The sequence below is a fragment of the Eumetopias jubatus genome, unplaced genomic scaffold (assembly GCF_037043125.1).
Source record: "Eumetopias jubatus isolate StellerSeaLion01/CBP00866 unplaced genomic scaffold, mEumJub1_p1.0 scaffold_10, whole genome shotgun sequence".
Lineage (NCBI taxonomy): Eukaryota > Metazoa > Chordata > Mammalia > Carnivora > Otariidae > Eumetopias > Eumetopias jubatus.
Genome location: NW_028274816.1, coordinates 126,187,322 through 126,447,371, shown reverse-complemented (window position 1 = coordinate 126,447,371; position 260,050 = coordinate 126,187,322). Strand labels below are relative to the sequence as shown.

The following is a 260,050-nucleotide window of genomic DNA, read 5'->3' as shown; positions in this document are numbered from 1 at the left end:
CTTTGGGACCGGCAGCAAGCTTCACCTGGCATTTACATCACAGGGCCCGGAGCCAGAGAAAGGTGTGGTCGGGTTTCTATTTTGGGGGAGCAGGTTGGTGCAGGATAAGAGGAGGGGTGGCAGGAGCCTCTCTGAGCCTGGCAGTTGGGAGAAGGAACCTTTGCAGGAGCACTAGGTGAGAGATGAAGAGGTCTGGACCAAGGCCCTGGCAAGGGGCCGATGGGGTTTCTGGAAACCTAAGGGTTGTTAACACAGACCATTTATTTATTTATCCAGTCCATCATTCACTTGACTGGCAAGTTGTTTGCTTGGAGGCAACTAAATGGTAGAGAATGACTGGATCCCCCTTGAATGAATATGCCTCTTTTACCAATGAGGTGCCATGCTAGGCATTTGGGAGGATGGATGACATGGTCTATTTGACATGCCCAAAGGATGCAAGGGTATGGTGATGGAAGGAAGTGGGCAGGGACCTGCTCTAGGAATTTAAGTTTTATCTCAGTGGCCCTGAGGAGCCCCTCAAAAATTTTAAGCAGAGGCATGATGTGGTCTGTTCAAATTTTAAAACCAACACCCACCTGCACTGTGGGAAATGTGCTGACCTGGCAGGACTGGGGGCAGGGAGACCCCATAGCAGGCTCTTGAGACAGTCCAGGTGGGCTGATGAAGGCATGGACCAAGCAGTGGCTTAGGAAGGAGGGCACCGATGATTGTTGAAGAGAAAGTAACAGCACTTTCTTCACACTCCTGATTATCCAACTCTGAGATAGAGCTGTCTCGAAGACAGCGCTGAGGACTGCGGCATTTAAGGGGTGGGCAGAAGGAAGTGGACAGGAGAGAGTTTTTTGTTTAAGATTTTATCTATTAATTTGACAGAGAGAGAGAGAGATAGAGAGAGCAGGAACACAAGCAGGGGGAGTGGGAGAGGGAGAAGCAGGCTTCCCGCTGAGCAGGGAGCCTGACGCAGGGCTCGATCCCAGGACCCCGGGATCATGACTTGGGCCGAAGGCAGACACCCAATGACTGAGCCACCCAGGCGCCCCAGGAAAGAGTTTTGAAAAGAAGATTTCGGGGGGTGGGAGGCTAACTAGAAGAGAGGGGGAGACGCCTAGGGAGGAGCGAGTTTGAAAGGAGGAGGGATGGTCAAATGCAGTGCAGAGGTCAGGTCCAATAAAGATGGGAGTGTCCACTGGCTGGGCCATTTACCGACCGCCATTACCCTGGTGATGGACAGGGTTAGGCAAAAAGGAGAGAGGTGACGGACGAGTTTCATGAAGAGATGGGATCCCGAAGAAGGACCCCGTCCCCGGGAGCCTGCAGGAAAGGCCATGAGGGCAGAAGCAGATAAAAATACTCAAAGGAAAAGGAGCTGGCTCATGCTGTATGGGCTCCAAGCCACCAGGGATGTGGAGGGCAAGGCCATTTGCTGAGAAAGAAGGGCCTGATGACAGGGGAGAGGAGAGGTGACAAGGAACAGAGAGGTCAATGGCCTGAGGGCTCTGCTGAGGCTGGAGACCATGGGTCTGAGTTGTTATCAGCCTGCGTGGTGGTGCATTTTTTTCTCCAGCTATAGGTATGGAGTCACAGATGGGACATTGGACCCGAGGCTGGGGATGGCAGAGTTGCCATGAGGGCAGACCCAGTGGCACAGAATGATGCTGGTGAGGGGGGCAGAGGTGGCACACTCAGGGATCAGGCTGGACTAGGAGGGAGTGAGGCTGGGAAGATTGTGATGACCTTGGAGGAGAGAGAGGGGTCACGGGTTGAGGCTCAAAGACGTTGAAGGACAGATGCTGTGTGAGAGAGGCATGAGAGAGACACCAGGGGCTGAGATTTCAGCAGAGGGGCCGTGTGGGGTGGTGGCGAGGGAGAGTATAGCTGTGGAAACGAACTTCCAAAGAGAACCATGAGAAGCCAGGAAGAAGGAGCCTGAGGGAGCCCCGTGTTAAGGGTTAATTGTTCTCATTTAACACATGAGGCAACAGGGACACTTGAGCAGTGCCTTGCCCATGGTCACACAACTGGTAAGAGGCATGTCAGCCGGATGTTGAATCTAGTGTTGTCTCCATGACCCCACCCTGCATCTACCTCTGGGGACAAGGATGGTGTGTCCCTCCCAGGAAAGCCAAACCTTTGGGGCATTTGTTCAGGGAGGGAAGAATCCACTTCCTTCCCTCTTTCTCTCCACTCTCCCCCCTCCAACCCGCTGCCCTTCCCCACCCCTACTGACTCCACCAGTGGGAGACTAATGGACCAGCAGTGTCCTTCCCAGTGTGACTCAGACAGGGGCCTGCTGTGACAGGAGCTCAACCCAAGGGGCTGGGATCCCAGGTATCCAGACCCAGCCCTGCTCAGCACCACAGCCTCCCTTGAGCCTCCCGAGGTGGCCAGGGCACCTGGCTTCATCCATTCTACTCCTGGGTCAGGCTGAGAAAAGGCCATGTTCCTCAATGCCAGCAAGGTGTCCTGTCCACAAGGGGAGCTGGACCCCAGGCCTTCAGCTGACAACAGTGCTTAAACCAGCATCAGATAGACCTGGGTGTGCTTCCCAGGCCATGAGACCGTGTCCAAATCCCTCAACCGCCTTCTGTAGCCTCAGTTCTCTCATCTATAAAATAGGTATAATAAGACCGTCGACCTCATAAATCTGTCCGGAGGATTAACTGGGTTAATATGTGTGAAAACACCTAGCACAGAGCCTGCCACATAGAAAATGGCAATGGTTACTGTTATCACTAACACTAAATGAAACACCGTACTGTCAGAGGAAAGGGCAGATCCCCGGTGGACAAGCAATTCTGACTTTAGCCAATTTGGGGGAGACTGGAGTGTCAGTCCTCATGACACTATTGGGGGGAGGGGCAGCCCTGTCTGTGGTTTTGGTGGAGACCTCTGAGCAGCCCCTTCTCCGTCTTTCCTCCTACCCCATGCAGGAGTGTGAAAGAGGTCCAGAGTGGCTCAACACTTCCTTTCTCAGGCATTCTGGATGACCTGGTTATTTAATTGACCTGCTGCAGGCTCCCTTTCATGCATTTACGCGTTCATCCAGCGGGAGCACTGAGCCCCAACCAGCACTGACACCTGGCACCCAGACATGTGGCTGAGAATATTGACATACTTCTGAATGGGTTGGCAAACAGTTGCTGTCTCCAGGTCCTAAGCATCCTCAACCGCTCCCACTCCCACCCACCACACGGCAGCTGCCCCGACTCCTTCCCCAGGACCACACCCCTCCCATGCCTCCCCACTCTCCAGCAACTGAAGTTAACCCTGTAATCAGGGCATTCCAGAAAGAATTGCACTGTTGTAGAGAGAGGGACGTGAAGGGGGCATGGGGAGGCACATCCCTTGGCTTTGACCTGCCTGGATTTGCTTGATCTCTGTGGAAGGACAAATAGCTGATCATCGAGCAGCTGATCACATCTTTTCAGTTCTCCACAGATCTGCTAGGGCTTGACCAGAGCCTCATGGGGGGAGGAAGCTCTTTCCCGATAAGTTCTGTTACCACCTTCCCCTGGTTGGTTTCATCCCCTGGCAGCTCTCCCCAGCACCTTCCCTACCCCATCACTTCCCTCCCCACCCCCTACCAGCTCTCAGACTTTTTTCAGTGCCTTTCTTCACTGACCTATTAACCCGAATTCATTTTCTCCCTTACCATTCCCACAACCATTGCAATCACAAATGATCTATTAATTCACAGTCATTACAACCATCACTGCAATTATCACTGTGTCTCCAACTTGAGCCATTTTGTATAAGACGAAGAGGATGCCACTAAGTGGAGTTTGAAAGGCAGCTGGTAATTTACTCATAAAAAGTAATGAAGGGTCTTCTTCCATCCCTGAGGTCCAGGGATGGGTTTTTCACTTGGAAACTAAGGGGGGGACTTCAGAAACGGGTGCCAGCTAGTGGCGAGCAACTTCTATATATAAAAGTAGGGCTCTACTCTTCAAGGCAGCTATTGACTCCATTTTACAGATCAGAAAACTAAGACTTACAGAAGAGTTGTGAGGTTTACCATTGGACGGCGTATGACACATAAAGTGTATGATCCAACAAAGCAGGTGCAGTCAGGTCTGCCTTGCTCATCCGGTCTTTCTCAGTGCATCTCCCTCAACGCTGTCTCTCAGGCTCAAAGGAACATGCACGACTGGGATGCATAGGCTGATGGCTCTGTGGATAAAGAAGAGGGATTGGGTTTAGATGACTGAAAAATTCATCTCTGCCTCTCTTGCTTCCCCTCCCCACCTCTCATACCCAAGCAACGACATGTGCACCTCTCTTCATGGTCCTGAATCAATGTCTTGCCCAGTGCACAGTGATTTTCTCTGGCAAGTGAGGAGCAGGACTCATCTCCAGCCCTGTGCCCCTCCCCCACCGCGTGCCATGCTTACAGCTGAGAATGAGTCTCTTGGTAATGATTCAAGGTAGCCCCAGAATTTCTAACGCCGAACTTCCTGGAAATTCCTGAAGCTTTTCTGTATGTTGCCTCCGCTTCCTCCCAAGAGGAAGGTGTTGCCTTGGTGTTGAAGTCCTTCATTCAGTGACCTGGCTGGCCATGCAGAGAGCTGGAGGTGGCATGGGCTAGTGGGTGGGGCCAAAACCCAGATAACAGATATCTTTCCTGTGGGACCCATTGCCTTTATTTCATTCATGAATCTTCAATTAACTTGGAGCATTCCACTGGCTAAGTTCAGTGGTTAGAAAACAGACTCTCCTCTCATGCTTTTTCTCTTCTTTCATTCTTTACTTCCTCAAATACTTACTGAACGCCTCTTAGGGCCAGTCCCTAGGTTACATAAGAGGGACACCAAGCTTGAGGCTGTGCGGTCCCTGTCTTCAAGTCTAGGGCAAGAGATTGACAAAAGAACTAATGACACAAGGTGGGAAGGGAGGAAAAGAGCATGGTGTAAGATGCTACGGGAGCCCCAAGGAGGGACTGATTAATTGCTTGTGGGCACCAAGGAAAGTTTTACTGGAGGTGACTCTTGAAGGGTGAGAAGAGCTACGGAGGTAGCAACACGGTAATGAGGAAAGGCATTCCAGCAGAGGCAGCAGTCCACAAAAAAGCGCCGAGGCATAAAAATGTGTCCCTTTCGGGGCATGTGGCTGGCTCAGTTGGTCGAGAATGCGACCTTAATCTTAATCTCAAGGTCATGAGTTCAAGCTCCATGTTGGGCATGGAGCCTACTTAAAAATTTTTTAAAAATTAAAAAAAGAAACAAAAAATTCATTTAAAAAATGTGTCCATTTTATGGGGTGTCATGTGACCAGGCTTATGGCTTAAAGACCTGACCTTGGCTGTTGAGAAGAAGTCGGCGGGGGGCAAGGCTGGAGCAGAGAGACTAGTGAGGAGGAGGCTAGTGTAGCCTCTAGATGAAATCTATCGTGGGAGTGGGCTAGGGCAGTGGAGTTGGCTGGAAAGGTACAGACAGACCTGAGGGACATTAGAAAGGTTAGGAACTCATACCTGATTGTATGTGAGGATGAGGAGAGACAGAGAAGAAGCCTCTCACCCGGGGTCATGCAGCTGGGACAGCTGTGGAGGGTGGGGACAGGCCCCCAGGAGGTCTGGCTCCAAAACCTGGGCTGCCCTTGTAGGGAGCTGCACCTGCTCCCGGTTGAGTCCTTGCCAGGTCCAGGTGCACCTGTGAGTCTCAGGATGGGCTGTTGCCTAAGCCCCCGCCCATGCCCCTCCTCAAGCCAGACCTACCTTCTCTTTAATCTCTCACTGGATGACACTCATCCACTGTCACTGGGCACCCTGAGGTCCAGAGTCATGGACACTCACAACTTTCTGCCCTGACCTACCTGCAGACCTGTTGAGGTGTGAGACCACCTGTACCCACATTTGTCCAGTCTCCAAGGACGGCAGTAGTCTCCTCTGCTGCCTATAGTTGATCTCTGTGCTCAAGTTCAGATCTCTCTCTCCACTGCCCTGGGACATTGGGGCACCAATCACTTCTTGGTCTTTTCAGCCTCTTCCTCTGACTGGATCATTTTCTCTCCTGTTTTGATGAAATCCTCTATTTGTCTCACCCAGTTGTAACCCCCCCACTCCCCACAATGCCTACAAGACAAAATCCAGATTCCGTTTTGTGATAGACAGGGCCCTTCCTGACCTGGCCTTTCTTCCCTTCTCCAGTTGCTTCTCTCACACCTGTTCTGTGCTCCAGCCTCTCATTTATAAAATGGTCTAAGAACACTCCGTAACTCATAGGAGTGTTAGGATGCTCTAATGCTCTGCTGGATGGCAAGGTTTAACATGGTTCCTGGTCCAAGGTAGGTGTATAAATAAGGTTCGGGGTTATTATTATTATTATTCTGGTGGAGGTGGAGGAGTCTTGGTGGGCTTCCCCAAGGGGGTGGCATTGGAGGCAGTCCTCAAAGGATGGAGAGGATGTCATAGGTGGTTGAGGGGGAGCGGGAAGGCGGGCAGGAGAGTTGCACTGGCAGGTGCTCAGACCTGGAGGAGTTCAGACTGGCTGGGCCCAGAGGTTGTGGAAGAGAAGAGTAGAGGATAAAATCTGGAAGGGCAAAGCTAACCTGAGTTCAGACTTTGCTCTGGGGACAGTTGGGGGCTGTGGAAGATGCTGGGCAGGATCACTGGCTAAGCCACCATCATCTCCTTAAACTCGAGCATCAGCTCCCGACTCTCCACCTCCTCTCTGATCCCACCCCACAACCGCTGCCCGGGACCTAGCACAGGGCCTGCCATCAATCTCTGTGGAGGGGAATGGTGGTGTGGGGAGTGGCCTGGAGAGGAAGAGCATAGAGCTGGGGGCTGGATCTTCAGGAGGCCGTTGTGCTGGCTTGAGTGAGGAGTGGCACGGACCCAGGGCATGTGCAAGGCTGCCGGGGAGGACTGCAATGGAATTGACCAGGACAGGAAACTTATTGGTCGGGTGGCCTGGGACAGGCATTGTGACCGAGGACTCCAGGCTGTGACCAGTGGCCAAGAGCACAAGGCCAGGAGCAGATCTGAGGCAAAGCAAATCTGATGGCATCAAACACTGTGGCAGGAGATGGCTCTAGGAGCTTGACTGGGGAGCCATGGGGTAGGGCCGAGGGTTGGTTAGGTTTCTCCGAGAAAAGGACAGGACCTGGGGGAGGGTGGCGCCTTCATGAAGAGAACAGAGAGGTAAAATGTATCCTCCCTGAACTTCAGCTTCTTTAAAAGTGGACAACATCCTGCCAACCGCACAGGATTGTGAGATCACTCAAAGAGATCATTCAGGTACCATCCTTAGCAAGCTGTCCGGCACAAAGTAAGCGTTCAATAAATCGTCACCACCACCACCACCACCATCATCAAGGGACTCAACTACATTTCCATGCTGAACTCAGGAGCCTCCAATAATTGGAAAATAAAATAACCAAATAAGTGGTCTTAGACCTTGAAAGCAGTCACACCTTTAGGGGACTCCTGGCTGTAGCTGTTCTAGAAGTCCAGGAAGCATCAGAGAGTTCCAGAGCTAAAAGAGTCTGGAGGTCACAGGCCAGCCCCGGCCAGCAGGTTGACTCCTGAACCATCCCGGGCAGGGGTGTGGCACCTCCATGGACATGCTTGGGACACACCTCCTATCGAGCCACTCCAGGACCTCCCAAGATCCTTTCTGGCCATCCCCACACTCACCCACCTGCTTTCACCAAATTAAATAAGGCCGAGAAAAACCAAGCTCACTGAGAAAGAGTAAAGCATCAAATGGGCCCCTGTGAAGCCTGGCGTGGCTCCCCACACACCCCAGCCTCTCTAGTTCAAGCCCAAGATGCCCGCCTTTCTGATGTGATTTGGGAAGTCGACTTGGCTGAACAGGGATGTTGTTCCTGGGTAGGAAATGCGAGAAGGGAGGATCAATTGTACTTTTTTTCCTGTTGTGGACGAGGGGGTCACAGAGGAAAAGAGGCAGGCACCTCGGGCCACAGAAAAAGCCAAGGGGCCGTCTTAGTGTGGCTGTAGCAGTGAGCCTTGGGCAGGGGTCCAGGGAGGCCTGGCTTAACTGCTCCTGCCAGCTCAGCATGGCCTGGCCCCGGCCCACCCTCCCGCACCCTCAGTCTCCACCTGCCGCCTGTCTCATCACCGTCCTGAGAGGAAGTGTCCTGCATTGCTTGGTTCTGCTTCCAGTGAGGGGCAGGCTTGGTTGGGGGTTCCCACAAGGGGTGTGGGAGTCCAGGCCAGTTCTGCAGGAGAAGCCTGCTTCCTGTCCCCAAGGTGGGTGCTGCAATGTGGGCTGTGGTGGGGGCTGGCTGGGTTCGGGAGGTGCAGGGAAGGGGCCCCCCACAGGTCTGCTGGGAACAGCCTTCCCGAAGTCTCTGCCTCCGTCTCTCTGCAGTCCCGAAGTAGCGTGCAACAGGGGGACCTGGATGGGGCCCGGAGGCTGGGCCGCCTGGCCCGGTTGCTCAGCATCACCTTCATCATTATGGGGATCATCATCATCATTGTGGCCATGACCGTCAATTTCACAGGTGAGGCTCAGCCACATGGAGCTGAGTGAGCCAGCTTGCTCGGGGTGAGGACCACGGAAGGGTGCAGCCCAGCTCCCTGGGGAGGGGGTGGTGGGGAATGGGGTAAGAGCCTGTGGGGGACACGGGCTGATCCTCTCTGAGAAGCGACCCCATCCCCGGCAGGTCCCAGCCAAGTGGGACTGGCTTCTGCCTTGCCTTATGCCCAGATCATTAGGAAAGGGTGTGGGAAGAGCCGGGGGCCTGGGAAGCAGAGGTGGCCAGCTCCGGTCTCCGCTGTGAGGGCCCTGGGGCCTGGGCCAGTGTCATGTCTGGCTGAGCTTTGTGAGCGTCACCGAGGATCGTGGCTGTGATGCCACTTGGTGAGCGGTGGGCCTGCCCTGCAAGCATTCCTGTTGGGACGGCCAGCACAGACCAGACATAACCAATGCATTGGTGGAAGCCTGGCAGTAACTCTTGTGAGCCCCAGAGCTGGCCCAGGGAAGTTAACCCCGCAGGGGCACCATTTTCAAGGGTGACTCTCAGCTGCTCAATGGCCGGTGCAGCTCCCAGTGTCTGGGCTCCGGGGGGCGGTTTGTCCGTTTCCCTCCCTTCACATACCCACCTTGCGAAGCGCCCCCAAGCCTCTCTGCCTCTTGCACTGGTCAGTCTAAGCTTTTCCCCTAAAGACTTTGCTGCTCCAGTGGCTGCTGACACCAGGAATGTGTCAGGAATGCAGAGTCTCAGGCCCCAGCCCAGAGCCACTGAATCAGAATCTGCATTTCAGTAAGATTCCCGGCCCCGGGCCTTAAAGGAGGCACTGAGCTATAGAACACGGGGGTTCAACCTGTGGCAGAAAGCCTGGGACTCAGCGGTGGGGTCATGGGCAACCTTGGCTACTTTGGAGAGGGAAGACGAGCTCAGGTGTGTAATCAGCTTGCCCGGCTTCAAAATCCACGGCCCCCACTGTGCAAGTGTCGGAAATGAAGCGCGTTCCGTGCTCGCTGTGGGGCAGGGGCCCGCCCGCGCGGGCATTAGCTCGGGAGCACCCTCTATGTGCCTCAGTCCCCTCTGCCCTCCCGCCGCTTCATGGCAAATGACCACTACTGAACTCAAATTGGCAAAGGGAATCGTTTAAAAAATTCAGGCCTCGATGGTTCTCTGTTTGGGGGTCGTGTGGCGCTGTGAACCCATGCCTTGCCGCAGGTGGGAGCTCCTTTCCACTGAGAGACCCCAATCAGACGACCCTGGTGCCGTTTCCTGCCCGGAAACAAAACCCCAAATCCTCCAAACAAGCTCTATTCTGCTGTGACTGTTCTTCTCTTTGCAGTGCATTAGAAATAAAACAGACCAGGGCGCTGCGCAGGCGGAGGCTGGCCCCCGGAGGCCTCCACTCTCACGCGCCCCCCCTCCCGCGGGAGGACAGGACGGTGATGTCTCTGTGCTCCCAAAGCACGAACTTGGAGGGAAGCCCCCAGGTCTCCCCACTGTCAGCCCACCTCAGATGTGAGAAGCGCGAAGAATGAAGGATGGGGTTTAATCTCGCGGACGCTGCCTGGTATTTGGCCTCCGTGCGCTGGCTGGTTTCTCATCCCCACCGTTTCCTGGGACCCACCACACAGCACATACTGCCTGTTTGAGGAGGAACCAGCCCCGCGGATGACACGGCGATGAGAGGGACCGGACGGAGGCAGGAGAGAAGCAGCACACTCCCTGCGTGTCTGAGGACCGGGAGCCAAGACGTGGGACTTTCTCTTTTGTATTTTTCTTGGGTGGGGGGGTGGGGTGTAAAAAAAGACTATTTGCATGCCTTGTGCCACAGGCTTGCTGTGATCGCAGCTCAGGGGCCCAGCTGCCGCCCAGCGTCTGCCCTGGGACCCCCTTGGGCACCAAAGATGAGCAGCTGGAGAGAGGTGACAGCCACAGGCGTGACAAGTGGAGGCACCAAGAGGTATGTTGGTGAAGACACGACCCGCAGACTTCTTCTCCTGCTTTTCAGTCTCAGGAGCCCCTCTGCTGAGAACTCTGGTCCCGGCGTGTCTCCCAGGATGACCCAGTCTACCTCTCGCTCCCTCCCCTCCCTGTGCTGTCGCCTGGGGCCTGACCCCAGCCCTGCTCAACCAGCCAGGAGCGGCCCGGACCTGAGCTCGCCTCCAGCCATGGCCTCCCTGATGGTCTAGGCGGCACACTTGGGGCACCACGCGGAGTGGCTCAGGTGGGCCTTGGGCTCCGGCTCCCAGCCTAGCGGCACCCGATACTCTGTGCCTGACTTACCCTGTGCCCCTGGCCATCCACACACCGCAAAGGCTTTCCCTGCAGGGGGTTTTGGGACCACCTCTGGGGGGAGGACTTGCATGAGCTCCCAGGCTGTAAGCAGGAGGGTGGGCCAGAGGGTTTTTCTAAAGGTTTATTGTTGATTTGGTCTAGAGAGTTCTAAGACAGAGGGAAGAGCCTGGCTGAAGGGGCCAGTCTTTGGGGGAGTGGGAGGCCCTGGGCTTAGGAATACACTCACATGCTCAGAGGCAGGGGGCGACAATATGGCCTCTGTCTCAGGACCTAATGGGACACCTGAAAGGACTGAGCAGGGTCCTTTGACCTCCTGCCTGGTTTCTGGCCCTGGGATTCTCCCCAGACTTCCACTGGCGCAGGCTCTGCCCACTGGAGCCTCTCCTATGCCCACCTACCTCGCTGGCTTCAGCTCCCAGACCCTCAGACAGGAAAGCTCCAGGCTTTCCCGCCCTGGAAAGCCCTGCCCAGCAGCCAGGGTTACTGCCCTTGCTGGGAGGGCTTGTTCCCAGCCGCAGCCAGACTAGCCCCAGGCTGGCAAAGACTGTTTCCCTGGCACCCATTCAGGGTCCCTGCCTGTCTCCCCGACGCTCCTTAGAGACTCCTGGGAGGGAGTGTGTTAGCACAGAGGCTCTGTCTACCAGGAGGCGTCCTAGGTGCAGCTCCGAGCGGTCTAGGAGGGCCTTCATGGCAGGAGAGGGGTGTAGGGCCCAGGGGCCCTGGGTGGGTCCCTCTGGGGCCTGCGTTCCTGCGTCAGTTCCCCACCTGGGGAGCAGACTCCAACCTCTCCGGACCCTAAAGGAGGGGCTGGCTTTGCTTTACAAGACCTTTGAGGCCACAATAGAGATGCCTCTGTTGAGGGAGGGAGGGAGTGAGCCCAGAGGATTTGTGTCACTTGTGAAGGCAGCTCAGGCCAGGAAGTGAGTCATGAGGTCTACGGAACAGGTGGCTCACGAGCTGGTGGTCTCCTGGCAGCCCTGGGGGCCCCGGCCTCAGCACTCCAGGGAGAAGAGGCAAAGTAACCAGCCGGTTTAGGCATGATCTTGTAGGGAAAACGATGACCAGGGTGGGGCTCTATCTGTGGACTCTGTGCGCACTGTGACCGGCATACACACCCCAACCTGCCCCGGGCCCCTGCAGTCACACCCGCATTTCACACCTGCACCGACACACACTTGGTTCACACTCAAAGCCCAGAACAGTAGAGAAAGAGGGAAGCCACTGGCGGACAGCCACAGGACAGCTGGGACACCCATCGATGTACGCGAGGACAACTTAGGAAACTTCTAGTTGTACCAAGGGAGGAGCTCAGAGGCGCTGAGGGTTGTGGAAGGAGCCTGATCCCCCTGGAGGGAGGAGCACAAGGCTGAGGACCAGGAACCCTGCAGAGATCCGACTGGGAGGGAGGTTCCCCTGACTCCCCTGCCGCCTCCACCCACAGGCAGCTTGGCACCCCAAGGCCTCACCCCCTGCTCCCAGCTCCATCATGGGTCCCGCCGCTGGCTGCCCGAACCCAGCGGTCCTCCAGCTTGGGGTGCTGCTGCAGCCTCTCCCATGTCCAGGGGAAGCAGCGAGAACTACTCCCCCCACCCCGCCCCACCCCTGCCCCACCCCGCCGCCACCCAGCACCACACTCTCCAGTTGGCTCCTCTGTATTGCTCGGCATGGAAAGAAATAAAGCTGAAAGTGCACGTGCGCCATGGGTCTGTGTCTTTGTGCTGCTGGGCTCCAGGGGTCCCCAACAACAGGGGGCAGGGGGGAATGTACTCAGCCTGTCGGTTCCAGGGTCGGGGCTGGGAGCTGGGCAGTGGGAAGCCTGGGCACGCTCGAGGTGTTCCCCTGGGCAAGTTTGTCCTCCCCGGGCCTCAGTTTCTCCAGTGAGGAAAGCCGGATCCACCTTCCCTCTGGGGTCCTTTCTGCATCTGGACAAAGACCCAGGGCACGGAAAGAAGAGAGCGGGAACCCGACACCTGCTCACAGGTGCCCACATGCTGGGCATTTCACACACACGGGTGTTAGCCCCAGGGTCAGATTGGTCAATGGAGGCTCAGAGATGTTCAGGGATTTGTCCCAGGTCACACCGCACCTGGCACATGGGAGGTCCTGAATAAATGTTGGTGAACCGACCCTATCTCTGGGGCTGACCCCGAAGCTGGCTTCTTGCCCCCATGCTTTGCTACGCAGAAAGGAAAGCCTTGTGGAAGGAAGGCAAATTGCCAGGGCGGGCGGGGGGGTGGGTCGCTTCCTGAGCCTGTTTGCACTCAGCCTGGTGGTCACTGTGGGCCTTCTACAACACTCAGCTTCCAGCTGTCTCTGCATTAAGCATCTACTACACACCAGGCCTTGTACTGGACCCTGAGGACACCAAGATGAAAGGGACAGGCTTTCTGGACCATATGACCTTTGACCTAAAGGGAAAGTTCTGGAAAGAAGAAGAGAGTTCGTTGCTGGGGTCAGGGTAAGAGAGGGTGCCCTGGGTAGATGAGGACAACAGGGAGGGGAACCTGGGACAGAGGTCAGGGGAGCCAAGAGCAGGAAGGTGGCCTCAGCCAGGAGCCTCTCCTGATCTTTCCGAAGATATTTAAAGCACCACCCGGGGATCCAAATGAAGATGAAATGCCACCATTGTAATGCTACCAATTTAATAAGACTCAGGTGAATGGACGCTTCCTATGCATGGGCTCTGCCAGTCACAATCATGTCCCCTTAGTGCCTGGCTTAGAGGCCTGAAAGCATCGTTCGTCAGACACAACCCAATTCTAGAAACTGAAGGGGAAGTGGGTACACGTGTCTTACAATCAGCGAGGGAAAAGTTAGAGCTTCCGCAATGCAGAAGGCCTCACATGACAGATGGCTGTACCCTGGGACCAGGGGTCTGGCCTCTCTGAACCTCAACTCCCCATCTGTAAACGGGGTGATAATCTGCTCTGCACACCCACAGGGCTCTTGGAGGCCTGATGGGCCTCCTTGGTGAAACGTGAGGGCTTGATGCATGTGGGGAGCACAGCCTGGCCCCAGCCTGGGGAGCGTCCCGGAGTTTGGGCGGTTCTGGGCACCCCATCTTGACCCTTCAGTTCCTGCTGTACTCCATCCCCAGGCTTGCCTGCCTCCTCCCCACTCCCTGACACAAGATAGGAGAGGACCCCATGTACCCTGGAAAGCTCTCTGGCTCAGGCCCCGAATCTTTCCCTCACTGTCTGTGTCAGTGGTCCCCGGCCTCTCTCTGGGCCTGTCTCCTCAAGTAAAGGAGTGAGCTGAGCTGGTCTAGAGGGGGCTTCTCAATCCGGCTACACAATGGGATCACCTGCAGGCTTCGAGAATCTGGTTCAAATGGCCCGGGGTGTGGCTGGAGCATCTAGATTTTTAAAAATTTCCAGTGGTCATTCCAATGGTCTTTGGAGGTTGGGAGCCACTGGAATAGACTTTAGTCTTGCTACTTAGAGTGTGGTTGCTGGACCATTAGCTTGGGCATCGGCAGGAGCGGGCAAAAACGCAGAAACTCGGGCCACACCCTGACCTTGAACAAGAACATCTACCTTTAACAAGACCCCCAGGTGGTTCATTTGCACGTTAAGGTTGGGGAAGCTCTGGTCTGGATGCCTGAAGGGGAGCTGGCTAGTCTGTCCTCAGATGTATTTTCTCTAGTGGGTCTTTTACCTCCATTCCAAAAATAGCAGTCATTTTCCTTTCTTTCTTACTACAAGGATCTATTGTAACAAACTGAGAAAATCTAGGCAAGACTGAGAAACAAAGAGAAGGACAAAGAGAGAAGACCCACATAAGTTTGGCAATTCACTACAGCAGAGGTCTGCACCCCTCTTCCCAGAGTGTTTGCCAGTGAGGCTGTGTCCCTTTGTGGAGGAGGCAGCCTGTGTGTAGGGGGCATGGGTGTGTGTGTGTGTGTGTGTGTGGGTGTGGGTGTCAGAGGGTCATCATGGTAGTCGTGGCTCCAAGGCACCATTCCCAAGGAAGCACGAAACTTCCCCAGCCTCTTGGCCCTCCCCACTGTGGACCTGCTAGAACCTGCTAGAACCTGCTAGCGACCGGAAAAAGTCAAACAGGTGTCTTCAAGTTACAGCTTGTATGAAAACTTCTACTTGCAACCAGAATGAACTCTCTGGCTCTCCTGGGTCTCTACCCACCAGACTCTGGGCCCTAGAGGAAGAGTGGGGGATGTCTCTTGCACCCTCATCCTGTGACAAGAATTCCTACTCCCAGGGCTGGGTCCGTACACAGGGTTCCTTTGTGCTGAGGGACACACGGGCCCCTCCAGGCAGAGGAGGTACGGAAATTGTAAAAAAAGTTCCCCTTCCTGGGTATATCTGCAGCCCAGCTCCTGGCCTGGAGCCTTGAGGACAGCTGGGTTTCAGCCACAGATTTCAGAGATCTGGGCACGGAGGCCTGCCCACACCGCCCCGCTGTGGAAGGGCTGTGGAGAGTCGCTCCCTGGAGCCCAGGGCAGAGCCGGTCAGCTGGAAAGCTGGGCCCTGCCGGGACTTCTGCCTCCTGCATTATTGATCCACTGCCTGGCCGTGGACATGAATAATTCATCCAGGGAAGGAAGCACTGAGGACTGCAAATTGGAGGCAGCCAGGCTCCTCCCACCTTGCGCAGCTCAGGGTTTACTCCTTTTTGCTTAATGGGCTTCCTGGGAAGCTCTGCTGAATCTCAAGTTTCTCCTCCTGCCCACGAGTGGGCCCAGGAAAGGCCCTGCAAGTTTGGGGTGGTTCTGAATCCGGCCTAACTACTACAGAGCTGCTTGCAGCCCGAGGTGACCCATCCTGCCCATGCTTCCTGCTGCTCACCCCCGAGGCTAGAGTCACTGGGCCTGAGTTTCCATGCTGAGCCCTTTCACTTCTCTGATGAGCTGGATCCTTATGCCTGATGGTCCTAACGTCATCCTGACCTGCAGTGCCTGCTCCGTAAACAGGAGCCCTTTATTGATGTTGATGCCATTTATGATAAATGGTGGCTCTTTCATTGCTGTCTGGGTCTTGGCGAAGGGCCGAGGGCAGCAGCTGGGAAGGGGTGAGTGCTGGATGATGGAGAAGTCTGCTTGGGGCAGGGTGCAGTCGGAGCCTCAGGGGTGTGGGGTTGGCCGTGGAGGGCAGGAGATGTGTATGTGTGGGGGGGTCATTACAAGAATTATTCAAGATTCCTCCAGGGATTTTCCCTCTCTGACCAAACTTTTCCAAACGACAGTCTCAGGGCCCCCAGAGATGCCTGGGAAGGGCAGGGGGACTTCAGGGTTTGCAGTCCACCAGCTCATCCCTGACACTGTGGGTCTTGGGCTCAGTTCTGGTCCCTGTTTCTATCGAACACATGTTTATGAAGGGTAACGTACAGCGTATAATCTCAGACCAACCTCGGGTGTGCAAGAAACGTCATGTTTCTCCTTTGCCCCCATGCGTCCTGGTGGTCCGTTCAGATGTCTTTCCCCTTTCCCTGGGGATTACAGCAGGCTGAGGTGTTGGGGACTGGGGTGGCAACTGTCTGGTCCCTGCAGATGGCTGCCGAGTCAACCCTCCCCTCCTCAGACTCCGATCTCACTCCTCTGCTCCTCCGCCCTCTCCTATGTCCACAGATGGTTCCATTGTCTCCTCATTGAATCCACTAAGACATGTCTTTGGTCGAGGCCCTCCAAACACCAGTGTACACAAGACAGGGTTCTTTTTTCTCATTTAACAAGAAGTCCAGAGGTAGGCAGCCCAGGGAGGTGCAGTGCCCCATGGGGTCATCATCCAGGTGCCTGCCGTCTTCTTGCTTGACTATCCCAGCCTGGAGCTTTTCCCCTTACGCATTCCAGCATCCCACCTTCTGCATGGCCACAGGATGGCTGTCAGGGCTCCAGCCATTCCTGCTAGCGAGAAGGAGGAAAGGGGGAGGGCCAAAAGGGCCACTGAAGGCTGGATGGGCTCCATTTTAGGAGCTTTCCTGCAAGTCCCATCTAGTGACTTCTGCTTTACATTCTTTGACCTCAGCTGTGTCACGTGGCCACCCGTAGCTGCAAGGGAGGCTGGAAACACAGTCTTTTTTTTTTTAGATTTTATTTATTTATTTGAGAGAGAGAATGAGAGAGAGAGAGTACATGAGAGGGGGGAAAGGTCAGAGGGAGAAGCAGACTCTCTGCTGAGCAGGGAGCCCGATGCGGGACTCGATCCTGGGACTCCAGGATCATGACCTGAGCCGAAGGCAGTTGCTTAACCAACTGAGCCACCCAGGCGCCCCTGGAAACACAGTCTTCTAACTGGCTATGCTGCTGCCCCCAGGAAAATCAAGGTTCTGTGAGGAAGGAAGGGAGATTGGACACTGGGCAGCGACCAGGGTTTCCCACCACCTTTGCTCTGTGGGCTCCAGTTGGCTCTGCCCCAGGTGCTGCTTGCCCACACCCACTGGCAGTGTTCGTCTTCTCTGGGGCCCTGTTCTCCTTCCACCTGCTCAACCAGAGGAAGATGCTCAGAGCCCCTCTGTTCTTGCATCTTATAAACCCACTCGATAGCTGCACTGTGTGCCCCTCACCACCACCACGGGAGCTCAGTCTGTGGGAAATGGGCAAATAGGACCCCTCCCCGCCTTTCTCACTTCCCTTCTGACCAGAGATTCTTGGGGTAGGAGCCCTGCTCTGACTCATCTGACATTTATTCTTCCAAATCTATTTCTTAAGCCCCTAGTCCCTTCAAAAGACCAGGCTTTTGAAACTCACAAGCCAAGAACTGGCTCCTTTTGCTTCCTGCTTCTTCCTGGATTTTTCCTAGGAAATGATGATTCGAAGAAATACAAGAAGAAAGGAAAATGTGGTTAATATGTCCAAGTAATACTCTGCCACAAATACACTGAGCTGAAGGCTTTTCCTAGTTATGTGAGCGGCCTTACAGGAGCAGAGCGGGTGTGGTCTCTGCTCATAAGGAAGGCAGAGACAGAGTCCGGGCTGTGTGAAGATGGGGGTAAGCAGAGGGAACCCCAGCAGCGCTGAGGAGGGGTCAGAGGCCTCCTTGCGGAGCTGAGCTCTGGGCTGAGCTGAGTGCTGGCGTGGGAAGAAGAGAGGGTGAGGAAGGGTGTCCTAGGGAACAGCCTGAGCAAAGACCCAGAGGTCTGGAGGGGCGTGGTCTGTGCCACAGAGAACACCATGCTTTTGGACAGCCTGGGAGGGGTGACAGCAGACAGGTGGGGAGGACCCGACCGATCACTGGAGTCTGGGAGTGGCTGCCTGCGTCCAGGACTCCATCCTTGAAGACGTTTGCTGTTTCTTGCTTCTGTCTTAAGTGGAGCCTGTCCCTAACTACAACGTCTTTCTAGTGGGGCCTGACTTCTCACTGAGCTATCTGTCTTCAAGTGGCCAGGTCAGAAGCAGATGCTTCCTTCTTTTTGCTTTTGTTCATCTTCCCGAGGGCGCTAGGACAAAGAGCTAAGGTGAGCAACATGAAAACCAGCATTATTATTACTATTACTACTGTATGTGCAGCTAGTTGGCAGTTAGTAATTGCTGAAAAGTACAAGTTGCTTCTTTCTTGCTTTGAAACAGTATTTGCAACATATGGTCAGACTTGATATTTTTCCTTTCCTTATCACTCAAGGTGAATCATAAATAAAACATAGTGAGAAATCCTCTAAGTTGGGGATTGGCAAACTTTTTCTGTAAGGGGCCAGAGAGTAGTCCTAAAGGAGCCATAGATAATACATAGAAATGAATGAGTATGGCCAGGTTCCAATAAAACTTTATTTACAAAAACATGCAGTGGACTAGAATTGCCCCATGAGCCATAGTCTGCCCACCCTTGCTCTAAACCCCCTCAATATATTAGTTTCTGTGGCAGAGACTAGCTTTTTTTTTTTTTTTTTTTTTTCTTTTTTTGGCATGGGCCAAGGACTAGGTGGGAAAGTGCTGGGTTCATCATACAGCAATGTCAGGAAGGCCGGTTACCGCACCTGCTCCTGCCTGGTAGGTGATTAATCCCTAATTATAGGTAAATCAATAACAGTGGAGGGGTGGACTGATTGCTCATCCTATGATGATAAAACCCATCATAAACACCAGTTAAAGAAGAAGGAAGGAGAAGTCAGATGATCAGTATCTACACTGGAAATAAACATGGACTCTAATTCCAAAAGGTGTTACCGCAAACTCCCATGTGCCAGGCCATTGGGTGGGAATTAGAGGTGAGGGGGAGGAAAGAAATGCAACCTCTGCGCTTCAAGGAGCTCCTGGGGCCTCCGGGGAGGCGTGAGGAGCCAACCATCTGCTGGAGACTCAGTGACCACCCAGGAGGGAGACAATGAGGCAGGAAGGGTGACACGCCTTGATCCCGTGGCTGGGAAAGGGGTCTACAGAACAGGGTTCTATCATCAAATAGATGAGGAAAACACTGAATTAAATAAGGCAAAGAATAGGCGCTTGACTGGAAGACTTCTCAGAGCCTTGAAGACGCTGACCTGCAACATGAATCTCCAAGAGAGGCTAGAGATGCGGTATTTCCTAAAATTAATGCACTGACAAGCCCTTTCTTTGAGGAGCATTTTCTTGCAAACCTACTTTAGATTCACAGAGCCGAACATTTCCCTGTGTTATTAAAGACTCTTTGTGAACATCCTTTTTAGTGGCTGTATAATATGTATAAGCCATCATTTATTTCTTTGCTTCTCTTATCTCCCATTGCTGGGCATGGCTTCTGCAGGCCACCAGGACCGGCAGCCGAAGCCTCTTCCTCCCATCATATTTGCCTGGAGGGGCAAGGTGGGTGGCGGAAGTCAAGAGCTGGACAGGTGGGTGGCTGGGGGTCGATTAGCCCACAGTCTTGTCTCAGTTTCCTCCCATGTCTCCAAAGTTTCTCCACTTGTTTTCCCCGGATGGAGAATTTTCTTCTAAGCATGTCTTAATTTGCTTTGAATTCTAGGTTCCTCAAGGACATTTTTATAGGGATACCCTTGTGCACAGCAGCCTGTCAGAGGCTGACGTTTCTGGGTGAGAGGAGTGGTTTTCCTGGGGACCCCCCCCCCGCAAGAACACAGTGAGCAAGAGGAGCGTGCATGGCCCAAGGGCCAGCATCCCAGAGGCCTCTCAGTCACCACGGATGCAGTCAGCAACGCTCCTCCACAACATCTTTGTGCTCCCCAGCCCCGCTAACCTTCATTCTTTAACATTTTTTTTAACATAAAAACGATACAAGTTATACACCCCAAAGTGAAATCGGCAGGCACCCCTGGAGAGGGAGAGAGGCAGCCTCCCAGGTTTTAATCCATAGGCTTTGTATCCTCAGACTCTCACAACAAGCACTTATCTCCGTATTACTCTCACAATTTATAATTTAATTTTTTAAAAATAGGAATGTAGGAGGGAGGAAACAGTCTTCCCCATAATCCATTAGCTGAGGCAATCAATGTGAATACCTGAGCATTTTTTTTCCAGGCTTCCAGAAAGGAATTTGTTTTCGATACACAGCAAGTTGCCTGATAGTGAAAGGGCTCAGCTAAGGGCCCTGGGCTCTGGAGCTGGACGCTGCAGGATTAAGTAGCAGCCCCCTTCAATTTCCTGCAAAATGGCCTCCTCGCCCAGCCTCACCTGACTGAAAATAGCACCACGTGGGTGGGATGCGGTGGCTGTTTTCCGAGGGGCTGGAAGCCCAGAGAAGCTCTCTCTCTCCTTGGACTGACTGGGCTGATCTACAGAAAACCTCCCTCCCTTGGCCTGGGCATCGCCTCCAGGGACCTCTCCAGGCTTTACTTCTTTCGACCTTTGCTTCAGATTCAATTCTTGCTCTTGGCCCCCGACCTAGAACTGGATGCTTCTGTCTGGCTCTTGTCTCAAATCTTCTCTCAGCCCCTGCCCCAGTTTCCCTTTGCTGGAGTCCTGCCCTCCCATTGCCCCAGCTGCAGGCAGATACCTCCTCCTTCCCCTACTGAGGTCAGAGGCCCTTTTTTATTTGCCAAGCTTTCTGAGGGCCTGTGGCCATAGCAAGATGTCCACATAAGGGACAACTTGGATGCTGGAAAGTCCATGTCATGGGATTCAACCTGGATTGGCCCTTGTGGTTTCTTTATGCCCCTCAAACGACCTCATAGCTCTCCCCAAACCCATCCATCTGTGGGGGGCTTTGGGAAGCTGAGGGAAGTCCCAGGCCAGGCTCCCTCTAGGGTCTCAGGACATTCCCTGGAGACGGAGACACGCGGTTCCAGGGCAGGCCAGCTTGCCCTCCCAGAGGAACCAAGCACAATGAACTCATGTTTTGATCATGGCCCGTGGGAGCTGCTCTCGTGTTGGTTAAACAGGCAGGAGGTAAACAGGCGCTGAGGAGACCAACTTGGGCTCCCTGTGCAGCGGGTTTCATTATAATGACAACAGCCTCAAAGGTGGGGGTGGGGACAGGGAAAAACCCCTTACCACCCCACCCAGCTGGGTGTGTAAGGGCTCCCTTGTGCTCCCTCCGGGTGACTTCTTGGGAGTGTGCAGTTGTTTCTTCCTTCCTTAATTTCATTCTGATTACAAAATTAATACAACTTCATTGTGACAGACTTGGAAAATGCAAAAAGTGTCATGAACAAGACAGAAATATCCTGAAATTGCATACTCTAGTCACTCTCTCTCACATTCTGCAGGCTTATTGTCAGTACGGCACTTACCATCCTCTGAATTCATCTTACTGATTTATTTGTTTTGCTTTTTTACTGTCGATTTCTCCCCCTCCACAATCTTAAATCTTTTTTTTATTTCAATTTTAATTTTTTAAAAAGATTTCATTTATTTATTTTAGAGAGAGAAGGAGAGCACAGAGGGAGACAGAGAGGGAGAGGCAGACTCCCCGCTGAGCAGAGAGCCCTAAGTGGGGCTCAATCCCGGGACCCTGGGATCATGACCTGAGCTGAAGGCAGATGCCCAACCGACTGAGCCACCCAGGCACCTCTATTCTCCCTCTTCTTCCTCTTCTTATTCTTCAAAGCATTTGCTGCCGGGTTTTGGTTTGGTTGGCTGTGTGTGTGCAGTGTATATAAGTTGAGTTGCACAGAAGCCCAAAAGTCTGTCTTCAGTCTGTCTTGTACCCAGTTAATGCCCAGGGCCCAGGAAAAGGCTGGGCACAGAGGAGGTGCTTTATTGCATATCCGACAGATGAATGAATGCAGGGCAATGTGTAGGTTTTCACTCAGTTGTGATCACCCACAGGAGATGGTAGTAGGCCAGGGAGGGTAGAAGTTCACCGATTGTAATGGTTCACTTCAAATGAAAACCGTCAATTGCACTTGCTAATTAAAAATAAATTTCCCTACCTCTCTGGGTCTTTGCTCTTTCGAAACCAAAAAGTATCATAGAGCAGCTTTTGAGACGACTGTTGCACCTGCTATCTCCCACCAGCAATAGTTCACAAGTGTGATCCAACACAACAGCTCCTGACAATCTGTAGTTTAAAATCCAGCAAGGTCTTTCTGTTCACCAAATCCAGGTTCTTTCCCAGCTGCCTCCTCCGAGGAGGAGTTCTGGTCACTTAACAGCCGTCAGCTCTTACGAAACCAGAATACGAGAACTTCACAAGCCAAAGCATCATTTTAAATGCGAGGCCTTAGAGTTTTCAACTCTGGATTGCTGCTCATGTTTCTGGGGTTTCTGGGGAATCTGTTCCTAAAAGTTTCCTCCAGCCCACTTCTGGCCCCAGTGGCAGCTCTGATTGGCCCACCCACGTCAAAGGCAAAGTCCTGCCTGCCAGAGGATCCTCCCTGAAAAACTCATGCCCCAGCAGCTGCAGTCCTGAGAGCCCTCTGCCCCAGGCTGCCTCCGTTGCTCAGGGGAATCTCCCAGGGCAGATCAGGGGTGCAGGGAGGTGGGGCGTATGTTTGGGGGAAGCTGAGTCCTGCAGGCTCATTCTCAGGAGGATACTTGATCCTGCAGGGAAGGAAAACCACCTCCCTTGAGCCTTCTCCTGTCTCAAAGAAGGAATTCAGTGAGGCAGAAATTAAGAAAGCCCTCCATCTGGGGACATGGGCATGTGTTTGGAGAGAACAGACATGAAGAAGTCACCTCCTTTACAGATGGTTAGTAGAGCACACAGATGAGTTAAATAGCAAACTGCAGATTTTCATTTTCACTAAAAACTTCAGTCTCCTGGGGATGCCTGGGTGGCTCAGTGGGTTAAGCATCCGCCTTCGGCTCAGGTCATGATCCCGGGGTCCTGGGATCGAGTCCCACATCGGGCTCCTTGCTCTGCGGGGAACCTGCTTCTCCCTCTGCCTGCCACTCCCCCTGCTTGTGCTCTCTCTCTCTCTCTCTGACAAATAAACAAATAAATAAAATCTTTAAAAAAAAAAGCTTCGGTCTCCTTCTTAATGCCAATTACCAAATCATAAGATCCTCAATGCCACTCCCAGAAGCTCTATTTTAGATGAACAAATCACATTCAACTAACATTTACTGAACATCTACTATGTACCACTTACTTTCCTATATACTCATTTGATCCCCATGACAACCTCTTTTAAAGGGGAATTCGTTTTCCCATTTTACAGATGAGAACACAAAGGTTTATAAATGTCCAAGTTACTGTGATTACACACAGCCAGGAGCACTGCAGAATGAAAAGGACATCTTTGGCTTTGACCCTGACAGCAGAGAATCTCTCCTCAGTTTTTTTTTTTTTTAAAGATTTTATTTATTTATTTGACAGAGAGAGAGACAGAGAGAGCAGGAACACAAGCAGGGGAGAGGGTCAGAGGGAGAAGCAGGCTTCCTGCTGAGCAGGAAGCCCGATGTGGGACTCGATCCCAGGACTCTGGGATCATGACCTGAGCCGAAGGCAGACGCTTAACGACTGAGCCACCCAGGCGCCGCTCTCTCCTCAGTTTTAAGCCCACAGTGTTTATTCTTTGTTTTTAATTGTAAAATACATGTAACATCAAATTTACCATCTTACTCATTTGAAAAAATGAAACGCTTCATGAATTTTCATGTCATCCTTGTGCCGGCGACATGCCAATCTTCCCTTATTCCAATTTTAGTCTACGCGCTGCCAAAGCAAGCACCCATCTTAGTCATTTTTACGTGTACGGTTCAGTAAGTAGTGTTAAATACATTCACCTCTTGGCAGCCACCACCACCACCCATCTCCAGCACTCCTTTCATCTTCCAAAACTAAAACTCTGCACCCATTAAACATTAACTCCACGTTGCACCCTCCCCCACCCCGAGTCCCCTGGCAACCACTTATTTTCTATTTTATTTTCCATCTCTAAGAATTTGCTCTAGGTGCCTCATATAATATGTGGAATCATACAGTATTTGTCCTTTTGTCACTGGCTTCTCTCAGCCTAATGTTCTCAAGGTTCATCCATGTTGTGGAATGTATTAGAATTTCCTTCCTTTGTAGGGCTAAATAATATTCCGCTGGACATACATAATGCATTTTGTTGATCCGTTCACCCATCAATAGATACTTGGGTTTCTTCCATCTTTTGCTTCTTGTGAATAATGCTATGAACATCAGTGTATGCATAACTCCTAGAGACCCTGATTTCAATTCTTTGAGGACATATACCAAGAAATGGAGTTACTGGATCATATGCAAATTCAGACTGACAAAGCCAAGTGTTGGTGAGGATGTGGAAACTGGAATATTCATATATCGTTGGTGGGGGTGGAAATCCGGTACGATCACTTTGGAAAACTGTGACAGTATATCCTAAGGCTAAGTATTCTAAATATACTTATAAACTTATAATCCAACAACCTTACTCCTAGGTATATATAACCAGCAGAAAAGTGTACATATGTGTCCCAAAACCTATGTTCAACGATGTTCAGAGCAGCCCATTTTGTAATAGTTCCAAACTAACAATTATCCATCTACAGTAGGATGGTTAAACAGAATGTGGGTATCCATACAAAGAAATGCTCCAGAGCAATGGTTCTCAGGTATTTGTGTGCATTAGACTCACCTGGAGGGCTTGTTAAACTACTGATTGCTGACCTCCAGCTGTCTGTCCCCTGCCACCACACAGAATAGATCTCACATTTCTCCCCCTTAGCTGCTCTTACCATTGTTGAAGACAGCTGCCGCCACCCCCTGCATATTCTCTCCTCCTCCACATCAGCAAGGGCAGGGACTGAAGAAGCATAAGAGGCCTGGTTTCTGACCATTAGGACAAACTCAAAAATCTCTCTTCTGTCAGGTCAGCTCCGCACCCCTGGATTTGTTGATATGCTTATGAACGTTACCTCCCATAACTCTGACAACATAATTAGCACACAATTATGATGCCCATCTTTATCCTTGTTTTGTAGAGAAGGAATTGACCATTAACTGGATTAATTGCAAGGTCCTACTGCTAGACAAAAGTAGAGAGGAGGTTCAAACCCACATCTTCTGACTCTGGGTCTAATGTTCCCTCCTCCACAGTCGGCCATGCCCCCAGAATGCAAGGCATGCCCTCCCTCTTTCCCATCTATCCAGGTGCTACCAAGTTCCAGCTCTAAGGCGAGGCCCCCTTTCTCCAGGAAGCAAATACTGCAACCCAAAGCAAGATGGTCTTGCCTGATGTGAATATAGTATTGTTTAGCACCTAATGTGCTTCTGGGCATTAGAAGCTCAGCCCTGAAAGAGCGCCTTCAGGCAGTGTCTGCCGTTTCCGTGGCTAATTGGCTGTCTAGGGAGGTGGAAGCAGATGTAGTGAAATGCTGATCTTTCCACCCTAATCACTAGGAGCGAGCTGGGATACTGTTTCCTCCGTGCATCAGCATTTCTGAAACAGCTGCTTATGACTCTGGCAGAGCAAAGTGAGAAGTGGGGCCTCCCTGAGAGTAGCCTGTGGCCTAAAGAGATTCAGCACCAAGGGCAGCGACTCCAGCCCCACTGGAGGAGTAAAGCGCCCTAAAAGCAGAGGCTCTCAGTCCTGGCTTCAAGTTGGAATAATCTAGAGAGATGAAAACAAAATTCCAATGTCTGGGCTCCACCCCAAGTCCAATTGGGGTAGATCTGGCAAATATGTATATATGTTAAAACCCCTCTTTCCCAAGTGATTCCAGTATGCAACAAGGATTGAGAACGGTCATAGTAACGAACCAACAAATAAGAGGGGGAGTGTTCCAAAGAACAGGCAGTGACCATAAGACTTAGAGTTTTATTTATTTGTTCTTATTTTTATTTATTTTATTATTATTTTTAAAGATTTTGCTTATTTATTTGTCCGAGAGAGAGAACAAGCGGTGGGGAGGAGCAGATGGAGAGAGAGAGGGAGAAGCAGGCTCCCCGCTGAGCAGGGAGCCCGATGCAGGACTCGATCCCAGGACCATGACCTGAGCCGAAGGCAGACACTTAACCGACTGAGCCACCCATGTGCGCCTATTTTATTTATTTTTAAAAGATTTACTTATTCATTTGAGAGCAAGTGAGCAAGTGGGGGGAAGGGCAGAGAGAGAGGGAGCGAGAGAATCTCCAACAGACTCCTTGCTGAGTGCCTTGTCCAAAGCAGGGCTTGATCCCACCACCCTGAGGTCATGCCGTGAGCCCAAATCAAGAGTTGGATGCTCAACTGACTGAGCCACCCAGGCTCCCCAAGACTTAGAGTTTAAATGGAACCTTCTGGGGGAGGTCATTTAGTCCTCTGCAGCCCTTCTTCCATGAAAACTATTCTCGGTCAACTCTAAATGGGCGGGCACTACTCTCTCTAATCTGGCGTCATCCTCCTTGGGATCCCTTTTGTTTATATCCACAAGAAATAGCCTAGACATTCTTCATGGCAAATTGGAGAGCTCAACTAGGTCCAATTCAAAACACACACACACACACACACACACCCAGAAAGAAGCCAAGAGGCTGCAGATGTCTTGAGAATTGGCAGAATGTTTCCTTCTTTCAAGATTTTTAAAAAGAAAAATCAAGTGTTGCTCAGTTATCTATAATGGGGTAAAAACTGGAAACCACGTTAGAGTTAAAAAGTACAGTGTTGGTGGGGCCCCTGGGTGGCTCAGTCAGTTGAGTGTCTGACTCTTGATTTTAGCTCAGGTCATGATCTCAGGGTCATGAGATCAAGCCCTGTGTTGGGCTCCGCGCTGGGTGTGGAGTCTGTTTGGAATTCTCTCTTCCTCTCCCTCTGCCCCTCTCTCCCATTTGTGCTCTCTCTCTCTCAAAAATAAATAAATAAAATAAAAAATTTAAAAAATAAGGTGTTGGTTGTATTTGTATAATTAAACAATCAGGAGTTGGGTGTCTGCATAATGAAATTCCGTGTGGCCACTGAAAAGTATGCTGCATATGCAAATGTAATCATATAGAAGCTGTGCATGCTCTAGTCTGTGAAAAAAAATCTGACAATATGTACCACATGATCCCAAATTTAAAAAAATATATGCACATAAGTGCTCAGATATTTTCAAAAATGAAAAACATTTCAAGTGTTGGCCGTTATCATAGACTGTTGATGAAACAGGGAATTTTTATTTTCTTTGAATTTTTCTAATGATCCTTATTTCCATAATAAACGCACATTTCTTTTGTCAGGAAAAAACTAATACAAAAACCCTTAGATGCTGAACCAGTGAATTGATCCATAAGAATTTCCCATTTTCAGCAGAGGAATACAAGGAGCTTTAGGTTGAAATAAAATGTCAATGACATTCAAATAATGTCCACAATGTAGATCCTTCCCTACAATAAAGAACTTCTTAAGGCAAATGTCCATGCTTCCTTGGAGTTAAATATTAATCTGATAGAGCCCAGCCCGGCCTAGGAGATGAATTTTAGCCTATGTGAAATTTTTATGAACTAATTAGTGGGTTGGATCAAAGAGCAGGACCAGAATAGAGTCACAAAGAGGTCTTAGAAGATAAAGCATTTCTTATTAATTCACCATTGCTTTCTTAAAAGGACATGAACTTGGACGAGGAAGTCTCCTCCCCTGGATCAGAACACCTGCAAATCCAAGTCATGTCCCAGGTGGGAAGCAGGGCTGGAAGTGGAAAGCAGGCTATGGGAAGGAAACTTTACCAAATCTTCTATCACAGACAAGGGAGGAGAGAGCCAGTCTTGGGTTTTCTTTCCAAAGGCCAGCTTCAGCAGGAAAGAGGGAGGAAATTAACAAGCTGGAGCAATATTCACTTAACATAAATACAAAGCAGGGCACCTGGGTGGCTCAGTCGTTGAGGGTCTGCCTTCGGCTCAGGTCATGATCCCAGGGTCCTGGGATCGAGCCCCGCATCGGGCTCCCTGCCCGGCGGGAAGCCTGCTTCTCCCTCTCCCTCTGCCTGCCGCTCCCCCTGCTTGTGCTCTCTCTCTCTCTCTCTCTGACAAATAAATAAATAAAATCTTTATAAAAAAACCCAAAAGCATAAATACCAAGCCCTGCTTGATGGGGTCTTAGAGGAGTCCTGGCCCAGACAGCAGCATCGCTACTGGTGTGCCACCATGAATGATTAAATATGATGCGATGTAAAAAGCTCACCGTTCCATTAAGGCTTCAGCGCTCCAATTTCCTACCAGTGTGGAGTTTCTGAACTGCTCTTGGCTAAACAGAACAGTCTCCATCCATCCGCTATAAAACATGGTTTCAATACTGACATTTTTCTAAGCAGCCTATTTCCCTTTTAAACAGTTACAAGATGCAGCATACGCAGGGTGAGAAATGAAGAGTCCTTCTCGACTGTGGCCTCCAGTTTGCTCATTCTGTTTCCCAGAGGCAGCAGCTCCTACCGTCTCCAATACCTTTCCCGATATTCCACACACAAAATAACCCATAAAAGGAAGATTTTAGACAGACATTTCACCAAAAAAGATATATAGGTGACAAATAAACACATGAAAGAGCTCGACATCATTAGTTATTAAGGAAATGTAGACTAAAACCACGAGACATTACTACACACCCATGAGAATGGCTAAAACTTAACAGACTTATACCAAATGTCAGTGTGGATGTGAATGAACTGGAACTCTCATAGACTAGATTATAAAATGGTACACTTTTTATTTATTTGACAGCGAGAGAGGGAACACAAGCAGAGGGAGTGGGAGAGGGAGAAGCAGGCTTCCTGCTGAGCAGGGAGCCCGATGTGGTGCTCGATCCCAGGACCCTGGGATCATGACCTGAGCCGAAGGCAGAAACTTAACTACTGAGCCACCCAGGTGCCCCAACCTGGCAATTTCTTAAAAAGTTAAGTACACACTGGCCAATGGATCCAGTCATTCCACTCCTAGGTATTTACCTAAGAGAAAGGGAAATACATGCCCATACATAGACAGGTGTGTGAATGTTCACAGCAGGTTTATTTGTAATGGTCCCAAATGGGGAACCACCCAAATGTCCAACAACAGAGAAGTTGATGAGCACATTGTGCTGCATTCATACAATGGAATACTATTCAGCAAGAAGAAAAGAAATGATCTATTGGTACACGCAACATAGATACATCTCAAAATAATTATGCTAGATGAAAGAAGCCAGACCCACTCCAAAAGAGTACATATTGTATGACACCATTGATATAAACCTTTAGAAGATGTCACCTAATCTAGAGAGAGAGAGCAGAGCATCGGTTGCTTGAGGATGAGAGGGTGAGGAAGGGTTAGAGGGAGGGATTTACAAAGGGGCACAAGGAGACTTTGGAGGATGATAGGTATGTCTACTATCTTGATTATGGTGATCAAATGGTTCACTTTTTAAAATATTTATTTATTTATGAGAGAGAGTGAGCACGAGGGGGGGTGGGGCAGAGGGAGAAGCAGGCTCCCCGCTGAGCAAGGAGCCTGATGCGGGGCTCAATCCCAGGACGCTGGGATCATGACCTGAGCGGAAGGCAGACGCTTAACTGACTGAGCCACGCAGACACCCCAAATTTTAAATATGAGTTTATTGTCTGCTAATTATAACTCAATAAAGCTGCTTTTAAAAAACATATTATATGTATGTGACACATGCATATCATTTTCCCCACTTACCATATCTTGGAGATCATTCCATATCAGTACGTAGTAAATTGCCTTTCTTTCTTTCTTTCTTTTTTTAAGATTTTATTTATCTATTTGACAGAGAGAGACACAGCGAGAGAGGGAACACAAGCCGGGGGAGTGGGAGAGGGAGAAGCAGGCTTCCCACGGAGCAGGGAGCCCGACACGGGGCCCGATCCCAGGACCCTGGGATCACGACCTGAGCCGAAGGTAGACGCCCAACGACTGAGCCACCCAGGTGCCCCAAATTACCTTTCTTTTTAACAGCCATGTAGTATTCCATGATATAGATTTACATAATTTATTTAGCCATCTTCCCTCTGATGGACATTTAGGATACTTGCAGTCTTTGACAATCAGTGCTGCTATGAACATCCTTATTTATACATCTTTTTGCACCTATAAGATAGATTCTTAGAAGTGGAATCCTTAGTCCACATTTATATTAATTTATGATTTTGGTAGAGACAATGAAATTGCCCCATTTCTCTCACTGGCTCAAGTCCTGCCTGCTCTGAAATGACAGGGACGGTCCCCACATGGATTAAAGGGATGGCCGAGCAGCTCTCTGAATTTCACAAAGTGGGGTTTCCTTGGGGGGTCATGCTCCTATGCACTGGTTGTGAGTTCTGGTTTGTAATTACTCTTCGGTACCAAGCTTTCTTTGGCAACGGATTGTCTTGAGCTAGTTGTGGGTTAATCAGGCACCTACTCTACTTGCCTGATCACAGGGAAAGGAAAGTGAAGGCCTGGGCTGCTGTAAGACAGGGAGGTGGCAGCTCATGAAGACGCCCTAACATCTGCTGACATTCATTTCTGGGCGTTATACCCCTATGGATGCAGGGCAACTGGATCCTTCCACTTACCTCTCCCTCTCTTTCTCTTCCTCAGTAATTATCGAGCACCTACTATGTTTGCTGATAGACGTGTGGGAGCACGAAGGGAAAGAGGCACAGAGGAGGGGCAGGTCAGGAAGTTTTCCCAGAGGAAATGCCATTGGAATAGATTTTTTTCTTTTTTAAAAAAATCAAAGTGAAATTCACATAACACAGATCATTTTATTTTATTTCATTTTTTAATATTTATTTGAGAGAGAGCAAAACCGAGAGAGAACACAGAGGGAGAGGGAGAAGCAGACTCACCTCTGAGAGCAAAGCCCGATGCAGGACTCGATCCCAGGACCCCGGGATCATGACCTGAGCCGAAGGCAGACGCCCAACCATCTGAGCCACCCAGGCGCCCCAACACAGATCATTTTAAAGTGTACAGTTCAATGGCATTTAGTGCATTCACATCACTGTGCTCCCACTACCTCTATGTAGTTCTGAAACGGTACATCACCCCCAAAAGAAACCCCATACCCATTAAGCAGTTACTTCCCACAGGTAGGGTTTTCCAACAAGGAGGAGGACATGTTTCACAGGCAGGCTTGGGAAGGAGGCCATTCCAAAGGAGGAACTTTACAAAGCCCTTGGCACATCAAGCCCCTCGGGATGGTGACAGTGTGTGTGCTGTGGGGCTGAGGAAGCGATGGGGTGAAGGAGGGAAAGGCAGGACAAACAGCAGTGAGGGTCACGGGGCCCGCTCGGCCCTATAAGCAGTTGGAGCCAGTCAAGGGCAGTGAGGAGGAATCGGTGGTTAGGGGAACCTCTTTGAGTCATCTTCATCCCTGGAGGGGTACTGTCAACTTTAACATGAATTCAGTTTGAGCCAGGGTTTCTCAGCATTGGTGCTCCTGGCACTTGGGGCTGGACGGTTCTTTGCCACAGGCGGCTGTGGCTGTCCTGTGCCCTGTAGGATATTTGGCAGCATCTCTGGCCTCTACGCACGAACGGCCACAGTTGTGACAAGCAAAGATGTCTCCGGACACTACCCAATGTCCCCTGAGGGAGGGGCCTGGAAGGACTCCGACTCTGTACTGCCCAGTCCTAAGGAGTGGGCAGATCACAGCGTGCTCTGGGAGGCCCTCCCTCTGAGCTGTGTGGAGACAAGAAGACACGGGGCAGGACTACCCCTGAGAGCTGGGGTGTGGGTCCTGAGCTTCCGGACACAGCAAATTAGAGCTAAAACTTTGTGGCATTTTTTTGTTTTGTTTTAATTCCTTCCTCCATTTACTCAACAAGCACTTAATGTCTACCTTGTGCCAGGTATTGAGGTTACCGCTGGCGGGGGGGAGCTCCTGAGGGAGTTAGCATCTCGTTCTTTCACCTCACCAGCCCCACAGAGGAGACCGCAACAGTCTGTGTCTGGGAGAGTGGCGTTTCATGGGGGCGGGGGGCAAGAAGAAGGTGGGAAGAGCGAGGGAACCTTGGGAGCACACTGGCCGACTGGGAGGTGGGGGGGGGTGGTCACTGGTATCAGCTGGGCCTCGCGCTCTGCCAGTGTCCCCTTCCCTCACAGTGCCCCCAGCTCAGGGGAAGGGCTGTGGTTTGGGGTGTGCCAGGGAGGCCGAGCCCCAGGCCCAGGAGCTCTTTGGCAAAGATCCGTGTGCTCAAAGGTGACATGGAGGCAAAGCAGCTGGTGGCTTCAAGGAGGACTCCGTGGGCTCAGATAGTGAACACATATCAGTGGGGTTCAGTGTGGATCAGAGTGCCTGCCCCGAACGTTCTGGACATTGAAAGACTCTTGGAACCTTTGCACAACCCAGAGGCAAAGGGAAGGAGATTCAATTATGACCAAGATTATTTTTTTTTCTTCTCTGTTTGCCTAAGCCCCGGAGGACGGGGCTCTGAGCCAGATTTAACTGAATTTAGAAGAGTTGCCTGACAGTTTCTGCATAAAGTTCATGCACACGATATTAAGGAACAGACGCTGCTCTGGCTCCCCAGGGACTTGCGGTCGAATGGAAAAGTCCCTCTCCCCCACCCCCCACATTATTTCTTGAGAACATTCTGAGGAATTCTGTACCATTGTCATCTTTTACTTGATTCGATCTTTACAACTGCGTAAAGTTGCTAGAGTCCATCTTGCAGATAAGAAAGCTGAACCCTAGCCCATGGCCTAGAAGTGTCTGAGCCGGCGGCAGAATACAGGACGTCCCCTCTTCCTACTGCGCTGGGCAGCCCCGCAGAGGGCAACTCGCAAGGGATGAGGAAGCGCTCGGTAGGCAAAGGGCGGCTGATGGCGGGGGCTGGGCTGGACTGGGCTGGGGTGGGGGTGGGGGGTAATTCTGGCTGCGGAGCCGCCTCACTGGCCGCCACGCGCGGGTCCAGGGGCTGCAGGGCGCGCGGCACTTCCGGCCAAGGAAGGTTCGGTGCTTCAGGCCGGCGCTCAGAGCTGTGACCAGAGCGTTTGTGAAATGCCCCAAAGCAGGGAGACTGAAGAAGAGGAACGCGGGGACACTCGGGATGAGTCCGATAACATCTGCTTCCCAGGACCCAGCATTCACTGTCCGTTTAGTTAAGCGCCAGGCGGAGCGCAACAGTACTTGCGGCTGGAGCCGTCTATGGAGCAAAGACTTTTACATCTCTGGCGGCTTTGGCCAAAAGGAGGCGACAGGCAGGATTTGCGGCCGCCCTGGGGGGCGGGAAAGAGCCCGAAGGCGCATTTTCCAGAGTGGTGCAGGATCACTGAGGGCGAGTCCCACACTGCCGGCCCTTTGCAGCTGAGTGTCTTACGAAAAGGTTTTTCCCCCTTGATGATCACAGTAATTAAAGCGGGCTAAAAATTGTCAACGGTAAGTTTGATCAATTAATTTGCAGTTTAGTAACAGGTGTGAGAAGAAGGCCCCTTCTTCCCTCATAGGACAGATTCCGAAATCTTACAGATTGTGCAAATAAAGCTCATGTGGTGGTAAAAAAAAAAAGTACTCTGGTCTCTTGGGCTTGTCTCCTTATCTGTAAAAGACTACTACCTCATGAAGTGAAGAGGATTTTGTGTGATGTATGAATGTAGCAGAGCGCTGGGTGTATATTCCGAGTGTTAACTCACTATAACACACTGGCAAACGTAATAGGGAGCTGCCAGATATTCTTGAACAGAGCGATGCGAAGTTGGAAGTTGTTCAGGAAGATAAACCAGGCACCTGTGTGCAGAGCACGTTGAGAGGGGGTACATGAGAGGTAGGGCACCCAGCTGAGGACCGTCACATGTGGTTAGTAATGAACAATGGGGCCCTAGCTTGTGGGACATGAAATGGGGGACAAGACAGGACAAGGTGGGGACTGAGGACTTATTCCAGAGTGAAAAACACAATTGCCATATTCTTAGCACATTATCCATGAGTGCACATACATCCAGGAGAATTGTATGAATTATGTGCCACACTCATTTAGAGGTAACTAGTCACTTTGGGGGAAATGATTATGTTTAAACCATACTTTTTCAGCAGTGATTTAAAAGTAGTTACCAATCATATTTGCCTGCTCTCCCTCAAGCTGTAAGCAATTTCACCAGTAAAAGCATGAACTAATTGGATGCTTGAGAATATCTAAAAGAAATGTACTAATTAAGAGAAAGTGATGGTTTCCTAAGAGCTTTGTATCCCAAAGGAGGGAAACTGAATACCACAGATCAGGGTAACAAATTAGATGATAATTTGACAAGGGCAGCAGAACATCGTCAGGTGATCTCTGGGATTCCTCTAAGCAGTTGCAGATTTTCAGCACCCAATCTTCTTAGCTTTTAAGTGTTTTCAGAGACTTAGTAATAAGGAGCTCTGCAAGCTGAGGAAGCTTAGCTGGGCGGAGCGGAAGGCATCGGGCTAAAGTGCATTCCTCTTCGTTCCAATTCAGCCAGCAAATATCTTCAGGACGACTATACTTGTTTTTCTCCTGGCTTTTGCTGTAGAGAAACAAAAGAGAAAATGTCCTGATAATATCTTCAGTGAGATTCTCCAGCCATCCCCCCACCCTTTTTTAAAATTTAAATTCTAGGCATCTCTGCCATCAGATAAGGCATGTTGGGGCAGGGCTTCAGATCCTTTCCCAAAGAAAAGGGCAGGTTCCATAGGAGTGGCAACCCATCAAAGCCATTCCACCCAGAAAGTAAAATGGAGCACACCACGGCCAGTCAGCCATCTCCAGGAAGAACTGTGAGGTTTCCCTAAACTAGAAGGTAGGAACAGTTGAACAGGAAGTTTGGTCCAATTAAAGCCACTAAAAACCATTTTTTTTTAAACAACTTCAATGCATTACATTATTTCTCGTAAAGGAAGTGATTTACAAACAAATCCTCTTTACTAAGCACTCAGCCACTAGTTAGTATTCCTGGAAAATAATCAAGTTGTAGGGCTTTAAATGAGATTTTAATATATCACTTTTAAAACAGGCAAAATTGGTGGTTCTTTCCTAACTTCTCTCATAATTATGCAGTACAATTTGCGGAACTAGCACAGTATTTGGCATCAAAAAGCCCTCAAGATTCAAATCCTTGCTTAACTGTTCACTCTGATTTTGAGCAAATCACTGAATCCTTCTGGGCTTGTCCCCTTATCTGTAGAAGGGATGGCTAACCTAAGAGTGGTGTTGGATTTTCTGTAGGTCTACGTGGGGATGTGCACATACAGGGCTGGGCAAGGTTTGTAGCCAAAAGGTTAGGATCTCAAGAAAGAAGGGGGTACTTTGGAAACCAGGTGAATGGATGAGAGGGAAAAACTGGGGTGGCCAAAACAGTAAGAACAGTCTGGTCAGATAAAAACGCCAGAGATGGGGGTGGGGAGTCACTGCTAACGGGGACAGTGCTACAGTGCTGCTTTTTGGGATGGTGGAAATGTTTTGAAGTTAGTGGTGCTGGTTACACAACTAATATTAACTAAAACCCTTCAGTACACTTTAAAAGGGTGGATTTCATAGTACATGCATTTTATTTCAATTATACTGTTATTTTAAAAAAGGATGCAGAAAACATGAATAAGGACATGTTGGAGAGGTAATGGAACATGAGGGATTTTCAAATTCTCTGGTGGGGTAGAGAATCAAGTTCTGGTCCGTAGTATAAAAAGTATAAAAAGGGAGGGTAAAAACCCATTTCTTTTGCTAAATCCTACAATTTTACATTCCACCATACCTTCTGAAGTTTCATTTTGAGAAGAGATTCTCCTTCATTTCTTGGGTTATCAGTGGAATATTCATATGATGTTTTCGAACAATAGGTGATGGGCAGCTTTTCAGTACCTGTAGTGTGTCGCCCTGGGTTTTAGGACATCATGAGAAGTACTTTTAGATACCAAAGATTTCATAATTACTATTGCAAACTGCCTCGAAGGTACCGTTTCAAAATAAACAACAGGCACAACCATTTAGATTTCTAATTTATTATTAAATTACATAACAAAGCTTCTTCTATACAGTCAGAAAATGCATTTAGATGAGAACAAAAATTAAGTACAAATACAATAAATCTGGTTCCAAGAAGCGATTTTAAAAGCAAAAAAAAATAAGAAAGTGCATTTGGAATAGATTTTTAAAAATCTGTATTGGCATTTTTCATGAGGAAACATCTTTCATCATGGTAAAGTGTGACTGGAATTGATTTCCCTCCTTCTCTAAGAGCTAATAGGATGGGAACAGATGCAAATACTCTCATACTAAAGTGAGACGTTAGGTACAAAGAAAATGAGAAAGATCCCCTCAAGACATGGCTCAGCTTTGTCTCAGCTTTTTATCCAATAAACATCCTTCAGAGTCACTTAGTCCTTCCTTATTTTCTTTTCCCAGAGAAGCTTAAGGATATGCAGGTTTATAAAAGAATGACAAGCTTGGTTTATAAAGACCATGATGAAAAGCCCTGCATCTGAGTAGAGACCAGGCTAAACAACCTCTGACCCAAAAGGAGAATGGAGCGCAGTCATTTTACTTTTCTGAGTGGAATCCATTTGTGCACTAGTTACCTTTGCCACAGACTTTGGTATCATCCTAGACATGGCCATTTATCCTCCACAGCAGGTTAGAGAACTGGGTCAATTTCTAAGAAATCATATCTGGCTAATGATCAAACATGAGGTATTAGAAAACCAGAAAGGTTAGTCCAGTTCTTTAAAGTCCTTTTCATCAGGTTGAGATTATTAACAGTGAAATAGGAAATCAATGGTGGGAATGCAAGTCCAAGGTGCCTCAGTTCCATAGAAGCCAAAAGTCATGACATCAAAAGGCTCAATAAGTACATTTTCCTAGTCAGATGTATTTAGCATCCAGTAGGAAAGAATTAAAGTAAATATTATTTGGTTTCAGGTATAAAAAGTGCCCGCGTGATGTCTCCTCTCTTCACTTGTCTTAATTCTTAGAATTTTACTTCCATGCCTGATCTGCAGTAGGGAAAAAGGAATTCTCTATACAAGTGAATTTTGGTACAAAGGAGGGAGGAATAGTGAAGAAGGAAAGCCCTTTTCTAACACTAGAAAAATAAAGGGTGAGCAATGCAGGTTACAGGAAATCCTTCAGCATCCTTAAAAACACTAAGAAGAACATAGAGAGAGCCAGGACAGATCAACTGAAGAACTTGGGAGATCTGGGTTTGAACTTAGTCAATTAAACATTTTTAACTAAAGTTATCAGCACACATTAAAACAAAATCTCAGAAGTATATTTTTGGGAATTTTGTCCTTTGTGTTGCCACGGTCTCTCATACTTCTTAGTGAAAACGATAGTTCTGAATAGTTACTAAAATGATCCCAAAGGAAAGATCCATTATTATATAAGACAATGGCCGAGGGAGAATAATTTCCCCTAAGAGGCAACTTCCTTCTGACCTCCCAGCTCTAACAAGCAACTTACAGTTGGCCCCTGAGCCTAGCAGCAGGTCTGTAAGGGCAGAAGGAAAGGGGAGGAAACCAGGATGGTTAAAAAAAAAAAAAAAAAAAAGTTAAATGGCACGAAACAAAGAGTTCAAATCAGCTATCATGGGATTCAAATCCTCTTCTTGTAAATGGCATACTTCTATTTCCTTATTCCAGGGCCTGTGTCTGTGAATGAAGGAACCGTAAGAGGTGAGGAGCTCTCTCCTAGCCATCTACATTTGCCCTGGGTCACCTCACCATGGGTTACAGCCCCGGGTGGTTAGCCAGACAGACCTACCTGACACCCACATCTACACCAAGCTTTTTCAACTTCCTTGGAAGAACTAGTTTCTTTCCATAAAGAAAATAACCAACATAATTCTATTACTTCATTCGAGCATAACCCTAACTGAAAGGCTCATCACCCATCAAAAGTATGTGTTTGCTTAGTGCAGCAAGCTAAATTAGCTCAGGTCCTTGGTTTACTCTCACACAATCAGCTTTAATGAATGTACCAAATAATCAGACCAGTAAAAAACACTGGTAGTATAATTAAATAAATAACTTTATTTATGATACTTCAGATTTTATAAATGCCAACCATATAGCAACGAAAGTCCCATAAATTCTAGCTGAGGCACAACCACCAATCAAGGCCCTTTGAAAAATCAAAGATAATAATAAAGTGTCAGGGGAGAGAAGTTCTGTTCTCCCAACAGAGAATTTAACAAATGAACTCTGATCCTTTAAGGGTCACGTTGGGAAAACTTACTTTCTTTTAAGGGCATCCCCAATCAAGTAACTGATCAATCAACCCATATTTAGAAAAATAAACCCCATAGTTTAAAAAAAAAAAAAACGTATCAAATGCCTTTCATACACAGGACATAATAAAACTTCGACACCAGAAGGAAAAACCTCTGTTTCTGTACCAGACCAGGGGTTAGCATAGCCATCAGCCTGTGTATTAAGTTCATCTGAATGTCATCACCCACACACTGTAATGCAGTTAAGAACCATATGCTAATAGCCTTTTATTCCCTGTGCCACAGTAGGAAGCCAATACCGTAAGTACCAGAGTCAATTCCAATGGTGAAGAGCAACCTTCTTTCTTGGTGAGGAGTGTAGATGTTGAAGTCTTCAAGCTATTTGTGGTAGTTCAGTTAGACAAGTCATACATTTACAGAAACGGAGAAATGGTTAAACCTGAAAGGAATTCTGGTGGGTGGTTTAAAATTTTGTCACTGTCCAGATGATAGAAGACAGGTGCAGAGGGCGATTCTGTCACAAGCACCTTCAACAGTAAAACCATTCTCTGGATGTTTGGAGAAAACAGATTTGGAGTAAATAGGTTTTCATAAAACTCAGAATTCCTAATACATCAGGCAGTAGTTCTCAAACTTTTGCTCCTAGATCATGGAGCATTTATAAATGGAGTTATCTGGATGGTGACCCCGCAAATCAATGTCTTTTTACATGTGGCTTGTTGAACAGATCTCACTGAAAACTGAGCAGTCCTCTCACTCAGGGTTAATCCTGACATGATGAGGAACTGGTGGGGGCAATGACAGACACTGGCTATTAGTTACTTTTATAATGGTAGAACCGAAATTCCATTTACTTGTAGTAGGAAATATTAATCCAATGGAAGAAGTAAACAAAAAATCAAAACAATGACTGACAAAAAAAAAAGCCTGTTATTCTTGATGCTTTTCCAGTAATACAGTCAACCCTAGTGTGCATACAATTTACAAAAAGAAAAAAAAAGCTTTTTTGCAGTGTTTGTCTTCTGTTTCAGACAACCTCAACTGTGTTGAAGTTGACCTGTTGGCATCTCAAAGAATCTGTGAAAAATGTAATTTTCCTTGAATACCAAAACAGGGACGCAGAGTAGAAATTTATAGCACAGCTTATCAAGAAATGACTTGTGATTTCTCATCATGAGTGTAAAATAAAAGGACAAGAACTATTTTTATTCACAACCCAACCTGGGGGCTAAAAGGAAAGCAGTCTTTGGATACAGAGAAACCTGGTTTTCTGAGGAGTCCAGCTATAAGACCTGGCTTGTCATCAGCCTTCACCACTATTACTGAAGCACAGAAACTCTGTTTCTGATTGGTTTACTTACCTCCTGGGAGGACAAAAGTAACTGAAAACTTTTTTTTTTTTAAACTAAAAACAGAAGGAAATGTGTGTTAGAAAAGAGAGCACAGAAAAACTGTGGCTTCAGCTCAACCTGACCACGTGACAGAGTCCAGAGCTATCAGTCATGAATTAATCCTGCTGGTCAGGCTAATCATCAGGACAATCAACTTCTCCTTCCTACTTTTCCTTATCCCAGATCAGGGTGTGAAAGTGGTGGCTGTCAAGAGTCCCCGGAGACATTCCATCAATGGAAAGCATACAGCAGCAACAGGATGGTACAGACACCAATAACACCGCCCAGGATGAGGGAGTCTCGCCGCTTCCTAAGATTGATCCGCTGGATCAGGCTGTTCACAGCAGGAAAACGATCTTTGGTAAATCTTTATTAAGGTCATATTTAAAGAAGCCTCTTTAGTGAAAAGTCACAGGAGTCACAAAAATAGAGATCAGTGTAGTCCAGAAACAATAAATAAGAAGAAGAAATACAGGGGAAGAAAATCACACTGAGGGAGTCTTTAAAAGACACATGCCCCAGGTGGGCTTGTCCTACTAAACAAGGACCCAAACAAATCGAGGAATTATTACCAGGCTTCAGGTCAGGCTGGGAGCCGGTATGTGAACAGAGGAACAATGCAGGGCAGGAAGGCATAGGTACAGCCAACTACCACTGCTACCGCCACCCTATTCCCCCCCCCCAACTCCCTCCTTTGCTCCCCCTCCCCCACCTCTCCATCTCTCTTTAAACCCCTTCTCTCAGGAGAGTAGGAAGTTTTGCCAGAAGAGTTTTGAAGTAACTGATCCTCTCCTCACAGGGTGATAGCCCCCTTAGAATCAGACAACTGGTGGGAACCAACTCTAGGGTCTGAATAAATCAACTGATTTGGTGAATTATTTAAATTTTAAATTTTAAAAAAATTTAAATTTTTTAATTTACTTGGCAGTAGTAGGGAGGATATGGTAGGAAAGTGGGTTACACTATTCTAGCTGTCCTACTTGGGAAACATAAAAAAAGGAAATTTCCAATTTTAGAGGTTTAAACACAGTCACAACTATATTTTACTTAGTATTTCAAAGTATCTTCATACTCTGGTTTGTATGTTGTAGACCAGAGCAAATGCCTGCGCATCCTATATTGTTTTGCATGTCCACAATATACCTGCAGGTGCATCCTCTTTAACAGAGAGATCCTATCAAAGTCAAAAACCACCAACAAAAACCACCTACAATACTGGACAGCTGAATAATACCTCCACCCTGTGAATCCTGACTGCATTTTCCTGTAATTAAACTACTCAGCAGGGACTATATTCGTGCACTTATATATTTTACATATTATATGATTAGGACCATGTCTTCTACTAATCTTGAATTTCCCTGTCTACCCAGAATGGAGCTCCACATACTGTAAGCATTAATGTGCTTTTTGAAATAACGAAAAAAAAATTTGCAGACATAAATTTTAAAATATACAAGAACAGGAAGCATGAAATAATAGGCAAAAACTTTTACAAGGTATGGGGAGCCCGGGTGGCTCAGTTGTTAAGCGTCTGCCTTCAGCTCAGGTCATGATCCCAGGGTCCTGGGACTGAGCCCCAGGTCGGGCTCCCTGCTCAGCGGGAAGCCTGCTTCTCCCTCTCCCACTCCCGCCTGCTTGTGTTCCCTCTCTCGCTGTCTCTGTCAAATAAATAAATAAAATCTTAAAAATTTTTTTTACAAGGTACGAATCTCAAATAGAGCAAATGCTTAATCTTTTTTTGCTTAGTAGAAGGATCAACAATCCCCTTAGAGTACGCAAACTTCTGGCATTAGGAAACCCTGTCTCTAATGGGCACATTTCTGTCCAGGTTACCTTTAGGGAGCCCCTCTTTCTCCTATAGTAACCTAGTTCAGTCCATGTAATAGTGTGGGCTGACCTTGTCCTCTGCCATCAGGTGTATGTACAAACTCAGGATTGGCTAGGAAGAATATTTATAGTGACTCTAGCTGGGGAAACTACAGTCCTCTTGAGACTTTTATCACAGCTATTAGAAAAGACCCCCCTTTCCATGGGGATTTCTGAACTAATAGAAGGTGACTCGTATAGCCATCTCTGTCACCATGAGAAGAAAATCTGAGAATGAGGCCAACCACGGGAAAGATAAGAGATGGAGTAGGTAGGGGGAAAAGAGAGAGGAAAAGGCAGATTAATAATAAAATCTGACAATAAAATCTGAGCTCCTGAATCGAGCCATGCCTTAAGCCAAATTCTACCCAAGAATTTGGTAAATATAAACAAATTAATTCCCTCCTTTCCCCCCTTAAGTCAGTCTGAATTGGGTTTCTGTTACTACCTCTCTATGGAGTCCTGACCAATACCCATTTTACTTGATTTTTTTGAACACACATTCTTCTGGAAGTATTATAATTTGATGATACAATGTATACAGCAGTACTCTATAAACTGTATAGCCCTATATAAAATACAAATGATTGTGGATGTGTGGTTTTATACTTAGGGTAGTAAAACAGGAACAAAATTCACAAAAAACTGGAAAATACCAACACACTTCAGGATACTCCTTAGGCAAGTAAGTATCAAACTAAAAGAGACCTTAAATTATCTTGGATCAGAAGGTACTCAACTTTTGAAAATTATAGATCCTTCCTCCCTTAGTAATTGGGAAAGAAAACTTTTTTTCTCCAAAAGGCTTGACTTGTCAGAGAGTAAACAAAATGTTTCAGAGTAGCAGGCTTACCAGTTTCTCCACTGGGTTTCATGGAAATATTAGTAATTCTAATTCAAATCAGGAAACTCAAGAATTAAAAAGGTAGAGGTCACAATAAACTATCCTAGCATTCAGCTTGTGCATGAAGAGTCACATGAAAATATTCTCTTGGCAGTTACAACTCATCTACATGTATGGCTGTCTCCTTCCTTCTCCTTCTAAGCACCTGCCACTGACTTAATTCTCCAAACTGGAGAAAGAAAAAGCATGTCACTTACCATGTTGAGGTAAGAACAATATATACTGTGGCGTTCTAACATGGATTCAAGAGCTTTTAAAATGTAAAATGATTTTCTGAGTAATTTGAAAATTCACATTTATAATTTTTTTCTGAATCTACTAATATCAGACTTCTGGTGTACAATCTTTTACAAATGGCACTAAACAGTATCAACTTTTATAAAGTAGGAATTCAAGGCATATCCATATTATGTAATTATTAATGGCCTCAACTGCTGATGATGGCAACCTGACCAAAAAAAACCAAAAAAAACCCAAAAAAAAAACCCCAACAAACCAAGCATTAGACACCTCCCCCCTGCCAAACACTAGAGACTTCAAATTTTCAAAAGGATACTGGCCAAAGTATTCATTTTGCTCTGAATCGACTTCAACATTCCTCTCTGGGAAGTCATATTTTCTTTTGTTGCCATAGCAATGCTGAAGGGGGAAAAGAGAACATAATTAATTACATTGGTATTTAAAATTACCCTGCATGGATCCACCATACTCTTAAAAAGCGAAAACTAAGATAAGCGACATCATCTTGAAAAGCATGGGCAGAAAAGAAAAATCATTTCCCAAGTCACCTTCACACTGTTCTTTTCCCAAATGACCACTCCAGCCCCGCTGCTATCCTCTGATGTCTTTTTGGACAAGGCAGTAGGCCATTTCCTGTGATTTTTCCCAGTCAGTTAAGCGTCTGCCTTCGGCTCAGGTCATGATCCCAGGATCCTGGGACTGAGTCCTGCTTCTCCCTCTCCCTCTGTACTCTCTCACTCTCTCTGAAATAAATAAAATCTTTAAAAAAAAAATGGTTTTGAAAGGGGCCAGCTACTAAAATATCCTTAATTAGGAACTGTTGAGAGGAAAGTAGGAAATTATGATCATAAAAATAGAACCAAAAGTGTAACACATCACAAAATATTCATATATAACCAGTCCTTAATTTATGAAAAGATTATGTTCCAGAATTCTACTTGGGAACCAACTAGGCAGATTTTATTTTTTTAATTATTTATTTGTTTATTTGACAGAGAGAGAGAGAAAGACAGTGTGAGAGGGAATATAAGCAGGGGGAGTGGGAGAGGGAGCGGGAGAAGCAGGCTTCTTGCAGGGAGCCCAACATGGGGCTCAATACAGGACCCTGGGATCATGACCTGAGCCAAAGGCACCGGAGAGAGCACAAGCAGGGGGAGCGGGAAGCAGAGAGAGAGGCAGAGGGAGAAGCAGGTTCCCAGTGGGGCAGGGAGCCCGATGCGGGGTTGGATCCCTGGACCCCAGGATCATGACCTGAGCTGAAGGCAGACGCTTAACCAACTTGAGCCACCCAGGCGCCCCAACTAGGCAGATTTTAGGAGACACATTCAACATTTTGCTGGGTTTCCAAGCCAGTTGACAAAGGTTACACATTCACTAAATGACTGAGAGAGATGGGGGAAGGTCCCTTCTCTTACTAAGAGAATAGTCTCTTCCACGTGACTACTCTGATGTACTGTTTAAAAGAATCTCAGTTAATATTTTTTGCTATCACTGCCAGGATTAACTTTCAACAGCCTTACCTCCCTGGACATTAGAAACCTAGAGGGCAGGGTCGGTATCCATTTTGATATGTAACACACAGGGGAGTGCTACAGATACTGATGTTATAAAAACAGCTGGAAACAGAATGTTCTTGAATAATTCTGAAAATATATGAAACATTAAAAAAAAATAGCAACAGAGATGAAGAGATTCTGGGAAGATGATGATCAGAGCACATATTCCTGACCTCACCTCTGGTCTAATTTCCTCCACGGAGGAACACAAGAACAAGACAGATATGAAGGGGAGAGGTCCATCTGAGATCCCAAGTTCTTTTGAAATCTCCAGGGAAGAAAGCCAGGTAGGCTATACCCTCTCAAGCAAGGGAAGAACCAAGGAACTGATGGCGGGGAAGACTAGACTTTCCTTCAAGCCTGGGGAAAAGACCTAGATTTCACCGCATAGTGAGGAGCCCAGAGAGTGGAAGAGATGGACCTGCATGCATGGGAGCTGCAGTGATGGATGGAGCTGCTCCCAGTACCTGCAGCTGATAAAGGGCTGCTACGCACAACCCGAGGAACCTATAAGCTGAGAGCTGACAGTCCACCAGCTGGTGTGAACGCCAAGCCCTGAAGAAGAAAAACTCTGCTGGGCCATCCACTACCACCTGATATGCCTCTGCTTAGGGGTCTCTAATAGCCTGACCTATCTGGGAGCTGACTAAAAGTACTTTTGAACAGGCAACACCAGGTATCCTATTGGAGGAAAATGCTAGAGGGAGTACCCTAAGCAAATGGCAAATCAAATTGAAATTTCAAGATTTGAGAAGGAGGCGAAGAAGAAACAAAAATGTGTGAGGAGACAGATAAAAGGATATATATTAGAACATTGTTTGATATAGTAAAAGACAAACACACAAAAACACCCCCCCTCCCATGGAAACAACTTTAGAATGGTTTAACAGATTATGCTATAACCATACATTGAAATAATATTTGGTTATTAAAAAGAATAAGATGGCATTATTTCTATTAACCTGGAGGGATGGTTATGATATAATGAATGATTAAAGCAACCCACAGAATGTGTAAAGTATGAATCCTTTTTCATTTAAAGCAATAAAACATCTTTGTATTTGTATGACAGTGAGAGCATATTAGAAAGACATTAACAACTGTCAGTTAATACATGTTACTCAGGGGATAGGAATGGAGGGACACTACCAGGAGATGAACTTTATATACATTTTACTTTTAAACTGTTCCAATAAGAACATTGTACTTTTCTGAAACATACATATCTAATAAAGAAAACTGAAAAGAAAATTGCAGGAATTCCACTTGAGTGACTAAGAAATGTGAATAACATTATCAGCACCAAATCTGCTGTAGTTATTCACCTTAGTACCACTACGAGTCAAGCAATGATTTATAAAAGTTTTTCTCAGATCCTAGAAAAGATCAAGAATTGAGGGGATCAGGTATCTCTGAAAGTAAAACTGTGGAATACGGCTAGAGATGGAAATTCTTAGAAATTTGTACAAGGAACTGCCAGACCCCTATATTACCCTCCCTGAACCATGAAGTCAGGTGACTGCCCCCAGTTCAATAGAAGATCTAACCTAGAAGAGACCTCAGAGATACTGACACTTTGAAGCTCCCAACGAAACAGCCAGGCCCCCTTCTGATCATCCATTGTGAGGCCTACCACTTGGCAAGTGTCCCACCACCCATGGACACAGAATGAGCTTCCAAGTACTGGATTTTGGAGCCTTACCCTTAAATATGAACAAAGAGGGGTGCCTGGGTGGCTAGTTGGTTAAGCGTCTGCCTTCAGCTCAGGTCATGATCCCAGGATCCTGGGATCAAGCCCCACGTCAGGCTCTCTGCTCAGCGGGAGCCCGTTTCTCCCTCTCCCTGCTGCTCCCCCTGCTTGTACTCTCTCTCTCTCTGTCAAATAAATAAATAAAATCTTAAAAAAAAAAATATGAAGAAAGAACCAAGAATCACTACAAATTTGAGAAGAGCCTCTAACGAAAGACAGAGATCCAAACAAACCAACCAGCAAACAGAAAACTGAATCTGGGGACACAGAGGCAATAACAGAAGCTCAAGAAACTCTAAAATTAAATTATATTTAATGTCTTCAGGGAAAGAAAAGAAGGCATCACATCCATGAAACATATAAACATATAAATACATGTAAATATGCATGTGTATATGTGCGTGTAAGAGTGTACCCACCCCTTAGAAAAGAGCTGGTGTAAATTTAAAAAAAGAACGGAAATTAAAACATAATACAAGTGTCGAAAGGACAAATTGAGTAAACCCCTCAGAAAGTAGAAAAAAAGGTAAATGGAAAATGGAGAAAAGGTAAGACAGGAAAAACAGAAGGTCCAACCTATTTATTACCTTTTAAAATTAAAAACAAAAACCAGAAAACAAAACAGTGAAAAAGGAGGTGGGAAAATGATAGTTTAAGAAAATTTCCCAGAACTGAAGATGAGTTTCCACCCATTGGGCCCGTTGGGCATTCCACCCAACGCCCAGTGCAATGAACTGGAAAAGATGCATGCTAAGCTCACTATGGGGAGGTTAAAAAACATCCAAAACATGGGGAAATAAGGATAACCCTAAAAGCTTCCAGAAGAAAAAAGCTCATCATATACTAAGGACCAGATATCTTAATTGGCACTGGACTTAAAAAACAATACTGAAGGGGCACCCAGGTGGCTCAGTCCGTTAAGCGTCTGCCTTCGGCTCAGGTCATGATCCCGGGGTTCTGGGATGGAGCCCTGTGTCGGGCTCCCTGCTCAGTGGGGAGCCTGCTTCTCCCTTTCCTTCTGTCTGCAACTCCCCCTGCTTGTGCTCTTTCTCTGTCAAATAAATAAATAAAATCTTTAAAAAAAGTACTGAAAATCACACCTTCACAAATTTCAAAATTACTTCTAACCTAGAACTCTAACTTAGCTAAACAATGAATCGAGAATAGATGTGAAAAGTTCAAAATTGTACCTCCTGTTCTTTCTCAGGAAACTACTAAAGAACGTGACCCAGCATAATGGGGGAATAAACTAAGAATATGGAAGACACTAAATTCAAGAAACAGGAGATCCAATGAAGGAGGTTATTTGAAGGCAACAGGAAAGGGCCCCCAGGACCAGGGCCGGGGAGCAGGCCTGGAGAACAACCAGGTGAGAGTAAACAGAAGCAAGTCGGCAGTGTTAATTTTACACTGAATTTTAGATCCAAAAACCAGAAAGAACACAAGAAGAGTCCAAACTAACAACATCCTTTGCATCATTCATTCTTACTCATAATTATGTCTGTGATAGAATACGATACATTTAAAATGTGCTTGTTTTAACATAAATTTATAATGTACTTTAAAATGGGTATTATGGTCTTGTATAAAGTAACACAATTTCACTTAAAGAGAGGCTGAGCTTCTGAAGGCAATCTTTGAATCATATATGCCTCTGTTTTTTACACTGGGACTATCACCATCTCCCATGCACTTTGACTCAGAAGTAGATAAAGAAAATTAAAAAATAATTTCCACAAAGCACTTTGTATTCCTTAGAGAATGGATATTATCATCATACATTATGTTATTATCTTGTTGAATATGCATGACTGCCAGTACCACACACAGTATATCTAGACATACTTTCTCATCTCATTGCATCATTTAGAGTCACTGAGTGAAATCTAGGTTGTTATTTCAAGGGTCAAATACTCAGAGGCAAAACAGAAGCTCCAAATAATATATAATGCTTTTAAAATGATAAATCATTGATGTGCTTACTGGAATTTTCTTACCTGCTCTGTAAACTAAACTCAGACATTTATTTTTTCAACAACAGACAATACTAGTTATACATTTAAAGCTTAAGAATAAATATTAAAAATATTAGTTCTTTTCAATTAATTGATGCCAGAGTCTATATTCAGTTGTGCACATATTCTTAAAATCCCCAAAAGGAAAAAGTAAATTGTTACATACAGAATATGCAAAAATATTATCTGACACTTAAATTTTATATTATCTATAAGTAATCATAACTAGCTTAAGAGTCAATAAAATTTCAGGTTGGGGGAAACCCAGGGCCGGGCCAGCCCTCTCTCCTTCCCGGTCCTGGGCGTCGGGTGGAGCGGCACTTCTGCGCCCCGCACTCCGCCTGCCCCACCGCGCCACGGGAGGAGCTGCCATTGCGAAGTGATGCCACCAAGAAATGAGAAATACAAACTTTCTGTTCCACTTCCAGAAGGCAAGGTTCTGGATGATATGGAAGGAAAGCAATGGATGCTGGGCAAAATGACTGGCTCTGGAGGATTTGGACTGATATATTTAGCTTTTCCCGCAAATAAACCAGATAAAGATGCAAGACATGTAGTAAAAGTGGAATATCAAGAAAATGGCCCTTTATTTTCAGAACTTAAGAATTCCTCTGTTTTATGGATCCAGTATTACTGAATTCAAGGGAGGAAGTTACAGATTTATGGTAATGGAAAAGCTAGGAATAGATTTACAGAAGATCTCAGACCAGAATGGTACTTTTAAAAAGTCAACTGTCCTGCAGCTAGGTATCCGAATGTTCGATGTACTGGAATATACACATGAAAATGAATATGTTCATGGTGATATAAAAGCAGCAAATCTACTGTTAGGTTACAGAAATCCTGATCGGGTTTATCTTGCAGATTACGGACTTTGCTACAGATATTGTCCCAATGGGAACCACAAAGAGTATCAGGAAAATCCTAGAAAAGGCCATAATAGGACAATATAGTTTACCAGCGTGGATGCCCACAAGGGAGTAGATTTGGTAAAGGTGCACATAGGGAGATTTATTCCTGTTTTTCACCAGGCCCTTATCAGAGTTTTAGAAGATACCATCTCTCAACAATAAGGAAATCTTTTCTGAAACTACAAAGTGTTAACTTGTGGAAATCTCTCCTAGTCGCCTTTCATATATCTTACTTATTTAAACTCACTTTGATGGTATTGCAAACACATTTGCAGGTAAATTACATACATAGTCCTTTTACTGGATATTGATTGTACTGCATTCCAAGGCAGACTTAATTCAACAATTCCCTAACTAGTTAAAGTCATAACCTATGTCTTGTATTCATTTACCATTAATTAAACCTTAGCTGTTTATTACACTGCAGTCCAAAACCAACAGCCAACCCAGAAAGCCATGGAAAAGGAAGTAGGAGGTCAATACTGAAAATATATGGTGCAGAGTCCCACTAATGGTTGCTTTGTTCACAATCAATATGGTCAATGCAACTGTACTTTCTTAGTTGCTCTGTCAGCAAGACAAAAAGTAAATTCTAATGTTATGCTAGTAAAAAAAAAAAATGGTGATTATTGAAAAAGTTTGCCTTTCAAAATTATATTCCTTGTAACTTTATTTATAAAAGTATTTTCAAATATGCTAAACCATATAAATAATTTAAAAACAGCTTTGAAAGGACCCCATGTCACTAAAAGGCAATTAGACATTTGCACTTGTTAATGGCTGTTGAACTGTTACCCTAAACTGATACCTTCTGGCAAGTTGTAGTTGGTGCAAACAACCATGTATTATTGCCTTTTCTATTAAAAGGACCACTGACCATGTAAAAGAAAAAAAAAGAGTCAATAAAATTTCACCTTGATACCTACCAGATTTTGAAATAAAGGGAAATAGTAAAATAAAAAAACCTTATAATTACATTTTTTTGTTTAACTAGCAAAATAGCAGTAGCAGTGATTCAATGGTTCTCAAATGTTCTTATACTCGAAGTATTCCAAATTTTTATACTCATAATTACCAGCCCTTAAGTAGGCCAGCTTTGAGTTGAAAAGCTTAATTAAGGCAGCCTGGTCCAAAGAAGATCAGGTAGAAACAGGAGGAAATAAAAGGAAGAAAAAAAGGAAAAGGATAATAGGGAAACTTTAAGTAAAAAATCCTTGGCAAGGGGCGCCCGGGTGGCTCAGTCGTTGGGCGTCTGCCTTCGGCTCAGGTCATGATCCCAGGGTCCTGGGATCGAGCCCCGCGTCGGGCTCCCTGCTCAGCGGGAAGCCTGCTTCTCCCTCTCCCACTGCCCCTGCTTGTGTTCCCTCTCTTGCTGTGTCTCTCCGTCAAATAAATAAATAAAATCTTAAAAAAAAAATCCTTGGCAAATGTGATTTCATTTTATGTGCTGATGAAAGGGAAGGAGTCACAAGGAAAATATTTCAGTTGACAATTAGGCAATGGTGCAAAAACTTTGTTCAGATGGACAACCCAGTACATGTGATTTAAACAAAATCTCCAGATATGATAACTGTATATTATTGTAAGAGATTATACTTTATTAAATAATGATAGAAACATTATAACCTACTGAATAAAATCCATGAGTCCATATCAATATAAATACATATTTAAAATATGAATGATGAAATATTTAGTGGTAGAGAGGCATCATGTCTGCAATTTATTTTTAAGTAGTTCAGAAAAAAAAAGTGAAAAAGCAAATGTGGCAAAATGTTAAGGTGGGGAATCTAAGTAAAGGGTATATGGGAATTCTTTGTACTATTGGAATTATTCTGAAATCTGAAATATCAAAATAAAAAGTTTTTAAAAAGTCTGCATTAATAATACAGCTACTACTTACAGATTACCTACCTATCAGCCAGGCACTGTATTAGGCATTTTACCTCATACTATCTTTAATCTTCACAATAATCTTTTAGGGTAGGTATTATCATCAATCCCTGTTTTTAAACACATAACAAATGAAGGCCCGGAGTAACTTATCCAAGACCAGAGATCTGGTAAGTGGCACAAACCAAATCACACTCCAAAGCCTGTACTCTTTCTATAAGGTGGTAAATATAATAGTCATTTAGATAGAGCTCTGATTCTAGAATTATAGATTCAGATTTGAGGATTTGAGGATTTGAATCCTCAACACAATGTATCAGTCATGTGATCACAGGCAAATTACTTACCTTAATTTCTTTTTTGTTTTGAATACTGTTTATTTCACGGGTTATTGAAGAAATTAAATAAAATAAAGCATGTAAAGCACTTGAGCACAATACCACAGCCTCAGGTAAAGGTACATATGTTTGTTGATGTTTCCATGTATTTTATTATACCTTTCCTGAAAAATGCTTTAGACACTGCTGAATTCTAAACTGTAGAGATCAGATCTAGTTCATTTACTTTTTTACTGTCATAAGATAGTATCTAAAAATTCACCAAACCTAGAGAATTAAGCAGTTCAAACCAACAAATAAATGTCCCTTACCTTAAACAATAAACTACTTCAGTGTTATTACAGACAATACTAAATCTTACTGCAGAAGATTTTCTGCAGCTGCTGTGACAGAAACCAAATCTACATAAATGGTATAAATAAGACACTTACCAAATCACACATCTAAGATGGTTTTCCATTAAAAAGTGAGAATGAAAAAACTGAAGCTGAAAGTACTGAGTATGAATTAATCAGAAAAATTCACCTTGGTAAATCAGCTTAATTCTAGAAACAAATATTTTGGGCTTCAAATGTCTCTGATAAGAGAAGGATGCAGTAAAAATACATCACAATCTAGTGAAATTCCCATCTTTAAGAATGATAAATTAACTTTAACTCTAGTTACAGGGTTAACCTAATCTGTTCATTTATGTTGCAAGCAAACAAAAAACACACTAAAGTAAAACAAAATTTTTCCTACCTTATTGTCTCTTCTATCAGACGATCGGAGCTGCAAATAAAATGGAAATTAAAATTCTGAAATATTAAGGCACATTTAAAACTTGTACTTAATTTTTCTAATTTTATTATTATTTTTTTAAAGATTTTATTTATTTGACAGAGAGAGACACAGTGAGAGAGGGAACACAAGCAGGGGGAGTGGGAGAGAGAGAAGCAGGCTTCCTGCCGAGCAGGGAGCCCAATGCGGGGCTCGATCCCAGGACCCTGGGACCATGACCTGAGCCGAAGGCAGATGCTTAATGACTGAGCCACCCAGGTGCCCCAATTTTTCTACATTTTAGAGATTAACTTCTCAGCCGCTTATATAAACAGAATACACAAGACTTTTGAAAGCATCTGGAGAATATTCTAGGCTCTCAAATAAATTTAACTCATCTACCATATATAATTTTCATCTTACTTGTATTTGTTAGCTTAAATCTATTTCTTCCACAGAGATACTTGATGATTAAAGACAGAAGTTTTAATGACAGTGTAACGAAATGAAACTTCTTTAATCTAGATAGCTCAAACTTGTCACCACCATCTATTCAAAACTTAAGAATCACAACCAACTGATAAGGAAATATAGTTCTGATGCCTATAAGTAGTAATTATTTACACCTTAAAGTTCCTTCCATCTTTGGGAAACATTTTTTTGTTTTGTTTTAGAAACGAAACCAAACTTCAGCCTACAAACTTTACAATTCAAGAATGTGAATAAAGACACTAAATGCACCTTTGATCTGTAAAATGTTTGCTTTATGCATCACACGCTGGAAAGAAAGAAGTCTATTTTAGGGAAGAACTCACAGGTATCAACATTGGTAAAGGTGCTGCTGTAGAGCAGCAAGCAGGAGAGCTCCTAGATATCTGCATCCCTTTGGCACAGTGCAAGGTATACAGCAGGTTCTCAAATGAATACTTGCATATTTTTTTCTAACTACTTCTTTCCAAAAGAATTTCTAAGTTCGCTGTATCAACTAATAATTGGAGTTTCATAATAAAGTAGTGGACCAGGAAATCTAAGTTATGCAGGAATTAGGGGACAAAGATGAACTTTAAAAAATGTCATAAATACCTTATATAAGCCCTGTGATTAGAATTTCAAAAATAACTTGGGGAGCCTGGGTGGCTCAGCCAGTTAAGCATCTGATTCTTGGTTTTGGCTCAGGTCATGATCTCAGGGACATGAGATGGAGCCCCGAGTTGGGCTCTGTGCTGGACATGGAGCCTGCTTAAGATTCTCTCTCTCCCTCTTCCTCTGCTCCTTCTCACCCCTCTCCCCCTCTTAAAAAAATTTTTTTTTTCAAAAATTACAAAGATAGTGGAGGAATTAAGAGCCAGACTATGTGGCTTTTGAATGCTGTCTCTACTACTTACTAGCTATCTGACATTAGGTAAATTACTTTATGGCTAAATTTTCTCACCTGTAAAATGGGAATGACAGACAAGCAAAAAAAAAAAAAAAAAAAGCCCTATCTGTTATGAGGATTAGAGAAGTTTATATATAATAGTGACTAGAACAGAACCTGGTACACGGTAAACACCAAGTATTTTTTGCTATTATTACAGTAGTTTCTCAGTAACTATGGACTAATTCTAAGCATAAAGTTGATATAAATTTCCATATAAACTCACTGCTCTGGTGAATTCTATTGATAAGTATGCATTTATTTTGGTAACGGATGTGTATGGAAGTGCCCTGGAAGAGAACTGCGTCAGACAGGGGCTGCAAAGATAAGGTACTAACTTCTACAGACCTTACTATGGAGACAGACAATACATGCTGACAGGTGTCTTCGTAAGGTCGTCATAAACTCACAAAAGAGGGAGTGGTTAACTAGAATTGGGTTAATATCTCCTTGTTCAACACAATTGTTTGATTGACTGTCCTCATTAGAGCCTTTTAGTGTATTGAAGGGCAAAAAAAAAAGACATTTTAGGATGCAGGAATCTCAGCAAACCATTTTTTATTTTATTTTATTTATCTGAGAGAGAGAGCAAGAGAGCATGCACTCAGTAGGGGGAGTGGCAGGCAGAGGAAGAGGGGGAAGCAGACTCCCCGCTGAGCAGGGAGACCGACATGGGACTCAATCCCAGGACCCTGGGATCATGACCCAAGCTGAAGGCAGCTGCTTAACCGACTGAGCCACCCAGGCGTCCCCAAACCATTTTTTTAAAAAGATTTTATTTATTTATTTGAGAGAGAGAGAGAGAGAGATGGTATGAGAGTGAGTGCACAAGCAGGGGGAGGGGCAGAGGGAGAGGGAGAAGCAAGCTCCCTGCTAGTCTCCCCTTATCCATGAGGGATACGTTTCAAGACTCCCAGAGAATGCCTCAAACCATGGAGAGCAGTGAACCCTATGTGTACTGTTTTTTCCCTATACATACATACCTATGATAAAGTTTAATTTATAAATTCTGCACAGAGAGTAAAATAACTAAGAATAAAATAGAAAAATTGTAACAATATACTATAATAATAGTAATGTGAATGTCATCTTTCATTCACAAATATCTTACTGTACTGTACTCACCCTTCTTTTTGTGATAATATGAGGTGATAAATGCGTATGTGATGAGATGAAGTGAGGGGAATGAACAGAAGCATTAGGCTACTACTGACCTTCTGACAATATGTCAGAAGGAACGTCACCTGCCTCCGGACCACAGATGACCAGAGGTAACTGAAACCATGAAAAGTGAAACCATAGATAAGAGGGGACTACTGTATAGGCCAATATTCCTGATGAACACAGATGTAAAAATCCTCAACAAAATGTCAGCAAACCAAATTTAATACATTAAAAAAGGGTCATACACTGTGATTAAGTGGGATTTATTCCAGAGATGCAAAGATGGTTCAACATCTACAGTCAGTCAATGGGATACAACACACTAACAAAATGAGAGATAAAAGTCACGATCATCTCAACAGATGCAGAAAAAGCATCTGACAAAATTCAACATCCATTTATGATAAAAACTCTCAACAAAGCAGGTACAGAGGAAATGTATCTCAACATAAGGCCCATATAGGACAAGCCCATGACTAATATTATCTACGATGAAAAGCTAAAAGCCAAGATCACAAACAAGGATGCCTACTCTTGCCACTTTTATTCAATACAGAAGTCCTAACCAGAGCAATTAGGCAAGAAAAAGAAATAAAAAGCATCCAAATTGGAATGAAAGAAGCAACTGTCACTATGTGCAGGTGACATATTACGTACAGCCATGTATTTATATATAGAGAAAACCCTAAAGACTCAATCAAAAAACTGTTAGAATAGGGCGCCTGGGTGGCTCAGTTGGTTAAGCGACTGCCTTCGGCTCAGGTCATGATCCTGGAGTCCCAGGATCGAGTCCCGCATCGGGCTCCCTGTTCGGCAGGGAGTCTGCTTCTCCCTCTGACCCTATCCCCTCTGATGTGCTCTCTCTCTCTCATTCTCTCTCTCTCAAATAAATAAAATCTTTAAAAAAAAAACTGTTAGAATAAATGAATTCGGTAAAGTTGCAGAACACAAAACCCATGACTCAAAAATCTGTTGTTTCTATACACTAATAATGAACTATCAGAAAGAGAAATTAAGAAAATCCCATTTACAACTGCACAAAAGGAACAAAATACCTAGGAATATATTTAACCAAGGAGGTGAAAGGCTTATATATTGGAAACAAGACATTAATAAAAGACACTGAAGGAGACATAAATAAATGGGAAGATATTCCATGCTCATGGACTGGAAGAATTAATATTGTTAAAATGTCCATACCACCGAGAGCAATATGTAGATTCAATGCAATTCCTATCACAATTCCAATGGTATTTTTTTTTTTACAGAAATGAAACAAATAATCCTAAGATTTGTAAGGAATCATAAAAGACCATGAATAGCCACAACAATCTTGAGAAAGAAAAACTAAGCTGGAGGCATCGTGCTCCCTGATTTCAAACTATGTACTACAAAGTTATAGTAATTAAAATAGTATGGTACTAGCATAAAAACAGATCTAGATCAATAGAACAGAACAGAAAGCCCAGAAATACACCCACACACATAAAGTCAGTTAATTTATGACAAAGGAGCTGAGAATACACAATGGGGAAAGGACAGTTTCTTCAATAAATGGTGCTGGGGAAATTGGACAGCCACATGCAAAAGAATGAAACTGGATCACTATCATACACCCTACACAAAATTAACTCAAAATGGATTGGCGACTTGAACATAAGACCTGAAACCATAAAACTTCTAAAAGAAAATGCAGGCAGTAAGTAAGCTCCTTGACACAGATCTTGGTGATGATTTTTTTGTATCTGACACCAAAAACAACAAAAGCAAAAATTAACAACTGGAACTACATCAATCTAAAAAAAAATTTTTTTTTCCAAACTAAAAAATTTCTGCACAGCAAAGGAAACAATCAACAACATGAAAAGGCAACTTACTGAATGGGAGAAAATATCTGTGAATCATGTATCTGCTAAGAGGCATCCAACATATGTAAGGAACTCCTACAACTCAGTAGCAAAACAAAACCAAAAAACCCAATCTGAATAAAAAATGGCGTAAGACCTGAATAAATATTTTTCCAAAAAAGACATACCAATGGCCAAAAGATAGATGAAAAGATGCTCTACATCATAATCATCAGGGAAATGCAAATCAAAATCACAGTAAGATCTATCACTTCATACCTGTTATAATGGCTATTTTCAAAAAGACTAGAAATAACAAGTGTTGGAAGGATGTGGAAAAAAGGGAAACCTTGTGCACTGCTGGTGGAATGTAAACTGGTGCAGACACTATGGAAAACAGTATAGAATTTCCTTAAAAAACTAAAAATAGAACACATGATTCAGCAATTTCACTTCTAGGAACTGAAATAAAAAGCAAAAAATAGAAAGCAAAAATACTAACTCAAAAAAATATATGCATCCCCATGTTCACCGCAGCATTATTTACAAAAGCCAAGATATGGAAACAACCTAAATTCACCAACAGGTGAATGGATAAAGAAATTGTGATAGGGTGCCTGGGTGGCTCAGTTGGTTAAGCGACTGCCTTCAGCTCAAGTCATGATCCTGGAGTCCCAGGATCGAGTCCCGCATCAGGCTCCCTGCTCAGCGAGGAGCCTGCTTCTCCCTCTGGCCCTCCCCCCTCTCTCATGTGCTCTCTCTCTCTCTCATTCTCACTTTCTCAAATAAATAAATCTTTAAAAAAAAAAGAAATTGTGATATATACAATAAAATATTATTCAGTGGTAAAAAAAAATGAAATATTGCCCTTTGCAACAACATGGATGGACCATGACAGCATTATGCTAAGTGAAATAAGTCAAGACAGAGCAAGATAAATACACGATCTCTCTTATATGTGGAATGTATATATATTTTTTTCTCCCTCTCTCTGCTCCTCCCCCCACTTGTGTGCTCTTTCCCTCTCTCTCTCACTCACTCTCTCTCAAATAAATAAAATCTTAAAAAAAAAAGACAAAAATTGAATGATGACTATGAACAAGGAAAGAAGTTACCAAATCTGAGAAAGACTAAAGAAATTATAAGAGCATTCATATGTTCATTCTTTGGAGTGAAGGGTCAAAGAACTGTTGAGTCTAGAATATGGATAGTCTGTCCTCTGTAGCTATTTAAATTGCTTCCTAGAATGATAAAATTTAGAATGGAGAGACCCTCCAGTGACATGGAGGTTGCTAGATGAGAGGAAAGGGGAAGGATAGAGAGATGGAATGAACCTTAAGAGTAGAGATTTTTATTAAAGTAGAGGCAAGTCATAATCTAGAAGTAGTAAGGGAAACTAAAACTGACTGTGGAGAAAGAAGGGAAGAGAGCTATCATTTACTGAGATAGTGAGAGCCGAATTTCTGAAGTCAGACTGCTTGAATTTGAATCCCACTTCTGCTATTAACTGTGTGACCGATGATCAAGTTACTTCCCTCAGTCTCAGTTTATCTGTAAATGATGAGAATGGTATCTAGTCTTGGATATGTGTGTGTGTGTATGAATATTTATATATATATTACTCAGCCATAAAAAAGAAGGAAATCTTGCCATTTCTTTGCCAAATGTGATATCACAAAGAAAAAATGCCAAATTGGCATTTCTTGCCAAATCTTTGCAATGACATGGATGGAGGTAGATGGAGAATATTATGCTAAGTGAAATAAGTCAGTCAGAGAAAGACAAACATTGTATAATTTCATTTATATGTGTAATTTAAGAAACAAAACAGATAAGCAAAGGGGTAAAAAAAGAGGGAGAGAGGGGCCAAACCAAGAAACAGACTCTTAACTATAGAGAACAAACTGATGGTTACCAGCGGGGAGGTGGGTGGAGGGTTGGGTTAAATAGGTGATGGGGATTAAGGACTGCACTTGCTGTGATGAGCACCAGGTGTTGTATGGAACTGTTCAATCACCATATTGTACATCTGAAACTAAAGTACACAGTATGTTAACTGGAACTTAAAAACTTTAAAAAAATTATTAAAAAATCAATGTAACCCACCATATATGAACAGGCTAAAAGGCTTCTGACAAAACATAACAGCCATTCATGAGAAAAATTCTCAGAAAAATAAGAATAGAGGGATACTTCCTCAACTTGATAGGGTATTTACAAAAACTTACAGGTAGCATTATACTTAACAGTGAAAGACTGAACACTTCTCTGTAAGATCTGGCACAGGGCAAGGAACTCCATTCTCACCGGTGACTCTAATTCAACATAGTACTGGAAGTTCTAGCCATGCAATAAAGCAACAAATGGAAATAAAAGGCATACAGATTGGAAAGGAAGAAATAAAAACCAACTTTATTTGCAGATGATAAGCTTGTCTACATAGAAAATCCCAGATAACCTATATAAAAACTCCTAGAATAAGTGAGTTCAGCAAGGTTGCATTATACAATATAAACATGCAGAAATCAATTGTATTTCTATGTACTAGCAAAAAACATGTGGACACCAAACTTAAAAAGACAATGCCATTTATAACTGTTCAAAGAAGAAAAACATAGGCGTAAATCTAACAAAACCTGTATAGAACTTGTATAGGACAACTATACAACACTGATGAAGAAATCTAAGACCTAAATAAATGGAAACACACACCACATTCATGGATTGGAAAACTCAACATAGTAAAGATGTCAATTCTCCCCAAACTGATTCACAAATTTAATGCAATTCCTAGATATAGACAAGATTACTGTAAATTTTTAAGAAAGCCAAAAGAATTAAAATAGCTAAAGCAATTCTGAAAAAAGAATAAATGAATCAGTTTACCCAATTTCAGTATTTATTACATAGCTACGGTAATCAAGACTGTGGAGAAAAAAGACTGTGTGATACTGGCAGAGGGACAGACACAGAGATCAATGGAACAGAAATAGTCCCACACAAATAAGTCCAGTTAATTTTTTTCTCATTTGGATCTCATAATAACACTTGAGGTGGATATCTAAGAGCTGATTTTTGTTTTATTTTTTTTAAAGATTTTATTTATTTGAGAGAGCGAGAATGAGAGAGAGAGAGAGAGAGAGAGCACATGAGGGGGGAGGGTCAGAGGGAGAAGCAGACTCCCTGCTGAGCAGGGAGCCCAGTGTGGGACTCGATCCCGGGACTCCAGGATCATGACCTGAGCCGAAGGCAGTCGCTTAACCAACTGAGCCACCCAGGCACCCTAAGAGCTGATTTTTAAAAACTGAAGTGAAATCATGTAATATAAAATTAACCATTATAAAGTATATAATTTAGTGACATTTAGAGTACATTCACATTGTTGTGCAATCACCACCTCTATCTAGTTCTAAAACATTTTTATCGCCCTAACAGAAAACTGTACCCAGTAAACAATTCAAACTGATTTTTGACAGAAATGCAAAAGCAATTCAATGTCAGAAAAAGAGCCTTTCAACAAATCGTGTCAGGACGATTAGACATGCATAGGCAAAAAAGTGAACCTTGACCCAAGTGTCACATCTTACACAAACATTAACTCAAAATGGATCATAGATTTAAATGTAAAACATAACATCACAAAACTTTTAAGGGAACAACAACAACAAAAAAAAGTCTTTGACTTCAACACAATTAAAAGCTTTTGCTCTGGGAAAGACCCTGTTAAGAAGATGAAGAGACAAATTACAGGCTGAGAAAAAAAATATTTGCAAACCACATATCTGATGGAGGATTAGTATTTAGAAAATATAAAGAATTCTCAAAACTCCACAGTAAAAAAAAAAAAATCCCATTAGAAAATGGGCAAAAGACATGAAGAGACATTTCACTAGAGGAAAGACCACAAATAAGCACATGGAAAGATGTTCAAGATCATTAGCCATTAGGGAGATAGAAATTAAAGTCAAAATGAGAGACCTCTACACAGCTATCACAATGGCTAAAATAAGTGACATCAAATGCAGATGAGGATATGAAGAAACTAGATCATTCACACATTATTAGCAGGAATGTAAAATGTAAAATTTTAAAGTTTTTATTTAAATGTACTCTGGAAAATAGTTTTAAAACTAGGTATTTTTTAAATTTAGATTCTTGTTCTTTTTTTAAATTTTATTTTATTTAAACAGTGTAGTGATTCATCAGTTGTATATAACACCCAGTGCTCATTACATCCAGTGCCCTCCTTAATGCCCATCACCAGTTACCCCATCCCTCCACCCACCTCCCCTCCAGCAACCCTGTTTGTTCCCTATAGTTAAGAGTCTCTTATGGTTTCTCTCCCTTTCTGATTTCATCTTATTTTATTTTTCCCTCCCTTCCCCTATGATCTTCTGTTTTGTTTTTTAAATTCCACATGAGTGAAATCATACGATAATAACACAAACCCAATTCCAAGTTAAACTGAATATAAAGATACATACCTTAAGTAGTATACAATGGTGAATCAGTGTTAAAAAAAAAAAAGCAACAGAAACTACTGTGTGGACAATACATTTCTATCTAACTAAACTCAAGTGAATCTGCCTAGACAGCAATGAAAAAAATAGAAAGCTAAGCATTTCACACAAATCTTCAGAAAATCAGCCAGATATACTTCATTATTACAATTATCTGATTTCTGTAAGATTTGAAAATATAATAGCATTTCTTTTGTATCTGTTCTCGACTATAGATGTCAGAGCTAAAGTTCACTACACTAGCTAATAAATCAGCCTAACTACTAGACTTTGATCGGAAAACAAAGTCATTATGTTTTCTATTCAAAGATAATGTCCTTGAAGAAATGAGGTTGAGTGGCACCTGGGTGGCTCAGTCGTTAAGCATCAGCCTTCAGCTCAGGTCATGATCCCAGGGTCCTGGGATGGAGCCCCGCATCGGGCTCCCTGCTCGGCGGGAAGCCTGCTTCTCCCTCTCCCACTCCCCCTGCTTGTGTTCCCTCTCTCGCTGTGTCTCTGTCAAATAAATAAATAAAATCTTAAAAAAAAAAAAAAGTGAGGTTGAAATGGCCACTAAGGAACAACTATCTGGGTCATTTCATAGCAAGAAAATTCTTTGATGTTGTTTGTAGCACACAGATATAATCCTTTTTTAATGTAATGAGTATGTTCCTTAAAGTAACATTTTGGCCAATTTAAGTCATATTTTAAATGTAATAAGACCATTCTATTTACATAAATTAAATTAAAAATCTTACGAGGCAAATACTCATGCCTTCTCCATTTTTTTTTGTATAAAACTAGATTTTTTTTTTAAAGGTTTTATTTATTTGACAGAGAGAGAGCGAGAGCAGGAACACAAGCAGCGGGAGTGGGAGAGGGAGAAGCAGGCTTCCCATGGAGCAGGGAACCCGATGCGAGCTCGATCCCAGGACCCTGGGATCATGACCTGAGCCGAAGGCAGATGCTTAACGACTGAGCCACCCAGGCGCCCCAAAACTAGATTTTCAATAATAGGTCTTAAAAGGATACATTTTCATCGAGATAGGTCATTTTATATATTTGAAATTCACAATTTATCTTCATATAATGGTAATTTTATAGCATCATCTGAACTGCAGTCAAAGAAAACAGTTTGCTGGATTCCCCTGAAAAGGAAACCAAACTAACAGGCTTTACTTACATAGAAAACTAAAATTATAATCCCAAATATTCTACCCTATGGAGGAAGGAGGTTTTCCCTCCCTGTGGTATCCTTAGTTTATATAGTGGCATAGACAGAGAAGTCCAGTGATTTTTAAGTTTCTTCTCAGATTGCCCAAAGTCTCCAAGACCTTATTCATTTAAGCTAAGCCCTCCACTGGATAAACACCATTCATTAAAACCATCCTGGATAGTGTGGATACCAATTCAACAACAGAGTGGCTCCATAAAGATGGCATAATCTAGCACAAGTCGAATTTTAAAATTGCTTTCCTTTGGGGCATAACATATACAATCAAGTGGAATTATCCTTCTTAAACCAGTACTTCATAATAGCTCAGAGGCATTCCATAAAGTCATTTGGAGTCTGCAATTAAGCAACAAGTTTCTATTTCTCTCAAGACCAATTTAAACTAGTTGAAAACAATGAGCCAAGTTTCATCAACAATTACTGTACGGAGGAATCACTAAAGCCACATTAAAATAATTCTCTTTTTAATAATAATTCATTTCCCCCAACACACATACCGCAAATGGCACAAATTTCGGGAATAAAAATGGGATTTCAAGCACATATTTTAAAGCAATTTAAACCAATAAAAGAATTTGGCAAAATCACTTAGATAATACCTAATTAGAATACTCTTTTATTCTGGTAAATAAGTAAATAATAAATAAATAAGAGAATAAGTACATAATAAATAACAATTTTAAAATTAATCCCTTTGTAAACTGCAATTGGTGAGGCTGTCACCAACCAATCGTATCATTTACATCAAACACTGTGGTGATGCAGTCTTTTACTTAGACCCCTAAGATCTATGTCTTATTTATTTCTGTATATATATATTTTAAAAGATTTTATTTATTTTATTTTTTATTTTTTATTTTTTTTTAAAGGAAGGCTACAAGTTTATTTATTTATTTATTTTTAAAGATTTTATTTATCCATTCATGAGAGACAGAGGGAGAGAGAGAGAGAGAAGCAGAGGGAGAAGCAGGCTCCCAAGGAGCAGGGAGCCTGATGCGGGACTCGATCCCAGGACCCTGGGATCATGACCTGAGCCGAAGGCAGACGCTCAACCATCTGAGCCACCCAGGCGCCCAAAAGATTTTATTTATTTTAGAGAGAGTGAGAGAGAGAGAGAGACAGTACAAGCAGGGGGAGAAGCAGAAGGAGAGGGAGAGAAAGGGAGAAAGAATTTCAAGCAGACTCTGAGCTTAGTGCAGAGCCCGATGTGGGGCTCAATTTCAGGACCCTGAGATCATGACCTGAGCTGAAACCAAGAGTCGGACATTCAATCGACTGAGTCACCCCTGTACCCCTGTATATATATCTCTTAAAACATGTTAAGTGAATACAATTAAGCTGCAGTCGGCTACAAAAAACTGTTTTAGTACTAACAAATATTTATTTTACAGATAATATCTGGGAAATACAGAAAAACAAAGATGAAAGATAAATTATTTGTAATCCCTATTTCATTAATATGGTGGCTTATTTCCTTCCAGTCTGGGTAGACCAAGAATATCTTTACTTGTTTTTTTTTATGGTTTATTTGGCACAGAAATTTTGTTTTATAATTACATGAAGTTACCTAAGGACAAAAAGTAAAGCATCTGACAGACTCAATTCTAATTGAGGGAGGAAAAAAAAAAGAACAGTAAAAGCTAAATTATTAGCAGTGAGTTCTTGGAAAGTCACTTTTTCCATTTTTTAAAAATTAGTAGGCTTATTTTTTAGAAGAGTTTTAGGTTTACAGAAATATTCAGCAGAAAGTACTGAGTTCCCACATACCCATTCTCCCCAGCCTATTATTAACATCTTTTAGTGTGGTACATTTATTACAACTGATGAACCAATATTGATAATTATTAAATAAACTCCATCATTTACATTAGGGTTCACTCTCTGTGTTGTACAGTTCTACAGGTTTTATCAATGCATAATGTCATGTATCCATCATCACAGTGTCATACAGAAGAGCTTCAGTGCCCTAATGTCCCGTGTGCTCCACCTACTTACTCTTCCTCCTCTTCCCACCCCGAAGACCTGACAACAGCTGATCTTTCTACTGCCTATAGTTTTGCCTTTTGTCATATAGCTGGAATTATACAGTATGTAGCCTTTCTAGACTGGCTTCTTTAGAGTATTTAAGGCTCCTCCATGTCTTTTGGGGCTTGCTAGCTTACTTCCTGTATCACTGAATAATATTCCACTGTAGTTTATCTGTTCATTTACTGAAGGACACCTTGGTTGCTTCCAAGTTCTGGCAGTTACGAGTAAAGTGCTATTAACATTTCTGTGCATGTTTTTGTTTGGACATAAGTTTTCAATTCATTTAGATAAATACCTAGGAGCGTCACTGCTGATCATATGGTAAGACTGTATTTGGTGTTTTAAGGAAGCTGCCAAATTGGCTTCCAAAGTGGCCGTACCATTTTGTATTCCCACCAGCACTGGTGAGTTCCTACTGCTCCACATCTCTGCCAACATTTGGTGCTGTGTTTTGGATTTTAGCCATTCTAATACGTATATAGTGGTATCTAGTTGTTTTAATTTGCAATTCCTTAATGACATGATGCTGAACACTTTTTCATATGCTTATTTGCCATCTGCTTATCTTCTCAGATGAACTGTTGATCTTTTGCCTACTTTTTTTTTTTTTAATTGTTGAGTTTTAAGAGTCCTTTGTATATTTTGAGTAACAGTCCATCAGATATGTGTTCTGCAAATATTTTGAGTCTGTGGCTTGTCTTTTCATTTTCTTGACTATCTTTGGCAGGGCAAAGCAGAGGTGTTTAATTTTAATGAAATCCATTTTATCAGTTTTTTCTTTCATAGATGGTGTTTTGGTGTTGCATCTAAAAACTCACTGCCAAACCCAACATCACCTAGATTTTTCATAGTTCTGTATTTTACGTTTAGGTCTAGGATCTGTTGAGTTATTCTGGGGAAATGTGAAAGGTCAGTGTCTTTATTAATATATATATAGAAATATATATATTTTACATGTGGATATCCAGTTGTTCTAGCACCTTTTTGAAAAACTCTTTTCTCCATTGAATTGCTTTTGTTTCTCTGTCAAAGATCAGTTGATTATATTTGTGTAGGTCAATTTTTGAACTTTCTATTCTGTTCCATTGATGGATTTATTCTTTCACCAATACCACAATGTCCTGATTACATACAACATACAATATACATACAAGAGGAAATCAAGAATAAATGGATAAGTTTTTGTTTCTTTTTCCCTGTTCAAAGTATTTTAACCAAATATTTTGGTGCAAAAAGTATTTGTCAACAGATTTGTTCAACTATAGCAGAAACAGAAAGTTTAAGAATGTGGGGATGGCCGTTTCCATTGTCTGTTCTTTAGATAAATGGTTTAAGAAGATTGAAGATCCCAACATACTACCTGAGTCACAAAGAATCTATGAAATATTAAAGAAGCATTTTCCAAAAAAAAGAAGCATTTTCCAATGTTTCTGAAACCTCTAAAAAAAACCCCTCATGTATCAATATATGCTAATCTGCTTACATAAATAAAAATGGAACTACACTTTTTATTTTATGTATGTTTCTCTCCCACTTACTTACAACTGAGAAAACAGTTCTTTCATAAATACAACCACAGAAATTCAGTATACTAGCAATCATGACATTCATGAAACTATAAAGAAGAAAATGGCTAGTTGTTCTCTCTCACACCTTAGGACCTGGGTTCTAGTCAAGCCTTCAACTGCTTGGCTGTATGAACTCACTACACAAAATTTTCATAAGGCTCAAAAGGGATAATGTAAACAAAAGTATCTTGTAAACTGTATAAGCCTTCACATACATGGCTGATATAGATCAAGGCACTTTCAGGTCTTAGCCTTTCTCTTGCCCTGGAATCCCTTTACCTGATTCTCAACATAAATTGCTTATATTTTTAAAGTTCAGCTCAAAAAGTCACATCCTTTGTGAAGCTTTTCCCATCACCTATACACCTGGGCAGAACTAATTCTTCTTTATACTGTAATATTATGCTTTCCTTGTTCTTTGTTCTTTATCACTTCATTCAAGAATAAACAAGCATTTAAGATATATCAGACATTGTACTATGCAGTGGAAGAAAAATATCTTAAATTTGTAAAGCTTACAAAGTTTTTTTCATATATGTTATCTTATTTAATACTTTAAAAATACAATATTTCACAAAATACCATAATTATGTTTATTATTTCTCCAACCAGAATGAATTCCCAGGGAGCAGAGGCTGAGTCTAATTCATCTTTGACTCCCTAGAGTCTAATGTAGTACCTAGCACACAGGAGACACTCATTAAATGCTTGATAAATGAATGAGTAAATGAGTAACAGATACTTGTTAGATTAATAAAATATCGATCAGAGTTAACAGTGAATTTATAAATTTCCACAGGAGGGGGGCAGAAAGAGGATATATATGTCACATTGTGCAAACATATATCTGGAGATTCCTCCCTATAGCAGAGCATCTCCAATTCAAGTTTTATTGTATAACAAAGCCATATACCAACTGAAGATAGATTTGATTTCAGTATGCTCCAGGTGAAGAAAAATGAGTTCTGTATAAAAGCTGCAAACTAGAGGGGCGCCTGGGTGGCTTAGTCGGTTGCACGTCTGCCTTCAGCTCAGGTCATGACCCTGGGGTCCTGGGATCGAGCCCCACATTGGGCTCCCTGCTCAGGGTGGAGCCCGCTTCTCCCTCTGCCTGCTGCTCCCCCTGCTTGTGCTCTCTCTCTCTCTCTCTCTCTAATAAATAAATAAAATCTTAAAAAAAAAAGCTCCAAACTAGATTATTTTGCCTTGTAAAACTATATTAACACATGAATATAAAAATAAGAAAAGTATTATTCAGGGTATTTCAATATGGCATATTTCAATATGGCAGACAGCTGCACCACCTGAGACAAATGGGGCTTTGACATGTAATTTTAAAAATATCCCACGAATGAAATGATAGGTAACACAGTGAAATAATCAAATGCTACCAGTCCTCATGTTAAAAATTTACGTATTATACCAAAGACCCCTAAGATAGATAAGGGATTTATCTCCAGATCTTTGCATATTCCCATACTTATGGCTACTACTAATACATGTAGCTTCTTCCATAAGCTTCCCATTTTTTGACTTAGGAGCACCACTTTTTGTAGGCTCACTTCACTGGCATTACCTTTATATAAAAAATATATAAATATAAAAAATATATAGAATACTGGCATTACCTATAATGGTGTTTTCCCCATGGAGTGGTATTTCACAAAGAAACAAAAGCATATGTATGTGTATGTATAAATCATTTCAGGTAGGTACCAAGTAAATAACAACAAGCAGCAAATATGAACAAAGAAGTGAAGATGAAGTGTAAATGTAGGTTCTACATACTTGTTAGCCAAGTGACTTCCTCAACACCAGCTCGTTAGCTTGTAACATTCAAGTTTGTATCTCAACAAAACTATACATCATGAACCTTTAGGTTTCATACATAGTTGAGAAAGCTAATTGTCAAATCCTGAATACTAGGCGTCTATTATATTATCCCATTCACAGATGTTATAATCTGACCATCCATTTAATTGGAGTCATATGCTATTTATTAAATAATAAATGTATATATGATTACAAAAATGTGGGGGATAAAGCCACTACTCGTAAAAGTCACTAAATTATGGTGATCATGGGGCGCCTGGGTGGCTCATTCGTTAAGCATCTGCCTTCAGCTCAGGTCAGGATCCCAGGGTCCTGGGATCGAGTCCCCCATCGGGCTCCCTGCTCAGCAGGAAGCCTGCTTCTCCCTTTCCCACTCCCCCTGCTTGTGCTCCCTCTTTCGCTGTCTCTCTCTCTCTGTCAAATAAATAAATAAAATCTTAAAAGAAAAAAATTATGGTGATCATATGTCTCATACTTTTCAAATATGGTCATGGTTCATTAATAAAATTAGAATTTAATTTCACAAAGACTATCCTAGCATCAAAAGTATTTCAAATTATATTTAAAACATGTAAACTGACAGTGTATATAAAAGGTTTTTTTTACTCCTAAAACCCTCATTATGTTCTGCTTTATACAGACATGTCTCACAGTTTACAAAGCCTTTTTACATGCATTATCTTAGCAACTCTGATATAGATACTGTAAGAATTGGTTTAGAGAGGTAGTGCAGTATCGCAGAAGCAACACAATCAGAGGACCTCGGTTTCCATCTCAGCTTTTACTAGCTGTGGGACCTCAGAGAAATCTGGCTAAAATCATGAAACAAACAAAAAGTGAAACCATTATCATTGTTTTTAAAATGCCTATGTAGGGCGCCTGGGTGGCTCAGTTGTTAAGCGTCTGCCTTTGGCTCAGGTCATGATCCTAGGGTCTGGGATCGAGTCCCGTATCGGGCTCCCTGCTCAGCGGGAAGCCTGCTTCTCTCTCTCCGACTCCCCCTGCTTGTGTTCTCTCTCTGGCTGTCTCTCTCTGTCAAATAAATAAATAAAATCTTAAAAAAAATAAAAATAAAGAGAGATATCATTTCTCATTCAATTTTTAAAAAAATAAAATAAAAAAAACCAGAGGGGCACCTGGGTGGCTCAGTCGTTAAGCGTCTGCCTTCAGCTCAGATCATGATCCCAGAGTCCTGGGATTGAGCCCCGCATCCGGCTCCCTGCTCGGCGCAGGCAGGAAACCTGCTTCTCCCTCTCCCACTCCCCTGCTTGTCTTCCCTCTCTTGCTGTGTCTTTCTCGGTCAAAAAATAAATAAAATCTTTAAAATAAATTAATAAAATAAAATGCCTATGTAAAATATTTCCCCTACCACAACTTTGGATCACCTAACCTAAATGACCAGGCTGCTGAATTAAAAAAATTCAAAATACTGATAGTCTAAACATAGGCTAAGAAAGAAAGGTCATAAGAAAAACTGTTGGCAGAGAAAAGGTAAGCCTCTGACAATATAATAATTCTTTACTTGCTCATGGACATATTTATACCTAAGTGTACAACTACAATATAGATATGTGTGCCATCTCAGAGGATAACAATCGCATCTGCTGAAGTCAATGGAATGAAAACAAAACAAATTCTCAGTACTGTAACTGATCTGTTTGTTTAAGTGTAACTTGCTTTATACAACAGTCCTGTTTTTGAAAAGTTATATGAAACAAATTCTTCAGATTTTTTAGGTGCTTTTAATTTTGTAAAATGCCTTAACTCTTAAGCCATTCTTCCCGAAAATCATGTAACATAAAGGGACAGCTACGATCCCATTACAAAAAACCAAAAACCAAACAAACAAAAAAAACAAAAACAGACACAGAGAGGCCAGGTCACATGCTTTTCAGAGAAATGCAAAGGAGCTGATCTTTCAAGCCTCAATAGCATTATGCATGCTGAATCCCTAATACAAGAAAAATAAAATTTTAAAGCAGCAAGTCACAGGGAAGGCAGTATGATGTGGGACAAATATGGAAATAGGTTAGGAAATGTGGGTTTAGTATACTACTGAATAGTTATGAAACCCTGGCCTATGTCTTTCTGAATCTTGTTTCCTATCCATGAATACGAGAGATGCTTGCCAAAGACTGTTAGTATATACCATAGAAGAATTTGATTTTTAATAATTCATCACATTAATAATATCCCCTTTCATTCTCAAAATCAGATTTCATATGTATATAAAGCATCTAGACCAATATTGTATATATAATATGTATTCAATGAGTATTTGGGGAATAAGTAAATGAATGAAACAGGTGTCCTACATATACATATATAGGAAACAAAAATTAATACCTTCTATTTGCACCCATTCATTTATACAAGATATAAATATTAAGTGTCTATGATATAATAGGAACTAGGGACACAACACTGCCAAGAACTAGACCTAGATTAACCAGGTCCCCTACTCTTATGAAACTTACATTCAAGGAGAGTCAATAAAAAAATAAACAAAAAACCAGAACAAATTATTACAGATTCTCATAAATGCTATGAAAGAAGCCAAAAAACCACTTTTTTATGTAATAAAAAAGGAAGGTCTATTTTATTTTTTTTTGACAGAGACAGAAAGAGAGCACAAGCAAGGGGAGCGGGAGACAGAGGGAGAGGGAGAAGCAAGCTCCCCGCTAAGCAGGGCGCCAGATGAGGGGCTCGATCCCAGGATCATGACCTAAGCCGAAGGCAGACGCTTAACCGACTGAGCCACCCAGGAGCCCCAGGAAGGTCTATTTTAGATAAGATAGTTTAAAAAGTCCTTTTTGAAGAGCTGACAAGTGAGCTTAGGCTATAAAGATGTCAATGAATAAGCCATATGAAAAGCTAAGAAAAGAGTACTTTAAGCAGATAGAATGAAATACAAGTACAAAGAGGCTGAGAAGGGAAATGGCTTGATATCTCTGGGGAAGGAAATGAACAAAGGCCAGTAGAGCTGGTACCTGATAAGTAAACGGAAAGAGTAATACAGATGAAGGGATGGAGATGAAGTTGTAGATTTAGGCAGCAGGTTGATCATGAAGGGCCCCACAGGCCCATAAAAACTTTTTAATTCGTAAGTGGTGGGGCAGGGGGAGAATGGTAAAAGTCCAACTCAATAAATATCACTAGGAAAAAAGTTTGTTTAACCAACTATTTCTATGTTTATGGCTTGGAATACAGAGGAGAGTATAGTAAACCCAACTGAAGTGACTAAGTTGGCTGATAACTTCTCTGGAGCCCTGTAAATATGACATTATCTTCTGATAACAGATTTCTAAGTCACAAGGATGGATTTGTGACCAGTTGGGCCAATCAGAGTAACCCTCCCAGCCTCCACACCTCCACCCCAGGGATAAATCCAGAGCCATAGTCTTGTTATCTCCAAAAGAACTGCATTTGTAATTTAAAAATCTTGCCACAAAGAAAACTCCAGGCTGAGACAGATTCAGTAGTAAATTTCATCAAACATTTAAGGAAGGAATAACACCAAGTCTGTACAAACTCTTTCAGCAAACAGTACAAGGGACATTTCCCAACACATTTAATGGGGCCAAAGACATCTCAAGAAAAGAAAACTAAAGATATTCTTCACAAGCATAATATAAAAATCCTTAACAAAATAAATCCTGCAATATATCAAAAGGATGATAAGTATATCATGACAAAGGGGTTTATTCTAGGAATCAAGATTGCTTTAATGTCTGAAAATAATCAGTGTAATTCACCATATTACAGCAATAAAGGAAAAAAATTGATCACCTTAAGAGATGCAAAAAAGATACGAAAAAGTTCCAACCCTATCCATGACAAAAACTTTAAGAGAGAGCCTAGAAGCAGTAACAATTAGCACCCAGTTCTTAGTTTCTGAACCATTCTCCAAAAATAGGAACTAATGCTGCTTGGAGAAGTGGTTAATTCCAGGGCTGAGGCAGGGAAAATACAAAAGCCATGAAAACTGTGTGGTAACAAATTGTAAAGAAAGTGATCAAAAAAAGATGGGGCATGTCAAATGACAGAAGCTAAGGGAAGGAGCTCCCAATGGCCAAAGTTGGAACAATGTGAACAACAAAATAATGATAGTGCTGTATTATAACCCAAAGTATAAAACAAATATTCATGAGTCTACATTGATAAATAAATAATTAAATAAAATAAATGATGGAGAAGGGGCCTTAGAGAATCTCAACTATTAAATGTACAAGGACTGATGGAAATAGAAAATCACCAGTAGGCAAACAACCCAGGAATAATTGGGGAAGCAAGATTCACTAGGGGATGCTAAAATTGGTGGAAAAATCTTGCAGATTAATAGGGTATTTGCAGTTTCAAAGCATCTTTCCCTATATTTATTAATTACAACGGGAAACAATTTTATAGTGGAGAAACATGACCGACACCACTTTAAGCAATCTAGATTAACATTATAAGGCATACTGACATGATATACACCCTGATATGATGCTCTAAGAAGGGCCCAACATCACCATACGGTATTCTTGCCAAAATTGTATAAAGTCAGGACTGTAACATTTTAGAGTAGTAGTTATTTTTGTAGAATGTCCCTTAACTTGGGTTTGTCTGACATTTTCTCTTGACAAATTAAGGTAAGACAATTTTGTCACCAATCTGAGGAGATTAAGGAGACATGACACCTAATGCAACATAGGAGCCTGAACTGGACCTTGGAACATAAAAAGAACATTAGTGGAAGAATTGGTGAATAAAGTCTGTAGTTTAGTTAATATTATTGTATGATAATTTGCTGGATTTGATAATTGTATTAAGGTATTATAAGACATTAACATTAGGAAAGCTAGGTGAAAGGTATACAAAAATTCTATGTACTATTTGTTCAATTACTCTACAGGCTAAAATTATTTCAAAATAAAAAGCTAAAAAGCCCGGGGCGCCTGGGTGGCTCAGTCGGTTAAGCGACTGCCTTCAGCTCAGGTCATGATCCTGGAGTCCCGGGATCGAGTCCCACATCGGGCTCCCTGCTCAGCAGGGAGTCTGCTTCTCCCTCTGACCCTCTTCCCTCTCGTGCTCTCTGTCTCTCACTCTCTCTCAAATAAATAAATAAAATCTTTAAAAAAAAAAAAAAAGCTAAAAAGCCCAACCAACAAAAAAAGCAACTCTTGACAAAACAGGGAGAGAAAGGTTTTTCCTCAATCTGATTAAGGGCATGTACAAAACCTGTTAATATCAAAGGATAAATGTTTCTCCCCAAATACAAAACAGGGCAAGAATATTTGCACTAACTGCCTCTATCCAGCATTGTGTTGGTGGTTTTACCAGTGCAATGAGGAAAGGGATAGAAGGAACACAGATTAGAAAGGGGGAAATAAAACTACATTCTTGGGTAATGGGACTGCATACATAGAAAACCCCAAAAGATTTACCAAGAAACTACTATAATAAGTAAATTTAGTAAGGTCACAGGATGAAGTTATATACAATAATCAATTACTTTCCATACTAGACAAAATAATTAGAAAATTAAAAATTTTAAATTCCATTTATAATCACATCCCCAAAGAGGAAATATTTAAAGATAAATTTGACATAATTTGTGTTAAGGCCTGCATGGTGAAAAGCATAAAATGCTACAAGAAATAAAGGGAGACCTAAATAAATAGAAAAGCAGACCATGTTCCTGAGTTGGAAGATTTGTTATTGTTAACATGGCAATTCTCCCCTAATGGTTCTATAGATTCAATGTAATCCTATTTAAAATGCCAGCAGGCTTTCTTTTTTTTTTTTACAAGCTGATTGTAAAATTTATATGGCAATGCAAAGGACTTGGACGAGCCAAACAATTCTGAAAATACAGAACAAAGTTAGAAGACCTGCATTACCTCATTTCAAGACTTAAAATACAGCTACAGCAATCAAAACAGTGAAGGTATTGGCATAAGGATGGACCTATAAAGGTCAATGGAACAGAAAAGGGTCCAGAAATAAACCAAGTAACATATGGTTAATTAATTCTCAACAAAAGGTGCCAACATAATTCAGCAGGGGAAAGGGGTCTTCAACAAATAGTGCTGAAACAACACGATATCCATGTGACAAATAAATGAATCGACCTTACTCACACTAGACACAAAAATGAAGTAAAAATGCTAAGACTGTAAAACTTCTGTTAGAAAACGGCAAAATAGTTGCAAACTTAGGTCAAGATTTTAGACTGAAAATAAATGAGCCATGAAAGAAAAACTGATCAACTAGACTTCAACAAAATGTAAAACCTCTGCTCTTTTGGAAGTCACCATAATGAGAACGAAAAGGTAAGTCACAGCCTCAAAGAAAATATTTGCAAAACCTCTGACAAAGAACCTGTACCCAGGATACAGAAAGAACTTTTAAAACTCAATAGTAAGAAAAACAAAACCAAACAAAACTTAATAGTAAAAAGACAAATAGCCCAAATGAAAAATGGGCAAAATACATGAACAGGCATTTCACTAAATATAAACAAATGGCTGATAAGCACTTGAAAGGATGCTTATCATTAGTCATCAGAGAAGTGCAAATCTAAACCACAATGAGATGCAATTACACATCTATTAGAATAGCTAAAATAGAAGGATCGACAGTATCAAATGCTGGCAAGGATTTAAAGCAACTGGAACTCTCAATACGGGGTTGTTAGGAATGCAAAAATGATAAAACCACTTAAAGACATCTGACAGTTTCCTATAAAATGAAACATAAACTTACACTTGCCATTAGAACCCAACAATACAATTCCTAGGTAATTACTCAAGAGAAATGAAAACATATAGCCACATGATATTCTGTCTATGAATGGTCATACTAACTTTATTGGTAATAGCCCAAAACTAAAACATTAACCTAAATATCCATGATGGGTGAATATATAAACAAACTGAGGTATATCAACAATGGAAATTATTCAGTGACAGAAAAGAACTGACTACTGATACAAAAAACAAAAACAAATAGATGAATCTTAGCAACACGATGCTAATTGAAAAGTATACATTGTATGAATTCATTTATATGAAATTCTAGAAAAGGTAAAATAATCTACAACGACAGAAAGCAGATAAGCAGTTGCCTGGGACTAGGAGACAGGAATTGACCATAAAAGGGCATAAAACTTTCTTGGGGTGACAGAAATGTTCTATATCTTGACTATAATGGGCAATTAAACTAGTGTTTGTGTGTGTACATACATATACATGTTTGTTAAAACTACATCCTTTAAAAGTAAAGGATGAGAGACATCATAAAGGTAAAAGTTCTTTAAGAAAAAAAAAGAACTTTAAAATACAAAACTAATTCAGACACTTCTTTCAAAAAGGAAAATATAAAAGAACAATGAAAGAGAATGGTTAAATAAAGGAAGAGAAATTAATCTAAACAGCAAAGCTCATAGAAAGGCATCTATACCATAGCCCAGTAAAAAACAAATAACTACAAGCTTGACACTAATTCAAAGTCAGCCATTTTCTTCTGACTGATGTACCGAAAACAGACTCAGAGAAAGTGGAGTCAAAATTGAAAGCTACTTTATCCACAGGAAGAGAAATTATTGTCTTTTATAAGATAAATTGTCACAAGCCAACAACATTAACTTTTAAGGCAAAAAGTGTTAACTCAAACTGGTAAAAACAAAGTTAGGTTTGTTTTTTTTAAGTTTGGCATTCGTTTATAAAAATTGTTTTATTCTTTTTCAAGGCAAAAACACGTACTTTTGAAACAAGAAATTTAATTACCATAAAAAATGTTATGAAGAATCAAATAAAAATCTACATACGCTTCCAGCCATAAAAAGTCCAATACTACTGTACAAAATCAAAGTAGTTACCTCAGTTATTGGGTATTAAAAACCTTTATGGGGGGGCGGAGCAAGATGGCAGAGGAGTAGGAGACCTGGATTTTGTCTGGTCTCAGGAATTCAGCTGAATAGGGATCAAACCATTCTGAACACCTACGAACTCAACAGGAGATCGAAGGTAAGAAGAGTAACAACACTATGAACAAAAAAGCGACCACTTTCTGGAAGGTAGGACGTGCGGAGAAGTGAATCCGAGGCGATATTCGGGAGGATAGACGGCGGGGGAGGGGGCCTCCATCGGCCGCTTCTGGCAAGTGCTAGAGCCGTGGAGCACAAAATCGGAACTTTTAGAAGTCGGCTCCGTGGAGGGCCATGGCTGCAGTGGCTAAGCGGGAGGTGGAACGCTTGTGGGACAGTGTGGTCTCAGGACCCTGGGGGTCACAGAAAGACCGGGGGTGCCTGAGTGCGCCAGAGCTCCCAGACATCGGAGCGGGGAAGCCGGCTGCAGAGATGGAGCTGAGGCGCGGGCTCTCAGCTGGAGGTTGCCATAAACCGTGATCCGTGGCCCAGTTGGGCCACTGCTCCTCCAGCAGGGACCCAACAAGCGGCAGAGTTGGGGAGACTCCCCTTCCTCCCCAGGGAGGAGCAGCGTGGGAGCGCACCGCAGGGATCTGCTGGGTTTGGACACTCCACACGGGGTTGGGTGCCAGAGACAGAAACGCTCGGTCACAGGCCGGGTGAGCACAGAGTGCGGCCGGAGACTGGAGAGACGGGAGTGACTGCTTTTCTCTGGGGGCACACTGAGGAGCAGGGCCCCGAGTTCTCAGCTCCTCCGGGCAGAGAGTGGGAGGCCACCATTTTCACCCTGGTCCTCCAAAGCTGTACCGAGTGAGAGCGTGCAGGGAACAAAAGCTCCTGAGAGCAAACTGGAGCAGCCTGCTTAGACCGGACTCACAAGGGCGGGGCAATTCCGCCTCCGGCAAAGACATTTGGGAACCACGGCAACAGGCCCCTCCCCCAGAAGATCAGCACAAACAGCCAGCAAGCCAAGACCAAGTTTACGGATCAAGGAGAACGGGAAAACTCCAGCGCTAGGGGAATACTGCACATAGAATTCATGGCTTTTTTACCATAATTCATTAGTTTTTCAAAGTTAATTTTTTTAACTTTTTTTTTTGAATTTTTCTTTTTCCCTTTTTCAAACAACATCTTATCAATCCCTTTTTTAAAAAAAACATTTTTTATTTTTCATTTTTAGAGTCATATTTTTATCCCTTCATAGTAGTTACCCTTATTTTTGGCATATATATATATAAGTTGTTCTCTCTTTAAAATTTTGAGATACAATTTCTTCTAACAGATCAAAATATACCCTAAATCACTAGTGTATGGCTTTGTTCTAGTCTCCTGCCTGATCACATTCTCTCCCTTTTTTTTCTTTTTTCTTTTTCTTTTTAAATCTTCTTCTTTCTTTTTAAAAATAACTTATCTTATTAAGCCCTTTTATAAAATCTTTTATAATTTTCATTTTTACAGTCATCTGCCATCCCTTCATTGTATCAACCCTTATTTTGTACATATGTAAGTCTTTCTTCCTTTAAAATTTTAGCAGGCACTTTCTTCTAACAGACCAAAATATGCCTAAAAGCTAGTGTGTGGCACTGATCTATGCACTAGCCTGATCATATTTGATCATATTCTGTTTTTTTTTGTTTTGTTCTGTTTTTGTTTTTATCTTTTTCTTTTTCCTTTTTTTCCCTCTTCTTTCTTTCCCTTTCTTGTCCCCTGGTTTCAGGTCTTTTCTGATTTGTATAGAGTATATTTGCTGGAGACGTTGTTAACCTGTTAGCATTCTGTTCTCTCATTCATCTGTTCTCCTCTGGACAAAATGACAAGACGAAAAAAATCACCTCAGCAAAAAGAACAAGAGGTAGTACTGCCTGCCAGGGATCTACTCAATATTGACATTAGTACCATGTCGGACCTAGAGTTCAGAATCATGACTTTAAAGATACTAGCTGGGCTTGAAAAAAGTGTGGAAGTTATTAGAGAAACCCTTTCTGGAGAAATAAAAGAACTAAAATCTAACCAAGTCGAAATCAAAAAGGCTATTAATGAGGTGCAATCAAAAATGGGGGCACTAACTGCTAGGATAAATGAGGCAGAAGAAAGAATCAGCGATATAGAAGACGAAATGATGGAAAATAAAGAGGCTGAGAAAAAGAGAGATAAACAACTACAGGATCACGAGGGCAGAATTCGAAAGATAAGCGATACCATAAGATGAAACAACATTAGAATAATTGGGATCCCAGAAGAAGAAGAAAGAGAGAGAGGGGCAGAAGGTATATTGGAGCAAATAATAGCAGAGAACTTCCCTAATGTGGGGAAGGAAACAGGCATCAAAATCCAGGAGGCACAGAGAACCCCTCTCAAAATCAATAAAAATAGGTCAACACTCCGACATCTAAGAGTAAAACTTACGAGTCTCAGAGACAAAAAGAAAATCCTGAAAGCAGTTCGGGAGAAGAGATATGTAACCTACAATGGCAGAAACGTTAGATTGGCAACAGACCTATCCACAGAGACCTGGCAGGCCAGAAAGGACTGGCATGGTATCTTCAGAGCACTAAACGAGAAAAATATGCAGCCAAGAATACTATATCCAGCTAGGCTATCATTGAAAATAGAAGCAGAGATAAAAAGCTTCCAGGACAAACAAAAACTAAAGGAATTTGCAAACACAAAACCAGCCCTACAAGAAATATTGAAAGAGGTCCTCTAAGCAAAAAGAGAGCCTAAAAGCAGCATAGATCAGAAAGGAACACAGACAATATACAGTAACAGTGACCTTACAGGCAATACAATGGCACTAAATTCCTATCTTTCAATAGTTACCCTGAATGTAAATGGGCTAAATGCCCCAATCAAAAGACACAGGCTATCAGATTGGATTAAAAAACAAGACCCATCGATATGCTGTCTGCAAGAGACTCATTTTAGACCCAAAGACACCCCCACATTGAAAGTGAGGAGGTGGAAAACCATTTACCATGCTAATGGACACCAAAAGAAAGCTGGGGTGGCAATCCTTATATCAGACAAATTAGATTTTAAAACAAAGACTGTAATAAGATGAAGAAGGACACTATATCCTACTTAAAGGAGCTATCCAACAAGAAGATCTAACAATTGTAAATATCTATGCCCCTAACGTGGGAGCAGCCAATTATATAAGGCAATTAATAACAAAAGCAAAGAAACACATTGACAACAATACAATAATAGTGGGGGACATTAACACCCCCCTAACTGAAATGGACAGATCATCTAAGCAAAAGATCAACAAAGAAAGACTTTAAATGAAACACTGGTGGACTTCACAGACATATTCAGAACATTCCATCCCAAAGCAACGGAATACACATTCTTCTCTAGTGCCCATGGAACATTCTCCAGAATTGATCACATCCTAGGTCACATATCAGGTCTCAACCAGTACCAAAAGATTGGGATCATTCCCTGCATGTTTTCAGACCACAATGCTTTGAAACTAGAACTCAACCACAAGAGGAAAGTTGGAAAGAACTCAAATACATGGAGGCTAAAGAGCATCCTACTAAAGAATGAATGGGTCAACCAGGAAATTAAAGAAGAATTAAAAAAATTCATGGAAACTAATGAAAATGAAAACACAACTGTTCAAAATCTTTGGGATGCAGCAAAGGCAGTCCTGAGAGAAAAGTACATAGCAATACAAGCCTTTCTCAAGAAACAAGAAAGGTCTCAAATACACAACCTAACCCTACACATAAAGGAGCTGGAGAAAAAACAGCAAATAAAGCCTAAACCCAGCAGGAGAAGAGAAATAATAAAGATCAGAGCAGAAATCAATGAACTAGAAACCAAAAGAACAGTAGAACAGATCAAGGAAACTAGGAGCCGGTTCTTTGAAAGAATTAACAAGATTGATAAACCCCTGGCCAGACTTATCAAAAAGAAAAGAGAAATGACCCAAATCAACAAAATCATGAATGAAAGAGGAGAGATCACAACCAACACCAAAGACATACAAACAATTATAAGAACATATTATGAGCAACTCTATGCCAGCAAATTAGATAACCTGGAAGAAATGGGTGCATTCCTAGAGATGTATCAACTACCAAAATTGAACCAGGAAGAAATAGAAAATCTGAACAGACCTATAACCCCTACGGAAATTGAAGCAGTCATCAAAAATCTCCCAACAAACAAAGGCCCAGGGCCAGATGGCTTCCCAGCGGAATTCTATCAGACATTTAAAGAAGAATTAATACCTATTCTCCTGAAACTGTTCCAAAAAATAGAAATGGAAGGAAAACTTCCAAACTCGTTTTATGAGGCCACCATTACCTTGATCCCCAAACCAGACAAAGACCCCATCAAAAAGGAGAATTACAGACCAATATCCTTGATGAACATGGATGCAAAAATTCTCACCAAAGTACTAGCCAACAGGATCCAACAGTACATTAAAAGGATTATTCACCATGACCAAGTGGGATTTATCCCTGGCTGCAAGGCTGGTTCAACATCCGCAAATCAATCAATGTGATACAATACATTAACAAAAGAAAGAACAAGAATCATATGATCCTCTCAATAGATGAAGAAAAAGCATTTGACAAAGTACAGCATCCGTTCTTGATCAAAACTCTTCAGAGTATAGGAACAGAGGATACATACCTCAATATCATAAAAGCCATCTATGAAAAACCTACAGCGAATATCATTCTCAATGGGGAAAAGCTGAGAGCTTTTCCCCTAAGGTCAGGAACGCGGCAGGGATGTCCACTCTCACCACTGCTATTCAACATAGTATTAGAAGTCCTAGCCACAGCAATCAGACAACAAAAAGAAATCCAAGGCATCCAAATCGGCAAAGAGGAAGTCAAACTCTCACTCTTTGCAGATGATATGATACTGTATGTGGAAAACCCAAGAGACTCCACCCCAAAACTGCTAGAACTCATACAGGAAGTCAGTAAAGTAGCAGGATATAAAATCAATGCACAGAAATCAGTGGCATTCCTATACACCACCACCAAGACAGAAGAGAGACAAATCAAGGAGTCGATCCCATTTACAATTGCACCCAAAACCATAAGATACCTAGGAATAAATTGAACCAAAGAGGCAAAGGATCTGTACTCAGAAAACTATAAAATACTCATGAAAGAAATTGAGGAAGACACAAAGAAATGGAAAAACGTTCCATGCTCATGGATTGGAAGAACAAATATTGTGAAGATGTCAGTGCTACCTAGAGCAATCTACACATTCAATGCAATCCCCATCAAAATACCATCCACCTTTTTCAAAGAAATGGAACAAATAATCCTAAAATTTGTATGGAACCAGAAGAGACCCTGAATAGCCAGAGGAATATTGAAAAAGAAAAGCAAAGCTGGCGGCATCACAATTCCGGACTTCCAGCTCTATTACAAAGCTGTCATCATCAAGACAGTATGGTACTGGCACAAAAACAGACACACAGATCAATGGAACAGAATCGAGAGCCCAGAAATGGACCCTCAACTCTATGGTCAACTCATCTTTGACAAAGCAGGAAAGAATGGCCAATGGAAAAAAGACAGTCTCTTCAACAAATGGTGTTGGGAAAATTGGACAGCCACATGCAGAAGAATGAAAATGGACCATTTCCTTACACCACACACAAAAATAGACTCCAAATGGTTGAAAGACCTAAACGTGAGGCAGGAGTCCATCAAAATCCTAAAGGAGAACACAGGCAGCAACCTCTTCGACCTCAGCCGCAGCAACTTCTTCCTAGAAACATCGCCAAAGGCAAGGGAAGCCAGGGCAAAAATGAACTATTGGGATTTCCTCAAGATAAAAAGCTTTTGCACAGCAAAAGAAACAGTCCACAAAACCAAAAGACAACCGACAGAATGGGAGAAGATATTTGCAAATGACATATCAGATAAAGGGCTAGTATCCAAAATCTATAAAGAACGTATCAAACTCAACACCCAAACAACAAATAATCCAATCAAGAAATGGGCAGAAGACATGAAAAGACATTTCTCCAAAGAAGACATCCAAATGGCCAACGGACACATGAAAAAGTGCTCAACATCGCTCGGCATCAGGGAAATCCAAATCAAAACCTCAATGAGATACCACCTCACACCAGTCAGAATGGCTAGAATTAACAAGTCAGGAAACTACAGATGTTGGCGGGGATGTGGAGAAAGGGTGACCCTCCTACACTGTTGGTGGGAATGCAAGCTGGTGCAACCAGTTTGGAAAACAGTATGGGGGTTCCTCAAACAGTTGAAAATAGAGCTACCATCCGATCCAGCAATTGCACCACTGGGTATTTACCCCAAAGATACAAATGTAGGGATCTGAAGGGGTACGTGCACCCCAATGTTTATAGCAGCAATGTCCACAATAGCCAAACTGTGGAAAGAGCCAAGATGTCCATCGACAGATGAATGGATAAAGAAGATGTGGTATATATACACAACGGAATATTACGCAGCCATCAAAAGGAATGAGATCTTGCCATTTGCAACGACGTGGATGGAACTGGAGGGTGTTATGCTGAGTGAAATAAGTCAATCAGAGAAAGACATGTATCATATGACCTCACTGATATGAGGAATTCTTAATCTCAGGAAACAAACTGAGGGTTGCTGGAGTGGTGGGGGGTGGGAGGGCTGGGGTGGCTGGGTGATAGACATTGGGGAGGGTATGTGCTATGGTGAGCACTGTGAATTGTACAAGACTGATGAATCACGGATCTGTACTTCTGAAACAAATAATGCAATATATTTTAAGGAAAAAAAAGAAGAAGAAGATAGCAGGAGGGGAAGAATGAAGGGGAGTTAAGTCGGAGGGGGAGACGAACCATTAGAGACAGTGGACTCTGAAAAACAAACTGAGGGTTCTAGAGGGGAGGGGGGTGGGGGGATGGGTTAGCCTGGTGATGGGTATTAAAGAGGGCACATTCTGCGTGGAGCACTGGGTGTTACGCACAAACAACGAATCATGGAACACTACATCAAAAACTAATGATGTAATGTATGGTGATTAACATAACAATAAAAATTATTAAAAAAAAAAAACCTTTATCCATGAAAGACCAAAATAAAAACTACCCTAACAACAAATCTGGCCTATTAATTACAGGAGTATATAATCTATAATCACTATAGGTTTCTATAATCACTTTTAGGTTAATTTAACTACTACTACTTTATGCTTCTTTTGCTTGGCTGTTTAACCTATGTTTTCTCTAATGAAAATGTATCCCTTATATCTAAAAAAAATCTATTACTGGAGAATTTTTGCCTATCTTGGCATAAATGAAAAAAATTCAAAGTATCAGTGTTACTGAGGGCACTGGGAATGTTTATATATATGCTACTAATGGGATTCCAGCTAACCTGTAAAGGGAAATTTGCCAATAATATATAAAAAGCTTTACAAATGAATATATTCCAATTCTAGGAATTTATCATAAGGAAATAATTATGGATACTTGTAAAGACTTCAATATGTAGAATAATAAAAACTGAATATAATCCAAAAGGCCAACATTAGGGAAATGGTTACATCATGGTTTATCTGTATTATGAAACAGATGCAAAACCAAATAATCAAACATGCAAAAGACTCCCAATCTACTGATGAGTAAAAATGGTTACAGAATCTGTACTAATGAGTGATCTGAATTGTCTCTTTTGTGTTATCCATACTTTCTAAGTTGAGTATTTATAATGAGCACTTATATCTTTTGTATGGAAAAAGTTCTGAAAAGATCTTGCCAAATTCTTCCTTAAAGCACTTAGTTAGCCAAAGACATAGAGATGACATTGAAAAAAAACAAAGTTTTCCACATTATTTGTACACATATCATCCATGATTTTGTTATCACCTAACAAATATTCATAATTTACACACAAAAGATTGATTTTTCCAAAATGCATTTGGAAGCTATGTTCTAATATTGAGAGCAATGACTGAGCCCTGTTTTCAGTCTCAACTTCCCTAATTCATCAGAAGTTCATATTCCATTCATCCTGCCTCAGTTTCTCTCTGTATAGAATGAGCACAAACTTTTTCACAAGAATATTGAAAGGAGTGCTCGCTTCAGCAGCACATATACTAAAGAATATTGAAAGGAATATACATAAAGTGTATCATATGTAAAACTGAGGAAAATGGAAAACAGCTTTTGATTTCCAATCTTCTCATCATTTTTATAACCTAAATTGTTATGTGTCCCTGAACTGACGTATTTTTTAAAATTTTTTATTGTTATGTTAATCACCATACATTACATCATTAGTTTTTGATGTAGTGTTCCATGATTCATTGTTTGTGCATAACACCCAGTGCTCCACACAGAATGTGCCCTCTTTAATACCCATCACCAGGCTAACCCATCCCCCCACCCCCCTCCCCTCTAGAACCCTCAGTTTGTTTTTCAGAGTCCACTGTCTCTAATGGTTCGTCTCCCCTTCCGACTTACTCCCCTTCATTCTTCCCCTCCTGCTATCTTTTTTTTTCCTTAACATATATTGCATTATTAGCAACAAATTATTCTTAAAGTAATTCAACTACTGCATTTCTAACTTTTTAACATCTTTTTGAGGCAATAAATACAGAAACACTGATGCAATCTAACCTTTATTTTGTGCTACTTGAGTATCTTATCCTTTAAATTTACTCTGTAACTAAAGAATGTATTAATATAGCTTTGGATGTAATGCAATATTCTTTTTTTATGATGGTTTTTTTTTTGGGTGACTATATTTTTTTTATGTTATGTTAATCACCCTACATTACATCATTAGTTTTTGATGTAGTGTTCCATGATTCATTGTTTGCGTATAACACCCAGTGCTCCATGCAGAACGTGCCCTCTTTCATACCCATCTCCAGGTTAACCCCTTCCCACACCCTCCCCTCTAGAACCCTCAGTTTGTTTCTCAGAGTCCATAGTCTCTCATGGTTTGTCTCCTCCTCCGATTTCCCCCCCTTCTTTCTTCCTTTTATGATGGTTTTATCAAATAGAAAAAGAACTACCAAAGCTAGGAATTAAGTATAAACTAAATATACTCTAGGAAAGACTGCCCCCTTGTGCCAATCAATAACATTCAACAGATTAAGAAAGAACACTAAACTATATCCAATACCAGAAGAACCCAGGCTTCCATTTTTTAATTTTTTAAATTAAAAAAAAAATTTTTTTTTTTAGAACCCAGGCTTCTAAAAAAGTTTTGATTTTTCCGTGTTCTGATTACAACACCTTATATCTAAAGTGGTGATCTTTAAAGAAAAATAAATTGAATAGTACATTAAGTTCATACAGAGATGATTAATTTATGACATTCAGCAGCAAATATCAACATAATTTTAACACTTAATTATAATGGATACTAGATGCTCAAGGGCTTAGAGGCTGAATAGAGATCAGTAACTTTCTGACCCTTAAGTTCTACAACAAAATACAGAGAAAATACTATAGAAACCAGATTGCAGAGAAAAACATACACGAAAAAGGGATAGAATATGGTGATTTGTTTTACAATATATACATAGTTCATCCAAGTTTTTAGGCATTTTCTTCTGAACTCCTGGATAATCAGGTAATTTCTTTGGATTTGATGTATGGCCTATTACTCTTTATAAAGCTTCTTGGCATATATAAGTGGTAACAGGCCATTCAAACATAAGTCATTATCAGCGTCATTACTATAAAATCTACAGTAATAATTTATAGTGGACAAATTTATTAGAAGGATAGACTTGCTAAAGAAAAGAAACATTAAGGCAATAAAAGATATATTACAAGTAACAAGTGATGTGAATGCAGATTTTGGATATTTGATAGCATAATATCTTTCCTAATTAATAGGTGGAACAGTTACAATTCCACATTTACCAAATAGGGTCGTTACGAGAATTAAATGAGTTAGCACTGATAAAACACTTGCTATAAAAAACAAAAAATGTTTGTTATGTCAATAAAGGAATTAGTAAGTATGGGAAGCTGCATGGTATGTATGTATACAGTAATACCTACTTTCGGAGGTGGTCATGTTCTTTCAAAAACAGTTCAGTTCTTCTGTTGTTTACTCCAGACCCACTTTTATATGACCTAGAATAAAATAGAGAAAATTTAAGAACATCTTTGGCAGATACTGCAAAACAGAAGTGACTGACTCTAGTAATATCCAAAGTAGGCAAATTGAACCTCTCCATAGTTTTGAATGAAGTTAAAATGTTTGATCATTTTCATCTTCTAAAAATGACATCCATAATAAATCAATATAATTGCCTCTCTAATTTAGGGCTGTTTATTATTTTTCACCAAAATAACCCAACATTTTAAACAAAAACCTTACTTGCCTTTGTCTAATATTATTATTTTTGTCTATTATTATATCTTTATTTTCTTTCTCCAAGTGGACGTAAAAGTTTAAACTTATTACTACACAGCTCATGGGATAGGAAGCTACTGCGGTGGAATGTTTTCCTTCACATTGGTATGTGCAGTCTATCAACCAGAGCCCGTAGAGCTAAAATGAAACTTAAGATCTGCCAATTTGGGCATACTTAAGGATTTCTGTCTTGGCCTTAAGTGCACTAAAATTTACAAGAAAATGCTTTTTATCATTACTATCACCACTTTCATGTTTCTGCTCTTTACTCAAAGTAACAAGAACAAAATAAAAAATTCAAGAAACCGCACACATGTATAGTAAGACAAAAGTGGGTCATGCTGATAAAACTGAACTACTGGCTGAGAGGCAGTGCTGATTTGCAAAGCACAGAAGAGAAGAAAACCCCAGGAAAAGCAGCATGAGATAACCAAGAACACACAGGACTTGCAAGACATGATTTACTTTTTTTTAAGATTTTTTATTTTTAAGCCCGAGATCAAGAGTCACGCACTCCTGACAGAGCCAGGCAGGTGCCCTGAAGGCAGATGATCTAGATTTAAATCTATACTTGCATCATTTATTAGCCAGTTAACCTTAGACAAGTCTCTTAACATCTAGTTTTATAAAATGGTACTCATAATTTCTATCTATACCAAAAGACTGTATAAAGCCAGAAAAGATAATATATGGAAAAGTAGTGTACAACTACAAAAAACTTTAAAATATCAGTTATTACTACTATATCTCATCTCACTAATCATATTCTGCTTCATATGATATTAATTTGAATACATGTCTTACTCCCTTCTAGGACCTAGATTATAAACTCCAGGAGGGCCAAGTTGGTCTTTTCATTTCTAGCTTCTACCGTGACTGATCTAGAGTCTTAACTCATGGCTAGTAATCAGGAAACAGTTTAATGAATGGATGAACATGTTCCTTTTATGATTGTTTTTCAGAAAGCAAGTTACTACAGTGGGCTATATTCTAACAATTCCCACAAATTTTGAGGGAGCAAAATGCCCAAGGCTGTCCCCTACACTGGTTCTCAATGTATACCTGAAAACACACACATAAATAGTCTGTACAGATATTAAACAAAAGACTTACATGTTCCTGAGAACTAAAAATATTACGAATTACCTAATTATGGCAAAAATGTTTTTTTACTCCTACATGTTTCACAAAGTACATAAGACTAAACATTAAAAAAACAGAACAGGGACAAACAAAAATTAATTTTCCAAGATAATTTCTGGGGATAGGAACATAACTCTGATGGTTGGATAATCCTCCATTAGTTTTGAGCAAAAAGTATGAATGCAATGAATATGAAATTATTTCTGTTGCAAAACTGTCTTACTGTTGTAACAAAATAAAGGATCTCTAGGAAAATGTTTCTTAGAGTACACATGATACATATTAGCTAATGATATGGTAATATATATCACAGATATGATTATGAAACACAAGATAATAATTACTTATGAAATGTAAGTATCATAAATTTATCACAAGTGAGACAATGATAGGCATCAATAGATGGTCCAAAAGTGGAAAGTCTTCAGTTTTAATTAGATGCCCAGTGGATTTACCTTATCAGTTGTGTTCAGTTGTGAAAAACATTTTTTATTTTTTAAAGATTTGATTTATTTATTTGAGAGAGAGAGAGGGAGGGAGTAGGGGAAGAAGCAGAGGGAGAGGGACAAACAGACTCTGTGCTGAGTGTGGAGCCCAAAGCAGGGGCTGGATCCCACAACCTGAGATCAAGAGTTAAGACGCTCACCTGACTGAGCCGCTCAGGCGCCCCATGAAAAAAAATTTTAAATGTCCATATGAAACATTAGGATGCATTATTGAAGTTCAGTGAGGTAAAAGGATGGATGAACAAATCTTTAAAATTATGAATTGAGATTAACATAAAAACATTGAGAGTTCTTAAATAATTTGACATGTGGCTATGAAGCCTGAATAAAACCTGGAAAGCACAGATACTTCAAATTCCAGAGAAATAAAGGTTACTACATATATATATGTGTATATATATATGAAATTACTCTGAGATACATATATATGTAAGTGTTAGGGCAAGAAAGAGGGCAGGGGGATAGGTGGTAATCAGAAAAGGAAACACAGAGAGCTTCAGTTATTGGCAATATCATTATTAAGGTGGGTGGTAGATCAGAGAAAAACTCATGAATATAGCATCTAAGGACTCTGAATTAACACAGTAAAGTCAAGGTTGGCAGGAGCCAATGATAAAACTAGGGGAAGCTGGAGAGAAGACCAGGAAAGTAGATTAGATTCAGCAATGTTTAAAGAACAGTGAAATGAGATTTAGAGAATTCTCTATAAAATGAGAATCAGAAACCTTGAAATCGAAATCATGGTTGTGCTACTTAATTTACTGTTAATCACTGATATGCTCTAAATCTAAATCTAAATCTGAATAAACATAAAAGGTAACTTACTCAATATCCTTTCGTACTGATCCCATGAGATTCTCCCTTTCCCGTATCGCCACAAAATTTGCTTTGGTTTTATGGAATTCATGTGTATAATCCTGCAATAAATCAATATCCAATCTCAACATAAACTCATTATATATTTTCCTCTTATTGAACCAATTATGTATTGTCATATTATAAATTTCTGTCAAGAAAACTGCTACTTAAGAATCAAATAGTTAAGAAGTAAAAATAACATTATAATCCCTTTCATGAAGAGTGACCAATTTCTTTCAAATGAAAACAATTCAGTGTTAGGATAATAGTACCACTAAATCACTATCCTTTGTATCTTCTAGTACTTTGTCTTATGGGACAGAATTATAAAGAAAAAAATAACTTTAAGATAAATGATTCCAAATAGCCTAGGATAAAACTTGAGGGGCTCTTTCTACTTATTAGTGTACACCCAATGGGACTTATTTTCATATTTCATCTTTTTGGAATTTCCACAGAAATTTAATTCCTAAACCAGTCAAAGGAAGAAGAGAACCAAAAGAACTGTAAAGAACAAAATCATCTTCAAGTATTTTCCTTTCTTTTTCTACTACCATACTTTTAAGATTAAGGAATATTCATTACTTTTTTTTTTTTAAGATTTATTTATTTATTTGAGAGAGAGAGAGACACAGCAAGAGAGGGAACACAAGCAAGGGGAGTGGGAGAGGGAGAAGCAGGCTTCCCGCTGAGCAGGGAGCCCGACGCAGGGCTCGATCCCAGGACCCTAGGATCATGACCTGAGCCGAAGGCAGACGCTTAATGACTGAGCCACCCAGGCACCCCTCATTACTTTTTAAAATTCAGAAATGTGTATAGAGAAGATGAAAATCATAATCCCATCTCCCGGAAAGCCCCTACTTCCCCTTTAAACACAAAAATATAAATGAACATGGAGAGAATACTAAAAGAGCACCAAAAGGAACAAAAATAAAAACCACCCTGCTCTACAGCTCCTAACTCTGATCACCTTCTTGCAGTTTCTTTCAGGAACTATGTTTCTGTGTATACAAGCTTCCTATTATTTCTTTCAATTATGCTAAAGAAATCAAACTACAGTTGATCCTTGAACAACACAGATTTGAAAATGCATAGGTCCATTATATGTGGATTTTTCTCACAGTGCAGTTCTCTAAATACATTTTCCTTATCATTTTTTTTTTTTTTTTTTGGACAGAGAGAGAGAATACAAGTAAGCGGAGCAGCAGGCAGAGAGAGAGGGAGAAGCAGGCTCCCTGCTGAGCAGGAATCTTGATGTGGGACTCAATCCCAGGACTCCAGGATCATGACCTGAGCCGAAGGCAGTTGCTTAACCAACTGAGCCATCCAGGCGCCCCTCCTTATCATTTAAATAACATTTCTCTAACTTACTTTATTGTAAGAATACAGTATATAATACGTATAACATACAAAGTATGTGCTAACCAACTGTTTATGTTAGGCTTCTAGTCACCAGTAGACTATCAGTACTTAAGTTTTTAGGGAGTCAAAAGTTAACATGCCAATTTTCGACTGCACAGGAGTGCAGAGTCGGGGTGTCAGCAACCCTTAATCCTTGCATTGTTCAAGAGTCAGCTGTATTCTGCTATATACCTTCTTTTCAGTAGTTCATAAGGTACCAAGTAATCTTTTCATATTAACAAACAGAAATCTACATTCTTTTTAATAGCTGTACAGAATAGTATCTTATGACTGCCATAGTCAATTCCCTACCAGTAAACATTTTAGTTACTGTTTTTGTTTTAAAAATGCTGTTTGAAAAATAAACATTCCTGTGTATATATTTTACTGTACTCTTAACTCTTTTTAAAGTATATTTAAAGAATAGATGCCTAACAGAAGTGGATCAAAGAATCTTACATTTAAATTTTGATAGTGCTAAACTGCCTTCTAGAAAGACCACCAATTTATATTCCCAGCAACACTGGATGAGGTCCATTTTTCTATATTCTTGTAATGTGCTACAGATGTTTCAATATTTGCTATTCTGACAGGTGGAAAATCCTATCTCATTTTAATTTGTATATTTTCCTTTTGGCATATGGAAACATCTTTTTATGGTTTTGGACATTTTCTGTAAACAGCCAGTTCGTATACTTTGCCCATTTTCCTATTAGGTTATCTTTTTATTTCTATTAGTTCTCTGTACATTAAGCAAATCAGACATTTCTTAGTTTCTGTTACTAGGTATTGTTTAGAAATGTAGAATTTTTTTAAAGATTTTGTTTATTTATTTGTTTATTTGACAGAGAGAAAGAGAGAGCACAAGCAGGGGTAGAGGGAGAAGCAGGCTCCCCATTGAGCAGAGAGCCCGACGTGGGGCTCAATCCCAGGACCCTGGGATCATGACCTGAGCTGAAGGCAGATGCTTAACTGACTGAGCCACCCAGGCACCCCTGGAAATGTATAATTTCACCCATGCTTTATTCTGAACTTTTATAGTTTCTTTTTCTACATATGAATCTTTGATCCATTTGGAATTTATTCTGGATGTGAGGATTGAAATAGATATTGAAGTTTGTTTTTCCCCCCTACATAATTAGCCAATTGTTACAGGTCTATTTAATTTAGGGATACCTCTTTTTCCCAGTGATTTAAAATACCACCTTTAGGGGCACCTGGGTGGCTCAGTTGGTTAAACATCTGCCTTCAGCTCAGGTCATGATCCCAGAGTCCTAGGATTGAGCCCCATGTCGGGCTCCCTGCTCAGGAGGAAGCCTGCTTCTCCCTCTCTGCTGCTCCCCCTGCTTGTACTCTCTGCCTCAAATAAACAAAATCTTTTAAAAAATCTTAAAATAAATAAAATAAAATACCACCTTTATCAGAAACTTAATTTCCATGTGAACTCTGTTCTGTTCTATTGGTGTATTTTTTTTCTCCAAAAATCAAACTGTCTTAATTCTTCTAGCTTCTTCTTCTTTTTTAAAAAATTTATTTATTTGACAGAGAGAGAGAGAGACAGCTAGAGAGGGAACACAAGCAGGGGGAGTGGGAGAGGGAGAAGCAGGCTCCTGGCCAACCAGGGAACCCGATGCGGGGCTCACTCCCAGGACCCTGGGATCATGACCTGAGCCGAAGGCATATGCCCAAGGACTGAGCCACCCAGGTGCCCCTAATTCTTCTACCTTCTTAACAGGTTTTAATACCTGGCAGAACTAGGCATCCTTTACTACTTATCTTCATTTTCACATTTTTTTTCTTGGTTACACTCACATGTCTGTGATTCCAAATTAACTTTGATGTCATTGTGCCAATTAAAAAAAAAAAAAGAACATAAACCTCTTTTTCCATTTGGAAGGCACTCAATTTACAGGTTGATTTAGAGAGAAATCTTCCTATCCAAAGGCAGAGTAATTCTTTCCTTTACTTAAATTTTCTTTTATTTTCCTCAGTAAAGTTTTATACATGCAAGTCCTAGTCATTCTTATTAAATTTATATACAAGGATTTTAGTTTCTTCCATTATATTTTCTAAAAGGTTATTGGTTTTATGTAGGAAAACTACTTGCTTTAATATATTAATTTTGTAACCTACCATCTTACTTAATTTGTTTCTCTTTTTTTTTTAGTCGTTTTTCTTGGTTGTGTTAGATAATCTTTTCACTGCTACATAATACAAGTTTTGCCTCTTCCTTGTCACTATTTAGATCTTGTTTATTTATATCTTTAATTGTACCACCAAGAACTTCCAAAACAACAATAAACATCTGTGGTGATTGGGGATATCTTTATCTTCTTTCTTTCTTCAAAGGGAATGCTTTCAGTGCTTTATCATTAAGCATCATGCTAGCTTTAATTTGATATACACATTTTTGCCTTAGGTAAATAAAGAATCCTCCTATTCCTATTTTTACAAGAGTTTTTAAAATTAAAAATGATGGCTGAATTTTTTCAATATTCAAAACATTTGCCAGGGCACCTGGGTGGGGCTCAGTCGTTAAGCATCTGCCTTCAGCCCAGGTCAGGATCCCAGGGTCCTGGGATCGAGCCCTGCATCAGGGTCCCTGCTCAGTGGGAAGCCTGCTTCTCCCTCTCCCCCTGCTTGTGTTCCCTCTCTCGCTGTGTCTCTCTCTGTCAATAAATAAAATCTAAAAAAAAAAAGAATTTTGCCTTCCTATTTGTACTACTCTATTTTTAACACATCTGTATGTAAATCTTTAATAGTTTATTTCATTTTGTTGGTACACTTTTAATATTTTCTCAAACAACATACTAAATATAGTAAATTACCTCCCTTCCACACATTATCTTCAAAGCCTGATGAAAGTATACTCTAAACCAACATATTATGGCCTATGCATGACCACTGGCTATTTCACTGTTATTGCTAGCTAGCAAGGTCTCCCAGAATAGAAGTATATTTACCTAGTGATGAATATTATTCATTTTTACCAGGCAAAGCAAGAGCTATCAGATATTTTCAGAATTTTATTATACCAAGGGAAAAAAAAGTAAAACAAGACAAATTTCTACAGCATAATATTATTATCTCAGAAGATTCTTCTTTTTATTCTCTTATATACATGTATACACATTCTATTCAGGGATTTAAAAAAAAAAACACTACAATAACTTAAAAATCTCAAGCCCAATATATTACCTGCAATATATCTCTATGTCTCTGTAATGTATGCATCAGTGCTGCATTCAAAGACGGGACACCTGCACTGTTGGTATATTCTGCCATTTTATCATTTACTCCTGTAAGCTAAAAAGAAGAGGAAGAAAAAGAAAACCAATCAAAATATTTTAAAAAGCACTATAAAGAGATAAAAGTAAATTATTTGCCTGTATGCTCTTTCAGTTAACGGCAAAGCAAACAAAAAACCACCCCAAAACCAAAGCCAAAATGACAGACAAGGATTCAGTATTTTCTCCCAATAGTCCAGAAAGCCTAAAATAATACCCATAAGACCTGAGAATGGCTATAATCTAAATTCAAGGGGCCTGGGCAGGCACATATCTTGGATGAAAGGGTGATTTCAATAAACATGTCTGCGTTAATATAATCTAGTACCATATCTAACAACTGATTAACACAGTTAACTAGTAAAATAGCCATTTAACAGAAAGTACTTACCCTTGCCAAAAGCTGTTCAATCTCAATTGCCATTGTTTCAAACATTCTGTCTTGGCTTGATCCATTTAAAAGGGGTGTTGTGTCAGAGCTAAAGAGAAGTTCCATTAAAGAGAATCCATTACTTAAACCTAATCCTTTATAAACATACTTAAAATAATAAGGTAATTATTCTTAAAGAAGTCAAGTGGAACCCCAGAGACATTCTCTGTTTAAGACGCTGTAACTTTTATAGAAGTTTTCCTATAAAGATCACACACATTCTAAATATTAAATTCAGTATAAAATATAATTTTTTTTTGAGAGAGAGCCCATGCATACACGTGGGGGGGCGGAGCAGGCAGCAAGGGGCAAATGGAGGGAGAATCTTAAGCAGGCTCTACGCCCAGTACAGAGCCTGATGCAGGGCTTGATCTCATGACTCTGAGATCATGACCTGAGCTGAAATCAAGAGTCGGATGCTTAACTGACTGAGCCACCCAAGTACCCCTGGTATAAAATATAATTGCATATAAGATTTTCTTGAACTTTAATACATACATCTAACCTTAATAATGTAAAGAAATTCCAAATGCTTGTTTATTATTTCCCAAATGAAAGTAACTTAAGCAATGGCAGTGCCCAATTAAATGCTGAATCTAAAAGTATGTGAAACAAAACTGTAGAACTAAGTAGTACTACATATAAAAGGAGGCATAAAAGGTATTACGGATTATGTTATGGGATCTGTGAGGAACAATCTTTAGAATTTTTACTCCAAAGCAATAATGGTTCCTCAAATTAAGTTCTCTCTTCTTTCCTCGACTCTTAACCAAAAAGAAATAAAATTGAGATTTATATAATCCACAGACTGGATACCTAGTTATTAAGTAATCAGGAACTGGCTTTAAGTCTAATATAGATAGCCATGTCCAGCAGGGAAGTTTCAGTACCAACTCTCTACATTTCCACTTGTATTATGCAATTGTTTCAGGGTTTTTGTTTTTTTTTTACAAAAATGTCAACTGTCTTCTAACCTGAATAGTCAGTCAAAAATCTAACTTTTTACAAGTGAAACTTCTGTTTGACAGATTCAAATTCTAAAACCAGATGTCCAGGAAATTTGTCTTGCCTCTTCTGAAAAACCACTAACCTTCATTTGGTCCCCAAATGGTATGCATTATCATGTGAGCAGCTCAATAGAGATCTCAGTTATACTGAACACAGATAAGTAGAAAGGCAATGAAAATGGTCTTCAATCTTACTGAAGACTTTGTCCTGCTCATTGACAGTGTTCGGGTGTGGTGAATGAAAACAGATTAAATCATCAGTTTTACATCAAGAAAACACTAGCTACTATTTCCCTCCTCCACATACAATTCCACAGCAATAGTAATGGGCAATGAAATAACCAAAAAGTAGTTGATAAAAAGGATTTTTACTTTAAGATGTTTAATTAGGTCCAAATTTGTATTTCTTAAAACATTTCAATTTATTTGCCTCAAAATATATCTAAATATCGAGTTCTTTATATTTCAAAGCCAACCCAAAGTTCTGAGGTTATCTCTTAGAATGTGCCCAGGCAAAAATGCTCTAAATACTACTAATACAGATCCTCCCTACCAGATATATGAAAAAGAACAATGGGCCAACAAATGTGAGCTCCATGAAGAGGGAAACTGCCTGTTCACAGATACATGGCAAGCACCCAGAATAGTGCCTGGCACATGGTAGATACTCCTTAAATACTTGAATGAATGAGGAAACAATCTCTATATTCACCATTCTCAGAGTATACAAGTCCAGGGAAATGGTCAAAAACTCCTTCTCCACAATACTACGATTCAGTTAAATTGAATTCATTTTATAGATATGTGATGATTCATAGACCATAAAGTTCTCAAAATACAGAAAGTAAAAAAAAAGTTACTCCTAGATGAAAAATTCTGGTCATCACTAAGATTATTCATTATGACAATCTGGGCAATTTGGGCAATAACAAAACACTTTAGAATAAACATTGGCTCTTGATCCTCATGGCCTTAGGCTTCTTACTGAAGGGAGAGTTGGGCTGTAGGAATCTACAAAGTCAGTCCCAATTTGTTGTAGAATTTCTTAGGAAATGTCTTCAAGATAGTTTTCTCTTTAAAGGAGTTGTAAAAGTATTAAGTTCATGAAGCACAGAAAATATAGAAAAAACATCATGCAATTATGTCTCCTGACAATTCAGTTTTAAAATTGTATACTCACTGGCATAGTCAAGTGGAAGACTTAAATTTCAGAAAAATGCTTTCCAGTGATAAAATTAAGTTTACACATACAAAAGAACCTTCCTTATTTTCTTTACTTGCTAAATAAAGGTAAGTCCAAAACAATGTACTGCAGTCAAAGCTATGTGACATGCCAACGGCTTATTTTTAGGTCCTATAGTCAATATGTTGGCCTCGCTATCTTTAATTCTTTAATAATGTGCCCTTATTAAAAAGAATCAATACTTTGGCTATGGTGTTCAAATAAGTCTTTTGTTGGAATGTTCAAAGAAAGGTTTAGAGTACAGGCTCTGGAGACAGAAAGACCTGGGTTCAAACCCATGCTCAATTTTTATTGTTTTATTATTATTAGCTGAAAAAAAATCCCACTCACTGCCAATCTTCAAAAAAGTATGTTAAATAAAAAAAAGGATTAACAACTAATGACTCTGCAACCAGCAATTCCACTGCTAAATATATAATATTTTTATAGGTAAAAATGTTCTTAGCAGTCTTCATATAAAATGCTTAAAATAGTACCTGATAAAATCTTAAAGGGGGGGCACCTCGGTGGCTCAGTCATTAAGCGTCTGCCTTCGGCTCAGGTCATGATCCCAGTGTCCTGGGATCAAGCCCCACATCGGGCTCCCTGCTCCGTCTGTGGGAAGCCTGCTTCTCCCTCTCCCACTCACCCTGCTTGTGTTCCCTCTCTTGCTATATCTCTGTCAAATGAATAAATAAAATCTTAAAAAAAAACCAGTACCTGATACATGATGAACACTGTCAGCTATTAAAATTATTACTATTAGCAAAAATTAGAAACAATGTCCATCTACAGATTACAATATACAACCATACAATCGCAATATGATACTATATGTAGCAAATGAATATACCACAGTTAAATGTATCCAAAGCTTAATCACAAAGATAATGTTAAACAAAACCAAGCTGCAAAATGACTATAGTAAGATACCATAAACTGTTTAGGAACCAAACATATGTAGTAAAAACATAAGGAGATTGGGGCGGGGGGGGCGCCTGGGTGGCTCAGTCATTACGCGCATGCCTTTGGCTCAGGTCATGATCCCAGGGTCCTGGGATTGAGCCCCGCATCGGGCTCCCTGCTCAGCGGGAAGCCTGCTTCTCCCTCTCCCACTCCCCCTGCTTGTGCTCCCTCTCTCGTTGTGTCTCTGTCAAATAAATAAATAAAATCTTTCTTAAAAAAAAAAGATTATGGGGAAGCAGAAAATGGGATACTGATAACTGATATCAATCGAACTGATAATGATTATTTCTTAAAGAGGGAGAGAGGCATATAAGGATCCATTATTCTTTATATCTCTCTAAGTGTCTTAAATATTTCCTAATTTTTTTTTAAACAAGTGGATGGCCTAAAGTGAACCTAAGTTTCAAAGATAAGATTACATTTTCCATATGTTCAATACAGTATATTCCGGTTTCTCAAAAAAGAACCAAAATTAAAAATAGCTTGAATGATTAATAGTGAGGATACACACTGCATTAGATTCACTCTAAAACACCAGACTAGCAGTATGTATACTTTACATTTGGGTAGTTTCTCAGATCCAGTTAGCAACCAGGAGATATAAGAAATACAATGTGGGCAAATCAACCATATACCATACACTGGCTGAACTAGAAAAAGAATGAGAAACTCATTCTTAAGCCTTAGCATTTTCCTCCTTACACCATCACAACCTTTGCCTAAGGATCCCAAATGAATGCTAGTCTCAAGAATTAAGAAGAATTTTTATAAATCACTAAAATAAACAGTAACAAAAAAATAAAATACCAAAAATTCACCAAAAGGTCAAGTTAGAGTTATATATTTTAGTTTATTTTTTAATGCTTTTAAAACATTCTATGGTTTAAGGCATAAGAGACAGAATCTGGTAGTACCTATACCTGTCGCGTCTTCCATCTCGGGCACTGCTGTGACTGTAACTTGTACATAGTTTACTGAAGGAAACTAGTTTCAGGTCAAGTTCATTTTCCAGCTGTCGAGCTTGTTTCCTGAGATCTTTAACAAAATTTCAGAAGTAAATAATTAAACACAAAGAGTCCATCCATCAGCAGACATAAAAATTACAAAACTATTCTGAAGAAAACTATGAAAATAATCATATATTGATCTAGATTCCCCATAAAGAAAAGTGTTAAAAGGAGAGAGCCAAAGACTTACCCAGAAAAGCAAACTGTCTCTGATTTAAACTTCAGATGGGTCAAGAAGGGGAGAAACAGTGGGAGGTGGAAAATTTCACCTGTATTCCAAAGATAGCTAGACAACAAACATTCTAACATCTCTGAAATTATTTCTGTTAACAATGCCTAAAATTCTGTAATTTGGGGGGGAAACAGAAGAGAATACAAATCATAAAGAAACTGAGTATGGGTTTATGACCAGCATTATATCAACTTATAAACTAACTTCATTAAAAAGAAACCATCGCTGTTTTTGACAGAGATTTTCCTATCTCTTTATATTCCAAAGCTTATGAAATTCTTAGTAGAATGACTTAGTAACTGAAGCTTAAAGAAAAATAATCATTAACGAAGGATTAAAAATTGGTCTTTCAGTAAGTTTACTGAAAGAAATTTAGAGACTCTTAAATTAATAATAAACTATGTGACTAACAAGGTCAAATATAAGTATGACAAAATAAGGGCCTAAGTTTTAAAAGAATAGAAGCAAACAGAAACATCGGTATAAGAGAAGCCCGAGGCAGGAAACCTACATCTAGATGTGAGTACTCTCATTCATGGTGAAGTGGACCTCAAAATAAAAGGGCTGAAATTTAGAAAGGAATATTGTAAGGATCTCATCTTTCAGGAATAAGGATTACAAAACATTACTTCAATATATTTATCAGCAACCAGAAGTAGGAAGCAGTATAATATAGTGGAGCATATTTTGCCAGAGACGACCAAGTCTCAGAATCTTAGCTCACCCTAATGTTCTGAGATTCTGAGAACTGACTCTGAGATTTATTGAAAATCTACTTGACCTGTGAAACTCCACTTTTTTTTTTAAGGTTTATTTATTTATTCGAGAGAGAGCGCGCCCGCACAAGCGTGAGCACGAGAGGGGGAGGGGAAGAGGGAGAGGGACAGAAATCCTCAAGCTGACTCCCCGCTGAGCTCGGAGTGGGACATAGGGCTGGATCCCAGGACCTTACCTTCAGGGTTTTTCTATGCATTAGTAACCATATGCTTAAAGGACAGAGTAGGTTGTCAATAATAAGCTGCTGTAATTATTACAGCACGGCGCTTCAAAAAACTATAGCCTAATGACTAGTATTAAAGATACCAACAGCCACTTGTACATAATTTAAAAAATATTTTCTATCTAGTACACATTTCAAATAGGCATTTAAATGCATGTTTTAAACTATAATCATGGTTCTCTGTAACTAGTAACTGTCTTTCCTAATACAAAACATCAAGTAAAAGCCTTCTGAAAGTATAAGAAGCAAGTATGGATGAACTTAGAATTAAGCTCTTAGACCAAGGGGCTGATAGTGACAATACTGTCACTTGTGGTTTCCAAGAGGCTTCGGAGAGTAGTTTCTGTTGTAATAAAGCAAAGAGACAACTGAAAGAAAAAGATGAGCCTTCTCTGATCCCTGGTCGTCATCATGGTCCAGGAGTGAGGTTTACATGAGCCCACTTTACCGGAACGTATTTTCAGTAATTAAATAAACGTACCTGTCAAATCACAAGACGGTTTTTTTGTTTGTTTTTTGTTTGTTTGTTTTGCAGAAGAGGTATAGCAAATGCAATCATTGCAATTCACACTGGTTCTCTCAACTTTCTCTTTTTAACAAAACTCATCTCCACAGCAGAGGGTAAAGTTATTTCCTCTGCCTTCAAACGGGACTCGACACCCAATCCTCGAAGTCCTAGCCTGAAGCTGCCAGGGGGACCCAGTAGGAGACATTTCGTTCGTATAACTTCCCTCGATGGACCGGACTGACGAGTTCCTTCTTTCCCTTATCCTACTCAACCGTCCAACAGTGAGTGACCTCAACTCTTAAAACGCTGACTCTTCCAGCCTCCTGGGCTCGGGATATTCTCAAAACTCGTCTCCTCTCAAGAGTTCGTGCCCCAAACCCCTTCGTCCAAGTTCGCTTAGCCCCTCAACCCAGTTCTCCTCCAGTGACTCAGGACCCTCTTCCACTCCATCGCCGCTCAGCTCTCTCCGCCCAACCCCTGCTCCAGGTCTCGCTGCCTCTCGGGTCAGCCCTCTGCCCCAGACCGTTCCGTCTCTTCAGCCCCAGGCCCGGGGCTCCCATTAGACAAGCCCCACCCGTCGGCTCGGCCGCTCCGGAGGCCAGGCTCTTTCCTCTGCCGCCTCCCCCAAGACCCGTCCCCACCCAGCCCTTCTGCCTCTTGGCGAGACCCGCACGGAAGCCTCGCCCTCACCTTCCCAATAATTGCTCGTTCCTGCAGCCATCTTTGTTGTCCAACGTCAGTCGGGAAAGGAGAGTAGAGGCGAAGCGAGCCAGAGAATTACCTCCGCACCTTCTTCCGCCCCGGCGCCAGGGCCGATGGGATACGTTGAGCTTCCACAGACATCGCCACCTGGCGGTCAACTAATCATTTTCCAGCTTTTGAGCAGTGGGGCTGAAAACCTGTCAACTCCAGACGCTACCTGAGTTGTTTGTCCTTCTGGTGCTCATATCCTCCCTCGGCGCCCCAGACCCGCATCATCGCCCTCAATTCGGCTAATCCCCTCTCTCAGCAGGGGCCTGCTTGGCTGAGAAGAGAGTCATCGTCAGAAGCAAGTCCCTGTTTCCCTCACCTTTTCTCAATGTGTGTCTTCAGCCAACCTCAGGCTCTTTTCTTCCCAAGACCAACCTTTCATCCTCAAGTGTGTGCTAACTGTTTCCACGTACCTCATCCTGCCCCCTTTCAACCTGTTACAATCAGCTGTCCAAAGCCACCCAAGTAGATACATAAATTATCACAGTCGGTATGTGTCCACATTTTACCAGTTCTAGTGAAATGTGGAAAAGTTACCTCCTGTAAAGGTGTTTAAATCATACCTGTCCCTTTACCCACTCCCATTTATAACGGTCTTTAAGATTTCCTCTACATTCGTTGAGAACCACACCAGATAATGTTATCGTTTTTGCTTCGACTGTCAAGGATAATTTCTAGAATTCAAAAGCAGAAGGAAGGCCGCCTGTATTTACCCATATTTTACTCTTTCCATTTTTCTTTCTTCATTCCTGATGTTCCAAGCTTCCTTCGTTTATCATTTTCCTTCTGTTTCAAGAACTTCGTTTAGCCATTTTTTAAAGAGTAGGTCAGCTGGAGACCAATTCTACTAGTTTTCCTTCGTTTGATAACGTCTTGATTTCCCCTTCATTCCTGAAAGATATTGTTGCCAGATATAGAAACTGAGGTTCACAATTTTTTTTTCTTCAGCACTGGAAAAAATGTGCAATTCCTCTGTCCTCTAGGGTTCTGGTGAGAAATAGGCTGTTCTTTGAATTGTTTTTCCACTATAGCTAAGGTATCTCTTCTCTCACTGCTTTCAAAACTTTTTACTTTACAGAAAGTTGATTAAGATGTGTCTTAGTGTGGATTTCTTGGGTTTTATCCTGTTTTGGATTTGCTCAAGCTTCTAGAATCTTAGGTTTATGTCATTTGCCAAATTTGGGGAATTTTCAGCCATTGTTTCTTCTAATATTTTTTTCTGCCCCATACTGTTTTTCCTCTCCCTCTGGGACTCTGATGATGCAAATGCTAGATCTTTTGCTAGAGGCCTACATATCCCTGAGGCTCTACTAATTTTTTTCAGTCTGTTTTCTGTTGTTCAGATTGGGTAATTTCTATGTTCTGTCTTCAAGTTCACTGACAGGCATATTTTTCCTCTCTCCCCTCCATTCTGCTATTGAGCCCATTCACTGAGTTTTTTTATTTCAATTATTGTGTTTTTCAGATCTAAAATTTCCATTTGGTTCCTCACATCTTCTATTTCTTTGCTGAGACTCTTTTTATCATTTGTTCTAATTTTATTTGTAATTGCTCATTAAAATATTTTTATTATGTCCTTGTCAGATAATTCCAAAATCTGTGTCATCTTGATATTGACATCTGTTAATTATATTTTTTTCCTTCAAGTTGAAATTTCCTAGGTCCTTGGTATAATGAATGATTTTTAAGTTGTAGTCCTGGATATTTTAAGGTATAAGACCCTGGATATTCATATCTTCTGTTTAAGCAGAAATCCTCTGACGTTTTGCTGGTGGGGGTGCTGGGGAACTGCTTTGTTGCTACAAGGTTGAAGTAGAGAAGTTCAAGTTCTCCCCTGGCCTCTGTAGATAACCCAGGTCGTATGTTGGAGGTGCCTTGTTACTCTTCCCCGGATGGCCTCCACTGACACCATATCAGGGGGCCTTATAACCACTGTGCTGTGATGGAGGTCCTGGCTCTCTACTTGGGCCTTTTTTTTTTTTAAATATTTATTTCAGAGTGTGTGTGGGGGTTGGGGGGGTGAGGGGCAGAGAGAAAGGGAGAGTAGGAGAGGAAGCAGACTCTCTACTGAGTGCAGAGTCTGAAGTGGGCTCCATCTCCAGACTTAGAGATCATGACCTGAGTGGAAACCAAGAGTCTGACGCTCAGACAACTGAGACTCCCAAGCACCACTACTTGAGCCTCCTTTGACATCACCCACCACCCTGGCTTCTTTACATCCAGGTGAGGGTGGAGTCTATGCCCCCAGCTCAGCCATTGCTGTAAGGGGTAGAGATGGGCCTCAGTTTTCCTGGTAGCATTTGGTTGGAGTAGTGCAATTATTGTCTAAAACTATTCCATCTTGGTAGGCTGCCCCTTTCTGTGTCCTTTGGCTACAGAAGTATTTTCTCCTGGGCTTTTTGTGTGCACATTTGGCATCTCTGGATTGCAGCTCCTCCATTATGGGATATATAATGCAATGGCCACTGTAGGATATATGAGGCAGAAAGAAAACCCAAGGACTTCACCACATTTCTTTCCTTGGATCCTGAGGTCCCTAACTGGTCTGGGAGGAATAGAAGAGAAATACTTCCACTCCATTTTTGTCTGGAATCAAAAGCCTCCACTTAACTTTTAAATAGATTTTAATTCTTTGCTAAAATTCTTCATCTTTTCTTTTTGAATTTATTCATTGCCATTATTTTAAAGTTTCTGATCAATACATGAAAAGTCTGTAACTCCCATGGGACTGTTTCTATTTTTCTTCCTTGATCTTTCATCTTTTGATATTGTCAAAGTGAAATAACTTTCAGCTGGATGCTGTATATTATAAATTAAAATTTGTAGTAATCAGTTGAGGCTTCAGATGATATCTTCCTCCAGAGACAGTTTACTGCTGCTTCGTACAGGCAGTTCAGGTAATGGCACATCAGCTTACTCCAGTCCGGGGTGGGACTAAGACCACGTAGGATTCTGGGTTTGTACAAATTTGTCTGTTTCTGATAAGCCCTTGCTTCTAATATGTAGCCACTCAAGTGTTCCAACTGAAATCCTGTTGAACAGTGCCTCCTTCCTTGATAGATGCTAAATTTGTATTTTCCCCGACCCAATGATACTGCCTACAGCTTTTGCTTGAGGTCTCTGCCTCTTGACTGACCTCCCTGCTACTAGGTATCTCTCTCAGTCACTGGTTATGAATCAACAAATGCCTCAAGGTGAAACTTTACTATCATGTTCACCCCTGAATTCCCTTTGCTCTAGGATCTCGACCCCATAAGTCCTTGGTACCTTAGTACTTCTTCAATCCTTCAAACAAGTGTTTTGTTTTGTTTTTAAATCCAGCTTTTCTAATTGTTCTTGATGGGTAGGTCTTTTTGTTTCAAGCCAATTCACCCACAGCTGGAAGTAGAACTGAATTATCTTATTGTTTCTAATTTACCTGTTGGTTATTTTGTATTTTTCACGTGCACGATCAAATCTGCAAGTGATGACAAATTTCCTTTTTCCTTGTCAATATCCATATGTTATTTATATTTTCTTTTTTTTTTTTAGATTTTATTTATTTATTTGAGAGAGAGAATGAGATAGAGAGAGAGCATGAGAGGGGAGAGGGTCAGAGGGAGAAGCAGACTCCCCGCTGAGCAGGGAGCCCGATGTGTGACTCGATCCCGGAACTCCAGGATCATGACCTGAGCCGAAGGCAGTCGCTTAACCAACTGAGCCACCCAGGCGCCCTGTTATTTATATTTTCATGCTTCATGTCTGAGGTCTCTTCCATCAAGCTAGTGAAATTCAGGCACTTTAGTGGTTTTTTTGTGGGTTTGTTTTGGTGATCGGGAGGGGCTGTAAGTGCTCCAATTTTGCAATACTCATCTATCTTGCAAGACTCTTAAATTTCCCTCTTTGCTGCTTTTCTTTCTCATCACCTAATTGTCAAAGGGTGCTTCTCCTTTTTTACTTTTTTCCTTCACCAGAAGCTGTGTTTCAGTGCTGTCCCTTCAAATCATGCCTGCCCCCTGTGAATTGTGCTCACTTTGAAGCCCCTTGCCTATAGTTTGTGCTCTGATCTACTTGGACATGTTTTTAGACTCAGATTGAAGACGGACTTGGTCTTTCTGGCGGTAGTTACAGACTAACGTCTGCAATGCCCTTGCACAGGCATCCTCCTTCTTTCTTGCAGTTGATCTCCGTCTGCCTTTGCTCCACAAAGCCTTGCACTGGGGTGGTGCTGGAGCAGGCATATGAGAGTACATGCTAAGATTTGGGGATTTTTCTCATTTTATTCAGGTAGTTTGACATTTCAAAATTCTCCGACTTCAAGTTACGCTGAGACTGTGGCTTTTGTGTAGGTTTACTTTTTCCTTCTTGTTCTTTGCATTATTTTGCAATGAAATATTGGGAAACAGGTAGCTTAGGTTGCCACCAATGACTTCAGTTATCTGGAAGTTCACCTTTATTCTTGAACGGTATGTTCAATATAGAATTCTATGTTGGAAGCTATTTAATGTTTTACCCAGCACTTTCAAAGTATAATTTTTACTGTACTGTGGTTTACATGGTTGGGAGTGAGTCTAATCTTTTAGTCTAACTGCTAATTTTTTGAAGTTAATTTATTTTCTTTCTGACCGCTTTTTTTTTTCTGTCTTTGGTGCTCAGCAGTTTCACTGACATGTCTAGCTGTGGGTGTTTACTTTTTCTTACTTAGAATTGAGTTTCTTTAATCTATAGATACCATTTATCGATTTGGGAAAATTCTGCATCGTCTCAAAAAATTTCTTATGCTCCATTCTTTCCTTTCTATAACTCTGATGATCAAACATGTATTAGTCTTATGTTAAGTCCACACTTTTACCTCACCTTCCTATTTTCTACCTTTTTGTCTCTGTGCTGCATAAGAGAGTTTCTTTGGGTCTGTTTTGAGGTTCACTGCTTCTCTGTGTCCAATCTGCCATTGTGACTGTGTGCATTCTAACTTCTGTACTTTCATTTCTGGAAGTTCTATTATTTTATAGTTCCCTGTAATAGTCTTAGGCTTATCTTTTATTCTTTGAAAACAGTAAGTATATTTGTTTTACAGTGTCTGATAATGTCAACACCTGAAACTTGTATAGGACTTCTTTACTGCTTTCTTATTGGTGGTGTCTTATTTCTCTACATGCTTGGTTATCTTTGCCTGTGTTTGGTCATTGCAAAATCATGAGGTCTCCACCAAATCTAGGATGGAAATACCTTCCACTAGAGAAGAACTGAGTTTAACTCAGTTACCTAGAGGTATCACTACATGGCTTGACACCTGGATCACCTAGGCTATGCATGCGTGGCTAGATTCTAGACACAATATTTGCTGTGCCCAGTCTCTTTCAAATGTGTTCCATTCAAGTCCTGCTGAATAGAAAACTATATATACAATCCTTCCCCTGTTGCCCTCCCAACACCCACATCCTCCAAATAAAAACCCAGTGCCAACTCTATATTATCTTTGCAAATTTTCTGTAAATCTAAAACTATTCTAAAATTATTTTCTAAAAAAATCCAGTTGTCCAATTCAGCCATTATCATAAACAGCTCACTCGCCACCTATCCCATTCCTTATTTGTAGGATCAATTCTTATGGGCACCTCATATCTTTCAAACGCTAAATCAAAAGCCTGTTTGATCTTGAACTCTACTGGAATCATATAAAACCTAGTTAAGTGCCAATAATAATTATAAACATTAGAATAACTCAAATACTCAAAAACAGTAGTGGTTCGGATCTAGCAATCTAGATCTCTCCCCATGACCCCTTTGCTTTGGCTCAATCTCAATGACAATCACAGAATGTAATCCATGTTACAAGAATTTCTATTTGATCTACAATCTCTTTCTACATGTTCCATCTTAAATTTCTACTGCTACTATTTTCCCCCTACAGCTTCGATTGCATCACAGCCCCTTTATATTGCTCGTAATTGAATCCATAAATTGTCTCTCCTTATTTTGAGGTGTCCGTCTCAATATACTCCCACTTCCAATTACCATACTTTCAATCTTCTCAGCCTTCTGTCTTCAATCTTGTCCAGGCTGGCCTCTAAACTTGGACAACTTTCTGCTCCAATTCTTGCTTGCCTTGTCTACATTTGTTTATACAGTTAATAGGGAATAGAATTCCATCTGACTTCAGACAAAATGCATAAGTAACATGCTTGTTTTTAACATTTACTGATTAATGTAGGTGGAAATTGTGCTATTAAAATTAAAGTTGGGAGGCGCCTGGGTGGCTCAGTTGTTAAGCGTCTGCCTTCAGCTCAGGTCATGATCCCGGGGTCCTGGGATCGAGCCCCACATCGAGCCCCGCATCGGGCTTCCTGCTCAGCAGGAAGCCTGCTTTTCCCTTTCCCACTCCCCCTGCTTGTGTTCCCTTTCTTGCTGTCTCTCTCTGTCAAATAAATAAATAAAATCTTAAAAAAAAATTTAAAAAATAAAGTTAAAGTTGGGCTTTATATGCTGATTTCATTGCTTTTAAGTTGTGGGTAATAACTGAGGTATTTATCTGAGGTCTGCAATGAACAGCATACGATCAGTTGGCATTCTAGCTGCAGGTGAGAATAAGAGATGAAGCCCTAACACAATGGCATTTATTCATAACTGAATAGTGTTAGCACTGAGCATCATGCGTAATTGCTGAGAACAATCAGCTTCTAGAAACCTGAAAAATGAAACATAATTGATAGATCACCACTTATAATACAAACCAAAAGGTTCTTGATCAGTTATGAGAAAACTCCTGACAAAAATTCAGGAAAATATTTCAAACATTGAGGGGAAAAGAACCATTATTACTATTCAGACTTCCTGCCGCAGGTAAGTAAGGCTCTTTTCACTGAATAGGCATAAATACAATCTAATTTCATTTAAAAACAAATACGAAGCATTTGGCACAATTCTAAAAACTTCACTGCCATGCTATAGACAATCTATGGGACTACATAACGGAACATTTCATAGCTCTTTATTTTTGTTTTTTAGTATTCATGCGTAGGGATTTCTTCTAAATTAAAATGACGACCTGTAAACAGATCTTTGTTTGTTCATATATTTGATACCTTTCTTTCTTCTTTCAAAAGATCAGAAAACAGCAAATGAAGGAAAATGATGCTGGTTACCATGGGCATTCAATTCTGAGTCAAGGATTATATCAATACAATCCTATTGGGTATTATTCCTTAACTAGTAGAGAAAGTAAGACTTAGAGAACGTGAAGAAACCTGTACAATGCAAGGTCACAAAGGAAGCAAGTGGGAGAGCCGAGAATCAATCACAGATTGGGCCAACTCCAATGTCCGTGTTCCAATCTCCATGTTATAGTTCCCCTCCGGCAGAGATGTTCTTTTTAGAGGAACCAACCACTATGGAAGTACAGCTTTATTCTCATTTCTATTTCTCTGGTCTGGACTATGAGTTCCTTGTCAGCAGAGCCCATCTTTTTACGTAACTTCACTTTCCCTGTTCCTATTGGACCAGCAGTATCAACAAAAACTCAAAGGGGATGGTGAATTCATCACCACTGTGCCTAACGCTGTAGGACACATTATAGAATGTGTCTTATTTGGAAAAAGGACAAAATTTTTAACAAACAAGTTTGAAATGTGCACATAAACTTTTCAATGGCCAGTTTTGTGGTGTTTGTTGTGGAGTGATTGGACATGTAACAATCCAGCTGAGCCACAGACAGAAAGAACTCTGGCTACTATATGATGTGATTATTTCAGAAACAGCTTTCTTTTGAGTCAATTCATGAAGACAAAAACACTCTACAGGTGACACTCTGTACTCCTAGCCTGGTACTATTTTTCCCCTAGTACAGGTAGGAAAACGAAATACATAACTTTCAAATCGAGACAATAGTTTTTTCTTGTCTATTGCTTCTGAAAAAAGATTATGAGACAAAACACAAAGAAAGACAAACATCATAAAATAACTTTTATACAGGATTAGTAGATCTGTTTACATATAAAAAACAGAAAGGACCTCGTTACAATTAGATTTCACATAAATTACACAGATTGACTTTTTAAAACTACTATTCAACTTCATTTAAAGTCCTTTTTAAAAATTTCATTTTGAAGGCACAGTGCATGAAATAAACCAAAGACTGAAGCACTTGAGATGAATGAGTGTTGGGCACCTCATATAAATAGCTATAGAATTGTTCTGGAGCCTGGGAATGTCACTCTGAAAAAATGGAGAGGTGAAAAGTTGATTTTTACTCTGAGCATAAAAAAATACCATTATGTCATACCTCCAGAAAATCTGCAGCATGGCCAGCATAGAATGTAGCTAGTACATTCATGTTATGCCATTTATACAAGTCATAATCATACATATTTACATAATTTATATCCAATTGCCTTAAAATGAAAGCCTATTTTCAAATTTCATAATATGTTCTGTCTAATCAAAATCAACTAGGACAATATTCTGAAAATCAGGTGGAATATTAATTATTGCTAAAGATTGGAGAAATGGGTGTTGGGAGATGTTTCTTTATGAACTGGAAATCCATGTTTAGTTGACATTAATCAAAGGCCCTAATCACCCCAAAGAATATGCTATAGTTAAAACAAATCAGAAACTCAAAGAATTACCAAAAAGTTGCTAGATAGAAAGTCACTGAACATCAACCACAGCGGAATTTTTTGTAGTAACAATAAAGTTGCTATTTTTAAAAACAATTCTACCAGAGAACCATAGGCAGGGCACCATCACAGCATTCATAGCCAAGAAGCTTTTAATACAGCAGGGACAAAACCTGGCAACAAGTGCATTTCTGGCAACAAGAAGAGAAAACTATTTACTACTGAGAATAAATGGAAATGGAGGAGCAGGTCATGGTTACTGAGTAACCTGGTATTAGCTCAGAAACACAATAAGCTCAGGCATTAAGGACTACCTTTTATTTATTTGTCAAATCATAATTATTTTTAAGTTCAATATCATTAATTCAGCAAATCCATCCAGGTGAAAGTTACCAAAGATTAACCAATCAATTGCACTGGGCCAAATACACATTATGTTTCCTTTCTGGAGGATGACAGAGTCCCCAGGCAAATTCCCTCCAGTGAGAATTGCAAGTATTCCTCAACTGGACAGGATCCCAAACACTAAGCAAGTGTTCAGCAAAATACATCAAAACCAAAAGGTCTCTCCCTCTGAAATTAACGAGTTCTTATCAAACTGCATAACCAGTGCAAGTACATTTACACAGGCAGACACTTTGAAAATTACCTACTCAATCACTTTGCTTTTATTAAGGAGCTGGGAAGGAAGAAGGCTTACAAACTGATCACCAGGACAAAAAACATGCCTTGTGAGTAAAGAAAGGCACAACTCAGATTTGGGCAAATTCTTAATACTGTGATACTTACTTGCCTCCATGACTCCAAGGAAATGGAAAGTCTCTAGGAGAAACACCGAAGAAATGCATTCCCCATTCCATATGGCTTCAATGCCTTAAGCGGTTAATGCATTGGATTTATTTATTAATGGATCTAAGATTAGATCCACAAATAAAAGACAAAGCAGGGCTGAGAACACAATCTTAGTAGTCATGATCCTATACATTCATGTTCATAGCTAACACAGGCTGAGAAGGTCTTATTTTCCAGAGCAATGCATGATTTAGAAACTCATTAAAGATTCAAGATTTATAGCAGAATTTGGTTTTACTTTCAGGAAAAGTTACTAAAAGAACTATTTGTATGTTCATTTCTAAAAAAAATTGTATACATGCTTAAAGACATGGACTCCAGCCACTGTGATGAACAGTTAAAGACATGGTTAATTCAAAAGAGAAATGAATTTAAAAGGCACCCTCTAGTGAAGGCCAATGTTAATAAAGTAAAGACTGTCACATCAACTTTGTTTCATTTCTATCTGCAATGTCCCAAGCAGGGCCAGCCACTCAGCCCTTTGTTGGTTTTGACTTTGCACTCTTAAAAGTAAAGCTAAAAAGAGCAATGCCACCACATCACCCCCTTAAAGAAAATGTAAAGTTTTATTAGAAGACATTAAATCATGTCTATTTCATTAAGTATTAGCTGTGTATGTGGTGGGGTGAGAGTGGGTGGCAAGGGCTCAAAATTTAGAGTTGTTAATAACAGCATTAATAACAGAATGGCTTAACCTTGAACCACCCAAATTTATCACAGATACTCACTAACAAATGTCATGATCTCATTATTCCTGCTAAACCAAATCTCTTTATATAAAGCCACTTTGGGCACACTCCTCACAAAACTTGGAATGACCTACACGGGTGGTAAACCACTCCACATGAAGGCTTTGGGATGACTGATACATTAATGAATATAGAATACAATTTGAAAAGATGAGAGCAAGTTTTTTGATCCCCTGATTTAGTACAAATTCAGCAGCAACTTGGCCATTAAAAACATTCAAAGGTATTAAACCATTAGATCATTGGTAAGACTCATACTTACAAAAAGCATCAATTCCATTGAAAAGCATGGTATGACAGACATAGTAAAAGAAAATCGTTCAGGTTATTTGCAATAACCTGAGTGGCAGTGAAGATGATACTTTCTCACCATAGTGTTATAGAACACGGTAGTCCATAGTTTACTTTTTTTTTTAATGGAGGGAGCCATATTTAAATGCTTTCAATTGAACTTCTAACAAAACTGGTTGATCAAAAAGAGACTGTCAAATGAAACATTAGGACAAAGAACCCAATCACTTGCAGAGGCCTCTATGAATAAGACTGGCCAAGCTATTTCAATAACAGTAGGATATCCGTAGGCTTGAACTGGAGCATGAACTGTAGATATTTTGTGTTCAAATGTCTGTTAAAGAATGTTCAAGTAGGTCTCTTCCACACTTCCAGATATTTTCAGTAGAATTCAGATCGTGTATATTGCCGGGTCATCTGAAAGCCATAAGTGTACAACACAGAAAAAGGTTCAAATTTAGGAAATATGAATTAGGCATTCCTAGAATAAACTAGTGCTTCACAGATAAAAAGCAGCAGCACCTGTGGGATTTTTAAAAGTTGAAAGATATGCGACACAAGTTTTAGCTTTTGGTAGATCTCCCTCTCAGTTCTATTCAAATGGACATTTAGATCTTTTACAACAAAGTCAACAAGTTCTCCCTTAAAATGGGGGTATTTAGAACTTTGCTAAACCTTATAAGAGAGGTAGTGAAATCCTGCTTAGAGCATAGCCCACCAGTTCTGATCTAACCTTGGAACAAGTATAAATGCCAAACGCGGAAGCCCATTTATTCATTTCCTAATGTTATATATATTTAAAAATCAATCCAGCCTCCATTAAACCTGAATGATAAGAGAAAACTCCAGCTATTTAATAACTAGAGGAAAGTACTTCTCAGTAGGTTGAGAAAACCTTGAGTTTTTAAAGCTTTATGTCAGATTCTGACTGCTGTCCCTGCCTAAATGTTTCTGGATTCTTTTGGCCATTTAAAATAAAGAGAAAAAGCTAAAGCCACTAGAAAACACCTGATGTGCAAAATATAACATCCACTAGTTGGCTTTATGCAGTTATAACACAAGCTCCAAACAGCTCATCTTAAATTAAAAAGAAAAACAAAGTGGCTGTCCCATTTCTGCTGCATAAATAGAAAGCAGATCTTTTTTTTTTTTTTAAGGTAAGAGTACTTAAAGGAGGGGAAGTTCAAAACTGCCAGCCAAATTCAGAGAATACAAATTTAGCAAGTTAACTTCCCAAAGCTCTTTGAAGAAGCAAGAGAGTCTCTCTTCTTAATGCAGTGTCTCCCAAAAGGAACTGTAATTTTGCTTGGTACTTATGCTGGGAGATGTGCGAAGTCTGTGTTTCAATGTTTGCTAGAATATAACGTTTCCTCTTCAGTGTCCGTTTCATCCTGGAACTCATGGCTTAAGAGGGACTTCTTGGAGCCTGTTGACATCATGCGAATTTCATCTTCATACTCATCATGATGCTGCCTGAGCCGATGAAAGCCATCCTTGTGTCTGTTAGACTTGATTGAGCAGATGCACCAAATAATGCAAGCTGTTAGGATCAATGCTGACATGGTGGCGCCTGCCAAACAAAATCACCATGTGAGTGGTGTTCCACTTTGAGAATATAAATAAGCTACTTACAATGACACTTTCTATGATATGCCCTTTATTTATTTTATTTTTATTTCATGCACTTAGAAACAACTTTTATTATTACACAGGCAGTACATGTTTACTATGCAGAATTAGAAAAATACAGATAAGCAAAAACACCAAAACCCCAAACCAAAACACATCACATCTCCATTAACCAGAGATCATTTTTAACAACTCTCGTGAATATTTTTCCAGAGCTTTCTTCCTGCATATGTACGTATATGCATATTTTTCTTTTACCACAATGAAACCAAACTATCTACTATCCTACAACTGGCTCTGTATCAGTGACTTCTATGGATCCTTTCCAGTAAGTTTTACCTCAACCCAAACCTCTCATTTATTCAAAATAATTTATACATAGGTTATCAAAATAAGAGTCTTAGTAACAGAAAATAATAAACCCATAATAAAAATTAAGTTCATGACAGCAAATGGGTGGGAAAGCCAGATTTAAACCACTGCTGACTCCTAGCTCCTATGTTTCTCATCACTAAGTTATTCACCCTTTATCTGGTTCAAGCTAATACTCTTTACTTTAAACACCCCACAACAGACTCTATGATTTGACCATGTTTCCAATATACCATTCTCTATCAACTAAGAATCTCTCCCCCACACACCCTATAATTAAACTTGGTTATTTTGGTCAAGTCCAAATTGCACTTAGAAATGAACCAAGGGGGGGAAATCGGAGGGGGAGACGAACCATGAGAGACGATGAACTCTGAGAAACAAACTGAGGGTTCTAGAGGGGAGGGGGGTGGGGGGATGGGTTAGCCCGATGATGGGTATTAAAGAGGGCATGTTTTGCATGGAGCACTGGGTGTTATGCACAAACAATGAATTATGGAACACTACATCAAAAACTAATGATGTAATGTATGGTGATTAACATAACATAATAAAATAAAAAAAAAAGAAATGAACCAAGGTTCTCTGTGTCAAAAAGATACAATACAACAGAGCACTTATTATTTTACCACATTTTTTTCCTTTCTAATCTTTCAGTAATTCAAGCTATGGCACAAATTAATCCTGTAGAAAACAAATATTTCCTCTTTCCATGATCTTAAAAAAATAGACTATAAGTCAAAGTCCAAGGGACTTAAGATCTTAATATAAAGCAAATGATTCATTTAGTCAACAACTCTTCATTAAGACCCACTACATGCCAGCCATGGTCCTAGGTGCTGGAGATGTAGATAAACTCCCTGTCCTCTCAGAGTGTTTATGTTTTAGTGGGAAAGATCAAATATAGAAAAGTAAGTGACTAAATATATAATACAATGTTAAGTGGGGTGGAGAGAGTGACAGGGGTGCTATTTTAGCTAGGGTGATCAGGGAAGGCCTCTCTGTCGAGGTGACATTTGAGTACAGACCCGAAAATGTGAGGGAGGAAGCCATGAGAATATATGGGAGACCAGTATTAGAAGAAAAGTGATTAGCTTCAAGTGATGGGGAGGTGATCTACTCTCAAACTAAAATGTCAGAACTGGCTTTATTTATTTTTTATTTTTTTCAAGTTTTTATTTAAATTCTACTTAGTTAACATATAGTACAATATTGGTTTCAGGAACAGAACTGGTTTTAACTTCAACTACCGAAAATTTAAATTTCTTTACCTGATACAGTTACCACAAGCTCCCTTGGCAAACCAAATATCCGGTTATCTGTGTCAAAGACTATTACCACAGAACTAGCTGCATCATGATGCACAAAAACCTAGAGAAATAAAGTGCAAGAATCATGAAAAAGTTTACTTTTCATACAATATACAACTTTTCATACAGTATAAAGTGCAAGAATGTAAAGTGCAAGAATTTCATACAATATACAACTTTTCATATAATATAAAGTGCAAAAATTATGAAAAAGTTTACTTTTTTTTTTTTTAAAGATTTTATTTACTTACTTGACAGAGAGAAACACAGCGAGAAGGGAACACAAGCAGGGGGAGTGGGAGAGGGAGAAGCAGGCTTCCTGTCGAGCAGGGAGCCCGATGCAGGGCTCGATCCCAGGACTCTGGGATCATGACCTGAGCCAAAGGCAGACGCTTAATGACTGAGCCACCCAGGTGCCCCAAAAGTTTACTTTTGATACAACTTTTCATACGATATACTTAAGGTATATCGTATCCCAGAAATACTCCTAAGGCCTTTATACTAAACCAAGGAGAGGGGTCATTGTCCTCAGAAGTATACAAAATGGTATAAAAATTTCCCTTTTGTTGCTGAAGGAAAGATATCATAATCAAGAGCTGGTTACACATCTTATTTCTTCGTCACAAGAGTTTCAAAATAAAATGGAAATACTATTAAGATTAAGAATTTACATGATACTACTAAGCTTGACTTTCTTACCTGGGAATGTTGTTGCTGATACCCATCAGCGATGGCATTGATGTTATGGACGCCTGGGGCTAACAGCACATGGAAATAGCCTCCTTCTTTTGTGTGCACCTTTATTCCCTCATTGAGTACAATGACTGCTTTAGAAATTGGCTTTCCAGTTTTATCTTTAACAAAACCATGGACTCCCTTGTGAACCTGTAAAAAATATTCAAAGTATAAATTTGTTTCCAGATATTCTCAGGGCAATAGCTTGAGCCATGACAAAAACAATGAACAAACGAAGCCACAACAACCCCCCCCCCCACCCATAAAACTGGCTTGTTGGTCCTTCCCCACTGACTCTGGCCTCGTTTGCTACTCATTCCTTGCTTCGGAGCACAGAGCTAGAATGAGGGAAAAAAAGAACTCTGATACAGTCAAAGCCTGAAGTGTTAGCACCCAAACCTTCTGATGTCTTGAAGGTTTCCTTTCCACCATAGTACACTCTCTCTGCATGATATTCAAACGGAAAAATGTGCAACACCTCACAGGATTAAATCACCTCCATTACAGCAGATTCCAGATATGTGAAATCATGGCACCTATTTAAGGTGATAGAAATTCAACAAAACTCTTTCCATATACATTTTAAAAAATAAGAATATAAATTATTGGTAAAAGATTAAGAAAATGTTTTGATAAAGCTTTTCGTTGAACATACTGCTGGGATTCGCTCCTAGTTAGAAGGGAAAGGCTCACCTCCACCAACATGCTAAGGAGAGACTTCTTATTTTCTGCCCACAAGGAAGGCAGCTGTGCCGCACTAGGAAAGTAGCAGCAGCTTGTGTATACTGTGATTTCCGGGCAGTGGCCATAGGTGACACTGTAATCCTGCAATATAAAATTCAAAGACAGATGTAGAAAAAGTAATAAATAAAAGTAAGAATGAGGCTATGTCATCCAACGAATGGAATAGAAAGAAAACCTGGGGGATATAAACCAAGAATCGGTAGAGCATTTTATAGCCAATACAAATGAACCACTCAGTAGTATAATCAGTCACAAACATGGCTCTTGCTAAGAGAGTCCTTGGGACCAGAGACTAGGTCCAATCCATTTCTGTAATCTCCAGGGCTTGCCACGGCGGCTGGCAGGTAGAGGGGCTTTATTAGGGTTTGTTGAATAAGTGAGTTAATAAATAAGTGCATGTGGATGGGCAGCTTCCTTCGTGACTCCGGAACTTCACAGCTGTTCCTGGAGCCTGGAGGCAGAAGCTCGAGCGCCTGCCCTCTTGACACCTTCGCCCTGCTGGGGACAGCAGCCACTGCCTCCCGGAGAGCAATTCTCCAGGCACCGGAACTGCTTGTATGGACGAGTTCCAAAACCTAACTTACCACCTCCCCCTGCCCACCCCAAACCTGTCCTTTTTCCTTATTCAGTAAATGGTATTAACTCATGTTCTCACACAGACATGAAATCTCTTGTCTTTGACTTCAGTTTCTCACCATCATCCATAATTTGCCAAATCCTGTCATTTCCACCTCTGCAATACCGCTGTGACTTCATCCCTTGACTCCATTCCCATTGTCGCCACCCTAATCCAGGCCCTCATCATTTCTTGTCTAGGCTACTCTACACTGGTCTCCCTGTGCCACAGTCTCTCCTTCCTCCAAACTATCTTAACCCATTGCTGAGAGATTAATTTTTCCACAGCACAGTTCCAATCATGTTACTATATATCTGCTCAAAACCTTCAGTGGCTTCCCATTCCTTACTAAAACAAAAGTATTCAGAGCCCCAAACTCTCTTTCCATTCTTGTCTTCTGCTGCTCTCCATTACATCTCCTGTTCTAACTAAACTAGAATGCTTATTTGACCTCTGCCCATACTGCTTTTTCTTTCTGGAATGTTTTGCCTCACCATCTCTACATCCCAAATGCCATTTCCTCTATGAAGAGAAGACTGTATCTCTGACTAGGTGTAATCTTTTCTGTCTTTAATTTCTCATGGCACACTGAGAGTTGCTCTCCCTGAGGTCAAATCAATTAATTCTGTAACATAGTTATTTGTACAGTGGGATAGGAAATACATTTTATTTATCACTAGCAGAGTAAAGTGCCCCACACGTAGTAAGTTCTTAGTAAATAAAGGAGGGAAGGCAGGCAGAGATGAGAATGAGGTCAAATTTCTAGTTGCACATGTTAATGAAATGATGAGCTAACCACCCACTTGCTAACAACTCCTTACTAATTTGAAGTGGATGGACAACAACTCCTCACTAATTTGAAGTGGATGGACAACCAATTAAAATATTATCAGAAAGAAATTAAAGAAGACCTAAGTAAATGGAAAGACATAACTGAGTTCATGAAGAGGGAGACAATATTATTGAGATGTCAATATAACCCAAAGTGATCTACAGATTCAACAAAACCCTTAACAAAATTCCAACAGCATTTTTTGAAAAGGAAGACAGAAAGACAGGAAGACAGAAAGAAAGAGACAGATGGAAAGAAAGAAAGAAAGAAAGACCTCAATTCAAATGGAATTGCAAGGAGTCTTGAAAAGCCAAGAACAACCTTGAAAAATAAAAAGGTTGGAGTACTCACACTTATTAATTTCAAAACTTACCACAAAGCTACAGCAATCAAACAGGGATATTGGGAGAAGAACAGATATAAATACCAATGAAATAGAATTGAGAGCCCAGAAAAAACCCCATACATCTCTGGTCAACTGATTTTTGACAAGGGTGCCAAGACCACTCAATGCAGGAAAAAACGAAGTTGAACTCCTACTTCCCATCATATACAAAAATCAGCTTAAGATGTATCAATGACCTAAATACAACAGCTAAACACATAAAACTCATAGAAGAAGGGCGCCTGGGTGGCTCAGTTGGTTGAGCGGCTGCCTTCGGGTCGGGTCATGATCCTGGAGTCCCGGGATCGAGTCCCACATTGGGCTCCCTGATCAGCAGGGAGTCTGCTGCTCCCTCTGATCCTCCCCCACTCATGCTATCTCATTCTCTCTTTCAAATAAATAAATAAAATCTTAAAAAAAAAAACTCATAGAAGAAAACATGGAGGTAAATCTTCATGACCTTGGATTTGGCTATAAATTCTTAGATATGACAACAAGAGCATGAGCAGCAAAAGAAAAAAAACAGATAAATTTGACTTCATCAAAATTAAAAACTTTTGTGCATCAAAGGGCATTATTAAGAAAGTGAAATGACAACCTACAGAATGGGAGAAGCTATTGGCAAATCAAACAAATGGTAAGTGTTTAACATCCAAAATAAATACAGAATTCTTATAACCCAACAACAAAAAGACAAGCAACCCAATTTAAAAATAGGCCAATAGGCAATGGAATAAAAATAAATACATAAATAAAACAGGCAATGGAGAAACAGACATTTCTCCAAAGAAAATATACAAATGGTCAATAAGCACATGAAAAGATGCTCAACATTATTAGTCTTCAGGGAAATGCAAATCAAAACTACAATGAATTAGCACTTCACACCTGCTATATAAAAAGAAAAATAACAAGTGTTGGTGAGGATGTGGAAAAATCGGAACCCTCATAGACTGTTGGTGGGAATGTAAAACAGTTTAGCTGCTGTGAAAACCAGTTTGTTGGTTCCTCAAAAAGCTAAACATAGAATTCGGACATGACCAGCAATTCCACATCTAGGTAAGCAACCCCAAAGAATGGAAAACAAGGGTTCAAACTTACAATTGTACACAAATGTTCATTGCCTGTTATTCTCAATAGCCAAAAGGCAGACACAACTTAAGTGTCCATCAACAGATGAACTGATAAACAAAATGTGATATACATACAATAGAACATTACTCAGCCATAAAAAGGACTAGAGTACTGATACAGGCTAACAAAATAGATAAACCCTGAAAACATTACGCTAAGTGAAAGAAGCCAGGCACAAAAGGACAAATATTGTATGATTCCGCTTACAAGAAATATCTAGAGTAGGCAAAAACATAGACCCAGAAAGTAAAGAGGTTACCAGGAGTTGGGGCTTACCAGCAGAATCAGGAGTTATTGCTTAGCAGATGCAGAGTTTCTCTTTGGGGTGATAAAAAAGCTTTGGAAATAGATGGCTTAGAATGATGATGATTGCACAACACTTAAATGTAATTAATGTCACTGAATTGTACAAAAATGATTACAATGGCAAAACAAAAAACAACAAAAAAATGCTGTCGGAGGTTGAAGGCTGTCTTGTCAAGAAAGCCATGAAGCAGATGTCATTCACTTTGGTTATATCAGAAAAGTGACCTATTCTGTCGCTCAATGGCCAATAATTACAATTCTATTCTCACTGTATTCTATAGAGCATACCTTCATGCTGCCCAGGTGACTATGCCATTCTGCTCCACGCATTACACCTCCTGGGATATTCTCATCTATAAAAGCATCAAGAGATACAGGATCAACAAGACCTTAAGGTAAGACACCCTCTATCCCCAAAAGCAGCAACAATAACAAGGGGTATGGAAAATACCTACCTGATTTATTTGGGCAACTGGGCTGCCCCATGTGCATGGATGGATGGTTATTTGCATAAAGAGATGCCAAATGCTTCAGAGTCTCTTTGTTTTCCACTATAAAAAGAAAAATTCAGAAGTTGGAGAAATCCAAAAGATTTTACTCCAAGTTCAACTTCATGGATACAAAAGTCATCTTTTTCTCCTTCTAGTAAATCTTATACCCCACTGAAGTTTATCGAGGAGTTGTTATAATTAACTACACGGTTCTTTTTACCCAGGATAATCAGACAAAGAAGATCTACATCTTCCTTATATTAAAAGGTAATAATGGTTAGTTTACACAAGAGCTTACCACACTAAAATACAAACTTGCTTTGGTTTTACATTTTAGGGCAATTGTGGCCTAATGACAATATTTCTTTTAGGCTGCACTGAAAACAACACAAATTCCATATACAATGGTCCCAGAGAGATTCAACAAGCAATTGTTAATCTCATCTTAAGTGCAACCAGTCAGTCAAGGTTTAACGCAGGGGAGGGCAATTCTGTATTGTTAATATTTGGTTACATATAATAATGAGTTTCTTGAGGTAGGCATTGTGTCTTATTCACTTTTGCATTCCCAATGTCTACAGACATAATAATTGTTCAATAAATGCTTGTGAACTAAACTGAACAAATGTGACAAGATGGCTACATGCAATAAAGCTAGCTCATCTTTAGATCTGACCTCTCTCCTCCAAGTAACTAAGCTGTTGATATATGTACAGTCTTCCTAGGTTGGTTATTTGCTCATGGAGTGTGCGCAAATGCTCACGATTTTTAAAAAATTTAGAAGGGACATTACTTAATTGGAATTTCCTATCTAAGCTTGAATACTATATAATAAACTGACATTCTACATACCTGTTTGTACTGGTTTGTCATATGGGTATGTGACCAGCACTGAACCACCATCTAAAGCAACAGAAAGGCTGAAGTCCTGTTTTTGAATCAAATTTTCAATGATGGCTTTAGTCTCAGGCTGGGAGGCATTATCTAAAAAACATAAAAGTCAAACATAAAATATCAAGTATTAAAATTTTAGTATGAATAGCTAAGAAAATATTCTATACATGAACACAATCAGCAGCTAATTTAAAAAATCTGTATATAAATACTTTATTACTCCACAAGCCACTATTGCAACAGCATAAAAGATACACTCTAGAAGGCAGATTATCTTGAGTTTTATATACTTAAGATGATGTGTAAAGGTTAATGATCTAAGGAAATTAAAAAACATTCTTATCGGAAACAAAAAGGGATGGATATATCCTCTTTTAAAAAATAATATCGAGAATACATAACCTATCTTTGAAAGAAAATAAAGTTTTCAGAAATCAGGATGTTTTCTGTAGTGCTGTTTGCAAGAGCAAAAAATTAGAAAGAAATTAAATGTCCATTAGTAGGAAAATTGTTGAATAAACTAGACTGTTGACAGCATACTAAGATGTCATTAATAAGAATATGTTAGAGATCTATAGGTACTGAAATGGAAAGATATCAGTGATAATACTCAATGAAAAAAGTTGCAGAACAATATGTATAGTTGATGTATAGTTGATGATCCTATTTAAGTCAATAAGAAAGACTCCATCAAATCAATATACACATACACCGTGTCTGTGCACATGTGTACGTGTGTATACATGTATATGGGGGATAGAGAGAGAAAATATACCTATCTGTATGGCTAGTGATGGAACCCCTCCAATATTATTGATTGAATTTGTAAGAAAAAAACTTGAATTACTTTTACAAATGATAATGGAGAAAAATTTGACAAGTTTCTAGCTTGTCATTTATACCTTGTTTGTACAACCTAGAATGAAAGTAACCCCTTTACTCATCTACACAATCTATCAATCTCCTAGTAAAGAAAAATAAAATTACCTGCAAAGTACTTTAATGGTCTAAAAATTAGGCTTACTTGTGAAGTCTGTATCCAAGTCTTTGCCATGAGCATTTGTTTGTCCTCTCTTTGAAGTACAGTCTTTCTCTTGTGCCCTCTCTCGCCCATCTGGATTTAGAGAAGGGACAATCACAATTCTAGTCCTGTCAACCAGCTAAAACAGAAAGAGAGATCAGTTAGCTCTATGTGGAATCATAAGATACTCTGCCATGCCTCAAACAGAAAGTCTTTCTTGTTTTATTTTATTTTTTTTAAAAGATTTTATTTATTTATTTGACAGAGAGAGACAGCGAGAGAGGGAACACAAGCAGGGGGAGTGGGAGAGGGAGAAGCAGGCTTCCTGCTGAGCAGGGAGCCCGATGCGGGGCTCGATCCCAGGACCCTGGGATCATGACCTGAGCCAAAGGCAGTCGCTTAACCAACTGAGCCACCCAGGCGCCCCTCTGTTGTTGTTGTTTTAAAGATTTTATTTATTTATTTGAGAGAGAGCGAGAGAGAACATGAGTGGGGGGGGGGGCAGACGCTTGACAACTGAGCCACCCAGGTGCCCATCTTTCTTGTTTTAAACAGACTTAAAAGGTAGAACTAAAAATAGAGATAGACAGATAGATAGGTAGATAGAAAATTACAGATAGAAAATTCTCTCTTGCTCCAAATAAATTTAAAAAGAAATGAAAAATTACTGCACAACTAATAATCCTAGAGACCTCCTGATGACTTACAAAGGGATCAGAAACCACTGCCTACAGGCTAAATCCAGCCAGCTGCTTGCTATTGTTTTTTTTTTTAAAGATTTTATTTATTTATTTGAGAGAGAAAATGAGAGAGAGAGAGCACATGAGAGGGGGGAAAGTCAGAGGGAGAAGCAGACTCCCTGCTGAACAGGGAGCCCGATGCGGGACTCGATCCTGAGACTCCAGGATCATGGCCTGAGCCGAAGGCAGTCGCTTAACCAACTGAGCCACCCAGGCGCCCAGCTACTTGCTATTGTAAATAAAGTTTTATTGGCACACCACCACGCCCATTCATATGACTGTTTTTGTGCTGCAATGGCAAACTTGAATAGTTGTAACACAGAACAGCTGTCCCACAAGCCTAAAATATATACTATTTGTCCCTTTATAGAAAACGTTTGCTGACCACTGGCTCAGACCAATAATAATAGACTATATTTTCCAGACTAGAAACTGAAATTCATAGTCTAACAAACATCAGTGTATGTCTGGAAACAATGGGACAGAAAAGCTGAAATCAGCAAGAAAAATGAAGTAGATATTTGTCTTCCTCATAATAATTTTTCCTCTGGATAATCCATAGGCATCAATACCTACATATGCATCATTAACTAATTTCTGATATACTTCATCCTATATATTTCTGATAGTAAATCAGAATAAATGATGCCTGGCTTATTTATTCTGTTAAAATAGTCTATAGATTGAAAATATTGGAGACCCTAAATTCATTGGTTCTTAACTTTCTCCCCTGGGAGAGAGATTTTTTTCTAAAATGTACGTGCTTGGCCTTTGCTACAGGTCTCTGGGTATGTGTATATTTTCTTGAACTCGCCAGATAATTCTGACCCTTACTTATCTCAAAACAAATGGCAATCTAGAGTAAGATTACTAGCTCAAGCCTAATTAGACCAGTGAGGCAAATTCTCATAAACTAGAAGTTTTGAAATTCCTGGTAGGTATTTTACCTAGGACATATAGTCTCTTATAACCATAATATCAGTAGGTAGCAATATGGCCAAATAGTAGAATAACCTGAGGAGCTTTTATTTATTTGTTTGTTTGTTTGTTTGTTTGAGAGAGAGAGAGATAGCAAGAGAGAGAGCACAAGTGGGGAAGAAAGGGAGAAGCAGGCTCCCGGCTGAGCAGGGAGCACAATGCGGGACTTGATCCCAGGACCCTGGGACCACGACCTAAGCCAAAGGCAGACACTTAACCAACTGAGCCACCCAGACATCCCCTAAGGAGCTTTTTAAAGGAATATTGATGTCTTTGGGGATGGGGCCCAGGCATTGGTATTTTTAAAAACTTCCCAAATGTTTTTAATGTGTAGCCAGCCTTGAGAACCAGTATCCTAGATACTCTCATTTTTTAAGAAAAGAACAAAAAAATGTCCTTGGGATACTCCTTACAACTCACATTAAGTAATCAATACAATTTGCTTTGCTGAAAATGGTAAAGTAATTTTTGGCCAAAGTAAGTTCATCTTACCTAATCCCATAGGTGCTTTCTGATCCTAATCATGACTAAATTCTTCCCCAAATTTCTTTTAGGGGAGGCAGTATGGTAAAACAAAACAGCATAGACTTTAGAGTGAGACACACTTGGGTTTAAATCTCAGTTTTACCACATACTAGCTGTGTGACCTCCTGTAAGTTATCAAATATCTCTGCCTCAGTTCTTACATCTATGAAATGAAGATAACATAAATTGAGGATTAAATTATGATCCATGTAAAGTACTTGGTGTAAGCACCTGACACACAGTAGGTATTAAACAAATATTAGTTCCTTTCCCCTTTCCTAAAGTCTTTATAGACAGTGCCAATTAGTGAGTACTCTAGAAGGATGCACACTCTTTCCTTCCTTTTTCTAAGAAAACACAGAACTAGGTTACTCAATCATAAGTGACCAATCCTCTGGATCAAAGTTCTTTTCTGTAGTCATGGGTGGCTAAAGTAGACAATGCCACATTGCCTTTTCTAAAATCTCTTAGCAGTCAAGATGTCCAATAATTTTGAACTCCTTAAATGAAAAGAAAAACTATTTGTCTTCCAACTCATTTTCAATATAGTATCCTAATTATAAGTAACTAGCAATGGAAGTCCCTCAAGTTAGAATGTACAGAATTGGTTAGTAAAGACTGGAAGAGTAATTTCACTATTAAATAAAGGAGTAAAGGATTGAATGCAAATCTTTAGTATTTTTTCTTCTATGCCTCTTAATTACACACAAAGAAATATAACAGAAAGACACTATTAACAATGAGTATAGACAAAGACGGTCCGTTTTTAAAGTGGTAGTGCACTAAAAGTGCCTCTGTGTAAAATCCAACAGGAAATTAAAAAAAAAATTTAAAGTAAGCTCTAGGCCCAATGTGGGGCTTGAACTCACAACCCCGAGATCAAGAGTTATAGGTTCTACCGACTAAGCCAGCCAGGCGCCCCTAAAAAATTTTTTAATGGTGCATTGATCTCAATGTGTGACTGAGCTTCTTCCTTCTAAAGCATGTCAAAACAGGCTCTTCTCTTACTTGAGTAACAGCTGGGTTCTTTTTGTAGTTTAGGCAGAGAAATTCTGCCAGAGCCAAAAGTAGTTCAGTTCCAACTGGAGCATTTCCATGGATACCAGCAACAAAACGGATCTTTGGTTCTTCAGGCTCAGATATGTTGGGCTTATTGGAGATTTCGAGGGACCAAATGTGACGATATTCAGAGCTCTGTCCCAAACTTTCAAAAATCAGAAACAAAAAGAAGTAATCAAGCATTATGTTAACGTTGACATACAGATTTTTAAAAAAAGACATGAAAACAAACATCAAAAGCCTTTAAAAGTCTTTAAAGAATGAATCGTTGTGTCAGAAAATTAGTTTTCCTTGGCCAAAGAAAATCAAATACAAGTGAGATATTATCAGATTTAGGAAAGAGTATGACGTGGTTCACCATTCCTCCAAATTCAGTCATTCTCAGACCATCTTCACAATATTTGCCCTACCTTCTATAATCTTAATACTACTATTTAGCTAACATATGTTTTTTAAATTAACTCACTTAAGTTTTTTATTATGGAAGAATTTATATATACACAAATGTACAGAACCTTACTTTCTAAATGTAAATTAATTTACATAAATAAGATACTTTATACTTTACTTAATGTAATACTAGTATTGCAGCAAAAATCATTTAAAGTGTTGTGCTTGCTCAAGAGCTCTGAGCTTAAGGCCTGCTTTCTTTGATACAAAGGGAGATTTCCAAGAGTTATATAGAAAAAAATATTAGCATTAAATTGAGAAGGGTTAATAGAATAGAAAAATTATTGTTTTCCCATAGTTCTATTCAATGATACTTAGTGCCCATTGGTGGACCACCTAAAACTGTCTTGTGTCTCACCACTGGCAGGTGTTGCATTTTGGGGGAAAATACTTAACTAAAAAGTGCATCTTGAGTTGGAAGGTTAAAAAAACTTAAATGAACTAAGTAATGGATAGCAAAAATAATGTCCAATTTTTCGTTTATTTTAAAATAAGAAAGTCTGTAAGCTCTATACGGCACTAAGATGGACAATATTAAAACCTGAATTGGGCAGAAATATTCAAGAATCAGTTGAGGAAGAGAGGTAATTGGTATTTCCAAAGGAGATATCACTCTTTGCATCTAGAAACATTATAAACCAGTATTTGAGAAGCTAAATGTACTGGTAATATTAGAAGGACCAATGAAGAAAAATGAAGTAAAAATGTCAAAGGCTAGAAAATGTTCATTAGGTATGTGGTAGAGAACTAAAGTACAAAGCTCAGGGAAAAACGCAGAGTAAAGCCCACAATAGGCAGACAATAGGAATCAACAAATGAAGAAAATAATTTTCGAGTAACTGTAACAAGACCTAGAGAAGATTTACAATCAGGGAAAGTGAGGCAGAGCAGCCACAGAAAGTGAAGACAGGCTGGCTCAACATCAGTTTTACTTAAGCCAGTAGTGCATATTTTTCCAGGACCCTCAATCCCATACTGTCCCTAAGTCTTCGGGGAATAGCAACTGTGAATAGAGACTACAGTACACAAAATGACAGAAACCAGGCTTCCTTTTCATTTTGAAAAAAAAAGAATGATCCCTGACAGGTGAGCTAACAGTTCCAAATCTGTCCCTTGCCCTCAGCAAAATAAAACAAACTAAGTAACAGTCAGGACATGAATATGCAGCTGAGAAGTGGAGACTGTTTTTAATTCAGTCAAAGTAATCATCAGGAAGAGTAATTTTACAGTTCCAGGAGGCACAGACCATCCATTGCTAATCTAAAAAGTAATTCTCCTCCAATGTTCCTCATAAAATTCTTCAGAGTCAGTGTTAGAAAGATCTCTAAGCAATATCTGTTTCAAAACAAGTAAACTCCAATTCTCTCTATATGAAGCTCCCAAATAAATTGCAAGAACCATTCAACATGGCTTATGTTGAATGTAACTTCTTAAAAAAAAAAGGAAAGAAAGAAAAGCAGCAAGAGGGTAGCACTTACTTGGTGAGATTTGTGATGTGTGGGTAGTTCATCACAAGTCCTCTCAGAAACTCTGATAAGTCTTTGTACGAATGGTATCGATAAAGAGCCAGATTTGAGGAGGACCGTAACATGAGGCCTTCCAAACCGTTCTCAGCCGAAAGGTCTTTAATTAAAGTTTCAAACTCTTTAGTAGTTGGATCACTGACATCATCAGTGTTGGTGCTATCCCCCTTTCCTTTCTTTGATTCATTGCTTGAATCCGCTGAAGATCGAACAAGGGTGAAGTTGACCTGAATAGCACCCTCACTCTTCACAGTCACATTCTTGGTAACTGGATTATACCTGTAATAAAGGAGAGATCAGAGCCAGGCTTCTGCAGTGGGAATACCCAGGCCTTGGGGAAACAGAAGTCTGCAGAGGATACGTGAATCCTTGAGATCAATTCTCTGAGAGTCAAATATGTAACTTTGTGATACTTTATTATTTGTTTTAAACATTAATTAACAAAGAACAGACATGGGTAGACTGTAAAATGTGAATGAATTTTTAAGATTAAGTATATGATTACAAAAGAAAGTTCATATTTGCAGTAAATACCCCATGTCTCCTGGAATCTGAGTTCACTTGTCTGTCATCAGAGTGTATGGCTGGAAAAATTTGAGAGGTACTAACTTAGGACATTATCTACCAAAAGCATGATTCCTAGCCTATTTTTCAGATATCTTGCTGTTTTGCTGTTTTTTTTTTTTTTTTACGATTTTATTTATTTATTTGACAGACAGAGAGAGACAGCAAGAGAGGGAACACAAGCAGGGGGAGTGGGAGAGGGAGAAGCAGGCCTCCCACTGAGCAGGGAGCCCGACGCGGGGCTCGATCCCAGGACCCCAGGACCATGACCTGAGCCGAAGGCAGATGCTTAACAACTAAGCCACCCGGGTGCCCCTTGTTTTTCTAATATGCCAAAATGGAAGAAAAACAGAAAAGATCTCATTTCTCATTAGTTGAAGTTCTAATCCATCCATTTTACAGACCACTAGATATTTGAAATAATTTTTTTTTAAAGGTAGCAGTAACTATAAATGTTTTCATGTACTTACCCTTACTTCAACTTAATGTCCAAACTAACTCTTCAGAAATAAGATAGCCAGTAAGGGGAGGGGAAAATATCCACTGGTAACATCTACACTTACTAAAACACAAAAAAGAAAACTACAAGAGGGTAAAAATGGTAAGTTTCAAATTAAACAGTCAGGTGTTTTGTAAAGGATGGGGAAGATAAAGAAAATTAAGTTTTTTCCAAAGAAAAAGTCCTAAGTTCATTTTCTCTTTTTGAGTAAATATGTCTTTGTAGAAATAAAACTTATAAAAAAGATGAAAATTGCCTTTCTTAGAGAATTAGAAATAAGAAAGAAAATTTTACCACAACAATACCTCAACATAATAAAGGCCATATATGAAAAACCCACAACTAACATCGTACTCAATGGTGAAAAGCGGCAAACTTTTCCTCTAAGATCAGGAACAAGACAAGGATGTCCACTCTTGCCACTTTTGTTCAACATAATACCAGAAGTCCTAGCCCCAGCAATCAATCAATCAAACAAAAGAAATAAGAGGCATCCATATTGGTAAAGAAGTTAAACTGTCACTATTTGCAGATAACATGATATTGTACATAGATATTCCTAAAGGCTACCCCAAAATCTACTAGAAGTAATGAATGAATTCAGTAAAGTTGCAGGATACAAAATACCCCAAAATCAGTAGCATTTCTATACATTAATAACAAAGCAGCAGAAAGAGAAATTAAGAAATTAAGAAAATGCACTTACAATTGCACCAAAAAGAATAAAACTTTACCAAAAAAATTAAGAATGCATTTACAATTGCACCAAAAAGAATAAAACTTAACCAAAAAAAAATTAAGAAATTAAGAAAACACATTTACAATCACACCAAAAAGAATAAAACTTCACCAAAGAGGTGAAAGACCTTTACTCTGAAAACTATAAAACACTGATGAAAGATATTGAAGATGACACAAATTGAAAGCTATTCCATGCTCATGGATTGGAAGAATATTGTTAAAATGTCCATTCTACCTAAAGCACTCTACAAATTCAATGCAGTCTCTATCAAAATACCAACAGCAGGGGCGCCTGGGTGGCTCAGATGGTTAAGCTTCTGCCTTCGTCTCAGGTCATGATCTCCAGGTCCTGGGACTGAGCCCCATGTTGGGCTCCCCGCTCAGTGGGGAGTCTATTTCTCCCTCTTCCTCTGCCTCTCCTCTTGCTTATGTTCTCTCTCTCTATCTCTCTGTCTCAAATGAATAAATAAAAATCTTAAAAAAAAAATACCAACAGCATATTTCATAGAACTAGAACAAAGAGTATTAAAATTTGTATGGACCACAAAAGACCCCGAATAGCCAAAGCAATCTTGAAAAAGAAAAACAAAGCTGGAGGTATCACAATTCTAGATTTCAAGGTATACTGCAAAGCTGTTGTAATCAAAACAGTATGGCAGTGGCACAAAAATGGAACAGAATAGAGAGCCCAGAAATAAATCCATACATAGTCAATTAATCTATGACAAAAAAAGGCAAGAATATACAATAGGGAAAAGGCAGTCTCGTCAATAAATGGTGCTGGGAAAACTGGACAGCTACAATGCATAAGAAAGAAACTGGACCATTTCCTTACAGCATATACATAAATAAACTCAAAATGGATGAAAGACCTAAATGTGAGACCTGAAGCCATAAAAGAAATCCTAGAAGAGAACAGAGGTAGTAATTTTTCTTATATTGGCCATAGAAGCATTTTTCTAGATATGTCTCCTAAGGCAAAGGAAACAAAAGCAAAAATAAACTATTGGGACTACATCAAAGTAAAATGCTTTTGCACAGTGAAGGAAATCATCAACAAAACAAAAAGGCAACCTACTGAATGAGAGAAGATATTTGCAAATAATATACCCAATAAGGTGTTAATATCCCAAATATATAAAGACCTTTTACAACTTAACACCAAAAAAACCCAAACAATCTGATTAAAAATTGCCATAGGACCTGAATAGACATTTTTCCAGAGAAGACATACAGATGGCCAACAGGCACATGAAAAGATGCTCAACATCAGTAATCATCAGGGAAATGCAAATCAAAACCACAATGAGATAGCACCTCATACCAGTCAGAATGGCTAAAATCAAGAAGACAAGAAAAAACAAGTGTTGAGGAGGTGGAGAAAAAGGAACCCTTTTACACTGCTGGTGGGAAAGTAAATTGGTGCAGCCACTGTGGAAAAATGTATAGAGGTTCCTCGAAAAATTAAAAATACAAATACCCTATGATCCAATAATTCCATCATTGGGCATTTACCCAAAGGAAACAAAAACAGTAAATCGAAAAGATACATGTACCCCTATGTTTATTGCAGCATTATTTACAATGGCCAAGATATGGAAACAACCTAAGTGTCCATCAATAGACTAATGGATAAAGAAGATGTGGTGTACATACACAAAGGAATATTATGCAGCCATAAAAAAGATGAGATCATGCCACTTGCAACAACATGATGGACTCAGAGGGTATTATACTCAGGGAAATAAGTCAGACTGAGAAAGGCAAATACCATATGATTTCACTCAAATACGGAATCTCAGAAAACAAATGAATGAACAAACAAAAAGCAGAAACAGACACATGGTTGCAGGGGCGTGGGTGGGCAGAATGGGTGAAGGGGAGTGGGAGATATGGGCTTCCATTTACAGAATAAGTAAGTCACAGGGATGAAAGTTACAGAACAGGAAATACAGTCAATGATACTGTAATAGCATTGTACGGTGACCGATACTAGCTGCATTTGTGAACAGAGCATAACATATAGACTTGTTGGATCACTATGTTGTATACCTGAAACTAACGTAACATTGGGTGTCAACTATACACACATTAAAAACATTTTTTAAATAAAAAAAGAGGACGGTTTAGGTGAGGATAGGGAAAAAAAAGTGTGAAAAAAACCTTAAAAAGGAACAAATGTAAAGTGGTGGTATTTATTGGACAACATAACTAGAAGTATGCAGCGCAACAGGAGTCCCTGTTTCCCAACTAACAGGTACTTCCCAGAATTGTTACCAGCCAGTGAAGGGATCACTCACTACAGCTTCACGTCTGGACAGGAGGCAGGGGAACTGAGAGGAGGAGGCCACTGCTCAAAGGGCAGAATTTCATAGATTTCTTAAATCTGACAGTTTATGTACTCACTTTATCACTGGAGGAGAATCAAATGTGTAACCAGCTTTAAACTTCCCAGCATCAAACTCAAGGTTGCTTGACTTTTCTAGGGCTTTATGACAAAAATCGTCTAGAATAGAACCATGTTTGTCTTTCCTCAAGCACTTAATATCAAAGTATTCAGTCACTCACCCTCGAGCAGATGCCGTGATTTTGTAAGTTCCTGGAACCAAGAGACGCCAATAATCTCCAGTTTTGTAGGTAGTCACTGGGTGATTAATTTCAGCAACACTAATCGTGGCATTTAATATACCCCTGCCATCTGTGGCATCTAGGACAAATCCTTTGACACCCTGATGAACCTGGATAAAGTACAAGGACACCCAGATGTCAAAGGTCAAGATCATCATTTAATTATTTGGGGAGCTCATATCCAAAATAACAGATTGATAATAAAGTAAATATGTGGAACAAACAGGAATTTAGAAGTTGAGAGTAAAGCTAAATGTAAACACCCACTAAGCAAAATATTTTAGTTTCTGAAAGGCTAATTTTTCATAGCCTAGGTTTGTCTTTATCATGAGGAATATAAATAACACTGTTTAAACTTTAGCACATCTGATAATTTCAGTATATAGGACATTCTATAAGAAAACTGTCTTGTCCTCTTTATTTTTTTTTTCAAAGATTTTATTTATTTACACAACAGAGAGAGAGGGATAGCACAAGTAGGGGGAGCAGGAGAGGGAGAAGCTCCCAGCTCAGCCCCCATGCAGGGCTCAGTCACAGGACCCTGGGATCATGACCTGAGGCATAGGCAGACACTTAACTGACTCAACCACCTACACGGCCCCCATCCTGCCCTCTTTAAATGGGAAATGTCAGGGGCGCCTGGGTGGCTCAGTCAGGTGAGCCTCCGACTCTTGATTTCGGCTCAGATCAAGATCTCAGGATCAAGAGATTGAACCCTGCATCCAGCCCCATTTCAAGCCCCATAGTGGGGCTCCACACTCAGCAGGGAGTCAGCTTGAGATTCTTTTCCTCTGCCCCTCTTCCTGCTTGCTCGCACTCTCTTTCTCTCAAATAAATAAATAAATCTTAAAAAAAAAATAAAAGGGAAATGTCATTTTTAAAAAATGGAAGGCCTGTTCTAGATTAAAGTGAGCAAAGAGATGTAATAATCATATGCAATGCATAAGCCTTGACTAGATCCTGGTTCTAAAATATGGCTATGAAAAGACATTTTGGGTATAACACCCAGTGTAAACAATGAATCATGGAACACTACATCAAAAACTAATGATGTAATGTATGGTGATTAACATAACAATAAAAATTTTTTAAAAAATAAAAATGGGCAGAAGATGGGGGGAAAAAAAGAAAAGACATTCTGGGGTAAACGAGAGGGAAATTTGAATGTGGACTAGGAACTAGGTAATACTAGAGAATTACTATTAATTTTCTTAGGTGAGATAATGGCACCTGAAGATGTCGTATAGGAGAATATCCTTATTCTAAAAGATCCATTCCAGGGGTGTCTGGGTCGCTCAGTCAGTTAAGCATCTGACTTGGGTCAGATCATCATCTCGGGGTCTTGGGATCGAGCCCCACATGGAGCCCTCCATCAGGCTCTGCACTCAGCAGGGAGTAGGCTTGTCCCTCTGCCCCTCTCCCAACTTGTGCACACTCTCCTTCTCAAATAAATAAATCTTTTTTTTTTAAAAGCAAATCACCACCACCCTGTTTAATCATTTTCAACTCCTCCCCATACATACAAATAAACTCATTTTCATCCATGAATTTTCTAGATAAACACACTAAAACATGAATAGGCTGAATTCAGAAGGATGTATTTGAAAATCACTGTGTGAAAACCAAATGTACACACAAAAGTATCCTTGCTCTTGGGAGAAATTTCATACTTCACTCCTGAATAGTTACCTGTTTCATAAACTGGATTAGAGATCTTCGATTCTGTTCCCAAAATTTTGGCAGATCTTTCTCAAATGGGTATTTCACACAACCTAACTCAATAGTCACTTCAAAGCAATTTGTTTGTAAATAGTTCCAGTCCTGCATGCCACCTAACAGATAAAAAATTAGAATCAGTAACTCTGAAGAAGTAGAACTAGATCAGATCCCAAAAAGTAAGCAAAATTCCCAGTAAAAAAGTCAAATCCATCTTTTCTTAGCATTGGTTGAAAAACAATATCCTTGATGCTTATCATATAGGTAAGACACTTGGACTTTCATGTTCAAGAAGAATTCAAGTAGAGCTTACCCACTTATTAGCACACCTAAGGTTTTTTGGTAACAGCCAGAGGTAAAATATAACACTTTCATAAAGTTTTAGTACAATCTCTTTACTGAAAACTCCGAGTGTACCAAATTAAAAGATAGCTGAAAAGGTTATTTGAAGTTTTAAATTATTTAAACAATATTTTTAAAAGAATGATATTTTCTCAAAATTGAAAAATCAGTAAGCAGCAGCACCATCCGGGGGGACAGAAAATCCATCAAGTTATATGGCCTGGATATTAAAGAATGTTTACCTGGGACATTATACCAACTAGCTCCATTTGTTATTCCATGAGGAAAATATTCATTAGGATACATATTCTTGCAAGGTCTACCTTGAAACATCTGGGAATTTTCCTGAAAAAAAAATTAAGAACCTTTACTTATATTTGTTTGCATCACAGGAAGGATAAGGAAAAATAATAAAAGTGGTTACCAATAGGGTGTATGTGGAGGTGGGAATGGGGTGAGTGGAGCCATGAGAAGTACTGAGACTTTTTAATGTATAACTTTCTATGCCATTTTCATTGTTTACTCTATGAACTTGTTACCTACTTTTAAAAATCAAAATTAAATGTGTTCTGTAAAAAAATAAAACTTTACGACTTGCAGTTACAAGTAATATAAAACCCAACTCAGTCCCTCTCCAAAAAAGAAATCCCACAAAAAAGTGTTCATATTCATGTCTTCAAGAAGCTTGAAAGTCCCGAAGATAATTCACACATGATGTGGAGTAAGCAGCTTTCTCTCACTTCCAGATGGTCCCCCTGTGCTTTGACTGCATTCTGTACTCTGTTACAACTGGTTGCACCTTTTTCTTCCCTAAAAACAAGACACTACTCCCTGAAACAGTGCATGTCTTCGTGTCCTCAGCATCTAGCAGTGTCTAGCATAGCACACGGACAATAGCTTGCCCGAGGAAGGGTAAAACAAACTGCCATGAAGACACAAGGAAGTGCTACTGGAATCTAGAGAAGAGAAAGATTGCTGGCCAGAGCGTCTTTCTTGTGGAAATAGAAAAAAAAAATGTATAGAAAGCATGAAAAGAAAAATAATTTCCTGTTTTCCCACTACTGAGAATTAACCATTTAACTTTAAAATATATAAACAGGGGCACCTGAGTGGCTCAGTCGGTAGAGCATGCGACTCCTGATCTCAGGGTAGTGAGTTCAAGGCCCATGTTAGACGTAGAGCTTACTTAAAAATGTGTGTGTGTGTGTGTGTGTGTGTGTTTGTGTATACACACACATATGTATATGTACGTATGTGTATATAAACAGGCCCCCTGGATTTAAAATAAAAAAATATATAAACAATATGCTTTCATAAACTTAACATATGAATTACAAGCTTATGATCCCACTGCTTTCTTATCAAATAAAAATTATTATTTTGGATTACTGTAATAACTGGGTACATGCTCCTTTGCTTTCTGGTTTTTTCACTGAAGATGTGCATGTACCTTCTATGTCTCTTTCTTCATTTCCATCAGTATCTATCTATCCATTCAGTTATAAATTACACAGATGTACTACTATACTAATACAATACATATAATATAAACCTGCATGAAAAGAAAGAATATTTAAGGGATAAATTTAAAAATATAAATAGACGGGGGCACCTGGGTGGCTTAGTCGTTAAGCGGCTGCCTTCGGCTCAGGTCATGATCCCAGGGTCCTGGGATCGAGCCCCATATCAGGCTCCCCGCTCCGCGGGAAGCCTGCTTCTCCCTCTCCCACTCCCCCTGCTTGTGTTCCCTCTCTCGCTGTGTCTCTGTCTGTCAAAGAAATAAAATCTTTAAAAAAAAAAAAAATATATATATATAAATAGACGGGCGCCTGGGTGGCTCAGCTGGTTAAGCGACTGCCTTTGGCTCAGGTCATGATCCTGGAGTCCCGGGATCGAGTTCCACATCGGGCTCCCTGCTCAGCGGGAGTCTGCTTCTCCCTCTGACCCTCTTCCTTCTCGTGCTCTGTATCTCTCATTCTCTCTCTCTCAAATAAATAAATAAAATCTTTAAAATAAAAATATAAATAGAATTTCTAACATATTCTTCCTACATCTTAATGGGTCATCTAGTATAAACCTCACTTTAGACACCGTAATTGTAGAAAGTAGCTATTAACATTTCGACTTGATTCTCAGAGTAATAAAGAGCCACTAAAAATCTCTGAAGAAAGGGTGATGTGCAAAATATTCATGGCTCTAGGAAGTTTATCCAAATAATAATGTGAAAAAGAAATCAAAGCCAGGGAGACCCATCAGAGTACTACTGAAATAATCCAAGTGTGAGATCACAAGCCCCCAGAGGTTGTGGCCTTTGATTTTACCATGTGCATTTGCCATCTCCTTTAATTCTCGCTACTCTGATCATTTTTTAAAAACCTAATTAAGTTTTCAAACAAATGGTTTGACAAGAAGCCTGAGGGTGAGGATGTCCAGTCTCAGTCCACACACAGTCTAAAAGTCATATACCAAGATATTAAATGATGTGTGCTCTCTAGGTTTATTTTCTTCTTGTTGTTTACCTGTATCTTTTCATCTGTTTACAATAATTCCCATTCTATGAAACAGTTTTTTAAAGACGCATTTACTTAGTAGTGACAGGTAAACTAATTGGATTAATTGCTAAGATGGTTAAAATGGCTGAGGATGGAAGATGGAGGGAAAAAAAAGTAAAAGAGACCATGTCCAGCCAACAAAAGAGAAAAAAAGCAGAGCTTTCTACTATGCAATGGGGCAGAGATCAAGAGGAGAAGACAAACATGTCAGACTTCAGAGGTCAAGAAAGTTAAAAAAACAACAACAGATTTCTGGTAACCTTTGAGGGGGCACGTCCAGGTAAAACAATGTAGGCAGAAGGCAGATGACAGGAAACTGAGAGGAGAGAACAAGGAAGCGGAGACAAGAGACTACTCAGTTTTCTTCTTTTCTTTTGCTCTCTCCTGAACTAATTTTATTTTTTTTAAAGATTTTATTTATTTTTTATTTATTTATTTGACAGAGACACAGTGAGAGAGGGAACACAAGCAGGGGGAGTGGGAGAGGGAGAGGCAGGCTTCCCGCGGAGCAGGGAGCGCGATGCAGGGCTCGATCCCACGACCCTGAGATCATGACCTGAGCCGAAGGCAGATGCTTAATGACTGAGCCACCCAGGCGCCCCATCCTGAACTAATTTTAGACTTGCAGAGAAGTTGCAAAAATAGTACAGTTTTATATACCCTTGAGCCAGTTTTCCCTAATGTTAGCATCTTGTGTAATCAAAGCACAATTATCAAAACAAGGAAATTAACACTGGTGTAATACTGTTAACTAAAATAAATTAATTTTTATTCAGAACTTACTAGTTTTTCCACTAATGCCTCCTTAAAATTTTCTTGTCACTTGATATCTGTCACATTGTACAGCAGAAAGCTGTTTCTTCACTTTCACTAAATTGAATTCATTGAATTTCATTATAGTTAAAATATAATAAACCTCTGCTGAGGTTAGAGAGCATAGATAGTGTGGTCAATTTCCATGACCCTGTGACTTTTCTGGGATGTAGAAGAGAGATGGTGGTGGCAATTACTGCGGAATGGACACTGGCGAGGCAGGTATGTCCAAAGGGTATCCCAAGGTGTGAGTGAGAGCATCACTGAAAGGGACATCCATAGGTCTAAGCTGGATAGAAAGTAAAATCAAAAGAATTAAAGGTCAAAGAAAACAAAAAGGGCACCTGGGTGACTCAAACGGTTAAGCGTCTGCCTTCAGCTCAGGTCATGATCCCAGGGTCCTGGGATGGAGCCCCACATGGGGCTCCCTGCTCAGCGGGGAGTCTGCTTCTCCCTCTCCCTCTGCCCTTCCCCCCTGCTCAACTGTGCTCGTGTTCTCTCTCTCTCAAATACAAAAAGAGGCTAAGGAACTTGAAATCACAATGAGGATAAAAAGCAGAACTATAAGACCGGGCACCAAATGTGATGGGGATATGAACAAAATCTGATCACTTAATTTTTATTTTGATTATTCAGAGGGTAGAATATTCTATGTCATGAACATCCCTTTAACAATGGTGTGCCCAAACAGAAGACAGCTATTCCTTAAAGTGTAATAATAGATGTATTCCCCTGTTAGAAACTCTCAACAGTCTCACAGGGTCCACTTGTGCAGGATGTAGGCATGGGCAATGTGAAATAACAGAAGGCTGTGAGTAGAGACCAAAGAGTTGCAGTGTTATCTATAACCAATAAAGTCACAGACTGAGTCCGTAGTAAGACCAAAAATTGAAACTAACAGTCCTAGTTTCCAAGCCCCAACTTTTAACATGTTATCTAAGAATAATTTTTCAATTAAAATTTCACACAAGCACACACACATACATATACCATTTTTGACTATAAAAGTAATGTGTGTTCACTATAAAAAATTTAGAAAATACATAAATATCTACCTGCTTTCCCTTGCTATATGTTATGATAGACTCTTCAATAGCTTAGACTAGTGGTTGGCAATTTTTTTCTATAAAGGATCGGATGGTAAAAGTTCTAGGCTTTAGAGGCTTGAACGTGTCTGTTGTAACTACTCAACTTTACCCTCTGCACCTATTGAGATGAACGCTGTGTTTTCCTTCTTTACTCTGCTAACAACGGTTAATTACACTCATTTCTTTTCAAATGCTGAAAGAGGAAGCAGCCATAGACAATACATAAAAAAATGGATGTGGCTGTGTATCAGTAACATTTTACTTATAAAAGCAGTTAATGGGCTGGATTTGGCGCTACAGCTGTAGCTTGTCAACCTCCACTTTAGACTACAAGTAGGTTTATAACTTAAATACTGGTCAAATGAAATAAACCAGCATGCTAATTTATATTTATTATGTTTAATTTATTATGATTCAGGTACTACGCCAAAAACTGTAGACAAAAAGACATTACTTGAGATTAAAGGTAATGGGGAAATACATGGTATGTTCAAAGTGAGGTAGAAAACAAGAGAAAAAGCGCTTAAGACTGACTGAAAGGAATCATGGAAAGGAATTATGGAAGGCTTAATCAAGAAGAAAGCACTTGACCAGAGTCTTACTGGACTTTGTTTCAATTCATTTTTTTAATTAAACAATTTTATAGCATTTTATGTTTAAACACAAGCCTACCTTGGAATAAGAAAGTGCTATTTGTTGAAACACAGCATCATCTGGTGATTTACTATATGTGGCAAGCCCTTGTTCATCATCATCAAAAGGGTAGTTCACTACCAAAGAACCTGCAAAGGGAAAAGGGGAAAATGTATCATGTTATCTCCTTCAAGATGGATCATCAACATAAAGTACACTTTCACAATACTGCCAGAGACAGGAAACCAATACAATTTTCCAAAGTTAATTTCCTCATTAGAAATGAAGAAGTTGCTAATTTCCTCAATGGAAAATCAAATGGATAAGTGAAATATTAAATAGCTATGATGACACTTAAAGGTTGCCTTAACTAGAAAGGTCTTAGGAATTTACCTGAACTTCTAGGTATAATTTATGTCAGAGCCAAACCAGAAGTACACAGGCTTAATTTAAACAGTTTCAGTCTTATAATACATAGGATCAGAAAAAATGAGCAAAATTTGATACTTTTCTAGTAAAATTCAGACATTTATAATATCATGGAATTTTAAAATAAGAAAGGATCCTTGAGGGGTGCCTGGGTGGCTCAGTTGCTTAAGCAACTGCCTTCAGTTCAGGTCATGATCCCAGGGTCCTGGGATCGAGCCCTCCATTGAGCTCCTTGCTCAGCAGGGAGCCTGCTTTTCCCTCTCCCTGTGCCCCTCCCGCTGCTTGTGCTCTCTCTCCCTCTCACTCTCTGACAAATAAATAAAATCTTAAAAAAAATAATAAAAATAAAATAAAAAAAAAGAAAGAATCCTTGAAGTTCAATTAATCCATCCTCTTCATTTTGCAGATGTGGAGTCTAAAACAGAGAGGTTAAATGACTAATGTATAAATAGCAGAGCCGGCCCTGACCTACACTCAGTAAAAAATGCTAAAAATTTCCCTTATGCTCACATTAGAAATTAGTCAACTGGAGTTGCATTGTATGATTTTTCATGACTTAAGATAAAGGAAGTGATGCTTTAAAACATATGTAAATGATATCAAGTCCCTTCATGCTCCCCATAGGGCATAAAGAAGTTAGGGTTGTTTCTCAGGTAAGAGCCCTGAGCTACACATGCCTACTCTCCCACCACAAGATGAAATCCCTTATTTTCCTATTAGTCACATTGTTTTCATTTGTTCATCTGTCCATGTATCCTACCTACCACTACTAAGCTACACATCTTTGCCCTTTTTATCATTCCACTTCATGGGAATGGAAGTGAAAGAACATATTCAATTTGCATTCAGATGAAGTAATCCTGTGGTAACAAATACCAGCCAACATTATACAGAGTAAAACATTCTTTAAGAAGCAAGTATGAAGAACTATGTTCATTCTATTCCCCAAAATAGTTCTAACAAGAACAAGTATACTTCAATACCTCTTCTTAGACAAATTTAATGTCTCAAAAAACTTTAATTTTACCCCAGAACTATGACCCATATCTAAAAATCCGAACAGAAAAAAGTGAACATCAACTTCTATTCAATACTGTTTTTCAAACAGCTAATTTCTAAGGACAGAAAAAAAAGGTCATAAGAGACATTTCTGGGGGGGCCTGAGTGGCTCAGTTGGTTAAGCGACTGCCTTTGGCTCAGGTCATGATCCTGGAGTCCCGGGATCGAGTCCCGCATCGGGCTCCCTGCTTAGCAGGGAGTCTGCTTCTCCCTCTGACCCTCTTCCCTCTCGTGCTCTCATCTCTCATTCTCTCTCAAATAAAATAAATAAAATCTTTAAAAAAAAAAAAAAAGAGACATTTCTGGGGCACCTGGGTGGCTCAGTCATTAAGCATCTGCCTTTGTCTCAGGTCATGATCCCAGGGTCCTGGGATCGAGCCCCACATCGGGCTCCCTGCTCCGCAGGAAGCCTGCTTCTCCCTCTCCCCCTGCTTGTGTTCCCTCTCTCACTGTGCCTCTCTCTGTCAAATAAATAAAACCTTTAAAAAAATAAAAGAGACATTTCTATGAAACAGTCTATTTTAAAAAAATTAGTATCAACCTAAAAAGCAGGAACAATAAAGGAAAAAAATAGATAAATCTGACTTCGTCAAAATGAAAAACTTTTGTGTGTCAAGGACATTATTAAGAAAGTTAAAATTAAAAAACAGTTAAAATACAACCTATAGAACAGAGAACAGGAGAAAATATTTCAAAATCAGCAATCTGGTAAGGGTCTAGAATCCAGACTATATAAAGAACTCTTACAGCTCAACGAAAAGACAAAAAAAAATTTTTAATTGGCAAAAGACTTGAACGGATATTTCTCCCAAGCAGATAACACAAATGGCCAAGTACAAGAAAAGATGCTCATTATTAGTCATCAGGGAAATGCAAATCAAAACTACAATGAAATTCTATTCTTTACCCACTAAAATGACTATAATATAAAAACAGAAACTAACAAGTACTGATGAGAATGTAGAAAAACTGGAACCAGGGACACCTGGGTGGCTCAGTCAGTTAAGCATCTGCCTTAGGCTCAGGTCATGATCCCAGGGTCCTGGGATCAAGTCCCACATTGGGCTCCTGGCTCAGCAGGGAGCCTGCTTCTCCCTCTGCCTGCCACTCCCCCTGCTTGTGCTCTCTCTCTCTGACAAATAAATAAATAAACAAACAAACAAATAAATAAATAAAATCTCTCCTATGGTGAGTGCTGTGAATTGTGTAAGACTGTTGAATCACAGACCTGTACCTCTGAGACAAATAATACACCATATGCTAAAAAAAAAAAAAGAAAAAGAAGAAGATAGCAGGAAGGGAAAAATGAAGGGGGGGAAAATGAACCATGAAAGACTATGGACTCTGAGAAACAAACTGAGGGTTCTAGAGGGGAGGAAGGTGGGAGGATGGATTAGCCTGGTGATGGGTATTAAAGAGGGCACGTACTGGATGGAGCACTGGGTGTTATATGCAAACAATGAATCATGGAACACTACATCAAAAACTAATGATGTAATGTATGGTGATTAACATAACATTAATAAAATTAAATTAAAAGAAAAAGAAAAACTGGCACCTTCATACATTGCTGGGGATGTAAAATGGTATGGCAACTGTGGAAACCAGTTTGGCAGTTCCTTAAAAAGCTAAACATGCAATTATCATACGGTGGTATTTCCATCAAAAACTAAATATGGCTAAATGAAATAAGTCAGTCACAGAAAGACAAATGACATGATTTCACTCATATGTGGAAATGAAAAAACAAAACAAATGAACAAAGAAAAAAAGAGACAGACAGAAAACAGGCTCTTAACTATAGAGAATAAACTAAAGATTACCAGAGGGGTGGTGGGTGGGGGGAAGGGGGAAATAGGTAAAGGGGATTAAGAGTGCATTTATCATGATGAGCACTGAGTAACATACAGAACTGTTGGATCACTATATTGTACATCTGAAACTAATATAACACTGTATGTTAACTACACTGGAATTAAATTTTTTTAGAAAGCACTAAACATGGAATTACCCAAAAAAATTGAAAGCACAGACTCAGATATTGTATACCATTGTTCAGAGCAATATTATTCATAATAGTGAACAAGTGGAAACAACCCAAATGTCCCTCAATGGAAAAATGGATAAATAAATTGTGGTATATACATACAATGAAATATTATTTGGCCATATAAAGGAAAGAAGTATTAATAAATGCTATAATATGAAAGAACTTGAAAACATTATGCTAAGCGAAAGAAGACAGACACAAAAGATCACATATTGCATGATTCCATTTCTATGAAATATCCAAAACAGGCAAGTCCACAGAGACAGAACACAGACTGGTTGTTACCAGGGCTTGAGGGGAGGGGAAAATAGGGAGCAACTGTTTAGTGGGTAAGAAATTTCCTTTTGGGGAGATGAAAATGTTTTGGAGCTAAATAGAGATGGTGGTTGCACAACATCGTGAATGTACTAAATGTCACCGAATTGTTCACTTTAACATGATTAAATTTGTTATATGAATTTCACCTCAATAAAAAAATTAGTATCAAAATTTACAAGGAGGAATTTTACTTTTCTCTATAGTCTTTCAAAATCCTTCTAAATTGTTGACACCAAAGAAATCCTCTTTTAAATTTCTTTGCTAAGATTTCAAAACCCATTTAAAGATTTTATGATGAGAAAACAAAATATGTCATGGAGAGGGAGAGGTAGATGGTGGTAGAATAGGAGGACCCGAGGCTCACCTCATCCCATGAAGACAGCTAGATAACTATCAAATCATCCTAAATATCCCAGAAATCGACCTGAAGACTGGCAGAACAAATTCCACAACTAAACATAGAGAAAAGGCCACTAAACATAGAGAAGAGGCCACATGGAAGAAGGTAGGAAGTGTGGAGACACGGTTTAGGAGAGAAATGGATCATGGCCGCTGGGGTGGAAAGAGAACCATGGTTGCAGAGAAGGGTGAGAGACAGAGGGATGCACAGGGGAAAGCGAATCCCCATAGCAACTGGTTTGGAAAGCAAAAAGGCCCGACTTCCACGAGTCCTTGCAACCAGTGAGGCTTAAAGCCTGCAGGTTTAGGGGCTCCTGGGTGGCTCAGTCATTGGGCGTCTGCCTTCAGCTGAGGTCATGATCCCAGGGTCCTGGGATCAAGCCCCACATCTGGCTCCCTGCTTGGCAGGAAGCCTGCTTCTCCCTCTCCCACTCCCCCTGCTTGTGTTCCTGCTCTCGTTATCTCTCTCTCTGTCAAATAAATAAATAAAATCTTAAAAAAAAAAAAGCCTGTAGTTTTAAAGGTCAGCATGCTTGGCTCTGAGAGAGCTTAGAGGATATTGGGGCTGCTCTTGAAGAGAAGGCAGGAGAAACAGCCCATGGACATATAGCATGGAAGCAGCAATCTGAAGAGCACCTGGGGCACACAGTGGGGAGGTTACTTGCTCATCTCAGACTGTGTCCCAGAGAGGCAGCATTCATGGAAATACTCCTTCAGGAACAAGGAAACTGGCCAGAGCTATCTCCCTCCCCCATCCTTCAGCATAAGCACAGGGCCACCTGTGGGAACAAGTGCAGCGCAGACATGCAATACCTAACTTGTTTACACCAAGCCCTATACCCCACACCCCCAACTTCCCACCTCCATACTCTGGAAGAACCACCCTTCCCAGTCTCGCTTGCTTGAGTCCCAACCTGGTGGGCCCCCTCCCCCAGAAGACTGGCCCAACCCCTGCCCACAGTGCATCTCCTGAAATGGGAGTTCTGTAGGGCTTCAGTTCCAGTGGTGGTGGCAACAGGTCTCATTTCACAAGCAAACCAGAGCATATTTAGTTAAAACTCACCACATTCAGGCCAGGGACCAAACACTGCCCAAAATAGGCAAAGAGAGCCTCTGCAGGCAGCTGGCCTGAAGGATAAAGTAGTCAGCACAAAACAGCAGAGCACACACAGAACACACTGAAGACACTCCTAGAAGCACCAGGCTTCTAGGGGAAGAGCGGACACTACACAGAGCAGGGCAATACAGGACCTCTTCATAAGGCCATTATCCTCAAGATAGGAGATATAGCTGACTTCCCTAACACAGAGAAACAGGCACAGAAACTTAGACAAAATGAGAAGACAGAGAAATTTGTCCCAAATGAAAGAACAGGACAAGGCCATGGCTGGAGATCTAAGCAAAACAGATATAAATAACATGCCTAATAGAGAATTTAAAGCAATGATCATAAGGATACTCACTTGACTTGAGAAAAGAGTGGAGGACATCAATGGGACCATTAACACAGAGAAAGAATAACAGCAGAGTTAAAGGGGTCAATAAATGAAATGTTTGATGGAATGAACAGACCTAGAAGACAGAGTAATGGAAAGTAATAAGTCTGAACAAAAGAAAAGAATTATGCAAAGTGAATCTAGACTTAGGGAACTCAGTGACTCCATCAAACATAATAATATTTATATTATAGGAGTCCCAGAGGAAGAAAAGTGAGAAAGGGGGGCAGAGAATTTATTTGAAGAAATAATAGCTAAAAACTGCCCTAATTTGGGGAAGGAAACAAATATGCAGATCCAGGAGGCACAGAGATCCCCCAACAAAATCAACAAAAGTAGATCCACACCAAGACATATTGTAATTAAAATGGCAAAATATACTGATAAAGAAAAAATACTAAAAGCAGCAAGACGAAAGACAGTTACATACAAAGGAAACCCCATAAAGCTATCAGCAGATTTTTCAGCAGAAACCTTCCAAGTCAGAGAGGAGTGGCATGATATACTCAAAGTGCTAAATGGGACCAAGAATACTCTATCCCGCAAGGCTATCATTCAGAATGGAAGGAGAGATAAAGTTTCCCACACGAACAAAAAAACTAATGGAGTTCACGACCAGTAAAGCAACCCTACAAGAAATATGAAAGGGGACTCTTTGAGTAAAAAGGAGAGATTAAAAGTGACAGTATGAAGGCAGTTAACACAAAAGCAGTAAAAATGAATATTCCTGTAAAAAAAAATCACTCAAGGAACTAATGAAATAAAAGGATGTAAAATATGACACCATATACCTAAAACATAGGGAGAAGAGGAGTAAAGAATGGGTTCAAATTTAAACAACCATCAACTTCATATAGACTGCTATATGCAGAAGATGTTATATACAAATCTAACGGTAACCACAAATCAAAAACCACTAATAAATTTGCAAAGAATAAAGAGAAAGAAATCCGAATATATCACTAAAGAAAACCAGCAAACCATGGGGAGAGAAACAAGAAAGGATAAGAGAAAATCTTCAGAAACAACGATAAAACAAGTAATCAAATGGCAATAAATACATACCTATCAATAATTACTCTGAATATAAATGGACTAAACGCTCCAATCAAAACACACAGAGTGACAGAATGGATAAAAAACAAGATCCATCTATATGCTGCCTACAAGAGACTCATTTTAGACCTAAAGACAGCTGCAGACTGAAAGTGAGGGAAATGGAGAAACATCTATCATGCAAATGGAAGTCAAAAGAGTAGCATACTTGTATCAGACAAAATAGACTTTAAAACAAAGACTGTAACAAGAGACAAGGAAGGACACTATACAGTAATAAAAGGATGATCCAACAAGAAGATATAACAATTGTAAATATTTATGCACCCAGGGATGCCTGGGTGGCTCAGTCCGTTAAGCATCTGCCTTCGGCTCAGGTCAGGATCTCAGGGTCCTGGGATTGAGTCCCATGTTGGGCTCCTTGCTCAGCAGGGAGCCTGCTTCTCCCTCTCCCTCTGCTTGCTGCTCCCCCTGCTTGTGCATGCTCTCTCTCTGACAAATAAATAAAATCTTTAAAAAAATTTTATGTACCCAATATGGGGGCACTCAAATACATAAAACAGTTAATAATAAACATAAAGGAAATAATTGATAATAATACAATAATTGGGGGACTTTAACACCCCACTTATGTCAATGAACAGATCATCTAAACAGAAAATCAACAAGGAAACAATGGCTTTGAATGACACACTGGACCAGATGGATTTAACATTCATCCTAAAACAGCAGAATACACATTCTTTCCAAGTACACATTTACATTCTCCAGAATAGATCACATATTGGGCCACAAAGCAAGCCTCAACAAATTTAAAAAGATCGAAGTCATACCATGCATCTTTTCTGACCACAATGCTATAAAACTAGAAGTTAACCACAAGAAAAAATCTGGAAAGACCACAAATACATGGAGGTTAAATAGCATGTTACTAAACAATGGATAGGTCAGTCAGAAAATAAACAAAGAAATAAAAAAGTGCACGGAAACAAATGAAAATGAAAACACAATGGTTCAAAACCTTTGGGATGCAGCAAAAGTGGTTCTAAGAGGGAAGTTTACAGCAAAATATGGAAAGAAACAAGTCCACATGACTAAGATGTATCCCCCACCATGCCAAGGTCTTGATACCACGTGTAAATCTGTAAATTATTTTCACTGGAATGTAACTAGTATTATAAATATCATGTGTACTGTCATTCTAAAGTGGCAGGTAAAAAGAATAAATAAAAAATAAATAAAACAAAATAAAATAAATGGCAGTTTAATCTAAATGCCATCAAATCTCAACTGTGATACTTTATTAGGTATTCCAACATATGTTGACACTAAATTACTTCCCTTATCCCTGGTGCTAATACCTTGTGCTCTTTCTTTTAAAAGACAGCTTTACTGAGATGAACAGTTGACCCCTGAACAACAGGGGCTTGAATTGCATGGATCCACTTACATGCAGATTTTTATCACTACAGTACTATAAATGTATTTCTTAATGATTTTGTAGAAATGTAGAAACTTATTTCCATAAATGATTTTCTTAGTAACATAAAATTTTCTTTTTTCAAGCTTGCTTTATTCTAAGAATATAGTATATAATATATACAACATACAAATACTATGTGTTAATCAACTGTTATCGGTAAGGCTTCTGGCCAACAGTGGGCTCTCAGTAGTTAAGTTTGGGGGGAGTCAAAAGTTATACATGGATTTTCAACTGCACAGGGGCTAGCCCTCTTAACCTTCATGTTGTTCAGGGGTCAACTGTAATTCACATAACATACACCCATCCATTTAAAGTATATAATTCAACGTTGTTTAGTACATTCACAGGGTTGTACAACCATCATTACTATCTAATTATAGATTATTTCATCATGCCAAAAGAAAACCCTATACTCATTAGCAGTCACTCCCATTTCCTCCCACCACTATTCACCATAGCCTGAGGCAACCACAAATCTATTATCTATCTCTATGCATTTACCTATTCTGAACATTTCATAAAATGTAATCATATATAGTTTTTGGTGACTAGCTTCTACCACTTAGCATATTTTCAAGGTTCATTTATGTTGTAAAATGCATCAGGACTTCATTGCTTTTCACGGTCGAATAATAGTCAATTGTATGAGTATGCTACATTTTATTTATCCAATCATCAGTTGATGGATATTTGGGTTGTTTATACTTTTAGGTTATTATGAATAATGCTACTACAAATATTCATGTACAAGTTTACATGTAGACATATCTTTTTAGTTCACTCTTACTCATATAGCCCTAGTTGGACATTGTGATGATTTTTAATCTTGACCTCTCATCCTATTCAACTGATCAATTCCTGCTGAATTATATGAAGGTGTATAAGCCCAAACACCACAAGAGAATGAGGCCATTGTGCTGCAGTTAAATTCATAGTAAGGAAAAAAATAAGAGAATGTCTTATAAACCTACCTAAAAGAGTATTAAATCTTAGGGAAGAATAGGACTAAAGATTTCCGGTTTGTTAGAGTTTAATTTTCCTGAATGACAAAGAGTATGTTACCAAATTCCCAGTGTGAGGGATAAATATAAAACACATGTGAAGGATAAATATAAACCGCTTGAAGAACTAAGTGGGGGGGGTGGGAGAGGAGGGAGAGAGAGACAAGGGAACAGAGAGATAGGGAGGAGGGAGGGAGGGAGAAGAAAGTGGGGAGGGGGTAAAGGGGAGAGGAAGAGTGGGAGAGGAAGGGGGGAAAATAGCCAGGAAATTGGCTTAAAAAGCAATGAGAAAAGATCTTTATAATTGTCTGCTGTAAAAGCGAAAATAGGATACCCATTTTAAGATAGCCTAAGACTATAAAAAGATAACATTCCACGAGGATTTTCAAATGCTCTCAACAAGAAATAATTACTGGAATATCAAGTTGCTATTACCTCCATGCAGGTTTGCTGACAGTACAAAGGGATAGGACTTCATCCAGCTCATTACAGCAATAGTTTCTGGTTGGGTAGGATCTGTGATCTGAAAGAACTGGTCTGGGAAATTTCGGTTCAGGTCAAAGTTGTTGCTGTTGTTTCTGCCAATTACACTTACTGAATCTCCTGTATGATAAAGTATTTAAATTTTAGCCATGTTTCATTTACATTTTAATCCAACACATACTACTTCAGCTATCTTAACTCAAAGGTAAATGTGAACACATCAGGCTTCACTATGATTAATCACATTATGATTAAAACATACATTTTCTGGTATTGTACATTAAAAAAGTATATCTCTTCCAGATCTTTTGAACAGAAAGATAAAACCATTATCCTTTCATTTCTGCCCTCTGTTCATACTTTGAGGGGAAAAATTCCAACTATATAAATTATATTAGAGTTTTGGCTCAAAAGAAAGCATTGCTCAATTGTCAATAATCCATACACAATGACATGATCACAATGTTGAGTGGACATGACTAATCAGAGGGAGGTTCTATTGTATTGATATACACATCACTAAAACATCGTAAAGGAATAGACCAAATGAAAAGAAGAAAATTGTGATATGCTTACATTAAAGTGATCACAAAAAGGTAGTCAGTCAAGAACATAGTTGGAAGTTTAACCTGATGAAGAAAGGGTTGAATTTAAATTTACTCCTTTTTAATAAGGAGTGGGAAACCTATTATAATCATAGTGATGAGAAAAATTTGCAAGTGAATGAGAAAAACCTACTGGAGGGTTCACTAGTAGTAAATAGTTTTCTCTCTCAGAAAGGTCTCAAAAGAGGAAGGTGGAGGGATTTGTGAGGCTGACAAAGAATAAGGTCCTTAGCAAAGTAAACTGAGTAATAAAAAATGGATTAACCTGGTCATTCATTAGATGATTCTCTCAGTGTTTAGTCAGTGAGAGTCATGTGGTTGCATATTCATATGGTGGTACCTACTCTACTCACTGGTATGATTGCCTGGAAGGAACCACAGTTTGGGAAAAAACAGATTCTCACATTCCTAGCGTTCCGCATAAAGAAGCCCCTGTAAGCAAGTTGCCCCAGACCCTGCTCTGACTATATTGCCCCAGGAGAGATGGGCTGGCCCAGAGGAGGCAGAGGAATGGTTCTCAATAACTCAGCAGGTTTATAATATGCATGCATGGGGAGCACAACTGGGAGTCAATTTAGAGTCACTGGCTTCAAAAGAAATGTGGTTTGAGTTCTCACCTATGAGATAGTGTTCCCAATACAATAATTTAACAAAATTACTATATAACAGTAATTAAAAAAATAATTACACAAATGTATTTTATTAAGTTATTTGTTAATTTATTATTAATCAAATAATTAAGTTCTTTAAAATTATTGTTAAAATGGAAAAATTTATTAAAACCTTATATTATTTTTTTAGGAAATAAGAGCCATTAGCAAAGTGAAGAACTCCATTAAATACAAACTTGATATCATAACTATTGAATGAACTAGCCTATCTTATAAGAATACAAAAGCCAGAACAATTATATAAGAACAAAATAATAAATTCCAAGGAAACAACCAGTTCAAATTCTCTTCTACTCCCAAATAATCACGCTATATGATAATCAAAAAGGTTAAGCATTAATAGACAACTATTCTTTACCTTCCTGGGCCTTTTCATACCCATCAGGATTCATGGATGGCATAAGGTGAATTCTAGTGCTGCGAACTAAATCTGTCACTTCAGGGTCTGTTCCAAAGTTCTTACAAAGGTATTCAATGAGGTTCAATAGCAGTTCTCGTCCGACCACTTCATTTCCATGCATATTTCCAATGTACTTAAATTCTGGTTCACCTGAAAACAAAATAATTACATGGAAGAGTTTTTTCCTTTTTATTTTAGCATGGACTCTATTTTTTCCCCAACATATATAAGACCCTGAACCAAAAATTTAAGAAAAGATATACTTTGGCAAAAGAAGCAGGAAAAAGTATCTTATAAAGCAGCTTCCTTACAATATATACGTCTGAGCAGGCTCAAAGCATACACACACACACACACACACACACACACACACACACACACACACATGCCATATAATATGAAAATAAAAATACTATTAGCAGAAAAAATCTAATCTATGCAGTATATTAAATACTGTGCCTAATATGGATTATTAAATGGATTTTCTTTTTTTCTCGCAAAAGATTGGTTACATTTTCTTTTTTTTTTTTAAGATTTTATTTATTTATTTGACAGAGAGAGAGATAGCGAGAGCAGGAACACAAGCAGGGGGAGTGGGAGAGGGAGAAGCAGGCTTCCCACCAAGCAGGGAACCTGATGCAGGGCTCGATCCCAGGACCCTGGGATCATGACCTGAGCCGAAGCTTAACTGACTGAGCCACCCAGGCGCCCCTGGTTACATTTTCTTTGTTCCAGTTATACACACTTAAGGTGACCTTTCTAGATGAAACACAGAAATATGGTAGATAGCTCTGAAAGGCACTACTGAAATTCTGTATAAAACCATGCTAATTACCTGGTTCATGGACACCTGGATTATCAGATATCTCCATTACATAAAGTTCTCTTGACTCTACTGATTTTCCTAATGAATAAAGCCGGGTGATGTTAGGATATTCATTGGCAAACCTTCTCAGGAAGATTTCCATATCAGGGAAATGGTGGTGGTGAAAGTCCTTTGGCTGAATTGGCTGGTGGAAGGATTGTGTTCCAGGAAGATTATTAAGCAGAGCAACTGTGCTAACAGTTACTACCACCTCAGTTGTGTCAGGGATTACGGAAACCACTGTTGGCCGAAGGGAAAAATTCACCTTTGTGGCTGGTCCTTCTTTCACTATTATATTATTAATTGTCAGTGGCATATACCTGAAAAAAATTTTTTTGAAAAAGTAGGTGGCTTGGAGTTAGATTCAAACACACAATGCTTTAACATTATAAAAGCAGAATAGCCTTTTCATACTCTTACACTTAGTGGTCTATGAAAACTCAAACTAAATAAAGATAAATGGGTAAATTCAAGACTTTTACGATATGATCTCAGAGAATCCCAGATTAAGTCTTTAAAGAACTATTTCTCTCACCCTCGTCTCAGTTCCACACATTAGAATGCTTACCAAAAATTACATGCAAAGGAAAGAATAATATGAAAGATGGAGGTCATTAACCCACTGTAACCATTGCTACAATACTCAAAGAAGGGATAAACCATCCAATTCTTTGCTGTGCCTTTTCAAACTTACATTCCAACTACTTTTGTAAATAGGAAAGTTCAAAATTAAATGAAACACTTTCAATTAAATCCTTAGCAAACTGAGCTTCCAGAAAGGAGTCCAGGGGAAGTGAGAAACCACTCATTTCATATATTAGAAAGCTGATGTTAAGACAACTTTTTAAAATGTCTTTCCCAGAGCTCCGAGTTTCTTCTACTCTGTACTCAATTAGCTTTGAGGCAATGCTTTACACAGCTGACCATCTTTTTAAGCTTTTAAAACTGTCCTTCCTCACAATTTTACAATTATGCTTCATATCCAGTTCTACTGTTAAACTATGTCACAAAAGACTCCACAATACTATTTTTTCACTATAAAAGGGAAAAATCAGAAAACAAGGGAAAATAAAACCAGATACAGTAAATAACATTTCCTAGACTATATTTCTGTCTTAGCTACAAATAGAGGCTTGATATTTTTAGATTCTAAATTCTTACCCAGTTGAAACAGCTGTAATGTTGTAAGTTCCAGGAACAAGTAATCTGTGGAAATCACCAAATCTGCCTGTTATGATATTATGATTAATACCAGCCACTGAGATGGTTGCGTTCTCTAAACCAGATCCCGTTACTGAATCTTTAACAAATCCTTTAACTCCAATGTGAACCTAAAAAAACATGAATCAAAGTAGACTGCTCAAAGACAATTTGGAATGCAAGAGAGCATAACCTCTCTGCATTGATGCTAGAATTTCTAAAAAAAAAAAAAAAAAAAGGTTGCTTCTCTATTTTCCTATGCCTCCAAGTGAAAATATAGACAAAAAATACTGACCCTTAAACTTAAGTCATATGTGTCTGACATGTAGACTAGTAATATGCTTTTGAAATTCCCTCTCCTCCAAACCAGACTTCTAATTTTCTCAACAAGTAATAATTTCTCATTAAGTAATAATTTCTGGTATATTCAATCATATATTACCCTGTCTGATATTTAAATTAAACTGACATCCATGGTTCATATAGTGGTCAAAGGCTCTCTAGCAAATATGATCACATGACATTGTAAGAACCTGACAGTACAAGTTTGGCTAATTATTTCAGTCTATAACGTGTTCTAAGACAATCAGAGAAAGCCCTCCAGAGGAAGAGAACTGTTAAGGATTGTTATTCCAATGCAACTGAATTTCTCCCTTATATCATCTGCTATTTCTATTCCCCAACCTTCCAGTCAGCTACTTTTACCTTTTCAATCAATGTGATCAAAGACTCACGATTGTTCTCCCATTCTTGTCGAAGCTGCGAAGCAGGTGGGTACTTGCAACAAGATAGTTCTAATGTGATCTCAAAACAGTTGGCCCATACATAATTGTAATCTTGCATACCACCTGTAACATAAAGGAAAAAATAAGTTGACTCTCAGAAAGACCAAAAAAATGAAATCAGCCATCTCTGCATCTATAAATTTTCTTTTCATAACATTGTTTGAAATTGGGGAAGGCTCTTGGATTACAGAGCAGACTAAGAAGGAAGGTTAAAGGAATATACACTGAAAAGGAATATACATAAAGGAAATGTATTTGACTGATAGGATGAACAGTTATGAAGAGCACAAATACATCAGTTAATAACAACAGTAATAATGATAACAGCTCTACATTTGGGTGTTTGCCATATGCCAGACCTGTCCTACGAGCTTTAAGAGTATTAACATTTAATCTTTACAACAAGTGTATAAGGTAGGTATTATTTCACCCATTTTATAAATGTGAGAAGTAGGATACAGAGAGAGAGGTTAAGATTTTTGACAGCGTGAGCATGAAAGGTACACATGATCTTAAAGTTGTGAAGGATGTTCATGCCAAAGCATTATTAAGTGCCTACTATTCTAACTGTATTTCCCTTTTCAAGAAGGTGGCAAGAGAAAAAAGAAAGGCCAAACAGAAAGGCCAAACATAGGGTGGTGCAGGTACACAAATGGGGGAGGGGGAGAAGGTGAGACACCACAAACCCTTTCAAAATGTGGGAAGTAAAAGGGGGAGTAAGCATCCACAGCCGACTACCTTCACCACTTCTACACCCATATAAGCCCACTTACTCATTCTGTAGAAAGCTTATTACCTTATCATTCCTGGCACTTGATTTTTTTTAATAGACTTTATTTTTTAAGGCAATTTTAGGTTCATAGCAAAATTGAGAAGGTTCATACAAGCATGGGCTCCCTCATTATCAACATCTGCACCAGAGTGGTACATTTGTTATAACTGATGAACCTACGTTATTGACATGTTCTTACCATCCAAAGTCCACAAATTACATTAGGGTTCACTCTTGGTATTGTATATCCTATGGGTTTTGACAAATGTATAGTGCCATGTTTCTACCATTACAGTATCATATAGAGTAGTTTCACTGCCCTTAAAGTCCATTGTGCCCCACCTGTTAACCCCTCCCCTTCCCTAACCTTTGGCAACCACTAATCTTTTTACTATTTCCGTATGGCTTGGCCTTTTCCAGAATGTCATATAGTTGGAATCACAGTATAATCACAGTATATAGCCTTTTCAGATTGGTTTCTTTCATTTAGTAATAGGTATTTAAAGTTCCTCCATGTCTTATGACTTGATAGTTTTCTTTTTAGTGCTGAATGATATGCCACTGTCTGGATGTACCACCGTTTATTTTACCTGTTTACCTACTGAAGGATGTGCTGGTTGCTTCCAAGTTTTGACAATTATGAATTAAGCCACTATAAACATCTGTCTACAGATTTCTGTGTGGACATAAGTTTTCAACTCCTTTGGGTAAATACCAAGGAGCACAGTTGCTGGATCATATAGTAAGAGTATGTTCGGTTTTTTAAGAAACCACCAAACTGTTTTCCAAAGTGGTTGTAGCATTTTGCATTCCCCTATCACCAATGAAAGAGAGTTCCTGTTTCTTCATGTCTTTGTCAGCATTTGTTGTCAGTGTTCTGGATTTTGGCCCTTCTGGTAGGTGGGAAGTGGTAACTTGTTGCTTTAATTTGCATTTCCCTGATGACATGCAATGTGGAGCATCTTTTCTTTTTTGAAAATTTTATTGATTTATTTGAGACAGAGAGAGAGCGCACACGAATGGGGGGAGGGGCACACGGAGAAGCAGACTCCCTGCTGAGCAGGGAGCCCAATGCAATGCAGGGCTCCATGCAGGACCCTGCATCACAACCTGAACCGAAGGCAGATGCTTAACTGACTGAGCCACCCAGGCGCCCCATATCTTTTCATGTTTATTTGCCACTTGTATAACTCTTTTTATTTAAAGATTTTATTTATTAATTTGAGAGAGAGAGAGAGAGGGATCAAGTGGATGGAGGAGCAGAGGGCGAGGGACAAGCAGACTCTGCACTGAGCGCAGAGCCCAACGTGGGGCTCAATCCCATAACCCTGAGATCATGACCTGAGCCAAAATCAAGAGTCAGATGCTTAACTGACTGAGCCACCCAGGCGCCGCAGCCACCTGTTAACTTCCTTGGTAAGGTGTCTGTTAAGGTCTTTGGCCCACTTTTTAATCAGGTTATTTTTTTATTGTTGAGTTTTAATTAAGAGTTCTTCATGTATTTTAGATAACAGTCCTTTATCAGATAGGTTTCTTCCTTTTTTGGGCAGAGTAATATTCCACTGTACATCTGTACCACATTTTCTTTATGCAAATGTCAATGGACATTTAGGTTGTCTCTTGGCAACTGTAAATAATGCTGCAGTGAACACGGGTGTGCAAATATCTTTTTAAGATCCTGCTTCAATTCTTTTGTATTTGTACTCAGAAGCAGGATTGCTGAATCATATGGTAATTCTATTTCTAATGAGGAAGCTCCATACTGTTTCCTACAGCAGCTGCACTATTTTTATATTCCCACCAACCAGGCAAGGGGTTCCAAATTCTCCACATCCTTACCAACACTTGCTATTTTGTTTTGTTTTGTTTTTTGATAATGACCATCCCAAAGGAGTATAAGGTGATAAGTCACTGAGGTTATGATTTGCTTTTCCATGGTGATTGGTGATATTGAGCAGCTTTTCATATACTTGTTGGCCATTTTGTATATTTTCTTTGAAGAAATGTCTAGTCAAGTCCTTTGCCCATTTTTAATCAGATTACTTGTGGGTTTGTTTGTTTGTTTGTTTGTTGAGTTGTAGGAGTTTTTTATATATTCTAAATATTAACCCTTTATCAGATATATGGTTCACAAATATTTTCCATAGACTGCTTTTTTACTCTGTTGATTGCTTTCCTTGCTACCCAGGACATTGGAGGGTTTTGAACAGAAGTGTGATATGATCTGAATTGCCTTAAAAAAAAAAAAAAAGTAGACTCCCCACCCAACATGGAGCCCAATGCAGGGCTTGAACTCATGACCCCGAGGATCAAGACCTGAGCTGATATCAAAAGTTGGACACTTAACCAACTGAGCCACCCAGGTGCCCTATGAATTGCCTTTTTAAAAGATCATTCTAACTGCTAGGTGGAGAATGACTGGGGGTGGGGGTAAAAGGTGAAGCAGAGTGAAGAATTAGAAGAAAATGATGGCTTGGACTAGGTTGGTAGCAGACATGGAGTAGGCAGATTTGGATTTAGAAAGGGTTTGTTGACACAGAATCAAGGATGACTTCCAGATTTTTGGCTAGAGAAACTAGGGAGATAGTAGTGCCATTAACTATCTGAAAGGAGAACAAAGGAAGAAGCTATGACATGCCTAAGCTCTGTCTTTGGTCCTCTTCTCTTACTTATTCCCTTGATGTCTCATGGTTTAAATATTATCTACAGGCTGACAACTGTCAAATTTCTATCTCTACTAGACCTCTTTCCCAGACTCCAGACTTGTACATCCACTTGCCTATTGAACATCTCTACTTGAATATCACAAACTTAACATATCTTCATCTGCTCTGAACCTGCTCCACCCGCAGTCTCTCCTATCATGGCTGATGGCACTTCCATCCTTCCAGCTGCTCAGGCCAAAAACCTTTGGAGTCACATCCCAATCTAAAGCATCAGAAAATCATGCTAGCTCTAACTTCAAAATCCAGAATCCAAAGATCTCTCCTCACCTCCATGGCTGCTGCCCTCATACAAGCCACCAACCTTTCTCTGCCTGGATTTCTTCAATCACTCTTAACAGTTCTCCCTGTACCTGCCCTTAACCTTCTATATTCTTTTCTCAACAGAGATGCCAGATTAATTCTGTTAAAATGTAAGTCAGATGTTACTCTTCTGTATGATGGCTCTCTTTTTTACTCAGACTAAAAGCCAAAGTCTTTAGAGTGGCCTAAGGCCCTACGTGATTTGTCTTCTACCATTTCCCTTCTCCCTTTAACCTTCTTTCGTACTCTCTCCATCACTGGCTCTGCATCTGCTACAATGGCCTCCCTGCAGTTCACTGGATACACTGGGTACCTCCTGACTTCAGATCTTTGCTCTAGCTCCTCCTTTGCCTGGTATGCCCTTCTCCCAGATACCCCTGCTTGACTAATTCCCTCACCTCCAGCTCTTTGCTCCAATTTCAACTTGACTTCCCCACTTAAAGTTGCTACTTGCTTCTCCCCACCGTTATCCTCAAGCCCATCCCACCAACACTCATAATTCCACTCACCCTTTTGTACTTTTTCTTTTTTCTACAGTACTTAACAATTTACCTACTAAGTTTATTATTTACTGCCTATTTCTCTCTGCTAGATTATAAGCAACACAGGGGCTGAGACATTTGTTTTATACCCACTGATGGATAGTCCAAGCACCAGAACAGTATCTGGCACACAGTAGTTCTTCAGTAAATATCTGCTGAAAGAATGAAACTAAGTAGGTAATTAAGATTTCTGTTTTGAATGTATTAAATTTGAGATGCCCACTGAACATCTATTAGAGATGTCAAAGACTTTGTCTTCCCAGAATACATGCAAGTTTATAACCACCACAAGCCCAGTAACTTGGTCTTAACATTCTTCTTAGAAGGCAAGGTATCCATTTTTTGGCTTTCTCTTATTGTCCAGCATCTTGGTACTCACTTTGGGTCTGGCATCTATGATCATCTTTGGTTAACTCTCACTTGTATGTACAACATGTGGACATACACATACTGTTCATCATACATAATATTTATTAGTCTTTTCCAATTTTTACTACTGTATTGGTCATAGTATAATGGTCATTGTGTTTAAGACATTATACTAAGATTATAGGGATTTATAAATAAGAGACATACCTTCATTCATAGTCTAGAGTCTTGGTGAGGAAGCAGAACACAGAACACATAAAAATAACAATTTCAGAGCAATGCAAGTGTGAGCTAATATGTTTTTTTGCATATGGAAAACTTAATAGCTGTGTTAAATTGCAAACATGGCCAACTCATACTTTAATTATGCCAGAGGGCAGTGAAGGAGACTACTTACAACACTATAATCACCAGGCTTGAGTCCTGGCATTCTTTTGTCTGTCCCTTAATTGTCTTACTTCAGTAGCAATTTAAGAAACACTAGCTAAGAGCAACAAGAAGACCAAGCTTACAGTAATATTTTGGACTATTATCTAATCCACTTTTTAGACTTAAATTTAATAGTACTACCCAGTGCCAATCAATGACACATAGAAATATACTCCCAGGGTGGGGGTAGAGAGGAAGAAGTCTTTGAAAATAAGACTTTAAGAGAAGAAATTACATTCAGTGGCCTCTAGTCCCACAGATCACTCACTGTAGCGATTTTTTTTTTATCATATAACTTTACAAACAATCTAAAACTGAAGGTCAGATTCATGGAGACAAAACTCTTTTTTAGGTCCTATAGATTTGAGGAAATATGACAGTGAATAGTGTACCTAACTGTAACACAGCTTTGTGGAGTTAATTATAGCTTCACAGCATAGAATCTAGTGCAAATACAAAATATTCATTAAATCTTGGCATATATTCCCCAAATTTTCCTTTGATAAGACCCTATTTAACAGAAAGCCATGTAAATATTGGAAATAAAAGGATGACTACACTACAGAAAAACAATACTGGGCGCCTGGGTGGCTCAGTCGTTAGGCGGTTGCCTTCCGCTTGGGTCATGATCTCAGGGTCCTGGGATGGAGCCCCGCATTGGGCTCCCTGCTCAGCGGGAGGCCTGCTTCTCCCTCTTCCACTTCCCTTGCTTATGTTCCCTCTCTAGCTGTGTCTCTCTCTGTCAAATAAATAAATGAAATCTTAAAAAAAAAGAAAAACAATACAAAAACTAATTCCTTTCCCATATTTCAGCAATAATCAGAAAACATAACAGAAAAAAAAAGATCTCAGCAACAAAACCTATAACACATATAGGATTAAATGTAATAAAATGCCTAATATAAATTAACATTATTAAATTTTACTGAGGGATGTAGATTTCATGCCTCTAGATAGGAGGCTTATAAAAATATTAAATTTCCCTGAAATTAATTTACAAATACTACTCAGAAAAACAGATTTTTATTGGAACTGGACAAAATGATCTAGAATTTGGAAAAACAAATGGGTGAGAATATCCAAGAAAACATTAAAAAATAAGAATGACAACAGGGACTTGCACTGCCACATATTGAAATGTCCTAAAACTGTACTTACTAAAGCAGAGCAATTAATATCAAAATAAACAGACCAATAGAACAAAGTAGAAAGCACAGAAGTAAAAGCATTTGCAATATGATTAAAGACACATTTAAGACCAAGGGGGGATGAATTAGTGAGTAATTGTTACATGAACAACTGGTTAACTATGTGACAAAAAATACAGGTGAGCTTTACCTCATATCATACCAAATAAACTCTTAAATCCATATGGAATTTGATATAAAAATGAAACCGTAAGCAAAACTGGAGGCCAACATAAATATTTTTGTACTCTCAGGATGAGGAGAACCTTTCTTTTTCTGTCTTTCTTTCTTTCTTTTTTTTTTTTTGAGGAGAACTTTTCTAAGTTTGACAGCAAAGTAGTATGAAAGCATAAAAGGAAAAAAAATGATAGATTTAACTAGTAACAACTGTAAAATATTTTTTGATCAAAAAACTACCTTAAAAATTTATTTTTTTTAAAGATTTATTTGAGAGAGAGAGAGAGAGAGAGCACATGAGAGGGGAGAGGGCCAGAGGGAGAAGCAGGTTCCTCGCTGAGCAGGGAGCCCGATGCGGGACTCGATCCCGGGACTCCAGGATCATGACCTGAGCCGAAGGCAGTCGCTTAACCAACTGAGCCACCCAGGCGCCCTACCTTAAAAATTTTAAAAAGAGACTAAGGAAAAAAAAAAACATAAAATAAGGGAGTATAGAACACTCCTGGGTAATAATTTAATAATTATGGGTATAAAATCTTTGGCATGACCTTAACAGAGAAATTTCTTTTCCAGGACTTTATCCCAAGATTAGCTACAAAGATGAGGACTACAGTGTTTAAACTGAAGGAGAATAAAACTGCAAACAACCTGACTATCCAAAAATGGGGGATCAGTTTACAATTATATAAAATGGGCTACTGTGCAACTATTTAAGGTATTGTGGACACACATTTATGCGCATGATATTTACCATATAATAACCAAAAAGGTTATAAAACAGCATATATCTTTTTGCATGATACTTTAAACTTTATTCTTCTTTGAAACATACAGTTTCTCAGTTCCCCTACACTCAAGTATGAGTTAACTGATTCAAAACAATTCTGACAATCTCTCTAACCAGCATGCGGTTTTATTGAGTCAGAGTTTATATACTGTGAAAGTCATCCCTTTTAAGTATATAGTATATAATGTAACATTCATATAAGCCCCACCACAATCAAGATACAGAACATTTGTATCATCCCAGAAAGTTCCTTTCCCCCAGCTCCCAGGCTCTGGGCAACCACTAATCTAATTCCTTTGCCTTTATTTTTGCTTTCTCCAGAATGTCATATAAATGAAATCATGTAGTGTAAAGCCTTTTGTATGAGGCTACTTTCACTCAGCACAATGCTTCTGAGATTCATTCATACTATTGCATACTACATGCTGTCTATAAGAAACTCACTTTATTTTTTTTAAGATTTTATTTAGAAAGAAAGAGAGAGCACAAGTAGGCAGAGCAGCAGGCAGAGGGAGAGGGAGAAGCAGGCTCTCCGTTGAGCAAGGCTTGATCCCAGGACCCCGGGATCATGACCTGAGCGGAAGGCAGATGCTTAACTGACTGAGCCACCCAGGCACCCCAAGAAACTCCCTTTAAATATAATGGTATAGGCAAGTTAAAAGTAAAAGAAGGGAAAAAGATATACTATGTGAACACAAAACAAAATTGGAGGGGCTATAGTAGTATCAGCTAAAGTAGACTTGAGAACAAGGAAAAGCACCAGGGTTAAAGAGGGATATTACATAATGATAAAAGGGTCAATTGACTAAGAAAACATTACAATTCAAGTCTACCATCAACTAGATCTAAATGACATTTATAGCACATCCCACCCAACAAGAGCAGCATACACACTCTTTCCAAGTACAAATGGAACACTCATCAAGACAGACAATATCCTGGGTTGTAAAACAAACTTAACAAATGTACAAGAACTGAAATCATATAAGTATATTCTTTGACATGATGGCATTACATAGAAATCAGTAATAGAAAGCTATATACAGGCTATCCTTTTCTTAATGAAATCTCAAAAAAGTAAAGCAAATTTCCTCTGAGTCTATAATAATAAACTACTCTCAGAAAGCAACTTATGAGTTGTGGTATCTACCTAATCTACATTTCTAAACTCATAGGAACCCACCAATGTGAATAGTAGCAAACTAAACTTTTATTTGCAATACAAAAAATATATAAAAAAGCTATCCTAACTCTAGAATATCAGAAAGTTTTTATTCACCAGTTTCAAGTTTCACTTTAGAAATTATTTTTTAAATCATCTAAAAAAACCTAGAAGCAAATGAAGATATTAACTGAGTTATGAATAAGAATTTTCTTTTGCAAGGTGCTACAAACAGGCATTATTTGTTATCTGTATTAAACTTAACATTTATTTTACCAATACCAAATGTCAATGAGTGATCTTAACTAGGCAGCTGGTTTAGATCTTGTTGTCTTGATCTTTTCCTCAATAACAAAAAAAAAACTACCTATACAAAGCTACAGTTCCCTATAACAGAGAACAGCCATTAATCTGTAGATAAGCCTGATGTTATTGGCAGCTGAGCTACTTCCAGATTCAGTTAATATGTTTGCTTTTTTTAAGGTGATGTCATGTGGCTCAAAACAGACTAAAGGATTAAATATCAGACCTCAGAACACTATCTTTATCCAGTTAAAGAAAATTTAAATTTGGAGAGTGGAATATTCATTACAGGCATGCCTCAAAGCAATAAAGCACTTTACTAATAGTATAAAAGGATCTGTTATTTATCTGACTTATTAACAATCATAAATAAGCAAGCCTCTATTATCGATTAGACTCTCCGGGGGCTATCTAAGCCAATGACCTTCAAACTTGTTTATTCGTACTAAAATAATTTTTGAAAAATTATGCAGTGCTTTACAATTTTTAAGTTGGTATCTAAAAGTTTTCATCTTAAGTTTAAATAGTTGCAAACAGTGTAATTTCCTGGATGGTATAATTTTTATACTTTTAAATAAAACTTACATTATTATTTTAGATGTACCCAAATAAATAAAAATATAGATTTAATTCCCGGAATCATCTATTTAAAACTTGTGTGAACATATACTCTTCTTTAACAAGGAATTTTACATCTTCCCTTTTTCTACTTGAACTTATATTTCTATTCCAATTCATCCACAAATTGTTATTTGAACGTGATATACTTATATGGTTCAAAGTCTTACACTGACCATCCTGTAACACTTCAAACTATAATATGTATGTATACGTACTTAAGTTTTCCTTAATTTTCAATTACCTTAATGCCCTAAGTACTAATTTTTGTCTTTTAGATTGAATTATTACAATAACTACTAGCATGAAATTTATCAGAAAGGCAAAATTATAAATTTTAATAAACAGGTAATAGTTACTGAAAATATATTTATTTATTTATTTTAAAGATTTTATTTATTTATTCGAGAGAGAGAGCATAAGAGAGAGAGCACAAGCAGGGGGGAGGGCAGAAGCAGAGTGAGAAGCAGACTCCCCACTGAGCAGGGAACCTGACGCGGGACTTGATCCCAGGACCCTGGGATCATGACCTGAGCCGAAGCCAGATGCTTAACTGACTGAGCCACCCACGTGCCCCTGAAAATGTTTTTTTAAAAAGATTTATTTATTTATTATGGGGGGGAGGGGCAGAGAGAGAAGGAGAGAGAATCCCAAGCAGACACCCCGCTGAATGTGGAGCCGATGTGGGGCTTAATCTCATGACCCTGAGATCATGACCTGAGCCGAAATCAAGAGTCCGTAGCTCAACTGACTGAGCCACCCAGGTGCCCCGAAAATACCTTTTAATGAGAAGTTTGGTGTGATGCTTTTATGATACTGTTAAAGTAAAATTGTCCCTTTTGTTTTGGTGCCCTGGAAGTTTGTAAAACTGAGTCAACATACCATAGTGAGCTTCAGGTGGGTAGAAAACTATGCCTATCTTCAGTCAAGTAGGCAAAGAGGACATGTGATTGAACCCCCGCAGTTAGCATCTCTCTCAGGCCAACCAATTTTAGGAAAGAGTAGGTATGGAAGATCTGGAAATGTATTTCCTTAAAGTTATCGAAACAGGTCTCTTCCTTCTCCGCACACATGCCTCTGTTTGAAAATCACTGATTTAGATTATTTCCTCTACTCACAAGGAGAATTGATAAAGAAAGAAAAATGGTATGAATTTTGCTTTTAAACCTACCTACCTGGGTGCCCGGCTGGTTCAGTCAGAAGAGTGTACAACTCTTGATCTTGGGTCGTAAATTCGAGCCCCATGTTGTAGAGATTAAATGAAAAAAAAAAACTTAAAAAAAAATGCTAGCTACCAATCCAAAGTTTTCTATGTTCAGAAAAAACTGAATGCAATGTACTATGAAACCTATAATACTTTCATTCTTTTAGCAGCATCAGAAAACAAGACTAAAAATGTAACCATTAGGAATCTGTCCAGTAGTACAACAAACTGTGATCAACAGTACTTGTTATGGGTGGCTAAATCTTCTGATAAAAGGATCTACTCATACCCATTAAACTCCTTCACTTGTCTAACAACAAATTTTCATATGCTTTAGGACACTCAATTCATCCTTATCATGGAACCAGTCCCTATTATTACTGTTTTCACTACAGAGATCTAGCTTTGTCAGGGGAGGAGAGGAACCCTTCATTCAAAAACAGAGATCTAGCTTTGTCAGGGGAGGAGAGGAACCCTTCATTCAAAAACAGAGAACTAATGAATGACTCACTCTTATGTCTCAAGCAGAAAGTCAATACAAAAAAATATGATCAGGGCACCTGGGTGGCTCAGTTGGTTAAGCGACTGCTTTCGGCTCAGGTCATGATCCTGGAGTCCCGGGATCGAGTCCCACATCGGGCTCCCTGCTCAGCAGGGAGTCTGCTTCTCCCTCTGAACCTCTTCCCTCTCATGCTCTCTATCTCTCAAATAAATAAATAAAATCTTTAAAAAAAAAAAGAAAAGAAAAAAATATAATCAATGCTTCAGTGTTAAGAATTAAACATACCAAGTTTGTTTTAACTTGCCTTAGTAGGCCAAACTATAAAGTATCAAACTGTATTATATAAGAACCCTATAAATTTTTTACAGAAAAAAATTGCAACATATTAGGAAATTTTATAGGAAAAACATTTTGCAGTATAGGAATATAGATAGGCAACTTCCACTGTAGATTCAAATTTGAAGCTTACTGCTATTTCCTAAAACTACTTCAAAGGAGGGACTCCTGGGTGGTTCAGTCTGTTAAGTGTCTGCCTTCGGCTCAGGTCATGATCCCAGGGTCCTGGGTTCAAGTCCCCACCTTGCTCAGTAGGGAGCCTGCTTCTCCCTCTGCCTGCCACTCCCCTTGCTCGTGTGTGCTCTCTCTCTCTCTCTGACAAATAAGTAAATCTTTAAAAAACAGAAACAAAACTACTTCAGGGACACCTGGGTGGCTCAGTTGGTTAAGCATCTGCCTTTGGCTCAGGTCATGATCCCAGGGTCCTGGGATTGAGTCCCACATGGGGCTCCTCGCTCAGCAGGGAGCCTGCTTCTCCCTCTTTCTGCCCACTCCCCCTGTTTGTGCTCTTTCTCTCTCCCTCTGACAAATAAATAAATAAAATCTTAAAAAAAAAAAAACTACAGGGAATAGTGAGAAGTTCTCACAATTTTGACATTTGTGAACAATTTATTTATAGATAATGAGTTATTAAGTGATAATTTTGCACTCCCTGAGATATTTTTAAAAGCTAACGAGCATAGTGCTCATAAAAAATTTTAAGTGGGACATCTGGGCCAAATGAATAGAAAAACACAGAGGTTGCCCTTGAAAAAAATTCCCCATATTCCTGGTCTTTAAATTCGAGTTTACTTTGAGCAAATCTTAACTGAACCTGGTCTTTGTATTCTCAGCAACTTTATCTATTTCCTTCACCACTCCCACTGAATGTATATTTGCTAATGATATGGTTCTACAAAGTTAAACTAAATTACACAGTCCTGCATCTATTTTCAGTTTTGTTTAAGTTGGTCAACACGATCTCTCACACAGCTCTTTGAACTGCGTTTTCCTTTTTTTAAAGTACCTTCCCATTCTCCTACCACCTGAGTTAAACAGAAAAAAGAAAAATGAAAAGAAAGAAAAAAAAAGCTGCTCCATGAATAAGTTCAGCTTAGGCTCTCACAATAAGGAGGCTTTAGTAGCAGAGCATGACTATTCATTCAGAGGCCTTATTAGGAGAGTCATTCCCTAGAGGTATCCTGCAGGTTTGAGAAACATGTTGAGAGAAGCAAGGCCCACCCACATAGGCAGCTAGATATGCTGAGTCAACCCTGGTAACCAACATGAACATGGTGGGGCCAGATCACTCCATATCCCATACTTCTAATACACTGTCTGATCCTTGAGAGCAGGAATTGTTCCTATTTTGCTCCCACCGTTTTGCCCCCATCACCAAACCCAGTATATGGGATGTGGCAGAGGCTCAGTAAATACTTGCTAAAGGAATAAATGATATTGTACAAGTTATTTCCTCTCCGGGGTCCTGATTTCCTATAAAGCAAAAGGGTTGGAATAAATCAATATATTCACTTTTAGCTCTAAAAGTATATACTACTTCGAGCTAGAATTTGTAAATACATCACATAAAGTGTCAAATTACTCCAGGACATCCGGGTCTGAGTACATGCCTAGTCATAAGGTTTCACAATATCTTACTCACTGCAGTCCTACATAAGATAAACAAAGTGAATCTGCCCTGTTGAAACTCTTAAAACGGCTCAATATTGGTGGGGCAGGAAGAGATATAAGCTAGTTGTGGAAATAACAGAAAGCATGTCTGACCATCCAGCTAGAAAAGGAGAAAAGTTGATGTTCATAAAAACAATAAGAATGGCAGCAGCAAAATGTAGCTTCTTCAGATGTTTGAAGAATCAGAAAAATCTGGTGTCTGATTTAACCAAATAATCTTACTTACTGTGAAGGCAGTACCCTATTTTTTTAATAGTATAACATAGATTTACCTTCTTTAATCATCAAGAAATTACTTTCCATTTACACTTTTCTCCGAAAAAAGAAAAGTAAATTATTTTTAACTCATTATCTTAAATAATACCTCCAATAAATGAAGCAACTTGACTACATCACAAAAAGTTCATGAAGTCAGGTTTTATTGAATACATTTGCTGAAGACTGAAATGGGATTAAACATCAAAGATGTCCCTTATCTACAAGAGAAAATAAATGATTTTCAAATCACCTCCAGTTGTTATGGGCAGAAATGGCTTCTAATTATTTTAAGCCTCTTGTGGATGTTTGTTACATACAAGAAATATTGGTAGAAACTATAGGGGAATCAAAAAATTCTCAAAAGTATCAAGTTCTCAAACTTAGGACTCAATTTGGATTAACAGTGCTTGACATATAAAGTCAGAGAATAATTCAAAGATTTAAATAAAGGCACATTAAAAGAAATGTCATAAGACACTTTATAATGTAACTAACTGCCAATAAAAAAGTAAGGAAGAGCTAAGGCATTTCACCATCGGCAGATTCTAGGAGAAGGAAAACAAGTTTATACAGATGACATTTCCATGAATTAACTTCTTCCTTATGCTTAGTCTTAATTAAATAGTCTAAGACTGAATAAAATCAAAAAAAGTTATTATTAAAAGGACATCAAAAGTTTAGAAAGCACAACAGCTGTTTATATAACATTTAAAAAGAAAAGGTAGACAAACCTACTTAATGACTCTTTTAAAAATAATATTCTGTGGAAAATGAGAACCCTTATGGATTACTGGTGGGAATATAAATGGTACAGCCACTGGGGTAAACAATTTGGTGGTTCCTTAAAGCTAAATAGAAAATTACCATATGATCCAACAATGCCACTCCTGAGGACCTATCTAAAAGATATGAAAACAAGGACTTTTTTTTTAAGATTTCTTTATTTTAGAGAGAAAGAGAGAGCACGAATAGAGGGGGGAGGAGAGATGGGGAAGGGAGAGAGAGTCCTAAGCCCACTGTCCTGAGCGCAGAGTCAATCTGACAAGCCTGAAATCACGATCTGAGCCCAAACCAAGAGTCAGCCGCTCAACCAACTGCACCACCCAGGCGCCGCAAAAACAAGGACTTAAACAGATATTTGTACACCAATGTTCAGAGCAGCATTACTCGCAACAGCCAAAAAGTGAAAACAATCCAGTGCCGTCAATAGATGAATGGATAAACAAAATGCAGCATATACATACAATGGAATGTTTCTCCATCATAAAAAGCAATGAAGTGTTGATATATGCTATAAATTGCATGAACCTTAAAAACATCAGGCCAAGTGAAATAAGCCAGACGCAGGACAAACATTCTATGATTCCAGTTCTATGAAATATCTAGAATAGGCAAATCCACAGAGATAGAGAGTATATTGGAAGGGAATGGAGAATTACGGCTTACTGGTTACCACGTTTGGGATGCTGAAAAAGTTTTCTAAGTAGGCAGTGGGGACATGGGTGCACAACAGTGTGAATGAAATGAATGCCACTTAATTCTATACTTAAAAATGGTCAAAATAACAAATTTCATATTATATATGTGTGTGTGTCTTCAACCACAATTAAAAAAAAAATTCCACGATCACCCCACAGATTAAAATATAAAAGGAAACCATGCCATTATATAAAAGGGAGAGAATTGATGGTCATCCCATTAACTAAGACTTCCACCATGGCCACATGGCACATGCACTTATGTGCGTCCTGATGTGATGTGATGTGTTCTATAGGAGTCTTGCTGGAAAATCTGACCAGGATCCAGGATATGGGATGTTCTGTAGGACAACTGGCCTGAACTTGTCAAAGGATTCATGTTAACATTGCAGAAAACATGGCTTGTATAAATATGTATTGAATATGTGAGTTGGGTTAATAACTTTCATGATTTTTTATGTTTACTAGTCAAAAATATTTAAGGTAGGGAGTCTAATTTAAAACAGGATGTGTTTTGCCTGACTCCAGTTTCACAATATACTAAATTCACTTTGATGAGTTCACTTACTCTCTTAAGAAAAGAGAGTGTTGATATGATGGTTCTACATTGGGGAAACCACAAAAGCACAAGGGCCAAATGCAATGCTCGAACTTTGACTGGATCTGATCTGAAAGAAAAGGAGCTATAAAGGAAATCTGAAGAATAATAAAGCAAATTTGAGTAATGGACAGAATGTAGGATGGTAGTACTGAATTACTGTTGATTTCTCAGTTAGGGTAACAACATATGGTTGTACACAAAAATGTTCCTGTACTTGGAAAATACATGCTGAGGTACTTAGAGGTGAAGTATTAAGGAATCTGCAACCTACTTTTGGATGGTTTGGCAAAAGAGAATGTGTGGGGAGGAAGGGACGGGAGAGGTGGAGCCTTTAGGGTAAGATAACAGTTGGTGAATTTAAATGAAGGATATATAGGCCTTCATGTAGTCTTAATTGTACTGTGGGTTTGAAAATCTCAAAATAAAAAAAAGATTTTTAAAAATTCGAATTCCTCAAAGTTCCCTCTTTTCCACTCAGAGTATTCATAAGAAAGCTAAATGAGAGGCACCTGGCTGGCTCAGTCAGTACAGCATGTGACTCTTTACCTCGGTGGGGGTCAGGGGGTAATGAGTTCAAGCCCCACATTGGGCACAGAGCTTACCTAATGGAAGGGAGGAAGGGAGGAAGAGAGAAAGAAAAGAAAAGAAAAGAAAAGAGAAGAGAAGAAAAGAAAAGAAAAGCCAAATGAACAAAGAGGAAAATATTGCAAATTCAGGGCTTTCCATACCTTCCACATCATACCAATGTGCGCCGTTTGTGATCCCATCTTTGAAAGTCTCATCTTCATCTCCTGGACAATGAGGGGCACCAGTTTTCATTATGGGATGGTTTGATGCATAGGCTTTTGCCAAGTATTTAAAGACTTCATCATCTGAGGTTTTGCTATAGATTCCAGTGGCTTTATGTTCTGGAGAGTCATCAAAAGGATAGCTTGCTACCACGGAGCCACCATGCAGATTTCCAGAAAGCACAAACCTTTGAAAACAACCAAAGCACATATCACTAAAAAAAAAAAAAAAAAAAAAGAGGCACAGAAAATGCCATGTATTTAAAAACTCTACATCTTTCATAAATGAACTCAAGTTTCTCTTAGAGACGTAGAAGACAACACTATCAATTACTGGAAGCAGAACTACAACAAAAGAAAAGGAAAGAAAGCATCATCAGTTCAATAAATTTCAGGCAAACAGTTTTTGCAATTTAAGTTAACCTTAAGTAACTTTAAAGAATTTTCCCATCATTGAAAAAGTAGCTGACTAACAGTATAAATTAACATTCCAGGAGACATCTTATTCAGGGAATTCAAATGTATGTGTTAGGTTGAACAATATGAACTTGCCAATGTTCAGTCACATTTTGACCTACAAAAGTGACAATTTCATATAGTTCAACCTAATACTTGTATCTTATAACATGTTAACATCACAGAAAACATGGCTTGTATAAGTATGTGTTGAATATGTGAGTTAGGTTAATAACTTTCATGATTTTTTATATTTACTATTCCAAAATATTTAAGGTAGGGAGTCTAATTTAAAACAGGATGTGTTTTGCCGGACTCCAGTTTCACAATATACTAAATTCACATTTTCAAGAGAGAAGCCGCAGTTGAGAAGACTGGGGGTGGGGAGAACCTGATACAGTGAACAGCTTTCAGAGAAAAACAATATAGCACAGAGATTAGTCCTTCCGTGCATCACCATAGAAGCAGCTCTCTTTCTAAGCCCAAGGTTTCTGATTGGCCCATTAAAAAAATAAACTTGACATAGAGACAGGGCCTGCTCCGATAAAAGAAACATTTTTTGTGTGTGTTTCTACTTCTAAGTGAACCAATTTATAATTTGTTGAAATTTATAGATACAGAAATACTGAAGAACTCCTTTTATGGTGAAAGCTAAAGGCAAAAACATGCTGAAGTCCTATTTATACATCTTTCCCTCATGGAACAGTTCAAACTATTACTGTGACTACAGATTAAACACTTTCCTCTTTGCACTCAAAATTGGATTTTCTTGCTTCTGCCTTTTTGTGGCTGAAATGAACTGACCTACAGAAATTCTAAAGGGGGTTATATATAACATTTCTTTCTATATGCTTCAAAGAAACTTAAACCTGTAGTATGTCTAATTTGAAAGGTTATTTTAAGTGTGATCAGTACCATCCCAGGGAATATCAAAAAGTGAAAATTATTTGTAACACAGAATCTGTTCATCAGAAGATAGAACTTAGCCAATAAAAACAGTGATTAAATACTAGAATAGAGTATGAAAAGAGACTAGTTAAAAACTAACATATATAATTATAATTAGCAATCTTCCAGACACCAGAGAATGCCATTTGGTGGAGCAGCAATAGCTCGGGCTTTGGAGCCAGAAAAATATGGGCAAGAACATTTAGTCTCAGGGCACCTGGGTGGCTCAGTTGGTTAAGCGACTGCCTTCAGCTCAGGTCATGATCCTGGAGTCCCGGGATCGAGTCCCACATCCGGCTCCCTGCTCAGCAGGGAGTCTGCTTCTCCCTCTGACCCTCTTCCCTCTCACGCTCTCTATCTCTCATTCTCTTTCTCAAATAAATAAATAAAATCTTAAAAAAAAAAAAGAAAGAACATTTAGTCTCCCAGAGCTGTCACTCAGTAATAAATATGATGTCACCAGTAATAAATATGATATTGCTCAGTAATACGTATGATATCGCCAGTAATAAAATATGATCAGGAAGAAGGTACTGCCTCTAAATTCATTGAACCCCAGTTTCTCTCTCATCTGTAAAATGGGGATTAATGCTACCTGCTTCCCAGGGTTGTTATAAAAATTAATATACATACGACACCTTCCAGCACAACTGCTGTATATCCTCTGCTCAACAAATGTCCAATCCTTTGGAGATATCTAGCAACCTACTTCAGGAATCACTGCCTTCTGCTTTTCATTTTTTCCCCACTACCAGTGCTAGCTCTTGGGTGATAGAATGATACAGAAATTCTAACTCCTTTCTACCCAGCTGGCCCTCACTGGTAAGGTATTACCAATTTACTTCCGATTTGCATGCCTAAAATAATTTAAGTACTTTTCTCTCCCCCTCTGATTTTGGGAAAGTTACAAGAAGGCTAGCCTAGTTCCGTTGAGCAACAAATTTTCTTAAGTGTCAACTATGTGCCAAATGTTCTAGGCACTAAGGAATACGCCAGGGAACAAACAAACATAAAAAAAATGCCCACAGGCACTCATATTCTAGTAAAATAAAATGGATAACTGCATATTCTAAATAAGTGAAGCATGCTACTTTGTGTATTTTCTTTTTTTTTTAATTGTATATTTTCAATTAAAACTTTAAAGTCTGAGATTCTCTACTAAATGCTGTTTTCACTTTGTCTGGCATTGCTTGCAATGCTTCTCAGAAATATTAAAATGGCCTAACCAAATACTTTTAGAACAACAAAGTATTTGCAATCTACTTGAGTGATAAAATTCATTTGTTAGATTTTCCTTACTTTACTTATGTAGTCTTAAAAGTATGAATGCCACTCTTAACAAGGATTTCAAGACAAAGCGCTATCTATTACAGTTGCTAGAAGTTTATCGTTTTTAGTCTTTATCAAACCAACTTTGCATGTCAATCTAATTTTATTTGAAAGGTATTTTATTGTTTTCATTCAAATCAGTTCTTTTAAATGTTCCTCATACTTCAGGATCATATATTATTCCTTGCATAAGATTTAAGGTACCTGCTAAATATATTATAAATATTATAAACAAGAATCTATAGATATAAAAAAGTTAATCTCTAAGTTAACTCTATTATGCTCTCCAGATAACCCTATAAATAACTTTTACAAAATTACGAGAACTTGAGGGGCGCCTGGGTGGTTAGGTGGGTTAAGTGTCCGACTCTTGATTTTGGCTCAGGTCATGATCTCAGGGTCATGGGATCGAGCCCCGCATCCAGCTCTCTCTCCCTCTCCCTCTGCCCCGCCCCTCCCACGTTCTCTCTCTCTTAAAATAAATTTTAAAATAAAAATAAAAAATAGGGCGCCTGGGTGGCTCAGTTGGTCGAGCGACTGCCTTCGGCTCAGGTCATGATCCTGGAGTCCCGGGATCGAGTCCCACATAGGACTCCCTGCTCAGCGGGGAGTCTGCTTCTCCCTCTGACCCTCTTCCCTCTCGTGCTCTCTATCTCTCATTCTCTCTCAAATAAATAAATAAAATCTTTAAAAAAAATAAAAAAATAAAAATAAAAAATAAATAAAAATTATGAGAACTTGAGTCTGATAAACTAAATTCTAAAGACTCAGGAAACTAAAGATATAATATAAGCCCCTCAATAGTAGTTTGTACCCATCCCCAGCAATATGGTGATGCTTTTCACCAACATACCAAAAAATCATTTATATGCTAATCTCTTATTAAAGTCTAAGCAGATATATTTAATTAAAGAAGCCTAGTGTGCCAAAAATGGGGGCCAAGAAAACTATAAAATCTTTATTTTAATGATGGGTTAAAATCTTGTATATTTTCCTAAGTATGTGTCAATTATCAACAATACAGAGGCACCCATTGGATGAAGTATAAAGTGAAACAAAGAAAATAAAGTTCACTTTCCTAAGCAGAAGGAAATAAGTCTTAAATTCTTTTTTTTTTTAAAGATTTCATTTATTTATTTGAGAGAGAGAATGAGAGAGAGAGAGAGCACGTGAGAGGGGGGAGGGTCAGAGGGAGAAGCAGACTCCCTGCTGAGCAGGGAGCCCGATGTGGGGCTTGATCCTGGGACTCCAGGATCATGACCTGAGCCGAAGGCAGTTGCTTAACCAACTGAGCCACCCAGGCGCCCCAAATAAGTCTTAAATTCTTAACTACCCAAAACAGCAACAAAAATCTATTTCTAATATAGCTGGGTGAACTGCATATCTAGAAATTACTCAAATGATTTCAGAAAATACACTGAAAAAGGTAATTTTCCCATACAGACTAATGTGTTCAGTTCTTAAATTTCCTATTCATGGAGCTGACTCTAGGCATCAATCTCAAATTGTGTGTATGCTTGTGCTTCTAATTTTATTCACTTATCAGTGTCCTTTGTTATTAATTTATCATTAAAGAATATGCATTTTGAGTTAATTTGTGAAAATTGAGGATGGATGGATGTACTTTTCACCCTGTATAGTCACCTACTTTCCCTTATTAGAGTTACATGTTTGAAATGTGGTTGGTTAAGATTGGGATAGTCCATAGCCACAGAACAAAATGACTTTTTGTGTAATGACAACAAACCCAGATTAACTTTTAAAATTGTCACAAGCTCCTATCATTGAACTAACCGGCCCAAACCAAAACTTATAATCATTAAATACTGTGATATGAAAACATTAACCAGAGAGCAAATTTTGGGTTCCACATTTAAAGTTTAAGGCTTTTGGTACAGCCTCAAGGTGACTTGCACCAAGGCAAAGCTCATTTTCATTTCTGGTCACCACAGAACTAATACTGAAGAGAAAAATCTAGTCACGGAATTTATATCCCTGCAAGTGTCATGACAGGGCATTTTCATTTAAGCAATGCAAACAGTGCATTCGATATATCATCTCAGAAAAGCCCTGGCCATCATAGCTTCCGACAGCAAGATATACATTAAAGTCATGTTTCTTAGACAAATGTTCAGAGATCACGACATGTTATCTTTACAAGAAAAAAAAAATCTTCCCAGAATATATATGTGAAATTAAATATCTACAAGGGATCTCAAAAGGAAGAGTAAAGTGAAAGACGAAAGATAAAAAAAAATCTAGGGTTGTCATAATGCCTATGAATTTTCTAGGTCTGCTATATGTATTGAAATCTTATAGGAGGGCGCCTGGGTGGCTCAGATGGTTGAGCGTCTGCCTTCGGCTCAGGTCATGATCCCAGGGTCCTGGGATCGTGTCCCGCATTGGGCTCCCTGCTCCTTGGGAGCCTGCTTCTCCCTCTGCTTCTCTCTCTCTCTCCCCCTCTGTCTCTCATGAATAAATAAATAAAATCTTAAAAAAAAAAAAAGAAATCTTACAGGAGAGGTGATCCCAAGTCTCACAGAGAAACTTCTCTGTTCATTATTACTTTTATTGTATCTGTCACTTAGAAATCTTCAAATCCAGATGGAAAGATTAACTATTGCCTCGCAAGCCTTATGAAAGACACAAAAATGGGGATATGCTGGTAAAGCCCATGCTTGAAAAGGGAAGCAGTACATGCTCACTTCAGACATTATTCCATCTGGAGTAAGTTCTCTGTTCTTTTATTCCTCCCCTCCTCCTTTTTGCTGAAAATCCTACTCATCTCTCGAAACGCCATTCAAGTTCTACCTCTTCCACAGAGATGATCCATATTATTGCAGCCCACACACATTTTGCCAGCAGGAACACCTCCTGTAAAGTTTAACTGGGTACATAAACACACCTCACAGATATTTATGATATTCTCTTGTTATACATCAATTTCTTGAGGTCCTATTGCTTTTAATTTTTTACATCCCACATAATGCTTAATAACACTTAAGGTGTGTATTAAATGCGATAATTAGCCATTCAGCCCTGGCCCACTAATAAAGTGCACAAATGGCAACTGAAACCTTTTAGAGAATCTAAAATGAAGCAGCTGAGGGATGAAAGTACCAGCTCTGTGCATGTTCTCCAGCCATAGCCATATGCTCCCTAGCTGAGTCAGAATAAAGACTGGAAGAGAACCAGTTTCCATCCAATAACCAAGACTCAGGGAGTGTCATTTATCATTAATGGGTTACAGCCTCCCTCTGTAGCTGTTAAGAGCACTGACAAAGAGTCAGATTGCCTGCATCTAATTCCCAGCTACACTCCCTATTGTGTACATTATTTAACCACTGACCCTTAATTTCCCCTATATGCAAAACAGGGATATTAATGATGTCTGTTTCATGAGGTTGTGGCCAACATTAAGTGAGATCATGCAGTCCAGAGAAAGAGCTTACTTAGCACCGTGCCTACAGTAATAACAGCAATATTGACAGCTTATCTATAAAATGAGTGAGCTGACCTAAGTTATCCTTAAGTTCTCTTCTAGTGCTCACATTCTATGGTCCTGTGACGATAGGGACCAGAACGTCGGAAAGAAGTCTCGCCTCTAGCCAAACAGCTCTTTGCATCCGTGGAACAAATGACAGCCTCTAGACAGTGCTTCTTGGGCTATTAGAGGGACAAGAGACTAAGCGGCCTGGGCCCTGCCCTGGTTATGGGGTGTCGCCTTCCACCTTCACTACTCCCGTCCTTTAGGCCGGCAAACAAGCACTGTTTGAATGCCTACTGAGTGCCGGACCCAGCCTCTGCCCCTGCAGGCTCACGTGGATGGGCGGGGGGGTTATGACACTCACTTGTTCCTGCGGATCCAGTCCATGAGGGCACGCACCTCGGGCACGTCGTCCAGGGCTGGTGGCTCGCCGGTGCTGAACTGGTCGGGGAAGCTGCGGTTGAGGTCACGGCCGCGGCTGTTGTCGCGACCGCTGGTCCCGGGAGGGCCACTATCGCTGAGGCCGCAGTCGCCCTCCCGGGCGCGCTCAAAGCCGTCGGGGTTGAGGCTAGGCAGCACGTACACGTCGGTGGTGTTGAGCAGGCGGACGATGCGCGGATCCCCGCGGCGGTAGCCAGCAGCCAGCTCGCGGGCTAGGTAGATCAGCACCTGGCGCGACACGGTCTCGTCGCCGTGCATGTTGCCCACTAGCTTCACCTGCGGTCGGCCTGGCAGGAGCGGCCCCTCCGCGTCGGGCCCCGAGTCGCTGTCAGGAGGCGGCGGCCCCAGGCCGGCAGTGAGGCGCAGCACCCACAGCGGCCGACCCTCCACCGAGCTGCCGATGCTAAAGAGGCGGGCCAGGCCCGGGGGCCCCGCGGCCGCAGCCTCCCTCAGCGCCGAGCCCAGCTCCTCTTCGTGGTAGTAGCGATTGAACTGGCCCTCGTCCGCCTCGGCGCCTGCGCTCGTCGTCGTTGTCGTCGCCTCCGCCTTCTTGATGTGCGCTGCCCGGGCCGGGTTCCGCAGCAGCAGCAGCAGCAGCAGCAGCAGCAGGCACAGCAGAAGCGGGAGGCGCCCCGGCCGCCAGGGCGGCCGCGCGTCCCGGCCACTCGCCATCTTCCAGCAGCGCCGCTAACCCCGGCTCGGCTCCCGCGGCTCGGAGCTCCGGGAGGAGGGGGCCCGCCGGATCCCCTCCGCACCTAGCAACCCCCCTCCCGCCTTCCGGCCGCAGCCAATCGTGGACGGGCCTGCTGCGGCGACACGCAGGGGGCGGGGCTCTCCTTAAAGAAACAGCTCCCTCTGGGCGTGCCTTCCTCCTGTCCCGGACGAGTTTGGTCACTCTCTTCCTTCCCTAGGGTTCCTCTCCCTCTCTTCCCTCCTCCCCGTTTCCTCTTCTGCGTTTGCTCTGCTTTTTCTCTGCTCGCCCAGTCTCTCCTTACCCGTTAAATTCTCACCCACTTTTCTCTGAGTACTCTTACCAACTCCCTTCCCATCTTTGTTGCAGCTTTTCCCCGCTGCTCTTTAACGCTTAGAATCGAGAATCAAAAGAATCAAAAGGTTCCAAAGGTTCCAAAGGTTCCAAAGAATCGAAGAACTCCAATAAAATTAAAAAAAAATCAAAAGGTTCGAAAGAATCTACCTTGGAAGAGCCAAAGGACGCCTTAGCCCTTTCCACCCTACGCCTTTTCCACTGGAGCCGCCCTGACTTGGCTTGAGCCCAGCGCCCTGCAAGCCACCGAAGGCCGTGGGACACTTGGGGCACTTGAAGCTCACCTCACAAGGCAGTCCATTCCAGCTTTTAGTTTCTGGGTTGAAAGAAGGTGCCTCCTTTATGTTTAGCAGAGATCTGCTAGGTAGTAGGCTTCCTTTGTGTTGCTGTATAATAATGTATAATGTATATATGTTATATCACGGCCACTAATTCTTGTGTGTGCTGGTCTTGGCCCTCTGTCGGCAGATTTCATGTTCACTTTCTCACCTCTCACAACTCTCCTGAAAGAGTTATTTGTTTAACTGTGGCCTTAAAATGACATTCTTAAAGCAGCAGGTATGACATTTCTGGAAACGCTTGGTGAGTATAATTCCTGAACTCCTCAATGTTGTGTCAAAGCTGGCAAATACGGTCTTTATAATCTAGAGATGAAGCCTTTTAAAACTGGGTTTTAAAATAAGCTTCAGTCACTTTAGCTTGAAGAAGCACAAAACCTCACAATTCTTTTATCAAGTGTGAAATTTTACCCATCTAACAACATAATTGCAATGACTGGTATTTCCTTCTTTCAGAGCCAGGCATTTCAAGACCCCTTCTTTGAACTATGATTGAACCCTAATATGACTAGTAAAGTGTTAATTCATTTCTCCGTCAAATATTTATTGAGCAACTACTGTATGTCAGAGCCAGATGCTGGTAAAATAGATATCAGATACAGTCTGTGATAGAGATATTCAGGAAGAGAAAAGGAGAAGAGAAGCTGGAGGGGAGAGGAGGAATTCTGGGCAGAAGGAGGAGCAAGCTCAGCAAGCTGCAAGGCTTGAGAGCAAATACTGCCTGTTCTGAGGACCGCATGCAGATCAAGATTACTGATGTGAAGTACTCACAGGTATGGAGGTGACCTGATAGGACACAAGGCAGAGAAGCAGGACCAGAACCCGAAAAGCCTCACAAGCCCCGCTCTGGGGAGCATTTAATACAGAGGACCATGGAGAGCCACTGATGGATTTTAAACTAAACGGATTTTAATTTTGAAAAATCCCTTTGACAGTAACATAGTGAATGGAGTGGAAGGCCTAAGACTTGAGACCGAGAAAACCGTCAGGAAGCTATAATCCAAGAAGCCATGATGAAACTCTTAACCTTCAAAGGTGATGCCAGTGGAAGCCGAGAGAAGGAAATGGATTTGAAAGACCTTCAAGGAGAGAAAGTATACAGGAGCTGGTGGCAGAGAGAGGATTGTAGGCTGACTCCAAGTTACAGCCTAAGCAACTTGCAAGTGTTCACCAAGATACAAGACAGAAGAAAGCTCAGGCTTAGGTGAAGATGATGAGTTTGGCACAGTCACTGTGATTGGTGCCGTGAATGCCTCTTTCTCCTCCACGCCCCATTTGGTTTAGTCCACAGCATACACAGCAGCTGCAACTCATCAGGAACAGAAGTCCCCACTCGGAGCAGAGACCACTTCCCCCTGGGGAGTGCTTAATCTTTACACGATGCACTTTTACAATAATCCAAATCGAAGAAGCCCCAGGGGACATGTTAACCTCTAATCAAATATTTCCTTTTCTACCATTTTCACTCTCCTTTGAAACCTCTTCCTGCCACCTCACTCCCGCAGGCTCACCTAGCGAGGCAGCCTTGAAATGTAAATAAACAAGCTGGAGGGCAGTGAAACAACGTGATGTAACTCGAGCCAGAGGTCTCCCAGGAATCCTCAGACCTCTTTCAGGTCTGGAGCCTATGGTCTAAGCAGGTACGCGGTGCCAGGGGTTAGAAGTGAAACCTGACCCCGGTCACTGCTCACTGGAGGGGAAACCTCCAGCTACATACCTCTAGCTGTCCCGGAGAAGTCTTGAACCTTGTGACAGGTGTCCCTTTCCTCCTCCCCCACAAGGAAAGTGTTGACCTCACAGATGAAGGAACTTAGGAAAAGCTTGAAGGTGAAAAGGCTTCCTGTTCACAGAAGCAGAGCAGTAAAGACCCGGACTTTTCAAAACAAGGCAGAGCGGTTGGATGGCCTTGTTGACTTTGGTAACCACTTTCTTTAAAAGACATAAAGGTAACTGAAGCACAGCATAGACCATGAACTTGTAAATGTCACATTGTCTGGCGTGAACACCCATAGACGTACAAATTCAGTTTGATAAATGTTTATGGAGCACCCACTCTAGTGAAAGGTCTGCCTTGCTGGGCGCAGGAGGACTGGAAGATGAATGAGAGATTCTCCTCTCCCAGGAGGCCAGAGTCTAGTGAGGGAGATAGAACATAGGACAGGGTGTGTCCATAGGGCCAGAGCTATGCAAAGACACTATGCTAAACCCTTTCTGTTGGCTGATGCATTTAATCCTCAAAACCATCCTGAAGTAAGTACTATTATCATTCCCATTTCAAAGATAGAAAGCCCGAGATACAAGGTCTCGCAGCTGGCAAGCCACCGATCTAGGGCTCAAACCCAGGGAATCTGGCTTCAGAGTCTGTATGTTTAATCTCTGTAATAAATCTGCTTTTGTGTAGTGAACTAAAAACAAACAACAACAGAACCCCTGCTGTTGGAACACAGGAAAAGGCAGCTAACTGTGATGAGTCAGAGAAATTTTTGCCAGTACCGTCAGATCGTGAACCAAGTTGAACTTCTAGATCAACCATTTCCTAGCTGTTTTAACTTGGGAAAGTTATTTCAGTTTTCTGATAATTAAATAATACATGTATAATATTTGTGTCATAATTTGCATATTGCAAGCTTTCAGAAATCAATATTTTTTTTAATAATAATAAGAATTCTCACATGGGGGAAAAACGTGGAGAAAGGGGCACTCCAGGCAGAGGGACCAGCAAGGGTAGAGGGACAGAGGCAGGTTGTGAATGGCGGGAAGATGTGTTGAGAGGAGCAGGAGGGATGGTGCCAGATGGTAAAAGGACTTCAGTACTAGGCTGAGGGGGTTTTGCTTTATTGTACAACAAATGGGAAACTTACAGAGCCACTTACGAGAGGAGTGGCGTGGATTCTATCTTTGTTCTAGCAAGAGAATTGCAGGGGCCGTGTGGGGCGGGCTAAAGAGCAGTTACCATCCGGACAAGAGCGGTCTGGCAAACTTTGCCAGGGTAGAAAGGAGAGGATAAATTAGGAAGATGTTTGGGTTGTTGGATTGACAAGATTTAACAACTGCATGGGCAAGAGGGAAGAAGAAGAAAAACACTACTTCACAAGCTAGTGAGGGTGACCAGATAGATGGCCTTGCCATGATCCCAGACAAGGACGGCAGAAGGAAATCTCTTTGAGATGAGGCCTGAATTGAATTGACCATTGGATTTAGAAATGCAGAAGTTCCTGGTGACCTTTATAAAAGCAGTCAGGGCAGAGTGGTGCAGGAAAAACTGGAATAGACTGGGTTCAAGAAAGACTAGAAGACAATGAAGTGGAATTGGTGAAATAATTCTTTTGAGGAGTCCTGTTATAGAGGAGAGTAGAAAATTGGGACTAAGCTGGAGGGGGGCACAAAGCCAACAGTGTTTTTTGGGTTTACGTCTGGTTTTTCGTTTTTAAGATGGGAGAAATTATAGGTTGTTTGTATACTGATGGGAATGATCTAGTAAAGAGGGAAAATCAGAGGATGCAATAGAGAGGGCAGAGAATGGCTGGGGCCACAGAATCTAATCCACCAGTGGAAGGGCTTGCCTTAGGCAGGAGCACAGACACTTGATCTGTAGTCACGCAGAATGCATGGGGGTAGGTACAAATAGGTGGGTAGGCAAGGTGTGGAGAGCTGGTGGATATTCTCTGATTGCTTCTCTTTTCTTAATGAAATGGGAAATAAGGCCATCAGCCAAGAGTAAGGATGTTATAGTAGGTGTCAGAAGTTTGAGAAAAGAGAGGAAGGTGTGAAATAATCATCTCAAAGACTGGGAGAGAGAAAAAGAGAGTAATAATAGTTTTCAGTCATTGATACTTAATACGGCCCAGCTATTTTTTTATCACCTGTTTTTTTTTCACCTCTATACCTGAAAGTTAATAGGACATGGAACAGAAGGGTTTGTTTGTTTGTTTGTTTGTTTGTTTGTTTGTTTGTTTGATGAGGAGATCGTCTGGGAGCCTGAAAAGTGTACTCAGAGTCCAAAAATTTAGGTTCTGAAAAGCCGGCTTGAAGGCTGAGAAGATAAACGTAGATGAGGGAAAGATTGGGTCACAGTTAAATTCTCCATTTCATTTGAATTTTGCTCCATGCTCAGGTTCCCCTAGTGTTAACTCACCCAGACAAGTGACCACTTGCTCTTGGTTACCTCTGCAAGAGAATGTCCAGTCCTAGCAGCTTGCAGCCCAAGAAACACTAGTAAGGGATTAAGTCATCTCTTTCTGACCCAAAGCAACCATCTGAAAGCAAATTTGGGTTCTGAAAGGAGGATATCATGTCAATGCACATTTTGTGTAACAATACCACCTTACACGTGATTTCATGTATGTTATCTTACTCATGCTCACAACAACTCTGAAGGGTAGCAGGGCAGCCTAAAAAGGTTCTAGTTTTAAGCCACTGCTAACCAGCTCAGACAAGTCCCTGAGCTAGACACAGGGCAGAGCTGGGAACTCCAGCCCTATCTGCAAAATCTTTCCAGAACTCCTGCCGTCACACCCTAAGGCTTAGTGCACTCAACCTTCTCTGAGCAGTATATGTACATGCTGTTCACATCTAATTTACAATGAGAAAGATTGAAAGAAATAAGCAACCAAGCCTAAAACAGAAATAGAAGTGTATGTTGGTGAAAACTCTTTAAAGAATGTGGAGATAATTTTAAGGGGTTAGTGATCATTAACAGAGAAATGAAATGCACTTTTCAGGTGACCAGACACATGGTTAGTGCCTGTGGAAAAAGAAACTAAAGAATTAACTGAGGCCCGTAGGGACACATTCACTTAAAGAATTAGAGAAACTGACAAAAAAGTTACCTCTAGGAGGACAAGGATGATGAAAATATGCAGTGATATCCAATTAGAATTTTCACAAATTTGCTGATATTGTTCCAAGTGCTAAAGCACAAGAACGATTTCATTTCTGAAGAGGAATTTTTAAAAAGGGAATGAAGCCTCAAGATGGGTGAAGTAAGGAAATTTTCGAGAGAAGATTTGACCATATTAGTTCCTGCAGGTGCTGTTGGTTCCCTGCCCAGATTCTCTTTACCAAACCAGCATACCCATCCCCCAGCTGCTGTTACACCTGCACCCTTTTCTGGAAGATTTTCGTTAGCTGACAGGAGATGCTTTGCCCAGAAATCCCTGTCAAGTTACACACACTGCCTGTATGCGCCTCCCCGCTCCTCGCTCCACTACCCCACCAGGGTCGTCCTACTGTCTCACAGATGCAGGGTTCCTGGCCTCTGGATGGGACAAACTTAGGAGCAATTTATGTCCCAGAGCTTTCTGTGGAATCAGGCTAGAGTTCTTTCATCTTTACTTAGCTTCTTCCCCTATCTTGCTTCCTTTAATCTCTTACAGGTTTCTCCTGAGGGTGCTTCCTCAATGAATCATTCATCCAAGAATCCCTGTCTCAGACTGTGCTTCTAGAAAACCTGCTTTAAGACAGCCAGATAGGGTGTAACCCCATAGTACTTCTCTCTATGAGTTAGATGGAATACATTTTGCTTTATGTTTTTGTTGTTGTTTGTCTGTTTTTTGTTTTTGTTTTCATAGAGTTTGCTCACTTCCTTGGAGTCTTTATCTTTCCAGGCCAAAGAGAAATGAAAGATATTGATTGAAATCTCTTTCAAAATTTACTTTGGTTAGGGGTGCCTGGGTGGCTCAGTCGTTGGATGTCTGCCTTCGGCTCAGGTCATGACCCCAGCATCCTGGGATGGAGCCCCGCATTGGGCTCCCTGCTCAGCCGGAAGCCTGCTTCTCCCTCTCCCGCTCCCCCTGCTTGTTTTCCCTCTCTCGCTGTGTCTCTCTCTGTCAAATAAATAAATAAAATCTTTAAAAAAAAATTTACCTTGGTTAGGTAGGCCTGTCCGTTAAATTTTAGTTAAGCCTGTTTCTAGGGCATAGAAATGCTGTTGCCCAATCATGATGCCACTATAGTGATTTTTTTAATAAATTCTTTTTTTTAAGATTTTATTTATTTATTTGACAGAGAGAGACACAGCGAGAGAAGGAACACAAGCAGGGGGAGCGGAAGAGGGAGAAGCAGGCTTCCCGCCGAGCAGGGAGCCCAACGCGGGGCTCGATCCCAGGAGCCTGGGATCATGACGTGAGCCGAAGGCAAACGGTTTAACGACTGAGCCACCCAGGAGCCGCTGCCGCTGTAGTGATTTTGCTCTTTATTTCCAAAAAATTCACTGTCAGCCGGCACCAAATGGACAGCAGTTATATTCTCATGAGGCAGAGAGGGAGGGAAGCAAGTATCAAATACTTTCATTTATACATATCAGAAAACCTGACTCATTCTAACTTGTATAATAAATGGAATTTATTGGCTCATATAACTGAAGTCCAAAGAAGTCTGGATTGAGGCATAGCTTTACCCTGTAACTAAATGGTCACCAAGCACCTGCTTTCTACAGTGTTCACTTTATTCTAAGTTTGTCTCCCGTTTTGGTCCCAAGGGGGCTGCCTGAAGCTCCCCAAACCACAGGCTTTCTCATTCATACTCAGCAAGAAACAGAGGATGCCCTTATCCTATTAATATTGCTGAGTTTCACTTAGATTGGATCGGCTTAGGTCACATGCCCACCCTTGAACCAATCACTACAGGCAAGATGGAGTATACTGATTGACTTGGCTTAGGATATGAACTCCATGGCTGGGGCCCCAAATGAAATCCGATCCCAGGAATTGCACGGATTGACAAATGGAAATCAGAGCCTATGGCAAAAAGTAGGTGGTGAATGGAAGCTGGGAAGACAACCAATCTATACCAACCTGTGTCACCATACTAACACCGGAACATTCTATTCACTCAGCATTTATGAGGTATATCTCTGTGCCCTGTCCTGGGTGGGGGGAGGTGTGTGTGTGTCGGGGGGCACCTAACTGTGTATGAGACAGAAGGAAGAAGAAAGGAAGAAGGACGAGAAAGTGCTGCAATGCAGTGAATTAAGCAACACAGTGGAAGAAGTAAGAAATAGTGAATAAGTAACTGGATGTAGGCAGTGCTCATAACTAATACCCGTGCAGATGTTAGAGCTTTTACAGTGTACTTTCCATACAGTCTGTCTTGCTCATCCCCACAATTTGAAGAGGAACATGTGTCCTCATTTCTGGCTGTCCAGTATCCAGACCCCCTCCCTTCTTTTAGGGAATCGTCCACCTTATGAGTCTTGGTGGGAGGCGGGAACTCCTCCTACTCTACAGGCTGAACATGCCAGGTGCTTGCTCTCCCGGGACCTGGGCCCACAGCCTGGACTTGGCCAAGCAGATTAACCTGCGACCAGCTTTGAATTGTGGCACAAAGAGGCAGAGACTGGGAAATTCATTTTGGCTGTAGTGGAGTGAGAGTGCCAGCCACCTATAGGTTTCCAGGTGATGGAGCAAACAGGACACCCCACTCTGAGCGCCTGTGCTAGTGACGGGGTAAGCTGCCGCAGATGGTACTTGCAATTCCCCAAGGTCTGCTGTTTGCTCTGGAGCCTTGTAACTCTCCAGGAAGAATTTCAGGTTTTCCAATCCTCCTAGCAATCCCACAAACCAACCAATATCCTTTTAATAAATTCATCTTCAACCAGAATCAGTTTCTGTGGCTGCAACTTATTGAAATACAACACTTTGGGATCAGTTTTTTTTTCTTAAGATTTTATTTATTTGAGAGAGCAACAGAGGGCGAGCACAAGCAGGAGGGAGGGGCAGAGGGAGAGGGAGAGGCAGGCTCCCCGCTGAACAAGGGGCGCAATGCAGGATTCGATCCCAGGGTCCTGGGATCATGACCTGAACCGAAGGCAATGCTTAACCGACTGAGCCACCCAAGTGCCCCTCCTGGGGTCAGTTTTATCATTCTCATTTTTCACGTGAGAATACAGGCTCTGAGAGATTAAGTAGCTGGTGCCGAGGACCACACCATCTTCCACGCCTCATTCATTGATAATGGAGGAAGTGGGAAAGGTTCCTTCGATCCCCATACCCTTCAATCCCCCTTCCCTTTCCCCGTATGTCTAGTGCCTGAAATGTACTATTAGAGAGGGGTTCCTCGGAGTCTGAAAGGCTTTTCTCTCAATTCATAGGCATGCATGTCAGGGATCTTGCGATCTTAGCTGAGACCAGGGAGGGGGCAGGAAAGGTGGGGATTCTTACCTTAGAGAGGACTTGGCTAACAGCTGCTTGAGAGCTGGGATATAGGTGGGTGGGAGAGGAGAAGGAGAGAAATACTAAAAAAAGAATAGGGTTGCCATGGGACTGGAGCCAAAAACAGACTTTGCCCCCACATTTCTATGGTGGATCTTTGGCTTGGCTGGCTGTTTAGTCTGCCGGGGTAAAGAGTGGAGATGTCAGCAAGGAAGCCCCAGGAAACACAGGATTGTTTGATGCTGATGGTTCTCAACTCTGGTTACCCTTTAGAATAACCTAGGGAACTTATACAAAGCACAAGTGTAAGGGGCATGGGGGATGGCTGCTTGACGGAGATAGGGTTTCCTTTTGGGGTGATGAAAATATTGTGGAACTAGATAAAGCTGATGGTAGCACAACATTGTGAATGGACTAAATGCCATTGAATTGTGCCCTTTAGGGGCGCCTGGGTGGCTTAGCCAAAGCCTCAGACTTTGGCTCAGGTCATGATTTTGGGGTCCTGGGAATGCCCCTCGTTGGGCTCCCCACTCAGCAGGGAGTCTGCTTCCTCCTCTCCCTCTCCCCCTGCTTGTGCTCCCTCTGTCTCTGTCTCTCTCTCTCTCTCTCCCAAATAAATTAAATCTTTTTTAAAAAAAGAAGAATTGTGCACTTTGAAATGATTAATTTTAGGGGCGCCTGCATGACTCAGTCAGTTAAGCCTCCAACTCTTGATCTCAGCTCAGGTCTTGAGCTCAGGGTCATGAGTTCAGGCCCTATATTGGGCTCCATGCTGGTCCTGGAGCCTACTTAAAAAGAAATAAAACAAAATGATTAATTTTATGTTATGTGAATTGTGCCTCAGTTAAGATTTTAAAAAGATACTAGCACCTTGCATCCCCTAATTGGGGAGAGGGTAATGAAGGGCATGTGTGAGGGTGCAGAGTCTCAGAGAAAAAAGGAAAATTGGAGGAAGCTCTTAGGAAGAGAGACTTTAGGAGAGAGAAAGTGTGCTCTGTAATGGTAAGGTAAATCACAAAGCAAAATATAAAGTTAACCATACTTTACTTTTTAAGGCTTTTATGGGAGTTGGATGTGGATTTCTTTTGGATGTGATTCTGTGCTGAGACAGGGCTAAATATAGCCTAGTTTTATTTGGGTAATACCTTATACCTATTTTACAGGTTTGCCCAAGGCGGACCCTTGACTCTACCACACATTCAAACAGGACCAAGTGCTCTCTTGCCCAGATGTTGTAAGGAATGCCCAGATCCAAAGACATCCTCCAAAAAAAGAGCAAGTAACTGAGACTGTGCACTCCTGCATAAAGACCTCAGAGCATAACTCACACCCCTTAACCAGAAAAGTTGTCAGTTACCAGGGATGCTCTTGCAACCAGCAATTCCAGCCTCTAATTTTGATGAAAATACTTGCCGAGACTGAATTGGCACAAACAATGTACAGTCACACACAGCCAGCTGGACTCCAACTCAAGAGTACAGGATAAAGCTCCAGAAGGTGAAGAGATTGATGCTATTTATGGGAACAATCTGCAGTCATCTTTCTGTTATAGGTCTGGGTGGAAATGGTGCAAGGGATAGAAGGAGCTATAAGGAGAAAGCAGCTACTGAAATGCCGCAAGCCTACACAGGAGCCAAAGCTCCCAGGAGACCCTGAGTGCCGGGGACACAGAACAAGATAGTGGGTTTGCAAAATGACCGTTGTAAGAAGCAATTATTAGCTCATATGCTCACTAGAGAAGGGAAACACTTTCACAGCATCCAAAGAAAGAAATGAGAGACAATGAAGCCAGATAAAATAGGGTGAACTGATGCAACCAAAGCTAAGACAGAATGAGTGGAAATTATAGCAAATCTCTAAGGGCACTAGAGCAGGTGTTTCCATCAGGTTCTCAAATGCTGCTTCCCAACACCCCTCCCCCTCTCATCTTTGCCTCCTTCCCAGCACTGCATTCTGCTCTGCAGATATTCCATCCATCTATTAGTTCATCCAGCTGACCTTGACTAAGCACGGTCTCCATGCCAGACCCAGGACAAGGCTCTAGACATACAGAAGTGGAAAAAAACACAATTAAGACCAGATTAAGAAAACCCTCCCAGGCCTTAAGCACTGAAGAGATTATGGTGTCCCCTTCCCAAAAGAAAATTCAAAATAAGATTTTGTTTTTCAAAATGCCACAAACCTTACATATGTGCTCAAATTAAAATAGTCTCCTTCTAGATTTAAGGATGACAAAATTCTGGTTACGTTAATTAAAGATGAATGTTTCTCTTGCTTTCACTTTGGTGTTCTTGCTCTGGTGGTGTCTTAAGGGGTGACCAGCTGTGGACATTTTCCCCGCCCTTTCTTCTTTTCCTTTTTTAAAAAATTTTTATTTATTTATTTGATAGAGAGAGACACAGCGAGAGAGGGAACACAAGCAGGGGGAGTGGGAGAGGGAGAAGCAGGCTTCCTGCTGAGCAGAGAGCCTGATGTGGGGCTCAATCCCAGGACCCTGGAAACATGACCTGAGCCAAAGGCAGACGCTTAACGACTGAGCCACCCAGGCGCCCCTTCCCTGCCCTTTAAAAGCTCATGGGAGGACGACTCTTGCTTTTCTGGCCGCCATGACTGCCCTTCTCTTTCCCAATTTCTGGTAGTCATCATGGTTGTTAATGAGTGAAAGGAAGATGGGGTGGCAACAAGGAAGAAATTGGTATTCTGGAAAAAGAACCAGCCTGCTTGCTGACAAAATTCCACAAAATCATTGTGGGATGCTGAATGAGCTTTTGGTAGTTGTGCTTCAAGGTGTGGAGATGGTTTTTGAGAACACCAAGGTATTAGGGAGAAGGAATGGCTTCCATCTTCTAAATCATTTTGTACCTTGACCACCATCTAGAAATATAGAAACTGGGTGGTTATATGACCCCAGTCATGAAGATACGGCCTCAGTAAATGTGGCCTTCTTTACCATAGCCTTGAGCACTAGAATTACAAGTCACTTCTTGAAGCTGAACTTGGGTACCAGTGGAGCCCAGAGACGAAAGCATGGGGATAATGTTAAACCAGGCAGGACTTGGTGGATAGCAGGTCCAGCAAAAAGCAGTATAGGAACGGGTCAAGGCCAGGAAGGAAAAGCAAGTTCCTCAGATGGCTTCTACGAGCCAAAATAATTAGGATTGGAGCCTGGGAATTGCAGAAAAAGAAAGTTTCCAAAGTTAAAAGCCAATGATTTACTAACTAGAGTTGTGTTCTAAAGGCAAGATGAAGTAGCCAAAGGGAGAATGTCAACATGTTAGCAAGGTGGGGTAGGTTGTTTGTTAGGAGGCCCAGATGGTGTTTTGGCTACTGGGCCCAACAGAGTGTTGTTCAAGTGGCAGTCCCCTCCCAGTTCTTAAGTTATGGTTGGTTAGATAAACTCAGAGCTGAAAGATGTACAATGAGTTAAGTAAGATTAGAAGTGTCTGGGCTATATCTCTGACTTGTGGTTGTTAGTCAAGTGAAGAACAAGGGCCCAAGACTTTTGGATCTCATGGAAACATAAACATTCTTAAAAATCAAGATGAATATATAGATATGTATTGTTTTACCGGCCTCAAAGAGTACTCTACCTCTTTGGAAACTGCTGTTCCCCATTCCAAACATAGTTATGGTGCGGTAGTCCAATCATAGTTTCTCCATTCTCCAGCTACAGGACTGGCACACAACCCAGGCTGGTCTCTGCCATTAATATGGTGACTGGTTCAGGGATGGCATGTACCCCAAGCTAGAATGATCAGTTTCCAACCAGAACTAATGGGAAGGTAATTTCTTCTCTGTTCTGTTAGAGGACTGTATGGATGAAAGCCTAGACTTGCCTGAAGACAAAGTTCCAATTTAGCGGGGACAAATGAATTTTGAGAATGAAGCCAACATACGAATAGAGAGAACAGGTTATACAGGAGCGATCTGAGGTTAATTTCAGTCGTTCCTGAGGGCAGCTCCACCTCTGCCCTCCATGGTTAGCTTGAGGAGGCAATAAAGACCGGTTTCCACTTAAACTAGTTTCAGCTGTGTTTCTTTAACTGTATCCAAAGAGTCCTATCCTAGCAAAGCTAATCTGGAATATTCCTTGAAATTGATTGCCTGGGGAATTGATATAAAGTTGTACAAGTACCATCACACCCCAACTAGAATGGTTAAAAAGTTTTTAAACTGACAATACCAAAGGCAAAATTGTGGACAGACTGGGACTCTCATACATTGCCGGGGAGTACAAGGTAAAATGGTAAAAATAAAACACTTTGGAAAGCTGTTAGGCATTTTCTAATAAAGTTACACATACACTTCTCTGATGAGAGCAAATCCACTTCTAGGCATTTATCCAAGAGAAATGGAAAATATATGTCCACACAAAAGATATACAAGATTTTTCATAGCAGCTTTATGAGAGCCCCAAATTGGAAGCAACCCAAATAAGAATGAATAAACAAATTGCATATGTTCATACAATGGCATAACACTTAGCAATAGAGGGGAATGAATTACAACATGGCTAAATCTCAAAAACATTATACTGAGCAAAAGAAGCCAGACACAAAGGAGTACATACTGTATAATTTCAGTTATTTTAAGTTCTAGAATAGACAGAATGGATCTATGGTGATACAAGTCAGAACAGTGTTTGTTGGGGATAAGAGATTGAAAGGAGGCACAAGGAAACTTTCTGAGGTAATAGAGATATTCTATATTTTGATTAGGGTGGCAGTTACATTAATCGATATATTTTTCAAGGCTCATCAAACAGTTCACTTCAAATCTGTGCATTTTGTTATATGTAAATTATATCTCAATTTTTTAAAAGAATGTTTGTATACCCTTGTTCACAGTAGCATTATTCACAGTAACCAAAAGGTGAAAGCCATCCAAGTGTCCACTGACAGAAGAATGGATAAATTAAATATGGTATATACATAAAATGGAAGATTATCTAGCCCTATAAGGGAAGGAAATTCTGACATATGCCACAACATGGACGAACCTTGAGGACATCAGGCTGAGTGAAATAAGCCAGTCACAAAAGGACAAACACTATGTGATTCTACTTAGATGAGGTACCTAGAGTCAAATTCATTGAGACAGGAAGTAGAATGATGGCTACCGAGGGTGAGGGGAGGAGAGAATGGGGAGTTATTCTTTAATGGGGACAGAATTTCAGTTTGCAAAATAAAAAGCGTTCTGAAGATGTACGGTGGTGAAGACTGCACAACAGTGTAAATGTATTTACCATCACTGAACTGTATACTTAAAATTGTTAAGATGATAAATTTTAAATTATGTATTTTACCACAAATTAAAAAAAAAAGTGTGTTGAGAAAAGGCTGCCCACGAATTGACATGAAGTTGTCTACCTTTTGCTTTGCCAAGTAAGCATCCTGAAGAACAATAACCTGCCATCTCATATGCATTATGCATTTCATAAAAGGAGGTATGTTTTTGAAGTTAAGAAATGTAAGAAGGACAAAGCCTCAGGATAAAAAAAAAAACAGTTCTTTCCCCAAAATGACATTTGGGTATGTTCTCTCATATTATTCTTACTCTTTTTATTTCATTACTGGTGAATAAAAAAAAAAAAAAAGACAACTTCCCAGATTAGCACCAATTGGGAGACCAGAGACCGGTAGATACTACCAAGTAAGGATTGATGGCAGCACCAGCAGTAGAAATCCTGAGCCCGCCAAACCATTATTCTGAGCCAATATGACATTTCTAGTGTCCTGAAAGCATGCTTTCTTTCGTATGGAAGAATTTAATGCAAAAATGGCCCAGAGACAGCTACTGAAAGACGGAAGACCAGAGAGACCTCTTGACCAGAAGATGACAGTGAAGACGGCTGGGGAAACTGGGCTCTCCTCCCCCTGACGCCATCGGATACCACACTGGTGATTCTCCTACACCCTACATTCTAATTTGCGTGCTTTTAATGGGGGCACTGCTTAGCCAGCAAAAGCTCCGGCAGCTGTGGTTTCCCAGAAGCCAGGAAGTGAATCAACCCAAAGTTGATGTAGCTAGGGAGGCTGAGCTTGTCTGGGTGGTGGTAAGGTGAGAAAAAATATATAACAAGTGTGAAACCACAAGGAAATGCATAGTTGGTTTCAAGGTTCAGCTTCTGCAGCAGAATCCCAGAAAATCCTGGGAGCCTGAACACTGACTAAGCTTCACGCACCTGCCAAGGAAAGAAGTGAATGGGCACTGCAAAGTGAGGTGGTCTAGGAAGTCTCAGGGTCTACAGTCTACCCACTTCGTATTCTTTGAGGGGCATTAAAATATTTTTTAAATTAGCGTACCAAAATTCCTTAATGATATAGACAAAAGGATTTATGTATTAGAAAAGCAAGACACAGTTGAAGGGAATCCATGCCATGTGATTAATATGATACTCCTAGCGTTTGTATACATACGTATCATATAAGACTTTAAAACCATTTTCTGTGTTGTTTCCTCCCGTGTAAGTAGCTGTAATGTCAGAAAAAAAGTCTATGTTAAAGCACATTTTAAAAAATAGTCACACATGGTCAGAAAAATCACAATTAAGGACAAGACACTTTTTTTATGCCCTACAGTGGAGATTCCCTTTTACCATGCTCAAGCTCTCATACTCTATACCAGTTTGTGCTCCCATGGAGAGGCCCTCCTCACCCTGCTTGGGCTCTGACACCCTTGCCAGGTCACCTCCATGCATGGACATTTTCACCATCTGGCTCAGACTCTCACATCCTGCCCTCAGCCACCACCACCACCGCCACCACCACCCAATGTGGATACCCTTCTCGCCCTCACAGGCTCCAACTTCTTGTACTCAAGAAGCCCTCCAACATAGACTCTGACACCTACCCTGTGTGGGGCTGCTCCTCTGCATGGATGCCCTCCTTCCTCCACTCAGGCTCTGACATCCTATGATGGACCACACCACCACTTGGATGTCCTCCTCACTTAGCATGCTGACTCTTCTTTGTTCAAACATGGAGGACCTATTTTGTAATGATCTGTAATTGTGTTACCTTATTTCTATATTTACATAGATGACTAGTCCTGTTATATCACATTTCCCCCATTCCCTAGTTTTTTATTCTGAAATGTCTTAATTGGCTGGATTTCATCATTAGGTAGCTTTTACAAAAAGTATTTCTATATTGCCTTGAGCTAAGCCTAACCATGTGTCAGACTCTTTGTTGGTTGCCTTCATACACAGGTAGAAACTGGGCTGGGTATAAAATTCCTGGGTCACACTAATTTCTCCTTACATTGCTCTATCATGTTCTGGCATGGACCATTGCTGTAAATAAGTTTGAATCCAGCTTTACCTCTTCCTATTACAAGTGACTTGTGTTTTTTGCCTAGATATATGTAGGATTATTCACTGGTTCATGAAGTTTAGTCATTTCATGTGACTATGTCATGTTTTTATGCCTCTTGTATTAATTTTTCCTACAACACAGTGTATGATTTAAATTTGTAGATTCTGTTCTTCATTTCAGGGAACTACTTGTCTTTTTGAATATTTTTATTCTCAATTTGTTCAGCTCTCTACTTCAGGGACACCACGTATACACCTGGTGGATTTCTGTTGTCTTTTCTCAATGTGTATCATTTCTGTGACTGCAAAATTCTACATAGATGTAAAATGTCTAAGTTTGAGCTGCTGTAGCAAAAATACCATAGACTGGGTGGCTTACAAACAGAAAAGTATTTCTCTTAGTTCTGGAAGCTAGGAAGTCCAAGATCAAGGTGCCAGCAGATTCGGTGTCTGGTAAAAGTCCACTTCCTGGTTCATAAATGTCTTCTCACTGTCCTCACATGACAGAAGGGGCAAGAGAACTCTGTGGGGTCTCTTTTATAAAGGCACTCATCCCATTCATGAGGGCTCTGTCTTCATGACCTTATCACCTCCCAAAGGCCCCACCTCCTAATGCCATCATGTTGAGGGTTAGGATTTCAACATATGAATTTTGGGGAGATGCAAACATCCAGTCTATAACATAAGGATAATCATCATTATTATAGGTATGATCCAAATATGGGAATTTTAATGTTCTTTCTCAGTTCAGGTCTCAAAACTTTGTGGATGGTCTTTAGTATGTGTGTGAATGTGTGTGTGTGTGTGCGCGTGTGCGTGCGCGTGTGTGAATGTGAGTATATAGTTTTTATATGAAACATTAAAAAAAACCAAAACATGAAAAACTAATGATGTAATATATGGTGATTAACATAACAATAAAAATTTTTTAAAAAACCCAAACATGTGCTGCATGGTGCCACTGTTTATAGAAATATTGAAGGGGAGAAAACAACACTTATTTGGGGACAGATATAACACAAGGTCCAGGCTTTATAAGTATGTGAATGTATAGTCTCTGATATAGTAGGCTGAGATAAAAGATACCACAGCAGCCAATTTGTTTGCCAAGAACTACAGAGACCAGGGCGCCTGGGTGGCTCAGTTGGTTAAGCGACTGCCTTCAGCTCAGGTCATGATCCTGGAGTCCCAGGATCGAGTCCCACATCGGGCTCCCTGCTCAGCGGGGAGTCGGCTTCTCCCTCTGCCCCTCCCCCTCTCACGTGCTCGCTCTCTCTCTCTCTCATTCTGTCTCTCAAAAAAATAAAATCTTTAAAAAAAAAAAAGAACTACAGAGACCAGATGATAATTAGAATCACTTTTTATTTAATGCTTAAATAATGCTTAAAGACGGAATAAGGCAAGGACTTAAGTACTTTATGTGGCTGATTCAATTAGTACAATAACATTATAAAATAATTATTATTAGGCCATCATTTAATAATGGCGGGACTAAGTCTTAGGAGGATTAAATAAGTCTCCAGAGTTCCCTTACCAGTGAGCGGTAGAGTGGGTTTGGAATCGGAGTTTCCCAGAGCAGCGCCTCCGCTTTAAGCCTCCGGATACCCTCTCTTCCCCATCTTCTGCCACAGTGGGAAGTCCTAAAGGAGAAAGAGAGATATGTGTGCCTCTAAAGGGTACTCATATTTTAAGAAGTCAAATCCGTTGTCTCCCATGAATGTATATTATCTTTACAGCAATATGTTAGAACTGTAAAACATATGGACTGGAAAGTCGTTTTTAGCCACTGTCACCCACTCTCTTTTTTTCAACTGCTCCTTTGATCTTCTCTCTTAAGGTCCCAAAAGGCACTCAAGTTCAACATGTTTAAAATGAAATTCACTGTTTTATGCCCCAACAACCTTTTTGTCCTTGGTTCAGTTATTGATACCTCCTTCCCCTTGCTTTCTATTTTTTTTAAATGGTGGATTTTTTTAAAAAAGACTTTATTTATTTAAAAGAGAGAGCAGGAGCAGGGGCAGAGGGAGAAGCAGACTCCCCGCTGAGCAAGGAGCCCAATGCGGGGCTCGATCCCAGGACCCTGGGATCATGACCTGAGCTGAAGGCAGACGCTTAACCAGCTGAGCCACCCAGGCGCCCCTCTCTTTGCTTTCCAAATGCCATTAGTAACCAAACCTTTTTGCTGTCTTCTCATCACCTCATTTTCTTGAAACTGTCCCTTTCCATTCAAAATGTCACCACCCTAATTCATTCTCTTATTACCACTGACCCGGAATGTTGCGAGGCAGAGGTGCCTGACTGGTCTGGGTCCTAACATCTTTTTGCCTCTCTCTTCCTGTATCTCCTACACAGGCTCAGACTTCCCTCTCAATAAAAATGCTTGAGCATGAATCTCTAGTATATTTATTTCTAAGTAATGTACACATATGATTAAACATAGATGAATATTGTAAAATGTGCAGAAGAATATAAATTAAAAGGAAATAGAGAGGAAATGAATATTTTTATTTAAATTTTTATTTGACATCTCAGAGATACAAAACATTTTTGTTCTCTCTATACCTGAATAAATTTCACTGTTTTTGTTTTAATGTTGGTTTAATAATTTGTGACTCGGAGATTCACAAACATGTTTTTAACTTCGGTTTATTTTGAAAAAAGGTTTTATTCATCATCATAGCTGAAAAAAGAGTCTCACAAAGTAATGTAGTATTAAAATGCACCAGTGCTAAATCCTAATACTCATTTCCATCCACCAATTATGCAGTTTTATCAAAATTCAGCCAATAAATGTACTGTCAAAGAATTATTCTTGCAAGCCAATTGAAAGGCATTGTAAACCTATGTCTGGAATATGAATAGATCAGAGGACGTTGTTTCCAAAAATTTTTAAGCATGAAGATTCAAATGTTTCCTAGGTGATGATACAGTTACATCAATTTCAGGGATAAAATAAAAATAGAAACATTTCCAGGCATCCATTTTCTTTATTTCTTTTTTTTTTAAGATTTTATTTATTTATTTGACAGAGAGAGACACAGGGAGAGAGGGAACACAAGCAGGGGGAGCGGGAGAGGGAGAAGCAAGCTTCCCGTGGAGCAGGGAGCCCAATGCGGAGCTCGATCCTAGGACCCTGGGATCATGACCTGAGCCAAAGGCAGACGCTTAACCACTGAGCCACCCAGACGCCCCTCCAGGCATCCATTTTCAAAATGGTCTCTCAATAAAAAGAGTTTCTTTGCAAAAGCAGTTACTTTTACATTGCACCACCTTTTCTTTTAAAGATACCGTCTAAATGTATTTATTATTTTAATATCTGCTAGGTAGCATAGTGTTTACTTTTTTAAAAAGATTTTAATTATCTATTTGAGAGATAGAGTGAGCATGAGCAGGGGGAGAGGCAGAGGGAGAAGCTGACTCCCCGCTGAGCAGGGAGCCAGATGTGGGGTTCCATCCCAGGACCCCAGATCTTAACCGACTGAGCCACCCAGGAGCCCCTCTAATTTATCTTTAAATTGGCAATTCTTTTAAGTCCTCTACCCCAAAGTGACCTATGAGCCTGTTTGATACAACTGATTTTTACAGTCTCTCCCTATCTCATTACACAATATTACAAAGATTCTACTACCTAGGGGTGCCCAGCTGGCTCAGTCTGTAGAGCATGCGACTCTTGATCTTGGGGTTATGAGTTTGAGCCCCACCTCGGGCACAGAACTTACTAAACAGCAACCAAGTTTCTACTACTTAAAAGTCTTGGGTTTTTTGGTTTTGTTTTCATAAAAATGGCCTTAACAACGATATCCTAGAGCACACAAGTTCCTTTCAGGAGACTTCTCTCATGTATGATAAGTGTGGCTGCCGGCATCAATACATACAGTAGATTTCAGAAAAGTTTCATTTTTTTAAAGAAAAATAAATAGAAATTGTAATATTTTTTTCTGTATCCCGGGGTAGCATCTAATATATCCCCAAGAATGAGCACACATACCCCCTCTGGAGACCACTGTTGCAAAGCATGGCTCTGATCCTATCATTCTTCTGCCAGGAGGCCAACACCAGCAACTCACTGTTCGGCCTGAGCCAGTCTTTCTACTGGGCACAATCTGACCTTAGCATCTCAGTTGCCAGTTATAAATTTTCCTGCCTTGTGTCCTCATTCTTCAGTGCTTAGGTTTGAGTCTCAGACTTAAAAAATAAAATAAAATAAAATAAAATAAAAGCAAGTACTACAGAGCTTCCTCCTGGCCTAGTGCTGTTCTAATAAATATATTTATTTAATCGTCATAACTCCATGAAATAATAATACCATTACCCCCATTTTACAGAAGAGGAAACAGAGAGATTACATAACTTCTCCAAAGTTAATACCTAATAAGTGATGGAGACGGGTGGGTTCAAGTCTACACAGTCTAACTCCAGAGCCTGTGCTTACAACACCTGATTTCTCTGCTCTGTCTCTTGCCAGTGTGCCTGGCTAATTGTGGAAGGGGTGGAGAGGCATTTCCAAGCCCGACAGCTTTCCGCCAATAACATGGCCAGGACTACACGTCCAATACCAAGTTCAATATGAGGCAGTGCTGCTTCTGAGTAGGTCAGATACTCAAGTTCAGAAACACTGGCTTTGGTTGGGAGCCGGAATACAAAAGTCTAGGAGCCAGAGATGGCTCAAAAGCTAGAGTGAAAAACGGGCTGTTGCTGACTCCAAGAAAAAGGAACTGGTAGCCAAGAAACAGATTGACCCAAGAATATAAACAACAGCCACCAGTTCTTAACGTTTCTATGTCCAAACCCTGTCTTATTCACTTTTATGTTCATTGCTCCTCTGACTCCCAAAAATGACTCTGTAAAAAAGGTACTATTATGTTTTCATTTTCTAGACAAAGAAAACGAGGCTCAGGGCGTCTGGGTGGCTCAGTCGGTTAAGCATCTGCTTCGGCTCAGGTCATGATCCCGGGGTCTTGGGATCGAGTCCTGCATTGGGCTCCTTGCTCAGCAAGGAGCCTGCTTCTCCCTCTCCCTCCGTGCCCTCTTTCTCTCTCTCTGAAATAAATAAAATCTTAAAAAAAAACCCACAAAATATCTATTTAAAAGAAAGAAAGAAAGAAAGAAAGAAAGAAAGAAAGAAAGAAAGAAAGAAAGAAAGAAAGAAAGAAAAAGAAAGAAAGAAACAAGACTCAGAAAACTCAAGTAATTTTCCTAAGCTCCGTAACTAAATTAAGTGGCTCAGCTAGGAGTTAAACCTAGGTATGTCTGAATTACATATGCCAAAGGGTGACTTGTTGTGGAAGAGTTTTACCATAACCAGCCTCTCCATACTTTCCATGATATGCCCAAAGCCACCCCAAATAAATACACAGTCTAAGGAAACACAATTTGTTAATGCTGTAAATGCAACACAAGACCTCCTTCCAGCCAGATTCCTGCATCCTTGAGCTGCCCCAGTCTTATCCCAAAGGAGGGCTGGGAAGCATCAACAGGTCTGAGAGACAAGTGTAGACGTGATCTTGCACTGTCCTTTCTCCAACTTTGGACTGTGGACAGTGACACGGAGAATTGGGAACTGGTTGTGATGGCTAGAGGCGCTGCAGTGGCAGAAACATCCACTTGCAGGGGCTACGGTTTTAGCAGTGAGGCAGTGTCCAGGGCCTCTGCGGAGCACGATCCAACCTGTGGAATTCAGTGGTTCCACAGTTGTAGTCACAGGATCTTCCCGGACTGATTTATAGTAATATTTAGGCTGTGGTCCTGGTTACTGCTGGAACACCCCTCATTCTGACGATTCTCAGAGTCTATTTCTCCATCAGTCCCAGCAAGATGGCTTTAGTAAATTTTCTTTCATGCTTAAATCACCTAGAGTTAGTTTCTGCTGCTTGCAACTAAGAACACTGACTGAACAATGATTAAGTTTGCATTTTCATTGCCACTATCCTAGGGCACCATATTTCCAAAAAATTTTAAAAAAGAACTAGTAGCTCAGGCCTCCTCGCCACCGTCACTCGTCACTCACTAACGCCAGGGCCGCCTCTAGCTTGCCAAGCCCAGCCCAAGGAGAAGGGGGGTAAGTAAGGAGGTCTTTGTACCATGGCTGGTACAAAGCGGACAGCCTGCAAATAGGACCTGTGGCAAAGCACGGAGGAAGCCACTGGCTGCAAAAGCCTCTTGCAAGAGTGTGCCCTCTACTGGAGGGGTGAAGAAACCTCATCGTTACAGGCCTGATCCTGTGGCACTCTGAAATTAGAGGTTATTAGAAGTCCATTGAACTACAGACCTGTACCCCTGAAATAAATAATACATTATATGTAGATTAAAAAAAAAAAGAGGTCCACTGAACTTCTGATCCACAAACTTCCTTTCCAAAGTCTGGTGTGAGAAATTGCTCAGGACTTCAAAACAGATCTGCACTTCCAGATTGTAGCAATTGGTGCTTTGCAGGAAGCAAGCGAGGCCTATTTGATGGGCCTCTTTGAAGACACCAATCTGTGTGCTATCCATGCCAAACATATAACAATTATGCCAAAAGACATCCAGCTTGCACCTAGCCTATGTGGAGAACGTGCTTAAGAATCCATTATGATGGGGGGGCAACCGGGTGGCTCAGTCAGTTAAGCGTCTTACTCTTGATTTCAGCTCAGATCATGATTTCAGGGTCGTGGGATCAAGCCCCACGTCGGGCTCTGCTCTCAGCACAGAGCCTGCTTGTCCCTCTCCCTCTGCTCCTCCCCCCACTCGTGCTCTCTCTCAAACAAATAAATAAAATCTTAAAAAAAAAAAGATTCTACAATGATAGCGGTGCCTGGGTGGCTCAGTCAATTAAGCTTCCTACTTTTGGTTTCAGCTGGGGTCATGATCTCATGGGTCATGGAATAAAGCCCGGTGTCAGGCTCCAGTTGCTTGCTGGGGAGTCTGCTTAAAGCTTCTCTCCCTCTGCCCCTCCCTGCATGCTCTCTGTCTCTCAAATAAATAAATAAATAAATAAATCTAAAAAAAAAAGAATCCACTATTATGGAAAACATTTCATTCTTTAAAAAAAAATTCTCTTCTTCCTGTTATTGGTAATTCTGAATGTTAGATATTTTTTTCCCCATGGGATTAAAAGGTACCTAAGTATATGACTGCAAGTGGAAAAGTAGGGAGCAGAAATCAGGTATTGGCAGTTTTTCCATTTGTGTGTGTGTGTGTGTGTGTATGTGTGTGAATTTTTAATAGAAAGGCAGGGACATAAAGCATTAACGCAAGTCAAAATGTTTCAGTGAACATGTTGCAGCAGTTCAACTTTATAACAATTATAAGTAAACCTGTTAAGCAGCGCCTGGGTGGCTCAGTTGGTTGAATGTTTGCCTTCTGCTCTGGTTGTGGTCCCAGGGTCCTGGGATTGAGCCCTGATTCGGTCTCCTTGCTCAGTGGGGAGCCTGCTTCTCCCTCTCTCTCCACGCCCCCCCTTGCTCATGCTCTCTCTCTCTCAAAATAAATAAATAAAATCTTAAAAAAAAAACACAAACCTGTTAAATTTTTCTGGACAATGCCAGTATTTGGATTTTGGATTTTTAAAAAAAACAAGTAAATTTCTTTTTTTTTAAAGATTTTATTTATTTATTTGACAGAGAGGAGAGACTGAGAGTATAAACAGGGGGAGCAGCAGAGGGAGAGGAAGAAGTAAGCTCCCCGCTGAGCAGGAAGCCTGACACTGGGCTAGATCCCAGGACCCTGAGATCATGACCTGAGCCAAAGGCAGACACTTAACCAACTGAACCACCCAGGCACCCAAAACAAGTAAATTTCTTCTTTTTATTTTTATTAACATATAATGTATTATTTGTTTCAGGGGTACAGGTCTGTGATTCATCAGTCTTACACAATTCACAGCGCTCACCATAGCACATACCCTCCCCAATGTCCATCACCCAGACTCCCCATCCCTCCCACCCCCTCCCCTCCAGCAACCCTCAGTTTGTTTCCTGAGATTAAGAGTCTCTTATGGTTTGTCTTCCTCTCTGGTTTCATCTTGTTTCATTTTTCCCTCCCTTCCCCTATGATCCTCTGCCTTGTTTCTCAAATTCCACTTATCAGTGAGATCATATGATAATTGTCTTTCTCTGATTGACTTATTTCACTTAGCATAATAAACAAGTAAATTTCTTATTGACAGCAAAACTAACTGGTGTTTATAGCATTTTTATAAGTAGTAGATTCCATCCATTCACTATACTTTTTTCTAACTGACTTGTCCTACGTGCGAGTACATGTTTTTAACGTTGTCTGTCTTCTGTGCTATTCCTGTAAGTTTGCTATTAAAATATATTAAACTATATGAAAAAAAGAACTAGCAGCTCAAAAGTAGTTCATTAAAATATGAATACAACACACATCTACTATTATACTTGATGGTAAAAGACTGAAAACTTCCTTAACAACAGGAATAAGCCAAGGATGTCTGCTTTCACCACTTCTATCCAACATTATACTGGATGTTCCATTTGCGGCAATTAGACAAGAAAAAATAAATAAAAGGTATTCAGATAGGAAAGGAAGAAGTAAAACTATATTTTTAGGTGATTTAATTTGATCTTATATACGGAATATCCTTAGTGGAGACTAACAACTCTTAGAACTAATAAACAAGTTCAGCAAGGCTGTAGGACACAAGATCAGCATGCAAAAGTCAACTGCATTTCTATACACTAGCAATGAACAATTTGAAAATGAAATTAAGAAAACAATTTCAGGGGCGCCTGGGTGGCTCAATCAGTTAAGCTGCTGCCTTCGGCTCAGGTCATGATCTTGGGGTTCTGGGATTGAGTCGCGCATTGGGCTCCCTGTTCAGCGGGGAGTCTGCCTGTCCCTCCCCCTCTGCCTACTCATCCTCTGTCTCTCTCTCTCTTTCTTTCTCTGTTTCATGCTCTTTCTCAAATAAATAAAATCTTAAAAAAAAGGAAAAAACAATTTCACTTATAATGGCATCAAAAAAGTTAAAATACTTAGGAATCAAGTTAACAGCATGAGTGTAAGACTTGTAAACCAAAAACTACGAAACATTATTGAAAGACATTAAAGAATATATAAATAACTGGAAAAACACCCCACGCTTATGAATCAAAAGACTTGATTTTGTTAAGATGACGACACTCCAAATTGCTACACAGATTCAGTAAAATTCCTATCAAAATACCAGCGTTCTCTTCTGCAGAAATTGATAACATGATCCTCATGTTCATATGAAAATGAAAGGGACTTGGAATAGACAAAACCATCTTGAAAAAGAACAAAGTTGAAGGACTCAGACTTCCTAATTTCAAAACCTAGTAAAAAGGAATCAAAACAGGGGTGCCTGGGTCGCTCAGTAGGTTGAATATCTGCCTTCAGCTGGGGTCATGATCTAGGGTCGTGATCTGGGGTCGTGATCCCAGGGTCCTGGCATTGAGCCCCACATGGGGCCTCCTGCTCAGCGGGGAGTCTGCTTCTCCCTCTCCCTCTGCCCTTCCCCCAGCTTGTGCTCACTCTCTCTTACTCTCTCCACCTTTTTAAAAAAAGATTTTATTTATTCATTTGTCAGAGGGAGTACAAGCAGGGGGAGCGGCAGGCAGAGGGAGAAGCAGGCTCCCTGCTGAGCAAGGAGCCCAATGTGGGACTCGATTCCAGGACCCCGGGATCACAACCTGAGCCAAAGGCAGACACTTAACTGACCCAGGCGTCCAAATAAATAAAATCTTAAAAAAAAAAAAAGTAATAAAAACAGCGTGGTAATAGATCAATGGAATGGAATTGAGTATTCAGAAATAAATCTTCCTGTTTTTGGTCAATTGATTTTTGGCAAGGGTACCAAGATCATTCAATGAAGAAAAATTAGTCTTTTCAACAAATGCTGCCCAGGCAACTAGATATCCATATACAAACGAATGAATGTGGACTCCTATCTCACACCATGTGTAAAAAATTAACTCTGAATGGATCTTCGACCTAAATGTTAGAGCTAAAACTGTAAAACTCTTAGAGGAAAACATAGGAGTAAATTTTTGTGATCTTGGATTAGGCAATGTTGTCTTGGATTAGGATTAGACAGGCAATAGGAAACATAAGTGACAGAAAAAAATAGGTAAATTAGGAGCAAGATGGCGGAGGAGTAGGAGATCTGGATTTTGTCTGGTCTCAGGAATTCAGCTGGATAGAGACCAAACCATTCTGAACACCTACGAACTCAACAGGAGATCGAAGAAAGGAATAGCAACAACTCTCTGAACAGAAAAGCAACCACTTTCTGGAAGGTAGGATGTGCGGAGAAGTGAATCCGAGGCGATATTTGGGAGGATAGACGGCGGGGGAGGGGGCCTCTGTCGGCCGCTTCTGGCAAGTGCTAGAGCCGCAGAGCACAAAATCGGAACTTTTAGAAGTTGGCTCCGTGGAGGGACGTCACTGCAGTGGCTAAGCGGGGGGTGGAACCCTCGCGGGACAGTGTGGTCTCAGGACCCTCAGGGTCACAGAAAGACCGGGGGTGCCTGAGTGCGCCAGAGCTCCCAGGGATCGAGCGGGGAAGCCAGCTGCAGAGATGGAGCTGAGGCACGGGCTCTCAGCTGGGGGTTGCCATAAACTGTGATCGGCGGCCCAGCTGGGCCACTGCTCCTCCAGCAGGGACCCAACAAGCGGCAGATCCGGGGAGACTCCCCTTCCTCCCCAGGGAGGAGTGGCGCAGGAGCGCACCGCAGGGATGTGCTGGGTTTGGAGACTCCACACGGGGTCGGGTGCCAGAGATAGAAACGCTCGGTCACAGGCCGGGTGAGCACAGACTGCGACCGGAGGCTGGGGAGACGGGAGTGATTGACTGCTTTTCCCTGGGGGCGCACTGAGGAGCGGGGCCCCGAGTTCTCGGCTCCTCTGGGGCGGAGATTGGGAGGCCGCCATTTTCACTCTCGTCCGCCAAAGCTGTACGGAAAGCTTGCAGGGAACAAAAGCTCCCGAGAGCAAACCCGAGCAGCTTGCTTAGCCCGGACCAACATGGGCAGGGCAATTCCACCTCCGGCAAAGACATTTGGGAACCACGGCAACAGGCCCCTCCCCCGAAAGATCAGCACGAACAGCCAGCAAGCCAAGACCAAGTTTACTGATCAAGGAGAAGGGCAGAACTCCAGCGCTAGGGGAATACTGCACACAGAATTCATGGCTTTTTTACCATGATTCTTTAGACTTTCAAACTTAATTTTTTTAACTATCTTTTTTTTTTTGAATTTTTCTTTTTCCCCTTTTCAACCAACATCTTATCAACCCCTTTTTTAATAATTTTTTATTGTTATGTTAATCACCATACATTACTGATTCTGAAACAAATAATGCAATATATGTTAAGAAAAAAAAAGAAGAAGAAGATAGCAGGAGGGGTAGAATGAAAGAGAGTAAGTCGGAGGGGGAGACGAAACATTAGAGACAATGGACTCTGAAAAACAAACTGAGGGTTCTAGAGGGGAGGGGGGTGGGGGGATGGATTAGCCCGGTGATGGGTGTTAAAGAGGGCACATTCTGCGTGGAGCACTGGGTGTTATGCACAAACAATGAATCATGGAACACTACATCAAAAGCTAATGATGTAATGTATGGTGATCAATCCCTTTTTTAAAAAACATTTTTATTTTTCATTTTTAGAGTCATATTCTATCCTTCAGAGTAGTTACCCTTATTTTTGGCATATATATATATATAAATTGTTCCCTCTTTAAAATTTTGAGATACAGTTTCTTCTAACAGATCAAAATATACCCTAAATCTCTAGTGTATGGCTTTGTTCTAGTCTCCTGCCTGATCACATTCTCTCCTCTTTTTTTTTTTTAAATCCTCCTTTGTTTTTTCAAACAACTTCTTATCTTATCAATTCCTTTTATAAAATTTTCTATAATTTTCATCTTTACAGTCATATTCCATCCCTTCATCGTATCAACCCTTATTTTTGTACATATATAAGTTTTTCTTTCTTTAAAATTTTGGGAGACACTTTCTTCTAACAGACCAAATACACCCAAAATCTAGTGTGTGGCACTGATCTATGCACCAGCCTGATCATATTTGATCATATTCTGTTTGTTTTGTTTTGTTCTGTTTTTGTTTGTTTTTATCTTTTTCTTTTTCTTTTTTTTTTCTCTTTCTTTTTTCTTTCTTTCCCTTTCATTTCCCCTGGTTTCAGGTCTTTTCTGATTTGTTTAGAGAATATTTTCTGGGGACGCTGTTACCCTGTTAGCATTTTGTTCTTTAATTCATCTATTCTCCTCTGGACAAAATGACTAAATGGAAAAAATCACCTCAACAAAAAGAGCAAGAGGTAATACCGACAGCCAGGGACCTAGTTAGTATGGACATTAGTACGATGTCTGACCTAGAGTTCAGAATCATGATTTTAAAGATACTAGCTGGGCTTGAAAAAAGCATGGAAGTTATTAGAGAAACCCTTTCTGGAGAAATAAAAGAACTAAAATCTAACCAAGTCAAAATCAAAAAGGCTATTAATGAGGTGCAATCAAAAATGTGGGCACTAACATAAAAAACTAATGATGTAATGTATGGTGATTAACATAACAATAAAAATTATTTTAAAAAATGGGGGCACTAACTGCTAGGATAAATGAGGCAGAAGAGAGAATCAGCAATATAGAAGACTAAATGATGGAAAATAAAGAAGCTGAGAAAAAGAGAGATAAACAACTACAGGATCACAAGGGCAGAATTCGAGAGATAAGCGATACCATAAGATGAAACAACATTAGAATAATTGGGGGACACCTGGGTGGCTCAGTCGGTTAAGCGTCTGCCTTCGGCTCAGGTCATGATCCCAGGGTCCTGGGATCAAGTCCCACATCGGGCTCCCTGCTCGGCAGGGAACCTGCTTCTCCCTCTGCCTCTGCCTCTCTATCTGTCTCTCATGAATAAATAAATAAAATCTTTAAAAAAAAAACATTAGAATAATTGGGATCCCAGAAGAAGAAGAAAGAGAGAGAGGGGCAGAAGGTATATTGGAGCAAATTATAACAGAGAACTTCCCTAATGTGGGGAAGGAAACAGGCATCAAAATCCAGGAGGCACAGAGAACCCCTCTCCAAATCAGTGAAAATAGGTCAACACCCCGACATCTAATAGTAAAACTTACGAGTCTCAGAGACAAAGAGAAAATCCTGAAAGCAGCTCGGGACAAGAGATCTGTAACCTACAATGGTAGAAACATTAGATTGGCAACAGACCTATCCACAGAGACCTGGCAGGCCAGAAAGGACTGGCATGGTATCTTCAGAGCACTAAACGAGAAAAATATGCAGCCAAGAATACTATATCCAGCTAGGCTATCATTGAAAATAGAAGCAGAGATAAAAAGCTTCCAGGACAAACAAAAACTAAAGGAATTTGCAAACACGAAACCAGCCCTACAAGAAGTATTGAAAGAGGTCCTCTAAGCAAAAAGAGAGCCTAAAAGCAGCATAGACCAGAAAGGAACACAGACAATATACAGTAACAGTCACCTTACAGGCAATACAATGGCACTAAATTCCTATCTTTCAATAGTTACCCTGAATGTGAATGGGCTAAATGCCCCAATCAAAAGACACAGGCTATCAGATTGGATTAAAAAACAAGACCCATCAATATGCTGTCTGCAAGAGACTCATTTTAGACCCAAAGACACCCCCAGATTAAAGTGAGGGGGTGGAAAACCATTTACCATGCTAATCACACCAAAAGAAAGCTGGGGTGGCAATCCTTATATCAAACAAATTAGATTTTAAACCAAAGGCTATAATAAGAGATGCGGAAGGACACTATCTGCTACTTAAAGGGTCTATCTAACAAGAAGATCTAACAATTGTAAATATCTATGCCCCTAACATGGGAGCAGCCAATTATATAAGCCAGTTAATAACAAAAACAAAGAAACACATTGACAACAATACAATAATAGTGGGGGACTTTAACACCCCCCTGACGGAAATGGACAGATCATCTAAGCAAAAGGTCAACAAAGAAATAAAGACTTTAAATGACACACTGGACCAAATGGACTTCACAGACATATTCAGAACATTCCACCCCAAAGCAATGGAATACACATTCTTCTCTGGTGCCCATGGAACATTCTCCAGAATAGATCATATCCTAGGTCACAAATCAGGTCTCAACCGGTACCAAAAGATTGGGATTATTCCCTGCATATTTTCAGACCACAGTGCTTTGAAACTAGAACTCAATCACAAGAGGAAAGTCAGAAAGAACTCAAATACATGGAGGCTAAAGAGCACCCTACTAAAGAATGAATGGGTCAACCAGGAAATTAAAGAAGAATTTTAAAAATTCATGGAAACCAATGAAAATGAAAACACAATTGTTCAAAATCTTTGGGATGCAGCAAAGGCAGTCCTGAGAGGAAAGTATATAGGAATACAAGCCTTTCTCAAGAAACAAGAAAGGTCTCAAATACACAACCCAACCCTATACCTACAGGAGCCAGAGGAAGAATAGCAAATAAAGCCTAAACCCAGCAGGAGAAGAGAAATAATAAAGATCAGAGCAGAAATCAATGAACTAGAAACCAAAAGAACAGTAGAACAGATCAAGGAAACTAGGAGCTGGTTCTTTGAAAGAATTAACAAGATTGATAAACCTCTGGCCAGACTTATCAAAAAGAAAAGAGAAATGACCCAAATCAACAAAATCATGAATGAAAGAGGAGAGATCACAACCAACACCAAAGACATACAAACAATTATAAGAACATATTATGAGCAACTCTATGCCAGCAAATTAGATAACCTGGAAGAAATGGATGCATTCCTAGAGATGTATCAACTAGCAAAACTGAACCAGGAAGAAATAGAAAACCTGAACAGACCTATAACCCCTACGGAAATTGAAGCAGTCATCAAAAATCTCCCAACAAACAAAAGCGCAGGGCCAGATGGCTTCCCAGGGGAATTCTACCAAACATTTAAAGAAGAATTAATACCTATTCTCCTGAAACTGTTCCAAAAAATAGAAATGGAAGGAAAACTTCCAAACTCGTTTTATGAGGCCACCATTAACTTGATCCCCAAACCAGGCAAAGATCCCATCAAAAAGGAGAATTACAGACCAATATCCTTGATGAACATGGATGCAAAAATTCTCACCAAAATACTAGCCAAGAGGATCCAACAGTACATTAAAAGGATTATTCACCACGACCAAGTGGGATTTATCCCCGGGCTGCAAGTTTGGTTCAAAATCCGCAAATCAATCAACATGATACAATACATTAACAAAAGAAAGAACAAGAATCATATGATCCTCTCAATAGATGCAGAAAAAGCATTTGACAAAGTACAGCATCCTTTCTTGATCAAAACTCTTCAGAGTATAGGGATAGAGGGTACATACCTCAATATCATAAAAGCCATCTATGAAAAACCTACAGCGAATATCATTCTCAATGGGGAAAAACTGAGAGCTTTCCCCCTAAGGTCAGGAACGCGGCAGGGATGTCCACTCTCACCACTGCTATTCAACATAGTATTAGAAGTCCTAGCCACAGCAATCAGACAACAAAAAGAAATCAAAGGCATCCAAATCGGCAAAGAAGAAGTCTCACTGTTTGCAGATGATGTGATACTTTATGTGGAAAACCCAAAAGACTCCACCCCAAAACGGCTAGAACTCATACAGGAATTCAGTAAAGTGGCAGGATATAAAATCGATGCACAGAAATCAGTGGCATTCCTATACACCAACAACAAGACAGAAGAAAGAGAAATTAAGGAGTCAATCCCATTTACAGTCGCACCCAAAACCATAAGATACCTAGGAATAAATCTAACCAAAGAGGCAAAGGATCTGTACTCAGAAAACTATAAAATACTCATGAAAGAAATTGAGGAAGACACAAAGAAATGGAAAAACGTTCCATGCTCATGGAAGAACAAATATTGTGAAGATGTCAGTGCTACCTAGAGCAATCTACACATTCAATGCAATCCCCATCAAAATACCATCCACTTTTTTCCAAGAAATGGAACAAATAATCCTAAAATTTGTATGGAACCAGAAAAGACCCCGAATAGCCAGAGGAATGTTGAAAAAGAAAAGCAAAGCTGGCGGCATCACAGTTCTGGACTTCCAGCTCTATTACAAAGCTGTCATCATCAAGACAGTATGGTACTGGCACAAAAACAGACACATAGATCAATGGAACAGAATCGAGAGCCCAGAAATGGACCCTCAACTCTATGGTCAACTCATCTTTGACAAAGCAGGAAAGAATGTCCAGTGGAAAAAAGACAGTCTCTTCAACAAATGGTGTTGGGAAAATGGGACAGCCACATGCAGAGGAATGAAACTGGACCATTTCCTTACACCACACACAAAAATAGACTCCAAATGGTTGAAAGACCTAAATGTGAGGCAGGAGTCCATCAAAATCCTAAAGGAGAACACAGGCAGCAACCTCTTCGACCTCAGCCGCAGCACCTTCTTCCTAGAAACATCGCCAAAGGCAAGGGAAGCAAGGGCAAAAATGAACTATTGGGATTTCATCAGGATAAAAAGCTTTTGCACAGCCAAAGAAACAGTCAACAAAAGCAAAAGACAACCGACAGAATGGGAGAAGATATTTGCAAATGACATATCAGATAAAGGGCTAGTATCCAAAATCTATAAAGAACTTATCAAACTCAACACCCAAAGAACAAATAATCCAATCAAGAAATGGGCAGAAGACATGAACAGACATTTCTCCAAAGAAGACATCCAAATGGCCAACAGACACATGAAAAAGTGCTCAACATCGCTCGGCATCAGGGAAATCCAAATCAAAACCTCAATGAGATACCACCTCACACCAGTCAGAATGGCTAAAATTAACAAGTCAGGAAATGACAGATGTTGGCGGGGATGTGGAGAAAGGGGAACCCTCCTACACTGTTGGTGGGAATGCAAGTTGGTGCAACCGCTCTGGAAGACAGTATGGAGGTTCCTCAAAAAGTTGAAAATAGAGCTACCATACGACCCAGCAATTGCACTACTGGGTATTTACCCCAAAGATACAAATGTAAGGATCTGAAGGGGTATGTGCACCCCAATGTTTATAGCAGCAGTGTCTACAATAGATAAAGTGTGGAAAGAGCCAAGATGTCCATTGACAGATGAATGGATAAAGAAGAAGTGGTATATATACACAATGGAATATTAGGCAGCCATCAAAAGGAATGAGATCTTGCCATTTGCAATGACGTGGATGGAACTGGAGGGTGTTATGGTGAGTGAAATAAGTCAATGAGAGAAAGACCTGTATCATATGACCTCACTGATATGAGGAATTCTTAATCTCAGGAAACAAACTGAGGGTTGCTGGAGTGGGGGGTGGAGTGGGAGGGATGGGGTGGCTGGGTGATAGACATTGGAGAGGGTATGTGCTATGGTGAATGCTGTGATTTGTGCAAGACTGTTTAATCAGAGATCTGTACCTCTGAAACAAATAATGAAATATATGTTAAGAAGAAAAAAAGAGGATAGCAGGAGGGGAAGAATGAAGAGGGGGAAATCGGAGACAAACCATGAGAGACGATGGACTCTGAAAAACAAACGGAAGGTTCTAGAGGGGAGGGGGATGGGGGGATAGTTTAGCCTGGTGATGGGTATTAAGGAGGGCACATTCTCCGTGGAGCACTGGGTGTTATGCACAAACAATGAATCATGAAACACTACATCAAAAACTAATGATGTAATGTATGGTGATTAACATAACAATAAAAAATTTAAAGGAAAAAAAATCCACCACAGACCCACGGGTTAGAAATAAATGTTTGTGGTACTAGGAAAAAAAAATAGGTAAATTATACTTCCTCAAAATTAAAAACACTTGTGCTTCAAAGGACACTATCAAGGAAGTAGAAGGACAACCCACAGAATGGGAGAAACTAGTTGCAAACCAGATACCTTAGAATATATAAAGAATCTTATAACTCAACAATAGAAAGAAAAATAACTCAATTGAAAATGGGCAAGGGGTGCCTGGGTGATTCAGTCAGTTGAGTGTCTGACTCTTGGTTTCGGCTCAGGTCATGATCTCAGAGTCGTGGGATGGAGCCCCATGCCCCATGTTGGGCTCTGAGCTCAGCAGGGAGTCTGCTTGAAGATTCTCTTCCTCTGCCCCACCCCCACTCATGCTCTCTCTCTTTCTCTCTCAAATAAAAAAATCTTTAAAAAAATGAAAATGGGCAAAAGATTTGAGCAGACATTTTTCCAAAGACCATGTACAAATGTCCAATAAGCACATGAAAAGATGTTCAATATTATTACTCACAAGGGAAATGCAAATGAAAACCACAATGAGATTGCTAAAGGGCATGGAGTTTCTTTTGAGGATGGTGAAAGTGTTCTAAAACTGAATTTGCTGATGGTTGTGCAAATGTGAATGTATGAAAAACCACTGGAGGGTATGCTTTAAAAAAATATCTTATTTTTAACTAATCTCTACATCCAACGTGGGGCTTCAACCCACCACCCCGAGATCAAGAGTCACATGCTCCACCGACTGAGCCAGCCCGGTGCCCCTGGGTTGTACTCTTTAAGTGGATGAATGGTATGGAGGTGAATTATATCTCAATAAAGCTGTTAATAAAAAAATTCACAATGAGCTGCCACTTTAAGCTTATTAGGATGGCTAAAATAGAAAAGACAGACAATAACAAATGATGATGAATATGCAGAAAAATTACAACCCTCATACATTGCTAGGGGGATTGTAAAATAGTGCAGCCAGTTTGGAAATTTCTCAAAATGTTAGACATAGAGTTACCATAAGACCCAGCAACTCCTCTCTTATGTATATACACAAGAGAAATAAAAACACACGTCCACACAAAAACCTGTACATGCATGTCCGTAGCAGTATTATTCATGATAGCTAAAAGTGGAAACAATCTAATTGTCCATGAACTGATGAAGAAACAAGCAAAATGTGTCATATCCATATAATGGAAAAATATTTGGCCATAAAAAGGAATGAAGTAATGATAGATGCCACAGCATGGATGAATCTTGAAAACAACATGCTAAGTGAAAGAAGTCAGACATAAAAGACCACATGTTGTGTGATTACAGTTATTGGAAATGTCCAGAATAAGCAAATCTGTGGAGACAGAAAGCAGATTAGTGGTTTTCAGGGTCTGGAGGGAAGGGGGGAATAGGGAGTGACTACTAATGGGGGGGAGGGTTTGTTTTGGGGGTGATGAAAATGTTCTAAAATTTGATAACAGTGATGGTTGCACAACTCTACGAATATTATGAAAACCACTGAGTTGCACACTTTCAAAGGGCAAATTTTATGTGAATTATATGTCAATCAACCTGTTATTAAAGCTTTTTTTAAAAAATCATGAATAAGGGTGTCTGGGTGGCTCAGTCGATTAAGCGTCCAACTCTTGATTTCGACTCAGGTCATGATCTCACCATTGTGAGATCGAGCCCCACATCAGGCTCCATGCTGGGCGTGGAGATGGCTTAAGATTCTCTCCCTCCCTCTCCCTCTACCCCTCCCCCTCCCTCTCTAAAAATAAAAATAAAATAAATAAAATAAAAATCACAAATATAGTAACGTGAATACCACAAATCAAAATAGCATTATAAAGTTAGTGAATAGGACTCTAGTGAAAATATAGAGCATGACTCTGTATGTTATAGGATAGACATCTGAAAATGTAATTATTTTGCACAAGTAGGCAAAAAATAATAGTGCAAATAGTAATAAGGATAGTGGGTATCTGAAAATTAGATATTACTGGGCTAGCAATGTATTCATCTCTATTCCTTAGTCTATTGATTATTATGAACTCGTTCAGATATAAACATAAAGCCAACCATGACTTTTTATTGTCTTTTTCAAACAAAACAATAAAGAAATAAATTTTTTTTCTAGAATAAGAACAAATAATGCTTTCCAAATTGATGAATTTTGTTTCTAAAGGCAGACAGAAAATATAACTATAGCAACATTATTGAAATCTACACTTCTGCAGTAAAACAAGGCTATAAATCATTCTATTGCCAAAAAGGTCTAAATCCAATTATGCAGCTAATGACACATTTTATGCTTGAAGAGAAAGCAAACAAAAGTTGTTTATCTAGTGATGTTCTAGGCTGTTGCAAAAATTCAACAGCATACAATGTAAAAAAGCAATTACTATGTGTGCGCATCCTAAAAGATATTTCCCTTCACATAGGAAGGAAAAGGCTGATGTTCTATGTACAAAACAGCCCTTGGTATATGTGCACTACATATAGGAGGCAAAAATGCACCATGACATTTTATTCTATTCATTGCTACAGATTCATGCTATGGGAGAAGAGAGTTTTCATCTATAATAATTATTTTGTGAAAAAATAGATGTTGGAGTCGATACTGATGGAAACCTGGCCATATGCTTAGCAAAGAAGAGTGTTATTCTAGGAATAAAAGGTTGCACTAGAATGCCAATCCACGCACTGCTTCACTCATGGAGAACAAAGCAAAGAACAGGTGCTCTGACCTTGACTCAGGGATGAAGGAAGGAGAGGAGATTGTAAATCTGCAATGCGACCAATGAGTGATTGCCTTTTCAGCATGTTGTGAGAAGAAACAAGACTCTGCTTCTCTAAGCAGAGGCATGTCGTCTGCTGCGGAAATGCGCTCCCACACATTTTTTTAAATAAAGAAAGTGATTTATGGTATTTCTTCGTGACACTCACTCTGCTTGGAGAGATATTTCTCTAATTTCAAGGGGATTATCTCAGCTCTGTGTTCACATTCTTGCATGGCCTGAACCTGGCATTTCAAGGCTGAGATAGCAACAAGTTTTAAAAGTTGAGAATGGGAAAAAATTCGCAGAATTTCTTAAGAAGATTTAAACAACCTATATTCATTATTTATTGCTGCCTAAATAATTATCCCAAGGCTCCGCAGTTTGCAACAATAGACACGCTCTCACAGTTTCTGCGGGGCAAGAATCTGGGTGCAGCTTAGCTGGGTGACTCTGGTTCAGTGTTCCTCCCAAAACTGTGGTCAAGCTACTGGTGGGAGCTACAGTCATCTCAGGGCTGGACTGGAGAAGGATCCATTTCCAAGCTCACTCAGGTGGCTGTTGGCAGGCCTCAGATCATCCTTGGCTGTCAGCTGGAGACAGCAGTTCCTTGCCATGTGGACCTCCCCAAGGGCATACCACAAGGGCAACTGGATTCCTTCAGTGAGCGCTCAAACGGAAAACAAGACAGAAGCCATAGTCTTTTTGTAACCTATTCTCAGCAGTGATATCCCACAGCTTCTGCCATATTCTCTTTGTTAGCAATGAGGCAGTGAGTCCTGCCCACACACAAGGAGAAGCGACTACACACAGGTATGGATAACAGGAAGGAGGGATCATTGAGGTCCTCTCAGAGGCTGCCTGCCACAGTATCCATATACTTCCACGGGTGTGGCTTTACCTGGATCAGGGGTGCCCCATGATTGACCAGGTCTTGGTCAGTGAAGCTCTCTACTCCTCCATCTGGCATGGCCTGAATTCTCAGTGCTCTGTGATTCAGGAGGCATACCTTGACCGACCATGTTAGTCATTGGAGATAGGTGCAAGGTCTAAATCAAAAACCCTAATTTGGAGTCCAATGCCCTTGGGTACACATCTAGTAGAGATGTTTCCCCCTGCTTCCCTCAGTTGGCATGGCTTTGTGTTGGGACAGGTCTAAGCCTATTGCTCTTCTTTCCTGTGGCAGGGACAAAGGTTATCTTTAGATAGCATGCCTTCTTAGCCAGGATACACTGAGATACTAATTATCCCAACCCCTCAAATAGAGTTGGTCTGACCTGACCTGAGGGGTCAGTGGAGTGGGTGCAACCTGAGAGGATGTTTCATCTTTGTCCTTGGGAGTTGGCTCTCCAACATGTGTAATGTTTGTTTAGGCCAGTCAACCCCAAATAAGCAGATCTCTTATTGATCTGTTCCATCAAGGATTAGAGACAACTGGTTGTCCTTCAATCTCCATTTTCCTTTCTACTTAGTAACAAAATCCTGGATTATTAGCTGGGCACATGACTGCCTGGAGTGAAAACAACAATGAGCAGTCTTCTTGCAGGGAGATGTGTTCACGTGACCAGGCTCTGGCCAATGACATATAAGCAGTAGTTGGTATGAGCAATATAAGTAGTTGATATGAGCTATTTCCAGGCAATAGCCTTAAGAAAGCAAAGCCCCGCTTTGCCTTTCTTCCCTTGTGGGGAAGACTATACTATGGACGCCATGACTAGAAGTCTAGCAGCCATGTTGAGATAACCTTGGGAATAGAAGCCAAGCAGGCTAAAGCAATATGCAAGAAAGATACCATGGCATACCTTACCAATCCTGGGATGACTATCTCTGGACTTCTTAAAATATGAAAGAGACATAGATTTGCATATTTAAGTCATTTCTAGATTTTTCTGTTACTCCTAACTGATTCTAGTCCTGATGATGTGGCTTTGTTCAAGTCCAGACCCTAAGTGTATACAATTCAAATCTAGTCTTGCCATGACCTGCGCTCCCCCACTACTTCCTATGATATTCTTCTAGTAGGTAGTTATTGTCTCTAAATATAGGGCAAAGAGTTCAAGCAAACATTGCCAGGTTCCCACTGGCAACTCCGCAATCTGCAGAGAGGGGGACGTTCCTGCTGAACTGTAGGGATGAGGCTAGGTTAGGGCAGAGGCTGGTCCTTGGGGTTCTCTTTAGATAGCAGGACCAACAGGTGCCTGTGGGGCTTGGAACTGAGCTCTCCTGCCATCTGTCCTGGGTGTTGCCCAAGCGTAGGTTCCAGATGTGTAGGTCAAGCCCTTGTCTAACTCAGCTATGCAGAGCCAGCAGGTACCTTTAAGAACAAGGAGTGGGACTTGCCAGGGACAAGGAAGTACAGATACAAGACAAGTGAAGCTGTCTTCTGGAAGAAGGCAGGGACTGGGCACAAACAAAAGTCCGTATCAAGCACCAATGCGGACAGTGTTTGCGTTGTGTGTGTAATGTCAGCTAGAGGGCCCTGAGAAACAAAGGCCATGTCTGTTTTCCTTTCATGGCCTCTGTTTCTCGGTGTCAATTACTTTCTCTAATGAAACCCACACCCAGGCTTATGCCAGGGCTATGCTCAGCTCCCACTCTCTTTTTCACCGCATGCCAAAGAAATAACTTGGCTCCAGGCACACATTAGCGGGGGGCATTTCTGGGTTATTTTGTGCTGATGATAGACCCCAGAGTATCTACCAGTTTCTTGGGTCCATCGCCTCCCTAATGTAAAATGCAAGTCCTGTTTTGTAGGAAGGGCAGGAATTCACCTTAGGCAATAGGAGAATTTCAGCAAATTATAACCGGCTATCAGAATTCTGGACTGTGCATATTTTTTAATGCTTCTGAACTACACTTTTCTTTAGCTTCATAAACTTCACTCCAGTATCTTCAGACCGTTCTCTGTTGGAAGATGCTGGCCCAAGAATACCTCTAGTTCAAAATCCATTTACCCAGTGCCTATTATTTTTTAAATATATTTTCCAAAATGAGGCAGAGGGACACTCATTGGCCCAGAAGCGGTCAGCAGGATGGAAAAGGTGTGCGTCCTCAAGTCAGGCAGGCCCGCCGTGAAACCAGGACCCTCACGATGGAGTCCAAAGGTAGTATTTATAGTTGTGGAATAAGAAATAAAGGAGTATGTGCATGACTTGGAGTTACAAAGGTTACTAGCTGAGGAAGTAAACATATTGATAAAGCCTTAATGGGAAGCAGTGGGGGAGGTGAAAGGGAAATGTTTTTAGCACACCAGATCCTTATCTTAACATAGCAGGAAGCCGGGCGCCTGGGTGGCTCAGTTGGTTGAGGGACTGCCTTCGGCTCAGGTCATGATCCCGGAGTCTAGGGATCGAGTCCCGCATCGGGCTCCCTGCTCAGCGGTGAGTCTGCTTCTCCCTCGGACCCTCCCCCCTTCTCATGCTCTCTCTCTCTATTTCATTCTCTCTCTCAATAAATAAATGAAATCTTAAAAAAAAAACATAGCAGGAAGCCAACTGTTACATCAAATGATGGTATTTTTTCAACAAATCTTTACGATGTCCTAAAGCAATGAGGATACAGACATAAAACAAACTAAACAAAGTCACTACACTCATTCTACTTATAAGCCTATTGGTTAAAGATAGAGATATTAAGAAGGAATAGTAAAAGTCTAAAAAGAGTTGCCTTGGGGGCGCCTGGGTGGCTCAGTCGGTTGGTTGAGTGTGTCTGCCTTCGGCTCAGGTCATGATCCCGGGGTCCTGGGATGGAGCCCCATGTCAGGCATCCCGCTCAGCGGGGAGTCTGCTTCTCCCTCTCCCTTTGCCCCTCTCCACTTTGCTCTCTCATTCACTCACTTTCTCTCTCAAATAAATAAATAAAATCTTTTAAAAAAAACAAAAAGAGTTGCCTTGGGGAGCAGATTTAGAAGAGGCAGTGGGTGGAGAGATAGGACAAGGGATTGATTTTCCTGCAAGTTCTGCCACACTATGTATATATTAGATATGTTAAGTTACTACTAAAAAATTACACTACCTATTAGCTATATATCCTTGAATACATTACTTAAATTCCCTGGGCCTCCATTCTTTTGTCTGGAAACTGGGATAATAATGATCTCCTCAAAGACTATTTGTTACAGGAATATCTGCCTAAAGTAGACGCGAAGATGTCAATCCCCTCCTCATAGACGCGAAGATGTCAATCCCCTCCTCATGTCTCCCATGCAATATTTTGCAGTTCAAGACTTTCAGGCTGAGAAGTGACATAACGTTCCTGGGTTCTGTCCATCCGACACAAAGATGCTCATCTGAAATTTCTCCAAGTGCTAGGGGAACAGGATGTACATTGGTGACAACCTGCATCTTGAAAGAACACTGACCAAATATTAACATGATTTCCACTTGGACAATACTATGCAAGTTGCTGATACGGTCTGTACTTCTCACTTATGGCCAGCTCAGGTGATTTGCTGTTCTGACTATATTATTGCCTCAGAAGCTTCACAACTGGCTCCTTAATCCCTGAGGTAATGAAGGCCTCATGATGTAAGGGAGAGGACAACTGTGAATGAGAGAGAGAGAGAGAGAGAGAGATCACTGTCTGGGATCATCAGGATGTAAGTAGTAGAAAAACACTAAAAATGTCAACACAGAACCGGGAAGATTGCTGACATCCAAGCTGGCTACAAAGGGGAAGTGTACAGATGTGATCCTTTGTGTGTCTACCCATACACAAATACACACACACAGGTGGCATGCTTGCAGGTTCTGTGATCTGTCAGTTGTGGCGGGGAGGGACAGTGAGGGGAGGTTTTAAGGGTAAAGCAACGGCAGTGATGTGCTGGGAAATATCTAACAACCAGTCCTGGTGAGGAGAGCCCTGAGTTGTAGCAGTTGCCAATTTCAATGGTGTAAATACTCCCAGCGTGGCTGATTTCAAGCTACCGGGTTGCAGTAGCTGAATGCAAAATGGAGAAGAAATGTGCAGAGTCAGCTCCTACCCGCGGGTATCAGTCAGTTCCAACACATTGCTGGCTGCAGGTTTCCAGCACTGTTCTCTTTCAGAAAAAACTCCCAGCTTCTAAACTCATCTGCTTCTAAAGTTGCAGATCTTGATTTAGTTTGGATTCCAGAATCCATCTATACCTCCCAAACAGCATTGTTCATTCAACCCTGATTAATTATTTACTCTTTTGTAAAGTTCATGGCCCCTCACAGCTCATAGGAATTCTGGGACTGAAGTATTTCCCCCCACCCCAAATCTACACAATGGTTGGCAAGACCGTTTGTTTATTCAGAAAGCAGCCAACAGGATGCTACAGGCAGGTCAGTGAACCACCCTGCCCCTCAAGGTTTGGCAAGCTCCAGATGGCCATGGAAAGCTCCAGGCAGGCAAGAGGGAGCTCCCTCACTTCTGGTGCCCCCATAGTTACAGTTCTTTGGCAAGTAAGTGGCTGCCTCGTTGTTTGACACATGTATGAACCTCTTCCTCATCCTACAGGAAACTCTCCCTCATTAGTCTCCAGGGCGGCCTCCCTTTGACACTGCCCCCAACTCCTTTCCTCTCTGAATCCTGTATCCTGGAGCCAGAGGAGCTACATCCAGGCCCTGGGAGACCTGAGGTTTATAGACTTGGGGGATCACCTTCTTGAAAGAAAAGAATCCAACCTTATAAATATAAAGCTACTGGGGTCAGGGCCTTTAGAACAGGCAAATGAGGGTCTCCGGCAGAAGCTTCACTTGTTTCCAGTAAATGAGCCTCTGTAGCCAGACTATGTTCCAAAGAAAGCTGGACGTTTGCCTGGTGACGGTGAACGGGGAAATGTCCTGTGTATGTGTGTGTGTTTCTTTTTCTTTGTGGAGGAGAATGAAGCTCCAAACCCATGCTGCTTAAAAACTCTGCCTTTGAGCCTGATACCGGAAGACATCATCCAACGTCTAAGGAAGCCATTTTATGCTGTGCCACTCTTGCTGAGTCACATGGCTACTCCCCCCCACCCCCTGCTTGGCACAGAATACAACAGTAGGCCTGTAACAGGCTGCGACCTTCCCCAGTGGCCCAGGGAAACGTCTTCTCTAACCCCTAGCAGTCTAACTTCAAAACCACTGCGGATGAGAAGGACCTCTAGTGGTCAATCGCAAAGGTCACATCCCTGCCACCTTCTCCCTCGTCTCTGAAAGGTGTTCTGGTCTGTCAACCCTGGGTTGTCAGTTCCAAGAGGTAGAACAAGGAAAATGTAGACTAGATCAGAAGGATTTTTGGTTTTGATATAGATAGGTTGTGGAGGGTAGGATGACATCTCTGTATGGTGTGTAGATGACGGAGTGGATATTTGCAGACAAAATCTACTCATCTCCGAGGGACACTGGGCCCAGTGTTATGCCAAGGAGTGAAGGGATAGAGAGGAAGCAGAAATGGGACCTCAGCCGAGAGTAATAGATGTTTTGCATGAAAGAGTGGGCTTTAATCTCTTTTTTAAAATCTTGACTCCTTTGAGAAGCTAATTAAAAGCCAGAAACCATCTCCTCAGAAAAATAACCGTCCTCACATACATTTTTGCCTGAAATTCAGGAATGTCACTGATACTCTAAGGCACATCCATGGTGGTTCAAGAATCCAAGTCAAACTCTGAAATAAGGCATTTGGATAAGAATGCAGTGGAGTGGCCAGGAATCTTGAATGGATTTTAACCCCTGTGTCACTTTGGACAAGTCTCCTTACCTCTCTGAGCTTTATTCCCTCATCCATTAAAAAGAGGAAGGGTAGACAGATGTAGGATTTCCAGATAAAAGACAGGGTACTTAGGGCGCCTGGGTGGCTCAGTCGTTAAGCGTCTGCCTTCGGCTCAGGTCATGGTCCCAGGGTCCTGGGATCGAGTCCCACATCGGGCTCCCTGCTCAGCAGGAAGCCTGCTTCTCCCTCTCCCACTCCCCCTGCTTGCGTTCCTGCTCTCGCTGTGTCTCTCTCTGTCAAATAAATAAATAAAATCTTAAAAAAAAAAAAGACAGGGTACTTAGTTAAATCTGAATTTCAAATAAATACAGATTTTTTTTAGTACAACTATATCCCAAATATTGGCTTTGTTATGAATTAACAGATAGTAGTTGCACAGGACATACTTAGACTAAAAAAGTGTTCATTGTTTACCTGGATTTAAAACTTAACAGGGGTCCGGTATCTTTATTTGCTAAATCTGGCAACCCTAGACAGGTGGCCTCTGAGGTCTTGATTTAAGGTCTAAGATTTTCAGTGATGGAAGAATCCTAAAGGAGACTGGGAAGTTAGAGGGTCATTAATCACTATTTGAGCTAGAAATTTGGAAGTCCCATGACTGAGTGTAAGCAGTTTATTTTTTTTTTATTTTTAAAAGATTATTACTTTTTTTTTTTTTTTTTAGTAATCTCTACAGCCAACGTGGGGCTTGAACCCATGACCCCAAGATCAAGATTCACTTGTTCTTCTGACTGTGCCAGCCAGGCGCACCTGAGCTTAAGCAGTTGAGTGGACACTGTGTTGGGTTCTGGATGGAAAAGTCACCACCCTGGGTCTCTGCATTGCTCAAAGGACCACTCTATTGTTGCTAGGCTGTGACTGCCAGATTTCTAGCTTTTCTGTCACTTTAAAACCCTCAATGCATTCCCAGTGACCAGCTAGATGATCCTCCTGGCTTGCAACCCTCCAGCCATTTGCCAAGCTGCTGCCTCTGTTGCATAAAGCTTGGTGACAGCAGATGTGAAGGCTGTGGCTTGAAGACCTTGGGGAGTGGCACTGGTTTAAAAAATGGCTTAAAACCTGTGCGTCTCAGGCCTTTCCTACATGCTGGTTGCTTGGTTCCCTCTCCTGTTCTTCATTCCCATACCACAGGAGGTACGGTGAGGCCCGTGCACCTGCAGAGTCCATCTCCCACAGACGGCCCTGTGTACACATTCTCTTCCAGGGGAGCACCCAACTTGCACCCCTAATTTATCTCCAAGTGGGTATCCTCATCATTTCTTTCTCCCTTCCTTTCTCTTCCCTCCATTCCTCCCTCCCACCCCTCCTTTTGCTAATGTTTCTGGAGTACCTGCAATGCAGTAGGCACTACGCACATTCCCCTTAGCTGAGGAGCTTCCATCTCCATCACTCTCACCAACACTTGGTCTATAGTCTGTGGTTGCCAAAATGAGAATGCTGAACACTGTGTCCATCACCTGGTAGGTTGTTAAAGATGAAAATCCTGAGTCTCATCAGAACTGATGAAGGAAAGGTGCCCAGAGACTCCCCAGGTGTTTCTTTCTTTCGTTTTATTTTTAAGGATTTTTTTATTTATTTGACAGAGAGAGAGAGGGAGAGAACATGAGTGGGGAGGGGCAAGGGGAGGGGGAGAAGCAGACTCCCTGTGAGCAGGGAGCCCAACACGAGACTCTATCCTAGGATCCTGGGATCGTGACCTGAGCTGAAGGCAGAGGTTTAACTGACTAAGCCACCCAGGAGCCCCTCCCCAGGTGTTTCTTATGCTCATCAAAATCAGCAGGCTCTGGCTGCCAGTTCTTGGACCCCCTTCTCTGTCCAGAAGTGCACGGGGCCAGATGAGGAGCAGATTGGTTTCCACTCCCAGGAATTTCCAGATTCGAGGCTGCCTCTCTCCTCTCCCTCTGGGCCTGACCTATGTGAGGGGAAATGTCAAGTCCTAGACTACTTAGGCTTAATGGTTAACTACTAGGCTTCACTATTTATGGCAGAATTGTTTCCCCTTTCTGTCAGTTTTAGGAAAGAGAAATGTTCCGGGAATGACTTTTATGATCTTGGACAAATCTTATCACTTCTTTGACTCTCCAGAAGGGGCGCCATGATATCAGTTTTGAAAATCTGAACTCTCTCAAGCACTGAGTGCACTCTACCCGGCTCCTACCCATTATTAACTTTCCCTTCTAGAACGTAAGGCCCTTCAAGACGAGGAGCTTTGTTTTGCAAATCTTTGTATCTCTCGGGATACCCACTTAATTTTGTGGAATTCAGGGAGCACCATTCATCTTGTAGACATCAGAGATTTGTGTAGTTAGTAAAGCAATTTTCCACAGATGTCAGGAGATGACTTGAGAAGCCAAGTCTTTTATTTATGCATGATAAAGACATCATATTGGCTTGGATGGCACTGGCCCTCCCAATGTTTAGAGTACTCAGCACATAGGGGATAAATATCTGCTAAATACTTTCCCTCAGATTTTAGTTATGAAAATGTCAGATATACAGAAAAATTGAAACTGGGTAACTATTTAACCCTATCTATATTCTAGATTCAGTAGGTGTGAATATTAGCTATTATTTGCTTTGTGTGTATGTGTGTGCGTGTGCGTGTGTTTGCTGAATCATTTGAAAGTTAATTGCAATCCTCATGACACTTAACCCATAAATATTTCAGCAGGTATCTCCTAAGAATTAGGACATTCTCCTACATAACTGCAATTCTATCATCACACCTAAGAATAATTAACCATTATTTCCTAAAATCATTTAGAAACAGAAGTTGGTGTTGGTGCCCTGCCCACATGCACTTGGCCTGCCTAGAGGTCATCTGCCAATAGTTCCTGTATAGCAAACAGGTGACTTCCTGAGTGTCTCCCCCTGAACCTTCATGGCTGGATCAAAACAGTGCATTCCACACTCATACGCTGAGCTAGAGATGCTGGGGAGTCAATACCCCAACAGTGTTCCTTAACCAGTGATGGAAAGAAGTTGGTGGGTAAACACCCGAGCTTCCTTCCTCTCACGAGGAGGAAGGAGTTGTGGAGCACAACTCATGACTCTGAGTTGTGCTTCACAGAGGGTGTCAAAGTGTCTACAGTGATGGTCGCCCACAGCACTAACCTGCTCAATAACACATCTTTTGTTGGTTCTCCTTCCTTCCCTACCTCACTTCCTTACTGTGCTTCCTGAGATCACCTTTAAATAACTACTTGCAGCCGAAGCTTCTGTCTTAGAGTCTGCTCTGGAGGGACCCAGAACCAAGACATTGGTTCATTGCGAAATTCACTTACAAATGATGATAGTAAAACACACTGCTCTTAGATCCACAGAGAAGCAAACTCCAAACCTGCTTAGATGGTGCTTGCAACTTAGCCACAGAAACCGCTCTTAGTTACGATTCTTACTGGAACAATGCTATATGCTGAGGCTGTGTTTATTATGTCCTGCCCAGCCTGTATTAGTAATATAATGATAGCTACTGCTAATTACGAGCTTACTGTGTGGGTGCTTCTCATACTTTACTTCACCTACTCCTCACAGTGACTTTGTAGGGAAGGCATTATTATTATTATATTATTGACAAAGAACTTGAGGCTCATGGAGGTTAAATAACTTGTTGAAGTCACATGACTAGCAAGAGGCAGATCTCTGGTATGCTTCACCACTGTGTTAAAATGTGCAGATAACCATAAATCTTCTTTTATTCTATTCTTGTATAAATAAGAACAGTAGTGCCGGCCAGATAACACCATATAGCACCATAAATGTACATAGTTTTTAACCAATAAAAGAGTTCTCTTCAGGGGCACCTGAGTGGCTCAGTTGTTAAGCGCCTGTCTTTGACTCAGGTCATGATCCCGGGGTCCTGGGATCGAGCCCCACATCGGGCTCCCTGCTCAGCGGGGAGCCTGCTTCTCCCTCTCGCTCTCCTGCTGCTTGTGTTCCCTCTCTCACTGTGTCTCTCTCTCTATATCAAATAAATAAATAAATAAAATCTTTAAAAAAAAAGAGTTCTCTTCAATCGCTGATTCTTGAGAGTGTAACACAAGGATTCCCTAAACATGTGAGGGTCTCAAAGGGATAAAATTTTCCCTGCCTTATAGGATCTCATTAATCTTCAAAAACTTCCTTCCTTTCTGGCTTGAGATCTCCCTGGTTCACCTCGTACTTCTCCTGCCCCAGACCTGATATCAGCTGTTTCTTCAAGGAGTCCTAGTTCATTGCAGTGAGGAATGATATTAGAGCCCAGATTCTAGGTACTGGGGGTTCTTTTCCACCGGATTGGCAGTGTTTCTAGCCATTCCAAGCTGTACACCTAGAAAAAAACTGCATTTTTAAAAATCGTTTTCAATTCTGTTTACCATTACAGTGTTTTACTTTGTTTTTTGATTTTCTGATTAGGTCTTTTTTTCTCTCTTATACTGAAATTCTTGATTTTTTTAAAGATTTATTTAGTTATTTGTTAGAGAGAGAGAGTGAGAGAGAGCACAAGCCAGGGGGAGGGGTAGAGGGAGAGGGAGAAGCAGACTCCTCCCCCGCTGAGCAGGGAGTCTAATGTGGGGCTTGATCCCAGGACCCTGGGATCACGACCTGAGCCGAAGGCAAACGCTTAACCGATTGAGCCACCCAGGCACCCCTAAAATTCTTGATTCTTAATGTTATTAACTCAAAATGTGTTTATCCTTCACTATAAGGAAAATAATTTCAAATAATAAAACCAATAATAATAATACTACTGAGAAAATGACTGAATGAAATTTAAAATGTCTTTTTAGTTCTTTTTGTCCTTGCAGGGCTCTGAACTGTGTTCTGAAGTCACTGGAAATAAATCGTTTCTAAGTGTTGTACAAAAAGCCCCACAAAAAACAAACCCCCCCCCCAAAAAAACTTTTCCCTGTCATGCTTGGCTTAGTACAGCTTATGTACCAAGCATGAATTACCAGTGGCAAATAATATTTTTCCAGCATGATTTAAGTTATGGAATCTTCCAATATTTTGGCTGCCATATTCAAGTTAGATAACTTTGATAATCTGACAGCCTGAAAATGGTAAGGGGTTGGTTTTCACAGCAGCTGAAATATTGGAAGATTCCACAACTTAAATAATGCTGGAAAAGTATTACTTGCCACTTGTAACCCAAGCCCGGTGATTTATCTAACTTGAACATGGCAATGTTCAGTGAAATATGTTACACATTTTTGCATAAGGTCAGGTTTTCCTGGAATAATTACATCCCTGTTAGCAATATCTGGCCCCACCTAGTAATTTAGGGACACATGAAAACTCAGATCTGAAGATGTCTTTCCTAGTTAGTGTCTTCTCTACGAATCCATAAAAAGAAACAGACTTTGAACCCAATTTATTTTGCTGACTTGACTGTACTGTCATAAAGTGTTTAAATTCAAGTAGTATAAAGATGGTAACAGGGAAGGATTCAGGGTTTCAGATGAAGGGACAATTGGCCAAGGAAGTCAGCTTTTCAGAGCTCAGCAGGTAAGCAGTAAAACTTTGTCTTGTATAGAAAGTTAAAAACAAGTCAAGTAAAGGAAATTCATTTTGAAAGGATGCTGTCTGGTATGGTGGAAGGGAAGGGTAGACATTAATCCTCCTCCTTAATTAACAGGGTCGGGTAGGGTCTGCCAAGGAGCCCACACTCTCAGTTCTTATTAGGCACCTACAGTGGACAGTGCTTGAGAAAACTCTATTAATGACCAAATTCTGAAATCATCACTGTTATAGTGTTATGATAGAAATCTGTTTGGCAAGGTTTTAAAATTACAGAAGAATTGATTTTTTTAAAAAAGATTTTATTTATTTATTTGAGAGAGAGACAGAGATAACAAGAGAGAGCACAAGCAGGGAGGAGAGGAAGAAGCAGTCTCCCTGCAGAACAGGGAGCTGGATGCGGGGCTCAATCCCAGGACGCTGGGATCATGACCTGAGCCAAAGGCAGATGCTGAACCAACTGAGCCACCGAGGCTTCCTGAAAGAGTTGATGTTAGTACTAAATGTATCTTATTGAAATATTGACATAGGGTTGCCAGTCAGAAAGGGTGAGTCTGGCAGGAATGAAGCTTGCTTCTGTCAGGACAGGCCTGGGATGGGGAGGAGCACAGCCTGTCTATGCAGGTTAATAGTCCTATGCAGGTTAATATTTTAATTATATTCCAGCTCTTGAAGGTTAATATTTGTATTAAGGGGACAAAACTTCAAGTCCCTAATGTCTGTGGAGAGGGCTCAGAAGGGATTAATGGCAGCTTCTTAAAGGAGGAGAATATCAGTCTATGCAGTAGGGTGCTTAAGAGTCTGGCCTTGGGAGTCCAGGGTTCGAATCCTAGCCCTGACATTTCCTGTCTCCAGGATCTTGGGCAAATTATATAATCTCTCTAAACCTTTAGAAATGACCTCAAGAGGGTTGTTAGGGACTTCACTGAGATTGAAATAAGTATGTAGAGCGTTTAGCACAGTGCCTGTTGCATAGAAAGCATTCAACATGTGTTTCTACCATATTCGTGTGGTACTCTAGAAAGGTGGTAATACACACATGTTTTTTCCAGATAGAATGGAAAGAATCTAGGGAGAGGGACAGCAGCAGCAAAAGCATAGAAGGAAAAAAAGGAGGACTTTATTATCCATTATTTTTCATCTCTAGGGGGTTAAGCAGAACATGTATCCCAACGGGGAGGATGGTGGGGTAGGGGCAAAGCAGAGAGATTAACGTGATTTCAGACCAGAGACCGTGTTGCGACTGAGTCTTTTCTAAGGTATGAACCATTTGAGTCTATGGAATTTGGAGCAGAGAGCAACTTCTACAAAAATTGCCCAAGAGAGGCTTTCAAAATCCGAATTACTACAGCTCAGTACAAACTGTCTATGAATGAAGCAAGTTGCTTCTCTCTTTCTGGTAAAATGACATTCTATCAATTTCTCCGGGGAAGACGGGCTCTACTCTCTCCAGGGCTGCCCTATAGCTTCCCAATATCTTATAGCCTATTTCCCTGTGGTTTTCTTTTTCTTGCCTTAAAAAAAAAGTTCTTAATACTAAAAGTACTTTGAACTCAGTAATCAGAACAAGATTGTTTAATTAAAAACTAGGAAGAGTACTGTTACAGTTGGGATGACTCATCTGGGATTTTATTTTAAATGCGTAAAAGACAAGAGGAAGGTTCATAAACTCAGTAAGACCAAAGTACAGAAAAAACTACACCCTTTCTCCCCCAGCAGATCAGACGTAAATTTGTTAAAGATGGCGTGGAACATCAATGGCCTAATGGGAATGTGCAGATTTCTTCTCTTAGTGATTTTGTTTCCGCCCTGTGAGGTGACAAGTAAGTTAATATTCCTTTGGTTTCTTTGTAAATAAACATTTCCTATTAAAACATGATACGTGGGCATTGGGAAAATCCAAAATCCAAATCTCCAAATACACAGTTGGTATGGCTCAGAGTAGAGGAGTCAGACAACATGATAACACGTTAAATGGAAAAATATTTTTATGGTTCTGATATTATAAGACAGAGTAAATATTCTATTCTCTCCAGAGCCACAGCCGGAGTTTTTCTACATTTTAATGCATTTCATTAGTAATGACATCCAAAATAAGCTCTTCTGTTTATGTGAGCATACCAGGTACAGGAAAACCTTGCCTGCCTTTGTTCTCTTCCCCAACCTGGGAGTAGATCCCCTGCCCCACAAACCCCAATTTTAAAAGTAATACATAGTCCTTGTAAAAAAAAAAAATAGGAAATATATAAAAGGATAAAGAAGGCGTGCCTGGGTGGCTCAGTCAGTTGAGCATCTGATGCTTGATTTTGTGGGATCGGCCTGTGTCAGGCTCAGGCTCATAGGGAAGTCTGCTCGGGAGTCCCTCTCTCCCTCTCTCTCTCTCTGCCCTTCCCCACCCTGCTCACGTGTAAGCATGTTCTCTTTCTCCCTCCCTCTGTCCCCCCCAAAATAAATAAAATCTTTAAAAAAAAAGAATAAAGAAAACTAAATTCCATCATCCAGAGATAACCACTCAACAACATTTTGATATATATTCTTCCAGATTTTTAAAAAATACTAGGCAACAATCACATTGTTTTCACCAGTAGTTTATGTATTTTATTTTTTTTAATTTTTTTAAAGATTTTATTTATTTATTTATTTGACAGAGAGACACAGCGAGAGAGGGAACACGAGCAGGGGCAGTGGGAGAGGGAGAAGCAGGCTTCCCGCCGAGCAGGATGCGGGGCTCGATCCCAGGACCCTGGGATCATGACCTGAGCCGAGGGCAGATGTTTAATGACTGAGCCACCCAGGCGCCCCTAGTTTATGCATTTTAAAGGAAAAGTTCATATGTTTACAGACTGTATTAACAAATGTTATGTCGGGGGCAAGTCTGTGGCAGCTAAAGGCAATTTTAGCTTCTGTTACTTGCTTCTGAACCAGGGAAGTAAGAACTGAAATTCAGGTATGTTACAGTGAATGGATCTCAGAAAATCAGAGATGAAAACCAACTGCTATATATTCTAATCATCCACTGTACAACAACTCATCTATGCTACAAACCACAGCTGTTTAAACATCAATTATTTTACTACACTGCACAAACAATATTCAAACATCAAAAATGCAAGACCAAATTTTCCACAATCCCATCACCTAATCAGAAATCTTTCCAAATCAGCTTTTGCCCATCTTCAATTGCATATTCAATTTTTATATACTTACAGTAATTACTAGAGATGTAATTTACATTCTGCCTATTCACCTAATGTTGTGTCTTAGGTATTTTTCAATTTTGCTATTGTCCTTTTTCATTTGTATTTCCCCACTTCCACCCCCTTCCTTTGCTACTTTCAACCCCTTGAAGTAAACAATTTAAGTCTGGAAAGCATTTCTCTACTTTTTTCTCTATTTTTATCAACCCTATTCAGTGTACACACTGAGATTTTTCCCAAGACTTTTCCTCTTAAATGCATGTGTGCGTGCATGCATGCATGTGTGTGTGTGTGGGGGGGGGGTAAACGGGGTGGTTCTGTGCATAGTAGTTCTCAAACTTCACTGCACATTAGAATCGCCTGAAGGCTTTTGGCAAATGCAATGCCCAGATTGCACTCATATCAATTAATCAGAATGTCTGGGGGTGGGAGCAAGCATCATTGTTTTTAAAGATCCCCAGGTGAGTCCAATGTGCAGCAAAATCTGGTAACCATCATTTTAACATTTTGCTTCTTTTAGTTAATAATACATTATGGAACTTTTCCCTTGTAAAATCATATGATGAATATGACTATTTTTAATTATTGCAGAGTATTTCATTGCACTGGTGTAATGTGATTTGTTTAACCTATTCCCTGTTTATACCATTTAGGATCATTCACTTTACTTTAATGGTGCCTTCCTGCCCTCCCAGGTTCTGTTTTAACTGTGAACGATAGAACTGAGAACTATATTCTGGACACTTGGCTTGGCTCCCAAGAATCTCTGAAATGTGCCGTTCAAAACCACACCAGGGAGGAAGAACTTCTCTGGTACCGAGAAGAGGGGACAGTGGACTTGAAATCTGGAAACAAAATCAACTCCAGCTCTGTCTGTGTCTCTTCCATCAGTGAAAATGACAACGGAGTCACCTTTACCTGCAAGCTGCAGAGCGACCAGTCGGTGTCCGTCTCGGTGGTGCTGAATGTCATTTGTGAGTGAGGGGGAAGAAACTGCTAGTCTGTGTTGTCTGCACTATATTAAGTGGTACTTGAAATCTGGGACTAAAGAGTGTGTGCATTTTCACATTTGCTTGGTGTTGCCTCATTGCCCTATTCATGCTCATACAAAAATCCCTGAGGGTGCCTATTTCCCCACACCCTCATGAGCGCTGAGTATCCTCAAACTCTAAGAATTTGCCAGCCTGATGTGGAATTTTATTTTCATTTTCTAAATTAAGAATGAGGGTGTCCATCCTTTCATAAACGTATTGGCTGTTCATGTTTCTTTTTTGTGAAATGCCTGCTCATGTCCTTTACCCATTTCTCTATTGGGTTATTTGCCTTTTTAAATTTGGTTTGGCTAGGGTTGCCTGGGTGGCTCAGTTGGTTAGGTGACTGACTCTTGATTTCGGCTCAGGTCATGATCTCAGGGTTGTGGGATTGAACCCCACCCCCACCCCCACCCCGACGAGGCCTGCGTGGAACCCCATGTAGAGCTCTGTGATGGGTGTGGAGCCTGCTTAAGATTCTCTCTCTCTCTCTCCCTCTGGCCCTGCACCCACACACACTCTCTCTCTCTAAAAGAAGAAGAAGAAGAAGAAGAAGAAAGAAGAAGAAGAAGAAGAAGAAGAAGAAGAAGAAGAAGAAGAAGAAGAAAAGGAAGGAAGGAGGGAAGGAAGGAAGGAAGGAAGGAAGGAAGAAAAGAATGCCTATCAAGTAAAATGATTAAAGAGTCCCATATTACACAGTATCAGTCTAAAACAATGAGCTAGATCTCTGTGTTTCAATGTGGACATGTCTCAAAAACATGCAAGAGAATAGAGTCTTTTATATAAGCCTCCTAAAACGATACAATGTATTTCCTATTGGTACATTATATGTATATAAAAAACTGGTTTTTAAAAAAAGATCTGCAAGGATTTACATCAAACTCATAGCAGTGAGCGTCTTTGGGGAGCCGGGAAGTGAACAAGATGGAGTCAAAGAGGATCTTAACTTTATCCAAAATGTACTAATTTTTGCAAAAGGGAATACTCACGTATAGCTGACAGACTTCAAAATTAACTTTAAGTAGTTAAATAAAAAGTAACAATAATAGGACATGTCCACAGGCCCTATGGTATATTTGGTAATTATGTTATCTATTCTAGCAGCTTCCTACATATCTGAATACCATATAACATCCTGGCTGGATATGGATACAGAATTTCAAGCTCATTCCAAAGAGCAACAAAATGTCATTTTTCTGAAAGAGTTATTAATAGCACAGCCTACCCAGGGTCTAATTATTCAGTGTGCAGATTATACAAGCTCCTTTTTTCCTCTTCTCCACCTCTTTCCTACTGCCCACTTTTCAAGCACTTTATTACTCTTTGGCACCTTGACCTTAAAATGCAAGGGGCATGGAGAAGAAAAAGAGTCAGCTCAGCCATTTCTCCTCCTAGATGTTGGAAAGCTCCGGTGGGGGTGAGAGCTGGAATTATTTGGTGAAGGTAAATGTGTTCAAGTATCTATGTCTCTTCGACTGCCCTTATCATAGAGGGAGTAAAGACTTGCTCACACAGCGGGATGAGGGAGACTCAGAAGGTCATACCTTCCATAGATGTCAGAGTTGCCATGACTGGAGTACCTTCTGGGAGGAGGACATTATTTCTAGAGGATCACTGAGGAAATGCAAGTAGGCACTGTAAATATGGCCAGGGCAAATGTGCTTTGATAAAATGCAAAAATAGAGGATGTAAGGACACCTCAAAACTACCATGGCACCGCCAGCACAATAATAGTAATTAGCACTGTGGTAAATGCCGTACAGGCATTATCTCATTTAATGTTTACAGCAGGTAAAGGTATTATCCCACTTTTTAGATGAGGAAATTGAGCGGTTACTTAGCAGTTCAGTAACTTTCTCAAGGTCACAGTAAGTGGTGTAGGTGGAATTAGGGACCTGCTGCAAGTCCTGCTTCCTTCACATCATACTGTTTTCTCCAGCATATTAGGGCAGCTTGGTTTCAGAGAGCGAAGACTCAAGGCTTATACTCTTATGTAGCATCATAAATCTTCCACTTGATACAGATTCATGATTTTATTTATTTTTAAGTTTTTTAAAAAAGATTTTATTTATTTGACAGAAAGAGATAGCCCAAGCAGGGGGAGCAGCAGAGGCAGAGGGAGAAGCAGACTCCCCGCCTGGCAGGGAGCCCCATGCGGGGCTTGATCCCAGGACCCTGGGATCATGACCTGAGCTGAAGGCAGACGCTTAACTGATTGAGCCACCCAGGCGTCCTGATTCATTATTATTTATTATTTTTAATTATTTCTTTTTTCATATAGTTGCTTCTGGTTTCTTTTTTTTTTTTAAGATTTTGTTTATTTATTTATTTATTTATTTATTTATTTGAGAGAGAGAGAGAGCACAAGCAGGGGGAGAGGCAGAGGGAGAGGGAGAAGCAGACTCCCTACTGCACAAGGAGCCCCATGTGGGACTCAATCCCAGGACCCTGCAATCATGACCTGAGCCGAAGGCAGACACGTAACCAACTGAACCACCCAGGTGCCCCTCATTATTTTTCTTAAAGATTTATTTATTTGAGAGAGAGAGAGTGCTCATGCCTGCAAGTGGGGGAGGGTCAGAGGGAGAGAATCTTCAAGCAGACTCCTCACTGAGCGTAGAGCCAGACGTGGGGTTTGATCCCACAACCCATGAGATCATGACCTGAGCCGAAACCAAAGTTGGTCGCTTAAATGACTGATCCACCCAGGTGCCCCAGATTCATTATTATATACGTTTGTTTCATGGTTCATCTTCTCTACCACATAGAAGTTCTATGAGGTTTGGAACTGGATATATGTTATTTACCATTGGATCCCTGGGTCCTAGTCCAGTGCTTGGCATAGTAGATACTCAATAAATTTTTGTCAAATGAATGGATGACTACATGAGATAGACTGAAGGAAGGTCTTGAATGTTGACAGTAAACTACTGCCTATCAGCTAATTCAACCTAAATGCTTGAGTCTTGCAGTTCCCCCTATTCTAAGTGGAGATGACTTCCAAGCAGTTGAGGAAGGCAGTGATGTGAAGTTGGTTTGCAGTGTGAAATCCAACCCCCAGGCTCAAATGATGTGGTACAGAAACAGCAACATCCTGAATTTAGAGAAAACTTACCAAGTCCATCAGACAAGTGAGTCTCTTCAACTGTCAATCACCAAAGTCAGGAAATCTGACAATGGAACCTACAGCTGTGTTGCAAATTCATCTCTGCAAATGGAGACCAAGGACTTTCATCTTATCGTCAAAGGTAACTCTCTTTTTAAGTAATAGTAAGCAAAAGGTCAGAATAGGTTTTCCTAAATACTTCTGTGGCAACAAATGATGATGACAGTTATGATTAGTGGCTATGATTTTCATTGGAGAGTCTTCCCTATCCAAGGAATTTCAATTCTTCCATTTAGGATCCCATTCCATATAAAACACCCCTTTTTTGAGCAAAAGTCCTTTTTAGAACCAAGGGGTGGAAGACAATTCCGGGTGGCTTTTAGGGAGGAGTACCTTTCATGAATCCTCTTGGGCAACAAGGTTCGTAGGAACTGGATTTCTGAGTTTACAGCCCTAATGACAAACAGAAAAAGAAGTCAGAAACACAGAGAGAAAGAAAGATAGATAAGGGGGCGCCTGGGTGGCTCAGTTGGTTAAGCGTCTGCCTTCGGCTCAGGTCATGATCCTGGAGTCCCGGGATCGAGTCCCACATCGGGCTCCCTGCTCAGCAGGGAGTCTGCTTCTCCCTCTGACCCTCTTCCCTCTCGTGCTCTCTCTCTCTCTCATTCTGTCTCTCTCAAATAAATAAATAAATAAAATCTTTAAAAAAAAAAAGAAAGATAAGAAAATGAATCTCTAAAATCATTCCTAACTCTGAAATTGTGATCTATAGGCTAAGCAGTAGTGAGGGAGGCGGTAGATGGTGCAAAAAGGTCTTTCTCTTGGCTTCATGCTTCACCTACCCAGATTTTTCATCCCTGCAGTAAATAACAGGGAACAAACGAAGTTCCAAGTGTTCTTCCCTCATACTTCTCATTCATACAAGAAGAGAAGGGGAACCTGAGCAGAGAAAGCAAGGAAGACCGTCGAAAGAAATGAGGTCAGGGAGCGAATGGAATGCAGGCCAATATTTCCACACCTCCACTTACCACGGGTGATTGTGGCAAAAACTGACCTTGAGGTGAGCAGCACAAAAAGAAATTTTCAAGAACACAACTGTGATGACTGGAATAGGAACAATCTTGGTAGCAGGATAAAGAAAGCCACTGTCTAAGCACAGCAGAAAAGACCTGTAGAGGATGTTGAGTCTTGAGGGCTTCTGTAGACAATACCCAAGCCCTGGAAGTTTTTGGATGTTGAAGCAGGACAGTATGAGATGGAAATTGGCAGCAATCAAGCCTGTCAATCATTCTTTGCTGCTATTAACTGAATCCAAGTTCAAGAATAACTTCCTTTTTGATACAGATGCCGAAAGTTTGGTTAACATAGTTTTCTTAGATAACATCTCTTTTAATTTGAAACAATCATTTATTAAGATCCTTAACTGTCAATCTTAGTTGCTGAATATACAGGCAAAAACATACTAAAAAAAAAATCTTTGAAGTTTGCTTTCATGTTAAAACTGCAATTATGAAGTTGAGAGACATATCGGATCATGTCATCTGCAAACTTGGGCAAGCTAATTTAATGTTCTGGTTAGAAAGCCTTTAGTTTGGGTACATTTTAATAAGTCCCTTCTCTTTCTAATCGGATAATGTGGATCCGTTGATATAAAATTTACGTTTTCTGAAAAAAAAAAAAAGAAAGAAAAAGAGAAAGGCAAGATACCTGGGGAAGCAGATGCAGAAAATGCTCATGCACACATTTCCTGGTCCGAGGCCAATACGCTAAGAGCAGCCAAACAAGCTGAGGCTCCTATTTCTTGTTAGAACATTATTCACTCCGTCATTTGGTTCCCTGTGCCCACACATTGCCTTTCTTGCTAGTTCCTGGGAAGCCAGGAACCCCTGCCAGAAGTGTGGACGGTGTGACCCCAGGGATCATTTCCTCCCCCTCGAGGAGAGGTCTGGGATACCAACCCAGTTGAATGCCCATTACTGCGATTACTGGCATGTTCAGTAATTTGTCCTAGAGCAGTGACGGTATGCCCAGGGGCTGCTTGCTTTCAAAACCAAACCCACAAATAACCCAAGTACTCATGGGATCTAGAAGTGGTGGAGGAGGCACCTTATTGAAGCCGTGTCTATTCACCTCCTCTCCAAAGCATGGGTGGTGGGGACCACCAGCCACACCATTCCAACCGGCTGTGAAAATTATGCGCAGAGATTAGGAAATTTTATCATCCCTCTTGGTTAAGAAGGAATCACGAGTGCTCTGTGCCATAAAAAACAAAACAAAACATACAACTCGTGTGGCAAGCAGGATGCTAGCTTGGCAACTTGGCTTTTAGGTGGGCAGGATCCTGTTTTGGGTGGAGCTCTTCCAAACCAACTTGTTTTTCTGATTTCTTCCTGCTCTATTATTTCCTTGGCTGTGGGCTGCCTTCACAGCATTAAGTGCTCGGCTGCTGGTGCTCAGGCTAAATATGTTTGCCGTGAGCCTCTCCCAGCTTCGCCCCTCAGTGGGGTAGTTTCTAAATGAGGCCATGCAAAGCTAGAAGTGAAAGCATGGATCTTGAGCACACAAGAGCCTAGCCTGTGTGTTGGGATTATCTTGCCTAATAAATATGGAGGGGAAAAAATAACCAAGTCTGGTTGCAAATAAGAGAGTAAAACAGGACAGCAGGAGAGATGCAGCACACTTTTTATTTCCTATAAAGTCCTAAAATATTATCTTATCCAAGATTGGAGCCCTGCCCCCTTCCTAGGCTGAATCCAGGGGCTTAGACTGGGTCATTTAAATGTCTTTGTTGATTTTAATTAAGCACTCTTACTTTTGAAAGTTTCATCCCAGGCACCTGGGTGGCTCATTCGGTTAGGCGTCTGCCTTTGGCTCAGGTCATGATGCCAGGGTCCTGGGATCAAGTCCTGCATCGAGCTCCCTGCTCAGCAGGGAGTCTGCTTCTCCCTCTGCCGCTCATGAATAAATAAATAAAAGTTTTTTAAAAAAGTTTCATCCCATATCATATGAAACATTAAAATGAAGCACATTAAGTATACTTTTTTACTGTAAAAATTTTGGAAAGGATGTTTGTAACTTGCATACATTTGGGATTTTGTTATAAATAAGTTATTAATTTGGTTCTTAAAGTTTAAATATTATTATTATTATATAACAGTTGAGTTACAGTTGACACAAAGTTACATTTTATAGATGTTTAAACATTTATTAATTTTGCCACTTTATTTTCATATTTTGGAACCTATATATACATATTTTTAAAGATTTTATTTATTTATTTGAGAGAGAGAGAGAGACACAGCGAGAGAGGGAACACAAGCAGGGGGAGTGGGAGAGGGAGAAGCAGGCTTCCCGCTGGGCAGGGAGCCCGATGCGGGGCTCGATCCCAGGACCCCGGGACCATGACCTGAGCCGAAGGCAGACGCTTAACGACTGAGCCACCCGGGCGCCCCTGCTGATCGCTTTCTAGCCCAAGTTAGAAGTAGACCTTGTTCTTCCATGTCATTTAGAAAGGTATGAACATCTTTGCCAAGGCTGGGAAGGCTGGTGCTTAGTCCTTCTTCCCTAGGAGCACCACGCAGCCACCCTGTATAATGTCTTGTCACCTGCTTGGGGTACTATCACAGTACCGCTCCTCGGGCCCACAGGTCTCTCTCCCCTGAGTCCAGCAGGCTCTTCCACTTTTCTCTTCTTCTTCTTCTTTTTTTTTTTTAAAGATTTTATTTTTAGGCAGTCTCTATACCCAACGTGGGGCTCGAACTCACAACCCTGAGATCGAGAGTTGCATGCTCTTCCGACTGAGCCAGCCAGACACCCCTCAATTTTTCTCTTCTTGCTTTTAAGTCCTTCCTCTTTTTTCTCCTTTGGAGATACCTCCGTATATCTTTGGGGCTTTTCCAAAGTGCAGAAAAAAACATTGATTTCAGCCTATTTCTGCTTTCTGTGTGGCAAAAATTTTGGATGAAGAAAGCACAAAATGGTCTGACTCCCTGCTTGGGGAGGGTTATTCAGATTACAATAAATTATCCTTCCACAAAGGAATGGATCCAAAGCCTACCTCTGCTGGTTACTAGTTCTGTGACTTTGGATCAGGGGTTCCTCACCTGTAAAATGAGGGAATAATTCCTACCTTCTGGGTTGTTTGGAGGCTTTAATTAAGAGGATGATCTAGTAGAAGTATATAAACAAGACTCGTATAAATGTTAGCTCTTGTTCCTTGTGTTTGCATTTCCAACAGATAGAACTGTGGCTGTACCAATAGAACCCATTATTGCTGCCTGTACTGTGGTCTTTCTGACAGTGTGCTTTGGCCTGATGGCTAGAAGAAAAAGAATAATGAAGGTATCTAAGTATTCTAAGCTATTTAGGTTAAAAAAAATCACCTAAATACAGGCAGAGAACTGGCTGTCTAAGTGACTATGGAGTTGGGAACCACACTTGGACACTCTGGTCTCTCTAAAGATCTAAAATGGAAGTTGCTCAAAGAAATAAAAATCATACAAATACTATGAGTACAGCTTTAACGAGGAATGGAAAGGCATCGGGACAAAACCTGGGTGAAAATAGCTGTGGTGTTAGGAGCAGGAGATTGGGGGCTGATTTTTCTTCCTTTTAAATTGCCCTTTATTGCTGCTATGATACCTTCGGGACAATAAATAAATATACAGAGAAACATCTGCTGTGGGTTCGGAGATCTGCATGAAAAAAAAGTGGCCCTTGCTGCTCACCTTCTGAATACAGCCACAGGCCCTGGTAGCCGTGGGCTGGAGTTTGAATTGTTGAATGGCTCACCTCGTTGGTTAGCTTGGTACAGGGTATGTGTGTGTGCCTACGTTAATGCCATGCATTTGGCTTCTCCGGTTATTCCAGTGCCAAAGGGAGGCAAATGTGGCAAGAGGCCTCTAAGAAAAGGCCAGTATGGTCCAGGCTTGTTAGTTATGCAGCAAGAGGCATCTTCTTGAAACATATGGTAACTGGGTATGATTCAGGGCAACAATGTCTCCCAAGAAGAAATTCACCCACCCTCTGGTGCCAATCCAAAGCAAATTTTTGTCTGGGGAAAAAAAAAAGGAAGAGAGAAAGAAAAGGAAAGTAAAGTAAAAAATATTCAACTACCTAGGAATCCTGGAAGCATTTTGATTTAAGAATTACATCTCTGTAGGTTCAACAGAAATAATTAATATGGCCAAAGACAGACACCAGCGCAGAGGTGTCTGTATTTCCAGCCACCTCTGTATTGATGAGTATTTTTCTCGGTAGGAGATTAACAGACATTTGGGTTTCCTATCCCTTGAGCCACATTGATGCATTCTAAATGTTTACAGCCTTAGAAAAGCAGGCAAACTCATTGCCTTTGTGTTTGCTTTCAGCTGTGCATAAAGAATGAAGATCCTCAAAGAGACACAGCTTTGTAAGTACTCTGGGCTGGGGCCAGTGATTTCCCAGAAGCAGATGGGTAGCTGTGGTGTGTGTCATAAAGCCCATCCTGGGCAAACTCCTCCTGAGGTGGGAGGTGCCGGGAGGTGAAGAGGTTCAGACAAGAATGGAGGGTGGCGGAGAATCTGCCTCCACTTTAGAGGAAGACAGGTGAGGCTAGGTTGGAAGGTTGCCTAGGACTGAGAACACTACCGTTGGTCTTCTTTTTTTTAAGGTTTTATTTACTTATTTGTCAGAGAGAGAGCGCGCGGGCACACGCAGGGGGGAGCGGCAGGCAGAGGGAGAAGCAGACTCCCTGCGGAGCAAGGACCCTGGGATCATGACCTGAGCCAAAGGCAGACGCTCAACTGACTGAACCACCCAGGCGTCCCACTATCATTGGTCTTAAGCCTGCTCTCCACTTAGGAAGTTTTGGGCTAAATGCTAAGTGCCTGCATTGTATTGCCACATAATGTAAATGGCTGAGAGGGCTTACCCCGGGGTGGGGAGCCACGTTGCCTTCTCCTTTCTCCTTCACAATGGGGTCTGTAGCCACAGCCCTCATTCTGAACACTGCCTTCTCTGTGGAGCTTCCTTTTAGTCTGTCGGCTCCAGCCTCAGAGAAGTAAGCAGTGGGTAAAAAGAGCAAAGGTGTTCTTTCCAAGAGCGTGAATTTTGTTTTGATTTTTTTTTCTTATTGCCATGATCGTCATTATAATTGATTTCTTGGTTCATTTCAGATGAGCAAGCTGAGATGCGATCTCACACACCAAGAGTTTTGCATCAGGACTTCCTTGATTTATGTAGTCCCATCTGTATTTATTGCTATTATTAAATTCACTCCTGTCAAGTTGTCAGAGGTTATCAAGAAGTGTTTCATTAAGCACTGAACAGTAGTTGTTATGACTAATTTGATATCCTTGCAGAACATTTTTATGGAGAACGCTATTAAGAAGGAAAAGTAAGATTCTGTTAAGTCTTCTCCTTGAAGGGTATGTTAATTAATGGAGGTTTGTTCCAAAAAGGTTGGTCACTGTTTACCATTGAGTCTGTATTTTTCTAGGTAGGAGATGAACAGATATTTGGGTTTCACGAATCAGTGCCATACCAAAATGAAAAGGGGAGCTGAACCTAGAGTAATCAATTTCTAAGTTGCCAAGGAAGCACATAAATAATGTCAATTATCATGCATATTCACTGTTGTCTCATAAAAGAAATGTTTTAGGACTAAAAAAAGGACGGATATAATCTCAGAATATAAGGCATTCCTTTCAACAGAATAAATTTAGCATTGTGAAAAAGTCAGCATATGTCCTTATTTTTCTCATCTCATCCTAGTTTGGTGACACAGTCACAGACTTGGTGAGCTTTACGTGGGGATGGAGACAAAAACTGCAGGGGGCACGGGCTAGCCAGCGGCTCTGCTTACAGGTGGCCTTCACCCTTCTCCATTAATTATGAATCAGCCTGTACTCTTCTCATATATCTTCATTTTAAATTTTGGCTCTTGTGACTTATCATCAACCTTCCCCACTTCCATTCTTTCTTCATTTTTTTCCCCTGAGAGTCTCTGCTTCGCTGCCCCACACAGGTGGGATGGGTTAGGGAGAGAGGTCGTCCTGGCCAGAATCACCTTTGATGTCTCTGCTCTGCTCACCCTCTTAGAAAACAACAACAACAATTTTTTGGCTTAATATTGCAGTAGCTGAAGGTGTCACAGCAAGAGAGAGAGAGATCTACTCTCAGCCTGGTGGTTCAAAGCTTCTTACTGATATGGAGGCAAAGAGAAGAAATGAGCAGTTGTAAGAAATCTCAATGGTCTTGTGTGTAAAAGGGACACAGACACATCCTCCTGTGAGGTTTCTCTCTGCTTTCTTGGAAACTTCTGCATGGAATGCAGAGAGAGACCATTAAAGACTGTGATTTTCAGATTTCTGTGTCTGCTTGGAGGCCCCAGCAGGATTGTGTGGGGAAGCCTTCATATCTTGTTCCTCATTCAGGATTTCTCAAAGTAGAATTTGGAAGCCTTGTGAAACGGTGTAAGGACAAGGTAGGAGGATTGTGAAAATCTGGAAGTTTAGACAATGAAGGAGAAGCCTGGAGACTCTATGGAAAAAAAACACATACACACCTCAGGGAATGGGGGGTTGGAACAGTTTAAAGTGGAAGGGAAAATGGGAAAAACTTACCTATCTAATTGGACTTGGAATCGGAAGACCCGAATTCCAATCTTGGCTGTGTTACCTTGGGCAAGTCCTTTAAGCTCTCTTGGGCCTTTGGAATACGAGGAGGTTGGATTGGCAGAACTAATTTTCATGTTAAATTTCATGTTAACTCATGTGATTCTCAAAAGATTCCCAAATAGCTTAGTTAAATGCTGGAAGGAGTTGGCAAGAAAAACTGAAAACTTAATACCTTTGCCCTACCTAGCAGAATTATGAATCAGCTTTGTTCTAGGACATATAGCAATCCTTGAGTATTACAGGTCATCAGTAGGGGATTTCTTCACCCTTACAAACTCCAGTGACCTTGTACATTAGCACAGACAAGGAACATTAGTTTTAACAGAGCATAGCAATATCATAAATGGTCACAGCATTTCATTTTGCCTTAGTTTTGAAAAAAAAAAACAGAGGCTTTATTAAAAACTGGGTCTGTTATTTTTTTTTGAGGGAGGAGGGGCAAAGGGAGAGGGAGAGGAAGAGACAGAATCTTAAGCAGGCTCCATGCCCAGCACAGAGCTCAAGGTGGGACTGGATCTTAGAACCCTGAGATCCATGACCTGAGCCGAAATCAAGAGCTGGAGGCTTAACCGACTGAGCCACCCAATCTCTCCAAAACAGTGTCTCTTATTTAAAATTAGAAGTTCAGCCTAGAACCTGACTTAAAAGGACAAAATTCCAGAACTTAAAAGAAGCCCCCTTGGCCTTTCCCTAAATATCTTCTCTATCTACTAGGAGATACTTGAAATTCCAACATTAATAGTCTGTTTTTGACACTTTGGACTGCAAATACCAGTGAAGAAGAGACAGACAAAGCCAGTTGCTATCTTCTCAACCTTTCTACCAATAGGAACACCTTTTGTAATTATCATTTTTCTCATTTTTGGGCCCCATTTTTTGAAAATAAAAACCTGGTCTATCAAGCAACCTGTATTTATTATGTAATAATAATCTGCTTTCCCAATTTTCAAAACATCAGTGATACTGGGGCACCTGGGTGGCTCAACGAGTTAAGGTTCAACTCTTGATTTCAGCTCAGGTCTTGATCTCAGGGTGGTGAGTTCGAGTCCTGCAGTGGGCTCCGCATGGGGTATGGAGCCTACTTAAACAAACAAAAATAAATAAATAAATAAACCATCAGTGATTTCTACTTGCCAATCTGAACTTCTTTCATGATGACACAATTACCCAGTTGATGAAATTCCATTTCAAAGCAAAGAACTCTGGTGCTTTACTTAACCTCAGCAATCTTTTATAGGTTAACAATATAAACACTGCCGTTAGGTTTTTTGAATCACTGAAAATGGCTTACAAACTCCTTTGCTCACCAATTTTACCCCTGTTATCACCACCACCACCTGAACCTACTGGCCATGGGTCATAAAGTCAAATTCTTACAGGGGTCAAGCAGATCAGTGAAAAAGGCAAGTTGTTAAACAATAGGGAGCGGTGGGGACAAGGGCAAATAGAGAACACAGCTTTGTCTATAAGAGGGTGAATAGCTGCCATTGGGGACAGATCTTCTGATTCTTTAAGAGAAGTCAGAACTCTGAATTTTTATGTGTAATTTTCTTAATTAAAAAAACTTGGGGGGGGGCGCCTGGGTGACTCAGTTAAGCGTCCGATTCTTGGTTTTGGCTCAGGTCATGATCTCGCGGTCGTGGGATCGAGCCCCACGTCTGGCTCTGCACTCAGCGCAGAGACTGCTTGTCTCTCTCCCTCAGCTCCTCCCCTCCCTCACTCTTGCCCCCTCTCTTGCTCTCTCTTAAATAGATAAATAAAATCTTAAAAAAAATTTTAATCCTGATGTCTAGGAGTAGATGAATCCTCTCACCCCAATACCTGCTAATCTCTGTTAGTTAAGTTACAACCCAGCATTGTCTTGGGCTTTCATTATCTCGTGGAGATTTTTATGAAACAGCTCTTGTAATTTTCAGCCCTGTCCTCCTGTCCTCCAAAGCTTAGGCATGATCATGAAGAAGTAAGTCAGAGGGCAGTTATATTGTGCTGAGGACTTTATCTGCGTCACTCGATCCTGTCAACAAGCCTTATGAAGTACTCATGACTGTCCCAACTTTGATGATGAGGACACTTGGGCTTAGAATGCTTCACTCACTTATAGAGAGTGACTAAGCTGGGGTTCATGTTGGGCTGATCCTGGAGCGGAGAGGATATCACAGAAGGCACAAAGGTTGAATACTAAAGACAAACTTCACTTCTCTCGTATATTGCCAAGAAAGATGTCCAATCCTACTTTAGTGACCTATAGATCATTTAGTTTGAGGTCATAAAAAAAATTAACTTGTCTCATTAAAAAAATCCAAATAATATTTAACCTCATGCCAGTGACTATAGAACAAAGCCCATAATTAATCACAAATTCTTTAACACTCAGGTAATCTTTCCTCAAGAGCCTATCTCTGCAACATCAAGGTTATTCTAGAGCAAACAACTTAGAGCATGGGTAGCTCTAAGATTTACAACAATCTTTGAAGATGTGACAACACTCCCTGATATCATTCGAGATGTCCTGCTGTGTTGCAGTATGGGAGCTGAGAATTGCTGTCCTAGATATTTGCTTGTCCTGCTGATGATCATAATCAACGAGTATTACTCTTTGCCAAAGGGTTCGCCTAGATAATTTCTTATCATTGCAGCAACCCTAAAAGGTAGGTATTGGAATCCTCATTTTGTAGATGAGGAAATTGAGGATTAGAGAAACAAAATAACTTGCTCCAACTCCCACAATTGGCATGGGGTGGAGCTGGGATTCACTGATCTCGCACTGACCTCACAGTCCATGCTCCTTCCCTACACTGCACCCTCCTGGGGCAGGGGGACAGAGGTAAAGATACTGGAATGTGATTGACAGCATCTTACTTACTGGAGGCTTGGGGGTTGTGGCAGAGATATTTAGCATTAACTGAATATCTTTATGCTCTTCACACTTCCCTGCCCCCTTTGCCATTAGATGGTGCATGTAACTAGTCCTAGTCCTAGTCAAGGGGCTATGGATAGAATTAACAGTGTCACTTCTGGGCAAAGCAAAGCAGAATGGGTGCATGTTCTTTAGGTTCCTCCCCGCCCCCCCATATGGCCACTGTGGAGAGATGTTAAGAGCATCTGTCGGCCTGGGATTCTGAGTAACAATGTGGAACAGAGCTACCTGCTCGCAGGTAAGTGAGAAATAGACCCTTGTGTTAAACCACCGGATTTTTTTTTTTTTAAAGATTTTATTTATTTATTTGACAGAGAGAAAGACAGCGAGAGAGGGAACACAAGCAGGGGGAGCTTCAGAGGGAGAAGCAGGCTTCCCGCGGAGCAGGGAGCCCGATGCGGGGCTCGATCCCAGGACCCTGGGATCATGACCTGAGCCGAAGGCAGACGCTTAACGACTGAGCCACCCAGGCGCCCCAAACCACTGGATTTTAGGATTAATTTGCTACTGCCGCATAACTTAGTCTATCCGGATTAATACAGGTATTTCATTATAATAAGAAATCAGGAAAAGGTTTAAGCTAGTTTAATGAAATGAGGCTTAATTTCAAGCACAAATTCATCATAATCCCCATCCCCTCCCACCAGGGACCCTGAGTCATTTTTAAATGCTGAAAACCCTGCAATAAAATCACGTTTTCCCCTTCGAGTAAACTCACATCTTTAAAGAAATAGGGCAGCAGTAGTGCAAGCCAGACAAAAAAATTAACTTGTCTCAAAAAATCCAAATAATATTTAATCTCATGCCAGTGACTATAGAACACAAAACCCATAATGAATCACAAATTCTTTAACACTCGGGTAATCTTTCCTCAAGAGGCTATCTCCGCAACACCAAGATTATTCTAGAGCAAACAACTTAGAGCATGGGTAGCTTTCACTGACAGAAAACATGGAGGATGCTATTGCAAATTCCCCAAAACCTGAGTTCTCAGAGAATTGTGCACATGTAAAGAAAAAAATCGGAAATCTGGCATCCTTACCGGATTCCTACAGTAAAGTATTGCTGTGGAAACTCAGGAAATACCTGTCTTTATTTCTTCAGATGCTCTTGATAGCCACAACAATAGCTTCGGTTTAAATTATGGTTATTAGGGGCGCCTGGGTGGCTCAGCTGTTAAGCGTCTGCCTTTGGCTCAGGTCACGATCCCGGGGTCCTGGGATCGAGCCCCGCATCGGGCTCCCTGCTCCACTGGGAGCCTGCCTCTCCCTCTGAAGCTCCCCCTGCTTGTGTTCCCTCTCTCGCTTTCTCTCTATCAAATAAATAAATGAAATCTTAAATAAATTATGGTTATTAGTAACAATTTCTTACACGTTCAGTTCAAACTACCTTACAGTTTAGGAAACATTTTTACATATACCTTGTTTGATCCTCACAGCCACCCTGTGACCCAGGTAGGGCTGTCTTCCTGTACAATTTGCAACCAGAAATACTCAAGTTCTGAAGGTTGAAGTGATCTGTCCGAGGTCACACAGCTAGTAAGAAGAGTCACCCCTCCTATCACCTTGCCTTTGGGCTCTATAGAAGTGACACTCATTCAGCCCTTTTGCCTCAGAAGTGATCACTATATGCCAGGAAGAAGGGGGACAGAAGCTGAGAAATTAAACTAGTGCACACAATCATTTGGAACTGTCAGAATTGAGTTCTCTGAGCGACCTGAAGGACAGGGATGTCACATAACTATAGTTACACTCCTATAAGTACTTGACTTGTTCTGGCTTAAGCACCTGAAATATATTACAATTCACTCGATCCTCATAACAATCACACAACAAGGGTCCTATCTTTATCATACCCGTTTTATAGGAGACGAAAGCTAGGACTCAGAGAATTTAAGTCATATGTGTCCTGAGTCACACAGCTTCTTAGGGGCTGAACCAGATTTAGACCCAGGGCGTATGGTTTCTGAGTTTTTAACCACCAGGAAAAATTACCTTTACATTAACAACTGACTTACACGGTACTTCCTACATGGCAGGAACAAACATCTATAGACTGATTTAATCCCTATTAGCGACACACTTAACTTTTGAATTCAAGTTGAAGGTAGATGCAGAGAGCTGGGGGAGGGGGAGAATGGGCAAAAAACAAAAAAGGGCAGGGGTGAGGAAGAAGAGAGAGAGGGAGAGAGAACAAAGTAAAAGTACCGTGAGAGGCAGGCCATTCAATTCAAAGAACATGTGCCCTGATGAGAGCAGAGGAATCAGCTCGTTCCCTTATGGTTCTTAAAGCATGAGCATCTCATGAGCGGAGGATGAGTCTAGTGTTCAAGGATGTGCACTTTTCTTACAACATGGCTCCTAAATGCAAGCCAACTACTTAATTTGGTTCTCAACCAAAGAAACAGCAATCTCTTCCCAATTCTGGAATGAAAACCTGCTCTGCTGTGCTTATTAAGAGGAGCTGTTTGGGCCTCTGAGGCAACACTTCCCCAGCGAATTTCCACGGATGTTGATTATAATCAATGTTTGCCTGACTTTGGAACTTAATCCGTGAGTCTTAAAGCCACAACTCACTTGTATCATCCAACGTGATTGGTGCTAAAGGTGGTAATTGCATTCCTGTAGTTTGTAATGCAACTCTGCTGTGTATATTCAACGTTGCTCATGGAAAAGTTTGAGCTACCAGATGTAGATGAAGCTACCAGATGTATGAACATTTGCTTCAGAAAACAGGCCTCCCTTCTTGGCTCAGCCGCTAATGAGCTGCTCACCTCCAGGATGTCCCATAATCTTCCAGAGATTTCAAACTGAAGTTTTAGACCAAAAGATAATCTTTAAGATCCTGTGAGTCATAATTTTAAAATGACCGATAATGAAACACCTCTTTGGAGGCCTTACTATTGTATGGTCTTCTATGGCATTTTGTAGGGCATTTTGCACACTGTATGTTTCTTTTGCAACAGATTCTCAGCCCCAAACAGGTCATTTTTCACTCTAGCTATCACTTGTAGGCTTTATAGGCTGCTCAAGGGCATAATTTAAAACATTCCACCAAAGAGGATATAAACTTTGCTTCTGCTAAAGCAACATAGCCTTGAATCCTGAATTTTATGGTTATGGTACTCATAAAAGTGTTTAATAACAAACTTGGCTCACTTGGCAATCACCAATCTAAAGGACTTTGCCCCAATTTGAGTTGTGTATCATATTTGTTTTTAAGAAAATATTTACTGATTTCTTAACAAGTTTGGATTTCAGCTAAAGATTTCTGTACAATCTCTTTTGATTACTCTAAATGCAGGTATAATGCATTTTATGATTCCACAATGCTATTAATCATCTAACTAAGGCTTCTGTCATTGATCCTTTTTTGTCTTGTGTGGTCGTCATGATTTTCTACTTATATCAGACAAATTAAAATGGGCCAATGTGAAAACGTAACAGCTGCATAAGTAAGTGCCTAAGCCAAACTTCCTGATTATATCCCATTTGTCAAAGCCTAGAATAAAAGCACCCATAAACCTAAACCATCCACAAATGGAATATCCACAATGGTTGCTTTGTTACAAATTGAAAAATGACGTACAACACACGACAATTTATAAATCCACAAGTTTATTGTTTAGGCTGACATGTCTAAGGTACTTGAGTTTCAAAATGCTTTCACTTACATTATATCTCTCTCTTTTTTTTTAAAGATTTATTTATTTATTTATTTATTTGAGAAAGAGAGCACAAGCAGGAGGCAGAGGAAGAGGGAGAGGGAGAAGCAAGCTTCCCCAAGCAGGGAGCCCAATGTGAGACTCGATCCCAGGACCCCGAGATCATGACCTGAGCCGAAGGCAGCCGCTTAACTGACTAAGCCACCCAGGCATCCCAAAATATATATATTTTTTAATCCCAAAAAGAGAGACCAATTTTTTTCACCCACTTTCAGGGTGAGAAGCATGTTGTCTTTTTTTAGTTTTTCATTTGCCCTGTGAATGTGTTCAGTTTTATTCTTATCGGATGAATTATTCTTCTTGGATTTAAGGAAGAAAGAAAATTAAATGAAAGAAAAATAAGATGAAGTGCAAAAATGAAAATTGAATGAAAATATATGATAAAGGATACACACTGGAAAGGGTGCTTTCGGGTCATCAACTCCTACATGTTAACTTTATTTCTGAGATTTTTAATGCTTTTCATTTGACGCTTTTTATGCATCTCAAGAAGGGCCTCTTAAAAGAGGCCAAAAATGCCATAATTACTACACTTCAGTATTTCCTTCAGACAGTGAAGAATGCAGTTCATGAACAAAAGAAGAATTACAGAAAGCTCTGGTTTTTTATTCTTCACAGGTTTAAGGGAAACCAGTCTAACAACATTCTTAAATGGAAACAAGGATCTATGGTCTTCAGTGGTATTTATGTATTTATTATTTTTTTTAACATCAATTTTGTTTGTTTCAAGTATTTATTTAAATTCTAGTTAGTTAACATACAGTGTAATATTGGTTTCAGGAGTAGAATTTAGTGATTCATCATGTACATATAACACCCAGTACCCATCACCAGTACCGTCCTTAATCCCCATTACCCATTTAACATATCCCCACCCCACCTCTGCCCACCTCCCTCCAGCAACCCTCAGTTTGTTCTCTATAGTTAAGAGTCTGTTTTACAGTTTGCCTCTCTCTCTCTCTCCCCCCTTGTCTTTCTCTGACTGACTTATTTTGCTTAGCATAAAACACTCTAGCTCCATCCACATCGTTGCAAATTATATATATATGTATATATACATATATATATACCACATCTTCTTTATCCATTCATCAGTCGATGGACATTTAGGCTTTTTCCATAATTTGGCTATTGTTGATAATGCTGCCATAAATATCAGGGTGTATGTGTCCCTTCGAATCAGTATATTTGTATCCTTTGGGTAAATACCTAGTGTATTGCTAGGTCATAGGGTAGCTCTATTTTTAACTTTTTAAGGAACCTCCATACCGTTTTCCAGAGTAACTGCATCAGCTTGCATTCCCACCAACAGTGTAAGTGGGTTCCCCTTTCTCCACAGCCTCATTAACACCTGTTGTTTCCAGTGTTGTTAATTTTAGCCAGTCTGACAGGAGTGAGGTGGTATCTCATTGTGGTTTTGATTTGTATTTCCCTGATGAGTGATATTGAGCATCTTTTCATGTGTGTGTTAGCCAGCTTTATTTCTTCTTCCAATGGTATTTATTTATTTATTTTTTATTTTTTTAAAGATTTTATTTGTTTATTTGAGAGAGAGAGAATGAGAGATAGAGAGCACGAGAGGGAAGAGGGTCAGGGGGAGAAGCAGACTCCCTGCTGAGCAGGGAGCCCGATGTGGGACTCGATCCCAGGACTCCAAGATCATGACCTAAGCTGAAGGCAGTTGCTTAACCAACTGAGCCACCCAGGCGCCCCTTCCAAAGTTATTTAATTATGTTCTCTCAGATCCAATTTCTTCTTCTTCATCTCTATCATTTTCTCTTCCATTTGCTTATTTTTTCTTTCATCTTCATTTCAATCTTTTTGTAATTCCACAAAATTTAGGTTTTGGTGATCATTTTATAAAAAATGATTAGTACAAAGAGAAGCATTTTCAGAGTAGCCCAATCAAGACCTCAGGGCAACTAGATTCTCTCAGAACATTGTATCAGTACCTTATTTTGTTGTTCACAGGGATATTCCTTTCTCCCTGGCAAAGGGAAAGAAAAATGGAGGCAATTTTCCTGCATTTTCAGAATAAGTTCTCAATCCCTCAGAGGGCATAGTTGGCCCTCCATGTTTGACTCCTGCCCTTTCTCTTAGTTCTAGCCATGCTCAATGTCCTCAGTTCCCAAGCAGCAACTTGTTGCCTTGAGATCTTTGTATAAGTCATTACTTCCACCTGGAATACCTTTCCTCGGTCATCACTTAAGGAACTCCTAATTGTCCCAAACTCAGATGATCTGTCATCTCTTCCAAGAAGCTTTTCCTAAAGCTCCCAGTCCGACTTAGATATTCCTCTTGCATGCCCTACCTTACATGGTACAAACCTCTCCCAGAGCATAATGGTTAGGATCAGGCTTAGGGTTAGGGTGATTAGCCTCTGAAATATATCCCATATATAGCCACTTCTTTTTCTTCTCTATGGCTGGCCTTCTGAATCTAGGACCCCATTCACCTTTTGCCCGCACAAATTCTTGTCACCTAGCAGGTCTCCTGCTTACATTCCTGTCTCTCTTCAGTCCATCGCTTACACTACAGCTAGAGTAATCTTTTTTTAAAGATTTTATTTATTTATTTGAGAGAAAGAGCATGAGCCGGGGAGGCACAATGGGAGAGGGACAAGCAGACTCCCTGCTGAGTGGGGACCACAACTCAGGGCTAGAAACCAGGACCCTGAGATCATTACCTGAGCCAAAGTAGGATGCTTAATGGACTGAGCCAGCCAGGTACCCCTAGAATAATCTTTTTTTAAGATTTTATTTATTTATTTGACAGAGAGAGACACAGCACGAGAGGGAACACAAGCAGAGGGAGTGGGAGAGGGAGAATCAGGCTTCCCGCAGAGCAGGGAGCTTGATGCGGGGCTCGATCCCAGGACCCTGGGATCATGACCTGAGCCGAAAGCAGATGTTTAACAACTTAGCCACACAGGCGCCCCTAAAATAATCTTTTTAAGAAGAAATATTTCGTATATACAAAAATATAGCTAATGCATAAACTTAAGTATATCGCATAAAGTGAACAGCTACCAGTTAAGAAATAACATACTGCCTATACCCTTGAAGCAGACTGTGTGTCTCTTTCCAAAAGGTAAACTCTATCCTGAATATGGTGTTTAATTTTCCCTTGGGGTTTTTACATTTTTTTAAAGATTTTATTTTAAGTAATCTCTACACCCAACAAACTCACAACCCCAAGATCAAGAGTCCCATGCTAGGGGCGCCTGGGTGGCTCCATCGTTAAGTGTCTGCCTTCGGCTCAGGTCATGATCCCGGGGTCCTGGGATCGAGCCCCGCACTGGGCTCCCTGCTCCGCGGGAAGCCTGCTTCTCCCTCTCCCATTCCCCCTGCTTGTGTTCCCTCTCTCGCTGTGTCTCTCTCTCTGTCAAATAAATAAATAAAATCTTAAAAAAAAAAAAAGAGTCCCATGCTCTACCAACTGAGACAGCCAGGCACCCCTTCCTTTGTTTTGTTTTGTTTTTTAATTTTTTTACCACGTAGGCATCTCTAAACAATACATTATTTAAATTTGCTTGTTTTTGAATCTTTAGATTTACATGCCATTTGCTTTGCAGTTTGCTTTTTGCACTCAACATTATGTTTCTGAAATTCATCCATGTTGATTTTCACTTCTGTGTAGTGTTCCATTTTATGAATGTGTCACAATTCGTGCAAATTCCTGTTGATGAACTATTGGAATTCTTCCAGGTGGTATGCAATCACCAACAATGTTCAGATAAATGGTCTTGATTATGACTTCTAGTGCACGTAGGCAAGAATTTCTCCAGGGCAGGGCTGTCCAATACAACTTACTGTGATGATGAAAATGTTCTGCATCTATACTGTCCTATATGATTGCATGTGTAGTTACTGACCACTCAGAATGTGACTACTACAATTGAGAAAGTAGATTTTAAATTTTATTTAATTGTAATTGAATTAAAATTAAACAGCCACAAGTGGCTAGTGGGTACCATACTGGATGGAGTAGCATTAGAATATACACCCAAGTATAAAGTTGCTGGGTTATAGAGTACGTGTGACTTCAACTTTATAAATATCGACAAATGTCTTCCAAAGTGGCAATATTAGTTTATACTTTCACAAACACTATGTAAGAATTATCAACAGTATTTTTTAATGTCTGCCTTTAAAATTTTTACCTGTCTACATATTAAGTGGCATCTTATCACAATTTTATTTTCCATTTCCATCATGACTGTTTATTTGCTGCTAGTCATGCTTCTTTTTTTTGTGAAATGCCTATTTTGTCTTTTCTTTTTTTTAAGAGAGGGAAAGAGAGAGGGTGGGGGGAGGAGGAGAGGGAGAGGGAGAGAGAGAATCTTAAGCAGGCTCCACACCCAGCACAGAGCCCGACATGGGGCTACATTCAAGGCTGGACAGGAGGTTCCACGCAGGGCTTGGGGGCGGGGAGGGGCTCGATTTCACAACCCTGAGATCATGACCTGAGCCAAAATCAAGAGTCAGTCACTTTTTTTTTTAAAGATATTATTTATTTATTTGACACAGAGAGACACAGCGAGAGAGGGAACACAAGCAGGGGGAGTGGGAGAGGGAGAAGCAGGCTTCCCGCGGAGCAGGGAGCCCGATGCGGGGCTCGATCCCAGGACCCTGGGACCATGACCTGAGCTAAAGGCAGACACTTAACAACTGAGCCACCCAGGCGCCCCAAGAGCCAGTCACTTAACCAACTGAGCCACCCAGGTGACCCCAGCCAAACCAATTTTAAAAAGGCATATAACCCAATAGAGAAATGGGTAAAGGACATGAGCAGGCATTTCACAAAAAAGAAACATGAACAGCCAATACATTTATGAAAGGGTGGACACCCTCATTCTTAATTTAGAAAATGAAAATAAAATTTCACATCAGGCTGGCAAATTCTTAGAGGATACTCAGTGCTCATGAGGGTGTAAGGAAATAGGCACCCTCATGCATTGTTGTGGGAGCATAAATAGGGCAGTGAGGCAACACCAAACAAATGTGAAAATGCACACACTCTTTTAGTCCCAGGTTTCTTTTTTTTAAGATCTTATTTATTTATTTGAGAGAGAGAGACAGAGAAAGAGAGCACAAGCTGGGGGAGCGGCAGGCAGAAGGAGAGGGAGAAGCCGACTCCCCGCCGAGCAGGGAGCCTGATGTGGGGCCCGATCCCAGGATCCGGGGATCATGACCTGAGCCGAAGGCAGATGCTTAACCAACTGAGCCACCCAGGCACCCCTAGTCCCAGATTTCAAGTACCACTTAATATAGTGCAGACAACACAGACTAGCAGTTTCTTCCCCCTCACTCACAAATGACATTCAGCACCACCGAGACGGACACCGACTGGTCGCTCTGCAGCTTGCAGGTAAAGGTGACTCCGTTGTCATTTTCACTGATGGAAGAGACACAGACAGAGCTGGAGTTGATTTTGTTTCCAGATTTCAAGTCCACTGTCCCCTCTTCTCGGTACCAGAGAAGTTCTTCCTCCCTGGTGTGGTTTTGAACGGCACATTTCAGAGATTCTTGGGAGCCAAGCCAAGTGTCCAGAATATAGTTCTCAGTTCTATCGTTCACAGTTAAAACAGAACCTGGGAGGGCAGGAAGGCACCATTAAAGTAAAGTGAATGATCCTAAATGGTATAAACAGGGAATAGGTTAAACAAATCACATTACACCAGTGCAATGAAATACTCTGCAATAATTAAAAATAGTCATATTCATCTATATGATTTTGCAAGGGAAAATATTCATAATGTAATATTAACTAAAAGAAGGAAAATGTTTAAATGATGGTTACCAGACTTTGCCGTATACCGGAGCCCGACGTGGGGCTCAATCTCACCACCCTGAGATCATGACCTGAGCCGAAATCAAGAATTGGTCGCTTAACCGACTGAGCCACCCAGGCGCCCCTGTCTATTTTTCTATTAAGTTGGTTGTCTTTTTCCTGTTTATAATTAGGAATTCTTTGTATATATTTTAATATTATTTTTTAAAGATTTTATTTATTCATTTGAGAGAGAGAGAGAGCGCGAGCACAAGATGGGGGAGAGGCAGAGGGAGAGGGAGAAGCAGGCTTCCCGCTGAGCAGGGAGCCCGATATGAGGCTCAATCCCAGGACCCTGGGATCATGACCTGACCTGAAGGCAGACACTTAACCAACTGAGCCACCCAGGCGCCCCTTAATATTATTTTTTAATTAAATGTGTTACATATATCTTCAGTGTATCCTTAAAAACATAAACCAGAACAGGTCCCTTCACTCCTTTCCATTGACCTTAGAATAAAATCTAAACCTCTTTCTGGGGGAGCTCGCACTGAAGTTGACGCCCCACAGCAATCCCACCCGTCTTGCCTCAGGAGAAGCAATGCAGTTTGGGGAATGGACTATTGCACTAGGGATAGGCCGGATGGATGGATACAGGGGTAATCCCCTTCCCTTAGCCAATGACCAGTTCGGGAAAAGGCACGTGACCTCATTGCAGACAGTACCATTCAGGGTGCAATTTGCCAGATGCTTCTGAGAAAGATAGTCTTGACTCTTAGAAGGAGGTAAGAAAATGCCAGACTTTTTCCCGCTAGACTTGAAGAAGGAAGCACGAGGGGAACAAGGCCAAGAATGGTGCTAACGCTGTGGATGGCAGACCCTGGTGCCGGAAGGAAGCTGGGTTCTTTCTGACCTTGTTGGTCGCTGTTTGTTTCTATACTGAGGCCCTTGCCCTTCTTTCCCATTTCCTTGCTACTTTTTCCCAGAGATCCTCCTCACATGGCCAGATCTTTATTGCCATTCAGTCTCAGCCCAAATGGTCACTTTCTCAGAGGGACTATTTATGCTACCACTATCCCTGACCAGTCACTATCACGTCATGTTTTATTTTCTTTATATCGCTATTGAAATTATCTGCATTTGTTTATTATGTCTCCCCCACCAGAATGTAAACACCAGGTGGGCAGGAATCTTGTCTGTCTTTCCTGTGTATTTCTACATCTAACACAGAGCCTGACACATAGTAAGTACTCACTGAATATTTTTTGCATTAATCAAAAAATAACGATTAATATTATTTTTTATTTTCTCTACTAGATTGAAGCTCCTCGAGGTCAGGGACCAATGTGTTATTCATTTTTGTATTTCAAATGCCTAGTGCAGTTGCTGCCAAATAGTAGATAGTTCAATAAGCTTTTGAATAAATGAGAGAAAGGGAGGAAAGAAGGAAGGAAGGAAGGAAGGAAGGAAGGAAGGAAGGAAGGAAGGGAGGGGAGGAAGGAAGGAAGAGAGAGAAATGAAATATTTGGGAGAAATATAAAACTAACCTATTGCCTTTTTGGGCAATATCACTTGAAGAAAATTTTCTCCCATTCTGCTTGCTACCTATGGGGGAATTTTGTGGATATAGTAATATCCCCATGAATAAAAGATGCATGACCTTCAAAGTGCTTCACAATCTGACTATCAACAATCTTTTCAGCCTTATTTCTTACCACCTATATGTCTTCTTTCCCCCTATCATTTGCTCTTGCCACACCAAATTCTAGTGCAGTTGAATTTTACATAAGGGATACAGTCCTGAAAACTTTACACAAAGTTAAAAATACCCATAACTCAAGATTATTTAGCAATAGTATTTAGCAAGACTATTTTGTGATAAATGTAAATTTATTGAAGGGAAGGTACTATTTTACTAGCTAAAATGACTCCGCCATCCGGCAACAGCAAAAGTAGTTTCTCTTTCCTTCCTTTCTTTTTTTCTTTCTTTCTTTTTCTTACTTCCTTTCTCTCTTTTTCTTTTTGCATAAGTACTTTCTGATTGACTGAGCCAGCACCAGCTTTGAAAGTATGCCATTTCTGACAAATGTTAAACATTGTGAAGGCTTCACATTGCTTCAAATTTTGTGCACGCAGTAAGATGTTATTGGTAGTTTATAATGAGCTACTTCAAATTTGTATAAATAAAATACTCACAAAACTTGACCAGACTTCCTTACTTTTCCTGAATCACACTCAAGCCCATTTGTGCCTCTTTGCCTTTGCATATCCTGTGTCCCCTGCCTGGAATGCTCTGAATGGCTAGCATCCAGAACAGGGAGTGAGTGACAGAGAGGTCATATCCAGAGGAAGGAATAATATTGCTGATATAACAATGTTGTTCTACAACATGGACAATGTTTCCAAAAAAAAGAGAAAAACACCACAGACGTGATTTACAACTGATGTCAAATATGTCAAACACTTTGAATCTGAAGAAGGGGTAACAGGATTGGATTAAGCCTACATGGAGTTTAGGAATGGCAGGGAAGGTAGAAGTCCTGAATTGTCAGTTACCTATACTCAGATGGGTACATCTGGAGGAAAAGTGTAGTGAAGGGATATGGGTTCCTGTGGTCCCCAAGAGTCCCAAGATTCAGTATCTGAAAGCCTTATCCAACTCAGCTCCTGCTGATTTTACTCAGTCGGGGAGGCAGGAATTTGGGGGTTAAGGGTAGGGAGGGGTGTAGAAGGAGAGAAGTAGTCCTCCCAAACTGCACCTAGGTCATCCAAAATCAGGGGATGAAAAACTAAAATATAAATAAATGTAATAAATGTAAATGAGTGAAGCAAGCTTGATATAAAGAAAATTATATGGGCTCCCTTCACTTGTTTTAAAAAAGATTTTATTTATTTATTTGTCAGAGAGAGAGAGAGACAGCGAGAGAGGGAACACAAGCAGGGGGAGTGGGAGAGGGAGAAGCAGGCTTCCTGCAGAGCAGGGAGCCCGATGTGGGGCTCGATCCCAGGACCCTGGGATCAAGACCTGAGACGAAGGCAGACGCTTAACAACTGGGCCACCCAGGTGCCCCTATTTATTTTTTTTTTAAGATTTTATTTATTTATTTGAGAGAGACAGACACAGTGAGAGAGGGAACACAAGCAGGGGAAGTGGGAGAGGGACAAGCAGGCTTCCCGCCGAGCGGAGAGCCCAATGTGGGGCTCGATACCAGGACCCTGGGATCATGACTTGAGCTGAAGGCAGACGCTTAATGACTGAGCCACCCAGGCGCCCCCCTTCACTTTTTTTAAAAAAGATTTTATTTATTTGACAGAGAGAGCACAAGCTGAAGGAGAGAGAGGAAGAAGCAGGCTCCCTGCTGAGCAGGGAACCTGATGTGGGACTCAATCCCAGGACCCTGGGATCATGACCCGGGCCGACGGCAGCCGCTTAACCGACTGAGCCACCCAGGCGTCCCTTTTATTCACTTTTGATAGAGAAATGACTATCGTGGGTGAACAATATTTTCAAAAGAAGTCAGTAGCCCAGATTTGTATACAAAACCCCCCCAATTCTAAATATTGGCTCAAAAATTTCAAAACACCATGCAGGCCAAGCAAAACATCTAAGAGCTGAATTTGGCCCAGCAGAGCACCAATATGTGACTTCAGAAGCTTACTGTCAGGTTTGGTGAACTATCAGAAGGCTTCCTGATCAAAGCAAATCTCAGCGTTAACTAGGGCAACATTTATTTATGATTATTTTTATTTATTTGTAAAATTTCAGTTCAATTAAAATTAGCATATAATGTATTATTGGTTTCACAGGTACAGGTCTGTGACTCATCAGTCTTATATAATACCCAGTGCTCATTACATCACATGCCCTCCTTAATGTCCATCACCAGTTACCCCATCCCTCCACCCCCTCCCCTCTAGCAACCCTCAGTTTGTTTCCTATGATTAAGAGTCTCTTATGGTTTGTCTCCCTCTCTGGTTTTGTCTTGTTTTATTTTTTCCTTTCTTCCCCTATGATCCTCTGTTTTGTTTCTTAAATTCCACATATCAGTGAGATCATATGATAATTGTCTTTCTCTGAATGACTTATCTTGCTTAGTGTAATACCCCTAGTTCCATCCACGTTGTTGCAAATGGCAAGATTTCATTTTTTGATGGCTGCGTAATATTCCATTGTGTGTGTGTGTGTATCACACTTTCTTTATCCATTCCTCTGTCGATGGACATCTGGGCTCTTTCCATAGTTTGGCTATTGTGGACATTGCTGCTATAAACATCTGGGAGCAGGTGCCCCTTAAGATCACTACGTTTGTATCTTTGGGGTAAATACCCAGTAGTGCAATTGCTGGGTCTTAAGATAGCTCTATTTTCAACTTTTTGAGGAACCTCCATACTGTTTTCCAGAGTGGCTACACCACCTTGCATTCCCACCAATAGTGTAGGAAGGTTCAACTGGGGCAATGTTTAAAAGTAGAATACTTGAGTTACATCCTGATCCAGAATTCCATCCAACACAAAAATCTGGTCTTTTCCATCAAAGTAGAAGCAGGTGACCAACACATGTCAAAGACTGGTGGACAGCACAGAATGGGGAGCCAGGATGCAGATTTCCTTGAGACTGGTCCTGTTTGCCTTAACTGGGGGGAACCCATGGAAGCAACAGGTGGTCAGCACATCTGCAATGGCAGGTGGCTCCACTTCACAGGATTTATGAAGATTTCCTTTGCTAATATTGGGGACTTCATACTAGAATTGTTTCTGGTTGCTTTGTTCTATGAGGTGTCACTGGGCCGAACAACATCTCTTCTTTTTTTTATGATTTTTTTTAAGATTTTATTTACTTATTAATGAGAGACAGAGAGAGAGAGAGAGAGAGGCAGAGGGAGAAGCAGGCTCCCAAGGAGAAGGGAGCCTGATGTGGAACTCGATCCCAGGACCCTGGGATCATGACCTGAGCCAAAGGCAGACGCTTAACCATCTGAGCCACCCAGGCGCCCCCAACAACATCTCTTCTGGATGGAGTTAGAGGGGTAGGTCCTAAGAATTCTGTTCTTGGGGAAATGTTTTTCTGGATGGGTCATTTGGAGTGAGCCCACTGGGAAACCAGTTTTTTTCCACACTTCATCTCTGTGCTCACACAGGGGCTGAACACACGGGTGTGAGTTGCTGGGTGGAAAGTTGGTACTAAGGATGCCACCCTGACAACGAAGGCCGAGTAGGAGAACTGGTAAAGCGATGGTAGGAATCTCTGGACATGAGGTGGGGAAATGTAATCACTGGCATGAAAAGGGTGGCACTGGCTGCAAAACTGGCTCCTCCACCTTCCCCAGTGATTCCATCCCTCCTCTTTTTCTGGGCTCTTATTCTAACCATTATACCCTTCTGGCATCTGGCATCTCTACTGGTTCCTGCCTTTCATCCTCCAAGTAGACATAAGTTTTCCTTTCTCCCAAAAGAGCTTCCTTGATAGTTCTTCCCTCTTCCTGCAATGTGGCTCCTGCCCACTGCACTCTTCCACTAAAGCTGCCCTCTCTCAGCTCACCTCTGATCAGTTGGCAAACTTTCCTGAAGCTTTCAGTCTGCTTCACCATCTTCTCCTTGTCTTCCTGGATTCCAAGACATAACACTCCATGTCTTCTCCTACCTCTCTGTCTGCTCTTTCTGTCCTTTCCTGCAGTCTCCTCTGTCTTCACCTGTTCCTTAAATGTTGCTGTTTCTAGAGTTAATGGTACCTCCATATGGCTTCCTTGTAATAAACAGTAAAAGATGCACCATACTCTGAGCACAGCCCTGGGCCAGGGGGCGTGGCTTGTCAAGCAGAGCTTGGACTAGGCTTCAGGTCCTATTCACCCCAATCAGCCTGGCACCCTTGTGCCTCCAACACCCTATAAAGCTGCATGCTGCCACCCAGGGTATTACCCTCAGTCCTCATTCCTTTTTTGCTTTACTCTCTTTCCCTCTGCAACCTCATTGACTTTCATGGTTCCAAGACTGGCGTGTCTTACTTAATCTCTGGACATCTTTTCATTTACCTCCTGTACTTCTGTTCTTGGGGGTTCTATGGGTGCCCCAAACTTGCCAAGGCCCAAACTGAATTCATTATCTGCTTGCTTACATACTCCCAAACATCTATTTTTCTGTATTCCCTCTCTGGGTTAATGAACCACCATCCAGCTTCTCATTCAACTGAAAACTTTCCAGATTATCTGTGTCTTTTCCCTTTCCTCAGTTTAAGGATCATCTCCCAAAGGCACTACTGGAACAGCCTCCTAACTAGTTTCTCTTATCTCCAGAATCTCTTCCCTCTAAGTCACCCTCCTCGTTGGGTTTCTTTCTTTACACAGAATTGGGCATACTGCTCCTTTGTTTAAAAACCAATTCTTATAATTAATCATAGGATAAACTAGAGATGCTGGGGCATGGCATATAAAACCCTTTATATACTGACCAAACCTACCTTTCCAGTTCTATACCTTGCCCCTGATCTCAACACCTTCCTTGCTCTTAACCACATCAGACTATGATGCACAGTTTCTTCAACATGGTTTTGCCATGTGCTTTAATGCTCTGTGCTTTTGCTGGTGCCTTCTATTACCTTCCTCTGTTTTTGTTTGTTTGTTTGTTCATTTTTGCCTTATAAAATCCCATCTACTCTAAGATTATGCTCACTTGTCATCTCTTTTTGGGGGCACTTCTGGCCCTAATTAGTGGTTCTCTCCTCACTGGCTCTACAGTACTCCTGGTATGCTACTAGAGACTGTCTAAAAGTTATTTTGCATCCTCCCCACTGCATTGTGAGTTTCTTAAGGGCAAGCTTAAGCTTTGTTGGTCTCTATATCAGCAGCTTGCTCTGTACCTGGTACATGGAAGATATTGGACAAAATTTTATAAGTTGAATTGGGCAGGATGCTTGGACATCATTTTGTGAAGGACCAATGATTTTTTTCAGCATAACATCAGCCTGTTCCTTTTCTTCAGACATCAGAAAAATCTCAAAATAGGGGGCACCTGGGTGGCTCCGTCGGTTAAGCAGCTGCCTTCGACTCAGGTCATGATCCTGGAGTCCCAGGATGGAGTCCTGCATCCGGCTCCCTGCTCAGCCAGGGGTCTGCTTCTCCCTCTGCCCCTCATCCTGCTCATGCTCTCTCTCACTCTCAAATAAATAAATAAAATCTTAAAAAAAATCTCAAAATAGGACAGTAGATGAGCCCTGTTGGAGATAGTTATGTCATATCCCCAAACTTTGGCTAGGTCTCTGTAGAGACATAGAGATTGTGCTTTCTCAAATAACTAGTTTCTGAGTGTGGATTTTTCCAGATAATAGGGTACCTTAGAACCAGCGACGATTTTCAGTCTAGGACCTAGGTTCCGGGTTCCACAATAGACTCATTGTTCTGAGTAGCAGAAAGGATTTTCAATAAGGCAGATATATTTGTATTTGCTTTATCATCTGTGGGCCCCATCCCAACATCTCATTAAAGGTTGAGATTTCAGGGCGCCTGGGTGGCTCAGTTGGTTAAGCGACTGCCTTCGGCTCAGGTCATGATCCTGGAGTCCCGGGATCGAGTCCCACATCGGGCTCCCTGCTCGGCGGGGAGTCTGCTTCTCCCTCTGACCCTCTTCCCTCTCGTGCTCTCTCTCATTCTCTCTCTCTCTCAAATAAATAAATAAAATCTTTAAAAAAAAAAAGGTTGAGATTTCAGAGCACGAAAAACAATATAAAAAACGGGCTTCGAAACGTCAAAACCTTCTAAAACAACTGACTCATCCTAAAAGCCCGCGACGAGGATAGGGGTGCTCATTTGCAGGCAATACAGTGTTGGTGCGTCCGACTGACCTCCGTCATTCCCCTAAGTTAAGCCCACAGTACATGCTGGGCTAAGCAGGAAACACTCATTGACTCCATGAAGCCCAGAATGGGTAGTTTCCTTGAAATGAGCAGATGTGTTTTTGTAGAATCGTGGTAGTAGCTTCTGAGTGGGTGGGACAGAGCTTGGTTCCAATTCTCGCTCAAATACAGGAACTTGGTTCTGACTGGAATCCAAGCAACAAGTTGCCATCGAAAATGCAGTGAACGGTCACCAAAGGATGCCTATAGGAAGAGCCTT

General features: G+C 40.9%; 4 protein-coding genes, 1 non-coding gene and 2 pseudogenes across 7 annotated transcripts in view; 4 read left to right on the top strand and 3 right to left on the bottom strand.

The window, feature by feature from the left end:
• Positions 1-9,968, top strand: part of TRARG1 (trafficking regulator of GLUT4 (SLC2A4) 1) — a 12,818-nt gene extending 2,850 nt beyond the window's left edge. The window contains exons 2-3 of the mRNA XM_028109190.2: positions 8,334-8,491; positions 9,773-9,968. Of these exons, the coding sequence (XP_027964991.2) occupies positions 8,334-8,491; positions 9,773-9,968 (354 nt within the window). The remainder of the gene's footprint in view (positions 1-8,333; positions 8,492-9,772) is intronic.
• Positions 9,969-23,624: 13,656 nt separating this feature from the next.
• Positions 23,625-23,727, bottom strand: LOC114214041 (U6 spliceosomal RNA). Its single transcript, XR_003610315.1, has one exon. It is a non-coding gene; the product is annotated as a U6 spliceosomal RNA (small nuclear RNA).
• Positions 23,728-32,812: 9,085 nt separating this feature from the next.
• Positions 32,813-33,215, top strand: LOC148163486 (large ribosomal subunit protein bL20m pseudogene; annotated as a pseudogene).
• A 2,664-nt stretch (positions 33,216-35,879) lies between these two features.
• GOSR1 (golgi SNAP receptor complex member 1) lies at positions 35,880-99,997 on the bottom strand. 2 transcript variants are annotated; one of them, XM_028109187.2, is made up of 9 exons: positions 99,891-99,997; positions 97,368-97,488; positions 93,220-93,307; positions 92,740-92,847; positions 88,108-88,199; positions 85,276-85,350; positions 51,732-51,761; positions 42,844-42,926; positions 35,880-39,870 (listed from the first exon to the last, which is right to left on the bottom strand). In XM_028109187.2, exons 1-9 carry the CDS (start codon positions 99,919-99,921, stop codon positions 39,746-39,748), a joined length of 753 nt encoding a protein of 250 aa, XP_027964988.1. In that variant the 5' UTR covers positions 99,922-99,997; the 3' UTR covers positions 35,880-39,745. The 2 variants fall into 2 exon arrangements, with proteins under 2 accessions (XP_027964988.1, XP_027964989.1); XM_028109188.2 differs by having other exon boundaries at positions 97,374-97,488.
• On the top strand, positions 48,231-48,921 carry LOC114213850 (serine/threonine-protein kinase VRK2 pseudogene; annotated as a pseudogene).
• Positions 99,998-108,843: 8,846 nt separating the features above from the next.
• On the bottom strand, positions 108,844-175,657 carry CPD (carboxypeptidase D). The gene is made up of 21 exons (XM_028109097.2): positions 174,854-175,657; positions 168,210-168,457; positions 151,980-152,122; positions 151,236-151,405; positions 150,045-150,394; positions 149,168-149,359; positions 147,486-147,653; positions 137,799-137,908; positions 132,916-133,018; positions 132,305-132,447; positions 130,556-130,725; positions 126,139-126,462; positions 124,160-124,355; positions 120,912-121,047; positions 119,846-119,977; positions 118,958-119,053; positions 118,791-118,855; positions 115,179-115,310; positions 114,450-114,635; positions 113,712-113,811; positions 108,844-112,009 (listed from the first exon to the last, which is right to left on the bottom strand). Exons 1-21 carry the CDS (start codon positions 175,600-175,602, stop codon positions 111,783-111,785), a joined length of 4,140 nt encoding a protein of 1,379 aa, XP_027964898.1. The 5' UTR covers positions 175,603-175,657; the 3' UTR covers positions 108,844-111,782.
• Positions 175,658-224,481: 48,824 nt separating this feature from the next.
• TMIGD1 (transmembrane and immunoglobulin domain containing 1) lies at positions 224,482-237,288 on the top strand. 2 transcript variants are annotated; one of them, XM_088027343.1, is made up of 6 exons: positions 224,482-224,528; positions 226,257-226,363; positions 228,433-228,711; positions 231,741-232,016; positions 236,112-236,215; positions 237,244-237,288. In XM_088027343.1, the coding sequence occupies exons 1-6, from the start codon at positions 224,482-224,484 to the stop codon at positions 237,286-237,288; spliced, it is 858 nt and encodes a 285-aa protein (XP_087883469.1). The 2 variants fall into 2 exon arrangements, with proteins under 2 accessions (XP_087883469.1, XP_027964821.1); XM_028109020.2 differs by having other exon boundaries at positions 224,492-224,535; positions 226,260-226,363.
• Positions 237,289-260,050: the final 22,762 nt, after the last annotated feature.

Excerpts from the sequence above, each read along its gene's own strand:
- GOSR1 (XM_028109187.2), bottom strand. The coding sequence starts at position 99,921 with ATGGCTGCAGGAACGAGCAATTATTGGGAAG. Across the intron at positions 97,489-99,890 it reads AACGAGCAATTATTGGGAAG|ATCTCAGGAAACAAGCTCGA; the intron begins GTGAGGGCGAGG and ends ATTTTGTTAAAG. Across the intron at positions 42,927-51,731 it reads CTGATAGAAGAGACAATAAG|CATTGCTATGGCAACAAAAG; the intron begins GTAGGAAAAATT and ends TTCCCCCTTCAG.
- CPD (XM_028109097.2), bottom strand. The coding sequence starts at position 175,602 with ATGGCGAGTGGCCGGGACGCGCGGCCGCCCTGGCGGCCGGGGCGCCTC. Across the intron at positions 115,311-118,790 it reads GTCACCTGGGCAGCATGAAG|GATTACAGTGTCACCTATGG; the intron begins GTATGCTCTATA and ends TTTATATTGCAG. Across the intron at positions 113,812-114,449 it reads ATCAGCAACAACATTCCCAG|GTTTTTGTGCATCATGATGC; the intron begins GTAAGAAAGTCA and ends TTATTTCTCTAG.
- TMIGD1 (XM_088027343.1), top strand. The coding sequence starts at position 224,482 with ATGAAGGGACAATTGGCCAAGGAAGTCAGCTTTTCAGAGCTCAGCAG. Across the intron at positions 226,364-228,432 it reads TCCGCCCTGTGAGGTGACAA|GTTCTGTTTTAACTGTGAAC; the intron begins GTAAGTTAATAT and ends CTGCCCTCCCAG. Across the intron at positions 228,712-231,740 it reads GGTGGTGCTGAATGTCATTT|TTCCCCCTATTCTAAGTGGA; the intron begins GTGAGTGAGGGG and ends TGAGTCTTGCAG.